Source organism: Hetaerina americana, unplaced genomic scaffold (genome assembly GCF_022747635.1).
Source record: "Hetaerina americana unplaced genomic scaffold, ioHetAmer1.1.p SCAF_19, whole genome shotgun sequence".
NCBI classification, from domain to species: domain Eukaryota; kingdom Metazoa; phylum Arthropoda; class Insecta; order Odonata; family Calopterygidae; genus Hetaerina; species Hetaerina americana.
In genome coordinates, this window is record NW_027286752.1 from 7,595,351 (window position 1) to 7,866,926 (window position 271,576).

Sequence of the window (271,576 nt, forward strand, 5' to 3'; positions counted from 1 at the left end):
AAATATATTTGAATTGCGCGCTAAATAGACTTCCTCAAGAGAAACATAGTGCCAAAGAGAGTATGGAAAAAAATAGAAAATTATTCAATGACCAACATAACCTTTTGAACTGAGGACAAGAGCCAGTCAGTTTGATAGAACTTCCATTTCAAGAATAAATTTCCTTATCTTGGACCTTAAATAGAGAATTCATGTCTCATATTCGGTCTTCTTTGGTCATGAGGCGTATTGTCTGTATCTTCAACCTCCTCGGCATATTGCATCACATTTCATTTGCTCATAAATCTCCCTTATTATATCCAGAATACGCGAAACCACTTAATTTATTTATTTAGTAAAAATTGTGCACATACAGCAGGATTGCCAATTTACAGTGACACATATAATAGTAATTCCTCTCTTTCCACCTCCCTTTGAGTAAATTTTGCATCAAACAATACGTCCAAGACAGTATTCTACAGTAACAGAGATATCACTACAAATGATATTGGATCCATGCTCGTGTATTTTATCACTAGGTTGTTATAGTCCAAAAATCTTTTTACCAACAGAAAATGACATTGCGATAAAATAATTTCAACAAAAATGAATGATCTCTTTTCTCTTATTTTAATTAAATCTCTACACTATCTGAGGATATAAAATTATTTTCCTCGCGTCTTCCGGACTTAATAAAGCAATATTCAAAATGAAATACACTATGTTATCCCACAGAAGAGCTTTTATTGTACGACCCGGGTTTCGTCGAAGATCGACATCATCAGGTGATGATGTCGATCGACATCAGGTCGACGACCTGATGATGTCGATCTTCGACGAAACCCGGGTCGTACAATAAAAGCTCTTCTGTGGGATAACATAGTGTATTTCATTTTGATATGAAGCAATTCCACAAAGTTACTATGGATACAATTAACCAAAAGCAATATTCTTTAATTGGCAGCTCATAATCGTAAAATTTATCACTGTTTCATCAAATCAGCCCAAAAATCAAGTCTTTATTTTTTAAATCTAAATATTTCAGCCCAGTTAACTCAAATTAATTCAATTATAATAATACGTTACCCGATTCTTTTCTAATATTTCTACCCTTAATTGTTCCAAATCTCCTCTGGCAATGCGAGTGCGATGAACAGTAAAGCATATTAGAAAAATGTGTTCATTTCGTATATAACCCACAGGATTCCAAATAAAAGATTTGAACACGTTTTGACATGCTAACACGGAGTCGTTGATTCGAAATTTAGATCGAATAGAAATTTCTTTCGTCAAAATGCTTCAGCTTTTCCCAAAGTGATTGTACATCAATATTTTTATGTTTTTACAAAATGTTCCAAATTTTGAAGGAATGCTTCGGTGAAATCATAAACACTCAATTACTTGGGAACGAAAAATCCTCAATTTCAAGCCTCTTCGTCCGGAAGCTTCTCAATGGCCATTACATTCTGTCACTCTCCCACGAAAGAGCCCTCGGAAGGAAAAGGACCCAGGGTGCAGACTCCAATGGGGCGTCGACGCGGAACGCCAGCAAGTAGGATGCCATAAGGACGAGTGACGTTTTTACATCTCTTGCTGTCGAACCCAAATCGAAATTTGGAAGTTAACGTCACATAAATGAGTTTGAAAAAATTCGAATCACGCTCCGGAAGGAAATATAAAGAAAAATAATAATTGTCTTCCAACTAGACCTCATTACAAGGTGCTCATAAAACAATTACACGATATCATAGATTATCACTAGAAATTTTAATGTTACATCAGCATGCGACTCCCAAAATATTTTATTTATGAAAAATTAGTTAAAACTTACACATGTAATTCATTTTATTTAGTAATCATTTGGGATTATACAGGGTATATTTGTATATTTTGGTGACTTATCTGATATATATGCATCCGATTATTCACCCTAAACGGTATACGGGGATCGACAGTTGGAATAGTCATCTCCAAGCTTGGCATAAAAGTAAAAGCAAGGGTGAAATATTAACAATGTGAGGATGGCAAAAGGAAAATATGGCTAAAAATATAAGAACTAAATTTGAAATAAAGAATGGATGACATTGAGAAATCCACATTAGCCGTAAAAACACACAATTTACCGTCGTCATCCCTGGATAGACAAATAAAGGGAATATTTAAAATGCAAGAAGGTTCGAGTGGGTGACAAGTAAAGCATAACAGGCACGAGGAAGAAGTGCCAAGCCGTAAATTGATTGAATAAATACCATCTGTTTCTTCAATTTTCTTTCCTCCTCTAAATGGGTGAAAGCATATTGATCCCTCATATACCGAAGTTGACCAACGGATTGATCACCTGTTCGTGACATATTTGTACCTACCATGCCGATCTAAGGTTCAGATCAGCTAGGATATGTTAGCTGTGCCAATCCAAAGGACTGATTGGGTGATGGTACTGCTGCATCAAGTTCCAGGATTCGCACCCAATTTACTGTCACCACGGTTCCGGAGTTTGTGGTCCCCTCTATTTTGGTGCCCCGGAGACCTGGCTCAACCCTCCCATACCACCTGAACAAAATCGCAGAGGGACGTGCCGGCGAAGAACCTTGACCCCCTCCCCTTCCCACCCCCTGCCGCCTTGGAACAAGTGAAAAACAACGAGCGACGCGCTCCACCTGCTAGCGAGGAGGTGGTCTCCCCCCCCCACACCTCCCTCCTCGACCCCGCTTACTTTTGTTCGTCTTTGGTGGCGCGCGCGTGTGTGTGTGTGTGCGATGGGTGGCGAATGAAAGAGAGGATGGGTCGCCCAGAGACGCGGCGAAAGTCCGGGGCGCGAAGGAAGGCGGCCGATGCAAATAGCCGACGTGACTGACAAGGGGGATGGCGCGACGCTCTTCCCAGCGAACGGGTTTCCGATGGGCCGCCTCTCCTCGCTCACGTAACCCTCATCCGTCATGCTATTCTCGGACTCCATCAATCACGACCCGAGAGCATTAAAGAGTTAGTGTGAGCGGTGGTCATAAGGTGAAGATAAATCATAAGGAAAACGAAAGTAATGAGATTCCTCAGAAATGACTATGGAAAACTAATTTGAGAATCGAAGTTGGAGGTAGAAATTTGTGCAGGTGGAGGAATTTCGAATTTTGACGATATTTAACGTGAAAATCGCAGAAGAAAAGGCATTACAAAGAAAAATGCTTTACTCAAAATGTCATTTTCAACTGGAAAGAATTATTGAGAGGAAACTTAGGTAAATATACGAAGAATAATATGTCAAGACAAATGGAGAGTAGTGAGCTACAATTTTGAAACTTAATCGAAGAGAAGAGAATTTAATCATGGATTGAAGCCTCTAATATGTGTGATCAGGGAAGATGAAATGGTCCGGGCATCATATATTATGAAGAAATTTGTTAATAAATTTAGGGAAGTCCGGGATTTATGGAGTGCAACTCATGGTGGGGAAGAGAAAACCTAAGGGGACTACGGGGAATTAAAATGTGGCCAGTGCTTTATTTCTCAATATGCCTTTCCTTTTTATAACAAAGATAAGGAGAATATTTAATAAATGACGGTAACGCATGGTATTACTAATGTCTATTAAAATTTTTTCTTTGTGTCCCTGCAAGGTGTAGTGAATAACTATTCTCCGCGAAAAATTTATTCTTGAATGCATTGTTATTTGCAAATTAATTTCTTCCGAAGTCGCATGTATTCAGAATATGCTCTTTTAAGGAGAATAAATTTACGGCTACAGCATGGCTTTAACTGTGGCCGCATCTAAAACGGGCAAAAAATAAACTAACATTCCAGAATTGAAGAAAAGGTTTTACTAATATTTCCCGGATAACGCTTTAAATAGGGAATAAAATATGAAAATTCACTAATTGCTGCTTATAATTGATAAAGTTTAATTCCATTAATTTAATTTTTTTAATGAGGAAAATTAAATGCCCCATAGCATGTTTTCATTAAATATAGTTGTCAGATCTCTAACTCTTTATAAACGGTTTTGTTCACACGTTAAAAAAGGCAAAAACAGATATTTCCTATGCTCAAATTAGGTCGAAATTTGAATTAGTTAGTCAATTATTAATAAAAAATACTAAATATTATGTTTTATACTGATCAGGGAAATAGACATTGTGTCAGTGGGCATGTTATATAGAATATGCACGCGGGCTGTTCAGAAAGTAACCTCCGTTATGCGATGAAACTGGTGTATTGCTGGAATGGACAGAGAGAATTTATTATTTTTATCTCAAAACTACAAACTGTTTTATACATATTCGCCATATATATTTAAACATTTGTCACATCTCTGAACTAGTTTTCAAATTCCTTCAGCAAAAACTTCTGTCGCCTGAGATCGCAGGCAACCGATGACGGCATCTTGAAGTTCCCCGTCGAGACGACCACAAAAATATAGTAGCCTAACTTTTCAGTCGTGTTTTCAGCCAAAAGAATCGAAGAAATTTGTGGAACACTTTCTAAAGATTTCAGATATCGTAAAACGCCGGTATTCGAGAACTTTTCGTAAAATTTCGGGTTCAGTTCTTTGTCCACCAAAGACGGGCGGCAACTTCTGTCACCATCATGTACATCTGTATTCACTCTTAAACAAACGGCTACACACGCGCAACTCTTGTCACTCATTGTATTTGGTTCAAAAATGTCACAAATTTCCCGAGGAATGTCCGCAGCTTTGAATTTTTTATCATAAAATACATTATCGCCGAACGAGAACTTTACATTTGACGGGAAATTCAATTTTATATTGTAAAAAAACGACAGGTGGCGCGACCTTCCAACCACTGCAGCTCGAGGCGTGCTGACCTACTGTATACGTCAATACAACAACCAATCGGCTCCTCCACTACTTCTCACGCTATACGAAAACGGATGTTACTTCTTGGGCAGCACTCGTATACACACACACATAAAATCCAACGTTTACAATAGACAAATGGTCAAAACGTTTATCGAGAATCCCAAGTATATAATTCCGCCGAAATTACGAAGTAAATGTTTTTGTAAAATTATAAGCTACCCAATATACCTTTCACTGTACATGGGGACTGTAAAAGGGCAAGAAAGGGCATGGATGTAGTACTCAGTAGCAATGAAATGTTTAAATCATGGATAAAATCAAAGAAAGCTAGAATGAGAGGAAAAGATAATTTACTTTTGGTGGAATTAAGTGATGGAGTAAGTTCTAAAGAATGATTTAGAGTAATGTTAGTGATATTTTCGCTGAACAGTACTTTAGAACTACTTAGTCTTTCATCACTGCATGTATGTATAGAAAACCTACAATTCTCTCAAGAAAGAACCTGATATGATGATGATGCGGCCTTCAACCTGGAGAGAAGACGAATGCAAATTAGAATATTTGGACAAGACGTAGAGGAAAAATAAATTGATTCGCAGATGGAGCACAGTTCAATTTATTTTTTTTTTCCTCTAGGTAATATATTCATAATCCCTGATGAGCATTTAGCATTTTATCTTGAGCCACACCATTCCTATGGCGTAGTTTTAAATGAATGATTAGAATGAACCTGATGAGGTATTTATCACCGAAAACCTAAGGTAAAGTTGAGATTTGTTGCCGGAATTAAAAAGTGTTCTAGCCACAAGCAAAAGCAATAAAACATTTCAAGGAAACGACCTTCGGAGGTTTAAAGAAAAATCTGAATTAATGATTCCCATATCATCACCGAACATCGGTCGGTTTAATGAAGGTCCTAGTTCGCTTCACGCCATTGAGGTACGTAATAAATTTGCTTTTGGAAGCATTATTACCAGAACAAATTTTCGGAAAAGAAGATTGAGCTGATATTCTCTTAGTCCCGGATATGTAGGATGGCTCTGACTTTAGGGTCAATGGGCTAAGAGAACATTTAAATCGATTTAGGGCAGAAAAAGTAAGCCAAGTGTCTTGCTTTCGCTTTCGAGTTGGACCTGAAAGGAACTCGTAGCCATTTTAACCCTCTTGCACAGCCATCAGAGTCATATATCTATTACCTCCAGATGGATACTAAGTTCTTTATATAAGTAACTAGCAGTCATAATTAATTATTACATCATATAGGATGTAATATGGGTATCCTTTTTGGCATACCAATTCGTTCAGCCATTAAGACAAGATGGCCCGAGTAAGTTTGCTGCTAAAATAAACGCAAAAAATTAATTGCATTATTATTTTTTCATTATTAATGCTAGAAATAACACCATTGAAATTTCAATTCTTTTGTAATGCGCCAACCGAGGGATATGTTATTTAGTTATTCTATGCTAACCATCGTCCCCAACGACGTCTCCGCCTTTGGCCCTAGCTTCCTAATTACATCGTCCAATTCCATTACCTTTCATACAAAAAGGATAGGTAAAAACTAAACTGCAAATACGTGCTCATCAGTTACAATTAAATCTCAATATAGATTAATCTCTCCATTATTTTCACACCGCTAACTTTTTTCCATTATGGTGGGGCCAATTTAATTTCATCATGACTCATTTCCTTTAATTAGTCAATATATTTCTTATCAGAAGTTAAAAAAGTTTATAACCATAATGTTGGATTTATTTTTGGTGAGTGTTTGCTTAGGTATTCTCCATTTCGTAACGCTAGTGACTGAGAACTTTGATGGACTTCCGGGATGTGGAGCATATTTCGTTTCGAGCCCGGGATTGGACTCCTTGAGGAGATTGGGGAAACGAAACTCACCATCAAAATTTAGGGGTTTCTTTGGGATATTATTCTGAATTTTGACAATAGCAATACCACACCTCTCCTCTCTCCTTTCTATACTCATTCTAGTGATTACTCTAAAAATTGGTCACGGCGACATCGTACCTCAAGAGGAGTGGCTTCCTTAGCTCTCTGCCTGTTCTACTTTTGATGCTAATTTAGATAAGATTCATTCCATTGAACTAAGGGTTGAGCATGAAATCATATTGAGAAACATTTTTTTCGGTTTGAAATTCGTTCCTCCCTCAGCGGCTTCAAATTTGAAGCTCTATTTTCCGAGTACAGTCATAATCATCTTTCAACATTACCATTGTAGTATTGAATGAAAAAGATTTGAGAGTTTATAAATCACGAATCAAAGTTGATGTTACAAATTCCCGGTTCAAAACTTGTTGTTTTTTTTAAACCTTCTCTATGACGAAACGTGAGACTTGAGCCCGCACTGGTTCCATTTTCGCTTACGAATTCTCGAGCGCCAACGAAATCTAAATTTTTTTAGCGTCACTTTCTCGCATAAATCAGCAACTACCTTGAAAACAACGTCTCGCCAGGCGTGATCGGAATCACAACTATGATTTTCTACCGCTAATTTCCTCTCTTTATTCATCCCCGAAGCGAGACATCAATGGTTTTAGGAACACACCACATTTAGATCTTCCTTTTCAAGATAGAAAGTCTTTCCAGACGGAAAAATTCCTTTCTTCCGCAACGCCCTACGGAAATTCAGCCAAATAGTCTCGATCTGAATTGAAGTTTTGCAAGCGATAAAGCGCATAAACTCTTTTCCTTTAATCTACTACGTTGGAGCTTCGGAAATTTAGGATAACAATAAAAGGTGAGAACAATTATGAAAAATGACGGTTGTTCGAGTGTCAGAAAAATCATTTCGCGAGGTCATTGCGTTGGTGGCATTTTTTGGCATCCGTGCCAACTCAGGAGGGGTGGGCGAAGGAGGAGTGTAACAAATATTACGAGTCATCAGTTGTGAAATGGTAATGTTGCAAACTTCTTGGTTTGGCAATGTTTACACGCATCAGAAAAAGCGAACTTACACAAAGCCCTGGCTTGGGTAACTTTTCATGACGAGAGCGAAAGAGGAACAAGTCATGAAAAGCATATTGCTCGGAAGTTGAGCCACCCAATTATACTTTCAGAAGGCGTAGCGGCGAGAAAAGGCTACGGGCCATGTTTCAAATGTACCTTTTTTTGGAGCAGGACAAAATAGAAAAATCCACGTAGTCCTAAAGAAGGAGCATTGCATTCTAATGCGAGCTCTCCAAGAGTTGACGTATTTTCGGGAGGAATTATTACCCAGCACTTTCCTACCAATCCAAAGTAAGGTGCTCAAGGACTGCTACACATCGGTGGAATTCGAACACATTTAATTTATTGCATTCTATATATACCTCCTAACCAATTTGAAACGATGCATGCTATTTATTTGTATAAATGAAAAGAAGTTCCTGGGACCTTACCCTTCACCTTACTCTACAAATATTAGATATATAATACCCAATGACACTTTTATGCGTCGTACATGAAATTAAAGTCCTGAATGGCAATTATATGCGTTTGCTATTTACTGTCGAGCAATGTAGAGTAAGTTTACACTGGACTTGAAGAAAACGACTGATAGAATTCTGTCGCAAAATCGGATTCTTACTCTATGAGAGGGTTATAGCAGACTAAATGAATAACTTCACGAACTTCTAGAGCATATACGTAGACTGGAGGTTGAGGTGCAGATGTGAAGAATATTGGAAAAATAAAACCGACGGAAAAAACAGCAATCGAGGAGGTTATGGGTCTGGTAGGGAAGAGGATTGCGAGAAATTCGAAGCAGGCAGGGGTAGTAGATTCAGGACATGCGGAGAGGAGAAGTGATGCCCAAGACGGAGGGGAGAGTGGTGGGAAAGCGAGGCAGAGGGATGAGAACCATTGTACATGGAATCAAGGGAAGTGAAAAGTATCCAGAGCATGAAATATGAGGTTTAAGGTTATTTTTTGTCACGTAAGTTAGGACAGAATTAGAACAGTGTATAATGCTAACGACCATGAAAAACCTAATCTAGCACTGTATAGTACTACTAAAATACTATGTGAAAATTTAATAATGTACCGGAATTCATTCCCTGCCGCTAGAGCTTTAAAACTTCGGTAGAGAACCACTAGCGAAACAATTATTTTTTATAATTAATTGAACTTCGCCATGGGAACTACGCTCCTGCAGATTTACGTAGATATATAATTGAAAAATGTAGCTGCGCACCGACAAGGTGAAAGGTGAAATTATATGTATTTATCATATATTGTCGTAATTATAGGCCAAACAAAAGTACTAGTCACCACATGAAAACTAAAAAGAGAAATTTTCAGAATAGCCGGAGGAAATTGAAAGTTGCTCTGCCGAATCTCAAAGTTTTCATCGTGAGAATCGTATCAGAGAGGAGCAATGGAAAGTTCTTTGGGCACTATGAGCTCCAACGAATTTCATGAGAGAGGCCAATGAAATATTTCTGCTGGATCTTCCACGACTTTCGGGTGCTGTTATTCAAAAGAGTCGAAAGCTGCTAAATTTAAATCTCACCTTCCTGACGCTTATTGTTCGCATTTAATTCTTATTCCCTAATGTCATGACACTTTCAAACCTTACCACCATCTTTTCTCAAGAAGAAGGAGATATATAAGAGTTTTTTTGTGAGTGCATGGTAATAACTATTTTAGCCTCGGCGTTAATAAGCACAGGCCCTCATCTCCGTGGTCTCTTCGAATTGGAATAGTGCTGGCAACTTTGAGGATGCCACTCTCAGTAAAGTATTATTCGCCAGATTAGAGTTTTATTATTTTTTTCATGAGGAACGTAAAACAAAGAAATGTTACTCTCATGTTGGGTATTTACTGCAGTGTTTTATGGTACTTTCAAATAATAATCGGTCTATGCGTCGAGAGTACGGGTTAATCAAATTATTCACAGAATACCAACACAGGTTCTAAGACTTTACGATTCAGTCAAGAGATATTAGGAATCGACCAATTACTATGTATTTTAGACAGAACGTTCGCCTAGTGAGTGGAGCATCCTGAATGAACGGGTAGGATTCAAATCTTAAATGGGGTGTAAAGCTTATTTTATTATTATTTATGTACACTGTAAGCAACCGCTAGGGTGTGTGGCAGGGGGTGAATACACACCAGAATAATTTTACCCGAACATTACCTTACGGCGGTCGGACAACGTTATTATGATTCTTTATCGTTCTTGGAAAAAATGACATCTTAAATCTATCTGTTCTTAACTTAATCTCTCTAATTTTGTTAGTATGAACTCTCCTACCATAGTACGATGGGGTTAATAATATATTTTCAACATCAGTGCTGAAGAGTCGCTCTGCCAATTTAAGCGAGAGATTTAATCTGTAACTTAACCTTCGCTCGGTTAGTGATTCTTAGCCCACCTACTCTAATATTTTGTATACATTAATAAGTTTATCATAACAACGTTTTACTAATCTAGCTCCTCTACGCCGCACGCGATCCCATTCGGCAATTAATCCAACATAGTGAGGATCCCATATACTTGCAGCAAATTCTAACAGAGGAATAACCAGCAAAATATAACATTTCTCTTTGACCTTTCCATCACATTTACCCATTACTCATCGAATAAATCCTAATTTTTTGTTAGGTTGTCCACATATCCCCCGTATTTATTTCACCCAGGAGAGGTCGTGAGTGAGGGTAAAACCTAGGTATTTAATTAAGCCTACATATTCCATTTTGGTGTTCCCGATTCAGTAGGCTTTCGGGAGGGAATTGCTCTTTTTCCAAAAATTTATGACCACGCCCTTTTTTAATTTTTATTCTAATTGCCAAGTGTCGCACCAGCGACGTATAGCATTATGGTCATCTGATAAAACTGATTTGCCCTCAGGATCACGGATATCACGGTATACCACTTCATTATCGGTAAATAAACGTATTCTCCTGTATCTGCGACTACAGATTCAATGACGTTAACGTAAAGTAGGAATAAAAGACGTCCGATAACACTTCCCTGGAGAATACCTGTAGTAACGTCCTCCTGCATTTGAGCTAACCTCATCTGTTACTACTTTTTGAACCCGACCATTCAAAGAGTCTGCAATCCAACCCTGGATATTTTTATTTATGTCATATGCTTCTAGCTTTGCGAGTAGTTTGCTATGAGGTACTATGTCAAAAGCTTTCTTAAAATCTAGAAAAATCGCGTCCACTGTAACATTGCTCTCTCCCGAAGTAAGAATATCATGAACAAAACGCGCATGTTGTGTCTCGCAGGATCTAATTTTCCGGAAACCGTGCTGATTTTTCATCAATAACTCCTGATTATCGAGATGTCTCACGATCGAAATTGCAACTGTATGTTTCATAACGTTGCACGAAATGGATGTGAGGGAAATAGGTGTGTAATTGCTCGGTTTCTCCTGGTCTCCGTTTTTAAATATTGGTGTTACGTTGGCCGTTTACCGATCTCTGGGAACCTTGTGGTCTACCAGTGACTTATTTCTTACTAATATTATTTCCAGATACGGCGCAATTTATGGAGCTAGATCCTTTAATATACGAGCGGGTGTTTCATCGGGCCCGGAGAATTTATTAGAATTAATATTTTTCAGCAAACTCTCTATTCCACTATATGAGATTTCAATTTTGGGCATCGGTTGAACGACACGATTTGGTAAGCTATCGGAGGCATTCGGTGAGATATTGGTGAAGACGCTTTGAAAGGAGGAATTTCATTAGTTAGCCTTATCCAAACTGCTGGTTATTCTTTCACCTTTATCATTTTTGAGTTAATTAACAGTTAACTTATTTCCCTGAACTTCACTAAAGACTAAAATACTTTTAGATTCTCTAGACCTGAACTCCATGTAAGCATTCGCCGATTAATTTCTGTAATTTGTTGGCTAAATCTCTAAATTTATAGGAACCAATTAAATACGCCGGAGCAGCCGTGGGAGAGGCGGTCAAGGGCTGAGGTCATCTGCGTTATTGGGTATAGATGGGTGATTTGGAAGAGGTAGGATATTCAGGAAATGGAGGAAGGGTGGAGGGAAACTCGTCGTTAGAAGCGCCAAGGATTGCACCGTTCAACAAACGGTATACACCACCCACATGTCTTCCACATAGCACCCCAATTAGGGATTGGGATACCTCTAAAAACGTCCTACCACCTCTTAGATTCGAGCTCGGGTCCTCGGGGTGGGAATCCACTACATAAACCACCGCGTCAGTCCGATTCCCATTTGCCGAATAACTAAGAAATAAATATTACCACAGCCGCTTCCTTTAGAAGAGGAACAACCGAAAGAATTTCAGATTATAATGTTCCATTACGCGTGTCCTAAAGAAACACCAACCTATCTCGGAGAACACAAAAACATTTTCATCGATTTTATCTTTTCAACCAACGACCATGTTAAACGGAAGTCCTTATTGAGAGTTTATGTAATTTTTTAATTTGAAAAAAATAAAAAACGGCATTTAAAAAAATCATTAATTTAAATTGAGAGTCGAGATTCCATAGCTGCCGTTGCTTTGCGCCTTTGCCCATGCGTCGTCGTTTTTTTCGCCGGCGTTCTCCAAAGGGTCAAACGCGCTCTCAGGTCGCCTACGTCCGCATCCCGGGATGCCTTAGGCTCCCGACTGTCGGAACGCCGTCACGCAAGTAAACCGATTAACTGCTTCCGCATCAACGCGAAACGGGCTGCAATTTTGAGGCAGCGTAGATGTCAGCCGAGCCACTCACGCATTTCAACACGCACAAGTATTGTACTCCCGAGTGCCGACAGTATGTTGGCCCTGACCGGGAGGAATAGTGCTTTCGAATCTGCTACAGCTTCATGCAACGCCAACAGCTACTGTTCGTCTCCACCCCCAGTCATTTTATACGCCTAATCTTGTCTACTCTCCACCTCGCTTGCCTTATCTTACCTCTATGTTTATGATAATCTTCAAATAGCTTCTCAATATCCTTCTTTACGATAACGACATTGACTCCATAGTCATTGGTAACATACGTTAATTTGCCGATGATGTAGAGGTTTACAGATAAATGCGTAGTATTGTGATTAAATTCGTTCTAGCGGATGACCTAAATACTACAAAACGCTGATGTGACAATTAGCAATAAAAATTAAACTTGAAAAAGTGCTTAGTGGGAATTTTTTGGAAAAAGAACAATACTCTCCCGAACGCCTACTGCATTGGGAACACCGAAATGGAATATGTAGATTCGATTAAACACTTAGGTACTACCCTCGCTCACGACCTCTCCTGGGTGAAACACATACGGGGAATATGTGGACCAGCTAACAAAACATCAGGATTTATTAAAAGAGGGTAAGAGAACTATGATGAAATCGTCAAAGAGAAATGTTATATTTCGCTGGTTATTCCTCATTTAGAATATGCTGCAAGTATATGGGATCCTCATGAAGTTGGATTGATTGCCGAATCGGATCGTGAGCAGCGTAGAGAAACTAGATTTGCAACACTTTGTTATGATAAACTGAGTCGCGTATCAAAATTGCGTTAGGAGCTAGGCTTGGAATCACTCACTGCGCCAAGGTTAAGTTACAGATAACATATCTCGCTTAAATTGGAAGGATGCCTCTTTAGCCTTGATGTTAAAAACGTATTATTACCCCCATCGTACTACGGTAGGTGATAGCATGCACATAAAATTATAGAGATCAAGTGTAGAACAAGTAGATCTAAGGTGTCATTTTTCCCACGAATGATGAGGGATCAGAATAACGTTATCGACACTTGGGTTAAAAGTAGTCTGGAAGTTAATCACCCCCTGTCACACACCCAAGGCATGGTGGCTTGCAGGGTTCCATGTATCTACATCTACATCAATACCCTGCAAGCCACCAAAAAGGTATGTGGCAGGGGGTGCAGCACCAGAAGGAAAGGGTAAGGGATTAGGGGGTTAGGGTTTTTGTATGTATTTAAATGTATGTTTTTAATACATTCTGCAAGAATTGATATCATAGGTGCTGCCTGCGTTAAATATCTGCCAACAAGATTTTTCTTCAACGCTCGAGCATCTTTGCGAGTACATTTATTTCCTTTCTCAAAAGCCTTCACACTAAGCTTGCCTCGACGACTATATTCCGGACCCCAACGAACATATTGAGCGAATCAGAGTATTTCAATAATCTTTTATTTTCACATGTTTATCTTAGCTCTCTGACATCGATTCCCTCTCTCTGTAAATATTTTTTATTAAAAACACTTTTTATTTTATGCACTTACTACTTTGTCCATTTTTTTCTGAAACGCTACCTAAAAGGATGAAATATTATACCTGTTCCAATCAATGCCTTCCAACTTTAAACATAGCCTCATAACCTCTCAAGAGAACCTCAATATCCTCTTTTGCCATTTTCGCATGGTTTTATCCCATTTTCGTACGGTTTATCCTCATCCTTGATCTATCGCACTGATTCAGTCATGCCATCAGCAATGACTGATTGGCTACATAAAGCTTGATCATTGTGCAATCTGGAAGATGAGTTCAACTTCTAAATTATTTTCTGCGTCCAATCTTTCTCGTGCTTCTCAGTACTTTCCATTCAGTCCAAATGCTCGTTGAAAAGTGCGAGTGGTGATGGGCAGCCCTTTCTTTACCCCCTGATTATCATTGTTCCTCATGACTCTCTTTCCGCCACTCGCAAATCTGAATGCTGAGACCTTTACAGATACGTACTCGTATGTTATAACTCGCGCTAGTGCTACTTAATTTCCAGAATTCACATGAAGAGATTCTGTTGAAAAACAGTAGCTAAAGACCAGATGAATTTCCCTAGGTATATCTTTTTATAATTCAGAGGGCTTCTAAAACTCTTGGGAATCATATATACCTTAAACACTTCGTATCTCCATTACGTCCAATTTTTAATGAATGCCAAACCAGCGACGGGCGTGTCTGACTGAGCAGGTCTGCTCTCAAAACGCCAGGTACATCTTGATAAGTTATTTCACGGCCTCTAAAACTCCGCTCTGTCAACGTCTGTCGTGCATTATCAAATTAAAAGGAAGGCGTCAAAGGCAGGGACTCGGTCTTTCATGACAAAAGGAAGCCTCTCATTTCGTGTCCCTACGATAAGCCGTGGTGCCCTTCATTTTCCATTTCATGTCACAGAACTCAGACTCTAGCATAATGGTGGAGGATCATCGATCATTCTCCCAAGTTTCCATATTTCGAAATCGACCTTCCTCGCTGGTTAATGCTCGAGCGAATAACGCGTGCATCCTCTCCAAAGTCGCATTACATTTTTTTTTATCGAAGTGGATAACTTTTGAATAATCGTGAAAGTCACCGCCGAATTTACATGAAACATTTTGGGCCTTAATTGAAGAATAGGATTCCCACGAAAATAACATATTATTCCTCTCTTTCTCTCCTCCCCAACCATTCATCATTCTCAAGAAATGCTTATATATTTTGAAGGTGGACTTGTGCTTAAAATATTAATAAAGCCATGTCTTTGTAAAGAATAATTTTTGAACTCAAAAGAACTTCTTTTCTTCGGAGTTAGGCTGAAAAAAATACCCTAGAAATAAGGTAATTACATCTAAATGATAGTCAGTAAACTACCACAAGGCATTATAGGCATGGAGTGTGTCTTTAGAGATTATGCACTCAAACGGAAGCTGTTTCTTTAGAGTATCCTTAGCATTTATATAACTGAATGTAATTTTTTTTAGAAAAACCATTAATTAGCTAGTAGTTTTAATATTGGCCATCCCGCCATTAACGTATATCTCCTGTTGTTTTCCGTTGATATAAATAATTTTTGCTGATAAAATTCAGCACAGTTAACTAGAAATTAGGCGTAAATGAAGTTAGTATTCCTTCATTTACACCTTGCATGAAAGACTTATTCGTATACCAAGTAACGCCTGAGACTACCTTATAACTAGTTAAAATCAGTTGAACAATAGTTTTAGTTTTTCAAAATATCTTTTTGTCACGAACTTCAAAAAAATATTTTGAAGATAATATCTGACTTGTTCCAATTCACTATTTCTCATGGGTGGCATCAATACCACATTTTATTTACAAGGAAATTTATGTTGAGAAATTTATATTCTAAAAAAGTTAGTCCTCGATACTATTTGCAATTCTGATGTATTCCATATTTTATTTCCCTTCATCTTAATGTAACTACTCATCCAGTATGAAGGCAAAACCAGTTATGCATCTCATGAAACTGAGTGGAAATAGTACCCATTAATTAAAGATTTTGTAGGTCGTTACCATAGACGCGTTAGGATGCGGTGCTCATCCATCGACAAATTGCTATCTGTTTAATAAATAATTATTTGTAAATATTGACGTAATTGTTATGACTAGTGGAAATACACGAATAAATTTTTGGTGAGTTACTTTAATATTTTTCAATTTTTGATAATTCACTGTCTTTGTCTGTAGGCACCTAATTAACTACTGCTTCCAAGAAACTGCGGCAGATGCCGCGACAACACCGTTTAACGGAGTCATCCAATAAGTTGATGACTCCGGCCGATTTCTCGTCCCTCTCCGCGGGGGGACCCGCCCATTACCTGCAGCATTGGGTCTCAATCCCTGCTTTTCACAGTCTCCTTGGGAGGGAGAGCGTTTTGTGTTGCATGCTCATGTGGTGGTGGAGTTTCGCATTCTTGCTTGTTGTGTCGTGGCTCGCGCGTTGTTGGATGGCTTTCGTGGTGCATCCTGGGATGCAGTTGTTTGTTGGTTTATGGTATATGTGTTTGCATGAGTGTTGGATGATGGGATTTTTGCATGAGTCTGTGCGCTGCTGTGGGTGTAGTTTTCCGTGTTGTTGTTTTGCATGTGGCATTATTATCTTTTACGGGTGGCGACTTAACACCCCCCGCCACACGGCCTTGCGGCGGCTTGCGGGGTAATATGTAGACGTAGAAGTGTGCATTACAATGCAACAATTTCACAGGGTTAAAATCATTCACCTTAACCGGTCAAGGCGAATGACTTTTACACTGAAATTGTTACATTGTACCTACTTCTTATTCTCGATGGTATGTTACTATTATTACGTCTCACATGTCACGTGATTTTACCCCAGGTTGCCCTAATTATTCCCGCCTTCGTTTCCTCGTACACTTTAACTGCATTCATGCCATCTAACAAAACCTATTCCCCGCTTAACGGTGACGTGAAAACTTTTACGTGCGTGGATTGCGTGGATATCTAGCACGATGTCGACGAAATGCGATGAAACCGGAATAAGTCACTCTTTTGACATATGCACAGTATTCTTCCATCTCTCAGCTTTGCTGTACTCTAATTAACATTAAAGCACTTCTAAATGCGTTTCTAGCGCAGTTCCGAGGGTAAAGGGTAAGAAGTAAATTTTGTAATATCAGCAATAAATAATTTTTTGAACGGATAAATTCGGTGACTTTGAATGGAAAGTTGAAGGTTCTTCATTCTTAGGTTTTCGACAATCGTTCAAAATGTTTGTATACTCGTACATACCCTTTACGCACCTTTAAAAAATGCCAAATTATTATTACGCTAGGCCGTCCCAAATAGTTTTGATATATTTATTTATTTAGCACTAGCCCTAAAACAGTACTTCGACCATTACATCGGACTTTGAACATTGATACTACGATTTGTCAATTACATACACACAAGCCCAAGGTTGAGGAAAAACAACCTAGGCGGGAATTGAACCCGCAACCTGTGGGTTGGCAGAAAGACGTTATCCCGCCGTCTATGAGTTAATTGAAATGTAGATTCTGAGAAACAAATGATTCGAATTCAACGTTGATAACGTCTTAATCACTTCGGCGAACCGTAAAGCACGCCAGCTCGACAGCACGGTGCATACACAGTGAGTGGGTAGAGGGGGGTGGGAGGGGGCGAGGAGCGTGGGTGGAGGAGGTTAGCGCGAACCCATCCCTCCCTCCACTTTCGCTCTCTCTCTCACACACACACAAACGCATCCGCACGCACAGAATCTCCAAAAACCGGATTTGCCTTGCGGCGGCAGTTAGCTCAACGAAAAATAACGGACGCGGTGCCGACGGAGGGGATCTCTTGGCCAAATTACTGCGAGGCCCACCCTATTCACTCACTCTCTTTCTCTCTCTCGCTCCTACACACACTTACTCACGTACTCCCTTCATGAGGGCCTAAAGGGTCAAAGCTCCGAGGCACGCGTTGTAATTCCGTATAATATGCAGCGAGCTATCTCGCTGCATATTTATTCCCCGTCGGCCGAGTGTATTCTACCACGAGAGCGTGACCGACACGACGTCCGAGATGTAATCTCGCGCGTGATGCATCGCGAGAAGCCGCTACAAGTGGACACTGGCCGCGGAGAGATGGTTTGAATGAACGAGCCCATGCGTGAGTGACACTGGCCTGGGAATTGAGCAACAGTAAGAGCCAATCTATTTATCGAAGTTAGATTGTGGGCGGTACAGAAGTACTGTTACAAACCACGTATCGCGTGATTTTACCCTTGGTTGCCCTAATTAGTTTATTCTTCGGTTCCTCGTCCACTCTTACTACATTCATACCGTCTAAAAACCTATTTATTCACTTATTTCTTATGCCCCGCTTAACTGTGACGCGAAAACGTTTAGGTGAATAGTTCGCAAGATTTTCTCGGAATTCGATAAAACCGGAATGTATTATCCCTGTGATTTTTGCCAAGTATTCTTCCATCTATCAGCTTCGATCTACTATAATTAACATTGAAGCACTTCAAAGTGCGTTTCTGGCGCAAATCAATTTATTAATAAAAACAAATGCTGGGCTAGATATGGTATTCGGTAAGCCAAGTATATAATCTGTCTACCCAAATATCTCTCCACAAACAGTCTTCATCGTAAAGGTACTAAATCTTTGAAGCAAATCATGAGACGGGTTAGCTTGGTTAATTACGCTTAAAAAGTTCATCGCAATAATTTAGAATTCGTTTTGGATTTTATTGGGATCATATTTTTTAATTTCACCGGCTCTATCACTCTATTTTTTCTTTCTCAATCTACTTGGCCTTTGTTTCCACAGAATTATTATCTCGCGCTACCGAGAGTATCAATATTTTGATACATGAGCGTCTACTTACGACTCCGGGTAGTTCATGACGCTATATCATGTAGTGAATTTTCCTGTTTGTCCATAGTTGCGAAACAAATTGAAGTAATCGGACGGAAAACAGATAAGTAACACCACTGTACCGAAAATTTACGGTGCCATGACTACATTTGACGATTGTTGAGAAATGTTGACGCCCATGTTTCATCATAACATGGGCGTCTGTTTAGAATGCTAATTTTTCCTTAGGAGTCTCTTTAATGTTTATTCATGAATTTCTATGACCTACTCTGCCCATTGCCTAGAGATGTCAGTTCGGTCATTTCTCTGGTTCTTGCCCAATGTGTATTCGACGTTTGGCTTGGATGATCTGACAATTTTTACTCCATGGGAACTCATCTCAAACTAAAGTTGCGCAAAATTCTATTCAAGCATCAAGGGGGTCGAATTGTCTCTCAGCGCAGGTATCGAAGGAGAGCAGACTGACCGCCGACTATAACAAAACACACCCGTAAAAATCATTCTTTTCACCAAATGGAACTAGTAACGGAAAACCCTGAATCAAGGAAATCCTGAACTACAAATCGCAATCAAAAGTTACGGGATGCATTTTCCGAGAGCGAAATTCTCTCCAAATTTAACCGCTAAGAAAGTAACAATAAAAGGTAAACCTGTATGACACTTTCAAAACGTGAGTATCGAAGAAAACGTGAATATCGAAGTTGAAATGACAGAAGTTTCTAAGATTTCCGCAGTGTGCCACAAAGATCACTCTATGCACAGTAAATTCTGGAATTCCTAGAGAGTTTGGACTACTTTTGCATAAACCACACTAGTCTAGCAAGAAAAAACTCAAATACTTTTTGTAACTATCCAGCTAACCACAGTGACCGATACTCGTTTCTATGACGAAACGCACAACTTCCGCTTACCATATTTTCAGGGAATGATTGCTGAATAAAAGCTGCGTCCGTTTTTTTTCCTCTTTCAAGCCACTGCTAATCGCTTACTTTTTTCAAATTGGACCACAAGATTGAGGAGATCATTAGAATAAACAAAAAGAGTAGGAGCATTTGAGTATTGGTTTTAATTGGGCATGTTTTCCGAAGGTAAGAGAGCTCGGCGCGCAGTTAAAAAAATTCTGAAGCATTGCCTTTCCGGGCGCTTTTGTCTTCCGCCATCGTTATCTCTTCGTGTCTTTAAGCATTGTTAGTCAAATTTTATACGGCCCGCCCCAACCACCTACTTTCCATAAACAAACACACGGTTTCCTTCCTCCCCATCGAGCGGGGAGGATACGGGATTTTCGCGCACACCCTCTGAAGAATGAAAGTCATTTGAGTGTTTTAAAAGGTTACCCTTTATGCTTTTTTGCACCCATATGCACAGTATTTCTGCTTAGTGTACTCATAATTGACGGATTAACTCATAAAGTCGTCGAATGGAGTAAAATCTAAGGAAAGAATGCGGTTTTCACGATTGTATCATCATTGCATCGTATTTTTTTAGAAGAAAAATTGAGCGATGGAAGATAAAAAAGTAAAATTTCCCCTCTCAGCATCTGATGTATTAAATTAAAATTTATTTTCTCCTCAAAGTCACCCTCAGCGACGAAGGTTTCCATCTTCAATGATTGACTTTCTGAAGAGATTAATGCAACTTCATCACTAACCTTTCCATTTTTTTAACACATTTGAAATTATCCCAAAATGAAAATTTCAAAATCAGCAAAAAAGAATTCTTTTCTCATTTTTACATGAGATTTTCCAATTTAAATATTCAATTTCACTAAAATAAAAATGCATGCAGTAATATCTTGAAAGCCCCATTTTCCACGAATTAAATTACTCTTTCCAACCTTGTTTGAACTAATTGATCAGCCAATTCAACCCCTTTCCACTGTTCTTTATTTACGTGCAAATAGTTGACCTGATGATGACGCCTAAGCATTGAAACTAGTTGTACCTAAATAAAGAACAGTGGAAATATACACTTTGTTCTTCATTAAATGAACATGAACTTCCACAGAGTTAAGCCTGGAACAATTGAATACCCTTAATGCTTGCTTGAAATTCACTATGGTGAAGAGTTATAAAGTGCTGAAGAGTGATACACGACGTGGTGAATTGAGCAATACAAATACCTATGCCGATAACTATCGAAGGTGATGATCCTAGAGCTGAAAAAATACGCGTAACTCGCTTCCTTATAACAGCACTTTTAGAATTAACTGGAGAACACTGTCATTCTTGAAAATTTATGATTGAGAGGTAAGCTTTCCCACGGTGGCCACTCTTCACTCTCACTTTCTAGAAAAAGAAGATGAGGCACTTGTGAAGGTTATTATAACAACAGGAGCAGCCGTCTTCGATGGCTCCACAGGAAGGCGGGATGATGATCGCAGTCTCCGGTGTTGTATCGGTCCCGATATTATCCGAGCACACGAAGCGGAAAGGGACACCATGATTCATAACGCCTGTAGACATTTGAGATAATATTACCGTATTTCCTAATAAAGACGGTGAACGCTGAAGATTCCATTAACGTAATCGCATCCTTGAGCTGAGCTATTTCCCCCGAGAGCAGCATGGTATAAATCACCCGGGCCCTGAGAGACTGGAAGTAAGTGCTCCGGGATGTTCCGGGACGGAGGAACCGCAGAATCTGAAATGGTAGGCGTTTTAGATTTCTCAAAACGTCAATATCTCTCTCTTCGATTAGAAAAATAATACTTTCTCTCGAAAAGTGAAAGTTGAAAAAATTGTAGCGGGCGCAGTAATAAAACGACACTATATGCCGAAATTGAGACTTGAAGCGAATTCATTAAAGCTCTAAGAGGGAAAATATAATGTTCTATATTCTCTTAAACTCACAAGTTCAGTATAGTGGTGATTAATATTTAAATTGAGCAATTAGAAACAAAATAAAAAGAAAAAATGGACGATAATATATCATGCAATTCCATACACCTTATATCAATATCTATCGTTTTTCAAATATATAACAACGGTTGTTAAGATACAAATATATAACGATTTATCAATCTAATATGTACGAATTTAGAATTATTTAATTATATATGATAAAATATTCACTTACCTCTTTAAAGAAAAACTTTCATTGTGAAACACGGAAATAAGTAGATGCCAAAATTTGGCACGACCATCAATTCATTCTAACCGGGGATGCAGTGCAAAATCAAATTTCATAACTCCACGTCCTCTGTGAGTCAAATTTTTCCGCATACAAATAACTAATTTACGGGAGTCTTTCGCAGTAGTGCCACCATCTAAAGAAAGGACGTATCTTGTGTTAATCTTAATCAGCAAAAACTGGGCTTTGTCTTATGTAAACCACGGTTTTCTAGAGCATAACTCTCTCTGAGTCGAGAAGTCAAATCCGAGCATCTTCGTTTCTTAGTTCTGCGATGATGTGATCTCGCAACTATTGTGTGTCAAGATACCTCGTGTGTGACCCCCCGTGCCGGAGGTCAGAAATCATGACGGAAAAGGAATTACCACGGAAGAGAAAACTCGTAAAATGTATAATGCCACTGGGTAAAGATATGCGTATTGTGTGCTACAGCCACTGAAGAAAGCAATGAATACCGAGAAAGCGTAAGACGTCATTTTGATAAACTTTCCAAGAGATTTTTTTGTGGTAAACTGCTTAAAATTCATAGACGTTGTTGCCACCGCAGATATTCCTAGTGAAACCTTCGAATTAGATATACACGTTAGAACGTATTCTACATTTTCGAGCAATACCGGTGTCTCTGAGGAATGGTATTAAACGCTGTTAGCCAGAAACGACGTTAAAAAAGCGCTACATAAGATAATAAAGGAATACATAAACAAATAAAGCATTCATATTCAAAGAAGTTAATATTATGGATTTCAGAAAATAGGAATCAATGGTTGTATTAACTTCAATGAGCACCTCTACAAAAACTACTGCGAGCAATTTCTAAGAGATATTTCTGTGGTGAAAGGGAGGTTTCTGAATAATAATAACATCAAGCGAAGGGCATGAAACATTTTTAAATCTACAAATCTACACTTAAGAGATTTTGACAAGACTTGGTTGAAATTTTCATAAGATTATATTAATGGGAACATATATCTCCAGGCATTAAACTAAAGGCCTGAAGAAATATTTATGGTTTATAGGATTCACTTTGGATGAAAAGGGAGTTTAGGGACTACCTTACTTAATCGCCAAATGAAACCGCACCCAAATAATAAAGTGAGGGAGATATAGACTCCTATTCGCGTGAATAGTCGTTGCTTTCCCACTGGCGCATACTTCGATCAGAGGAGAACCAGAGATATAAAAGGTATAGTGTTTGCGCCGCGTATGGTGAAGTGCATCGAAATGTCCTCCGGGGAAAATTAAGCATGCATCACGACTCGTCCCTCGATACGTGAGCAGTTATGCGACGGCATTTAACTCTACGAGAGGACCCGAGAAATGTTCAACAAAACCAAATTCCAATGATTTGTTATAAAGACATTTACGAGTATGTGATGATAAAGACATCTTGTGAAGTTCACACATTTATCCACTTTTACAAAATAAAGGCTAGCACCCAGTAACCCGTATTTCACGTCCTGATAGCAGCTACAAACGGATATCTTTTATCCACCTTCTCATTTTGAAGGTAACAGCAGAAGAGAAGAATTTCAATCGATTTAATTTAGATTTCGAGAATATATATTTAAATATTATCGACTAATAGGTTTCACCAGAAGCCAGGCCAAAGATTACGGTGAAGATAACGTAAAAAAATAGAGAAAGGGGTAGTACATATAAATCGGGGGTACTGGGAGGGAGGCGGCGAGGGAGAACATAACATCAGCGCTATTCCTCCTGAGGGAGGCGATATTGTGTGCTTCGAGGCCCGTTCCTCCCTCCTTCCCACGGATTGAGCGTCGCGGAACGATGCTGTTCCGCCGGAGTCTCCTCCGCCCGCCCCGGGGAATCTTCCGTCCTCCTTCCGGCTTCTTCCGCCGCTCGGAAGTGGGGTGCTGTGAGGAGGGAGGGCGGTGGATCCACAACCACCCCTCGGCGGATGCTCTTTGCATACAATTGGTACCCGATCACTCCCGGCTTGTGAGGGTGGGGAAAGACGAACGGGAAAGGGGAAGAGAATGGGGGGACGTGGCCACCCGCGTTGACTTCAGAGACTGATTCGACGGGGTAGCATGCGCGCCGTGTCAGGGACGGCGGCGGACGGACCCCTGGGAAAGACAGAGGGGTCGGTCCCAGGGAGGGAGGGATTCTCCGTACGGGCAACCGGAAGGACGATGGAAGCGAAGGACATCCACAATCGAGAGCACTTATCGGGAAGTACTAGAGAGCTTTTATCTCATTTGAGTACTTTGCGGCTAACAGCGACATTCTAAATGTGGTGGGAGAAGAGAGGAAGCTGCTGGGTGGTATCTGAAGTAGGGAGAACAAGAAGTTTGAGGAAATATGGAATCGAAAGGATGCTGAAGCCCAAAATGGAAGGGTGAATATTTGATGAGCGGAGAAGATGAAGAAAGTGAATATTATTTTTAAGCAGAGTGAAGGCAGGTAGGAATTTATCAGGATTAATGAGGAAAATCATTCATGTCAAGCAAGTCAATGTGGTAAGGAATACAGAACAGTTGTTTGGGGACCATCCAAATATTTGTAACTCAACTGAGCTGTGTGCCATGTGGCGGTCAAATGCGAAGGTGATACTATATATCCTACAATGCAACAATTTCAGAGTGTGAAAATCATTCACCTTGATCGGGATTCGAACCCGTATCCCTCGATGTCCAGGCGAATGTTTTAGCCAGTTAAGCTGTCGAGGCGTCCTGTTAAAATCTGAAATTTTGGGGGCTTTAAAGGGCCAAGGTGTTGTGAATAAATACCATACACACAATGTCATAGGCATTCATTGTCGTGCGCGATGCGTCGCAGTTCACTAGGTTAAAGCCAACTTTAAACACGGGTGTTTTTAGTTGAGTTCAGTGAATATCTAGAACATTCGTCATAGTTTGCAAATGAGTCATTACTGGCTCGGCTCTCGCTAGACTGGACTACCCGACTGCAGTACAGCGGCGATGGGAAAGTTGGACTTCCGTGGTCGGCTCGTTGATCGACGTCACAGACCCATCTCAGCTCTAGTCACATCCTCGGAGAGTCCGCTCCGAATATCTTGGGCTTCACCTCGACGATATGGGAAAGTGTGCGATAGGGATAGCCTTGAATGAAGAGCTTTTGTAGCGCAGGTCTGCTAAATATGAACTAGCATGTGAATTGTGATGCTCGAAAATAAATAATGTTTAGGTGGCCGATTTCAATTATACATGTATATAACCCAATTTCATACATACATACATCTACATCTACTTAATACCCCGCAAGCCGCTGCAAAGGTGTGTGGCGGGGGGCGTTAGGATACCACCTGTAATTAAGAAACGAAAAAAAGACTATGCATGAGCCACAAATTTATACAATCCACAAACAAAACATGGTATGCATTCATGAAAAAACCCTTACAACCCACACACATGCCAGCACTCAAACTACCTACTAGCATAACATACACATAACATTCCTATAAATATACCTGATATCTTTGCAATATTTAATTCTGTTCCGAATTGAAAATTAAATGTTTTTAATATTTCCAAAGAGACTTCAGTTCCTTGCTGTTATGATTCCTGTTTGTTCGGAGAAAGGATGAGTTTTTTTTATCTATCTGTACTGGAATCTATCTACCATATTATATCTTAGTGGTCTGATCTACCAAAGAAGTGTGGGGCCATAATAATTCCGTTATTGTCGTTGTTAAACTCGTTCGTTCTGAACCTTTCTAAAAGTTTAAGTCTCTCTTGTTCTCTTCGTATCTCAGGTGGCTCCCAGCCTAATGATCCTTAAAGGCTGGTCACACTCATCTTCTTACTATAACAATTTTTAACGAATTTGGTGGATTTTCTCTGGACTTATGTAATTTGTTTTTACCAAATTTTCTCCCAAGGATCCTAAATACTTGCGGCATATTCCAAATGAGGTCTAACTAGAGCAAAATAACACCACTCTTTAACTTTCTCATAACATTTCTCCACCACACGTTTAATGAGGCCGAGTTTCTGAGAAGTGGATCAGCATAATTTCCTGATATGTACTCCCCATAAAAGGCGTTGTATTAGAACTACCCCCAAATATTTAACTTGATTGGCTGGAGTTAGCACTGAACCCTTTATTTCACAGTTCATGTACGGTTTGCCTCTTCCTTTGTTCCAAAATTTCAAAACTGCGCATTTATCTATATCAAGCATTAATCCCCATTCCTTGCACCAATCCTAGATTGTGTCTTTGGAGATTGTGACCCCGAGTCCCTAGAGAGTAGCTCGCGATTGGCGTTGGCTCCTTATTTTCCTGTACGTATATACCACCGTGTTTCCAGCAAAAAATCTGAGATTTCTACTAACGAGTGAGCTTAAGTCATTAATGCATATTAAGAACAGATGAGGCCCTATTACACTTCCCTGGGGGACGCCCGAAGTTACATCTATATCTGTTAAGCACAATCCATCGATGACAACTAGTTGTTTTCGATTTGACAATAAATCTCTAGTCCAATTTATTATTTTCTCATTGATACCATAACATTTAAGTTTTTGTAACAAAGTACTGTTTGGGACTTGATTGAAGGTTTTTTTTAAATCTAGGAATACTGAATCGACTTGTGTGTTGTTTTCTCCCGATCTAAGTATATCGTGAATGAAAAGACTAATTGTGTTTCGCAAGACCTGCTCTTCCTAAATCCGTGCTGGTGGTGGCTTAGTATTTTCCTACCATTAAGAAATGTCATAATGCTACTGATAATAATGTGTTCTAATATTTTCCAAGATATCGGTATTAAAGAAATGGGTCGGTAATTGGTTAGTTTTATCCCTATCGCCGCCTTTGTAGATAGGAGCTTGATACAGACTGTAGATAAGCCTTCTTTTATTGATTTTAGAATAACGATTTCTAAAAACGGTGCAATGTCTTCAGCTAATTCCTTTTATATTCTAGCAGGTATTTCTTCCGGACCAGGTGCTATGTTTGCAATTATACAACGGAGCAGATTTTCTATTTCCTTCTTGGTCAGTGTTCTAGGTGTTCTTCCTGTATATCGCCCATATATTCCCAGGGTGGGGAACACATGAGCCATACGGAGCATACAGACACACACGCACACACACACACACACACACACACATATATATATACCATAAAAACCATAAATACAGTAATCAACCCGAAGTTCAGTTTGGTAGGTGATGGTAGAGTTCACCCAGTACTAAACCCGACGGCTTGTGAAATTCACATCAGGGTAGGAGGGTAAGTTCCTTTCCCTGTGCCGGTTGTGGTTTCACAGGAAGATCTGATACCCGAAAAATCACATAGCTTGGGTGGAGCTCTAGGTGCCCAGAGATGTGCCCGGAAATCGAACCCGGGACCCTACAGTCAGTAGTCCAACGCTCTACCCCCTGGACTACCGCGACTCCTACATATATATATATATATATATATATATATATATATATATATATATATATATATATATATATATATATATATATATATACATATAGAAATATACATATGACTCGCTGTTTCTGAAACACGTGTGTAAATATTCCCATATCGATATTCGAGATATTTCTTTCTTTTGCCTTCTGTATACGCATGGCACAAAATGATGAATTTATTGCGAATTGGACTGTGATGCTCTTGTGCCGGTCTGATATGAGACCAAGTCGAGCCGAAGCTAGAACTGCACTACCTACTCGTACTATGTCCTCGGACCGACGCTGTGATTTTGCTCCGGCTGGGAGCGACCCGGAAAATATTTCCCGCCTTGGAACTCTGGGGATGGGGCGGTGTGTCCTTAGCCGTGCGGCAACTGTACTTGTCGGACGATTTGCTGCCCTCAGCTCACCATCTCTAAGTCCCAAATACTTAAAACAGGAATTTCCGCATTGTGTGTATGATTCTCCTGCTGCAGTTTGTCCTCTCAAGATCTTCTCGCCACGTCCCTGGACCTGGCTAATGGGAACTTCTTCTTTGCTTCTAAGAGGCGTCGACGTTCTCATTGTAGATTTATTTGGTGAGACGACCGTGAGCTGAGGTCATTAGTGCCATTAGGAATAGATATGGGTAATTTAGTAGGAATAGGATGATCAGGGAATAAGGGAAGGGTTGAGAGAAACTCGGTGTCGGCTTTAGCCTTCTCTTAACGATAGAAGCCGAGGGGTCCACAATTGTCCCATCCGAAGGATCGTGTACTCACTGAAAGTGCTCTCCAAAGGGCACCTGAAGTAGGGATCGGGATGCTATTGAAAAATAGCACCAGGAACTTGGGGTGGGAGCCCAGTACATTAGCCATCGCGTCAACCCGATCCCTGTTTGTCGGAGAACGGAGGAATAAGTATTAATTTTAGATCATGGTGTTTGATTACTCGAAATCCAATACAGTACCAAGCGATCACACTCAACTCCGCATTTTTAAAATTTGTATGCAATTGATCCACAATTAAATAAATTTTAGCTACATATATAAATACTTATTTATCTTTGATTTAGAGACTCAAGAATAGCGTAGATATGAATTTTAAATATATGGTCAATATTCTCATTGTGAAGTTAGGTCACATTTTCTGTAGCACTTTCAAATTTTAATTTTGAGAGAACTGAGAGGAAATCGAGTTATTTCATGAATTAAAATTAATTCATGAAAAGTGCTTAAATTAATGTTTTCGTTGAAAATACTCATTTCCTCAATCCACATCGGTGGTGAAATTAGATCAGAAAGAAGTTTTTTGGTGGTTCTCGATTAGATCATGAGATGTGGTATTCCGCCGAAAGTTTTATTGGCCTATGTCTGGAGGAGATTGATATGTAGGATAATGACTTTGCACTGAACAGGTGATTAAAATTACTGAAACGTGCAAGGGAACAACTACAAAGAGAAGGAAGAATAAAATATATAAAAAAATTTCTCCTTCATCTTCAATAATGACTCTGTACGACGATAAATCAGACAATCGAAACGTTGTTGAATATGCGAGGAGACATGGTTATTATGCTATGGGCAGTGAATAAGATAGATTGAACGTCACTAAGGCATTTGAGATTTGGACGAAATAGATTATTGCTATTATGACATTTAAAGAAATATACATTCGACGGACAAATGGTGGGGTTGAAATACAAATTAAAACGGCGACTGAAACATTTAAATTGGGGATTTATTTTACTGCTTCAATATGGAGTTATGATGGGAGTTGATAACAGGATCTTTGAGCAATAATGTTAAGAAATGGCTCGTAAAAACCTTGATATGGGAAGTAGTTTTGTACGACCCGGAAACATGGTCATTGAAGCAGGATGATAGACACAGGTTTGAGGCTTTTAAAATGGGGAGTGAAGAAGGATGGAAAATGTAAAGTGGACGGACAGGAAAACAAAAAAGAAAGTTCTAGACATGATAGGGAAGGATAGAAAAATGTTAGGATAAATCAAAAATAGGCAGGAAAAATGGATGCTGAGCGTTTTGATAGTCGATTGGATGTTGAAGACGGCGAAAGAGAGGAGAATGTTAGGAAAGCGAGGACTGGGAAGAAATAGGATAGTAATGTTGGATGAAAGAAGCATGCAGAATTGAAGAGGGACCTATTATAAGGTTGGATGTGGGGTCGTTTTGTTAAGATAGACAAGGGCATTGTCGCTATACTGTTTGGTACCTTGTGTCCATCGAAAACCTATCTTAACCGGTAGATTACTCTTTGTAACTATATGGATTGACACTAATGGCAGATTCAGGAGGAAAGTTGAAAGTAAAGACCCGCAAACCAGAACAAATTTATACCCGAGCTATTAGTAGAAAAAAAAACAATTATACTAATAGGATGTTGTTTATAATCTAGTACGTTTTTAATTTTTAGGAATAGGGTTTTTATTCGTATTTTGATAACTCAGGCACGTGTGAGAAAGTATCAACCAGAAGGTGGCTAGACTCGATAAAAATGTTGTGGTGTTGAATATATGAGATGTGCGAACAGAGACACTAATGAAGCCCAATGGAGGAGAGAGGAATGTTTGAAAGACAAAAAAAAAGAAGAATGGAGAAACTGATTGGATGCATTCCGGGAGACAAGAGGCTATGAATAAGGTAATGAGAGATTCAATGGAAGAGAGGACGGAGAGTGACGTTACTTAGGTGTATCGACGAAGAATTGGAGATCTCAACGCAGCAGTGGAACAGGTTGTAGAACTCCCGCCAAAGGATGCCTCCGCCTAGGATTGACAAACGATGATGATAGACATTTCCAATGCGGCGGAATCACTCGCCAATTTCACACCATTTCACATTCACCTCACAAAATTTAGTCACACAAAAACACTTTTTTGCCTAAACTCTGCCGGTAGAAACAACCCATGAAATAATGGAAAATTTCATTCCCTGCAACTAATGGCATGCGTCTTGACCCATCACTTTTATTCAAATGAGGCAATAGACAACAGATGAAAAGTTTATAACTGAGGGAAAGCGAGAGAATCATGAGCTGAATTTTGATTAATAACGGGTATTGGTTTGACAATTTTCCTTTCTCTTCCAAAAAAAATGAAACGCAAGCCCATTGCCGCATGGATGCAATCAGTGAGTTTAAGTGCCCATCTGTATTGACAAACCCCCCGCCGAGAGGAAGTGTAATTAACTCTGAATGCTTAAGAATGCAATTCACAAGCAATTAGAGCCAAAAGAAACATTCGCAGATGCGAATGATACCAACCCCGTAGAAATGGCTTTCAAATCGTGGACCGTGTCAGAATGCGAATCCCTAACGAGAGAGGGAAAGCATATGGATTTGCATGTCTGGCCGCGGGGAAGACGGGCATTGTTTTCTCTCCTCTGAATGTAATTCCCTCTTGAGGTAAAACGCTGATAAATTACATTGATGAGATGCTGCATTTTTAATCTATTCTTCTCATCAAAACCGTAGAACTTGTAAAAAAAATGGAGCTCCTGACACATACAAAGAGAAAAAAACCTTGATTGCTTAATAAGAGTTAATGGGATATTTTTGCTATTTTTATTTTGGTTTCCGAGAAAGAAAAATGGTCATTTCAGTCAAATGTTTTCAGCCAGATAGAACATGCCTTTGTGCTAATTGCTAGAAAAATTCTTTTGCCTCCAACTATGCCAATTTATTCGATTACAGTTCAAACGCTGGCCTACAAAAATGTATCCAATCGTAGAACGTTCAAAATAAAACCCTAAAATGACTTTTAATTTATTTTTCATAATTATGTAAATTTCTCAATGCGAAAAATTCGTATGAAAAAGTTAAGGAGGCATATTTATTTAACAATATACTTTGCATACCCATAGCTAACCAATTCCGTCTGAGATATAATGATAAACTATATCCAATAACCTAGGCTTCTGATAATTTATTGATCACGTAACGAAAACAAATATTAAATAATTATGATGTCCAAAAGATGAAGACATTTTCAATATTTCTCTGGATCCTATACCTGAAAACCATTCAAATACTGTTAAGAAACTCTGAAGTATCTTTATTTCCTAATCCAGATTTGAGTCCTTAAAGCTAATTAAAATATAAAAGAAAAATAAATTTCATTTTCGAAATTTCAGGTGATAAGATGATCATAATTGAACAAGAATTAAAGGTAAGATTTAAACACAGGTCTGTGTGTGTATATATGTGTATATGTATATATGTATATATATATATATATATATATATATATATATATATATATATATATATATATATATATATATATACTATATATACATATATCTTCAAAATGGGACGCTCTTCGGTGACGCACAAATATATAAACACACGGATGTAGATTTTTAAACCATAGAAACACAAGGAAAGGACACTCACATGTTGTTTTCATCATCAATAATCTAATCATTTCATTTTTAATTGTATATTATCAATCCCAAGGCAGGTTTTGGTGCTCCCTTCACGTACCATATAGGTCACTTTTTTGCGATACTTTCCTCGGGTCAATAGCTCCACTAAAACATCCCTTCCTGGCACTATGATTTTCCTCTACTGCTATTCCCACTATTGTTCAACAGTGTTTCACCACCAACAGGTTTAATAATTTTTAATTTTATTCTCTTAGTTTTTAAAACAAATATTTGAATAGCAAACGTTGAAACAGAAAAAAAACTACAAATTACATTGCTCAAATACTTAAAAAAAAACAATTCATTATTTTCCAAAGAATTTTTGAACCTTAAGTTGACTGAAAAAACTTTAAAGACGTCAACTACGGGTTTCTTTGATCAATAAAATAATTGAATACTGTATAAAAATGTTAAATTAAAATAATGTGACATCAGATGGCTATCTTTGGCTATAAGGTGGATATTATGGTCGTTATTAATTTTTTATCCTGCTGCCAAATTCAGTATATCGCCAAGTTTCATCGCAGGAGAGTGGTTAATTCAAAGGAATGGAATTGTTGAAAAATGTACAGTGGTCAATCCTTATCATATAGTTGATTATAAAAAAACAAGATGAGAACACATTTTCCAATTGGATAACGCGTAAAAAATGGATATTTGTCAAAATGGATACAAAAGGAGAACATTTTTCACACCACAAATGCGTGAAATGAATTAACTCAAGATGTTCACTATTAAAAGATCAAGTACGAGGGTCATCCGGAAAGTAGTACCCGTTCGTGCCGCATGAAGTGCTGACGACGCGAGTAGCCGCTGGACGAGGTCAGATAGCTTCAGTGGCTTGTCTGCCTTCTCTGAGCCAAGTTGCGTGACGCTAGCATTGCCTGTGTTGTTTCTGTGATTGTTTACAATGTTTAAAAAAATTGAGAACGCCGCCATTTGTGAAGTGAGGGCAGTGATTAAATTCCTCAATGCAAGAAACGTTCGCCCATGTGATATTCATCGCCAATTAAAGGAGGTGTATGGAGACAATGTAATGGACGAGTCGTCTGTTCGGCGGTGGTGTCGCAACTTCAACATGGGGAGGGGGGACACACACGACGATGAGCGTTCGGAGAGACCGTCTGTCATTACAGACCAACTGGTGAGCTCAGTTGACGAATTCGTGAGGAACGATCGGCGCGTCACAATTGATGACATCTGTGAGCATTTTCCCAATGTTTCTCGAACAATTGTTCATGAAATTGTTAAACACCATCTGCATTATGCAAAAATTTGTGCAAGATGGGTCCCTCGCGTATCTCAATGAGCTGGCGGCGAAGGACTATGCAGCAGGAATACAGAAACTTGTCACACGTTATGACAAATGCCTTAATTTGCTTGGAGATTATGTTGAGAAGTAGTTTAAAGTATCCTCTTTCAAATAAAATTTGTTATGTTTGTTAATATTTACTTTTGTGTCTTTATTTCACGAACGGGTACTACTTTCCGGATGACCCTCGTATTATAAATTCTCTCATTACTCTTCCTATTGTTGAGCCTACCATGACCTAGAGCACTGATCAAATTGCAGGTAGATGTAGTTGCGAAAACATATAGGCACTGAACTTGAATCAGAATCCATGTCACGACGACTCCAGACACGCAATAATCCCCCTCCCCGGTCAGAGATCCATCCATATCGGAGGCATATTCCCCGCGCACATACTTAGTCGTACACCCTTGATGTCCGTATTAATCTTCGTTCCTGGAGAGGAAATGCAAGGAATACTTGTGAGCTCAGTCCAGGAAGCCCTCATCTCCGCACTGCTTCATTCTCCTGGAAGCCACGTGAGGAGCAACTTTCATCGCCGTGACTAGGCCTGCCAGGTGAAGAGCACACACGCAGAATAAACAGAGGAGATAATAACGACCATGGAGATGATGAGACAGTCTCCCTCGCCCCTGCCACCCCTCTCCCCTCCACTCCCCCCCCCCCCGCCGTGTGCGCATGCTAATCCCTCCTTATACGGCGTGCATCCTCAGTTTCGTCCGTTGCCGACGCCTTAATTCAGACACACCACGGCGGGAGAAAACTAGGCCAAACTTTGACTCTGATTAAACTTAAACCTTCCTTTGTTTTGTGACCGTGTCATCTCCCAAGGATCTTGGGTTAACCATTCGAGGAAGAATAGGAATTCAGCAATTATATTTTCTGAACAAAAATGCTATCATTTAAGGCTATTCATTGTAAACATTGTTTCAATAGTTCGTCATTTATAAGTTATAACTATTACGTTCTGTGACTAAAAATACATATTTTGGATTAATCTTGAACCACTTCAGTCTGCTTAGGATTTTGAATAAAAGTAAACTGTATTTGAATAAACTTGTAAGTTAGGATAGCAAATAGTATACAAGATTTTAGATTTCAAAATAAATTTTTGGGGGTTAATGTTTACTTCTTATAAAACTCATCTAGAAGTATTCTCCCTGGATTCTTATATCGTTGCAATGGCATAAGGTATCGCTGTTCAACTGGAATTCAGTATTTATGGCAATTTTGCAACTGTCGTAGTAGTCCACGGAAAGTACCAAATCAGTTATTAAAGGGACCTCTGGATTCCATAAAATTGACGCGTTGTTTTCATCCGAGAAATATATCGCTTTTCTTTATCAAGGAATTATCAAAATATGGGTAGCATCTACTGTAGAAATTCTTACTCAAAGCACAGAAAATCTGTACTCTATCCAATCAACTTGTTTATTATATAAAGAGAATTTAGGAATGAAATAATTGTCGCTGTAAAAGTGTCAAGATCCACTTGTTCGAATATCAAGGGAAGTCTCTCACATGTACGTACTTTTGTAAAGATTCGGCGTGCTCTATTTCATTGGGGCCCACGTGTTCCTTTGTTATTTCATTCCTCTGCTCCACCGCCTTGTTTCCAGGCCGTCAGAGGGTCGTCACGATGCACTGGCATACTCGTCCGTTGTGAACTCCCGGGAGGATGAAAGCTGGGGTAAAAGGAGTTGGTTGATGCTGCCGTCCTAAAACTCGACCGTTCTCCTTGTGTTACGTCCCTGTAGTTTCACGGAACACATCCAGAGCGCCAAACAGGAGCTATGAGAGATGACTCTTGATGAGAAATTGAGACGATTACACGATTTCTTTAGCGTTTTGACATCCCTGAAGAGAAGTATATTCCTTTTGAAACGTAATCACGCCTTTTAGCGGTTTTGTGACGTTTCGGAAGAGAGTTAAGTCTTTTTAGAACAAGCAAAGTGAAGCAATCAAAAGAAAAGGGACATGAGACTGCGTATTGTCGATTAACTTACCTCACGAATCTATATCAACCAATGCAACATCTACAAATGTGAAAAAGGACTCTTTAAACATTGTTAAAGTGACTCGTTTGCTAAAACAGTTGTAATCAAGGTATATACCTGGAAATAAACATATTTCACTTCATTACATATTAATGCAAGATTCACACTTATTTATAAATATATTGCGTCTCTTAGATTCATTTCGTGGAATAGATATTAACAGTGCAGTTGACTAGAGTCTAAAACGATTAATCTTGAGCTACATATGCTACAACTGTTTGCTACACATAATTTGTAGGGATATGCTTATTCCTGCACAACATAAAATATCACATAATGCACCCGTATGATTCAAAACTTCTCGGTAATTTTAGAAACAATCTTTTCGCAGACCCATCATCTGTAATTAAAATTAAATCTAAAAAAATAATGAATGAACTGGACTCGTGATCATGTAAAACAAAATCTTAAAATCAGTGAACACTATGAGTTAAGACGATATATGCATTTTGGTAGAACGGCAATCCCTAATCATCTGCTAAAAAAGCTATCCAATAAACAAAAGACATTCAAAAGAGTAGTATTATGAGAAGTGGTTATAACATAGCGGTCTTGATTCGTTAGCCAACTAAATCAAATTTCTCCATCGATTCAAAGTTGAAGAGTTTTCCACTATAATCCAATTGCCTAGCTATTGTCTTAAATAGTCCTCATTTTGAAAATTATATTGATGTAAAGGAAAATTTCCCATTGAGAAATAGCCCCAATCCCCATTTTTTGTATCATAAATTACGTGGAATGTTTTTTAATGAGCTGACGACGGGAGCTCCGTGCAACTTCGCTAATGGCATTCACCAGCTGATGACTCTCGGACGCAGTAATTTACCAAAGACCTGCTATCTCCGTGGCATGTGTTAGGCAAATAGATATTTGTAATCTCATTTCAGTGGAAGGAGCATGAAGGTCAGATGGGAAGGCAGTGCAAAGGAGCGAACGCTTTCCACTCACTGAAAACGTTCATAAACTCAAGTGCAGGAGAGGTTAGACTACGCCGAGAAGAGATTTTTTGCATCAGCGTTGTCTACAATCCGATCCCACGGTGTAACGCGAGATAATATCTTCCATTTTAGAAATAACTATTCTCAAGTACGTGTACCTTACAATAAGCAAGTAATTATCTCATTAATACATTTTTCCACATATTCAATTGGCCCTAAAAGTAAGTGAGAAGTGTTTAATGTGCACTTAATTCGATATCATTTCAAATGATACAGCACCTCTAAGTTTTTCCCTTCCAACAAATCGAGATCTTTGGAAATAAGAAAATATTTCGACTATTTTCATACCTTTTGAAATGCGATCCCATTAGGAGATAGCTATGATTTTATATCGTAATTTTGTGCAGTTTAATCCCGCAATTGTATAACGGCATAGATTTACGAGGAGACAAATTTTCTGAGTAAGTAAAGTTAGAAAACCCTATCGACTACTTAATAAAGGAATGGTAGCGAAGTTTTGAAATTTATCAAAAGACGCTTTGGATGTGGCTATCAAATTTTGCTTTGGGATATGCATTTGTATATTAACATTATGAATTTATTTAATTTAATAACTGTTTTTTATAAATGAATAAACAAAATATTACGTGTAAAATAGCCACACCAAGGCAAATGGTAACTCCGATATAGCGCCATTTATTTCCATCGATATATTTGGATGTGAACGAAACCCATGCGCACTTCGGTATACACGTACTTATACGACAGCAAATGTGTAGTTTCATGTTCCAAAATTATAACTTCCTTCCTCGTCAAATGAAATTTTGACTTAAGCGAGAATTAAGAGCAAAACAAACCTCTTTTGCAGGGAAAGGGCTATCTTAATGTTGAGTAGCTATTTCATCTACAGGAAATCTATGATTAGTCAGGTCAATGAGGTCTATTTATAATTGATACAGCTATATTTTTCAATTATTCTTTATGCCTCTTACAGCTTAAGGTCATAACGGTATGCCTCGTAATTCAGTTATCAGAAAAATGAAGAATTGCCGGGATAATTACTCGGATGTGTAATCGGAGGACGTTGTGAGTAAAATGAGCTGAGATTCCAACTTAAATGGAAGGCACTAAATAAAACCGCAGTGCGCCCATTCGAATCTGACACGAGGAAAATACTGGAGGAGTTAAAAGGATCTGTGGAGATGTAGAGGAAACAATTCGACTTCATAAAAGGAATAGTGGGAGAATATTCGAATGAAAAAGAGAAGAAATGTTATTTCACGTTGGTTAGATCTCACGTTGAATAAACGCCATACGTTTTAAGGTTTTGCGCTGTAAGACACAATTTATGAATCTGAACAGGATGAAGAGGAATGTTTTCATTTTTGTGAAACGTCGTTGTATTAAAACATTAAGTGTCACAATACAGTATTATTAGAAACGCTGATTTGGGAACTAAGGGAAGCAACTTTACATGCAATATTTCACATATTAAAGTAATGCAAAGCGCATGAATTAAACGCAAAAATAGGGGATAATTTTACTACATTTTTCATTGAAATTGACAACTGAACAATTTGATGTGAAAAATCCATTTTCCTACACACAATTCTGGACTAAAACTGTTGTAGTCATCGCAAAGAGTAATTTGAACTATCCGAAAATGAACTAGTTACCAAGTGCCATCAATTAAACTCCACAATAATGGCTGATGATCTGAGATATCTTATCGCATGCCTTTGGGTAAACTAGCAGGATGAGGGTAAACACCTCTTTTTAAGGCTCTATGTAGATTAGCATACCTTTGGGTCGATATTTAACTCAGTATTGGCAATTCGAGTTTAAATTCATAAGCGATGTACTTTAAAGGATTAGAAAAGTCGATCAGAGAAAGGACAAAACGTCATCTGGCGAAACACATTACAGCAACCAATTTATGATGACGATGAATACATAAATTCACAGTTATATGAGTTGGCAATAAGTTTTTCACGTAAGAGATTGTCTAGTTTAGTAGGTTTACCTAATTACACAAGGGTAATCTCAGGATTGCGATCCATGTTATTTCGTCATCGAATATGTTTCTTTGAAATTCCCATCTATTGAAACTATCAATGATATTTCAAACGGTTCCATCTAGTGTGTTGGTGTTCTTTGCAGTGACTTGGTGTGTTTTGCAGTATGTTTCGAAGACTTTCAACTTTTTCACATCGTAGAATTCCACGTCTTCACGTCATTACATTCTCGATCTCCCCACATTCTTACTCGCCGATTACCCACTGATTAAATTTTTGATGTAACAAGCATTCAAAATAAGGCTTACTTTCGTGCATGTAGTAAATTTAGTAGCCACGGATGAATGGTATACTGGGGCATAAATCCACATATATATATATATATGTTTATATATATATATATATATATATATATATATATATATATAATATATGGGTCGCGGTAGTCCAGTGGGTAGAGCGTTGGACTGCTGACCGAAGGGTCCCGGGTTCGATTCCCGGGTATACTGGGGCATAAATCCACATATATATATGTTTATATATATATATATATATATATATATATATATATATATATATATATATATATATATATATATATATATATATATATATAATATGGGTCGCGGTAGTCCAGTGGGTAGAGCGTTGGACTGCTGACCGAAGGGTCCCGGGTTCGATTCCCGGGCAAGGCACTCTGGGCACCTGCAGCTCCACCCAAGCTATGTGATTTTTCGGGTACTTGGTCTCCCTGGGAAACCATATCCGGCACAGGGAAAGGAACTGGCCCCCCTACCCTGATGCGTGAATTTTCACACGCCGTATATGGCTGAATACTAGGTGATCTCTACCATCACCTACTAAACTGACCTTCGGGTTGATTACTGTGTTTATGGTTTATATATATATATGTTTATATATATACATATATGTTTATATATACCATGATATATGTATACTGATTGGAATTATGTGGAGAGTAAATATATGAGAACTAAAGGCAAAACCATTTTACCCGTTGCAATTCAGCAATTTCAAAACGTAAAATACAAAATTTATTTGCACTTTGAAATTGTTGAATTGTATCGCATATTAACGGATGACTCCGTTTAAAAGTCACTGTCACGGCATCTCCAGAATTTTCTTTGAGTTTCATTTTATCCAATAAAAATAAAGTAGTAGCTATGTGTCAACAATTTAAAACTGCTCATTTAACGGATGATGTACCGTATTCCATGTCAAATGCCGATGGAACGCTGTTTAATTCCACTTATGTTAAATAAAAATGACCGAGCAACAATTAGCATTCGCTGGTGACGCTGTATACTAATGATGCGTGTGGTAACAGAACTCACAAAGGGCAAGTATATTTTTAATGACCTCAAAAAAATAATTTTAAGTTTCACATGTAGATGACAGTTAAACCCGAGAAAATAGAAATCCAGGTTGTGCACTCCTTTGGGAAAGGCATCCCATTGACTTTACACCTACACACTCGGAGAAGTAGATACGGACATTTCGGGCCGAGTGAAACATCCTGCTATTACAATATCAAGTCTAACAAAGAGAAAACGCATTCGTATTAGCCGCATTGAAGGAAATCGGCTTTATCAAGATTTAATGGAGAAATATTCTAATTAAAAGATAAGGAGATATAGCTTCTCTTTAGAAGCAATTATATTTCTCCAGCGTGTCGCATCTAGTGAAAGAAAAGAAATTTTAATATATGCATTGAGAAAGATGTGCAGTAGAGACGCCAGAAAAGGATTTACAATACGAGCAGAGAGCATCACATTATTTTAAAACTTAATGTAATATAAAACTTTCAAAGTCGCATCGGGTGTTATGTAGTTAAGTTGCACTTACCTGACCATTCAATAACATCAGCAGGCTCCGTATGCACGAATTAATAGAACTTATATAAATACTCTATCGATGTCTTTTGACTTCTTAAATTATAGTCTCAACTTCCAGTGTAAAATTTTAAGGCTCCAATTATTCACTCAGCGTAAGCATGAAACCAAGAATAGGTAGTCCAGTGTGTAGAGCGCAGGGATATTGACAGGAGGGCCCGGGTTCGTTTCCGTGTGGCGCCTCTGGGCACCCTCAGTTTCACCTAAGCTGAGTGTTTTTTCGAGTGTCAGATCTCCCTGGGAAACAACCATAGACTGTACAGGGAAAGGAAATGGCCATCCTACTCCGTTGATTGGTGGATTTCACACGATGATGGACTTGGATGTGCTCTACCCACATCAATCAAACCGACATTCTGGTTGATTACACTGTGGTTTGTTAAGGCATCAAACTGGCACAATATGTTAATTTCCAACTTTACTGGTTTTCTTGTAAAACGAGTGTCCATAAATGGCCCCTATTCTTCATTTCTCAATCGCCATATGACGCTTAATTTTGCTTGAAATAAATTGATTCTTCGGATGGAACCCTTTGGATTTCGTTTGTGTTGTGCAACTGGACAAGGACCAAAATATTTAAGAAATACCCGAGGAACAACAAAATTAACATTTTATTAACCTGATGTTTCACTTTATCTTTGAAATTTCCGTGCTATTCAATTGAATACAAGATAGTTTATGCAGTTCCTCAGACATGTTGAGTGCTTTGTTCGAATATCGGCTATAAATCCCTAAGTGTTAAACTTGAATTGCAATGCTCAATCTGTTCCTCAGAGTCTATGGGTGATGAAACATCTCTGATAAAGGTTTATCACTAGGTTCATTGGAGTTTCAAATACGCTTCAAAAAGACAGGATGATAATACTTCTAATTACAAATTGTATGTAAATTAATTTTGTTTCTTCTCAAATATTTATTAAACTCACTCAGCACCAATGTCCTTAATGTGCAGACAATAGTACCCTTGTAAATTTGGAAATCATTGGGAATTTTTAAAAAAATAGTATGATTTTTTGTAAAAATCACTGTTTAAAAATCTGCAAAACGTCATATCTTCAGAATGCCTTAAAGCCAAAAGAGTTACAATACCCTCTCCCTTAAGTTATCAATGATCTCCATAAGATTACACTGGTAGAATTTGCACCAATAAAACAAAGCGTATAAAAACTAAAATGTCCAGGGATTTTTTTGCGATCAATATTGTTTATGACGGATGCTAAGGAAGGTGTAATAAGAACGGAATCCAGATTAAATTTCCGCTTAATTCTATTTCCATCCTCTTTACTTTTATAGAAAAATTTAATATAAGAAAAAATATATCAATTGTATTTAACTATACTAACTCTCTCCTCATATAACCATCGGATGCTCCAATTAAAACAATTTGTAGATTAGATTTTTCAATCTCGCCTCGATTTTAATTCAACTCAAGCATATACAATTTAAATAGCTCGCAAGCAGCCCTACATTTTGAGCATTCAGCAACTTCACTTGCTAAAATGTCTTGTGAGTTTTATTGATCAACTTATTTGGCATGTGCAACCAATTATTTCGGTAGTAATCTAAAATAGAATCACAGGAGGACCTTAACTATCACTGGCGAATCATTCCAAACTATACCTTGGAGTTCAACAGATTCAGGCTTGAGGTCGTGGAAGTTCATCATAATGAAATAAGGACAATTTGCACTTTTCCACAGTTTATTTAACGTACGACGCGTTTCAACTCACAGAGTCATCATCAGGTACAAGACAAGCTAAATAGTAAGGAGACCTTATTTATATGGACAGCAGATCTTATTTCATTATACCTTGGAGATGGGAGGAAGGATTTTTCCCACCGGACCGACCCCAGGTCATAGAGGTTGGCACTATCGTAAGACTACTATTATTTTAAATGTGCGGGCATGTCTCTAAACGAAGTGGGCATTATCCTTGAACTTGCATCAACGAAACACCAAATAATTAGATCTCCAGTCTAGGAGAATATTTTACACCAATAATCTAACTCTAATTAATGCGCAGCCATTTCAAAGAGCACTGTGACTACATAAAAATAATTTCTTTTTCAGCACTTTTCCTTTAATGCTGTCACCTAGAAAGATGGCGTTGATCCATGGACAGAACTACTAGAAACTAAATCGACCGAAGGGAAGGTCGTGAATTCGGGGTCGTGTCATACATTTGAATACACTCCGTTTTACCCATACTATACTATTGTTTTGATATCAAATTTGGCGTGTTGGCGATACAAGGCAATAAATTGGTTTTCCTAAATAAATTAAGGGTTCAGAAATAAAATTTAGCGCTTATTACGACGTGAGATCCATCTCTGTATATTTATAAACACTCCATTTGAAGGCGGTGATGGTGGTTGTATGAACAATTTCGGGGTTCACGATAAATACGAGTATATCATCAGTCTTGACTGGGATCCGAGTCCGAAATCTATGCACGACCTAGGTTAGGCCTGGGAATGAAAAGACGCGTCGCTAGATTATCACGACTGAACAATAGCTCAAAGCCAAAATATCCATAGATTCGGTTCGGAACTCAGGTGGGTGCGAATTACTTATGTTTTTAGCGCGAATATCTCGCATTGGCATACGCACCACAACTGGAGCGGGTAAAAAGGGTAGTGTTCGTTTTTCACAGTTCTCTACGGGTTACTCTAGGAACGAAATCATGTGTGGATCCAGTCTCCCAGAAGCAGGAAGAGGAGGGAATCCCCCCCCCACCCAGAGGCAACCGCAAAAAAGCGACCGTTTCGCGCTCCGACCACTCCTCCCCACTCGCCCACCCACCCTCCAGGCCCCATCGGGAGCGGAGGATGTGGAGGCTACGTCCAAAAACTCTCACCCGAGCGGCGAAGCAGAGACCCTTCCCAGGCGAGCGAGGAGTCCGTCGGGGAATGGGGAGTGGGGGACGGGTGGCTGGGGGGAGCGTTGGGATGGGAGGCATTAACTTTCTCTTCTTGCATTGCATTCGATGGATGCTACGTATCCGCGCCCCTCCCCCCTGCAGAACCGTCTCCCACCCTAAATCAAGTCTCCCCTTCCCCTCCCACTCGCACTTTCCACTCCATCTCACCCCCACCACGCCTCCCACTCTCTCCTCCCCCCACCGAAATCCAAATTAACCAGAGCCTTAGGTTCCCTCCTTCCCCCAATCATCCCCCTCCCCTCCTCACAGAAAGAAAGGGAATCTGTCCACCACCCCTCCCGCACACCATATCTCCCCTCCTGTCCTCCCTCCTCCCCCATTGCCCATCTCTATGACCTCTCACCGCGAAGTACCTCCCTCAACACCCTCCCTCCCCCCTTCCCCAACACCCACCCCCAACTTACACACAAACACACGCGCTCCTCCTCCTCAACCCCCACCCCCTCGCGAATCCCCTCGCCATTCCTCCCTCGAGCCTCCCACCTTCCCTCATCGGACCGACTCTCTTCTCTTTCCCTACCCCGGACAGTGTATATAAGCCCGGAGCACGGGATCCGGAGTGTCAGAGGTTCCACAAGCTCCAAACGTACCGGGTAAAAGCAAAAGAAATCGAGAAGAAGAGGCCCAGAGATCCACTCCCAAGTGCGTGTGTCAGGAGCGGTGCGTCGCCTCTCCACATCCCCCGAGTTAAGGGAACGCGGGACAAGTGCTCAAGGGAGCCGCGGTGTGGTCCACTTCTTCTCCTCGAGCCAGAGACAGGGGCGAGGATATCCCCCACAAAGGACGACGCCATGGCGTCTCTGAGGAAGGTGAGACGGGCTCCTCGGTCGATCAGGTCCACGGTGCGATCCTACGAGAGCTCTCGTGGAATATATCTCATGCCGCGAACTCCGGGGCGAATTTTGGATAAATCGGGGCGGTCTTAGGCCCTTTGCCACCCTTTCGGATTGACCGTGCCGGCTAACGTTTCGGAGGCTTTACGGTTGCCATCTATGGGAGGAATGGTGATGCTTCCGTTCTGACCGGAATGAGGCTGAGTGGCATCTCCTAAACGTCTTGAATCTGCAGTGAATTTCGTAATGAGCGTCAAAGCAGACGAATTCCAAACAGGATTGCAATGGATTGTCTTTTGAATTAGTTATATATGTATACATACATATACCATATATATATATATATATATATATATATATATATATATATATATATATATATATATATATACAGGTATACGTATGTATAAATATATATCCAGACCCAGAAAAAGTGAATATCACATAAGATTGAAAAATCAGGCCGGCCTAGACCCGAAGCCTAGAATGTATCAGGCAATACCGGCCAAAACTTAAGGTCGTCACTAACTTTGTAGGTTCTAATATATTAAAATATTTATACGCCCTTAAATTGAATAAAACAAGTATAAACACATGAGTAAGATGTCTTACGCTAATAGATGAAAAAGAAAAACTTTGTTCCAATCCACCACTTTATTTCGAAATAAAGTGGTGGATTGGAACAAAGTTTTTCTTTTTCATTTATTAAAATGAACTTCCGCAAAGTTGAGGCTGAAACTATTGAGATAATGTCTTACGCTATTAAATGCTCATAAGAGACTCGGGACATTTGGTTGAGTAGAGAGATTATTTATGCTTAAGAGAATGTAGGCTGAACTGTAAACCAACGTTCATCTTCAGAAATTGTCAATCTTCGAAAAACGCTGGTACTCCTACTAAAGGCTTTTTATAGAGATTAAGCACGCTTTCAGCAAATGAATTTTAATTTGTTGCCACGGGGTTGTGTCATTTCGAATTCATATTACTCGTCAAAATTCCCAATGCGTTGAACACAAAAGAAGTTGACGGTGCGTTAATTTCGCAGCGTAAGATACAATATGAAGATTCTTAGAGTTAATAATAAAATATATAGTACCGTCCACTCAAAATCACAAATAGGGATACGTCTTATTTTTAACTGGTCTATAGGCTCAAAACCAAATCTTCGACCCTGTCTTTCGCGGTGCCCTTGCCCGCCGTCGCGAAGTCCATGCAAGGCTGGAGTATTGAAATCCTTGAACCTCACTACAACCATAGACTGAGCCTCCGGATGAGGACACCGAGCCATCCATAATTTCCATGATTTGGCAGTTAGAAATAGGGTATTTTTGGCAAGTGAATAGTATCAAAATGAATTGTATTTTTAAGCTGAGAGTTAGCGATAGCAAGTTTCATCTTCATGCATAGATGCGGTACGATATTTATTATTTTAATGCACTTATCTTCCTAAACTGGGTCGGACATTTTTTAACTTCCCGTCATAAATACTATTTGGGGCAAAGTGAGTCATATGAACCCCAAGAAAGCCAAAGCTGCAGTGATGTATTATTCTTAATAGTCTGGTCTCCATACCCTTGTTCTGCACATAATTAGCCGTTTGCCCTCGCGTCAAAGCGTTTTTACATTGCCGACTGCATGACAGGGTGTAAAATATGGTACACATTATGTAAATATACCTTTAAAGTTAATGATATCCGTAGAAATCGGCAGTGTAGGATGATTTTAATATAAAAATGTATCTGTATTTTTGACCGTAAAACTATAGCTAAGGGCACGAATGGACGTTATCCGGATGATATTTAGAGCAATTAGAGCAAGTGCGGTTCAATTTCGTAAAAAATTCGTTTCTAATTCATGCTCTTAACGCTTGCAAGATAACAAGAGTGACTCTGAAAAGATATTTCATTTTTGCCATTCCGGAGTCTCTAAAGGCACGTGTATTAGTTGCATCCCAATCAGCCACAAGTGGTTTCTCAATAGGTTTCCAATTGGTTTGAGCTAGCATAGTTTTTGGAACGCCCGCACTAAAGGCGGGAGTCGAACCCAGAACTCTCGGTAAGTTGGCTGGGCTCGTTACCCACCCGACTGTTACAGCTGTATTAAAAAATCCAAGAGCTGCCGTGACCTCATCTTCGGCAGATCAAACACAGCTGTTTAACAGAAACAGAAGGAGATAAATCTACATTTTTTATCCAAGTGAACTTGAACCTCGCACTTCAATGGCCACTCTCTCTCTCTCTCATTTCAGGGTTATCTCTTCGGCCTTCTGCTTGCAGTGGCCGCGCTGAGCAATGCGGAACCACCAGTCGGAGGGAAAGGTAACTAGACCCCATATTCTCTTTGTGAAAAGATTCCCCATATTGCCAATTTGTAATTCAGCATCCGATGGAAAGATCAAGTTATATACGAAATCTCCACTGGTATGATTCAAACCAACAAAAATCAACCTTTTTTGCTGATAATATTATTTTAATATTTCTCAACAAAACTTCAGATTAAATGATAAATAATCCAATTCCTGACAAATATTATTTATATTTTTACTCTACACGAGGCTATATCATTAACTTTCCGAAGCAACAGCATTGAAACGCACCGCGATTAGAAAAATTTCGAGTTTTTGTGTGGGCTGAAATTTATTACTAAAATTTTTGTTATTAAACCATACAAAAGACTTTCTTAGGCTTGTACTCACGATAAATATATATGCCTTGATGAATAATTGATTCCAAATTTGACAAAATTTGCCTCTCGATCGAAAACAAACTTGTGCAATCATAATCAGAGGTGTTGATCACAGTAAACATTACATTCATACACTGTAGCAGAAGAAACTATTGGTTCATGACTAACATCTTAAATTAAGTAAAATATTTCGATATTAAACCAAACGGAAATTTCAGGTGAAAAAATTAAAAAATTAAAAATTAAATCGTCATTAATTAACGGTAATTACATTAATAGACACAGAAAGAATATTTAATACTATCCATATTAGATGAATTGAAACAACACTTAAATTAATTATCGGAAAGAATCTCAATTATTTTATAATAACGTTTTACATATATTTATCAATCATAAATATTATGAAAAATTAAAATTGAATGCAGTACAATATAGTACTTGTAAAATACTCAACTATTGCCTTCACTAATAAGGAGATGCTTCAAAGGACATAATTCATATATTATTGAATATTGGTCATTTTCAAATGATTGTTTTAAGGATCTTAGAATTTATTCTCGTATCATTTTACAACCAAGGAAAATAGTTGTACTTTTGTTAAACTTAATCATTTTTTGTGGATTTCTCAGAATATTATTTTTTTAATTCCATTTATTTGATGGAGCTCAGAGGAAGGATCATCCTACTCGCATACTGCATATGGCCCGTTCAGTGAAACGTATTGAAAGCTGAGAACACCCTTTTGTTTGAAAATATCTTTTTATTTAATTAGCTTTAGCTTAAATTTATTTAATGAATTTCGTTTTTAGAAAAACCTTTTTCTATCTTTATCTGTAAAATTCATGACATTGTTCCTGGCCGCACTGCCAGTAAGCCGTCAGACACCCTAGCGTCTTTACGTGACTCTGCACCCAAAATAGTCTCAAGCATGTCGGACGAACTATTTTGTATCCTTTTTATATGAATTAGATGCCAGGACAAAGAAAGTATTGTAAAAGCAAGTGAACTAAAAGAAGCGTGAACTATAACTATAGAGTTATTATAAAATAATTACGTGTCTCTCACTCATAATTCAAGACTGAATGCAATATTCTTAGAATATGATGATAAAAATGAGGAGAGCAAAAATTTCAAAAATAAGTATTTGGCAATGCCGTTCCATTCCTCAAAAGAGTGTTTTAGTACACCGCGTTCTACTGAAGAAATAATTACATGCCAGTGTTACATTTTACGGTTTTGAAAGTCCAGAATAATATCTTTTTGTAACTTTAAGGAAGTCAAAAGAGAAGTTCATCTCTCTCTAAGCATCTGCGTCTGGAGAAAGTCAAAGCTACATCAGACATAAGTTTCTCATTATGCGATTAAAATTGCCGAAACGTGTCCATACGGAGGGACAATATGCACGCTTTGTTTGATCACGTGACTTTTGAGGGCACGAGCACCCACGACGAGAGAACAATGATACGCCTTTAGAGAAGAAAAGTACGGGAAAAATTACCACGAACCACCGAGCCTCATCACCATTAACCGAGGGTCTCCGGGCGCTGGAGCGTCTCGGGTCCAATCAAATGTTTTCTCCCCGGGCGGAAACTATTGTCGGAGGGAAAGCAAGGTTCTTCGCCCCTCTCATTAAGGATTCAATTTATAATAGCTACTTTGAATGGCTGCAATTCCCAAGCTCAAAACGGTGGTCGATGAATCCCAAATTAACATGTTCACGATAAAAAATGAAACAAGCATTAAACGTCGCAATGAATCAAAGAAAGATAGACAATAGTTTCTTAATGTTGAAACTTCAATATTTTGCTTATTTTATCGTGAAAATGGCAGTAAAATTAGCCGCCATCAGGGCAAAAATAGAATTGTAATGACATTTTTTCGAGTCGGTTGGGCGAAAATATTCATTCTAAACAATTATGGAGCATCGCACCGTCAATTTAACAGAACCCATACGCATCGAGACGTTCAACCGTAGTATATAACTAATGTGAAAAACAATAACGGTAAACGCAACAGTTTCAAGTTTAACTTTGTGAAATTCGTTCATGATGAGGGTAAAGAAAGAAATTTTGCACTTCCACATCTTTATGTGGAAGTGCAAAGTTTCTTTCTTGACCCTCATAAAGATCTTTGTCTTTACACAATATGTATTAGACTGACGAAACATTGATTGCAAATTTATTTTTTTTGAGAAAAATAATAAGGCAACCGGTTTTAGTTAAATAAGTTTAATGTGTGTCAAATAGTTAATTCAACCTAATGTACAGTAAAGTTAAGAATTATAACTCAAGTTCTTTTTCTAGGAGTAAGTTACTTCTGTTAGAGGCATGAAAAATGACTACTTTATATTTCCGAAGAGCATACAGCAAAAATTGCCATCAAGTTGTCACCATGAGGAACTATTTTACTCTGTATTCAAAGGAAAGCTGCTCGTCACCGACTTCCCATATTGTTCCCAGCGTGACGATTTCGCTCCCATGTTTTGAAAAGACAATAGGAAATAAAAGTGGAAAGGCAAAACTTAGTGCTTTAGACGTATCTTTCGAGCGTGAGAGCAACGGATTATACCAATTTGCTGAGGGAACTAACGACCCTGGCGAAGCGTTTCCTTGACTACGAAATAACTGGAAACCCCAGTGATATGAACGAACTTCGGTGGAGTTTTAGCCTCCTCTTATGCGTACTTTGGGTTTTTTGAACTGTCTGGGGATTGAAAGCGGAGTGAAACGTGGAACTGGCACGGAGGACGGTGGGAGATTAGCATCTCAGCGTGAGTGAATCCCGATGTGAATTTAAACCGGCCAACAGTCCAACATGATGGATGCGGATGGGAATGGAGGCGAAACGGAGAAAACAGCTACAAAGCCCGTGCAAACTTTCGGCAGAATGGTGTTCACATTCATAGATACATTGCACACAACTCGGATTCAGTCAGAACAGTAGCATATCAAGGTAGGATAGGTAACAACAGCAAGAACCTTCGCTTCTTCAGTCAGAAACCTGGGAATTTCTCAGTACCATGGCGAAGATACCCATCCCTACTTTTAGAACTTGAATTTTCGCAATATTCAAAAAATGATGAAAGTCACCCTTTGCGCTTCCTTGCATTGTTTACGTGCGTACCAAGGATTTATGCCGCTGCATAGGCACCGGGAAGTGTCTGGGATTCTTACCCTAGGCACTATTATCCCGGATTATGGCCTAAAGGTGCTGATATCGAGTGACTGGTGCCTAATTCTCATGCTCACGGAGCAAGAGAAAACAGGCACCGGCACCAATCCTTGGTACGCGCGTAAACAATGCAAGGAAATGCAAACAATGACTGCACGCTCAGGCTTCGATGGAATCCGGCAGATTTGATTCCCAGATCGTCTCCTCGGGGAAGAGATGAATGGGCTCTACGTCGCGTGCTTCGATCTACGTGGGAGGGGGGATGAGGAGATGTAGGGATGTGGGAGCAGCGGCCGGTTTAATGAGAGAAGGGGGAAGGAAGGCCTGGAGATTTGAATGAGCGAAAGAGCGAGCGAGAGCGGGGGTGTGTGGGAGGTCCGTTTCCTTTCGTCACCCTCCCCCCGCGGCGGGCGGACGGGAAAGGGGAGTGGAGGGGAGGTTGGAGTAGGACCTTCCGCGAAGCTCTGGGTCGAGGGCGGCGGAGAAAGAGAGAGTGAAATCTAACGGGCACCGCTCATCTTAGCACATGCACGCCGCCGCCAACCGTCTCGTCTCGGCGTAACATCCCGTTCCCTCTCCCGAGCCGGTCCACGATTCCGTGATTCGTTCTCTCTTCAGTGACGTCTCTTGAAAGAGTTCCGGCACCTATTGCAGCAGCACGGCGCGCTCTTTGATCTCACCGTAGGCGTACTTAGACGAGTAAAGCGGAACAGAATGATATGATGCACGTCATCCAAGTCGGACCCTCGTCGTAACGTTACTTAAGAACAGAATCAAATTCCTTTTTACTCTCGAGAAAACTCGCTCGATGATATTCTGCACGGAATAACAGGTACTGTTTCTTGCATAATACGACTCCACTGTTCCTTAATTAAAAATGTAAGAATATGAGGTAATACTACATCTTTGTGTACAGCACAAAAAAGGGAAATCAAGACCCATGTCGCCCATATATTCATACCGATGGAATGCAGAAATCTCGAAGGCTATATCCATACTCTGGTTGCGAGACATATGTTTAGCACTCAGAAATGTAATGCACATTTAAAATCGACGCAAATTGATGAAAACATATTTTCCGCATATGCATTTCATTGGACAGATATCTCAAAATCCAATGCATAATGTCCACATATATTACATACCTGCAAGTTCTCATGCTCAAGGTGGCCATCTGCCAACGTTTGCGCATAAGGTATTGAGTCCCGATTCCTTCACAGGCATCCGATCATAAGCGTTCTCCACAAAAATGAGTAAAAGATGACCGGAATCTGGGCTTCACCGTCTTAAATGAATCAAGTTCGATACTATAGTTAACTTATATAGTTACTTAGCACTTTTTGCTTAGAATAACTAATTAACTTGGAGAGGTAAGTTCCACTATTGCTTCAGAACAAATCCGCGGAGAGGATATATTGTTAGTTTTCACCCTCTAGATGTTTCTCTTGAAGTATTTTTGCATTTAGCTCCACATAGTAGTAATCTTCAGCACATATCCAGAGCCATGAAACGAGTAAGTCCAATGCTAACCGATCCCTGTTTTGCAGAAACATTGCCTGTTTGAAGTGCATGGAAGACGCACTTGACCCCTCCACCTAAAGAAGTCTCAACCAACGTCGTTCCTCTCGAAGTGTGTACTACTTCCGCTGTCGCACTTGGAAATGCTATCACACTGCGTTGAATGCCTCAAAAGGTATTTGGTACTTCCAAAACCCTCAAAAAAGCATTTAAACAGAAGAGCAGCGCAATATAGGTTAATATGCGACTGATTATTCACCGCATTCGTTTGACTAAGAGCAATTTTAAACTGGATGTGTTTCTTCGATTTTCAAAGTTCCTCGAGCTGTCCCTTCGAAGTAGTTGTAGTAGATTTAGGGGAGGTAACTTACAGCTGAGATCATTGGCGCCATTAGGGATTTATGGGAAAGGAGGAATGGCTGAGAGAATCCCGACAAGTGGTCCGCAGTGTAACGTCCCATCTGACGGACGGAGTACTCACAAAGCACCTTGATTATGGATCGGGTTACCATTGAAAAAAAGCTGTCATCTCTTGTAGGAAAACCCCGGGTCCTCTGCGTGGGAAGGTAGTACGCTAGCCACCGCATCATTCCGATCTCTTCTGTCCCTGTGGATTTCTGTCGCGCAACCACGCTGTTTGATGCTTCCTAAAATATTTCGACATAAAATCTCTTTTGGTATCTTATCTCTTATTTTTTTATTTACTTACGCACCCTCAAGCCACCATTAGGGTGTGTGGCAGGGGATGAACACACGTCAGACTAATATTTACGCGAACATGACACTACCGCGGTCGGTGAATGTTATTATAACCCCTATCGTTCGTGGCAAAATAGCATTTAAATCTATCTCTTTTACACTTAATCTCTCTAATGTTAGTGAAATGATATCTGCTACCGTAGCCCGTATGGGGGTAATAATACATTTCCACATCACTGCTAAAGAGGCGTCTTTCTAATGTATGCAAGAGATTTAATCTATAATTTAGCCTTCGCTCCGTGAGTGATTCCCAGTCTAGCTGCTCTAATATTTTGGTTACGCTACGAAGTTTACCATAACTTTTTTTACATTTATTTTATTTCTTACATCATTGTACAACTCTAGCTCTTGTCCGCTGCACGCCATCCAATTCAGTAATTAATCCAACTTCATGAGGATTCTCTTTGACTTTTTCATCATATTTACCCAGTACTCTTCAGATAAATCCTAACTTTTTTGTCAGCTTGTCCATATATTCCCCGTATGAAAATTAATAAGTGGATGCTATATATGACCTCATTCCTAAATTACTTTAAGTCTTCTTTCCGATTCTGAGGCCCAGCATCATTTCATTTATTTTCGCTTCCTTTTAAAACAATTCAGTAATTGCTTTTTCACGTAACACTCAGAAATCAATGCGTAACCAGTAAAAGTCAGCAATGAAGGAGGCATTTTATTTTTAGATTTAATTTCGATTGAAATAATTTTTACCATCTCAAGTATCGTAAAAATCAAAAATCGGAGGTAAATACCAATCATTGCGGTAAATATTTTGTTAGGCGGCAATATACGAGGAGGGTTCCCAAAGATATTCTCCCCGTGAGGAATGATGAATTCACCGACTCCAATCACGGTTGAACACCGGATATAAATTTCAAACATTCCCCGTGGTGGGAAAGTTGAAGAAATGAACCTTCGGCGTGAGTGACGAATCGCGAGAGCACTATCGCAACGAGCGACGTCCACGAGAAGCGAGCGGAAGAACTATCGAGTGTCACCCGGGTGCTAAAAGCAGCACGGGGAGTGTCTGAAGGGGTGGTGCGTGTGTCTGTGACCGAATTGGCGAGGGGTTGAACGGCGGGCAAAGCAATGAGAAACGTCGACTCGCCGAAAGGGAAAGCGAGAGAGAGTTCGTAAGGGGAAGGGGTGAGAGGAAAGGAGGGGGAAGCGTCAGGAACCCCTTCCGCCGATGAGGAACCAAAGGGACGAGGGTTTGTGTGCGTGTCTGTGGGAAAGTGGGCGTAAGGGAGCGAAACAAAAGGGACGAAGGCGGAAAGTGGGAAACATAAGCACTTTAAGAAGGAGAGCGAAGTAAAAGGGGCGGGAGGGAACGGGAGGGTTTTGTGGGAAATAGGGGAGGGGAAGCCATCCAGAGTGTTGGATCCACGGACTCTTCTTCTTCCTTCTCCTTCCCACCACCCGTCCATGCCTTCCCCTTACGTCTGAGTTGCCGTCCCACTTACAAAAAAGTACGGCGAAGCCCTACCCCCCTCGACCCGTCCCGTCCCGCGCCACCCCCTCCTTCCTTCTCACTCCTCCTCTGTATTGTCAGATGATTCTTCCCAACGGGATGAGAGCGCAACACTGGCAAACACAAAAGAAGGTGTTCATTTGCTCATCAATGGGTGAACATTTTTTTATAGTCTGCGTGTGAGTGCGTACGACCCGCGGCGGGGCCGATAAACAAAGGGAAGTCGGAAAAAGGTGTGGGGTGGGTGTGGGGAGGGGAAGAGGGAGGTGTGTCTGTTTGAAGGGGAAGTTGGAAAGCACTTCCCCGCTACGTAACACGCTCCCTCACCTCCCCATCCCCCGACATCAGTCAACAGAGATTCTCCACGTATAAGACTAAGTGTGGGAATAGTTCGTTCGAGTACTTTCTTTCATTTAACTGTTTCTATTTAACGCGCCGCTTTAATATCCCACCAGAGGTGCTTTCGACTCAACCTTAGATAAATATCGACCCTCCGTGATGTGATAATCATTTATCACCTTTTCTCATCAATAACAGTCGGTTCTTTTTGCGTAGTTAATATTTTTGTCAATTTATAATTCATATTTATAACCCCGTGTGTTCTACTGCCTTACCTTAATTTTTTTAATTTGTAATTTTATGAGTAAAATTATGTCTAATGGAGAAATATATAAACTGTACTTCAAGACTTATTGAGCGCTTAGCAATAGACGGTGATGAATTAATGACACATAATATTTACATGCCGTTAAAATGAATAGCTATCATATCGCACAAAAAAATGTTTCTACAAGATTGGCAGTGTCACTTTTCAGAAAATGTCAAATGCTCCCCCTTTCAATCAATAAGTTTGCAGATAATCCATTCCTAGAGTGTTCCGAACAACTCAAATTCTTGAATACATAAACGTTTTGTCAATGCATATTATATATATATATATATATATATATATACATATATATATACATAAATATATATATATACATATATACACACACACACACATATACATATATATATATATATATATATATATATATATATATATATATATATATATATATATATATATATATATATATATAGGCTTTTGCGGAATATTCCACTGTTTAGCTGTCTTTCATATCATACGTATTGTCCCATTGATATTTTTTCATCCCCAAGTTCACAGAGAGATATGGAGGGGGATCGAGATGGTGCGGGGGCTAACGTACTGGCTTCCCACCCTGAGGGCGCGGGTTCAAATCCCGGCGGTGTTGAATATTTTTCAGAGGTATCTCGATCCCTACTTGAGGTGCTTTGTGGAGGGCACTCTGAGGGAGTACGCCGTCCGTCGGATGGGACGTTAAACTGCGGACCCCTTGGCGCCTTTCGTAAAGAGTAGGCTAATGCCGACGCCGGGTTTCTCTCCACCCTTCATCCTTTCCTGTCCATCCCCTATGGCGCAAATGACCTTAGCTGTCGGTCGCCTCCCCTCAAAACTACTACCCCCGAGATATGGAGGACTCGAACATGGGGAAATTTTAATAATCCAGAAACCCCTCTTTTTTAGTGCTATTTATTGAATGTAATATGGCAGTTTTCTGCCAATATTATTTTATCTCTTTATGTTTCTGACTATACTATTGTCTGCCATAATCACAATAAATGAAGAATAGAAAGCATTTCTTAAAAGAATAAATATGCCCTCGAATACAATTTCTTGATATCAATGTATAACAGTGTATAAAAGAATATTCTCTCCGAATAGTACCAACCGTTAGGGTCCTTAAGTATTTAGTTTTATTCATTTTTAACAAATAGTTAGACTTTGAGATGGGCTATAAAATACGTAGCCATACGTTCGATTTCTACTGCTCTTTACATTCTTCGTTATTTTGCTGATTGCCTGAGAACGTGCTCCCGCCGAGGAGAATCGATTTTCTCCCCTCAAAGGTCCCGCACCGCTACGCTCGGTCTTCGTCCAGGGATCGAAGAGATAGCGGCAGTTGATGGAAACGCGCACTCCGAACTTCCGCGCGAGCAAGGTGGCGGAAGAAGAGGTGGTGGTGAAGGAGGAGGGAGAAGCGATGGAGGAAATGGATGATAGCTAGGCGGCCAAATCAAGGGCACAGCACTCCGTTTCCACTCGACGCGGGAGATGGCTCAAAGGGCATTCCACTTTAATAGTTTTGCGTTCATTCGCTTTCACTCGAAGACAATGACGAACGGCAGTTGGTTCGGGACGGCAGGCCACTTAGTTCCCTAGTTGAACGAAATTGACGCAAATGCAAAATGATGGAATCGAAATCCGTCTGCGGTTTAAGTCAGGATGAGATCGTTGGTTTATTAGTGCTCTAAATACACGCATACTCGGCGACATCAACATGCCCTGCGGAATCCAATCTTCCTCGTCACGATCCGCAATCACCAATCATCAATCGCCTGAATGGCGCATTGCATTCCTCCTATGTCATTATGCTATCAAATTATTTAGTATCAACGCCTTCCATTACGAATATTTACACATTGTTCCTTCGATCTCTCACTCCAGTCAAATTCTCTATAATTATTTATGCTTTCAAATGAAATGATTTTTAAAGGAGCCACAAAGTTGAGATTTATGTAACCTAAATAAGGGAACTAGTTCCCCTTTCAGACCTCATGATTTCTTTGGGAAAAAATTAAAATATCCAAAATATTGGTTAATTTTTTGGCCGATTGGAATTTTTCAAAAGTTTATTAAGAATAAGATGCGTAATTAATATATTTCAGCTGATTTAAGCCTGTACAATACAGTTTTTCATAAGCCTACTAAATAGGAAGTCGTAGTGTCGTAGAAAACGACATCGGAAAATATAAATGAAAAAATTGAAAAAAATAGCAATTGCGCTTGATTCAGCTGAAGTGTATCTATACGGAAGTGATTTAATCTGCAATAAGTCTTATTGCGATTTATTTTTATTCGATAAATTAATGGATTTTTAATATACTTTCCTGTTCTCCTGCTTAGAAGGTGACTCCAAGATCGATTATCACGTTTAATATTGAAACATTGCTATTAAATAATAAAGACTTTGCAGTCATCAGTTTATGATTCCAAGGACAGTATATTTAATTATACATCTAATTAGATAATATTCTTAGCTCCACTACAATCAATAACTTCATTACTATTCGTAAGCATAAAAGGTGCATTCACTCAATGTTTCATTTCAACATTATCGAACGTAAACGTTCAAATTCTCAGAACCCATATAAATATAAAGTTCTTTAATTTGATGTAATAATTAACACTGCTTTCAGTCGTTCCGCTCTAGAGTGACATTTTATTAGTTGAATTATTTCATGAGATGATATTCGACTAAATAAAACTTTTCAAATTTGTGAACATGCAAAATGAATTCCCAATTCCAATGGCTGAAGTTCCCTCGACTGCACCCTTACTCGACCTCTCCACACAATAGAAGCACGTGAGGGCGATTGATTTATTTTTCAATATGCTCATTAATCTCTTCCCCCATCCCCGACCCAATTCTTTCGCCGTCACCAGGGGGTTTCGGCGGCCAGCAGAGCTACCTGCCCCCATCTTCCAGTTACGGGGCGCCCTCAGCTGGGGGCGGTGGAGGCTACAGTGGGGGCGGCGGGGGCTATAGCGGAGGCGGTGGAGGCCACAGTGGGGGCGGTGGAGGCTACAGCGGCGGTGGTGGAGGCTACAGCGGAGGTGGTGGAGGCTACAGCGGAGGCGGTGGAGGCTACAGCGGAGGCGGTGGGGGCTACAGCGGAGGAGTAGGAGGAGGCCATGCCTCCGCCCCCTCACAGGCCTACGGCGCCCCCACGGGGGCGGGAGGAGGAAGCCACTTCGGCGGCGGGGGAAGCCATTTCGGCGGCAGCGTAGGGGGTGGAGCCCTCTCGCAGTCCTATGGTGCTCCCTCCGGCCACTCGTCCGTGGGATCCTTCTCGAACGGACCGTCCGCGTCTTACGGAGCGCCAGCACCCTCCACCCAGTACGGAGCCCCAGGGGGCGCCGGAGGTTTTGGCGGAGGCAGCGGGGGATTCGGCGGTGGAGCCCTCTCTCAGTCCTACGGCGCACCCTCATCCGGAGGACTATCTTCTAGCTACGGAGCGCCTTCAGCTGGTTTTGCTGGGCAGTCGTTCGGTGGAGGACATGGACAAGGAGGATTCAAGGCTGGGGGTGGAAGTTACGCCAGTAGGCCTTCATCGTCTTACGGCGCACCGGCATCTGGAGGGTACAAGGGCGGGAGCTCCGGTGTCTTCTCGGCGCCGTCTGGATCGTACGGCGCTCCAGCTCCATCACAGAGCTATGGCGCCCCATCTAAAGGCGGCGCTTTCTCCTTCCAATCCGGTGGGTCCTTCAGCACCCCCTCATCGTCCTACGGTGCTCCCTCAAGGGGCCACGGTGGCGGTTCCATCTCGACCAGCTACGGAGCGCCTTCTAGGGGTCACGGAGGCGGCGGAAACGGTCGCGGTCATGGAGGTGGTGGTCAAATCTCTACCAGCTACGGCGCTCCGTCAAGGGGGCTCGGAGCAGTAAGCCAGCCTTCCGGCGAATACGGTGCTCCTTTCGGTTCGTCTCCCGCTAGCTTCGGGGTGCCCTCGATCACCTCCGGTGGAAATGGAGGATACCAGAGCGCACCATCTCAGTCTTATGGAGCTCCATCTAAGGGAGGTTACTCGGGAGGCGGAGGATACTCCGGCGGCGGTGGGTTTGGCAGTGGTGGACATTCCGGAGGCGGTGGACATTCCGGTGGTGGTGGACATTCCGGAGGCGGTGGATATTCGGGAGGCGGTGGATATTCGGGAGGCGGTGGATATTCGGGAGGCGGTGGACATGGCGGTGGTGGGTTTTCGGCCCCATCCAGTAGCTACGGTGCTCCATCTTCAGCTTCCCTCCCGTCCTCGTCCTACGGAGCTCCCTCCGCAGGGCCGGCTCCGATCCCGTCCTCCAGCTATGGCGCTCCGACCGGCGGTTACAGCGGTGGGGGAGGCGGTGGGGGCGGTTACCACAGCGGAGGTGGAGCCATAGGAGGGGGCGGAAGGCACGGAGGAGGAGGCGGACAAAAATACGACGCGAATGGAGGATACGTGTACTGAGCGGATGCAAGTGTAAATGAGAATCAAAAAAGCGAATCATCAAATGCGGGTGTTGAAGTCTCCTGCGGTGAAGGATCCTCCTCCGTCGGTCGCAGTTCAAATCCGCGGTGCCGGAGTGATGTCAATCCAAGCGAGGGCGAATGCTATTATCTTCAACTTTTCCGTCCCAATCAGTCACCATATAATTATTACTATCGTAAATATCATTGTGACAATCCACCCGTTTCAATGTAATAGGTGAAAATGGAAACAGTATTAAATTCAATATTTTTTATGTAAATTCTGTTGTTTCTTTATGGTATCAGTCTACTTACCTTCTCCGTATCCTGCTATTCTCACATGAATAAATGGCATAAATGGGTAGGCAAAAAAATACATTGTTTTCTACAAGCAATACTTTCTACTCCTCATTTTTCATTTCATAAAGTGCTATTTACATCGACTCATGACACGTTCCGTGCCACTTGGAATGTTGCACCAGCAATACGACATTCATTTGTATATTTTTTAATTATTTATTAAAACCTTAATTCCATCTTCCGAGTCCTGCTCGAGCAACCTGAGGCAGTGATGTCTCTTGGAGTCTTGGGAGGAAGAAAAACTAAGTGGAAGTTTTCTTTTTTTTCCTCTTCAGTCTTCCTCGGCTCCCTCTCACTCATCTACCGCTTCCTTCTTAAGTCTTACATAGAAACACCTCCACCACCATTTATATCCACTTTTCATTTTTATTGTATCTTTACACATAAAACAATTTCGTTTCTTAACAACAAGCCATAACAACAGTTCGGGCTATCCCATCCCAATTTTCAGGAGAGAGAAGGTGCTTCAAAAACAGAAACTCGGGTGCGGTACCTAAAACCAACGTAAAATTACTGACAAATTCAAAGTTATGTATAATTAATGGATTGATATAAAACAAAAATGAGGGAATGCAAACAAGCACAGTGTATGGTTTATGAAATAAATCGGAAAGTTTTACAGCGAATTCCATCGAATTCAAATAAGATAAAAATTAGACCAGTTTTGCACCGCAAGGAAAAATTAACTCATGGGACAGGTTTACCCAGACCTTTCCTCCGCCGATCAAATCACTCAAAACAAGCATGAGTCAACAATTGACAATATGCGTTTTAACATTCCTATATTTTCATTGTTCAATTCCAATATGCTTACATCACATATATGACAAACTAGCTATCTTTTTTCAAGTTTTCTAGTTCCTCTCCTTGCATCAATAAAACATTTTTTCTATGCAGGCATCTTTTACAATCAGCGGGGATCATACCATATATTATCGTTTTCTCCCAAATACCAAAAAGTTAACTACTTCTCTTATTGCAATGGGTGTTGTCAAATTTAGACAATTTCATGGCATTTTTTCCGTCACCTATATCGACATTCTTATTTAAGCAAGGAATGCATCACTTTTCTAACATGTTAATAAACACTCCTGGCCGTCACGCTGAGAAAACCTGAGATTGAACCATTCCCGAATAAATAGTAAATTTTTAATATTTTTAATATAGTCACGGATGTTTTAAATCTTCAGACAGGCAACACGACATCCATATATTTACAACGTATATAGTTAAATGCATTTTTATCAGTTTTACTGCCCTCGGCATTAACAGCCACAATATTTTAATTTGAACAATTAACAGTCACATAACATAAACTCTTTGATATCAGAAATGAGAGCGATCTGACCAATCACACATCGACTTGAATTGAATATCTCCGAAAACTCCTTCGGTTGTAATTTTCTCCGGAATTGTGTTAAGAGGGAAATAATGCGCAGATACTGCACCAAATGCTCTGGTGCACTCTCGACTAGGCTAAAGAGGCACACACAGTCAACAAATTCTGCATGCCCTGCTGCCACTTAATTTATTTTTAGAAAGTTCGCTGGAACCGTATGGTCATATAAAATCAACCTTTTCAAACATTGAGGGGCAAACAAAGCTAAAGTCAGTGAGTGCATTTAAACAAAATTCTAACGTGTCCTGCCATAAATACCACATCATTTCATGGTAATGTGCGCGCAAAGTATTCATGGATGTTCCCTAAAGCGAACAAACAATCATTTAAAGGACATTTTGTGCAATTCAGAGCGACACCAACTAACAAACAACGCCAATTAAAATTTCTTCCAGAAAGAAAAACAATTGGGATAAAAACAGCGTGAACGGCCTTTGAACAAAATACGCACTTTGAGAGAAACGCATAACATAAACAATGTTTGCCCTAATCCTCATCACAACATTCCAAACAAAGCCAACCCAAAGAGTCCATCAATAGGAATTTAAACATAAACCCTGAAGTGGCTGGCCAATAGAATTTTTTGTACAATTGGAAACAATTGCAATTGATGGCATAAACGATCTCTATACTCGCCTGCGAGAATATTTAGAATTTAAAATGTAACCTTATAAACTCCTTTGATCGATTGCAGAGTATTTTCAAGGTTCAAAAATATATATACACACATTTATGCATTCTGGGGCATACATGTATGAGAGATCGTTAATTAACAAAACGCCAATTTTTAAGTAGCACCACATTATTCATAAAACATTAACGGCAATAATTTTTAGATATTAGAGCAACGAATGTTATTTGACGAATTTTTCTAGGAGAGGAGCTAGGAAAAAATAATCTCGGCAAACTTGCCTTCCAGAGGCAGACTGCCACACGGACCAAATAAAAAAAATAAACGCTTCTCCCCCCAAATAAACACAGTGCCACCAAATAACGCAACAAGTTCAGGTTCAACCTGACGATAGTCAACCGTTGATGGCTCCAGCAAGCCGTGAAACCGTGAAATATCAACGAAAGTTTTTGATAGGAGGGACATTAAATGGTCTGTATAGACACGTGTACTGTGAGCGTATACGCAATGACATTCACACATAGGCATACACTTCCAAATATAGCTATAGTCTTTAACAACTCTTCAAACGGTTCACTCAAAATCTCTGCAAACATTGGAGCAGGGTCAGGCTAATATTCTTGGAGCAGCAAACTCTCTTTTTTTCAATTGCCCTGAGTCAGAGGTAATCGACTCAATCAACTGGGACTACGTCATGAATCAGCTCTCACGCTAAATGGATGAGGAAACTAAATAAAACGATTTTCACGGTGACCATGGTTGGCATTTTTAGACATGTTTAAAATTGTTATCAATAGTCTTTTAGCGTGATTTTATGATAATATGAAAAACATTTTCGTGATTACAAGCTATTTTTTTGCAGCAACAATCAATTTCTTAGAGTTAATAATGCCCGCTGCTTACGGTATAAGGTGGATGAGTAGATTTTGAAGGTAGTGCTCCATCCACAAACTGTTAGATGATGCGAAACATCAGGGATGTGAGCCAATTTTTGGCAGCTTGTATTAAAACTCCCAATAAAATTTTCTTTGGATTATTTCCAGTTTTCTGAGGGAGGCAATTTTGCCTACACCTTTGTTGAAGTCCTTTTTCCGAAATCTTCCAAAAAATACACTTTAAAAGATGCTAAAAATAATACTATATAATTTCATGTGCAAAACATATATTACTCAATTTATTTAGACAACTCAAATGTTTTGATAGCGAACGTCTATGGTCACCTGCTTTAAACTTTCCGAATATACTTCATAGAGTTCTCTATGAAGCTTCAGACGAGATCGGAAAACTTACGAAAAGAAGGCCTCTAAAGCACAGTGGGAGTTTTTTTTTGGAGTATTACCGAATGTATACGTGTCATAATGAGCTTTAGGTTGACTTGCCTTTTATTTCTTCGTTCCGACCAATTGAATTTTGGTTTTGGCTGTCACCACAAGGGCTGATCTTCTAACTTTTCAACTTTAATGGCAATTTTAATGATAATTGAGTTACAATCTGCTTACATCTCAAAAAAAAGCCAGGTAATCACCGTTTTCGTTTTTAAGACGACTGCATTCCCTACCATGGATCCATCCATATATCTCATCCCCAAACCATAGGAGACCCACTCCGTTTGAGAGCTATCATAGGGCAACAGTTAAGCACACAGCTAAATAGGTTCATGTTTACATTGATATATATTATCGTGGCATAACGGCTCAAATGACTTTCACATTTATAAAAAGTTTTTTTTGTTCTCTAATACTGACAAGTAACACGAGAATATAGTTCTCCTCTTCTACATGGAGGCCCAGCATAATTTCCTTTTACCTTTATATTTTTGATTAGATCAGACTCTCTTTTGATATGTTTACATTTGCATCACATTATAGGCCATAATGCGATTTCTTCCTAGGATACATTATTTAAAAGGGTGTCCTATCCGCGGAAAATTTCTCGCGATGCACGTGACCCAACTAATCGTGATAATTAGATTAACAATTCAGTACGCCGGTGCAGGTTCATTTTTTTCAGATGCGACTGCGTGCCTCAAATTTTTACATGGTTTTTATAAAAGTTTCCACTAACAGCCATATTTTACAATCTCCTACGTAAATTATTTCTTTCTTTTTACATTTAATCAATTAACACTGACCACGCGACTATGGGAAATTCCTCAACTAAAGGTTTATTTTTTTACTCAACTAGCTGAGGTTAAACGTTTCTTGCTTCCTGTCACGCATTTTCAAAAAGGTTCCATTTTTAATATTCGCGTAACAAAAAATATATATATGGAATTATGTTTTAAAATAATTTCACTTTTACCACAAAATTATCACGGATTGTTCATCCACCTCAAAATTCTCACGAGCTAAAAAAATCTGGGGTTTGTTCATATATATATTTATATATATATTTTTTAATATTATATATGTATATCCATTTTTACATATATTTCAATCTTCACCCTTATATTCTACCCACTCAAAGAGGAAAAAAATCTTTTTTAGACAACGATTGTTTGGAAAAGGCAACAACGATCCTATCAGCTTTAATCCGTAGAAGAGTCCTGCCTCCTACGAATGCTTCATGGGGGAGGAATGTGGAACGAATTGTACACGTTTTCAACGTTTGGAACTCACTCAGTTATAATAATAAATGGACAACATGCTGCGGGGTTGGCAAACAGTTGACGATCATATCAGGGCGAGGAGATCAGTTTGAAACAGCGATGAATTCTCTTAGATATTCGACGTTGACATTGAAGCTTTGACACCAAACCAATGAGAAAACCTTGATCCGACCATTGGGAAAATATTTGCATACATATTATTAAGTGAATATTTTGCCTAGTCTCCACCGCAACACTCAAGAAACACATTTAAATTTGAACAGCAAAAGTATTGCAAATTTGATATGTATTAAACAGTTTTCCTTTCAACGGCACCGCTTCAAAATCCTAAACGGAGGAAAACGTATACCTTATTGTTTAATAATATTATCGGTTCCCCGGTTGCTAGAACTTTGGCAGGGGTGAACGCGGATGAGAAGGCCTTGGAGAGGGAAAGATAGTGCACGGTGAACCCCTACTCCTTCCGGATATGTGTGTGTGAATATGTAAGTATCTATGTTAGTATGTATATATATATATATATATATATATATATATATATATATATATATACACCCACACACGTGCGTGGTGTTAGTGACCACCCACACAAGTTAACTACACGCACCACTGACCCCTTTTGAATTTAATGGAAAAAATAATGAACAACCGCCAATAGGGTCGCAGCGTGATCCTGTCCACCACTCCCCCACGCATCCATTTCACCCAAATATTTTTTATGTACAATGTCATGCTGTGGATGTGGAGAGTCGAAGGAACAAGACAAGGGGCACCTCGCCGTTACATTCCATCAATAACATGGTTCGTTCATTGTGCACTCAGCCAGGCGCTCGTCGGTCGCGACCCTAGCCGAGTTCGGTGGCGTTCAAAGGGGTTCGCCCTTCCCCCCCGCGGCCCCTTTCCGGGAGGCCTCCCAGTAGTCGTTGCCTGTGTCATCCTTACGCCAGCCGGCGGGCGGGAGACGCAGCTTCCGCTCTGGACGACTCGTGCCCGGGGGAAAGGAGGGGATGGTGTTGGGTGTGGATGTGATGCTGGGGGGAGGGGTGGTGGCGGGGCACTGATCGGGGGTCTTCCATACGATTGTTGTCGTTGGTGATGGTGGTGGTCCCGCCTCACAGAGACGTCTGGTCCTGCCGGGGGCGGCCCCCGAACGAGAGGGGCGAGTCGGCGCCGCCACCGCCCCCGCCGCCGCCCTCGCGGCCACTCTGCCTCCGCCTCAAAGTCTTCTTCTTCTTGCCGTCCGGACCAGTCTCCTCTTCCTCCTCGAAGTCGTCGTCCGTGTCCGGTTCCAGGGCCGGGTTCACGCGGCCGTTCATCTCGTCGGTAGGAGCCGCGGACCCGTAGTACCGCTTGCCTGTGGGTGGAGGGAACGAGGAGGGGCGTGAGGCGACAGTGAAGGTGGTAGAAATATCAATCAAACATGCTGTTTGACGACATTTTCAGCACTTATTGGACCTTCCAAAAGTGAATTGTACGGATAGAGAAATCACCGAATAACGAAACAGATGGCAAAGGATTTTTAAAACATTTAATACTTTGGAAACGTAAATATGCAAAATTTGATGAATTTATATATATTTCGACCAATCGCACACCGCCAGCCCCGAATGAATGTTGTCCAGTGACGCACCCCGGAAACTGCGTTAGCAATCCCTGTTGTCTCGGGGGAACCGACGCCCAAGAACCAGAGATAGCCCTTGAGGTCGCGTCGCATTCATTCGTTCACTCACCTCCGAGCGCCCCGGACATGACGGTCATCTGCTCGCCCGCGGTCGGGGCCCCGGCCGCAGCAGGGTTCCCACCGGCCAATCCGCCCGCTTCCGCCGGTTCTCCGACCCTCTCCACGTCCTCGGGGATGTTGACCACGCAGCGGAAGATATCGTACCCTGGCGCCAGCTGGCCCGACTCGAAGACGTGCCGTGTGAGCGCGGACACGGCGATTAGCGTGACGAGGGAGCAGAGCATCGCCATGGTGCGGAACGGGAAGAGCTGCCTTTCCCCGTCCCAACCGGGGTAGTGGATCATTGGCGGCAGGCCCAGCATGGGCTCCCCGCCGCTCAACCTCACGAAAAACGCCACGATGTAGGCTGCCAGGGAGCCGTAGGTGTTGCAATGGTGCTTGAAGTGGACCACCATCAGCAGCTGGGGGAACAGGATCACGTAGACGAGATCCGAGCACATCGACCTTTCCGAATCAGAGAGAGAGGTACATAAATATAAATAAATATATGTGTATAAATCAAAAACCTGGAGAGAGATCAAAGCCGCCAAAGTCTTCGATTATCGAGAGGTGACCACTTTGAGGCATCATCAGGTGGCGTCCATCTGATCATGCCACACTGAGGTGAAGCCATCCATGGTCGTCGATAAATATTACGTAGTTGTGGAATAGTAGTATTTCTGTTATCTGTACAAAAGGAGAACTTTCTCCGAGTAGGCTAAACCAGTGTCATAGTAGATTAAAGGTTTTATGTAATTTTTTTCACTACGGTTAACAAACGGAATCTCTTTCCGCATTCCATTTGTTCGCATTGGTTACCTGAAATCTCTTCCTTTGCAGATATTTGTAACGTAAGCTGATCTTAATGCGATGTGTGAGTGAGGAAATTGTTTATCGGAGAGAAAGGGTGCAGAGAGCATCTTACTTAGACGCACGGCTTCTGAATATTCCCACACCAAGGAAAAGGGGACCAACTCCTCCTTCCTCTCTTACAACATCGGTTTCAAAGAAGACTACAAGTATTGTTATCGTTAATCTACCAGTTAAGGTTCGCTTTTGGCAAAAAAAGCCACCAAGGTTCAGAGACAATTTCCGTGCCTCTTCTAACAAAACATAACCCAAAATCCAATACTAAAGTAAGCCTCCTTCAATTCTGAATACTTCCTAACTTCATTTCTTCAAACATCCCTATCCTACTCCTGACCCTTCCGCGCTTATTTAACATCCTCTCCTCTATCAAAGTCTTCAATAAGATGACTGTCACCCGAAGATATCACAGCCTGAGTGAAGCTGTGAGTGTCCCGGACCCCTAGGTCAGTGGCCGAGAACTCTATTCACAGGACTAATGCGCCGTTACATTATATGTCTTGAAAACTATATTCAACAAAAAAATGTCTTGAAATGTTTTAATATTTGCTGATGGTAACTTTTGACATTTTTTAATGTTAAAGCTGGAGATATTTTAATTGGCTGTAGTCAATCTTAATATTCAAAATACCTTAAAATAATTGAACGAGTTTAATAATCAGATTACATTTTTGAACGCACTTGATAGACGGAGTGAAGATATGCTATTTCCCTTTTTTCAGTTGTTCACTATTACTTCTTTTTATTTTCTATTCCTTATTTTTTAATTACAATGCATGAGGGCACCATATATTTCTAAAGATAAAGTCCGATTCATCAAGGCCTTGATATTTACATTATTTAAAAGGTAAAATCCCATCAGCAGTATTTCCGAACTAATTAAAAGTGTCCTGTCCATAAAGCAACGCTTGCTATGTCTAAATATGGTATAAAAAATAATCTACAGCTCATGCAGGTGCTATATGTGCAAGCTAGTAATTATCCAATTATTGATATTTCCCATTTTCGAAACTGATATTGCAATCAGTACAAAGTTGTTCAAATTTATATTCATCCAAAAATGAATTTTTTATGACTACTACATACTTCTTTTTAAATAACTGATCCTGTTGACGATCAAAATTGGAAGGTAATTTCAAGCTTGAATGTCACGTATTAATCACTTTAATTTTAAATAGATTGAAAATGCAATATATTTCATCCATATATGCCACGTGTTATCTTCAGTATTATTTATACCGATACACGTGTAAAATTAATTCTTTCACCGCCATGGGGCAAATGGTTTCGTACGCTGATGAGCCAAGGGAGCCAAAAGAATGAATTTTTAATTTAAATATTTCAGTGAACGCAAACTCTATTTCGGTCATTCTAGTTTCGCCGGATCGGCTTCAATGAAAATATTTACAGACCCGAGCTCCTCTGTTTTTCCAGCATACTATATTTCCCAGATAATATTATTTTTCAATTAACTCAAATGAAAAATACATAAAAAATATAATGTTCACTTTTCATACGAACTCTTACCAGAGGCCGTATATTGAGGGTATTGTGAGCGCCATGACAGTTGAGAGGACACCGACTATGAGGATTGATACTCTCATCACCCAGATGATCTCCATCTCTGAAGCCTTGAAAATTGGAAAGAAAGGATGCACAGAATAATTGCATGGAAAATATTTCTGTGAATTCAAACATTTCAAAATTATATCACGCAAAATATGCATTTTTTCGCTTGTGAATTATAATTAATGGATACGCTTAAGTTTATAAAACTGATCAATTTATCAGAAAGTATAAGAAATTTCAAATGCACGGATTTCTTAAGATTCTAACATATCTAAAACTGTCAATAATCATCTTTCAATTTTTAAATTAATGTCTAATATTGACAATGCCATTGGAGTAAGAAAAATATAAACGTATAATCGGAAGACCTTATCTTATCATAGTTTAGTTTGCATGATTTTCAATTTGAAAAGGTGTACACTTCTGCAACGGATTAAATTAATTATTCCAAACATCCAAACATTCTACATCTAGTTAAACCACGTGCAATGATTTTTGGGCGTAATTGGCATTTCACCCTGTGATAACTAATATTTAAAGCTTGATTGTGTCCAATTCTTGTCTCTAAAAGCATTAAGCCTGTTTCAGCAGAGAAAAAACATTCATTAATTAATGGCAATTATAAATGTTCTTTTTGATAAAACCTAGAGAGAATAAAATGAAAATTCCGTTTGATCAGGTTCAATCTCCCTGGCAACTGATATAATATTGATATGATCGCGATAAAGTGTAACCTGTTATCAGATTTTATTCGGACTCTATTTCGACTTCGAAAAACGTCGGGTATTAAGGTGAGCAGGAAAAACATTTGACGCAATGTTAGCTGAAATTTGCAGCATAAATATATGCTACAAATAAAAGTAGCATTAACTATACTCGCATTTACTATTAATTCTGTGCCATTAATATTCCGTTAATTACGAGAAATCTTGGAAGTATTTTTCGCTATTTGTGATAGCAATATCCCCTCAATTTTATAATCTGAAATTAAAAATATTTGTTACACGCCAAAAAATTTTGATATTCCCATCTTAATTTGTGGTTAAATATTTGTAGGTTGTGATGCCATGAAGTGTACCATTGACAATATATTTCAATAACTCTCTCGCAGATTAGTCGCCAAGTGATCGTGGCTCCAACTTACGACTCATGAGCTGATGTGGAGATTTCATTTACTTACCCTTTGTCGAAATATGAGCTTGTAAACGTTTCGTGCGAACATGGAGGAGGCGGAGAGCACGCTGGAGTCAGCCGAAGACATGACCGCGGCAGATACGGCCCCGAGGCCAAAGAATGACACGAAGTCCGGGGTCAGGTACTGGAGCACCATGGGAAGGATCATGCTCGTCTCCTCCGCTGTCAGTGGATACGGGCCCCTGTAGTCCGTCTCATTCCACGCTAAATGGAAACATCAAGAATACCAAGATTGGCGAATGCGAAAACGCATACTTTGAAAGAGAGGGCAAGCGATAGCCAAATTTGAAGACCTCACATTCATCAAGAATCAAGCTACAGGTAGATGGCTGTGTAAGTTCACGGTGTCACTTCTCAACACAGAAAAAAATGGCGAGTTTTCACTTTTAGAAAAAAAATATTCAAAATCTACCCATGGCTTAACTGAATTTTCGCTTATATTTTTCATTCAAGTATGGAAATTTGGAATACAGCTGCGAAACCAAACCCAATGGTGGAAAATTTGCCTTTTTAGACTAATTCCAATATTTCACACCTCATTCAAATATTTAGAACTTAAGAAAGTACAGAAAAGGGCAAGAGTGTAGATTTTTTTCTTCTAATTAAGTATTTATGTTAGACATTTTGAAAAACGTTAAAACAACTAGTTCGAGTTTCCAAATTAGTAACCATTCACCTTTTTGTATCCCCACCCACAGTAGTAATAAAGTAAGCCTCGCCAGTGACCTCATTTTTAATTATTAGGTAAGTTTATATTGCTGTTTATTTCATGTTTAATAAAATATCATGCCAAAATGTGAAATTTTTCTATGCACAATAAACATAAGATTATTTATTTGTCCTCATTGGCTAACAATGGTTAACATAACGAGAGAAAATAAGTTTTACGAGAATAATATTAGTGGCAAGAAATCAACAGATTAGAAATATATTCGTAATTTTCCAGAGAAATTGGATTTCAATATTCTCGACACTAAAGGTTCGCCTATACGGATTAATTCGAAAGTCATTTTCGGAAAAATTACCTCACCTAATGGGCTTATGTTCCACTTTTTCCGACACGAATGTCCTGTTGGAGAAATCGTGACCTATCTTCTTCAATGACCAAAAAATTTTCATTCTTCAAATATTTATACTCTTGATGGCAGAGACAATCTAATGAATCAATGGTTTTATTCAATTTCACCAATGAAATTAAAGAAAGTTTCAAGACTTATGTTAAAGTATTTTCTCAAAGAATCAAAAATATGAAACTCAAGGTAAGGCATCAAAATGAAAAAATATAATCAAGCTTTAATGAGAAGGACAGACACGTCTCTTTAATTCATTATTATAAATCACAACCTGTCAAATTCGGACAACCTAATGGTCCGAGACGGATTCAATTTCCCTACGAAACTCTTTCAGAATGAACGAGGAACGATGGTAATTACGGCACTTTACAATGAGTGGGTACAAGCTTGAGTTGAGAAAACAATTCAATTAGACTATAAATAGATAGTTTTATTTCGAAAAATTTGGTCCATAATCTTTGTAAGTGAACAATTTGATTAAATTTAAGTTTAGTAATATGGGATGGTATTTTAAGAGAAATGGAGAAACCAAAGTTCGCAGGGTGTTTTGAGTGGCCGGCCCCTGGTGAATAGGAGCCCAGGAAGGGGGTGCTACTCACGCGTGGCTCTGGCGATGGCCCCGATGAGCACTGGCGGGATGGCCATGAGGATGCACCCGAAGGCGGCCACGTACGAGAGGATCTGGGCCCGGGCAGCCGACTTGCTGGACAGCACCCGCTGGAAATACACCTGCCACGGGATGCCCCCGAACACGAGCAGCAGGCCGTAGTCGATGTAGTAGGCCAACTCGGAGGTCTCCACGTGACCAATCCAGTCGACGTCTTGTGCGGACAGGTCGCCCACCTTGGGGTTGGCCCACGCGAACGGAATGCACATCCACTGCGGGGAGCGAGACAGATCGTGTTCTCAGAGGGGAAATGCCGACACAATTCCACAAGTCCGAACAAATTTGAACGCAGGAATCTTGATATGAAACCCTAAATTTAACTCCCGATTACACCCAAGGTGAAGAATTAAGACGTAATCTTGCACCTTGAGGAATTACATACTACATATATATATATCAATTTTGTATGGTATTCCACCGATTAAGGTAGGTTTTGAATGAACAGAGCCTATATAATGTCTCCTAGTCAAAAATACAACCGGAAATTGGGCACTGTAGTAAGTCCATTTTCAATTCCGTAGACTTCTTTCCTCCTTTCATTCCATGCAATATGCCCATCCTATTCCTACACTTTCCTCATTTACCCAACGCACTCCCCTCTATCACAGTCTTCAACATCCCACCAGCAATCAAAAATCTCTCTATCCATCTTTCCTTCCTCTTTTATTTTACTCCCAAAAATTATCCCTCCTCTCCCACCCTACAGAGCACTTCCTCGTTTGTTTTCCTTTCAGTCCACATCACCTTTTCCATCCTTTACCACACCCACATTTCATAAGCCTTCAATCTACGCCTATCTTCCTGATTAAATGACTATGTTTCCGCACTGTAAAAAACTACCCTCAATATCAAAGTTTTCATGAACATTTTCTTAACATACTTACTCGACGTCCCTGTAATCTATTCCTTCATCCTTGTGAAAGCTTTTGACCCAAATACAATTCTTCGTCTCATATCCCTAGTACTTTGACCATGGCCAATAACAGTAATTAAAATAATTATTGCAAAACTAAAGCACCCAGCATGTAATGTACTGAGTGAAACATGGTAACTTATAGTGCAATATATATTTTTCATGGTGTATTAGATATTTCAGGAAATTCACTAGATATTTCAAAACGGTAACTTATGGACGCCATTCCGGAATGTAATAGATACTACGCGTATGTACCAAAATTACATAATTCTATTTCATAATTGTGAAGGCAAACATCTTCAATTAGTCAAGCTTTGCATAATGTGCTGATCGAGACCCCAGCCATCAGCATAGAGAGCACCCCACTATTCATGCTTACTTTCTCAATTTCCCTTCATTCCTTCCCACTCTGCCTTATCTAATTTTTAATGAGAATCAACTTCCGACGAGGAAAATGGACATTTAATTCTCTGTTGACTGCAATTACAAAAATCTATCAAAATATCAAATATTTGTCATTCCGATGACCTCATCTCATACTTAACTCGCTTGGGCACCAAATTAAGACTGACGTTTGACATACGTACGAACTAGCCAGTTTCGGTCGTGCTAATTCCTCCGGCGGAGGGAAGAGTGGAAATGTTTCCAACAGGTGGTCAGTGAACCCAAGGACCCACGAAAAAGAAACGACGATCTTCATAATTCATGAGTCTCTTCATTAATTAAAGGTGTCCTTTTTCCGTCCGAAATAAGACTGGGGGCCTATTAACTACAGTCTTAAATTAGTAAGGAATCAGACCAGGCCCCTCCAGCCGTTTGATAAGGGACACGAGGAGTGCGAGAAAAAGATACACAATTGCCTATTTCAGTATTTTAAAATTTTCCCCCTCCTAATTCCCTCCTAGTTAGGACGAAGGAAAAACCTCTAGGTCTTATGTTTACTCGTACACGACATTTACATTATTTTAAATACGAAGTTTACCATTCAATTTACGTAACCATCGTGTAAATCAGCGAAAAGGGGTAAACGTGAATATGTTTATTACGTACGTTAGCAACGCTTCGAGCAACAGGAAAACTGATAAAATTCCGCACATACCTGCAAGAGGCGAAATGCCTTTTTATTCGCTTGTTATCAGATGCCATTTTCCCAAATACAACCGTAATTATGGTATACCTCTAGGTGGTTACGTTCCAGCCGTGGCCACTAAGCATAGAAAATCTACCTTAATTAGACTGTAATATCGCCATCACTCTTCAGGGATTAAATATTCGTAAAACAAGTGGACCAGCATGTATTTTTTTGTTTAAATCATGACAAGAGCCTTTACTACAGACGAATAACCCGAAGTAATAACCCGATGCATTAATTTATTTTTTCATTTTTATTTGTTTCCCTACATGTATACTATATTTTTCCCTGCAAATGCACCTGAATAAAAGTAGTTCACAAAATTCGGTGTAATTTATCCAACGAAAATTCTAATTACATCTTCAAACCCCAGTGACAGGGGCTCTCAGTGGAAGGTATATCTCCCATGTTGTTGAAGCGAAAATACCCACTTCGCTTTTTTTGATTTCCTAAACGAACAGACGGACTTATCGGAAAATATTTCACCATATTTTATTTTGTCACTCAGCATGCGAGAAAAATTCCAAGGCGTATAATTCGTGCGCAAAGGTCGAAAATTGTTGGTAGATAGAGAATAACATTTGAGTGAACCACAAAATTCTTCGCCGATCATGAAAAAGATCGTGATTTACTGCGAATGATCTCATAATACTTTGCAGCCTCCAAAAAACAACTATTCCCCATGTAAAATTTTGCGATGAATGGTTTTACAGAAAATTTACGAACTCTAGGTGATGGATATTTGACGTATTTTGTATCTCCTCGGTGGCCTTGCTGCTACTCTCCCTCCAAAAGATCTTTCTAATTATTCAGGAGTTTATTCATGAAAATGTACATTCCCCAGATCCGTCTTTGCAAGGTAATCTAACTTATTTTTCACATTCGGTAATGGACGCTTTCAATATTCCATGTTACACCTGTCACATATACACCTGCCACCTTCATGTTGCATGTTACACCTGCCACCTTCATGTTCATTCCATACATTTACTGCAGGACACCTTTTCCAAGTTTTAAATAATTAAATTAATATTTAGCATAAAAACGTAAAAGTACAGACCAAATAGTCAATGGCAAACCCCATTATGTAATATTATATGCCCGAACAAGATTAAATTCATTCATTTACTCTGATATTTTTAGCTCCAAGTAACATGATTTTTTCCCGGAAAAGAATTCAACAGTCTAATTTTCATGAATTTTGAAGTTGGCTTTACTGATTAATGACTCAATGTCACACATGAAACCATGTGTGTCATTTGATTTGAATCATCATTTATATTTTTCAGGTCAACAGTACATATCTTGCAAAACATTTTTAATATAAAGTATTATTTGCAAAAATTGCCCTTTAAACCAAGGAATATATAAATCCTGAAGACTACACAACAGTTTAAAAATAAATTTGAATATTTTACACTAAAAAAAGGATCCAGGATTTGAACCTCATACCCTGATTTTTTAAATGTCATGCGATAATTATTTGCTCTTTCTTAACCATTAAAGCCACACTCCGTTGGAAGGTTGGAAAAAATAAGTAATTCTCAGGTGCCATAAAAGATTTCACATTCAAAAATATTCATTCCATCTTTTTTTTAACTTTGCTTGATTATTTACTTACTTACGATCTCATTTTCATTTCAATTTTTAACAACTTTAAAAATGGCTGCTGGTTTACGTTAATAATAACTTACACTACCTCGTCTTGTTCATTGAATTCTCATGAAACTTGAATAAAATAACGAAAGTTCGTTCAAATAATTATTTCTAAACAAAGTATGAAACGTACTCCACAAAATTAATTTGAATCCGCGCATTTTCAGCTCATCCTCGGACCATCTGTAAATACAGAAATGAAAAACCTGGAACTTCATGAATGGTCTCTCTTCGGTTCAAATCCAACGCTCCCTTTCAAATTACACGTCCCATACAAATATGCACGGCGAGTTTTGTAGTGAATGCAAAACCAACCAGTCCGATGAATATGCAGAAGAGCTGTATGACGTCGGTGTAGGCGACGCTGTACAATCCCCCGAAGAGCGTGTAGAAGACGGCGATGCACGAGCTGACGATGACGCTTGTCCGGTGGTCCATGTCAATGATCACGCTCAGAGTCGCCCCTGCAAGAGAACAGGGGGGGGAACATATAAAGGCGCCAATAATGAGCAACGCAAACATGATACGTGGTGGATGAGACACATTTATTTTACTAAAAAACCATGCACTTTTTCTACTTAACTACGAAGAAGAAATTCGAGAACTGCTAGCAATTTCTATTTCTATCTTTGCGAAGGACAAGTGAACGAAAATACTCAACATTAGTGAGAAAATAAAGTAAACTGAATAATAAAGAAACACAGGAGTCACTGGACGTATGCAATATAAACATTTGGAAGAAGTAGAGAAAAATATACCCATCGTATAACCTGAATGGACTATAAACAAACTGGCCTCATTGAAACCTGTCGAGAAAACAGAAAGTAACAGAACCCTTCCATATATATGTATAATGCCCGAATATCACATAACAGAGGACATTGGACTTCAGGTGTACTCACGCTAATTAAAACCAACCTTCGAGTTGGCTAGTATTATTGTTAGATAAGCATAAAAGCATAAGTAACTATGCTTACGAGGCACGGCTATGACAAAAATCTAGTAAAAATGTGAGAGAGATTTTTCAATATAAGAATAATTTAATTAATGCTCAAGTAGGAAAATGCCCGTATACATTAACTTGGTATATTAAACAGGCGGTCACATAAATACAGTGCCGGAGTCAGTAACGATTTAAATGCTTCCCAAATATTTGCTTCCTTTCGTGGAAGAACAACACATGCGCAGTTAATGCTATTATTTTATTGGACGGAGAGATGAGAGTCATAGCCATGAAGTAGGGAACTTTCAATCTAACGGTACTTACGTAATGAGAAAGGACAAACCTTACCGTGTGATTATTCATTCAGTTTTTTTTTCAATCCAATTGAATTAACCGCAACATACCCATAGGTAACCAAGGTCAATGCGTTAGAAAGTCATGCGTTTTATGATTAAATTCGAAGTGTCTTCCAACTTGCGGTTAATGCCTTTTATTTCACAAGGGAATACATAGTTTTTTCTTACAATTGCAATGAAGATATTTCCATTGAAAATCAGACATATGGTATAACTGCAATCTTTCCCTCATAATTTAGGTTGAGGTGCAAGACGGGACAATAAAATCTCAATATCGCCCCAACTAAGTCGTGAGATCCATTATTTCCTAATCAGGGTATTTTTGCATTCCTTGAGATTTGACGTGATTTAAATGGCAGATATTACAAACGCTACGACTTACCCTGCCAGCGAGGCTTCAAAATAAAAAATATCGAAATATTCAAACGAATATATATGTATGTAGTACAAATAGAAAAATATCAGCACATCAGCACCTGATCTTATATGTATATAAAATATACAAATAAGGAATAGGAACTCTGTTCGCAAAGATAAAATCACGGGTAATACAATTTTACATAGATTACTTCTCTTGACATTTATGTTAATGTAATCAATTCTATTGTTTCCTTTGGGAGGTGCTGTTTGTGCACCCTTATTTACTTGTGCCATTTATTGTTGTAGCCTTGACCTTCCCTTTCATTGTACCAATAAAAAAATGTCTGATTCATCACTCATCTGTTGACACTTATTCATTATTTAATAATCAATTCAATGAATGTTTTATATTCCTCAAATTAGCTTTACCAAATTTCGTCGTTAAAAGAGCAAAAAAAAGAAAGTCGAAGTCCGTCTATTTCCAAATTCAATGCAACAATTTCAGAGTGTAAAAATCATTCGCCTTGACCGGGATTCTAACCCGGATCCGTCGATGTCCGGCCGAGTGCTTCAGCCAGTTAAGCCATCTAAGCGTACTCTTAATATGTGTAATTTTAAGAGGGCGCCTAGAAAGCTTAGCTGGCTAAATTACTCGGCCGGATATCGAGGTATCCGGGTTCGGATCCCGGTCAAGGCGAATTATTTTTACACTCTGAAATTTTTGCATTGAAATGCATATTATCGGATGACTCCGTTAAAAGTCACTGCTGCGGTATCTACAAATGTAGTTTCTTGGAATATTCTCCAATTGTTGGTTTTCGATCAGATTAAATATTCAAAGGGGTTTTATGTAAAGGGTTTCACTGAAATAGCGCGAAAAAATGATATTTTGTCTCAAGTGTCTTAATACGTATTCAGGATCACAGAGAGTACATTCATGACGAGTTTGGGGGCACGTCGTTTATTCGATCACATCCAGCGAGGCTCTCTCTGGCTCCCAAAGAGGCCACTCTCCCTGAGACGGGATGAAGTGTAGGCGAACGCACCTGCTTCTTCTCTAATACGCGTTAATCGACCGGAATCCGGTCGAAGGGAGAAAGGAAGAAGCTCGCAAAACCCTATGTATACCGAAGAGGAGGACGGTCGAAAAAATAAAATAGGTCTGAAGGGATTGTTCAAAGATTCGCTTTTTTACAAAACTCATTTCTAAATCCTTCAAAATGTATAGCACATTTCCCAATCCATCCCAGCCAAACTACTTTTAGATATGGTAACATCATTAATGACGATAAAATGAGAGAGAGAAGGGTAAAATCAAAATTAGAATATCGAAGAAATAAATACCCAGCGAGAGGAACTAGCCAAATGACTTCGTTTTTTATTCGATACCGAAAAATCTTTTTTGAGCGAAATAGATGCCAACCGTTAATTGTTCTCCCATTTTAGTCTAAGAGTTTATCCTCTAATCACTAGATTCCGTGCAAGAACAATGGAGTACATCTGATAGTTGAAAATATGGAAAAGATCATCTAAATCCGATAAAAACATCACGACTCCAATATGATGAACTCGATCTATGGAAACGAAATACATTAAATCTCGAATGTCTAGCTGTGATCAAGATGAAATAGTGGCTCGCGTGAAAATTGAGCCGTTGCAGATTATATAACCTTAGTTATTGTCGTCACGGCCACGAGTATCATGCGTACATTGCTCTGCTGCGTCTCTCCTCTAAACGATTCCCTGGAGAACCCACAGAAAAAAAGTTGTAAGATAAAGTTTTAACAAGTAGGTAGTTTGGCAGAAAATTCAATTATGAGGGAAGGCGAAATCCTTACGAGTTTCTAGCAATGAGCGGTTTCAAGAAAATCAGCAGAAGGAATATTTTCTTCAATTACCGAATTTCAGCATGATTGCTAATACTTTGTCTTATTGTGGATACAAGATTTTAGAGAATGGATCTCGGTCCAAAAGCGCTGTCTTGTTTTCCGTTACAGATCGAAAAACTAAACAATATTTACACTCCTACTCTCACATCAGGCATCCGCTAGATGATAGACACTTGCTCAGATGGAATCCCGCGTCAAAAAACACCCCGGTCGATGGATAGATTCCCGGGAGGGGGGCGAGCGAGGGGTCCTTCTCCGGGATTTTTCGGGATCCCAAGGCGCAGCCTTTTTTTGCTTCACACACAACCCCCCGATCCCATCGCCTCCGTCACTCCCTCCTCTTCCCCCGCTCCTTTGAAGAGCGGCACTCACCGAGAGCGGCCAGGATCCCCGCGGCCCAGAACACCTCCCCGCAGAGAGCTGGGAGGAAGAGGAGGCCGCCCATCCTCTCGCCGAATGAATCCTGGAGTGGATCCAGCATGGTGATGTATCCCTGCTGCCTCATCTTGTTCGCGAAGAAAACCCCACCTGGAATGGAAAAGAGGAGAAAGGGAAGTTTAGAAAGCATCGGCGCCTAGGATAAGACTCTCAAGCCCCCAGACATTTCTTCACTCTCCCTGGATCTGGGTAAAAGTCTTTTCATTTCCACAGATTCCCTCCCATTTCCCCAGTGATTTACCTCATCTTCTTCATTGAATGATATTGGCGTTCTACTAGCTCTATTTTTAGGAATATTATTGACATGGTTTGAAAAAATGTAATGCTGAAGCTACATTGGCCTTTCAACCCTAATGCTGATCGATCGCTCATTGCCATAGTTTTAGCTCTTCCATCTTGCATCCATCCCTCCAATCTTTTCGCTTACTTTATCCCTAGTAATTGAATACGGAATCTTCTATTTTGCCCTCTGTTTCCCTTATGGATCGTAATATGATTAAGTAGGGGCATGATATTACGTAACATGGATAATGATGAAGTTGGTGAATGATGAAGGAAAAATAAATTCGAAAAGACAACATGAGGTAATCCATGAGCCAACATATGGGAGAAAGCTGATCGTCATAAGCCAACGAGCTAAGTGGATTGAATCAATTATATTTATATAAACACAAGGATGGATTTGATTATTTGGAGGCTCTACTTTATGAAAATTATTATCACTGTATAAATAAACTTGGTATATTATTCACACCAAAAACTTTATAATACTACCTGTTTCGACGCATAGGCGACATCATCAGGCATGGCATTATCATCAGGTGTCAAACCATCAGGCATGGCATCATCATCAGGTTTTACACCTGATGATGTCACCTATGAGATGTTACACCTGATGATGTCGCCTATGCACCGAAAAAGGTAATACTATAAAGTTTTTGGTGTGAAAATAATACCAAGTTTATTTATCAGAGACAAACAAATGGAATTTATAAAAGACGTTGGAATGTAAAGACCGTGTTAGAACGGCATGGAGGTAGGAAGGAGGTGAAAAGAATAGGCGAAGGAAATAATATAAGGTTAAAAGGGTGCCTCGTACGATATAATAACAATTTATTTATTTATTTATTTATTCAGTATTAGTCCGAAAACAGCACATTTTGGCCTTTACATCGAACTATTAACAACGATAATAATGGTCACATTTACAAACACCCAAGCCCTAGGTGGAGGAAAACTCACCCAGGCGGGAATCGAACCCGCGACCCTTGGAATGGCAGACGAGGATGTTACCCCGCCGCCACCGGGGCCGGCGTACAATACCTAGAGACCGTGCAAAACCGTTGAATTCCAGTGTTGCAAACTAACTAAAGCTGCGAAAAATTATCTTCATGTTCTCTTCCAACGTTGCCGTAGGTTAATGTGCTCCGAAAGATGGCGAAAGATTCGAGTCTTGGCCTCCAGAGTGTGACTTACCTTACATAGGACGTTGCCCCTTACGTTTGTTGGCAGACCTTCATAGAGTAATCCTGTCTCATTTCTTTTTTATTATTTTATGATCTGCTGACAACGTCTCTTTCCAGACCCTTTCAAATGAAATTTCTTGCACCAACCACTAACCTCGAGGTGGGGATTAAATTACGTGTAATGGTACGAAAATTACTTAGGCATGATATTAATAACACTCATTACTCATCCAAAGAGATGGGGAATGTAGGAAGGATACTTTTAGATATCAACCAGAGGGGACAGCATAGATATCAGCGCACTTCCCTTCAGTACCAATAACGCAACACCTATCAGCGATTCCTCTGCATATGGAACTCGTTTGTCCATACGTGGACGGATTAGATGGAATAGAACTACCAAAATTGGTTCCGATTCCTGGATTTCGAGCGTTTGTATAGAGATGAATAAATATATATATTCATTTTCTAATTACATCTTTTATTATGATATAAAATCCGATTTTGGCTAAGGCTAATATGAATATACTATCTACAAGTGATTTTCGAAAAAGCAGACGACTCACAGTGAGCATCTTTGTGGGAAAATAATCGAAAGCTGCGAGTTGGATAAAATAATAAGGGGATCGATCTTAATAGAACCTGGGGGAGAGGGGGTTTAAAGACCATCCATTCATGTATCGCGAAGAAAACGAGATTCAAAGAGATCTGCATTTGAATATCTTGTAAATTCTTTCGAGAATACCGAGAGGTTTCTTCTTCGGGGGTAATGTCTCAGCACGGCACATTCGACGAAGCGTCTGCAGAGGTGGCTCAGGAGAAAACCGTATCTACGTGAAAAATTCAATAACGACGGTATCCAAGGTGATTCGCCGGAATCGACGATGAGAAAGAGGGCTTAGGGCACTGCTGCGGCGTTATTCTCTCGGGCTTGGTTCTTCTCTGTCCTCAAGAGTTTGAGGCGAAGTTTGCCACTCGTGAATCCCACTGCCTTTCTAAAACGCAATATTCTTCGGCTTTCTCCCCTCACCCTTCCCCGCTGCTGCCCACCTTCCCTCGCCACTAATCCAAACGAATTCGACCGAATATGGCTTCCAGTCCTGCAAATGATTCGACGAGATACTTAATCCTGACTGCCCTTTGGGGAAAAACATTCAACGAATGCCATGGTGGCAAAGGAGAGGCAGCAAATTCCTTCCCTGGCAAGGAGATGTCGGGCTCAATTTAGTGTAATGCCTATGGACATCCCTTGAAAAAGATCAAAGGTCCGTTATTTTCTGAAAGTCTTGGGTTTGAGGGACACGACATTCTTCTGTCTGAGATATTAAAATGTCCTCATAACCTACATGAAACTTTGTCCACACATATTTGAATCGGATTGCCCTCCCTCAAAAAGTATGTTCATGAAACATATTTTAGTTATTTACTTTTTTACGATATTTGCACCTATGTATATTCTCACTTATTTCCTACAAGTTTTTAATGCTTTTCTTCCATGCTGATGGTTAAAAACCGTTGTGGGAGGCACTTGGGTAAACACGGAGTTATAAAATTCAATAAAAAAACGTTTCTACACAACGAACGCCTTCAAAATGAGGGAATCAGTCCGTTTACTTGGGCTAAACTTTTAATTAATGGTGTTATTCGTAAATCGCAAATTATTTTGTCATATTTGGCCGGGTTAAGACTCTCACTAATCCGTATTTTCACTGCTAGATAAATGGAGAAAGTGGGATTCCTAGCGAAACAATCTAAACTCCAGTGCAGCGCATTGCAATAAATATAAAAAAAAGGTACCTGCTCTTGCTTTTGAAAGAATGGCATTCTATAGTCATGCGGTTTCACATGCGGTCCATGCTTCTGTCTCAAAGGAGCGAACCCTCATTATCATTACACACTTTCTCAATTCTCACAATTTACAAACCGCGGCAATTATTTGCACCTCCCACGGTCATTTCAGCTTAAACCTAATGTTCTCCATTAAGCTTGGATTATGCCATTAGCCAATTGAATTTGGTAATGGATCAAAACTTAACTGATAAAATATTTCATTAGGGGGTATTCAGCTTTGGTAAAACTCTCCGTGGATGCATGTACGTATGCTCCATTTTTCATGAGTAAATGACAGTTTATCTACTAATGATATATTTGAGTAAGTCGCAATAAGTTAGTAATTAGCGATAGGATACAAATATTCTCATCTATCTCTCAAGGAGAGAACCTCCAAGGAGAAAATCTCTCACAAAAGGAATTAATAACATTCCATCCAACGGACAATGTCTTGAGTCGAAACCAGTAAAACACTATGGCATAGAATTATACATAACCCAAACAATTTCGACAACTGAACCCTGAATCTCATTGTGGGAATGTCAATATGAAGTACCCTCCTTACGTGCGTTCTAATTCTATCAACGCGATTAATGGAAAACGGGATTGAAAGATTCTCTTTGACAAAATTTCATCTAATGAGAATATCTTCACTTCTTGATTACTTTTGATGACACTAAGGTTAGCCCTAAGTACCACAAGCTGCTCATAAAGAACAATTAAAACCAGACAATTTATTCCTTAGGAAAAATTATTTATGCGTACTTCAAGTGGACGGCGGAATATTTGATTGATTTAACTTGTAAAGACAATCTAAGTTTAAATCATAGAATACAGACGGCATAAAGAATAGGAGGAATGGTGATTACAATGAATATTTTACATTAAGAACATTAATATGAGTAGCTTGAGTACGGAAAGAAAAATGTAACTATGTTAATTCCACTTTATGTTGGCCGTTAGTTGGATAATTAATAGTAAAGTTAATTATTCCTATTGATAATCTATAAATAAAATAATTAACAAAATTAATATTAATAGTGAACAAAAAGTTATCAAATTAAACTACTGACGACATTAACCACAATTAATACCAATAGCTAATCATTTCAAATGCCTGAACAGGAAGTTTTTGGTAAATTAAAATGATCATGTGTAGGCATGCCCATTCCCTATCGATTGCACATTTAGATTTTTAAATATTGTCAAAAAGTAAAAATATCTTGGGACATATGCGCAAAAGTTCCAAACGTTAATCTAGGAAGGTTTTAAGCTCCTCCTTTGTATCCTCAAATTCATCCTCTTTACAAAAGTAATTACGGTTGAATTGTTAGCCCAACCTCTCCTTACGCAAAGAATCAGATTACAGGTGACGTTCAAAGTCAGCATCCGTTTTCGCGGAGAGGAAATAATAAACTGCGGAAAAGAATCGATTATTATTCCAGTTATATTTTCGACAGTTATTTGTTTGAAGAGATGTGTAATCCTTCACTCGTCACGATAGATGGGGAAGTAGACGGCAGGTGGTATTATCTATAGTTCGATATTGATTGATCTATCAGGTAGGGTGTTGAGAAACCTGGCATCGGCATTAGCCTACTCTAAACGAAAGACGATTAGAGGTTTTTAACTTATGGTTAAATGATGAGGAGCCCTTCTCCCTCCTCAGACCCTCTACCCTCCTTGTTGGGATGTTTCCCCCAAGGCAGCCGAATAGAGATCACCGAAATTTCCGTGAACGCCGCGATTCGAATCTAGAACCTCAGACTGGAAATGTATAATAGCAGCCATACTATCAATACACATAGTACCCCCACATTTGACCGACTTGTATTTGAAGGAATCAAAACTGTTGCGATTTCGTCTCTTTTTGTTTTCAACCAATCCATAGCTGGAAGTTCGACTGTCACGAATGAAAATTGCACCAACGCCCATCGATCACGTCGCCACGTGCCGGAAGCGGGCGATGCACGTCCCCTTCCCCCTCTCCTCATCTCTCGGTCATCCAATATTTCACCCACATCGACCCGGGTCGTGTCCCTGGCGGGTTCCGAGGGGACGTTGAATATTCGACGACCCAATCAGATTATTCGGATCATGTTTTGCGCGCCGTAACCGAACGGCCGACCAGGGAATCAACACGACGGACGCGAAGGGGCAAAGGTGGGGGGGGAGGAGGGAGGAGAAATGGCAGTGGGTGAAGGATAGGGGAAGGAGGGATGCTAAGGATTCTGGGGGCTTCACGGAGAGGAGGGTTGGTGGATGGAAGTGGAAAACTAGGACTATGCCTCCCCCCACGTCTGGATTTGCGATATGGAGATTGCATAGCGATATAATACACGTATCCACATGTGGGTCGTATCAATGCCTCCGTCCACATGCGGAAAGGGATAGGCGGATTCGATACACATTCCTGATGTAAGGTAAAGACGAGACTGCCGCCGGCGCAACGGAACGTCAATGACGGCTTTCCAACCCTGTCGAGACTTCCACTTAGATTGAATCACCCTTTCTTATTGGTCAACCGCACATATCCAGTGCCAACACTCGTAAATAAAATTGGCGTCCGTAAAATTAGAAGTTGAGATTTTGAAGCACCCTAACGGTAGTGGTCACCTTACACCTTAATCTCATCCAAATAAATTCAAACTCTGTACAGCGTGACAACACAAAGGTTAGTCACGCTCGAGACTAAATTCAAACACGTGAACAGAGGCGATCGCGTTACTCGATGACCTACCTACTCGGGTGGATCTGACGAATTGGTTCATGGACGATATTCATATAAAATAGCCGTTACTAAAGATATAATTAATGGGAAATTCTCCCTCTACATATCTATCATTCGGCAAAATGTCTCGAAATACTCCATAAATATCACCGTATCACGACCCTCCTTTTTTAAAAAAATATATCCTTCTTTTCGGCCGGCCTCTTTTCTCGGCTACCCTCCAGCCTGCCCCCCCCCCCCGTTCTATTGAGCTCTTACACCTGTCCTCCTTCCCCTCAAGGGCTCTTCTCCCTCCTCAACCCCTCCTTGGGATGGGGTGGGTGGAAGAAAAGCTCTCCCGCCCACCCCTCCGCCTCTAAATCCTCCCGATCGAAATCCCACGCTGTGGCAGAAAGGGCAGGAGAGAGACTAAGGCCGACTCCACCTGGTGGTCTCCTCCGGAACTAACATCGATTCGCGGTCCCATAAACTCCTCGGTGCCGAGTGCTCCCACCTCCTTCCTACCTTTCCCTGCGCACCTTTCTCATGCGGGGGATGGGAGGGGGGGATTCCCATGGGGCTGCATTTTGTGAGAACTCCGCCACGCCGCTGTAATTTTATGTCGTAGGTCATGGAACTCGCCGAGTTCTATGCTTCAACATCAAAAAAATGATTTGAAGATCCTGTATGACCTTAATATTGAAAATGTTCAAGCGTCTCTCGGGAGAAATGCATCCTGATCCATTGATGCCCTAAACATTTTCAGATATCAGCGGTATGAAATGGTGAATATTGCAGGTTATTTACCCGGACATTCCATTTGTCTCGTATTTTCCGGTTCCAATTGTGAATTTCTTTCAATTGAGAGAAATAATGGAAGTATTTTTGTGAATCAACTGAGCGTTAGTCATCTAGACGGAATTCAATGCAACCATTTCAGAGTGTACACATTATTCGCCTTGACCGGGATTCCGGTCAAGGCGAATTATTTTTACACTCTGAAATTGTCGCATTCAAATGCATATTAATGGATGACTCCGTTAAAAGTCGCTGTTGCGACGCATATCCCGCAGTTTCTTGGAATGTGGACGTAATTCCGCCTCCCAGGTGACGCGTGTTGGTACTTCTATATTATAAATGGTGACACTAAATCTGCTTCGATCTGATATCTGAATAGACTAGGAGCTACGCTTAAATACCCTTAATTCCATTTCGCCGAAATGTACAAAATTAGATAATTTCAATCAAAGTTGTATGCACTCACACGACAGTAGAGGCATACCTGTCAGCTCTGTAGTCTACAGGGTTCGTCCGGAAAATAAGTGTACTGACTCCTGGGCTGGGCGCGCCGCTCCAGGCGCGCCAAGCACCGCTCTGACGGGCTGCGATTGGAGGGGGGTATGTTGGCAAGCGACGCTGAAAAAGACAGTCGGCTCTGAGCTGTGGTGTAGTGAGGAGCTCTGTTAACGCGAACCTCCACGCTCGACCCACGTCACGGGACGCGATGCCGAAGTTTTTGGAGCAGCGTTATTCCATCAAATTTGCGGTAAAGCTTGGGAAATCGTCTACCGAAACTGTCGGTATGATTAACCAGGCTTACGGGGAGTCAGCCATGTCCAGAAACATGATCTTTCGGTGGCACAAGATGTTCGTGGAGGGCAGAGAAGAGGTCGACGACGAGTCTTCGAGAGGTTCCCGATGATGCCTTCGCGGGAGCGTTCCAGGAATGGGAACGCCGCTGGAACAAGTGTATCGACTCACAAGGGTCCTATTTTGAGGAATATTAGCTTAAGATATGTAAAAGTGTAATAATTTTTTTTTCCTGAGCTCAGTACATTTATTTTCCGGACGATTATTACCTTGCTGATTCAGTCGTGGCGAATACATTTCTGCTTGGTTCCCCACCCATAAGCCTTCGTAAAAAGTACTAACACTGTAGGGTAAAACGGATTAAAAGTTTTAGTTTGGGAGATAGGCACGATTGGAAATTTACTGAGGGATGCTTTTCTTTATCGAAAAAGGACTCGTTGACGCAACTTCAGGATTTCAAGGACTCCTCGAAGAAACTCCATAGCGAGAAATGCAGAAGGTGTTAGTGACGAATTTCGTAGCAGGACCAATCTCTTCACCCGAAATGGGAAAACCTTTCCTTTCCCCTCTCCATCTAGCTTTATCTCCCTGTCCTTTCAACACTTCCATTTTGAGGTAGTTAGGGACTGGGAATAATAAAAGGGAATGCTGAGTATTCGAAGGACGCAACGGAGGGATTGAAAAGATTCACTGGCACAGGAGGAAAATTCTAAGAACTCACGAAAAGCGGAATGAGAGCGAAAGAATGGGGAACGATTGCCGACCGACGAACACGCTCACGCCGCGCCGGCTTGAAGGACGGAGAGGTCATGGTCGTAAAAAAGATCTTGGCTTTGTAGAGCGAATTTCCAATAAGAATGAATAAATAAAAGGAAGGTGATATTTAATGTATTTTTCCGCGGCCTCAACATGGGTACGCGCACTTTTAATGTGGAACACGCAATATGTAGGCACATACAGGAATACAGACATACTTCAAGATTCTACTTTAAATTCTCACGAAAAAAATGCTCTTCGGCATGAAAAAGTTTATTTATTTTCAGACTCCACCCTTATTCAACACTTAAACATCGAACTGATTTCATCCATTGATCCACTGCCTAGAAATGAAAAATAGGGGATGATTTCAGAGGAAAAATATAAACTATATCATAACTTTTCTTCCGTATACGGAAGAATAGATCAGAAAATCTGTGGCATTTATTCAGAAATTCTGAATGGTTCCTTTCTCCCTTCAATTCCTTCTCCATTCCTGCTTTCCTCGGTCCTCCGATATCGAACTCGATAAGCACTCTGCATTGCCAGTTTGATCGTTATCGGGCTGTTTCAGGCGCAAATTGTCGATTTAGATATTCAGCTGACGTGGCAAGTTGGCATAGTACACATTTGTCTCTTGACATTGAGAAAATTCGAGAGTTTCATTAATCACTCAAATCATCATCTCTTATTATAATAGTAACATGTGCGTGACAATAAGCGCATTTATTTTGAGACAGCCGTACCAAACAAAGCTTTGGTTTCTCCTTGTTGCCGCAAGATTCCCCCCGCCACACGTCCTTGTGGCGGCTTGGGGGGTATTATGTAGATGTAGATGAAGATGTAAAATAGGGATTAAATGGATCATTTTTGAGGGAATGGACATGAATTCATTAGAACTGTCTGTAAACCTAGAACTGCGTTGAACTGCATTGCCTCAAGACTTCCTTCCATACTGCAAGACGAAAGGTAAGGGGAGGTAAACTAAATCTCAGTACATGAAGGAGAGAAACGGAGAAAGATATTGCGCTGTGAGAAGATGGAATAGACAAAATTTTGATATTCCTCCACCCTGGTAGCAGTACGTTGCGGACGCTCGAATGGTATTGAGTGTTAACGGCTAAGATGTCTTCAAAGACGGTAGAGGTACAGTTTGCTAAAAATTCGCGTGAAATGAATAAGCTATAAAACCGAGTGAAATATAGAAATCTATGAATAGGAGACTGGAACCACCTGAAAAGGAACCAGAGAAGAACAGAATCCTTTGAAACAAGGCACTGGGATCAGATTATGGAGATAAATTTAATCGTTGGAGAGAAATGAGGGCATGCAAAAGAATAATAAAAGGGCTTTCAACGCACTAACGAAAGGAAGAATTAAATGGAAGTCACAGCTCAAGACAAAATGAATTCCCTGGTAGCATAAAGAAGAGCAAATACTGGACCACGAGATGAAATCATGGAAAAATACCCATGGGCCGATTAAAAAGATGTCGCATGATTCGAAGAGCCATCAGGGAGTCAAGTCCACTAGCCCGGGATACCGGAATGATTCGATGGGAACGGCGATGACAATGAAACTTGGATTCGAAGGAAAAACAAGTGAAGGAAACGTTCAGCGTTCCACTTAAAAGATTTTGCCAACTTCTCTGCCTTTATTCGTACGTTTTAATGAAGTTCCTCACTCACTAGTCATTTATATCCGCGCAACAGGACATCACTCAAACACATCAAAATTCTAGTTTACTGCATAAAACTCACAAAAACATTTTAATAAAAATAATTTTCTTTAAAAAAATTTGAATACACTCCGGCACACATTCAGCAATATAATTATTCATCCGGATAAGACCTAGTTGTCGACGCCTTCCATGCCAAAAGCAGTGGTTTCTAATATCGCATAAGACATGAATGTTTGCGCAAAATTTACTCCACCCCTCATAAAAGCCCAATTACACATCGGCGAAACGAAATCCCATGTTTACAGACCACCGTTAGCGTCGGAAGAATGCGATAATTAAAAGAATAATTTCCCTGCATTCAATATGGAGAGTGCGGTTGTAAAAAATCTACCATCAAAACACTGATATTTCTTTTTATATTGCACAGCGAAGACCAGTGATATTTGGAGAGCTTCAATTCAAATTAGTCCTTTTTGAAAAAAGAAGAAGAGAAGAGACTAGAGAGATAACTTTAGAGAAAATTATTTAATTAATACGCCATGCATACGTGCGTGGACAAGTCTATGAAGTTACTTTCGAAGAAACAAATCCGGGTATACGTAATCCAAGCGTCTCCGGTGAATTATTTTCAAAATTACGAACTTCATACTCGTCTGAGACGAGCGAGTAATCTCCTGTTGCGTGCTAATAGCGCAATAAACTCTAATCTAAGTTCCAAATCCGTCCCAACGTGAGAGACGCGTGTTGAAGTACTCCGAGGAATTCGTGACCCTATTCACGGCGTCTGGTTTCATTACCCCTTTGTCGCTTCTCATCAATTGAAGTGGAACGTAAACCATTGACATCTGCGCTTTTGTACGTTGAATTTTCGAGATGGCAAGGTGTAAATACGTATTGTGAAAAAAATCGGACGTTATCAAGTTGAATTCCCGACGAGTTACAACCATTATCTCTTTCATTAAGTGGCTGGAGGAGTTAGAAATTTGATTTTGATTGTCCCGTATAGAAGTCCGCACAATTAGCTTATTATAGACCGACCCTAAGCCAATGAGTGAAATCTACCCGTCCGATATGTTTGGCGTATTCTAATTTCGCATACACGACCGATGCGGCCGGGAGGGAAAATGGTAGGGTGCGTATATTCCACTAATAGCTAACAATGAATAAAACATGAAAAATCATTTAATTGGTATCGTAATAAAAATATGTAATGTTAGAAAGGTCATATTTCTTGGTAAAATTGAGTGTTTGATGGAAATAATGTAACTAAATCCGCTCTTCTCCGTATACTTTCAATGTAAGTATCATCATTTTGTTACACTTGCCTTTATTATACTAAGCTCGCCATTTTTGAGTCATGTTACTGTCACTCAGGCAACTAAAACAATATTAAACCGAATCGTTGAAAACTCATTTGCGTTAGTCATTACTCTGTGTGACGTGAGCCTGTGCGTTTTAAAATACGCGGGTAGTGAGAGTTACGCATGAAATTGGAACTATTGAAGTGTGAGGACAGCCATCAGTACTAAAATTTGAAGTAAAGCCAGCAAAACGGTGCAATCCTTAACCAGTATATGCATAGTACCGGATGAATTCTCCACACTGAATTAATTAAAATAAATCCAAGAAAACACAGAAATCGCGTTCTGATATTTGGAGTGGAGGGCTATCTGCTATACTACATCTATTTAATACGACATAATGCAAATGACTGAAGAATATCAAGGGATAATATTATGTTTGGACAGAGTACGGTAGTGATGCACAACCTTTGGCTATCAACGGGTCGCGAAAAAGATATTTTTCACAAACTTGCTAAGTGGCAAAACGGCGGAGTGGGTTGAAGATTTGAGCATAATCCACCACTTACTACTACCGATCCGAAGCTTAAAGTTGGTCGCTAATGCTGGAAAGACATCCCCGTTGTTAAGTCTGAAATCAGCCTCATTCTGATAATGGTAATTTGGAGTTGAGTGATTAAAGATGACAATCGACTTTGTAAAATTTTATTGAACACAGAAATTTAGTTCCTGAATTTCAAAAATTTATTTGTATCATTAAGTTTACAACTTCAACAAATACACTGGCATATTTGATTAATTTTAAGAACAACTTCATTAAAATAATCGAAAATGGACGTAACATTAACGTGAGGTTTCCAATGCAGTTTAATTTTTTAAATCACTAGAGTAAGGAATGAGAAGGTGCATTGTGGGTTGAGGAGAATAAATTGAAAGGCAGGAGGAGACAGATGATGCCTCAAGAGACGTGGGAACAGACCTAACACATGTGGGGACAAAGGTGGCATGGGAGAACCCTGAGATACAAGTCCAGAACCTACTACTCGGTAGAAAACTCTCTGATGACCATCAGATGTTTGATTATTTCAATTTTAGGAGATTTTATATGCGCACCGTGTCACAATTTCATGTTTCCACTTTGCCGCTCTTACTCTAAACCCGCAATCCGTCCGATCGAACATTGCAACACACCTACCACCTATCTTAGCATTTTTTCGTCGCATGTTTTTGCTCGCCAGCTAGCGAGCGAGTTAAAATTTCCCAATGGACTCCTCTACCGTTACCTCAATGCCATCCCATCTCATGGCCGCACGCTCCCTTTACTTGGTGGCAATAAAATGCGCCTTGATTGCTTTTTGGGGAAAAGAAAGGATTCTCTCACAACGTGTCCAATGTATCTTAACTTCGGGGCAACAAAAGGACACCTTGGCACAGGATCTTACACACCGCAAACAATGGTGTCGCTGTCTGTCACCAGTTGAAGTGCCATTAACTTTCACCTTTCACGCAGCACGACGTGGCCACTTGTATTATCCACGGGTGATTAGGGTGACCTCATCTCGATCTAGGCAGACGCTCTTACACTGAGTGCCCTCTCCTATCAATGGACTCCAAATTGCCATCCTCAAAATGATTTCAGATTTAACAACATGAGTACCTTCCCAGCATTAACGACCCCCTTTTAGCTTCAGGTGATTAGTGGTACAACCCTTCAAATGTTTCGCCCACTCTTAACAGTTTTTCCGCTCAAAAATCAAGATTTTATGTAGAATTTCAAGCAAAATGGATCTGATTTTCAGAGACATCGATGATTCTTTTTTATTTTGGTCGTAATTTTTACAGAACGCTCTTAGAGGTCCAATTAATACAAGAATGTCGCTGTACCCTTTGGTATATTGTGTCCATCTAAAACCTACCTTAACTGTTAAATTACCGATAATAATATTAATATGAAACAACCATTACGCCAGTCTTGCAGATTACATGGCCTTAGGCAAAAATGAATACAGATTTGAGCTAATGTTATTTATAAATCGCTATTAAAATAACTGGGCAATGGATAAATTATATTGAAATTAAATGCTGTGAGTAAATTCTTTATCTTTTACTTGTCTAGCAGACTTCTCCGTATTTCCCATTCTATCACCCTTTCCTACTGATCCCTACTTCATCCGTAGTCTACCAATGAAGAGGTACCTTTCGGAATGTCCCTTTCTTCTATTGCACATTTTCTTAAGCTTTTGAGTCTCTCCCTTTACCAAAACTCTTGTTTTCCCTCCGAATTTCCTTCTATTCTCCACACTTCTGCCTGCTTTCATGCCTCCTAAAACTTTATTTTCTTCCTTCCTCGGCAGCCGTTAGCCTTTCTTCTAATTTGACCTTCGACATCCCACCGCCTTCCAACATCTCCTCCATCCCTCATTCTATCTGCTTCCAATTTAACTCGGAAACTTCCTCTTTTCCCCGCCAAATGGAAAACTTTTTCCTTCGTTTTCCTCCCCATCGAACTTATTTTCACCATTCTCCTTCAAACCCACCTGAAAGACTAATTTACGTTCATGCTCTTGCCTCAAAGACCAGATTTCGAATCCAAAACTCGCTACAGTCCATATGAGAGACATATTTTTTCATATATCTACTTGGTGTACATTCATCATTTTCTTTCTTGCGGGAACTAATCTCGTAATTACAATTCTTACAAATTTTCCCTTCTGGTGACCCAGGTTTCTCAACAATTACTTCCGAAATTCGTGAAATGTTCCACCTGCACTAATTTATTCCCTTCTGCTTTCCTCTAGGACCAAGTTCAATGATTCCTCCTCCACTATCCTCGAATGATCGGACCAAGGCAACTCCTACCATCCAAGAATAATACCCAGGTGTTTATTATTGGCTTTTAATATCATTATATTGCCACCCATTCTCATCCACAAAGATTACCTTTTTCTTTGATGCTTCCTTCACATTCCAGTCCCAACGGCATGCAATAATTATGAAGCGAGGAAAAAAGGATCCCTTCCACCGGTTTTCTATAACACAGTGGACCATATTGATTATCCACATTTAAAATAGTAACGCCCACATTGACATACAAGTGGGTGTTTTCGCTCAAGAGCGTGACAATATCGACAATCTTGGCAAAAGTTATCGGAATCTGAAGCCAGAGAGGCATGATACGGCCCACGATTTTCTTATTCACACTAATAAGAAAATCGTGGAAGCCTATGTACATTATAAGTTACCGGAAATTTTATTCTATGACAAAAAATTCATAAATTATTCTACACTTGCGGCATTTGATGTATATTCAACCAAAATAATTAAATTTCATCTCCATTTTTGACCATCATCGCGCATCGATCTATAATTCGTGCAGTAAAACCGATATTGTTCTCGATTTTATCATCTTTCGAGGAGTCATCGCCATGGTGTAATCGGTGCAATGTTGTTTTCGCCGCTGTTTGCAATATTCAACAGGTTAACAACATCTTTCGCTCTTAGAAAATGTTTCCACCAAAAACGCTTTCAACGTACTACATGTTAGCTCTTATTTTTTACACAATATGAATAGATCGGTTTCCTATTCCATCACTCTTCTCATTTTATTTACTCTCCTTTGACACTTTCTCTCATAATTTGAAGGCACCGTTAGAGATTCCCATGCACGCATCCACTCATCTGATTCTTAATAACCTCTTCCTAAAGTTACAGTCGTTGAAATTCATTATTTCCGATCGATTGCCACATTCAAAACCCATTTTTTAATAAAAAGTAGCATTATTTTACTTCATTACCCAAAGGTTTAAATGGCTGTTATTTTGTCTGAGGACTCGCAATCACGAGAAGGTTAATCTGACAAGCATATGCAATACATACAGATCGTGTTTCCGTGCGCATATTCGCTTTCAGGAACTCATCGTGATGTCGAGTACAAGATTTCTACCGCTAAAGAGAGTTGCTCGATCGCCGCCACATGCCCACTCGATGGCGGGGTGGTCAGGCATACAAATTGAACTGTAGAGCCGCCCACTCTCCACCCGTTATTCCGGGGGAATCCATTGAGGCGACCTCAAATCCAGTGTGACACCGAGATCGTCGGGGCCAGAGTCCTCTATATTGCAGTCTCTACACTCCGACTCAATGGTAGTTTTGAGAATCCAATGCAGAGGACTCTGGCTGGGGCACAATGACATTCACCCTTCCGCGAGAAAGGAGAGTCACGCAGCTCGCCGTCCCTTCTCGCACCCCCCCCCTGCTCCCCCTCCCCATCCTCCCGCGCACCCCTTCCGTGTGCGTCCTTCCCGTCCCTCGCGTGCCACCAAAGGTCGCCTTCCTTCATTCGCGTCCATTCTAAAATAAAAACCCGGCAATCGATCGACCCGCCCGACCTTACTTCCAAGACCCGCGGCTGACTGGTCACGGGAGGTCGGAGGGCTTAGGAGGGCGCGGCGGGACGTAGGTTTGAAGGGAGCCTGTTCACGAAGAACCCCCTCCGGCCCGCTCGGATTCGCGGAACACCGCTCTCCTCCCTTCCCACCCTCGCCTCGTTTCACTCGGATGTTGAAGTTCTTAGGTCAACTTTCGGTGGTTCTTGGTAAATTTTTCGACGAATAACGTAAGGCACATTTATATTTTTTTTAAGGTAAGGTAATCTACCGGTTAAGGTAGGTTTTTCGATGGACACAACTACCAAACAAATATTTTGTGACTACTAACAAAACACAACCCTAAATTCTACTCTACACCAGGTCCCTCTTCATCTCTGAGTACTTTCTTCCGCCCTTCATCCCGTCCAACATCCCTATCCTGTTCCTTCCCTTTCCTCTTTTGCCCAACATTCTACCCTCTATCACAGTCTTCAACATCCCACTGCCGGTCAACACCCCCTTCATCCACTTTTCCTGCCTCCATAGGATTGCTCCCAACAAACCCCTCTCTTCGCCCACCATACCAAGTACTTCCTCATTTGTTTTCTTCTCTGTCCATTTCACCTTCTCCATTCTTCTCCACACCAACATTTCAAAAGCCTCCAGTCTACGTCTATCCTCCTGCTTCAATGACCACGTTTCCGCGCCGTACATAGCTACGCTCCATATCAAAGTTTTTACGAGTCTTTTCTTAACATCCTTACTCAAAGTCCCCGTCATCAACTCCCTCCTCCTCGTGAAAGCCTCTTTGCCTAGCGCAATTCTTCTCCTTACGTCCCTACTACTTTGACCGTGTTGGTCCAAAACACTACCGAGATACGTAAACTGTTCTACCTGCTCTAGTTTTTGCCCTCCTATTTTAATGTTAAGCTTGCCCTTTTTCTTTCTAGAAAATCGCATAACCTTTGTTTTATTAATGTTGATTCTCATCCCATACCTGTCGCACTGAATTTCCAATTCACTCAGCAATGCTTGCAACCCCTTGGCTGACTGACAAACTAAAACTTGGTCATCAGCAAACCTAACTGATTTTACGAATTCCCCGCCCACCTTCATTCCTACCTCAGGTTCTTCCCATGCCTCTTTGATCATTTCCTCTGCATACAGGTTGAACAGCAACGGTGATAATGGGCAACCCTGCCTTACACCCCTTCCTAACACTGCCCATCCTGACTCCCCGTTTCCCACCCGCACCTGAGCAGTCTGAGACATGTACAGGTTGCGGATTAGCCTCCTTTCCCTCCAATCTATTCCTATTTTCTCTAATATACTCATTAGTTTTTCCCAATTCACTCTATCAAACGCTTTTTCGAAATCTACGAAACAGGCAAATACCTCCTGGTTGTGTTCTATATTCCTCTCGATTAATAATCTCATTACTGCAATGGCATCACGCGTACCTCTCCCCTTCCTAAACCCAAACTGGTCATCCCCTAAGTAATCATTGGCCCTATTCTCTATCCTTTTGTTTATGATCCTGAGAACAACTTTAGCTGCGTGGGATATCAAACTAATTGTCCTATAGTCCTCACATGACGTGGCCTTTACCTTTTTCGGAATCGGAACTAAAACTGCTCTCACAAAGTCTTCCGGCCAGATTCCCTCCTCATAAATGCTACGGATCAGCCCATATAGCCTCTTCCTCCCACATTTTCCTAAGCATTTTAAAAGTTCCACGGGAATGTTATCAACCCCCACGGCCTTATTTAGTTTCATCTCCCTTAATGCCCTTTCTATCTCATTGTCTAGTATGCCTGGACCTAAGCTGTCTTCCTTTACGTCATTTTCTTTTTCAATGTCTAACTGTGTTGGTCTGAGTTCTTTACTATACAGTTCTTCTATATACTCCTTCCATCTCTCTTGGATCTTTCCTGCGTCAACTATTACCTTACCCGCCTTATCTCTAACTGTTAGCATAGCTCTTCCTTTCTTACTTCCCGATAACGATTTAACTTTGCTATACAGCGCACCGATTTCACCCTTCCTCTGCACACTTTCCATATCCTCGCACTGCGCCTTCCACCATGCTTCCTTTGCTTTATTTGTTGCCCGCCTCAATTTATTGTTCAATTCTTTGTACTTCATTTTGCCTAATTCTGTATTTATATTCTTCCATTTTCGCCGCTCATCCATCTTTGTAATCATCTCATCCGTGATCCATGGTTTCCTAGTCCTTTTAGCGTTAACGGTTCCAATAGTGTCTTTTGCGGCTTTAGACAACCCTTTCTTGATCATTTCCCATTTTTCTTCGATAGTAATAAGCCCTTTATCATCCTCCATGATTTTCTCTACCGCCTGTTTGTATTCCTTCCTTTTCAACCCATTTAATGCTTCTACATTCCATTTTCTAACTCGCCGCCCCTGCCTTATCTTTTTGAAACGTAGGCTACATTTCATAACAACTAAATTGTGGTCTGAGTCCGCATCCGCTCCCGGGAAGCTGTGCAAATTTATCACACTGTTCCTAAACCTGTGTCTAACCAGGATATAATCTAGCTGATATCTTCCTGAGTCACCTGGCATTTTCCATGTATACCTGCGTCTTTTGTGGTGTCTAAACCAAGTGTTGGTGATGACTAACCCCTGTCTCCTGCAGAACTCAACTACTTTCTCCCCGCGGTCATTCCTCGTGCCCAAACCGTAGTCCCCCACCTCATCACCATCTCTTCCTTCGCCTACCGTCGCATTCCAATCCCCCATCACTATCAAATGTTTCCCTGCAGGAACACACGCGATCATGTCCTCTAACTGATCGTATATCTTATCGACCTCTTCTTCCTTATGGTTGCTCGGTGGCATGTATACCTGAATAATAACTAAGTTCGTCGGTTCTGCTTTTATCTCCACTAGTAGTATTCTATCCGTTACCTGCTCTATGTTGACTACGCTTCTTCCTACCTCTTCATTTAATACTATGGCAACCCCTCGTTGGCTCTCGTCCCCACCGCTGTATATTATTCTATACTTATCACTCCAGTAATCCCCGCTATCTTTCCATCTCACCTCGCATAGACCTAAAATATCTATATTTCCCCTTTCCATCTCTCGCTTAACATTCTCCAATTTCCCTGTCCTCATCATTGTCCTAACATTCCACGTTCCTATTCTAACTAATTTTGTCTTCTTCTCCTGCGTCTTCTGTCCTGCTGCTGCTGGTTTCCCTTGCAAGGGTTTCGTGGGATGACGACCGCGGAAGCCTTGCCTCCCCCGCTGCCGGGCACGACACACGGCCGATTGGGCCGAGCCCCGTGGTTGCCAGGACTCAAAATATCTCTATTGTCCATCATATTTTTCTAGGGAATGATAATTGAGGTGGTTTCCCGTTGCCTTCCTCAATAGTGTTTTTAACGTGACACCATCACTTACTGGCCGCCCCACTGGGGTCAGACGCCATTGCAGCCGCCTCACTGAGGAACAGACGCTGCGTGGACTACCTTTCGTCTGGCTCCTAACCTTCGACATATCTGGATTGGGTGACCCTACCAGGAGCAATTTTTATTACTCCCGCCAGCACAGTTCTAGGGGTCATCGGAACGCACAAGCCCTTCCACTACGTCAAGGATGTAGTCCTGGGAGGGATATATATATATATATATATATATATATATATATATATATATATATATATATATATATATATATATATAGTGGTCTTTATTTGGGCGAAATTGAGACCAAATGGTCGTAGTCCGGGGAGGCACATTTATATATCCACCATTAATTTCATTTTGAGACAAGATGCAATTTGTCTAATTCTAAGCACGTGTTTACGGAAAACAGAGATATATTTGGTCGCTTACTAGAGAGAAAAATTGTGATGCCACTTATAAATATTTTAAGAGATATCATTAATTGGTACTTGCTGTATGATAATTGTTAAAATATATAATATAATGAAAATATCAATATCATCTAATAGACTATAAGCAAAATGCGTGGTCATTTTTATATCATAATGGGAAATAAATTCTAGGCATAATTTCAAATTTAATTTGTATTTCGGCAATTTCAAATTCATAAATAAGGAGACTGTCAGGTGTCAAACAAAATGCAACTCTTTAAAGTAAATTGAATTATAGATTTTTAAACACCATACTGAATCGTAGAGCACGTAATATAAATTAGTTATTTATCCTGAGGTATTCCTATTTAACAACCTAAGTATTGATCACTAATATCAATGTCCCATGAAGAAATGACATAGTTGGATTTTTTCTCAAAAAGCGATTATTAATTATGGCTGTTATATACGCAAAAATTGCAAAAATGTAACATTTATTAAGAAAATATTAAGTCTTGTACAAAGTTAAGTTTAACTTCATTAATAGGAATCGTCTCCAGCGCTTACCTCTAATCTGAGGTTAATTGAATCATCGAGAGGATTATTAATGATTAAAACCATCGTCAGGTGATTTTTGAAGTAATGAAGGTAATGACCTACCATTATTTTTTCCACAACGAATATTCTGCCGATCAAATGTTCATTGAAATATCTTGCGTAGTTTTTTTAATCCAATGGAAAGCTTTGCCATATTTTTGGCATCATTCAATCCTCATATTTCTCTCAACGGTACAACGGCTCCAATGGACCTATCGACAATTTTCATTTTAAGTAGAAAAAAGACGGCTTCCCACCACTTCCAGAATCTTCCCTCTGTCAAATCATAACCTTCTGCCCATATGCAGTCTCCCTCAACTCGTAATATTAGGAAATAATAATTGGGCAATTTATATACGAGGCAAATTCCATAACGCGTTTATTTTCGGGCCTAATTTGAATTAATTTCTATTTTTCATCCTCAAAACAAGTAGAGAAATTGGAGAAGATAAGGATTAAATGGCTGAGTGCATTAGAAAATATTCTAACTTCACCGGAGTATCGACTAACGTTCCTTTAAACATTTCTCTCTATATTCTCTAGATCCGTAGATAGGTGCGAGATAATGGCTTTCTCCGAAACTGTTTTCTTTGATCTTATTCCAGCCCCTTCCCCTGCTCCACAACAACTCCAACGGATGGCAATCACCCTCGTTTCCTCATAATGCTCGCTCCGGTGACCCTCGGGTGCAAATCAGTGTCGAAAATCCGATGGCACTAACGGCCGTACGCATCGCTTCCTCTTTCTCCTGAAGTTGACAGCCGCCAGGGTGGAAGGAAATTGGGCTAAGAATTTCGCACACGAAAAGGTCAAATAGACCGTGATAAGGCTCACGAAATCGATTTACTCTCTGCCACTGAATATATTTACATTTTTTAATACCGAAGTCATTAAAGGGCCATTCGAAGAATTTTTGGAAACCCTTCTTCAACTCTTCGTGAGAGCGCTAAAAATTCCTACGCGTCTGTATCATTGAAATACAGTACAAGGCTCCTGAAACGAAATTTTGTATAACAGACCTCGATTAGGACGGCCAAACTGGTCGAACTAAAATTATATATATTGTGTTTCTCGCATACATTTTTTCAATAGTGATCCCGATAAAGTTTGTCACTTAGAACTTGAAATACTAAAGGTTACGCTGGCATGTACGAGTATTAGGCATGACCTTAAAATAAATATGTGGGGTGATAGTTACCAATTAAACAGCGAGTATATCATTTAATATAGGTAATTAATGTTTCTTACCAAATTGGCCGAAAATGCGGAACTATATAAGCGAATATTTTCCACCTAAGTCAGTGTTATCGTCAACTGACGGAAGTATGGTGAGTTACAGAATGAAAGGATTTTTGCATGAACTTATGTGCCACTGTGGGTAATGTTTTGCATGCATGTGTAAATTCTGCATGTGGTTGTGTTTTTCTTCTTACGGGTAGTCACCTAACAACCCCGCCACACGCACTTGCGGCGGCTTGCGGGGTATCATGAAGATGTAGATGTACAGGTTATAAGGCAAGGTTTTAAATACATAGTGAAAGAAGTGAAGTTTATTTATGATAATAATATACATTAAGAACTATCAATTCGGTAAATACAATCTGTGATTATGTAGCTGTCTTAACTTATCATCACCTCAGAATGCATGATAGCAATTCAGCATCCTGAAAAAAGCATCTTTACGCGCAAACGCGTTATGTTTAGTTAGTAGTGTGGATGTAAATGATATACTGGACATTCTTAATCTCTCTTTCATGCAATAGACAAATTTGCACGTATTTGTGCATACATTTTAGCAAAAGTTATTGAAGTTGACAAGATTTGTATTTAATAATTACATGCGAATAATATGCTATTTCACAGCGCCACAATCATTCTAATCCCACCCTGTCTTATTTTTCAACAGTTGGCTGAAAAAGTACTTCTCTATGTGTAAAATTATTTTTATTTTTAAGTCAAAAGCCACCATTCTGAGTTAAACACGTAATTCTCTCATTAGTTTTTCTCAGCTCATTTCAAAATATTTTATTTCAGTGCAATTTGAATATTTACTTTAAAAAAAGACAGAGATAGATTTTATTATTCCCTGCAATATCTCTTTCACTTCAGTTCTTGATAACCAAATGCCCCCCCCCCCCAAATAATTGTGAGCTGAGTTCTGGGACCGGGAGCAGTGATTATTCTGGGGAATATTTTCCTTTCTCGCTTCATTCTAACCAACGGGGACACTCTCACGGATGAATCATGCGGGAGGGAGTATGAGAGAATCCAGGCCCTCTTGAGTTGGCCCAAATTGAATTGTTAACGTGCAAATGGCACTAGGAATGCAGGGGGAGCGAGCAGAGGGTACTCACCGAATACGAGGCTGAGTGCGTAGCCGAAGGGCGCTTGGCACCACACCAGGCCTTGGGTGTAGATGGCCTCGGCAGTCCCATTGATGTAACCACCGCCGACCCACGTGGCTGCAATTAAGAAGGGATTAAAGGCGCGTTATTGTGGAATGCCCGCTTTCCTCCGCCTCCATCCTCCCCGAGGACACACAAAGCCCACGGGCGAGAGCAAACGAAGCGTTTCGTTTCCATGGGGAGGGAGGTCGGGAAAAGAAGAGAGGGATGGGGGTCGTTGAAGAAATGGCACGCGTCCTCCGCCGAGGACAACGGGCGCGTGCCGCGACAGAAATCCCTTTTTGGGGTGCGGGGTGGGGAAGATATGAAACAGGCATGGGAAGGGTGCCGTCGGAAAGTACCGACACAGATTGCAACCTCTCCTACAGCGAAAATTATTTCATCCACCTACCATGCATGGTGTGGGCAACGAATGACTCAAAGAAAGCAGCAGGTCATCAAATAAATTTAATTAAACTCATTAGACTTTGTCGTTGAATATTGCGTAGATAAAATATAGCACAACTTGACATTCACAACTTTAAGCATCTATTTAACCATTTAGAAATCATAGTTAAACCACTATGCTTTGCCTCTGTATAGAGAGGGACGACTATGTTATTGATCGATAGAAATGAAAAAATAGTAACTTTGTGATTCCACAGAAAATTTATTACGATACCACCCGGGTTTCGACGTTCAACGTCATCTTCATGTGGCGTTGAACATAGAAACCCGAGTGGTATCTTAATATATTTTCTGTGGAATCACCAAGTTACTATTTTTTCATTTCTGATTCCATAAAGTTACGCCGGAAGCAATCAATGATTAAAAGAAGCCAATAAATCTATTAATTAAAGGTGTTATCAGTATAAATATACTTTAAATACTCGTGTAACCCAAAAGAAATTATCTGATTAATTACTGAGTGAAAAGGGGATGAGTTCTTCGGACTATCAAAAACGCAAATTATTTATACAAGGTATAAATGGTATGTACATTAGGTGTTAATGAAGTCCTCGCATTGTTTGCAGTAAAAATAATTTAAAACGATGTAATAAAAAGCACACTTCAAGGTTTACGATTCTCAGGTTCCGTATGTAACTGCTACACTATTGTATATTCGCAGAATGGAATTTCCGAATGTCGTACTCTTGAAGGATGCAAAATGGGAATGATTGCATAGTTTCTAGCTCCGTCTTTTCGTGCCCCTCAATGGAATGGCGTTTAGGAAATCCATTGTAACACTATGTATTTGAACAGCCGGAGTAACGTCCTTGCAATACTATTTGTGTTTACCTCAAAAGAATACACTCAAATAATACTTCGAGGAAAAGTCTGCATGTTGCAGAGGTGAAAGTGGTTGTGTTCATTATTGATAGATAAGAATATGATGGTTTCAAAAATACAGATACATATTTACATATTTTTTTATGCTAATTCTCATCATTCATTTTTAAATTATATATTCATGTTGTACTTATACTTGTCGTTGCAAGTCCTCATATTTGTAATACCGTCTCTCCAGGTAATACGTATTTTCCCTATGCACTTGATTTTGACTGAACCATATAATCTCAAATGGAAACACTTTCAAGATTTACCCAGGCGGATTAAGTATTTATATCACAAATCATATCAATATAAATAATCTATCACTATCACTCAGTATTTCATGGTTAATTTTTTTTTCAATGACAATAAAAATGTAATATTTTCATACATGGAGAACATCCAGCTTTGTAGAGATTATGTAACGTATCAAGCATCAAAATTGGCTTTAAAACAATTAACTTGCATAACCATTGGGTCAAGTAATTACGAAAATTTATTCAACTCTATATGCAAAATACGGCTATAAAAATATACGGTAGGAAAATGCGAATATGGAGCATGGCAACATAACTCTATCTTATAGTTCTTCGGCTGTTCCATAATAATATAAGGGCAGATTATGAAAATAGACTTTAACTTTGGAAATTATAAAAAACAAATACAAACATTGCTAATATATTCAGCAGACCTAGCATTTTCAACAACTTTATCTTAAGTTTTTTCAAGCATAGCAAGTACTCATAAAAGATTACAAGAACCGTCAACATTTTACAGCTTTAGAAAGAAACTTTTAAGAAATACTACTTTATTCTGTTCTTTATTGTGTACTACTGTTTGGCTACAACCGTTCCAGGTAACACACATAAAATTGGACTAAAATTTTTACTACTTCTTCTTGTAAATGAGATTTCATGTGAAATGACCGTGTGCAAACTTCATGCAAACTTTCTGTTGGAAGCCAATAAATGACACTGCCCCAGATTTCGACCCCCATTTGCTCAACTTTATTTAACTTAGATGATTCTAGACTTGCTGCGAAATACGAAACATGCTCATAAAGTACGGGCCTTTTGGTCACAGGAAAAAATATACTCATTTGAAACACATGTTATTGGCACTTTTAGTTAGCTACAAACCTACTTTACTTCTCTACATAATCGCCGTTCACTTCTAAGCATTTTTCGTACCGCTGCACCAGCTTCTTTGACCCCTCTGCATAGAAGTTCGCCGCTCGAGAGTTGAACCAATTGACAACGCCGTTCTTGAGTTTCTCTTCGGTTTCGAAACGTTGTCCACCGAGCCACTGTTTCAAATGCAAGAAGAGGAAGTAGTCTCTAGGTGCAAGGTCAGGTCTGTACGGTGGGGGCGGGGGCCCAAAAACTCTCGTCCACTGGACATTCTTTGCTCTTTGTGGTGGTCGGTGAGCATTTTCGGCACTCACCTTGCACACAATTGGTGGTATCCGAGGTTTTCCGCGACACTATTATAGACAGTAGTACGTCCAGGTTGAGGAAATTGTTCAGCCAGGCCATTAATCGTCAATCGAATATCACATCGCAGTTTTTGTTCCACTTGCGAAACGATTTCATCGGTCAGAATACTGGGCCTGCCACTTCGCTCTTCGTCATGGACATTTGTTCGTCCATTTTTAAAACCACGGCACCATTGTCTAACCTTTCCTTCGCTCGTAACTGTAGGTCCATAAACTAGGCATAACTCCCGATGAATTTCAGCAGCCGACAATCCTTTTGCATACAAGAATCGTATGGCAGAACGCAGTTCACAGCTGGCGGGATGAACGATTGTCGCGGACATTGTTGTTTGCATGCACGGGCAAGCAAACGACTTCTGAAACAAAACTAATGCTGCTATAGCTTCTCAATGAATCAGTAGATGGCGCTGCAAGAGTAGAATCGTGTTCTGAAACGCCAATATTTAAAACATAAGCAAACGGCCCTTACTTTATGAACATGCCTCATACATACGAGGGTCATCCGGAAAGTAGTACCCGTTCGTGAAATAAAGACACAAAAGTAAATATTGACAAACATAAAAAAATTTTATTTGAAAAAGGATACTTTAAACTACTTCTCAACATAATCTCCAAGCAAATTAAGGCATTTGTCATAACGTGTGACGTATATACGAGGGTCATCCGGAAAGTAGTACCCGTTCGTGCCGCATGAGGTGCTGACGACGCGAGTAGCCGCTGGACGAGGTCAGATAGCTTCAGTGGCTTGTCTGCCTTCTCTGAGCCAAGTTGCGTGACGCTAGCATTGCCTGTGTTGTTTCTGTGATTGTTTACAATGTTTTAAAAAAATTGAGAACGCCGCCAGTTGTGAAGTGAGGGCAGTGATTAAATTCCTCAATGCAAGAAACGTTCGCCCATGTGATATTCATCGCCAATTAAAGGAGGTGTATGGAGACAATGTAATGGACGAGTCGTCTGTTCGGCGGGTGGTGTCGCAACTTCAACATGGGGAGGGGGAACACACACGACGATGAGCGTTCGGAGAGACCGTCTGTCATTACAGACCAACTGGTGAGCTCAGTTGACGAATTCGTGAGGAACGATCGGCGCGTCACAATTGATGACATCTGTGAGCATTTTCCCAATGTTTCTCGAACAATTGTTCATGAAATTGTTAAACACCATCTGCATTATGCAAAAATTTTGTGCAAGATGGGTCCCTCGCGTATCTCAATGAGCTGGCGGCGAAGGACTATGCAGCAGGAATACAGAAACTTGTCACACGTTATGACAATTGCCTTAATTTGCTTGGAGATTATGTTGAGAAGTAGTTTAAAGTATCCTCTTTCAAATAAAATTTTTTTATGTTTGTTAATATTTTACTTTTGTGTCTTTATTTCACGAACGGGTACTACTTTCCGGATGACCCTCGTGTGTGTGTGTGTGTGTGTGTGTGTGTATATATATATAATATATATATATATATATATATATATATATATATATATATATATATATATATATATATATATATATATATATATATACCACCACACCCCTCAATATCAGAATCAACAACCACCGAGCCTCATGCAAAAACTCTTCCTTCATTGACATTCTCCCTATCCCCCAAACACGCCTCCGAACACAACACTCCCTTTGATAAATGCTATAGTGTATCAATCATAGCATCCCTCCCACCCTCTGATCCTCCTCTGAAACTGAAAACACTAGAGCAATCCTTCATCTGGCTTTTGGAGTCCTGGAACTGGCCAGGAATCAATATTAGGCACTAATTACCCTGTTCTAATTATATTTTCATCCCCCTTCCACCCCCATCACCTTCTACATTTTCCCCACCCTTCTAACGCTGCCCCTCCAAACCCGTCCCTTCGGAATTCCCTCCCCACCTTCCCCTTCCATCCATCGCTCCAGCCCTCGTATTCCCTTCAGTTCTGTCCCTCTCCTCCTTGATAAAGGTGGCAACGACCACCGAAAAATTCGAAAAAATAGTGAGTCTCTTTTTTTTGTGTGTTTCTGTGTTTTTGTCTGTGTCCACTAGTGCTAAGTGTTATACATTATTATTCACGTCCGTGAGTCTTTCAAAAAGTGTTATATATATATATATATATATATATATATATATATATATATATATATATATATATATATATATATATATATATATATATATAATATATATATATATATATATATATATATATATATATATATATATATATATATATATATATATATATATATATATATATATTTTATATATATATATATATATATATATATATATATATAATTATTATTATTAGGTAATCTACCGATTAAGGTAGGTTTTTGGATGGACGTAATTACTAATCAAAAAATTTGTGAGCCCCAGCAAAACACAACATCCTACTCTACCTCAGGTCCCTCTTCAGCTCTGAGTACTTACTTCCTTGGGGATCGAGATGGTGCAGGGGCTAACGTACTGGCTTCCCACCCTGAGGGCGCGGGTTCAAATCCCGGCGGTGTTGAATATTTTTCAGAGGTATCTCGATCCCTACTTGAGGTGCTTTGTGGAGGGCACTTTGAGGGAGTACGCCGTCCGTCGGATGGGACGTTAAACTGCGGACCCCTTGGCGCCTTTCGTAAAGAGTAGGCTAATGCCGACGCCGGGTTTCTCTCCACCCTTCATCCTTTCCTGTCCATCCCCTATGGCGCAAATGACCTTAGCTGTCGGTCGCCTCCCCTCAAAACTACTTACTTCCTCCCTTCATCCCGTCCAACATCCATATCCTGTTCCTTCCCTTTCCTTGCTTGCCTAACATTCTCCCCTCAATTAGTCTTCAACATCCCGCTGCCGGTCAATACCCCCTTCAACCACTTTTCCTGCCTCCATAGGATTTCTCCCAACAAACCCCTCTCTTCGCCCACCATACCAAGTCCTTCCTCATTTATTCTAGTCCTTCCTTCATTCCTATTCTAACTAATTTGGTCTTCTTCTCCTGCGTCTTCTGTCCTGCTGCTGCTGGTTTTCCCTTGCAAGGGTTTCGTGAGATGACGACCGCGGAAGCCTTGCCTCCCCCGCTGCCGGGCACGACTCACGGCCGATTGGGCCGAGCCCCGTAGTTGCCAGTACCCAAAATCTTTGTATAGTCCATCATGTTAATTTTGGGAATGATAATTGAGGTGGTTTCCCGTTGCCTTCCTCAATAGTGTTTTTAACGTGACACCATCACTTACTGGCCGCCCCACTGGGGTCAGACGCCATTGCAGCCGCCTCACTGAGGAACAGACGCTGCGTGGACTACCTTTCGTCTGGTTCCTAACCTTCGCCTTATCTGGCATGGGGGACCCTACCAGGAGCAATAATTATTACTCCCGCCAGCACAGCTCTAGGGGTCATCGGAACGCACAAGCCCTTCCACCACGTCAAGGTTGTAGTCCGGGGAGGGATATATATATATATATATATATATATATATATATATATATATATATATATACGCACACACACACATTCAAACACGGAAAACCGCCGTATGGCGAACAAATATTCATTCACATGGAAATAGATATAAGGAAAAGGGATAGGAGCACATAAACAGGACGAACACAGGAGAGGTGGAGAAGGCGGAATCGAACAGATCACAAGCGCAAAAATATTTCCTTGGCCGGGACTTGAACACCGGATCTTTCCGCTTCCCGGGAGGATTTTAAAAAATTTGAAAAATTTTGATATATATATATAATTTTTCAAAGCGTGTGATGCAAAGGAGAGCCACCAATTATTTGGCGAACAGAGTTGTAGTAACAATCTGTAGGAATGTTATCGATAAATTGCTTAGGTCATATTTCTCACCCCCTCGCAATTGAACTTATTCCACGACCTCCAACGGGGTCCAAATTAGCCACGTGCGTTTGAATCCCCATTCCCTGGAGGATGGATGGTAATGTGACTTCCGAACGCGTACTCGTACGCCGCCACCCCAAAAAATTTCTTAGATATTTGAAGTCTCTTAGATGATCAAAGATCATCGAATAAATTACTCTCCCAGCTAAAATTACCCAACTGGGGTAATGAATTTACAGGCTTATTTAAATGGGTTATGGTAAACCTCACTACGACCTACCCAAACAATAAAGTGTGATAAAAGCCACGCACTAAAAAGGAATTAATGAAGATGGATTGATAGATCTTTTTCCTGTGCCACGTCCGGTTTGTCGAGAAGTTCTGGAATCCAGAAAATGTCACCAGTGGATGTCTAATTATGTTTTCCAATAGCATAAGCCGGGGATTGAACTCAGACCCTGACGCCAAAAACCAGTTTCTCTGCTCACAATAACCCAAAAAGTTCTACGGTGTATTTGTTTTGATTGTAAAGGGTAAACTGAGCTTCTTTCGGCATCTTTAACACTGACTCTATTAAATGATTATTTTGATTCATTTAAAGTTTCCGCTGGCCAATCATGAATGTGTAATTTAAAGCTATTCTCAACCCAAGAATAACCTTGAGAGCCAATTTAAGTTTCTGTTGCTGAAATGTTTCATTTTAAAATTTATTTTTGTTATTAATAAACATATATGCCTATCAATTTATCTATCCGAAGTGTTATGATAAAAAATTCCAAAATATCAGCTGAGGTGACCGTTGGCCATTCTTATGTTCTTTAGATCAATAAAACAGTAGAGCACAAGATAAACTGAACAGTCTCTCGACCCTTCGTTCATTTAATCCTAAATAAAACACATAAAAATAGTAGGCACTTCAAAAAGTTAGCACAAAATATTTTGAAATATGCGTAGTTTAATTTTCAATAATGGTCTAATTTCTTTTGAAAGAATAATTTCCTAAACAATTGATCTATTACCTATATACGTAATTTATGTCTGATAAATCATCTATTTTCTAAGTAAAAATAAACTAGGATAGGAAGACGAATTTAGATGAATGCTTGTGGAGAAAAGTACCTCATAACTGCGAGTGGCACGAAACGAATTGCCATGCAAATTGCCTAACGCTATAGAGAAAACGAAAGCCTGTAAAATTACTATTCTGTAATTGTTCATGAAGTTAATTCAATCCAAAGGTCTAAGAAAATTAGAATTAACGTGGCTGAAAACAATTTCTATGATTACTAAAAGAAGTACATAAATATAAAGTGAAATGAATGCCATGAAAAAAATTCATCCCAATAATGGGATACCAATTTCAGTTTAATGTGTATTTTAGTGGATCAATGTTTCCCCAATATGTACAGTGGATTATTTACACTAATAATACATATGATAGATTTTTAAATTCGTGCTGATATAAAATATAATAGTTTTTAGGCGACCAAATAAAATCTCATGCATAATTACGCTTATAAACCGAATTCTTGATGAAATTTATGATTACTTTTAGTTGGATATATAGCTTCGAAAATGTTTCCTTTTTCATGCATGGCTTGCATTCTTTAAATATTTACTAGTATCTTCTACTTTTTTAATTTACACTCCTGTCTGATTGATATTACCGGGGTATATTACTTAATGACCACATAGCAGTCTTCTTCACGAAAGCTAATACGTCACAGGCTTACTGTAAGATGCATAAATTGACAATAAAAATATGAACTTGACGCCTCAAAATATTATTTCTGATCAAAAGAGTTTGAAATTAAGGTATAGGAGCCACTTATTTCGACGTACTTCCAATTGTAGCGGCAAACTGTTTCCATTTCTTAACTCGACAAAAATCTTTACTTTTTTTTAAATGAATCCTCTAAATCTCAGTTTCTTTTAATCCAACAAAGAGTGTTACTCTTAAACCCTTGATTAATAGACTTAAACTTATAGACTTCCTTTCAGTTATGCGGAATTTTCATTTTTTTGGGAAGGGCATACTCTTTTCCCTCCATTCATTTCCATCACAGATCATAAATCCAAGCATCGGTTCACAATGCAGCCATCCAAGCACCACAATCCTCTTCACTGCCAGTCTCGGAATCCTCCGCTTGCGCTGACGCATTCTCTAGCTTACAGAAAATTATCCTTGGCTTTTCTTTGGATTTCCTCCATTTTGTGGCTTCTTCCGAACTACGGTGAACATTAATTGTGACTCAAAATATGGGAAACTATTTTTTGACTTCTCTCTTGGCATTAGTCAGATCACAACTTTTGAGGGCGAACCATCATCTTAAAATTATTATCACTGCTTTTTAAACTTCTATTATAATTTAAAGAACAATACGACAAATATCTTAAGCAAACTCCTCAAGGATATTTACCCAAAGAATGGAAATCATTTTTATACTTTGACGATAAGTATCACTCCAAACTGTTGCATCGCTCATTCGTTAGTCATTTTCGCATCGAAGTTAATATAATATTCGTAAGCAATTAAGACGAATTTTTTCCATCGTGTTCGATTAATGTTTTCATTATACCGTATGTAATCCGAAAAAAAACGGTCTGACCCTTTTGAAGCCTTGGCGGGGCAATCATCTGCTCATCCCGTGTTTTACGATCAGCGTGGCCCGGGTGGTTAAGGAGCTGAGAGAGATAGCCCGGATGGGGGTCATGTGGACGGCGTTTGGTTGTGTGTGTGTGTGTGGGGTGCGTGGAGATGGGGGACGTGGGGAGTGGGATCGCGGGGTCTCGTATGGTGCGGACGGAGGGAGGACAGGGGGGAGGGAGGCGAGGTGACGGTGCTCGCTGACGGAGGGTTTCTCCCCGTGAGCGAGCGTACGGACGGACGTATAATCGAGAGGCAACCTTAATCCGTCGGTCGTTTTGCGAGGGGGAGTAATCCGTCGCGCCCCGCTGCCTGGATCCGCGCAGCCAGGGGCTGGCGAAAGAACGGAATGAATCCCCCCCCTTCTACCGGGATGGTAGTAGACACCCACCTGGGTTTCGGACGTCTTGGAAATGCTATCTATTCGCATGCACCCAACTGTTATGGATCTGCAATTTTTAAACCTTATACTATTAGTAGTACCTCCAACTTGTTAATTCATTTTTGCATCAGATAGTTTATTTATATAATTTTTCGTTTATCTACTGTGCTATTTGACATGATTATAAATAATCCATAATTTGTAAGAATAATTTATTTTTACAGAAATTCATAAAGGCTTTAATTATTTTAGGGTCAACGCGCTTTTTTCTTTACTTTTATTGACGCTAGTGAACAGCGTAGCAGCGCCCTGCATTATTTGGGACTTGTGTGCCACCTGACACTGTCTATCAGCACATGTGTATTTTTAATAATAATAAGAAGAAGAACGCTCTTCGGCGAAGTACGTTCTAAAGTGTCAACATGGCGTTCTAGTGTAGCCTCCAACGCCGGTTGACAAATATTGCACTCAAAACTAGACCGTGAGAGATAGGAGCGCAGTGGCCGAGTGCGAAGGAAATACAATGAACGAGGAAACTTAGATTTCGAAATTACAGCTAATAATTTAATTTTTACTTATAATAACATTCAGATATTTCCATTTTCTTTTGACTCTTCACGCATGATGAGAAAAAGATCAGTGAAGAAAACTAGAAAACTAATTGGGCATATTGGGTAGGTACATATTGTGCATTTATTCTCTGAAAGTTTAAGCATGGATTAACTTCATTTTCTTATGGCCGCGCTCAATGGCAATGAGATAATTAATATACCATCCACAAAATATTTTTAATGAGTAGTCGAGAGGTTTCAGAATGTGTATCATTGTGTATAAACTTGACAGCTCCATTTTTAAGCGATTGATAATGGCACCATAATGGTCAAAGGGTTATCGAGTCTGACTGCACGACCTATGACTCATATTGATTTGATGCCTTTTAAAACCCTGGATAATTTCCAATAATGTGGAATATATTCTGGGCTCGCGATATTTTTACCTGGAATAATAACTGACGACAGAGGGATATGAGTTTTTCTACTAAACCTGACCTAGCAAAAATTTCCATCAACACTTTCTATTAATAAATCCGATACGATGGTGTTGACCTCCCTGATCTAGATATATTTCTGGCTTAAAAATTGTTCCGGTGTGATGGTCGTCAAGATGCTCATTTAAAAGATAAAACAGAATCTGCTATTAATCTCCGTGGGAAGCTGCTTTAAATTTAGCGAATATTTGGAATATTAATTATTGCTAAAATATAAAAATTATTTCCATTCTTTGGCACATATATCGAAACCCAATTTAATAATTTACCGCATTGATTTCTGAATACTATTTGAAGGTTAAAAAGCAATGAGAATAATTTCAAAAGGATATTTCAAGAGTTTCCCTCATTCGCCCTCTTTCCCTTCCTATTTCACCCTGTCTGTTTTAATCTGACCACTACTGGACTCAGATAAGACCAAACAAAGAAAGAATATGACCAGCAAGGAGGATATAAAAAATATTTTGCAATATTTTGAGCCACAAACAATGCCCATTGTAGATTTTTAAAAAGCATAAAATAGAGGAACTCGTAATAAAAGTATGTGTGAAGTTTCGAACTTGCTATTGGAGCAAGAAGTGTTGATGCAACTGTCGATTTAAATGTCAGTTGCCTACTCAGCATTATGCCCTTCATGTAACCATTTTCCTTGTGAAATTATGATGTTTCCCAAGTACGGAGTTTATTCTGACGACAGATACTTGAGTTGGAAATTGATTTACACACTCGCAAGTTACACTCAAATAAGTTCGACTACAAATGACTTTCATTGTAAATAGACGATTGGTTTAAAAATGGAGAAGCCTCCATCCACTATTCTCACGTAAGGAACGAATATCGCCCGGAGATTCTGTCATATCATCAACTAACACAGCAAACTAAACTAACGGACGTGCAGGTCGGCGCTGAGGGATCAAATTATGCTGGATATTTATATGGATCTCCTTGGTGACTCTTACAGTATTCAGATAAACCAAATACTTTCAATTCGAAGTTGGATACACTTCCTATTCAATAGGAAGTGTGTCCGATCTAAGTAATTGACAGTGTCACCGAATTTCGTTTACATGAGAACATGTACGTGGAAATAAATGGACAGAGGAACGAATACCCAAGAGCCCTCAGGGTTTCCATGGAATATTGCTGAATGCTGGCGACTTGTCTTGACCCGGTACAAGGTGACCAAAGGTCTGAGGCATTTTTTATAACTGTGACCGGAGGTACTTTCTATAAAATGAGCCTATGTGCTGAACTAAACTAACCAGAGAAATACGATGTTTCGATAGTCCCCAGGAATCACGTGTTTACAATGTGTACAAATTCCTTCAAAAAATTGATTTCTCAATCGTGAATTCCATGAATAAAATATATATAAATAAAAACTGATCTTGGTTAGAACATAAGAAATAGAGCACGTTAGCTCATCAATATGATTTCATTCGTCAACCAAGAAGCAAAACAAAATATAATCTCTCTTTGTTAAATCGATTCGCCATGAGAGTGTACGTATTTATATGGGATCGACATGCAATGGTCCGAACTCAGAAGAGTCTCACGGAGTTTCACCGTCATAATAGAATAAATATTCACCCATTTCCACCGTAAATGAAACAAATACAAAGATCAATGGAATAAATTTGAGTTGGTTTAAAAGAAACGAAGCAAACGTGTAATGGGATGTAGCGTGTAGTAGGAAGGCATAGCGGAAAAACTTAGCAAAGGAAATTTCCTAACCTCCCCTTTTTCCGTTCAAATATTCATTGATTTATTTGAGGGCGATCAAAATGCTGAGTAATCAATTCCACCTTCAAGGTTGAATGTCAGCCGTGAGGTGAAAATTCCAATTCCCCGAGTCCACGAAAAGAGAAATACGAGCGTGGGACTTCGATAAACATCGTCGTGGATAAAAGGAAAGATGGCATATTTGTACCTTTCTTCCAATGAATAATAACAGTTTCAATTTAATTAGATCCATCCCATTCGCTTTGAAAACACAAGTAGATGTTGTAGCCAACTTCTCGTCGTAAACAGCCTGGTGAAATTCGACCGTCGATGAATGAAATCATCAAAAGTACGGGGGAATATAATGCAGAATTAATATGGTGGGTTGAACAAAATACCTTCCCAGTTTCTATGATTACTAAATAATTAAACTTGGTATTTTTTCACACTAAACTTTATTAGCCCACTACCAGTTTCGACGCATACCTGATGATGTCAGCTATGCGTCGAAACCGGTAGTAGTGTGATGAAGTTTAGAGTGAAAAAATACCAAGTTTACTTATTCAGTGAAAATACCGGCCATATATTCGTTCCCTAGGAGATGAACCAGATGGATGGACTACGGAATGGTATAGTCAGAACTTTTGTCAGAGGAGTCGCACATTCTTCAAGGAAAACCTTGAAATGAGTGGAGATCTATTAGTAATACCAGATATGCATACTTCTCTGTTGAAGGTTAGGGGAGGGAAATTCCTCATTTTCTCATTTTCGCCGTCCGGGCAAACCCCATGGACGAGGAAAATGGAGATCGGAATGGTGCGGTGGCTAACGTACTAACGTGCTTTTCCATCCAGAGGGCCCGGGTTCGAATTCCAGAAGATTTCTTTTTTCAGTGGTATCCCGATCCCTACTTGAGGTGCTTTGTGGAGGGCACTTTGAGTGAGTATGCCGTCCGTCGGATTGGACATTAAGCTGCGGACCCCTTGGCACCTTTCGCTGACAGTAGGCTAATACCAATGCCGGGTTTCTCTCCACCCTTCATCATTTCATGTCCTAATGGCGCAAATGACCTTATCTGTCGGCCGCCTATCTGTCCCTTAAATACAGCTACTGATACTACGAGGAAAAGGAAAATTTGCAGCTACTCCAAAGGTGTATGGCAAGCATACACTTTGGAGTAGCTGCGAATTTTCCTTTTCCTCGTAGTATCAGTAGCAGTATTTAGGGGAGGCAGCCGACAGCTAAGGTCATATGCGCCATTAGGACATGAAAGGATGAAGGGTGGAGAGTATGTTTGATTCCATGAACTGTGTTACCGGGCCCGGCCTGCCAACCCACACTTTTCGAGTACCACCTAGGCGGTAATATCTAGGACATTTAGGGCTCTTGTCTTCGAACTATTGCTAAGGGGTTAGGTGGGAGAAGGGGCTTTATAGTCTCAATATCACCCTAATAAAGACGTTAGGTAAATGAACACAAGTAAAAGAAACTGATTCATAAATTTGTTTTGGAAACATATACTCTCAACTTGAAACAATTTAGCTCACATTCTCAATTTAGCTAATTTTTTGTTGGTATTCATATGTCGTACAATTTTTTTAAACTTACGTCAGTGCAGATTAATGTTTTGTTTTTGAGAAAATGATATGATATGTTTCGTTGCCTCATTTTACTGTAAATTTACACGATAAATGGAGTAGGTGAATTTTCTCTTCCTGCCGTGCCATATTATTTCCTAAGAGTTTCTCATGCTCAACAATCGTCTTTAACCTAAGTTTTGATAATATTTAGAAACCAAAACGTAAACAATCTAAGTTTTCTGGTAATTTCATTGGCATAAAAACACTAAACGCATATTAGTATGCATAACACATCTTCCATGAAACAGCAGGAATATCTCCATCATGCAGCAAGCTAGCAGATCGTTCTTAAACAGTGCAAGAATTTGCCAATTTGAAGAGACTTTTGGGAATATTGGTTGTGAAATATCGCACTAAAGGTTGAACAGGTTTCTTCATGAGTGTCACAGTAAGGGATATTACATTATTAGTTATCTATAGCAAATAAGAACTCATGAAACATTCTATCTTTTTCCTTCCTTTCTAATATGCTGATTCGTCGAGAAATTTCACGCACGAATTATTTTCTCTGCTCATTAATTTCCATAAAATGTATTGCCCTCTTCTTCTCAATCTCTTTTTCTCATCAATTCTAAGTCCCTGTGTTGGTAAATGATTTTGCCGACTGAGACGAACGCGCGATTAACGTTTTCTTCATATTAATTCACGGAGTCTGTAAATGGCCACACCCACGCCAAATCTCCCTATCTCTCAATGAGAGCGTTACTGGCCCTTCCTTGATTGATGGAAGACGGCTTCAAACTCGCTTCTTTTGAGTTGGAAAATAATTATGTATGGTTTGATGCACGACGAAATTTATGACGAAAGCAGAATCATCGCTTGAGAAAATTTTAAAGCTCAAAGATTTAAGGAAGCTATTAAATAGTCTGCTTTCTTTGGCCTAATACAGTATGCATATCTTTTAGCACGAGTATGACCAGTTGCATTAACGAACTGAGCTTTGACACGCTGGCATGAAAAATTTGTCCGTGCATTAATCAGTTATCGCCTTAATACGTGTATTCATATTGAAAGGTTTTCTTTGAGTTTCTAATAGCAATAATGCTACAATGTAAAGAGTTTTGTGCAATTTCTGCTTCCGTCATAAAAAACGTAGGCATTATGACATAAATGGCCGGTGTGACGGTTATGATTTTCCAGGAAGATCTGGTACCCGAAAATTCACTTAACTTGGGTGGAGCTGCAGGTGCCCAGAGTTCCTTGCCCGGGAATCGAACCCGGGACCCTCCGGTCAGTGGTCCAAAGTTCTACCCCCGCGACTACCGCGACCCGCATATATATATATATATATATATATATATATATATATATATATATATATATATATATATATATGTACACATATATATGTAAACCATAAACACAGTAATCAACCCGAATGTCGGTTTAGTAGGTGATGGTAGAGATCACCCAGTACCAAGCCCTATACGGCGTGTGAAAATTCACACATCAAGGTAGGGGGGCCAGTTCCTTTCCCTGTGCCGGTTATGGTTTCCCAGGAAGATCTGGTACCCGAAAAATCACATAGCTTGGGTGGAGCCGCAGGTGCCTTGCCCGGAAATCGAACCTGGCACCCTCTGGTCAGCAGTCCAACGCTCTACCCACTGGACTACCGCGACCCGCATATATATATATATATATATATATATATATATATATATATATATATACAATGCTAATGTAATATGTATACGACGATGGGTTAAATGGAGGAAGGGACCATTTGGTCTCAATTTCGCCCAAATAAAGACCACTATATATATATATATCCCTCCCAGGACTACACCCTTGACGTGGTGGAAGGGCTTGTGCGTTCCGATGACCCCTAGAACTGTGCTGGCGGGAGTAATAAAAATTGCTCCTGGTAGGGTCACCCAATCCAATTATGTCGAAGGTTAGGAGCCAGACGAAAGGTAGTCCACGCAGCGTCTGTTCCTCAGTGAGGCGGCTGCAATGGCGTCTGACCCCAGTGGGGCGGCCAGTAAGTGATGGTGTCAGGTTAAAAACACTATTGAGGAAGGCAACGGGAAACCACCTCAATTATCATTCCCAAGAACAATGTGATGGACAATAGAGATATTTTGAGTCCTGGCAACCACGGGGCTCGGCCCAATCGGCCGTGTGTCGTGCCCGGCAGCGGGGGAGGCAAGGCTTCCGCGGTCGTTCCACGAAACCCTTGCAAGGGAAAACCAGCAGCAGCAGGACAGAAGACGCAGGAGAAGAAGACCAAATTAGTTAGAATAGGAACGTGGAATGTTAGGACAATGATGAGGACAGGGAAATTGGAGAATGTTAAGCGAGAGATGGAAAGGGGAAATATAGATATTTTAGGTCTATGCGAGGTGAGATGGAAACATAGCGGGGATTACTGGAGTGATAAGTATAGAATAATATACAGCGGTGGGGACGAGAGCCAACGAGGGGTTGCCATAGTATTAAATGAAGAGGTAGGAAGAAGCGTAGTCAACATAGAGCAGGTAACGGATAGAATACTACTAGTGGAGATAAAAGCAAAACCGACGAACTTAGTTATTATTCAGGTATACATGCCACCGAGCAACCATAAGGAAGAAGAGGTCGATAGGATATACGATCAGTTAGAGGACATGATCGCGTGTGTTCCTGCACGGAAACATTTGATAGTGATGGGGGATTGGAATGCGACGGTAGGCGAAGGAAGAGATGGTGATGAGGTGGGGGACTACGGTTTGGGCACGAGGAATGACCGCGGGGAGAAAGCAGTTGAGTTCTGCAGGAGACAGGACTTAGTCATCACCAACACTTGGTTTACACACCACAAAAGACGCAGGTATACATGGAAAATGCCAGGTGACTCAGGAAAATATCAGCTAGATTATATCCTGGTTAGACACAGGTTTAGGAACAGTGTGATAAATTTGCACAGCTTCCCGGGAGCGGATGCGGACTCAGACCACAATTTAGTTGTTATGAAATGTAGCGTGCGTTTCAAAAAGATAAAGCAGGGGCGGCGAGTTAGAAAATGGAATGTAGAAGCATTAAATGGTTTGAAAAGGAAGGAATACAAACAGGCGGTAGAGAAAATCATGGAGGATGGTAAAGGGCTTAGTACTATCGAAGAAAAATGGGAAATGATCAAGAAAGGGTTGTCTAAAGCCGCAAAAGACACTATTGGAACCGTTAACGCTAAAAGGACTAGGAAACCATGGATCACGGATGAGATGATTACAAAGATGGATGAGCGGCGAAAATGGAAGAATATAAATACAGAATTAGGCAAAACGAAGTACAAAGAATTGAACAATAAATTGAGGCGGGCAACAAATAAAGCAAAAGAAGCATGGTGGAAGACGCAGTGCGAGGATATGGAAAGTCTGCAGAAGAAGGGTGAAATCGGTGCGCTGTACAGCAAAGTTAAATCGTTATCGGGAAGTAAGAAAGGAAGAGCTATGCTAACAGTTAGAGATAAAGCGGATAAGGTAATAGTTGACGCAGGAAAGATCCAAGAGAGATGGAAGGAGTATATAGAAGAACGGTATAGTAAAGACCTCAGACCAACAAAGTTAGACATTGAAAAAGAAAATGACGTAGAGGAAGACAGCTTAGGTCCAGGCATACTAGACAATGAGATAGAAAGGGCATTAAGGGGGATGAAACTAAATAAGGCCGTGGGGGTAGATAACATTCCCGTGGAACTTTTAAAATGCTTAGGAAAAGGTGGGAGGAAGAGACTGTATGAGCTGATCCGTAGTATTTATGAGGAGGGAACCTGGCCGGAAGACTTTGTGAGATCAGTTTTAGTTCCTATTCCGAAAAAGGTAAAGGCTACGTCATGTGAGGACTATAGGACAATTAGTTTGATATCCCACGCAGCTAAAGTTGTTCTCAGGATCATAAACAAAAGGATAGAGAGTAGGGCAAATGATTACTTAGGGGACGATCAGTTTGGGTTCAGGAAGGGGAGAGGTACTCGTGATGCCATTGCAGTAATGAGATTATTAATCGAGGGGAATATATAACACAACCAGGAGGTATTTGCCTGTTTCGTAGATTTCGAAAAAGCGTTTGATAGAGTGAATTGGGAAAAACTAATGAGTATATTAGAGAAAATAGGAATAGATTGGAGGGAAAGGAGGCTAATCCGCAACCTGCACATGTCTCAGACTGCTCAGGTGCGGGTGGGAAACGGGGAGTCAGGATGGGCAGTGTTAGGAAGGGGTGTAAGGCAGGGTTGCCCATTATCACCGTTGCTGTTCAACCTGTATGCAGAGGAAATGATCAAAGAGGCATGGGAAGAACTAGAGGTAGGAATGAAAGTGGGCGGGGAATTCGTAAAATCAGTTAGGTTTGCTGATGACCAAGTTTTAGTTTGTCAGTCAGCCAAGGGGCTGCAAGCATTGCTGAGTGAATTGGAAATTCAGTGCCACAGGTATGGGATGAGAATCAATATTAATAAAACAAAGGTTATGCGATTTTCTAGAAAGAAAAAGGGCAAGCTTAACATTAAAATAGGAGGGCAAAAACTAGAGCAGATAGAACAGTTTATGTATCTCGGATGTGTTTTTGACCAACACGGTCAAAGTAGTAGGGACGTAAGGAGAAGAATTGCGCTAGGCAAAGAGGCTTTCACAAGGAGGAGGGAGTTGATGGCAGGGACGTTGAGTAAGGGTGTTAAGAAAAGACTGGTAAAAACTTTGATATGGAGCGTAGCTATGTACGGTGCGGAAACGTGGTCATTGAAACAGGAGGATAGACGTAGACTGGAGGCTTTTGAAATGTGGGTGTGGAGAAGAATGGAGAAGGTGAAATGGACGGAGAAGAAAACAAATGAGGAAGTACTTGGCATGGTGGGCGAGGACAGGGGTTTGTTGGGAGAAATCCTATGGAGGCAGGAAATGTGGATGAAGGGGGTGTTGACCGGCAGTGGGATGTTGAAGACTGTAATTGAGGAAAGAATGTTAGGCAAACGAGGAAAGGGAAGGAACAGGATAGGGATGTTGGACGGGATGAAGGGAGGAAGAAAGTACTCAGAGATGAAGTGGGACCTGATAGAGAGTAGGATGATGGATTTTGTGTTTTGTTGGGAGTAATAAAATGTTTGTTTGGTAGTTGTGTCCATCCAAAAACCTACCTTAACCGGTAGATTACCTTAAAAAAAATATATATGTATATATATATATATATATATATATATATATATATATATATATATTATATGCTAATACGGAAAAATTCAGACCCTCTTTCGGTTATTCTACCTTTATGAGCTCTTGGAATCATTTCAAATGTAATTCTGATTGACAGATATGTGGTTAATTCTTTAAAAATTTTATTTCCTCAAATATGTAAATAATCATAGATTTTTTAAGGTTTCATCATGTTATTAAATGTAGAAAAAATGAAATTTTATAAGAAAGGATCCGATTCTTTGAAGAATACTTTTTGTGCCATATTATGCAATTAAATGGAGGTTTCCTCAAAATTTCATGACTTAGTTGATAAATGACTGTGGCGCAAGTCGCTTGGAAGTGGAAGAGGCGTTTCAAACGATTGCGTTTAAAAGAACAAAGAGGGCGCAGGATGGACTTGGGAAGCAGCGGGCGGCGGAGTGGACGAGAATTAAAAAAAAAGCAAAATGCATCGATTTTTTCTTCCCGGCGGCCCACCTGACCGCACTCGGTGGATTAGGCGGCGAGGAAGCGACGACAGCGAAGCCAACAATTCGAGTCCAATGCCATGGAAGTAAACCACCCTTCCGCCCCCCCCCCCCCGACATCCCCCGGCGGAAAAAGGGTGGGCAACGACGGGGGAGGGGGGGGGGAATTCCCCTGGCTTGCACACGTCACGGGGATGGTTGGAGGAGCAGGAATAGGGAGAGGGGTCACTTAAGCGACGCATTCGTAACTCAGTAGCCCCTTGGTCAAAAGCTATTGTGCATAATGTTAACGGAGAGACAGTATTTCAAGCTGCTAAAACATTTGCTGCGACTAGGCCTGTCTTTTTAAAAATGAAATATCTTAGAAAAAATAACGTACTTTAGTGTTAACCGGCTTAAAACTAAGGCTGGTGTTAACAATTGACCTCTCTATCATCTATCGCTATCAAACTGAGACGTGGGATGGCATTAATGGATAACTTAAACAATGAATTACCTTTAATTATTTTTTTTCCAGAGAATTGAAAGGCTACTTACTGGAACTGAAAAATGAACAGCAGTTGAATTTTTTTACGTGAGAAATTTCAAAAATTGACTGCTCGGGATTTAAAAACGAAAATACTACAAGAGTATATTAAGATCGTGTCCCAAGTTCGTCTTTAAAATCTTGAAATCAGTTTCACTTTCATGATTTATTGTTAAAATATAAAAGGAAATGTGTATGAATTGTCCCATTAAAATTGCATTTATCGGGTTGTCCCTGGAGATGATTAATCGAAATGGCTTCAAAATATACACTCGCGATATTCAATGTAATATCATTAATTATAGACGTCAAAATGGATCAGTAATGATAATTAGCCGTCAGTCGACAAATGGGAGGTTACACTTTCAAGCCACTCGACAGCACTCCATTTATTTATTTTATTTTAAAACATTGTTCACATACAGCAGTGGCGCCAATTTACAGTGAAAAATATAACAAACATAAAAGAGGACAAAAGACAATAACAGTATAACAATAACAACGAGAACCAAGCATGGACAGGGGAAAATTTTAATTTACTGAAAGGTGGGATAAAGCTTGGGTGGTGAAGTTTTTGCATGATAGGTTAAAGGGGTCGACAGTGTGAGGGAGTGAATTTAGAAGGGAGGAGAGGCGAAATAACAGTGAGCGCTTGGTGAGAGATATTCTAGGAATAGGCAGATGGAGTAGGGAGTGGGTGAGGGAGTGATTCATCAAGTGATTGCCACGTTAACGTGTGCTCACTTCTACGAATTTTCTTCACCTCCGTGTACCTGTATTATCTTTATTTGTGCCTTCGGGCATGTGGAAATGTCACATACAAAGCACAAATGAACTCCCAGTTGAAGAATCGAAGAAAAAATCGAGAAACCCATCCCTAATTAGACGAGGAATATATTGGAAAGTGCATTAAAAACGTTTACTCTGGGCTCCGTTATACTTAGTGATTCCATTAGAAAAGCTAAAATGATAGATTCAAATTAAATGAAATTTTATTTTTCAGAGTATGCACACATCCATGATGTATCCTCAGCCATGACTAGACTAATTATACCGACGCTAAGGATTTTTTTATTTTGGTCAAAGACTTCTCTCTCCTTCTCAATTCCCCCTGAGGCTTCAAGTGTCTTGTGATTCGCTCTTTCAGGTGGAAATCTTGCAAAACCTCAGGCTTGAGTACCGCATATGAGTGTTTCCTCTAAACTTTATTTACGATGAGGAAAATTCCCGGCAGCGGAAGAACGCATAAAACATATCGGGATTACTCTGCGGTGTGTCATCACCCCCACTCAGGGATAATTAGAGGCAGGGTCGTCCCTCCCCGGGATTCCACGGGGTTTTTTGGAGTCTCTCTAAGAGAGGACATACTATATTTATATTTTTCCTGGAAATAGTTATGCAGCAATTGGAGATATTTCAATAATAATTCGCACAGGTTCAACAACCATTAGTTGGCACGTCATTATGTTCTGTTTAAGTGCAGGCCCATGGAAATAAAATAAATCTACATTCCAAATTCAATTTTTTGAGAATTCGGTAGCATTCACACGCCTATCACTTCAGGGATTCATTCATTATTCACTCGCTACGCGTTGTTACGTGACGATTGCGGAAGAGAACACGATTAGTTTTTGTATATCCACACACTTTTTGAAGGTTGCATTGCAGTGAACTTGAAAGTACATAAACAGAATGAAATTCAGTTATTTTTAAGATTGTTGGACGAACAAAACATCGATTAAGCACATATAGAAGGAATTGATCTGAGAACTTCAGTGGGAAGAATTCTCATAATATTAAATAATATAATTCTCATAAAATTCGCATTACATCTTCGATGTAAGTAGGATTTTCTAATTGTTTTAAGCGATTTATACACTACGTATGACATTTTTCAAATGATTTAGCTGGACTATAAGTTAGAAATTTCCAAAATGCAAATCAATATCATAATTTATAAAAGTGTTTTCTAATGCATTTACTATTTGGCTTCAAATCTTAATGCTCCTCATCATGCCAGGTTGACGAAGAAAATTGTAGTGGGTGATGTTTTGATCTAGCTACCCGTAGGTAATCTTAGGAATGACGGGCAATAATAGTGACCTTTTATTTTGGTTCTTACTCGTGCGACATCTAAAATGCTCCCATTAAGCAATTATAACTTAATATTTATCAATGCTCAAAATTAAAAAAAAACAAGAATTCATCTCAGATGAGGTTAGACACTTCCTTAGGCTACTTTTATTTCATAAGTTTACTGATATAACCTCGAATTAATGTCAACTAAATAATTTTTATCACATTAATGGCATTTTCCTCACTTTGTTCCCCACCCAGCGGCATTATTGTAGAGGCAAAATCGAGGTTATGGTAAAACAACGAAGGCATACAAATATTTCAGCAGTTTTTATGTATCATTTTGGATAAAACTGTCAAATGACCGTTTACATCGACCTTAACCATGAATTAAATATGGTGATATTTATCCATGATTCTAAGAGCGCCCTTCTAAAACTCTACCTTGTCCCGCCCCAACACAGTAATCCGCTTAAATGGTCCGCCAAAAACCTGCTGCCGTTACGATCGAAAACATTTAAAAGTCACCTAACAGTGGCCTTCAGTCAACGCCCCCTCAATTGTGCCCACAATCTCTCTTCACCAAGGATAGGTATCTCCTCCAAGGTTATAATTTATTACAGATTGTTTGTTTTTCCAGTTTTTTACACTGTAAATATTTATTTTAATGATTGATTTTGCTTATATACTTTCCTGAGGGATTATCTGAAGTCTCATATAGAGTTTACCAAACACGAAATGATCGAGTTAACTTTACGCAAAATTTTCTAACTATAAAAAACATCGTTGACCGTAGTAATAGGTTACCTATGGGTCCACAAATCAATGAGGAACATTAAATATGAGGGTCTTGAGACGAGGAAGTCTCTTTACTGGAACATCAAAAGCTTTAACGCATGTGAGAGATAAAAAATAATCGATTTCTCATCGATTATATTTCTAATAGCTTTTTATCCAATGCAAGCAATAAATAGTGGCAGTGGAGAATTTTTCATGTTTTGATCCAATATTAGCCGAAAAACTTTTGCGAAATGAAATTACAAAATAGTTTCGCATTTCTTTTAGATAAAACGCACTAAGTGTATGTCCTCAGTCATTGTGAACACAAATTACCATAATTGGCATCCCCTCTATTACAGTCTTCAACATCCCACTGCCGGTCAATACCCCTTCAGCCACTTTTCCTGACTCCATAGGATTTCTCCCAACAAACCCCACTCTTCGCCCACCATACCAAGTACTTCCTCATTTGTTTTCTTCTCGATCCATTTCACCTTCTCCATTCTTCTCTACATCCACATTTCAAAAGCCTCCAGCCTACGTCTATCCTCCTTCTTCAATTACCACGTTTCCGCGCCGTACATAGCTACGCTCCATATCAAAGTTTTTACGAGTCTTTTCCTAATATCCTTACTCAAAGTCCCTGTCATCAACTCCCTCCTCCTTGTGAAAGCCTCTTTGCCTAGCGCAATTCTTCTCCTTACGTCCCTACTACTTTGACCGTGTTCATCCAAAACACTTCCGAGATACGTAAACTGTTCTACCTGCTCTAGTTTTTGCCCTCCTATTTTAATGTTAAGCTTGCCCTTTTTCTTTCTAGAAAATCGCATAACCTTTGTTTTCTTAATGTTGATTCTCATCCCATACCTGTCGCACTGAATTTCCAATTCACTCAGCAATGCTTGCAGCCCCTTGGCTGACTGACAAACTAAAACTTGGTCATCAGCAAACCTAACTGATTTTACGAATTCCCCGCCCACTTTCATTCCTACCTCTAGTTCTTCCCATGCCTCTTTGATCATTTCCTCTGCATACAGGTTGAACAGCAACGGTGATAATGGGCAACCCTGCCTTACACCCCTTCCTAACACTGCCCATCCTGACTCCCCGTTTCCCACCCGCACCTGAGCAGTCTGAGACATGTACAGGTTGAGGATTAGCCACCTTTCCCTCCAATCTATTCCTATTTTCTTTGGAACTAAAACTGATCTCACAAAGTCTTCGGCCAGATTCCTTCCTCATAGATACTACGAATTTCCCTGGACCTAAGCTATCTTCCTCTACGTCATGTTCCTTTTCTATGTCTAACTTTGTTGGTCTGAGTTCTTTACTACACAGTTCTTCTATATATTCCTTCCATTTCTCTTGGATATTTCCTGTGTCAACTATTATCTTACCCGCCTTATCTCTAACTGCTAGCATAGCTCTTCCTTTCCTACTTCCCGATAAAGATTTAACTTTGCTGTACAGCGCACCAATTTCAACCTTCCTCTGAAAACTTTCCATATCACACACACACACACACATAAATATATATATATGTGTGTGTGTGTGTGTGTGTGTGTGTGTGTGTGTGTGTGTGTGTGTGTGTGTGTGTGTGTGTGTGTGTGTGTGTGTGTGTGTGTGTGTGTGTGTGTGTGTGTGTGTGTGTGTGTGTGTGTGTGTGTGTGTGTGTGTGTGTGTGTGTGTGTGTGTGTGTGTGTGTGTGTGTATTTATGTCTTCATAAACCAATTATGTCAACAATTAATAACGCTCATTTATTTTTTGTGGTCCATTTCCATTACTACAGTTGAATCAGGAACTACTTCCGAATTCCTAATGTCCTTAACTGAAGGTCCTACCTGTACTACTACTACCAAAGCTCCTTAACTCATAATGAAGCTATGTTATTGTTAACTTGTAAAGGATGTAAAAATAGGTGGAAATTTCATTTTCAGTAGTGAAAAAATACTAATTTATGCGTCGCAAAATCCGCAAAATGTTTTAAATTCTACTTAATATTTCACAAAATTTGTTCCCCAAAGTGAGGTTGAGGAAACTAATTCCTTGTTTGCACCCGACTACTCTGATGACGAAAATGTGTGAATACAGTGAATACTGAATTTGAGCATAAAACATTAAATTTGCTATTTATCAAATTTTCAACACACAATTAAAATAGACCACAAATAATAATCAATTCATTTCATATCAGAAGTTCTATGCATTTATATTTGAATTCGGCCCCCACAATAAGGGCAGCACGTCAACTTTCTTCAGTTGTTTGTGAATAACTGATAGAGAACATGGTTCATGAAGAAGATCTGACCAAATGACAGCCCTACTTTCGTCCGTTTTGTGACCCTGTCACAAATCACGTAGTACTGAATTGATGTTGACCCTTTACCAATCAGAATAATATACATATAGTCTTTCTGCCCTTCCTACGAAGGGTATTAACCAAATATCCGTATAGTTTACCCACATGTTTTGTGCTGTAGCTAAATATAAAATGATAGTGCAATGCACAAGTATAAAATCTTCTACATAAATGAAATTTCTTGGGGCACGAGACAACAAGATACAAGCTTGCATACGTGCATTGATGTTTTAATAATAGCATGAGGTGAGATTGATGAAATGAGGTTGGCATAGTGATGACCGTTCTCTCACCCGTCATGGTGAAGATGCCGACGAAGAGGCCGATGCTCCTTCCAGCCAGCATCACCTCCTCCTCGGAGTCGTTGCCGCTCTGCTTCTTCCGGGCGGCCCATATCCCCACGCCCAGGATGAGCACGTAGAAGAGGATGATGGAAATGAGGCCCGCGACGTTGAACATCTTGGCGGGGATCTCCGGCGGGCCAAGGGTTGGGGGCGGAGGACTGCTACTGCTGCTGCAGTGTCCACAATAGCCGAAGGAGAAAGCACACAAGGGGTTAGAGAAACGACAGGGGTTACGAGGGGAGCGAAGGCCAAACGAGGCAAGGGATGCCGAACTGGAGTTCTTCCGCTGTTTGCCTACTGGGGAACTCCACCTACATACGCATCGATCTAGAGAGTTCGCCTTGAGTTGTGGTTGTTTTTCTCCTACAGAGGAAGGGAACGCTGGGTCCCTATTTCGCCGATTTGTTCAGCATAAGTTGGCAATGTGAAAAATTATAAGTACTACCACTTTCGGGAGTCAGTAATGACATTGGCTCCGAGGTTATGAGGTTGGCAATATAGTACTTTGGCAACGCGAGAGGATCGAAAAGTTAACGGTAAAATTTAATCCCGTGAATTAATTGGCAGACAGTTTTGATTTCGTCAAGATTTTGTTATTGATTTACTATTTTTAAAGGCTTAGAAAGTATTTTTTCCAGATAAAAAAGTAACTTGCGGATATTCTCAAATTCTCGATTTTAGTTTATGGCCAACTCCTAACGCTATGGGTGTCGAAGTAGGTACAATAGATACCCACTTGGCTGTGACTTCTGCCGAATCCTAATTCCTTTGGCAGGTGATATTTTTCTTCAATCTCCTCTGATGGAATACTATCTTCGTTGAATGTTTGGGCTGTTGCGAAAGTAGGAATAAAAGGGCGAGGTGATACATGGCTCTCTATACTCCAGCTAATCTCACATTTGGGCCAAGAGCCTTTACGACATTCCAAGAGAGCATCAAGTATTATAATGGTCTAGTTTGTTTTTTAATTATTGAGTAAATGAGTTACTAAAAACAAATTACTAGCCTAATATGAGCATCTATATATGGGAAATTTGAGCGTGGAAAGGAGTGGAATGTAGAATGAGAGGCGAGTTTCTTACCTTTAGGAGATTAATTCAAAATTCTTGATATGAATCATGATATGAACAAGGGGATAAAATGCATAAATCTAAAAGGTATTCTTTGTTAACTGGATATTTTAATCTCACTGCATTAACATTACATTTATGTGACTTAGTAACGATAAAAGTATGCTTCCATCACAATTTTAGGTACTTAAGTATCTTAGCCATTGTTCTATTGTCTATTTTTCAATTAAAATAGTATTTGACTGGGCTAAAATTAGAATTAAACTTATTCATACATGATTTTTTAGTTGAAAGAAATATCTATTGTCGTTTATCTGGGTAAGCCTTAGCCTGTGATGATTCGAGTTAATGTTTAGCTCGCGTTCAGGCAAGTGAACTGATGCGATTCCTTCATTTGAATGAGATAACAGCAAGTGAAACTATAATTCAACGTTGGTTAAGCTAAATAGTTGTTTGAATGATAAGTGTTCCGTAGTTTCCTCTTCGACCAACAATTTATCGTTCACTGTGGGCATTCTATGTAAGAAGATGCTTGAAAGAGATTAATTGAGATGATTGATCAGACACAAACATTTAGAGAAACGGAAACTTCCTCAACTGAAGAAGCTGTGCAAACGTTTTCTTAAATATGCCTGTTCTGTCTTACGTAATCCATATTTTAACTATAAAGGAAAAATACTGTAGTTTTCTGGGAGAGATTTCCCATATACATCATTTTCACTATCCTCGCAAATTATAAGCGTAACCCTTTTAGCTTAAACATATTAATATAAAGAGCGTATGACTTTAAAGTCAATGGCTCGATGAAGGATTATGAATACCTTGTTTTTATCTAAAAAGCTTATGACGTTTCCCCAATCCAAACGAAAAATGTCGGTCTACGGATCAAACCGATTGTGGTCGATTATTCCCGCTTTACACGCGGAGAGGTCATAATTTAATATTGATTGAGGGACGAGATATATCCCTCTAAAAATGCTTTTTTTTCAACAGTAAACCTTGACCCTTTTTATGTCAACTCAAGGACTCAATTCATCGTCTATAAACGCAATGGAACCATGGACCTTAGACGCTTAATTACCTTTGTTTTTACCTATTCTCGAGTAAAAATTTATTTTCCGGTTAAGGTAGGAAAGATCATCAAAATGAATGAAGTTTTCTTTATCACTAAATAGTCGAGGTAATCAACCGAAAGGTTATGAACCGCTCGCAAAAAGAAGAGGCTTATTTATATATATATATATATATATATATATATATATATATATATATATATATATATATATATATATATCATTCTCCATAACTGACATTTCGAGCCGAAAGCATTATTAATTAACAAACTTATGCATGATAATATTCACATTTTCTCAGTTTAAAATGACATAGCAGAGTGAAATTGCAGAGCGAATGGACCGAAATAGAATTCATAAACAAAAACAATCAATAAATTCTCAATGCTTGAAATTTGTCTCATTTTGTGCAACATTGCTAGTTATGTTAAGCAGAGGAGTATATCGCTTTTATTCGGGCTGAGATCAATAATAATCTATACATTTAACGCCATGGTCCTGTTAAATCGGTACTCGCTGGTATAATCGTTGAAGTTTCTAGGATGTAATTGGAAATTATTCGATGTACTCGTTACCCATATTTTGCATATGTATTGATGTATTTTGATGTCCGGTAAAAGCTCAAATAAATCTGCGCACGCTGGCCATCGAACTCGAAACAAGTCACGCAGACGGAGGTTGTTGACCGTATCGAAATCCTTGATCCCCCCCTTTAACTAAATCTTTAGTGTTTGATTTCGTGCCATAACGGAAATCGAACGGTGTTCTTTCTTGTTTGTTTGACTCCTAGGGGGAGCTACGTATTTGTGGATAATGTTTACTGTTAATCCACGCGCAAAAACGGAAATGGCAAATCAGGGGTGACTGACTTTGGATTGTTATTTTGATTGCTCTCAACTGCTCAACGCTTTTGCAAGCATGAAGTTCTCAGCGCATCGAGAGATCCCAGGGCCTATCGTCAGTATCGCATTTTCTCCTGCTAAATAAGTCGAAATTTTACATAAGAGAGACTTCAGCACTTAAGCAGAAAGAACTTTGAGGTGCGCCTGAAACGAAAATTAAATCATATCGCTGCGGTCAACTTTGTTGCGGAATCGTATTCATTATCGAGTCTCTCCAAATAGTTTTAAATCTTTTAGGACTGAAATCAAACTGAGAAACCTTTAGCAAAGATTTCCGATTTTTAATTTGATTCATTTGATGGCGACTCGAGTAATTTTTATCTGTGCATAGAATTTCAAAGCATGTCCGAGGAGGGGAAGAGAGATGGGAAAACATTTCTTATGCAAACAAAAGCGTCTGATAAACTGATACCTCATAAACACGAAGACAAAGCGTCTGAATACGCATTCTTGCCAATCCTTAACCCTACTCTGTCGAAAACCCTTTCGCGACCCGGCAAACTCAGCCAAAGCGAAAAACACCGCACTTGTTGCTCCCGAATAAATCATTGAGTCATAAACGTAAGCGCAAAATTCAGAGGAGAATAAATTTGAATAAATAACATGATACCGCAACGTGCGACCGAGGACTAAATATATTAACAAACACGTATCTCTCGAATATTAACACTTTCACCCGAATAACTTTCCCATGCCCAGTAAAAGCATTTAAGTCGGAAATTCAGGTGTCGACGCATGGACCAAGTATAAACATTCCCTCGAGTGACCAAAACGTTACTACCTGGTTCACTACAAATACTATACGATCGCTACTAAGTATGGGACATTTAACTACCATAAGCTAGCAAATTTGATGCATACTATTGCCCTTGGTTGTGAAATATCTACTTGGGTGATGACTGGGAATATTTTAAACTTACCTATTCATCGATTCAATATTTAGGAAATTTTATTCAGAGTATTTCTCTCATTTTACCAAGTTATCAAAAAGAAAAACCATCAGTGCATTCTTTTCGATAAAATGCAATATAGTTTTTAAAAATAAAAATATTAAAGACGTAATACTCATTTGAAAACTGTCTCTGGGGATAGCCAAGGTTTCCTCAGATCTCTAGATCTCTCGGCGTGGAAAAGTAAGACTAACTGTTGGTATTTACACGAGGATGCCAGTCTTTTCTGGAAGTATAAATCATATTGCCTATGGCTTCCGCTATCTCTCTCTGCCCCTGCAGATTTATTAATGCTGACAAACGAAAAATAGAAAGCTATTACTAGAGTAAAAGGCCCATACGTCATTGGACTATAATATTCATAGTCATCAACCTGATGGTTGGTTGGACAGGTGAGGGTAGAGCCCACCTATTAGTACGCCCAACGGCGAATGGAATCAGGGTAAGGAGGCCAGTTTTTTTCCTGTGCCACTCATGTTTTTCTAGAAAGGTCTTATATCAGAAAAATCACACTCAGCTGGGGTAAGCCTGAAGGTGCCATCGATTCCAGTGGATAGAACCCTCCGTTTAATAGTCTCTCAAAGCTCTACCCACAGTACTAAAACGTCCCAACAGACTATCATATAAAGTACATAATGCGTATAACGTTCACAAAAACACAATAGTTTCGCCAGATTTCCATTCGGCTTATTCAGATAAAATAGCCTATTTTGATGCTGGCGAAACTTTCGAGTTTTCATAAACGTTATGCGCGAATGAAATCTCGAACAGATATTTATTCAACAAAAATACTCCCATGAATGTTCACAAAAAGATATTAAAAACCGCCTTATTTTAATGAATATTTGCAAATGTTTTTATAAATGTGACTAACTGAATTTAAGATTTCATTCGAAGGTGACGATCTTCAAAGCTGGATTGGTTACATTATTTTCAATCCGTAGCGGTGTTTAAAAGGAAATGGGTTGGCATATTTACTTGGAAGCTTGTACGAAAATGGTTATTGACTGAGGGCATGAATTAGCCCCTGAAGTGATATCTAGCGTCCACCCGTGGACACTTCACTGACTACCTCTCTAATTTATGATGACTACGGTAAGGGGAACACACACTAATTGCGGGAGGAGTGGCTACCCTTCACTAGCAGATTCGGCTAAAAAGTGGCACTGGTGACTGTGGCGCTGAGACATACCTTTCCGTTTCCATGTTTACTGGATGGTGTAACGCATAAACTATGCAAACGTCGTCGCAGCAAATAGAGGTGCGCTGAATATCATCTGCAGAGTTAAATATGGAGATAATATTATTTTCTTCTCGAGGCGAAAGAAGGCTGGAAGTTTTCATTTTTTTATGTACCCCATTGTGCAAAAGGCTCCATCAATTAAAACCAACTATATATATTCTTGATGATTATGGTAATTAATTAGATCAAAATAACTATGAAGTAAGGTGCCATGTTAAATGAAAAGTGTATTTATGAAGGAATGAGATATTTCAATACATTTTTATGTGTATCCACGTCTCCGTGAATAATTTTAATTTCAAAATCACAGGTGATAAATATTTCACGCTTTAAATAGATAACTTGAAAAAAGTTTCTATGCCCAATATTTATAGGTAAGTAAGTTGGTAGGAGCATAAAGTGATGCATATAAGTAATTTTGTAACTGATGAAATTGATTTTAATTCTAATTAAAACGAAGCATTATATTAGTTAAAATTACATAATATTTCAGTTTAACTAGGTTTCAACTCATACAGCACTAAAACCCGATCAGAAATATACAATGATATGACCAGACATGCAATGATGTGACCAACATATTTAAAAAATCACATTTAAAACTATCATGCATCCCTATTAAAATTTTAAAAAACTCCAAAAGGCAGAATAGTTCTCAAGTTCTTTCTAAGAAAGCTTTGTGAGCGCGAAGAAATTATGCGTAAGGTAAAAACAATCTATGTGGCTTAGGCAGCACAGGAAATTCTTAAAGTATTTACGTCTTTTGAAGTTTTTTCAAATTCTTAATTATAACATCCAAAAATGTTAGACACTATGATATTATGAGACACACACATACATAATTAATTATGGACAATTTTAAATCATACATTAATACCGGCGTTTAAGTAATTGGCTCATGAAACGGCCGAATGAAACCGGCCATCTATGGAGATGATATGTGACTGTTCCTCTTAGGAAACTGGAAATATTTAACGTGCTTATTCAAAATCATTTACAGTAGACACGTTTGGCTGAGGCAGAGAGTAAATTGTCGAATGATGGATTCACAAACTCCTCGCGACCAGGAAAGGGAAATCAATTCGTGCGAGGGAAAGAGAGCACACACGTGATGACCTAAGCACCCGTTCCTTTTTGCCGGCCAAAACACGCAAGGGCGGCTCACAAAAGGGAGTTCGTGAGAGAGGGCAGTCACGAGGAATCGTGAAAATATAGCACACATAAGTAGCGAGGCATAATAGGAAGCGTATTCCAAGAATAAAATGGACACTGAGACTCAACAAAAAAGGACAGGATAAAAAATATAGAACGAGCATGAATTAGAAATCACAACTTTTAACAGTACACGCACAAGGATAAATATAAAATTCACATTAACATGTATGAATACAGTCTACAATAGAGTCTATATAGAGTCTTGAAGTTATATTAAATATTAAATTAATAATGGATTATGTTAAAGAATAATGCATATTTACCTTCAGATCTATCAATCCACTTTTATTTGCAACCACTTGTACTTTTAAATTAATCGCTGGAAATATATTAATTCATGCTCAGGAGAGTTAATTGCTTGTTACCTATACCTTGAGTTTCTAAAAGGGTCGAGAAGATAGATAATTAACTCAAATGAAAATACTAGTAAAATATACTAGGAGAGAAATATCGCTAAGACGAGGTATATCTGTACTCGAAATTTCAAGAAAATATATGGTAATAAGCACCAAACATTCAACTTCTATTAATCTCGGCACATAATTTAACTTTAAGTGTGAAATAAATGAATCGATCAGTATAGTATTATAATTCAAATTCGGAATAAAGAGGTATGAATTCACTGCAGAGCGCCCCCGAAGCGTCTTCTAAAATGAGCAGTCATCGATTCTAGGTTCACCAAACTTCCATTAGGAAGATTATTCCACAGTATATTTAGCAGTACCTAATCCGGATTGCACGCTTGGTTGAGATAACATATGACCTTGAACTCTACTCTGGAAAATCCATTGTGAAATAAAAAAAACATACATTCCATAAGAAAGCCTCGATCCTAAGTCTCTTTTATTAGTTGAAGAGTACAAAACCAACGAGGGACTTAGATTGACAGAGAAAATGGACTGAAATGAGTATACAATAACCTTCCATCGATATAGAGTTCGCAGTGCAATTTTTATGGTTATTTAATACATACAGCACGACTTAATACTTACAAAGCGTAATTATTAATGCAAAGAAAAATAATACTTTTTTCCCAACAACTATACTGACTTTCATCTTACATGGAAAACCCTGCTCTTAACAGCTCTGCTTTATGTGTTTTTGGGTTTCCCCTTCCATTCCTCGTCTCTCTCTCTGGGTGGGACCCTCCCACTACCTACACTGTTGGGTCACATTCTCTACTTGTGTCCTTGGGGGATGAGACCGTTGTATGTTGAATGTCTATGTGGTGGTGGAATTTCGCTTCTTACTTGTCAGATTGTAGCAGGAATGTTATTGGATAAATTTTTTACTGCATCCTAAGGTGCAATTGTTTGTCAGCTGATAGTATATTTATTTGCATGCGTGTAAGTTGAAAGGATTTTTGCATGAATGTATTCACCGCCACTGTGGGTATAAGATTGCATGGATGTGTTGATTTTGCATGTGGTTTTGCTCCCTTTTACAGGTGGTGACCAAACACCCCCCGCCACACACCCTTGCGGCGGCTTGCAGGGTATCATGTAGATGTAGATGAAAATTCGATAATCTTCTCTTTTACAGGGGTGACAAATTCCAGGCCCTTGAAATTTCATTGTAAGTAGAATTTAAAAAAATCATCAATCGCTTACATCGCCATCATTACAATCGCTACGTGCACATCCTTAATTGTTTACGTAAGTGTAGACTAAGAATGAATCTTTAGTTCTTCACGAAATCGTTCGTTTAATTATCATTCCGTAATCCAAAATGAAAACGTATTTTTTGGAAGTATGTGGATTTTAAAAAAATGTAAGTCAAAATCTTCAGTCTGGCAAACGTAAATAAACTTTATGAAAGAGTTCCAATCATTAAAGTCGGAATTCCTTTGATATTTTTATTTTATTATTCTATAAAATATTTATATGCCTCATAATGTTTTGCTCGAGAATTCAACGAGAATACACACGCCAAAAATAGCAAGTATACAAGCACAGCACTGCGTGTTTTCCTCAAAAATCTCAATAATAAATGATAACCCCTTTTCCGTTACACACATTTCCAAATATAAGCAATACGTCTTGGTAATCAATGCGTAAATAATTGATTCAGTTTTTCTAAATATAAATATCGTTCATTTGGTCGATAGTTGTACTTGATTCTCAATGAAATGTGGCACAGAAGAGAATAGGAACAAGGGGATGACGCGCTAAAACTTCATATCACGCATTAAGAAAACCAATTTTGTTTTGTTTTCGATTTTGAAGTTAGACCCGGAGTCGAAAACAGTGCGCAGGCGTGCCCAAGCGCCTACCTAATAAGTGGGCGAACGGGAGCGAGTCCGCCGCGTCTCCCTTCCACGGGGGTTGGGGGAGGGGGGGGTGGGGGTTGTTCAAAACCGATCGAATATCTCCGCACACGATACAGGATTGGCTGATAGCATGGGCGAAACCCAGCGTCAGCCTGCTTTCACTCTTCCCATTAAAGGTCCAAGTGTAGCGTGCCCAAACACCTTGAGTACAGTCGAGTGCTGGAAGCGTTTTGCACAGCTCTATTTAATATCCTCAAGCTACCGTTTTGCATGCATTATTTCTTTGTCCATTACTCCCACTCCTCATCTCGCGCCGTCCACAATGCTTATTCCATTTTTCCCTCGAACTCCAACATTCTTCCTTCGATCACAATCATTAAGATCCGATTACGACTCTCAGTACAATAACCTCAATAAACCTTTCGGTCTTTTTGAATTTACAAGTCACTCGGTTCGTGATAACGTGTGGCGGATCGACTTCTTTGCACTCCTCTCTAGTGTACGGGAAGTACACTGAAAATCTCCAATCTGTTAGATCCCTTTTTCCTCAAAGTCCAATATTATTACATTTCTGAACCATACTGCATTCATTCATTAATGATTTTCCTTTTTGTCTTGCTTACATTTTGTAACTAAAACCATATCCCAAGGGTAATCTTCAGACCGCTGTGATACAGCCGGTAGTTTTGAATAGTGCTTAGTCATATTACCTGTACTTAGCGATAGTTGAGCCTGATTTAAATTAACATTTTTGTCATCTCAAATTTTTATCATCTTAAGAAGTCATATCACTTATCATTTTTATCATATTATTTGGAAAATAAAAAAATTAGGGCCACAAATGAATGAATTGGTTTTATGTACCATTGTGAGAATTTGTATGATATTATACGGAAAATGATTTGGAAAAGTCATGCGCTAGGCACTTAGCTCTTGAGAAATGTAGAGTAGACTAAAGTGTAGAGAAATTATTCTGGGGGTCATGAGAAAACATCCCGGAGGTTAAATTAAAGGGCTGAAGGGGTTAGGACGATCATCCCTGTGGCATAAATGGGGTTACATAGCCATTCGACCCGCAATGAAGGATAATATGATTTCCTAAAATGAGCGTCAGTGCTCCGTTCCACCGCGGACGGATACTAATCGCCGGTCGACGACGAATTAGCCGAACGGCGGTCGCACGCCACACAATTCCGAGTCTCCGCCGTCTGACACGGACAATTCGTCCTGCAGTTATTTTTGGCACTAAATTTAAAGAGGGACGATACTTAACGATCCTTAGCCGAACGGCAGTAATCCATCAGAAGTCGTGACCAGATCAATGGAGAGAGTCTTCATAGCGCTATGAGGTAATATTTACTTGTAAACGAAATACTTTGCATTAATTCATATTTTTAGCAAAATTATTACTTATTTTGAAACAAATAACGTAATTATATCAATATTGCAATAGAATATTTAGAATCACTAATACGAACGGGATATCTTGAGGAAGGTCATCAATAAGATTAATGTGGTACATAGGATTAAATTTTAGTCAAGCGATTGATATCGGATGTATTTGATATAATTTTCGATGCCTTTTAATAGAACGAAATTATTAAACACTTGAAAATTGCTGTCAATGTAAATAACGCTAGTTTTAGCAGGCAGAAAAACCAATATGGAGATAAATGAAGTCAAACTTCAATAATTCAACTCCAAATTTACAAGGGGCGAAAAATTATTCACAGCAGTCATTTCGCGCAATGCTAACTTCGGCATTTAAAAGAATAAACATTCGAAAGGTCAAACCTATTTCGAAGCCTCAGCTACTGCACGCTTCTTTATCCAATTAATGTCCGTATCACTGCTAAGGAAATAATAGGGAACAAGCAATACTTTCAAAAAACTATTTTAAGATGACAAGCATGAATGAAAATATATATAATACATATTTAATTGAACAAAAAGGTAATTTAATAGAGATATTACTTGTTAAAAATAGATTGTTGACTGAAGAGTCACATAAGGTCATCAAAGATCCAGAAGATGTTAGCTCTATGATGAGAGGCTTTGTTGGGAAGCGTTTCTGCGTGGATGTGCATTTGTTTGAGGAACATTTGAAGAAAAAAAATTATTCTCAAAACAGTGGTAGAAAGCAGTAAGCTAATTGACTTTTTTGATGCAAGCAAAGTGGATTACACCGGGAAAGTGACCTCGGTCTAGATGTCCTGTTTAGTGTCCTGTTTCACCACCATATCGATTTAAACTCCAGAAAAGATTTTTTTATATGTTATAAAGAATTATGGAAACCTTCGAAACTGGTAAAATTAACATATACTATAGAATCTCATATTTTATTGCTACAATGAATGTCAAGAGAAATGGTTGTCATAAAATATGTAAGCCTTTACGTAGGAACATGAAAACGATACGGCGCAGTTACGTCAAAAAAATGAAAAGGCATTTCGGATCACGTGAGTTATATTAATTATAAGACACATATCAATAGCAACGGTCATTCTTTTTAAATTAAATTTCCACTTTCTACTTATGTATTTGCATTTTTAAGACAACTTTCTTACATATAGACTACTCACACTAGGCCAAAATTTTATTCACATTTTCCATTGAAACTAGAAAGGACAAATAATACATGTACTCAAGATCTACATTCTTCATATATTTAAAGGCCAAAACAATATATCACCTTCCATTGGGTCTAAGAGATTGCATTATACCTTAACATTTAGTTATTTATCCATCACTAGGCAGATTTTATTTCAATGCATACAATTTAAATTCCAAAATTCAATATTTATGGAAAGATAGGTTCAACCAAGCCTTTTTTTATAATTATGATAATTTGACTTCAAAAACGAGTATTTTCAGGCAAGATTAGTCTGCAATAACTTACTACTCATTGGCATCCATTTTCACAAAATAATAATTATTTATTTTGAACATTAATTTAAAATAATCGAGGGTGGGATAGGAAGGAAGCGAGGGAGAGCGTATCACAGAGCCTTTTTTGGATCGAATAAAATACAAAGATGACGCAAGGTTAGCCTTCTATCCACTCGTATTCAATAAGAACGGCAGAATATGATGGCGAAATACGTTTGACATTATATAAATATGGAAAAAACTAGTACTAATTAAATATGAGCCAATTTTTTCATAATTGTGACGTTCAATCAGAAGACAAGAGATATCTTAGAAAAGTACTTTCAAAATTCAATAAGATTACGTAATTCACGTGAATTATAGAGAGCTTTGTCATCGTTATCTTAGAAAATTCAGAAGAATAAAATCGAGTCAAGAGCGATCAGAGAGGAGGCGTCAGGGTTACAATTCCGATGAAAGAATATGGCATGAAGTGACGGCAGAAAATTCGCACATGCCAAATCACAAATAATAAGCAGCAAATCGCAACATTTTAATGAATACAACTTTTAATGTAAGATAATTTGTCAACGTAATATCAAATATGACAACCTATTTGTCAACCGAACGATAAGTTTTATTAATGCCATTTAAGTCGATTGTTATTATAAGAGAAAACCTTGATTTTATGTCAAGAGAATCTGCAGATGCGAACACCAACAATATACGGAATCCCATGCGAACTAATCCAACTTCTCAGTAGATTGTTGTCCGATTGAATTTTGAAGGCATTGAAACTCAGAGAGTCCTTTCAAACCAATTATTGTTAGGTTATCCCATCAAGGCTATCATACGACTTAATTACGGTGTACTCTACATGTATACATATAATAATTAACGCAGCATATTCACTGAGTATATATATTCTGAAACTTTCCAATTTACGCACGAAGGGCACGTCGATCTTCATCCGCGATAGCGCTTTATAACACCCTAGTCATTCATCGCAGCCTCAAATCCCTGGAATGGATTTTCATGAATTTATTCTGTACGGATTTCAGAGAGCTATCCCATCCCAATTAGTGGCGTAAGCCGATGATTAACTCAAAATTCTATGCTTCTCGTTGGTCGTGAATTACTTTTAAATCGTCATCCGCCATTCATCTAAATGGGACACAGTACCGACATAGGCAAGAAATAAAGGAAAACTGTTGGCTATGACTGACTGGTAGGCTTTATCGACGGCATAGTTAAAATTAAGCAGATCACTCGTTCAGCAAACGATTATTGAATATATTTGTATAAATAACAGGTTTATTAAGAAAATAGTGCAAGAGTGACCGACTAAGATAATTAAGGATCGATTTATTCAATAAATTAAGCCTTTAAACAAATAAATAAATTCACAATGTGCACGTAATGCATTGAAGTGCACAAGACAGCAAAATTAGATCCAAGAAGAGAATAATCGAGTAAAGAGATGCAAGTCGCGCCGCGTTCCGAGGATAGACTGGATTAAAGAGTGAGGATTGGATGGCGAGGTTAATCCGATGGATTAAATAATTTTCGTATGACACCAAAGCTTTCGATTAATTTTCGTAAAATCATGGATCAATCTCGCTCAATACATATTTAGTACTGCAAATAAATTTTTAAGATTCTTCAATCGCATATTCATTGATTTTGTAGCTTTACAATATCTCACTGCTTGTCAATTCCCGTAGTGTCACCAGCATTCCCGTCAGACCATTTCCCTCTTCCCTCAAGTTGGCAATACGTAGCGACCTGAAGACTCAATACACGATTTCCCCGAAATTTCCGTATTTCACACAAATTAGATCATAGAGCGATTTGATATACAATGAGAAAAAATTGATGCCTATAAGACCAAACGCTAGTGATTCGTAGATTTAGGATGTCATTATAATATCAACATGCTATGATTACCTCCAACATTTTCAAAGACCAGATTTCTTATGGTGGATTACCTCTAGGTCTAATTTATTTAAAGACTCAATAGGGATATGGATGGTACGGTGGCTAACGTACTGGCTCCCCACCCAGAGGGCCCAAGTTCGTATCCTGGAGATGACTGGTTTTTTTTCAGTGGCACGCCGGTACCTACTTCAGGTGCTTTGTGGAGAGCACTTAGAGTGAGTACCCAGTCCGTCGGATGGGACATTAAACTGCGAATCCCTTGGCGCTTTTCTTTATGATAGTAATCTAATGCCAACCCCGGGTGTCTCTTCACCCTTTCCTGTTCATCCCTAATGGCACAAATGACCTTAACTTTTTAATCAGTCACCTCCCCTAAAAACTACTACTACTACTCCAAGAATGAAAAAGTCGCAGCAAAACATCACTCATTTAAACCTGGTTATTAAAACTACTAGAGTAACTTACTTAACGAACGTACGTAACCTTCGTGGGCTTGAAGGTTACCTTGACATTTAATACCGATTAACTTTCTTTTCAAATAGTAGATGATATTTCATTTTCATTTATGCTCATTCCGAGCTATTTTCAACAATTAATTCTTCGTGAAACTGCCACAGCAAGTTTATTCAAACGCTGTTTTATGAGAACTCTGGGCCGAAATTGCGTATCTACATCTATGCTACTTCTCCAACAGAAACATATGGTGACTAAATAGTGTATTGAACTATTAACTAATGCTAAACTATTCTATGACCTCTAGGAACTCCCTATCAGGAAAGTTATACCAGAAAATCATCGCCGTCAATTTCTTTTACAAAGAAGGCATTTTACATTGATGGACCACTTTTTTTATTAAATTGAACTTATGTAAATTTTTATCTCCTGAACTCCCAAAACAGGGAGTCTCCGAGGGTTTTGGGCACGAAGAAATTCTTTGCGCCCCCTCGGTCTTTGCGGGGTCCGATGGAATTAGGGCCCAGGGTCTGGGCGGAGGGCTGCGGAAGCGGAAGTCGACCTAGCCGCTGAGGGATAACAGTCAAAATGGAGAGGGAATTCGACTAAGAGACGCGGAAACTGAGGCGGTAGGCAGTGGCTATGAAAAAACATTGGACGAAAAACGAAAGAAATGAAATGATTAGCCCTCGGGTCGTGTGACGTATTCGACGGGGACAAGAATGGAACGGATCTTAAGGTCGTACGCAAATGATTCGTTCACATGTGAGTTCGAATGTTTGTGTGTTTCGCGTTGTGTGCGGGCTGTAGTTTGCTGGCGGAGGGGAGAAGGGGGTTGTGGCGGAGATGAATAATGGGAGAGGGAGAGAAGAATGGGAAATGAGGGGGGATTTTAGTGAGGAGAGGGGGGTCGCGGGCGGGGTGGAGAGGGCAGGTCCGATGCTGCACACGAAGGAATACGCGGGTGACACAGGGGTTAAAAAGGGAAATCATTTGAGGAGTTGTGGCATCGAGGATATGGGCTGATCAATTGGAGACTGGGGAGGGCGGGTGGGGGGAGGGAGGAAAGGGGGAAAGGGAGGGAAGCGGTGAGAGAGAGTGGGCGGGGGCGGCGGGGAAAATGGAGGAGGAGGCCGGGTGGAAAAGTTACAGGAGTGTTTGGGGCCAAGGGGGAGAGGGTAAACGCAAAGGAGCGAATTTTTCATGTCCAGGAGCGTGTGAAGAGGATGTGATGCTGTACAATGCTGTGACCTCGCCCGCGGCTCATCGACCGATCGTCAGTTTGCCTCATTCCTTGATGCAACAATACACACCAGTAGGCAGTTCATTTTTAATCGAAGCAGACTCCGATTCCGCTTAAAATTATGAGAAAATTCTGAGAAATTGCGGGAGATGCCGAGACAGGAACTTTTAACGGATTAATCCGCCCAATTTATACTACAATGCAATAATTTCAGGGTGTAAAAATCATTCCCATCCATCCCGGTCAAGGCGAATGATTTTTACGGGGGATCGAGATGGTGCGGTTGCTATCGTACTGGCTTCCCACTCAGAGAGCCCATGTTTGAATCCCGGCGGTGTCGAATATTTATCAGGGGTATCTCGATCCCTACTTGAGGTGCTTTGTCGAGGGCACTTTGAGTGAGTACGCCGTCCGTAGGCCGTAGGATGGGATGCTAAGCTGTGGACGCCTTCTGTTAAAAGTAGGCTTATGCCGACGCCGGGTTTCTCTCCACCCTTCATCCTATTCCTAATGTCCATCGCTAATTGTGCAAATGACCTTTGGTGTCGGTCGCCTCCCATAAAATGCTACTACTATGATTTTTGCACTCTGAAATTGTCGCACAGTATGAGAAAATATTGGGAAATATAATTTCTTGCGGAATAAATTTGAAATAACGCAGCAACGGTACCATTTGCATTGAATAGTTACCAAGGAGGCTGATAATGTTTCCAGATTAGGAAGATAACCACAAATAAGCATCAAAAGTAATTTTTACGGGATATACTAAATCATAAATAATACCCACCAGTAGTGTATTTTTGTTATAATTCTTCGGCTTCTATGGACAATTGGCGCTGCAAACAAGCCGTCGAGTATACTCATATTGCAATCAGACAATTCAAACTCTATAGACTGAAAGGAATTTAAAATGGCGACCTATTTGTAGGCTATAGATTGGCTAAGCCACGAGACAAACTCATTCAATCAATCATACCATGGTAGTAACAATATATCATCATTGATCTGAATATATCTATTACGATTACCCGTTGTGTGCATGTGATAGCCAACCACCAGACCGAGTTAAACGGCGAGATATCATAGCAATGTTACTTCCAACTTTTAAATTTCAGAAATATGAATCTAATATCGACTACTTCTAACAATTTCTCTTTGAAAAAGCCCGAGGTCAGAGTTTAGAATAATTGGAGGAACACTGAGTACTCGCTTGATCAGTCGGAGTGAATTTTCAGGGACCCACCTATCTATTTGAGCTCCTCCCTGCTTCGATGTCATTCGCTGAGCCAGTTGCAAACTGGGCTCACCTTCCGCGGTCTCAATCGACGGTTTCATTGACTCCCGACACCGGATTTCTCACATCCTATCCCTCATTTCTTATTTTCTCTAGTTATCTGCGCATTTATACGCGATCGAGCAGCTTCACGGCCTCCGTTTCGCATAGGCTATTCATGGATAGGTTTTCGTCGCCCAATTAGGTCCATAGACCCAATTTACTGTGAAAAAGCTATAAGAATTTTATAGTCATATTGCATTAATCATTTTTTTTAATTTTACATAATTATGTAAACGAATCATCATTTACATGAAAATATTTCTCTGGTACATAACAAATATGCCCACACATCAATAATTATGATTTATTACATAGGGCAGCTCGAAAATCATCCTTATTTGTCATTGAGCAACTTTACTAATTACCTAATTATTAATCCAAATTCGTCGATCATGATTCTTTCAAAAATAATACTTTCCGTCTTTTCCTTTGTACTCTTTCTAATTGGACGACGCTGGAACTATATCCCACTGCTAATTACACCGCACCAATTCAGGCTCTCTCACCAAAGGCTGTTTTGCCGCGCGTTTTTATTGCAGTTCCCGGCAAGATTGCAATGAAATAAATGCCTTAATATCCAGCTCCGAATTAAGGTCCCCTGAATGAAAGCCCTCGGTGGTCGCAGAAGGGTTTGGGACTCTCACACCTCCCCTTCCCCTCAAGAATGCAACGAGCCGTCGCGGTAAAAACCCTCGCGTGTCAAGAAGCAGCAAGCCGCGCCAGCGTCTCCGGGAGAGCGGCCTCAATAAAATCAAGGGAATTAACACGAGGCCCGCAGAGAATCCATCACCTTATTTCTACCTGCCCTCGCTCACTCCAGCTCTCCATTCACGACCTCTCGTAAAATTTCAAGGGGCACGAGTGACCGCGTCGTCGGTTGCACGCCATGCAGAGAGGGCGGCGTGGTGGGGAGGGGGGGGGGTGGAAACAGTATCGAGAATGAAAACGACAGCAATGAAATTATTAAAGGGTTTGAATGTTTAATGAGCATTTATTCAATCTAGGACATTGCTGAGGGGTATGGGACTCGTACGCCCTGAAAGCGATTAAGAAACTACGACTATTGCTTTGATAAAAAATTATGATTTACTGGTTCATGAATTTGGAACTCTTAAGCAACATTCTGGTCTTCTAGAGAACTTAAAGCCTCAGAAACAACGCATAGGTATAACGCCCTCCGCCTTGTGCCAACCGATTCGCGACTATTTACTATCTATTCGCGACTATTCCATTAATTTACGCTGTGTTTATCTACTGCGTTCAGTTTCCCCTCTGTCATATGGACAAATTCCATTAATAATTGAACGAAAATTACCAATAAATACAATTTAAAATGTTTTTCCTACGAGAAATAAACTATTTATTAATTGATACACTGATATACGAACAAATAGCATCGGTGTGCGCAAGTTCTGTAAGAGTTCATGAAAGCCGTCGTGAGCTTTGCGGTTTATCGAGTGACTTCAAACACCTTAATGGCAAACTAACGTTTATAAAAGGTTTTTCATGGACACAGAGACTAATCACTGCTTCACTTATTATTCACACTAATCGTGACACTAGACACCTAAATGCCTAAAATTAAGATAAACAATTCTCCAATGGCGCACTCATTTCTACTTCCATTTCGTCTGACATGCAAATTCTTTTCCTACCTCTACCTCAATTGCCTAACATTTTTTATTCTAAATCAGACTGTATCATTCCATTACCAATCAAAGTTCATCCACCTTCCCTCCCTCCTTTGGATTTCTCCCAGCAAATCTTTCTCTCTACCCAAGCCTTTCCGAGTACTTCTTCGTTTGTTTTAGGCAGCCTCATTTCCATAACGGTCCCCCTACCTAAAAGAAGTGAGTGTGTGTTTGATTTATGGTCCTACTTTCAAAGTTAAACGCAAAAAACAATTGGTTACATATTAGCTGAACTTCCTCCTTTCCCTTGACATGTATAGAACCTCAAAATAACCTCCGAATAATAAAATTTAATACTGTAAAATCATTCCAATTTGAGGTCTCACCATACGTTATCTGACTCTCTCGTTAGGATGGGTGCTACCGATGGTTCCCTCAATTTTCGTTCCCATCGAAGCTTCTCTGAAGGAAATGAAAATGCTTCACAAATCCCTTAGAATCTCTGCCGAAGACTGCCTCATAGTGCACAGATCAATTTTTTTGAACGAGAGGGCATATGAAAAGGTCAGTAGGCCAAACTGAGAGGCCCAAGCCCTACCGCCGCCGCCATTCTGCATTGATTCGCTCAAAATGTAGAAAAGAGCATTCTGAGTTATATAGCGCGGCATTCGTGCGATGCATCTTTGAAGTCGACGCAAGCGCAGTTCCCCTCTACTTCATGCATCATTCACCGCTAAGCTCGGCACAACGTCGATTGGATTAAGAGTAGGCGGGAATTTTTTCTTTTAATTCTAGCAAGGCCTTAGAGTAGTATTGCCGCTGTGGGAAACTCACGACAATACCAGAAAAAAATTTTGTATTTTGAGCAGAGATGTTTTGTGTGTCCATGCACATTTGCATAGGATTTGGAGAATTTATGCCATCGGACCTATGCAGTCAAAAAGGAGGATTAACCGATTTACTGCTCGTATGAAGGTATGAATATGGCACACACATAAATGTGGATTGTTAAGCATAGACAAGAAAGTAAGAGGGCAAGTTCAGAGTCAAATAAGGAGTCTGTCTGCGATGCATATTCTTGGCAGAAAATGTCAACGTGCCCACAATTTAGTATCTTAGCCCACAGAGGGAGGGTTTGAAGGCCATGCACCAGCCACATCGGAATTGACGAAACTGGAAAAAAAAGTATATATTCAGATCCATTGGCGTCTGATTTCCCGATGAACTAGATGGCGAAACAGCCCTTACACTCACACACACTCACGCACAAACCAACGTCATCTTCACGTGGTCGCCGACGCTCAATAGTGTTGATTTAAGGCCAAGCTTGCTTTGCTGAAACCTCGACGGGTTGAACTAATGAAGCCCTCTCTCTTTCTCTCTCTCTGCCTCGGAAATTCCCCGTCAAATTTTCCATGGATCACGAGCGCTACGGAACCATAACATAAAAATCTAAGTTTTGCTCACTTTTCTCGCAGTGTCGTCCGGCCAATGGGCAACTACCCTCCCCTTTTGAACCCCGCACACGCGGATATGCTTTTCCAGGGGTGTTAAATGATATCCCTCCAGACGATGCCCAGAGTCATACAGGCACGAGTGGGGACGGAAATATTACTGAAAACTTTCATCTAATCCGAAAATTCAAACTGGAATCTCCACTTGAAGAAATACTTAATCAGTTTCCATATCAATCAGCAAGCTCCCCCTTTTCTGGTTTGAGTGAAGTCTTCAGAGGTCATCTATGGCAGAGAGAGAAATTCAATTGAAGAAACTACACGTTCTACTACGCCATGACGTGGCCAGGGAACCATGACCTTGAGCTGCGTCATATGCAATTGTACGATGAAAAAGAGCAGCTTACGTCTGCCCATTTCGTCAAGTATTCTCTCACGGAGAAGAAGGTAACTCCTTCAGATTTCAGTGTTAACCGGTCTAATTTACCATGCACATTGTCGGGAGTATATTATTTGCAAATATATTTTATTTTTAAAATCATTACGTGATCTAATTGGCCATGCTGGGTTTACATCCCCGACTTCTTCCAATTCCAATTCCCACTCACAGCTGTTCATGTAAAATCACTTCGATAGTAAAGTATTTTCTGAAAAAGTAATAATTGGTTCCACGCTAGAATTTCCTCAGGATTCGATGAAACAGAAGGCCCTGCGTAATTCAAAGGTTACTAACGAATTAGAGCTGCAACTCACTTCTCAGTTCCATGGTTGAATAAGATGATACAAAACTCACCGCTGAGGAACTTAGATCGTCTCAGCACCAGCGTCAAGAAATTAAGAGCACTCATCCTGGCAATTGAGATGAGTATGATGTTGATTATTTCGACAATGAAAACTATGAAAATAGGTCACCATTTTCATTTGATTTAGCCATCTTCCATACAATACGGTGACAAGATTTTTCATTAATTTAAAGGAAGACGGAAGCCATGGTCTTCTTGTGAATATTGGGTTTTATTAGTCAGAAAGAGTATGCAATTCGGAAATTCACAAGTTTCAAACCTTAGAAAAGTACATTCTACGAACCTTTAGATCAATGAGTCAAGCATCCTACGGCTAGCATTAGAGTTCAATTTTGGCTTTGAGTCATAGCTCAATTATTATCCTAGAATTCATTATTTTTTCGACGAGCTCATGTAAAAATAACCGACCGCTAGAGTATCAAACGCTCAATTATCTAAGAAGTACTATGTTAACAACTTATTCCACAAGAAATTAAAGTTTCGTATATCCTTGACTGAAATCAATAATACTAAACTGTCTGTTAAAAAAAATTCTCCATTGGAAAAAATCCCAATATGAGGACACCTCTGTCTGAGAAAAAAATATTCTAGTTCTAAATGGATGTGTGACTGTGACCATTCGGCGCCGACGATTTAGTCGCGGTACAGTTCACGGTCAATTTCTTCGAAGCGGAGTGGGCGAGGGAAGGGGGGAGAATACGGAAGTGAAGGCGTCGGAAGGGGAGGGAAGGGGAAATCCTACAGAGTCCATTGACTACCCACGAGTTCTCTCGATCGGTGGGGAGTTCTGGGGATGTGAGTTAAAGCCAGCCGAGTTGGAAGGTGGAAGGAGAGGAAAGACGGCGAGTCGTAGTGTAACGAAGAGCAGATGTTGAAGTCGAAGGATTGGGAGGAGGGTTAGGACGAGAAAATATACCAAGAAAATTCAAGGAGGGTTGAAGGAGGAGGTCGCACAATCCGACTGCTTTTCAATGAAACGTTTCCAATTTATCGGACCTTTGACACACTTTTTCCTCGAACACATATTCCTAATGACAATTGCACAATGGCAATACAACATCATTTCCTCGAGGATTATAATATTGCAATAATATATGCAAGGATATGATTTTGTAATTCTCTTGACCCAGCGACCCTAACACTAATACATAAGAATTTTCCGACGATAACAGAAGTAATCCTCGTTTTCATTTCATTGAAAAATTAAGGGGAATATTCAGAATTAAGCTATGCTTGATACCTTACAATGCATTAAAATTTTTATATGAAGAAAACATTTTATCTCTAAGAAAAAATTCTATGAAATGAACGGCGAATAGCGAAGGAGACTAACCACAATGTTTGTCATTTAGAAGAAATGAATGCTAAAGGATTAAGAATAAAAGAAAAACATTTTCGGAATGCTTAAATAGAATTTTCCGCTAACTCAGAGTCTAAAATTGGTTAATTAACCCCTTTTAAGATTCCCAATCGAAGGTATAATAATGAATTTATCCGTAAAATGAAAATTTTGGAAGCCAAAAAGCGGACTTTCAAATCGAGATCTGATTCCTGAGATGAATGAATTTTAATTTTGAATGAAGTTTGATTTCACAAACGGCATGAAATTTCCATTGTCATTAACAATGGACCCCGACCGCAGAAAGGCCACACGTTGTAAAGGTAATTGCTAACATACCGTTATGGACAATTATCTAAAATTTAATATACAAAAGGTTTTTTCTTGAATTTACTAATTTCAAGGGATACAACATTAAAATATTTTGAATACACAACATTATTAAATTTCGCAAACCCGCATACCCTAACGTAGGCAATAATGTAGCTCATGAGTGAAATAAATGGGTGGCCACTTTGCTTCCCCGCTCTCGTTGTAAATTATGAAAAGAGATGGATGCTTGATAAGAGGACAATTTCCGATCCGGAAATTTAAATTGATAGGCCTTTGCCAAATGTCGCACTCGGGAATCTCGATGGATCGATCATAGTTGAAGTTGAATATGCGGCAACGACGTACGTCATTCCAGCCGAAACTCATCTGGACGAAAGCTGACGCCAGGTTTCACTCCTCTCTTTCTCCATTTCCTCAAATTTATACCCCTGCCAAAATAACTCACATCTATCTCTAATGGCGCAAAAGACCTCAGTTGTCAGCCTCCTCCCTCGATAACCACTACCCCTACTTATCGGACGAAAGACTCCGGTCTGGAAGGATAGGGAAGGAAAGGGGAGTGGGGGGAGTTAGTGATTGAGGGAGGAGGGAGGGAGAGAGAGGAGGTACTCTCCCTCCATAAATCATTATTAGAAGGCGTTGCTCGGCAGACGAGAGCCGAGGAATTCGACGACCTCCTCGGGAGGAATGGGCGGGGGGAAGGAGGACCGAGGGATGCTCTGGAGGGAGGAAAAGGAACGGAGGCACGTGCAGAAAAAAATGGCGGAGGTTGACGGAATGCTGGGCCGCATGAGTTACCACGTGGTCGCGATGTTAAGCCGCGGCGGACGCGAACGGGGATCGGGGGGGTACAAGGGGGAGAGAGGGCGGAACGGGGGAGGGAGGGGCCGTCTCCATTTCTCGGGCAACGGGAGACATTCAGCCCCCTCTCCCCTCCCCCACTCCGCGCCGAAGATATCGATTGTGGTCGCGAGAGGGGCGGTACTCATCCGGGAGCGGAGGAGGAGGGGCCTTCATCTCTCCCTCCTCCACCTCCCTCACGCCCCCATCGCCCTCCTCCATCGCGGGAACCCAAATTATTCCACGGCCTCAACTCACTCAAAACCTCCCTGTGTCCCCGGAAATACCACAAGAGAGTAATCCCTGAGAGCAAGGAAAACTTTTCACCTTGAAGACACCGGAGTCATCCATTGAAAGAGGCTCTCTCTCTCCGTTTTCCCTCACCGTCGAGAGTGCGTCAAGGCTCCTTTCTCACGCCCTGAGGGTTCTCCTTCTCCTCCTCGGGATAAGTCCTTCCAAGATGCCCTCAAACGAGCCGCCTTCCTACGAATAGCCGCAAAGGTTACGTCAACTTAGACCCCGTCGCACCCTTTTGAGGGCGTGTCACTTTCTTGATTAAGATCAAACCACGTAAAACTCAAGAGTGATTCCATTGGTTCATTCAGGTAAAAGGAAATTATTTAAATATATTCTCTTTTTACGTGGAAAATCAATCTGCATTCCTATCAATAGATTAATAGAACGCTGAATATGGAATGGGAAAATCTAAATTCATGAAATAAATTAAAGGGCTAAGGAAATAAGAGTAAAAAAAATACGGAACAGTGAACGATCAAAAAGCGGAGTTGTTGATTATCTTTTCCTCTTTCAGTATCCAAAAGTCTGAGAGCGATGGTGTTCGTGGCTACACGAAACAGTAGGTAAAAATTGCTCAACCACATGACAAAATATCTTCCTCCATCTTATTCCTTCCAACGATATTTTTCCATCTTTCCAGCTCCCGTTCTAAATAAATGGGTGTTCATAAATGTAACGTAGCTCTCCAGCATCGCCTTTGAAAAATATGAGATATTTTTGTGGATAAAGAAAGCAATTAAGACCAGAGAAAAAATAATAACTACTTTTAAATGGTATTTTTGAAATTATTAACTGGATAATGTTAATTAATTAGACAAAACTTCCCCTACTGATTTTAAAATATCAGTTATTATTGGGAAAATTTTCCATATTTCCATTATGGCTGCATTTATCTTTCCATAGGTTAAGCAAGTTTATTACAACAAGTCTGGCTGTAGAATCACCAGGTAAGTATAGACAACTAAGTAGGTAATAATTACCTAAAGAAGTTAAAATACTGTAAAACTAATTGCTATAATTTTATTGATGATTATGAAATGCCTTATTCTAAAAAGTTTTCGCGTTTTTTTTTCAAAAATATAAACTTAAATGTAGCTCATTATTGCTTGGGGTAAAAACCTAAATATATTATTTACATTTTCCAAAAGCACAGAGTAAGCTTTTTCTTGAAATTCAATAAACCTTAACAAATATTAAACCAGAGAGGGAAAGTAAAAGTAACTGCAAATATCATAAAGTTTGAAGTTCAAAGGTTAAATTCTGCACTGCGACAATAAATATCGAGATGATATTCTCACGTGAAAACTTTATGATTATTTGCAATAATAATTTACAAAAGGCTGAATAAAACAACATCTACTGAGACTTAATAAAATCTAAATGAGTCACTTAAGAACCAAACTGCCTTTTAAATTTTTTTCCATTAATGTTACCAGAGTTCAATTTTATTTACCATCGTAACCGTTACTGAAAACCAATTAGGTAATACGGATATCAAAATTATGGACCATCACCCAAATTAGATCAATTAATGATAAAATATAAGCATAAAAATAAATATTTTCAGTTGATGTTGGTGAAATTACAGCTTAATGTCATTCGTTCTTATTTGCATATACGCCCATTTCCTACGAATAACTCGTGTCCGCATTGAACCAAAGTTAGACTGGTGATCATATAAAAGTATGTTATCACAAGTGGACTGGTAAACATTAAACTAAGTCTGGAAAATACATCCCTTCAACGATAAATCAATTTCATAAACTAATGAAAGAATTAGATGGATTAAAGTTAAAAATTCCTGTACTTCAATTTTACGGATTTTTTTTGGAAGATCTAATGATTAGGAATTTTTTATACTCGAGTACATAGTGCGAGTACGATTACCTCGTACAAGTACGAAATAAGAAATGGTATATTTGTCTTTTTGTCGTAATTAGATTACATATTTAAATATATCTAATGAACTTCGCGATTAGGTCCCCTTTGTAATGAAACAATTTCTTCAACTAATTGTTTCCAATGGTATTATTTTTATATTTTGGCATGGTATTATAATAATTTGGCATGCATTTTTGCAAATTACGCGGAATATATACCGCTCTCAGAAATGATACTGCTTTTTCAACTAAGGACAGCACACGGATGGGAGCCATATTGTTTAATTTTATGATTCGCCTCTGTGCAAAATTATCCACTTGTTCGGCACTGCGTTAGGTCTACCGTCCGGGATCCTTGGATATCGCAGGGATTCAAGCCGTCCCGGGCTCAGGACGAGGATGCGATTTTCACCTCGGAGGAAAGAACGCAACAAAACGAAGAATCGCTCCGGACGTTTCCCCCCGCTTGACCCTCCGTGGATCGAGAGGGGACGAGCGACGGGCAGAGTGGGTGGGCGGGGAGTGAGGAGGAGAGTGGGTGGAAGTTGCGACCAGGGGACGACGGGGGGAGTAAAAATGCATTCTGCAATACTGGGGGGGGGAAGGGGTTGGGGCAGAGAGGGAGCACAAGGGGTTAATAATTTCTATGGTGGAGACGGAGAGTCGAGACACTTTGCGTTCCCCTCGGAGGTTGGGGGAGCGGGCAGATCGGAAGAGGGGGGAGCAGAGTGAAGAGAGGAACGAGGGGGAGGGGGGGTCTGCGGAGCACGGCGGGGCACGTGCTGATGTGGTGGTCTGGCCCCCAAAGGAGGATAAATGCGCTGGCGTGCTCGCATTGGAAACGAGACCTGCGGACCATTTTCCCTGCGGAAGGACTCTCATGTCGCAAACAGCTTCATCTAATCTGGGGTGAGTTTCGACATTTTTATTAAAGTCACATCATTTTTATAGGTTCAATTTTGAGAAAACACCTACTCCGTATTGCATTTTTCCTGGAATTCCTTTACCAAAAATAGGACTTTCAGGAGATATTGTTCGTCGGAACTGCAGGGAGCACGGAGTATACTAACCAAATTTGGTAATTTTTACACTCATGTCGTTAATCCAAATATCCCTGCGACAAATTAGTGAAATAATATTCTTATGGTATAGGTGAATAGTGTAGAAGAAAAACTCTTAATAAAGGTTAATTTTAAATTATATTAAAGAAAATACCCATATGAATTTTTTTTGTATCAGTTCCCATTAAAGCGTGAGCCAGTATCCTATGAATCATTGAAACCTCGATTAGAGCTACGTTTACAGCTTAATTATAAATTTATTTACCATTTAGATGAGCAATATTTCTGTTTTTTTTTCCTCAATTTAGAGATATTGGGCGCGGAATGGCAACTTAAATCACTGCTGATTCACAAAGGATTCCAGCCTACATTACTGGTATTCCTTTAACTGAGGAGTTTTGTGTGCTCTTCCTCTTCGGCTTGGAAACACTTACTTTTCAATTTTTTAAACGCGTTTTTATAACCTTAAGCCAAGTGCGTAAATTAAATCCTCCTCGGATTGCACTAATGTCACTTTCAAAAAGAATAAAGTGCAGAATTAAATACGCCCACGTTTAGGCCCTCCTTTCTACACTTCATTATCAGCCTTGTTCCATTTTCCAGGGAGAATTCATTTAGAAATCAGAAAAATTCTCAAATCTTTCAGATTTCAACTTCATTACAATATTGAATATCACAGAAGAAACATGGTGGTGTTAGCTCAAGCAAGGGATTATTTTAGGCCTGATTACGACAATGCTTAAATAATCAACGTTCACAAGAACAAATGAGAAATCATTGGTTGGATCAATTCGCATAATTATAAGATTAAGGAAGAGACTTAGAAGGACTAACCCGCCGATATATTTCCTACCATTTTTTTCATTTTGTTACAATCACGATGAGATATCACACGCATAGCCATTCCGACATATTGTGTTTTCCACACACTCGAAATAGTTCACCTACAGGACAGATAAACTGAAATAGGTACGAATTTCGTTTAGACACCAAAGTATCCCCTTTCTGGTCCAGGGGGGCTTTTAGGAGCGAGTATAAGATGACTTTATGCGTAATGCATAACATGTAGGATACCCAGGAGTACGCACGTCAATTTATATTTAAATTACCTGTTGAATACTTTCGATTTAACTAATGCCTTCCGTAATTATAACTCCTGAAAATGTAATTGAAGTTCTTCAAACAATCTAATGTTTACATAACAATTATGAATCATACAAGGTTTCTGCGTATTTTCAAATAATTTCATTCAAATAATATCCACCTTCATTTATGAAAACACGTAAGAACTTAATATAGGGTCATCGGTCATGAAAAGAACACTCTATTTAAAGTACAAGTGGTTGCTATTCATATTTATCCATTGTGATTATTTAAACCATTAATGCCTACCGCTATATTCATGCAATAGCTTAAGAATCTGGTCAACATGCTATGAAAAATGGTAGACTCGGTAAAAAGTATCCTTGTATTGTTGACTGTGAATTCTTAACTTCTATCTTTTGAAAATTAATATTCCTCAATTTGTACAATAGTCTTAATTTTTAAACTAAATTAACTTTGACAGTTAGTTCTTAAACGAAATGAGCTAAATAATATTATTAAGTTAGTAAAAACATCACAAAATTTAGCCGATTACATGCACTCAATCTAAAGCGTAATACTAGTTTTAAACTCTGATAGTTTGCTATCTTTTGACTAAAATGATTTAGTGAAGTGAATTTTAACAAAAAAGAAAATCAATGCTCTGAAATTCTTCAAATGGGGTATCAAAAGATGAAACAGCAGCAGATGAAATATTGTTTACTGTTTTTCATGCATTACGTCTTAAGTTACGATATGCGCCCGACAAACAATCATATAAAGCATTTTCAATTATACGATTCAATTGGAGGACAATTAGTCGAAAATAATTTTGGAGTTCAGAACTCAGAACGTATTATCAAAGACTATAATATTTTTGTATCAAGAGGGAAATTAATAGAGGTTACAGCCGGTTTTGGATCATTATGACCTCAAATGCGAAAAATATCTTTGATTATAAACACAAAAACCCTTTGAATAAGCTAATTTAGGACACGATTATAAGCAAGCAACCTCTGCCATCGGTGAAGAGAAAGCGCATCGTATCATCATCCGCTGATCGCACTATCACTTCCCGTGGCGCGCATGAAAAGGAGTCCCGTTGATCACGGAAGATATCATCGGGATTCCTTTAGTAACATGCAGCTCCATACACACAGCATATGCTGTTATGATATACGAATGCATCATAAAATAAATTTGTGAATCTTACCTTTTTAAACGCCGCAATGAAGTCCCGTTAACGTGACGGAGACAAGAAATTTCGTGCTAAAGAGTGAGAGAGCAAGGAATGTGTAGAGGACTAAGGGCCCGGCCCTCCACGCAAATTCTGGTCCTTCACCCTCCGACCCGGCCCTCTTGGGCCTGGTTGGCCTCCGGAAGACCACACTGGGCCCCTCCGCAAACCCGCTGCATGGGTGCAGTCGACCTTCTGTCTCTCTCTCTCTCTCTCGTCTGGACCCTTTTCTTTTCCCTCCCTTTGCTAGGGCCCCCGAGATATATGTTAGGGAAGGACCAGTGGCCCACCCTCCAAGGAGGAGTGATGTCTTCTCCTTTCTCCCAAGCTAGAGAGACCCTGGATCCTCCGAAGCGAAGGGCACACGCGGCGGGACTAGGCGTCCGTCGCCTAACGATGATTTTCCCCACGCTCTCCGATCGCCGCTCCCCCACCGACACGATCCTCCTCCACCTTGATCACCTCTCCCGCGAAAACTTTAACGACACACTCGGAATACTCCAAAAATAATTTCACCCGCAAAAATATGAGAGATTCGGAGGAGAGTTTCTGTACATATAGGAAAACCGGGAGGGAGGATTTCAGTGCGGATAGATCGGGAAAAAAGTAGCGGAGTAGTAATTAATTTGTCTTTTATTCTTCCACTTCCGTCGATAGGAGGAAGGCGATGGATAGACAAGTCTTTTCAAGTCTGCTTCCTATATTCTCTCTCGGATGTTCAGCACCAGAGGGTGAGATTTAGGGCCAGAGAGGGGGGCTGGAGGGTGGGGGGGAAAGGGCAAGGATAGGGTGTATTAGGACCGCCTCGAGATCCGCTTCCGAGACGTGGCGATACCCCGAGACGCGAGGGGCCTCCGGTGCGTGGGAAGGGTGCGGCGGTGTGTCCGGTGTCGGCCGGGGGGAGGAGGGAGCAGGGAGGAGGACGTGGAGGGGGCGGTGGAGGGGGAGGCGCGGGGGGCGACGGAGAGGACCGGACAGCAGTCGCCCCAGCGGAGGGACGTCTTCTGGCAGGGGCTGTTCCTGGTCCTAAACCCTAGGCCACACATGGGCGCCTTCCGTCTCGGACATTCACGTTTCTGAGCGGGCACCACACTCGACGGGCACCACCAACGTGCTTGGGAGAGACCGGAAGGAAGGTGAGAGCTAAAACACCGGTGAGCAAACGGACGCGTCACGTCGCGATGTCAAGCCACGGGTGTCTCGGGGAATTTGAAGAACTCGGGCAACGCTCCGGTCGAACCCGATCCAGTCCCCTAGCGTCCAGCGCTAGTTCCCAAGACGACAAACTGGATAACCTCGAACGCACAGGCGTGAGAAAAAAGGCGAAGCGTCTTCAGCTGGTGACTCTGATGATGTCAGTAGCCCAGTCCTCGGACTATGTACACCGTGCTCGCTTGTACTCCCTCATAAAGACGCGGTCTGGAAACGCTCCCAGTGCCGCCAACACACGGGAATACCGTTCCTCCGAAGCTGGTGGCAAAGGTGAAGATCTTTTGAAGGTGACTCGGGTCGCTTCCCCCCTTCCTCTTCCCCTATCGCCCTCCCCACCTACTCCGCCCCCTTCTCTCTCCGGCTGTGGTGCACGCGAGGGGGGGAGAGAAAATCCCTCCCTCTCCTTCCTGCCCTGTCCTTCCTGTACAGGCGATGTACCCTGCCCGCCACCTCGCGACACCGCCGACTTCTCGGATCTGCGCCCAGCGCCGCCTTCACGAGCGCGGCGCCGCTCCGAGCCAGCCGCGATCCCTTTTGCGCGGGCGCAGAGAGAGGCGCGGCCCTCCCTCCCCGCCCCTCTCCCTCCAACCTCCCCACCGCTTTCCTCCACCCCCCTGCCTCCCCCTCCCCGCGGGAAGAAACAACAAAATCAACCCCCCGGCGCCCCCCTGCCGCCGCCCGCCCACCGCCCCTCACCAGCCTTCACTCCCCTCACCGATTCACGTCCCGGCGTCGCCCTACATCGCGAGCATCGGCCACACGCACCCCTGCCCCCCCTTCGACCCCCGCACGCACGCCCACGCTCACGGCCCCCCCTCTCTCTCTCTCTCCCTCCCTAATGGGATGGGTCTCGGACAGAAGATAGGGGGTAGAGACTATGCACGTGAGTGGTGCTCGGGGTAGGGGACGAGTGGCGGGCAAGCGGCCTGGGGTGTCGTCTGTTGGATTTTTCACCAAGGTGACACCATCCACTCCCACCACCCAATACCCTTCGCCATGATAATTGGGGTAGAGATAATTGCGGTGACCCGCGAGTCCTCCCTCCTCTCCCGCCCTTCCGTCCTCCAATCTTCCCCGCTGCTGATAGGGGTAAAGGAAACAGCCCTTCCGCATTATTACTTAATGGAACACGACCTAAGTTTCGACGCTGATCGTCACCGCTAGGTGGCATTACATATTCACCTCATCATTAGTATTTTATTTTAATATGGGTTTACGGCAGCCATCCATTTTTCTTCACTCAATGTTAATTCTCTCACCCCCTGATAGACTCTCCGTTTTACCTCCCTCTTATTTTTCAAGGGTACTCGTCTCTTGGCATTCCCCGCTGCATCTTCGTTTCTATTATGTATCTAACTAATCCACTGTGTCTCAAGGTGTGTCCAAACCATGTAATTCTTCTTTGCCGTAGAGCTCTCCATTTGGTTCTTTCCTCTTCTGCTTTTCTGTGCCTATACTTCCTCGTTCCTAACTTCTTCTATCCATTAAATATTCAGCATTGTCCTGCTGCACTATGTTTCAAAGGCTTCTATCCTTTTCTGGTTCACTTTTCCAAGGATTCAACTATCCGTAGGTTACCATGATCCATACGAATGTTTTGGCGATATGCTTCCTTGTTTGCAATCTCAGATTGTTTGATCGTATTATTTGCCACTTCTTCATGAATGATTTGTTAGCTTGAGCTATTCTTCGCTTGATGTCTGTCGAACTTCAACTAAGTTATATCTGGGTAGATGAAGGATTCCACTGCTCTAGATTTACTCTTGAAATGTGATATCTGTCTTCAACTTCTCTTTTCCACTAACATAATGATTGTAGTTTTCTTCTGCTTGATGCTCATATTATATTCCCGAAATACTCGGTCAATGGTATTCAGATTTAATGCGCTGTTTACTGTTTTTTTTTGATGCGGTATGTACATGTGTCGTCAACTCTTAATTTTGGCACTCGACTTCGAGAGCATGTTCGTGTTTCAACAAATTAGCTTACGAAAATGCTGAATTTCATTTATCTATTAATTTTTATTGATTTATTTTAGTGCCCTGTAAGCCACCGATAGGGTGTGTGGCAGGGGGTGAGTACACACCAGACTAATTTGGACCCGGAGATGAGTATGTCGCGGTGGAACAATGTTAATCTGATCCCTTATCGTTCGTGGAAAAAATGGCATTTTAAATCTATCTGTTCTACACTTAATCTCTCTAATTTTATTGCCATAATCTCTCCTACCGTAGTACGACGGGGGTGAAAAACATTGTCAACATCATTGCTAAAGAGAGGTCCTTCCAATTTATGCAAGAAACTCAATCTGTAATTTAACCTTCGCTCCGTGAGTGAGTCCTAGCCTAGCTGCTCTAATATTTTGGATAAGCTACTAAGTTTATCATAGCAACGTTTTACAAATCTATCTCCTCTACGTTGCACGTGATCCAATTTGGCAATAAATTTTATTGGTACGTAATTTATAACGTATTAATTTAATAATAACTTAATAATCAAATAATAACGTAACATAATAATTTCATTGGTGGGTAATTAATTGCTTTTGAGGGATGAGGGTGGTTTTAGAGCCGGGTAGTTAGGGTTCGGCACTCCTGAAACAGGGTAGAACCTCAGTTGCTCCGATGATTGCAAGGAAATGGAAGCAGCTCTGGGAGTGTAACAGCGAATTAGGTGAGTGCCTCTTCCGAGGGCATCCCGACCAGCAAATGGCGTGCGTGCACTGGGCCTGTTAGGCATTGCCCGACAGGTACTCGTACACCCATCGGTCTTCCCCAGCTAATGACGCAAGCCTCATCTACCGCCAATACGAAGAGCATTCAAATCCACAGCACTCGGTGCACTCCACTCTGCCATTAATTACACAGGACGTTGAAACAGGAGGGGGCAGCGGGAAAGAAGTGAAGTCTAAAGTAGAGAGGAGGACTCTCGGACCGACCGAGGCGTTAGAGCTATCTAGGGAGCAATGGGCAATGCGTCGTAATCGGAGCAAAGAATTACCCGATTACTGGAGGGATTTGGCGTCTGGGTGTCAGAATGACTCCCAAATGGATCGAGACCAATTTGTGTCCCATCACACGACACTTTGTCCTACTTTCAATTAAAAGTACATTTAACGTAATATAAAATAAGAAATTAAGAGGTGTTCTTTGAGAAACATTGAAAAATACTAGAGAAATTATATAAATATTGTAAAAATTAAACTATTTATTCTTCCACAAAATTATCTCCTCCACCACGCCTACCACTTCTTTCCTCAATTACTGGTCAAATATTTGCCGAATTATCATGAGAAATCAGATCCAATCTGAAGCACATACCGATTTCTATTCGATTGGGAAGGAATTTTTCATCAAAAATCCATTCCATCTAGTGAACCAAGTTTACCAGATGCCTACCTGGACAGAAGATAGACGAACGATACCGATACAGCTGGCTACAGCAGAAGGAAAATAGCCTTGTCTATTTACCATTTGCTGTCGCCTCATGAATTATCTGTCCTTGTAACTGAATGAAGTGAGTAAAGGGTGCATTTTTCAAGATCATGATTACATCCAAACTAATCACATGTCTTGATCAGCTTGAAAAAATTCTTGGGGATATTTTCAATAGAGGGAGCCTTGTATTATACATAAACGATGATTAGAATGGACATATTTTGAAGGGTAGAGCGATATATGGTAGTAACTTGTATATCTTCTATTTAACTAGTCTACATTCTTAAAGATTGCTTGTTATACATGAGGCCTTATATTTCAGGAAAACATAAACGGTTTGCCAAATACTCATAAAATAAATTGTTAAATGTAATTTCATTGAAATATAGACGTGGCAAGGTTGGTTATATTTATTTCAATTTAGGATATCTTCTTTACATCATAAAATTCAATGTAAAACTGGCTTTCAATTGTCAATTCAATACTGATAAAAAAGAGGTGGAATTTAATGTTTTGCCATAGATATTTCATTCCCACACCATAATTGCGACGGGATAAAATAAAGAGTATCGCAATTGCATTAACGGGCATAGAGTCGGAGACACAGGTGATCATCAGAGATTCTAGCCCTCCCATGGAGGGGTGGGCGTGGACTAGTCACAATTCTTCAAAATATAGTCGAGTTCAAAGCATCAGAAGATGAATGTATGGTCCATTTCTTACAGATACATGATTGAAATCCCTTTTCTGAATTTTCGTCATACCCTCTCATATAGCCATAGGAGGTTTTAGCGCTATTTAGCGAATGTTCCATACTCCCTAATTACAATTGGGGAGACCAAAGTTCTTTAGAATAACTGTCATGGAAGCAATTACAAAAATAATCTATTAAAATGTATAGCACATTTTATAACATACATGTACATGAATTAATACTGTTTCCATTCAAATAATAACAGTAGCTCATCTCCAGCTCTTAGAATTCTGTAAAAACTTTCTGTATGGAACGTAAAGGTGTCTACATCTACACATCTACATAATACCCCGCAAGCCACCGCAGAGGCGTGTGACGGGGGGTGTTAGGTCACCATCCGTAAAAAGGAACAGAACCAAATGCAAAAACAACACATGCATGCAAAACTATACTCACAGTGGCGACCACTCTCATGCAAAAAGCCCTATTAGAATCTCTGGGTCCTTCATAGCTTGAATTGTAAAGGATCTCTCTAGCTCTATAAATTTTAAGTAATTTTTATCTCATGTGAACAGAGGAAAACTTTTGCAGTTCCACCCCATCACTTATTTTAGCGGTAGGGATAATGTAGCAATAGATATTTTTCAGGACTGAAAATCCTAAAAACAAGGTGCAAGAACGTTGTAGAAACTGCATTTTCGCACAAAATAGCCAGGTTCTAAAGCAACGTTATGCGGATATAGCCTCTCAGTGGACTATAAACTACCGACTGATTGCATTTCTAAGCAAGTCGTAAAAGCTTGTAGAGACCCTTTTACGACCATTTACTTGAGGGTAACTCGCTGGTGTCCTATTCCTTGTGAAGTTATTGTTCGCTGCGTTCCCCCATAATTACCTGCATGTAAAACTACTGTATGTATGATAGGAATTTCTTTATCTTAATGTTTCAAAGAATAAGCAAACTCTTTGCCATAGTATTATAAAATAAATAGCGTCTGATTTAATATTGAAAATACGATGATCATGGAAAAATGCAACGCTTTATTCATTAAAGAATTGAAAATAGATCCCTCGATTCAATGCATTTAACTTCTTAGAGAATTTGTTTTTCCTTCTCTCGCAGTATTTATTTCAATCAGAAATAATCTGCTGTCAGTAACATTAAATAAATCAGTTAAAAAATCTCACGAGAGGAAGTTCACTAGAATTGGATAATCTTAATGAATTAACGAAAGAATTCCTCACACATTAAACTCCATTGCTTTCAAAACGGAGAACAAAGTTTGATTTCGAAAACGAATTAAAAGTAAATATTTATCCAGATATGAACTACTATATTGGTTAACAAAAATGACGCAAATTTCCTATTGGTGTACAATTTTTAATGTATCTATCTGTGGCTCGTAAGCCATCCAGAGGGCGTGTAGCGAGGGTGTTAGGGCTCCATCGCTTTGTGCGTGAAATTGAATTTGCACATGAATTACCATTACATGGTTAACCTTTAAAGGCTGGTGTTTGATGGACACAGTCTGAAATATGGGGCCTTCACGATATCAAGATCAAAACAATTGAGGTACTTTCCAACTGCCTTCCTCAATAGTGTTTTTAATGTGACTTTATCACCCAAATGGCCGCCCCACTAGGGTCAGGCGCCTTTGCAGCCGCCTCACCAAGGAACGGACGCTGCGCCAACTACATTTCATCTCGCTCCTACACTTATGCATAGCATTATACGTCAATATATAAATATCCTCATATACACAAACAAACGCAGTCGCAAAATTGTACTTGGATATGTTCAACATGGAATAATGAATGTTTTAAATCATTAAAAATCAATGTTTACATGAAACACATTGAAGTAATTGTATACGCTTCAGTATTATTTGCAATTAAAGAACTAGTATATGAATCTATCAGTTGTGAATCATACGAGAATATGTATACGTATTTTATGTGATTTTACCTAAATCCGAAGTGGGAAAAACTCCTAAACATTTCACCCGACATTAAATTGAATTTTTTACCAGATGAATAGGAGTAAAGACAAAACGAATGTCTCCTCGAGTTTGTACGAAAATGTGAAGGGACGCAGGTGCGTGAATGGGTTCAAATAATGCTTTCGTCATGGATTCTCAGGGCCGCTGACGACGGGAGGGGCCGTCACCTGTTAGAGTGCATGCTTTCTCTCCTGCTCACTTAATCTGAAATCAAGGGCAGGGGCGTGAAAACCGACATGAAATGGAGATTCTTTTTATGTTCCTCTCTATTCCAAAGTTCATACTCTTTTGGGGAATGTTTGGAAGACGTTAGGCAAAGTAGTAGGGGCATTAAAATAAGAATAGAGTTCTTAGTTAAAGAAGCTTTTATGAGGAGGATTCAATTGATGACGGGTACCTTGTGCAAAGATTTAAAGAAAATATGAGTTGAAACTTTTATTTGTGTCATAATTTCCAATCTTTTTTAAAAACTTGATTGTTTAGACGAAACAGATAAACTTAGAATGTAAGAATTTGAGGGCTTAGTGAGGAGAAGGATGGAAAAAAGAAGTGGGCGGGAAAGAAATACAAACGAAAAAGTGATGAGCATAAGGGAGAAGGAGAGAGGGTTGTCGGAAGAAATTCAAAGAAGACAGGAGGGGTGGATGAAAAGGGTATCTTGAGTGGCAATGGGATATTGAAGTCTGTGGTTGAAGGAAAAATATTGCGTAAGCGAGGTAGAAGGGAGAAGCTATGAGAAATGGAGGGAGGCAGAAGTTATGTGGATTATGGCATGGTTATTGCAGTGCTTGACTTTAGGGTGTTTATTGTCGTGTTAGTCAATGCTTAGAAATAGAGCAGTTTATAATGCCTGGATGAATCTAAACCTACTCCGACCAGGTAGAACTACTGCTAATATTACACTTTATTGAAATTCAATATTCTGGGACCGACAAAGAAAAAACCGAGAATGATTTTTGTAAACTCTGAATGATAGGAGAATTCATAGTGTCCGTCGCTCTTTTTTCTCAAACCCTTTTTTCTACGCATCTGAACACATTTCAGTACGATTGGTCCACGAAATGTTTATATACAATTGGAATAAAACAATGTGATTATTTCAGGATTCTAATAATTTTGAATAGGTTCTGTTAATTCAAGAAGTTCTCTCGGGTTTCCCACCGGGTCAGGTGGCAGTACACCAACGTTTCGATGGCTGACTCTGCCATCGTCTTCAGGGTGAAGACGATGGTAGTTCACGCTGAAGACGATGGCAGAGTCAGCCATCGAAACGTCGGTGTACTGCAACCTGATCCGGTGGGAAACCCGAGAGAACGTCTTGAATGCCATACGCCGGGAAAACCTGAGATCCTTCATTAGGTTCTATTAATTTTGTTGACATATTCAATAACTTTTACCATAAATTCATTGTAACATGTATATTGTGATGTAATATACGTCGGTGGATTTTTTTCTCATTGTTTAAAAACCTAACCATTGTATTAATTAAAAAATTCCAACCTTTTTCTAAATAAAATTATCATGATATCAATGAAGCCATCAGAACTTCCTTAAAATCATAAATGCTGAGTTGAATCATTGGTTACTTAGTTATAATCGTAATTCATGCCCTGGGAATTCTTATTATTATTTCCTTCATTTTCGCGGTACCTAATTTAAAACTTTACTCCAGATTTATGACACCGTTTTCTATGATCATATGTATACAAGTGTGTATATGACCTTGTATGTATGTACATATGCAGGGAAAGGCACTGGCCCCCCCACCCTGATGTGTAAATTTCACACTCCGTCGGGCTTAGTACTGCGTGGACTCTACAATCACCTACCAAACCGACCTTTAAGGTTGGTTACTAAATATATATATATATATATATATATATATATATATATATATATATATATATTTATATATATATGTATATATTATATATGTGAGAAATGTGGACGTGGAGAAGAATGGAGAAGGTGAAATGGACAGAGAAGAAAACAAATGAGGAAGTACTTTCGAAATGGAACGCTCTTCGGCGACGCACAAATATATAAAAACACAGATGTAGATTTTTAAAACATAGAAACACAAAGAAAGGACACTCACATATGTAAGTGTCCTTTCGGACGTATAAAGTGTGCTAAAGACGTTTATTTTAATATAGTTGTTATGATACTCCGTATCATATTAATTGGAGATTAGAATTGTAACAATAGTTAACCCTTGGGTAGATAAAAACCTACTTTAGCCTCTAGACTATGACTTTCAGCACGAAATAATTCCTTTGCCCCATACAAATACACGATAATTCACCGGATGCTGTATTCAATAATTAAGAACCGAGTTCTTATATCGCCACCTACGGTACATGCAATTTACACAATCATAGCCGGGAGTCCCGGTGCCTATACTCGCTAGACTTGATTTTACAGAGCGTAGTTCAGGTGACGATGGCCGCAAGCAGAGACTCAACCTAGACATCTTGAACGGGACCTCCGGTCCAGAGGGTTAAGGCTCCACGCCGCCATCTTAAATGAAATCATTCTTCGGTATAACTTAGCACCAAATATTGTTAAATAATTTGAACTTCCTAAAAATTAAGTATATTCCTCAAAAATCAGGGAATTTCATAGCTTCAATGCTCGAAATTCAGACATTTCATAGTCGTCAAGCTACCGGTCAAGGTTCGTCCACATGCGCAGTGACTTTTGTATTTAATTTGGTTTAAGTGGTTAAATCACTTAATCGCCAATTGAATGGATCAGGGTTCGTGCCCCAGTCAAATGAAATGATTGTATCCGCTGTAAAATACCGGCATGTCCATGTACATCGGCGGATGACCCTGTTAGAACGCCGAATCTCCCGCAGCTCTTTGAGTTCGTAGCATAATTCTCTAATTCCTGGGAAGTGTCTCACTGCTTCGATCAGGGATTGCAAGAACAAAATGTTAGATCTTCACCATCGATTATATCATATCGCTATACTCACTCGAATATGCCAGAGCTGGGCTGAAATCAGCAGAATCAATAATAACCGTTTTGAACACGAGATTTGAGCGGAGTGTAAACGGTGCTCGGTGTAGCAGTTTCGGCCTTCTTGCTTATTGGTTCAAAAAGAGTGAATACTCAACACTAGGGCATCGTATTATTTTCATTTGACGCGTTTTTTCACCATGAAAATAAAATTAATTATTGTCAGAAATTACACAGAATAAATCGTCCAGAATTAAATTCTGAAAAATCCATCATATTCAACAAACGAATTCATTTTGTGATAATTAAATTTTTGAAAATTTACAATACTGACATTTAAGTTTTACTTTTTACATTTCAGCACACTAATACTGTAGAAAATGAGATGCAAAATAAGCAAGTATATTAGTTTAGTAAATTGCTAACATTTTACATACATCAGAATTCTGTATTGTCTTCAAATATTTCCGATTTTTAAAATGAATTCCTAATAAAAAATCTGGTTTCTAGGAGAAAATAATGTACCCGTCCGATCAGCTACGCCGAAAATACATTAGCGAATGAGTGAAAAAAACTGTTATGAATTATTTCAGTCCTTAATTCAACGTATTAAATAATCCATAATAGATTACGAGGAAAGGAAATAATTATAATAATTTACAGAATTCATTGTAAATAGAGCCACGATAATCATACTCGTAAACATAGTGACAATAACCATTACTCTCATCAACACGTGTAATGAAATGCTAAGTAAAAATTGTACTATTTATAAATGACCGTATTTTAAATATATATACATATATACACACACACACGCATATATATATATATATATATATATATATATATATATATATAATATTTGGACGGCACAATAGAACACAAATAAAATAGTAACACTTAAAAAGACACTCACATTGTATATTGTTTGCGCTTTCGGCCTTCTCCGAGGCCTTCTTCAAGTAAGACTGTATATATATATATATATATATATATATATATATATATATATATATATATATATATATATATACTATATATATATATATATATATAGTACAGTCTTACTTGAAGAAGGCCTCGGAGAAGGCCGAAAGTAAGTACTGTACATTCAAGTAAGACTGTACTATATATATATATATATATATATATATATATATATATATATACTATATATATATATATAGTACAGTCTTACTTGAAGAAGGCCTCGGGGAAGGCCGAAAGCGCAAACAATATACAATGTGAGTGTCTTTTTAAGTGTTACTATTTTATTTGTGTTCTATTGTGCCGTCCAAATATTATATATATATATATATATATATATATATATATATATATATATATATATATATATATATATAAGGAGATTTATTCTACTTGTACTTGGTATTTTATACTTTCTTTATAAAGAAAGAATTTCGCGTAGTTTGACTATTTCACAGTCAACATCACATTCCGCTTCATGGATACGGAAATTTCATAAATTGGCTTCGTGAATATATTGGAGCAAAGCATGGGAGGCTAAGAGGAGAGATCCTCAACTATCGTTTTAGCGGGTGATATCTTTAATAGCGGGTGATATCTTTGGATAGCCCGCTTGACAGGCACGTGAATGGTTTTTACTGTGGACTGGATTTTTTTATACTCAACTTAGTGAGCATCGATAAATTTTTCAATTGACAGACGCTACATTCTCACACCATTCCCAAAGTTCTCCGGTCCTCAATCTCAATAATGTAGTCCAATATGTAACCTTGCGTCATGGAAGGAATACACGAAAAATAGAAACTTCGCGGGGATTGTAATGTTTAAGGAGAATATTCTTGTTGGTTTATGAATAAAGAAATGGCTTCCTCATAAGCTTAGAAAGCATAAGTTCATAACTACAGGGTAACGATCTGTTCACTGGCGCAATATATTATACAGATATTAACGCATATTCTTCTAACATAATGCAAGATAAGAAAATATTAGAGGTGGTTGCATTTGAAATACCAAGTTCAAAGAGGGATAATAGTCGTTTTGAGATCAGAATGCCGATGCAAACAAATCCCACGATTTTGCACTCTCGTTACAATGGACATTTTAAAATGCAAACGTAAGAGGGCGGTCAACGAGACGAAACGTCATTGAGGAACAACCAGCGTTCCGTCGAGCGACTCGTTAGCACAAATCCCCGGGTTTCTCTCTCTCTCACGTTTGCTCGCTTCCGGATTTCGGACGGCACGATTTGAGGACTCTGTCCGAGCATCCCTCCACCAACCCCCTCTCGCTATAACGCCACCGTCCGCGCCCTTTTGCCCTACATACACACGTACCTACCCCACCCTAACCCTCAACCCCCCCCCCCGTATGCTCGCCCTAGCGAGGGGGGAAGAAGGGGTCTTTCTCCATTCAGTCCCCGGGACGCCCTTCCCCTCCCGACGCCCTCTCTCCCGCCCGTGGAAGATGACGTCATGGCAGGGCGGTGGCGGCGCCCACCTCCCATACCCCTACCGCCACCCACGCAAACTCCTCTCCTCCTATTCCCTCCCCCCTCATTCTACCCTCCTCTTCGACCCCCCTATTACACCTGCCCCCTCCTCTCCACCCCCCCCCAACGCTTCTCCCCCACCTCTCGCGTGAGAGGCGCTCCCCGCGGGAGATAAATCGTTTCGTCGCAGGTCCTCAGTCACCGGGTCTAGAAATGGATGTGGAGGGATGGGTTGGAAGGAATTATGTTGGGGGATGAACAGGGGGAATGGATTGGGGATGAGGGGCTCGAGGGATTAACGGTAATAACATCACGCGTGTCCCTGTAATGGAACATTGGCCACCGGTACGGGTCGACGTCGAGTCTGGCGTCGACCCGGGCCACCTGAATCGGCGCCCGAGGCGTATCGTCCGATGGCGTCATCTCGCGGACGCCCGCTGCCCTTCGACCACGTCTGCAGTGCACTCATTCTCACACGTATCGGAATCAGCAAGGGTCACTAATGCGTTGACCGCAGACATCTGCTAAGAGTATAGATTGACACGAAGAGCGCGACAGCCGTGTAGAAATCACCTCCGAATGCGCAATCGGTCGTGTGGAATTGATGAATAAAAGACAAGGGCAAACATTCCGAAGGCTGTCTTGATAGGTGAGGCTAGAGCTCATCTAATACATGCAGTAAACCTTAAATCGGGTGTTCATTCCTCTAGTCAATTTTGACGGGCAGTTCCTTTCCTTGTGCCGCTTGTGGTTTCCGAGGAAGATCCGGTACCCGAAAAATCTTAGAACTTGGTAAAAACGAGGGTGCCCAAATACATCATACGGAATCGAACTCGGACCCTCCGGGTTGAAACCCCAGCACTACCCACAGGACTATCATTTTCAGCCCATACAATTAGAATTTATAACCTAATTAAAATAATGGCATGGTACTAGGAAAATGTATATCATAAATAAAGAAACAATAATGAAGCAGGAAAAAAGAAGATTAGGAGATTTTTCACAATATTTTACGTGCTTATCTTCAAATACCTGTACCTGCTTCGGAAGTTCTTTTGGGAAACATGTATTATCAGTTTTTCTTACATAAGGACGCTGTAACGCTCAATTAACTTGGCAGGCTCATTCTTAGGTAGTCGACTTTCAATTACTCGCAGTTTCCTCGACTATATTGTACATCCAGTAGCTAAACGCTCTCCCAACACTTTGCCACGTCCACTATGCACTGCGGTCCAGGCTAGTCATGAAGTCTATAATATTCCGCCAGTTTAACGAATGTTTTCAGTGGACAGTGGATAGCTCCTATGCAGGTATCCATGAAGGTTTTGATCAATATATTTCCATCAAAAATGCGCCCACTTTTGACACTTCCTCGTATCCAACGGCCACTTGGTTGTGATACAGGATAGTATTTCGTGGAAAACGCGAATAAGATGGATGTCATTTCTATCGTAGAACCTGGAAGGAAAAGTAGTAGGTCTCCTACATTTTTCACATATGCTCTGAAAGAAACACTGATCGAAAACAGATTGCAAATGCTAAAATTCAACCATAATTCGTGTCTCATGTCAATAAAATGGCGAAAATTCACACACACTGATATGCATTAGTATGGGAATCTTTTGTAAATATGGCTGGCTTAATGAAATTAAAATGTACTAGCCTTGGAATGAGAGAGAGAAAATAGCTGTTGGGAGAAGTTCTAAGGAGGGAAAAAACTGATTCAGGGTATTTTGATAGGCAATGCATTGTGAGATAGGGGAGAATGTTGAGCAAATAAGACTGGGGGAGAAAGAAAACGGTCTTGTTAGGTGAGGGTAGTACGATAAAGTTAGAGTCAGTCCATCCAAACTCCCCCTTTATCTATCCATTACATTTTTTAAAATAGAAATAATGTTTAAACATTATTCCTCAAATAAATTCCGTTACAGCGATGAGATGTTGTGTTACGAAATATTTTTAGTCGTTAATTTTTTTAGTTACATGGCACCCTGCAAACCACCGCTAGGGTGTGGGTGAATACACACCAGAATAATTTTACCCGAACATGACCCAACCGCGGTAGAACAATGCTCTCATGATCCCCTATCCCGTATCGATCATAATCTATCTGTTCTACACTTAATCTCTCTAATTTTATTAGCATGAGATCTCCTACCATAGTAAATTGGGGGTGATAAAACATTTTCAACATCACTGCTAAAGATATGCCCCTCAAATTTATGCAAGAGCTTCAATCTGTAATTTAACCTTCGCTCCGAGAGTGATTCCCAGCCTAGCTGCTCTAATATTTTGGATACTCTACTAAGAGTATCATAACAACGTGTTCAAAATCTACCTCCGTTGCGCTAAACGCGATCCAACTCGACAATCAATCCAACTTTGTGAGGTTCCCATATACTCACAGCATATTCTAAATGAGGTCTAACCAGCGAAAGATAATATTTCTCTTTGACCTTTTCATCACATTTACTCAGTACTCTTCTAATCTATAAATCTATCTATGAATCCTAATTTTGTGTAGCTTGTCCACATATTCCCCCTATGTGTTTCACCCAGAGAGGTCGTGAGCGAGGGTAATGCCTAAGTATTTATTCGAGTTCACACTTCTACGTATTCCGTTATTCTTGATTCAGTTGGCTTTCGGGAGGGATCTGCTCTTATCCCAAATATTAATCACAGTGCACTTTTTTAAGTTTAATTCTAATGGCTAAATGTTGCACAATCGTTATTACATAGGTCTCGGCTTCGGGTGTCGCGGGAACGATTGTTCACACAATGGCATGGAAGGAAAGAAAGGCCCGTTACGAGAAATTTAAAGGAAGCAAAAGAAGCGGATGCTGGGCATTTTGATTGGAGATACAGGGTTCGTCCGGAAAATAAGTGTACTGATTTTTTCCCTCCGCTCCAGGCGCGCCCAGCACCGCTCGGACGGGCTGCGATTCGAGGGGGGTATGTTGGCAAGCGACGCTGAAAAAGGCAGTCGGCTCTGAGCTGTTGTGTAGTGAGGAGCTCTGTTAACGCGAACCTCCACGCTCGACCCACGTCACGGAACGCGATGCCGAAGCAGCGTTATTCCATCAAATTTGCGGTAAAGCTTGGGAAATCGTCTACCGAAACTGTCGGTATGATTAACCAGGCTTACGGGGAGTCAGCCATGTCCAGAAAGATGATCTTTCGGTGGCACAAGATGTTCGTGGAGGGCAGAGAAGAGGTCGACGACGAACCACGGCCTGGACGCCCATCAACGACACTCACCGACGAAAATGTGCGAAAAGTTCGCGATGTACTGAACTCTGATCGTCGTCTTAGTGTTCGGATGATAACAGAGCAGTGTAATGTGCCAAAAACAATAGTGCACGAGATTATTAGGGAGCAATTACAGATGCGAAAAATTTGTGCAAAGTTGGTGCCGAAAGTGCTCACTGATGATCAAAGACTCAATCGTTTGGAAATCGCGACACAACTTGCGGATCACTGCAAATATGATCCACATTTTTTAGAGAACGTTGTTTCGGGTGACGAGACGTGGATCTTTGAGTACGACCCGGAGTCGAAGAGACAAAGTGCGGAGTGGCACACCCCATCATCACCCCGTCAAAAGAAAGCTCGCATGAGCAAATCTCGGATCAAGGCGATGCTCATTGTCTTTTTTGACAAAAGGGGAGTCGTCCACTACGAATTTGTACCTGAACGACAAACTGTAAATGCTGCATTTTACGTCCAAGTGCTCGACAGGCTTCGAAAACGAGTCGCCCGCGTCCGGCAAGCGATCAAAAACATCTGGCGGCTGCATCACGACAATGCGCCGTCTCACACCGCGCTTGTCGTGTCGGACTTCTTGGCCAAGCAAGGCGTGGCAACGCTGCCGCACCCGCCCTACAGCCCGGACTTGGCACCACTGGACTTCTTTCTGTTCCCGAAGATAAAGAGGAGTTTGAAAGGAACGCGATACGGGACTTTGGACGCCGTCAAAGAGGCCGTGACGACGTGTCTTCGAGAGGTTCCCGATGATGCCTTCGCGGGAGCGTTCCAGGAATGGGAACGCCGCTGGAACAAGTGTATCGACTCACAAGGGTCCTATTTTGAGGAATATTAGCTTAAGATATGTAAAAGTGTAATACATTTTTTTTCCTGAGCTCAGTACACTTATTTTCCGGACGAACCCTGTAGGATGTCGAAGACATTGACAGAGAGGAATGTAAGTAAATAGTGATATATTGTGTTGATCTGTAGGTATCTGAGACGTCTCGTTGCTATGGTGCGTCCGTTTCCATAGTCTGTCCGCCCTTAATGATTCGGCAAAATAGGCACGATAGGCGCTCGTGTCATTCAATTTTCGTTCGCCATGGGAAGTCTACCTTTTTACACAAACTCCGAAATAATAGACCCCATTGACTTCCCAAGCCTCACGGGAGGGCAGAAGTCTTGGAAATGCTCGCAGAATTACTTCTCTAGACACCGCGAGTGTTTTTGATATTAGGTGCTAATTTTATTTTAACTGTCTTGTTACTGGCGCCAAAATATTCGGTACTAATTCTAATTTATTTGCGCAAATTCATTTCCAAAATGAACAACCCAATGCATTTCGATATAACTAAACCGCCACATAATAGTCGCTCTCCTCGACACAAACAAGAAAATGTTTAATGCCCTACTGGGAGGTGTGAATTCTGTGCTGACGCGGAAACTGTCTCCGAAAAATACGCCCTGGGTTCAGGGGTGAAGCGACGTCACTTAGGATGTCCTCCTCAGTATGACCTAACTGTAGAATGTTACGGATAGTTTGACCAGCATTGAATGGAGACCTCGGGTAATAAGGTTTGTACTATTCTGAGGAGAGACATGCGCGAGCAGCCATTACAGAAAGAGTAAAGGGAGGAGAGGATAATGGGCGTGAGAACGGTTTCTACCCCCTCCGACCAAATGCAAGAACTTGTAAGTGATGATCTTTCCACATTTACCCACGATATGCACTCCGTTCTATGGACAGCTTCCTATACTTGGACTCGCCCGAAAACAAATTTCACCACGGGTTACGTCTGATGCGATCACACCCCTCAAAACGTACCCTCTCTCCTATACGTAATATTTACTCTCCCGCATGACGTCATGGGCCACGCTAACGGGAACGGGCCTTTACTGCTCGCGGACCAACCAATCAAAGCATCTTTTCCCAACGCCCCCCCCCCAATTAGATGACTCGGTCATGTATATAGAGACGAAATGCTATGAGACCATACCTACACGGAAAATTCGAACTCAGATGAAAGAATATGAACGGTGAATAGAATATTACGTATATTTGGTGGTGCTGAATCAGAAAAATGGAATTAGAAAGAGAAAAAATAATTAATTCCGAGATAAGTTACGAAAAATAGTGAAGTTAGAAGATAAAATTTGATGGGCATAAAATATGAACAGAATCTATTGAGATATGCTTGGAACTTCGGAGATTTTGACAACAGCGTTTTTGCTCTTTTAAGTCAGTAAGTTTTTCAAATTATTTTTCCGCGGAAATTCTAAAAATCCAACTTTACGCTGTTAATTACTTATATAAAACAGTCTTACCTCAGTGTGTTCGATGACTTTTCCGCGTACTGACCAACAGTGACACACTATGCAAACAAATCCCATTTCCGCTCCAACTACCACTACTATCGATTTTTTTCTACCCAACCCAATGCACGAGCAAATCAATCCCTCCTCCTTTCTCCACTCTCCCTAACGCCCCCCCCCTCCCTTCCCCACGCCTTCCTCGTGATCCTCCTTGGCCGTAATTGTTTCCCTGGAGACAAAATTTCACTTTCCCCTTGGCGACCGCATATCCTCCTCCTCCCCCTTTCCCTGTAACGAGCCCATCACGATGAAAAACTTGCAAACGAAGAGCTCTCTCTCTCTTTTTCTGTCTCTCTTCGCTCGCCGGTTAAAACTTCCTATCCACTGCCGTGGGATGAAAAGACGGAAGTGCTTGGGCGCCTTCCTTCGCCATGCACGACGCCTTGAGGGAAACATTTTTCGTATAAAGCAAACATCCGCGGGATATCGTCGGAAGTGCAATCCTGTGAACGTTGAAAATAATGCTGTGAAATTAGTCTCTCCCCTTTTGTAACTGGACTCCAAGCGCTTAAACTAAATGTGAATTTCAACGCAGTCAATGTTTTAAAATGTGATTTATCTAACGGAAGCCACGAAAGAGCCAAGATACGCCGAGCTAGACATGATTAAGTAAGATCGGGTAAAATTAAAAATGCATTAGCAAAATGATCAAATTGTCAAACACTATTTATTATCACTTTCTTAAAGAAATCTGAGGAAAAAGTAATATTTTTGCTGGGCAGGAAATAAAAGGTAAATAAAATGAATGGCCATTGACATACAGTAAATATATACTCACGAGTAAGCTTCTCGAAGAGAAATAACAAGAGAAAATTACGAGCCTAAGGGTGCAATGAGATATGAAAATCTCACGTCTTCCTACAATCGCCAGCAGATTTACAACGCACTTTTAAAGCTATTTCAAAACCATTTCAAATGAAAAACATGGGATAACATACAAAAATAAAATATTTTCTTATCAAGTAGGTATTTGTATTTTTTTCATTTTTTCTGCTAATTATGCTAAGGAGTCCCTAATATACATGTATTTAATTTTATAATAATGTTGGTGAAATAAAATATTGTTGGCTTTTAAGTTTTCGTGTTAAATATATATTTTCCATCGACAAAGTTGAATCAAATCTAAAACTAATATGTGACATACATCACAATTTTAGCTTTTGGACAATATAAATATGCAATCTGAAAAATATCGAAATAAGGCCTTGAATTATATCCACAATGCATACGCAACTGTCGGTATTTCTCATGGAATGGAGAATATTTTACATTTTCCGCAAAATTAACAATGTATAATGTTTATAGGCAACATACTTAAAGGATTCAATATTTGGAAAGTGAACTTAAAAGGGTTTCACCGCATTTAAAACTGATATATCCTTTCGCCACCACAAAGATTAAAATAGCAACGTATTGATTTCAAAGGGTCTCCAGCTGTTGACGCTACGCACCGTATGCTCTACACTACAGTAAGCCCTTCAACTCTATATGCTCCCTTCCTCCTTTTATACCGTCCAGTATGCCTACCCTACGAGTATTACTACCCATTTACTCTTGTCTAACGTTCTTCACTCTTATCACAGGCTTCAACGTTCCATCGCAGAGCAAAATGCTCTGCGCCTATCTGTCCTACCTATTTTGGATTTCTCCCAAACAATTCCCTCTCCTCCCGCACCATGTCTAGCACTTCCTGGTTTGTTTTCCTTTCTTACCATTTCACCTTTTCTATTCTCCACACCCACATTTTAAATTCCTCTAAATCTACACCAAGATTCTACGCCCTGGTTTACACACCGTTAAAATCCACGCCCTATATCAGAGTTCTAACGAGCTTTTTAATAGCATCCTAATTCAACTACCTTTATATTAATTCCCTCCAATTTGTGCAAGCTCCACCATTACCTTCTAATCCTTCGCCCACCATTGAGCGCCCTACCTCACTACCATCCTCGCCTACAATTTAGTGCCAATCCCCCATCACTGTCAATTGTTTCCTACCAGATTAACCCGAAATTATCACCTCTACTTACTCGTATTACGTATGAATGGCTGCTTGATGACATGTAGACCTGCAGAATCACCAGGTTCGTTGGTTCAGCTCTAACTTCTGCATATTTTATTCCATCAGTCTCTTGGTCTATGCTTACTGCGCTTCTTCCTACTTTTTGTTCAATTATTGCCACCCCAAACCCGGCTTTCTTTCCCTTTGTTATACATTACTTGGTAACTTTCGCTTCATTAATCTATCCTTCCATCCTTAATCATCATTAATCCATTCTGCTATACTTCCATCTCACCTCATACAGTCCTAAACTAACTATACTATTTTCTCTCTTAAATTCTAGCTTTATTTGTTCTAGTTTTCCTGTCCTTAACATCGTCCTAACATTAAAAGTCCCCACTTTAATTAGTTCGGCCCTCTGATGTGTCTTCTGTGATGCTGATGTCCCTTTCGCTTTGCAAGGATTTCTTGAGGTGACCGCAGAAGCCTCTCTCGCTGCCCAACACGACACATGACCCTTTATTCCGCGTGCCTTGGTCCCCAGGTTTTATTGCTTTAGCTCTGCTTTCATCGGTTCAAGGGCTAATTAATCGAAGTGTTTTCCCGTTGCCTTCCTCAATAGCGTTTTTAGTGTGTTCGCATCACATAAATGCCCGCTCCACTGGGGTCGGACGCCTTTGCAGCCGCCTCACTGAGGAACAGACGCTGCGTGGACTACCTTTCGTCTGGCTCCTAACCTTTGACCTATCTGGCATGGGTGACCCTACCAAGAGCGCTTATCATTGCTCTCGCCAGCAAAGCCCTAGGGTTCATCGGAACGCACAAACCCTTCCACCACGTCAAGGTAGTTAACGTCCGTTAGGTCCATTCGTAGAAAACATTTTTGATACGTACGTACGAAAGACATTTGGAGCTGCAATTTTAAAGTGAAGAGAATAACGTGGATAGGGAACATGTTGAAATTTCAGGAAAAATGGAAAGTATTACGAGTACGAAAGTGAGATGAATATGAAAGGCATATGAGGCACCAATGAGAAGTGAAATAAACATCTAAGGGACAAAATAACATTTACAAATGGCACCAATTTAATGCAAAGTGTTTTACTAGGCCATACCAATGTAAAAATCTACTATAATGGATCTCCCTCAAAACGATAAACTATCCGCAATAATTCCCTAAGGAGAAATCATGAAGCTTATCCCTCTTTAACGGTAAACAAGAATATTTTCTCGTATTTGCAGTGGCAGAGATCTCCCGGATTTTTTTATTTCTGATGTACATACGGTGGATATTTCAAACCTTGCAGAGTGGTTAAAGAAGCGGAACAGAACGACACATTAACGGTGTTCAGGGCCAATACGGGGAGCGTCCCTACCACTTTTGGAGCCACAGTCCTAATTAGATACGAGTATGTATGTACATATATATATATATATATATATATATATATAATACAAAGAAATGGTTTGGCTCGGTGCCACCAAAGGCACAGGTCTGGGTCGTCGAGCAAAATAAAATGAAATAGGTATGACTCGTAGGTAACGCACGTTGAGGTAACACGGACACATCTCCTCAACAAGCCCAGACTTGGCCTCTTCGGACTGCTATTATTTCAGATATCTGTACACATGTATCTTTCGTGAACTCTAAGCAGATTAAGTGTGTAGGAACTCAAAGATGGAATTAACTCGTGAAAACAATGGTTCAACCGTAATGGCCTTTAATGGGATTTAAAACGTTACCACAACTATATTGTTCAAGTATGAATGACGCGGATAATTGATTTAGTATTACCATAAACTCCAAATTTCCTTTTTTTCCAATCGAATGAATAAACTTTCTAAGAATTTTAATTTATAAAACCCCCCCCACGAGTGAATCTGGTATGAATGGCGAATGAATCCTCAATCGAGTTAAGGTGAGAAATAATTGGCTCGTAATTGTCGATTGGTTGAAATTTCGGCGAGTACAATTACTAAGCCACGCACATACATTGATTTCCTTATATGAATTTGCTTGATCAAATTTTCGCAAGTAAGTATTTGATCTTTATGCCTCGGAAAGAATGCATAAGTACATCTCGATGAATTCGGGATGAATGAAATTCGGTTTATATACTTCCCACTTTGTTTTAGCAAAATTGTCCCAATCACGTCCCACATTATCTGCAATCATTAATGAGATCGCGTAAAATGCGTATTTCCGCTATTTCGGCAGCTAATTTTACTTTTAAAACTCCTCCGGTGTAAGATATAAAGTGCTTAAAATCCAAAACGAGGGAAGTCATCATCAATGCACCAGCTGAGATTTAAATCCACGACCAGCCATGCAGCCAGCGAGCGCTTTGCCCACTGACCCACCCTGCTCGGAGGGATAACGTAGGCATTGCAGAAAAATCTCACCTGATGGCGGAAGAAAACGAAGAAATCGACCGTATTTCGTACGAAGTGCCGACGGACAAACCGATTTCCGGCGGAGAAAACGACGGAAGCAAGCGAAAGCGAGCGTCCTCCTATCCCTCCACCCTTCCGCCTCCCTCACACTTCCTCCAAACGCGCCTCCCCCTGCTGTCGGTAAAAATCCGACCGAAAATAAAAAGGAGGAGTGCCAAGCAGTGAAGATAAGGGGACAGGACGCTCGTCCCGCGAAAGTGGAGGCGGAAATGGGAGGATCCTGCGACCCCCTTAAACACGCATTCATTCACCACCCGTCCCAACTAAAACACACGTACTTATTGCCCTTAAGCATTGGTATCCCTGGCTGCTATCGGTAGCATTATCTCCCAACGTAAGTTATGGTGCCCGAAGGGCACGGTAGGTACCTAGACTTTTGGCTCTGGGTGCAACCACCTTGATGAGTGGGCTCAAGAGAGCTGCAAGGCCTCCGTGGCCCTGGGTCGGAGGCTCAGTGGAACCGAAGACGGCCGGCATGAAATAGGCTCCCCATCCTCTCCGCAAAAAATCATTATGATAAAACGTATCTATCCTCGAGTTCCTCGCGCACGACCCTTTGCCCCACACGTCAGACGGTGGGAGGGAGGTGTGAGGAAAGGAAGCCCCCCCTTCCCGCTTCCGAATTCCACCCAACACACCCTCGCTCGCCCACACAAATACCTTCTCCACCCCGCCCCCCGGCCGACAAACCGGGTAACAAAAACCCCCGCCGCCAACACCCTCTACCGGAACAAACTCATATTGATCCAGGCATCCCTGGTCTCCCCCCCCCCGTTCCTCTGACGTCTACGACTGACGTCATGGGCGCCCTCCTCTCCCATTGGCGGACTCGACTGCAAGCCTTTGGGTTGGACGCGACCCCTGGGGCTTAGAGGGGGAGGAAGGAGTGGGGAGGAGGGGGAGGAATAGGGGAAGGGATCACGGGATGTGCAAGGGTATGGTGAGCGATAAAAGGGGTACGCGTACACGCTTCACGTGTGGAGGACGCGGCTGGGGGTGTGCGGGGGGAGGGGGGGAGCTGAGGGTTGGGGGAAAGATCACTATCCCCGCAGTTGCTTGTCCGCCCACACGATCGCCGCTCTCCTCCCCCTGACACCCCCCTCCACACGCCCACGACGATCGAGAGCAAGAACCGCCTAAAATCCCAATTCCCCGGAGCCCATTGGGTGCATCCCCCTTCCCCTCCTTCCGCTCCCCCACGCGGCTCCCTCCCCCGCACCGGCGCTCCTTCCCACCGATTTGGACATCATCCCCACTTCGCGGGGACGCATCAAACCCTTACTTAAAGCCATTTTTTTACGTCTAGCAGCCCTCCTGATCTTTGAATGCGAGTGGCCCCGGTAAGGGCGCATGAACCTTGAAGGCGCCAAATATTCGAATGGCAACGTTCTCCTCTTTTTCAGTTCACAGCCTAGAGGTCCATCGCCAACGGTTCTCCATCGTAGTTACATATATATATGATACATGCATTCATTTTAATAAATAATGACCATAACCAGTACCCGATCTTGGATCAATCTCTTCATCTCCACTTGTTTCCGACACTCCAGCTCCTCCATTACTTTCCCAATATATTCTCAACGGGGTTCATCTCCATGTTTCTTTCCTCTCACAAACGGAACCCTCTGAATCTTCTGAGGAAAACTTTTATCCCTCCAAATATGCCAATTCAGCTATTTTTATTCTTCCTTGTCCGATTTAACCGACAAGGTATACCTTCAATCATTCTCAAAACGTATTTATCACCTTTGCTATCTCATCATGTGTACTCAGTATTCTACGTTAGCCACATAAGTAAAAGGTTCAACTCCATTTCTTTCCGCGACTCTGAGAGTCAAAATTCAGTTATTATGAAGTTGAAAATGCCCAAAATTTGCCTTTAGCTTTTGCTTTATTTGCTGTAAGTTTTTTCTCCGAAAATTATTATTATTTAGGCTTATTTTTTTGTTATATTACGCATCACAAATGTAATTATGCGGACCCTATGGCATTCGATCACAACTTAGCATAGTTTTTTTCAATTGTTCATTCAATAATTTCTCTTTTTGAAGTCTTTCAGAAATTCCAAGTCAATATCAGGTCGAAAATCACTCCACGACCAATAGAAACACACATATTCTGTTTCATAACCTGCAAATTAATGGTAAACTAATAAATGCCTGATGAATCTCAACGTGCCAAGATCATTTATCGGATAACGCTTTTGGATAAACTTGGTATCCCTCACAAAATAACGGCTGGAGTCTTATTCGTAAAACATAAGAAATTGAGAACAGAACAAGACTTTAAAGCACTAAATTCACATAAAAGTGACATATAACCACTCTGATAAAAAAAAAGTTTGGAGATCGTATCTGCAAATAGTCTATCTTCAAAAGTTAAGAAATCAAATGAAGACTTTGTTCAAATCCAAATGTCACTAAAGTTAATTGATCAGTTGATCAACTAAAATTAGTAAATGATAATATTTTCAGAAAATTTAAATTAGCTCTGTTGTGACAGTTATTTTCCATGGTCAGCCTAAGCAGCGCTGGTTACGGTTGTCGTAATCACAGCGATCAAGTCCTCGGGAAGGTACTTGAGAGTGAGTCGTCGACAAATGACTCTCAACGTTGCGTCACGACACCAGTTTCTTTGCTGGCACACCGGAGAATTCCTGTTGGCGTCGAAGTTTGTTGACGAAATGAAAATTGTAAGGACCGCTCGCCCATAGTCATTTTAATGCTTATATCTAGATGGAACTGGGCAAAAGTATAAAAGCATAATCTCATCAAATTTCAGCACTTAAAATCCCCTAACATATTTGAAACTTTGATTTGAACTCACATTCTTAACATCAATGGCAACTAAATTAAAACGAAATTTGATGAAACGGCTTGTCATCGCCGCACTAAATTGTGCTGGGAAATAATTTTGAAAACCTCCTAATGAAAATTCAAGGGAGAAATTTAATCATTTTCGTTTCTCCATTGGGAATCTGTGATCATTTTAATTGAAAATGCAATCTCTATATGTAAGATTGCACGGAATAGCTGATTATAGTTTCTCCATGACCAGGCCACTGCTTCCGTAATAATGCCATGGAACTATTCCAATATGGGAAATAAATCAAATAATAAAACTCTATTTTCATACGTAGATAAATTTACCACTGTGAGCGTTAAAAATATTCTCTAGTGTAATTTCTTTTAGATTAACCGCTACGGCATGATGCATATTTACAAATCATTAATAGTTATGCATATCTGCCGATAAGAAATTGATATTCTCTGAAGATTAAAAGACGCACTATCTAACTTAAACTCCTCAGAATAAAAAAGAATCACTTACCAATGCATAGGGAAAGTCACCTTTTTCATTCTAATGAATGGTAAGTCACGCGACAGCAATATCAAGCAGATCTGCATTAACCCTTGTTTACGATAAATTTCATTCATCACTATAAAGATATTATTATTCCTTTGAGTATATGACTGTGCTTACTCAAAATATACTAGTCATTGACGCTGGGTGGTTATGAGGATAGAAAAGTTCAAAAATGTTAAATGGAGAAAGAAAGTACCCATATCTGGCAGGACTGTGTGACCTGAGCCGAAAAGATTGCGGGTACTACTCGAGGGAATATTAAGAGTTATGTGCCGATAGCTGGTCGGATGTGTGTAAAACCACCATTGTAAAGAATGAGTAACTCGAAAGGAGGGTAGTGAATATGGATCATAAAAGAGAGTAATGCAGCGAGTGGTTATCAACCCCAGGATAAGACTCTACAGTCTACTTGTCCAAGCTATATCCTATTCCCCGTTTGACTTCATAATTATTTATTTCTTCATAATTATCTGTGCGGACGTTTCGCATGAACTACTTCTGGCAGTCAAACTCTTTTTTAAATAGATCTATAATTGATTGGAACCAGCTGCCTGGAGGTTTGTTTGAGCCATTTCCATCCAATTTTAGAATTTTTAAGTTTAAATGTAAAGCAGCCAATGGGTAATAAACTTCATTGTAGTTATGAAACTATTGTTTGAATGTGATGTGGATGTCATTTTGTATATGATGTGGAAGTGTCATTGAATTTTAAAATATTTTGTCTCTTATCTGTTTTTATATGTGTACGTATGTTAATTTGCGTTGTAAGAGTTATCTTTGACCAAACTTGACCGTTGCCACCAGGAAAATCGCCCTATTGCAACGTAATTGTGTAAATAATAAATAAATAACCTTCAGTAAAATATCTTCTCCCTCAGCATGCGTTGAATTAGTTTCCCCATTCTTCATGTGACTGCACCTAAATGTTTCTCTCCACATCCATTATTTAATGTACTTTTTAATGGCTTAATGGTACAATTTAAGGGTTTAGTTTTTTTAATTCATCAATTTCGCTTTAATCATTCATCGATAGGGACTACTTTCCGTCAACTTTAATTTTATTTTCACCACTATTTCACTTTTCATGTCTAACAGGTGGAGAAAAGTAAAACATTTTACAGGTAAGTGACCCATCTCGGTCCGTTGAAAGTCATCTTTGCCTCCAAATTCAACCTTTTTAACTACCATTGACTCATCAAAGTTCTTTTTTAGATTCTTGAAATTAAGAAGGTACTCCACGACTGCTAAATCGCAGTCGCTGCAAATATCTGTCCCCCCACAGAAGAGGGAAAATGGCCTTTAAATGAGATTACGGTTTTTGGTTTAGCATTGGGAGGCATGCGCTAAGAGAATATGGCTACAATGCCTTTTTTACTGGATGGGTTATAAGAAGGCTTTTAAAATATTAAAGGGAGCAAACTTCACTGACGTACTCTAAAGATAAAGTGGACTGGAGGACAAGGGCTAATTCTTAACTTGTGCAGACTGCAGTTAGTAACTTTCTCGAGTGGAGAATCAGGATAGATGGCGGCAGGTAGAGAGGTAAGATAGGGTTGCCATTTATACATGCTTCCTATTTCCTTCCAAATATGTGCGTAGAGGGAATAATAAGAGGAAAGAGAAAGGCTGGAGAAGACGAAAATAAACTGGAAGATGATTTAGTCTTTTAAATTTCTTAATGCTCAACCTTTATTTAATCGGTATGAATTAAGGTGATAAACATCTCTGAGGGCAAGATTGTGAGCTGTATAGGATGACAGAACATCAAATGAAATTGAACGCTTCCTTTATTTGAGCAGTTATTTTTTACGAAAATGGTCAAATCTGTAAGGAAATAAAAAGGATAGTTTCATTAGCTGAAAGCATCATTTTCAGCTATGAGATTTCATGGCAAGAGTCGTATGAAAAACCTTTTTGAAAATTTGTGGATCGCAATGCTATATGCCGACAACATTTTGTCGTTTATTGGTAAAGAGAAGCGTATTTAGATGCTTATGATTATGTTAGTGTAGGAATGAATGAATAAAATAAAACAGACGGAAAAACAAATTTGAGAAAGCGAGGTGTAGGGAGGAAAAGAATAGACATTTAGGACAGAGTGAATGCAGATAGGAAGTACATGTCGGTAAACAATGATTTACGTAATTGGTATTTCTGTCAAACTTTGCCATTGCTTTAGAATAGATTCGCAAGCAAAACAATCGTTTACTATGAAAAGTGAAGAGTCAGGCGTGATATTGTGGAATCGAGACATAATGAAAACTTCGTTGCAATTTTCCACAGTTAAAGTGTGGTCTTTTAACTGTGGAAAATTGCAACGAAGTTTTCACAATGGTTTACTGGTCCATCGAAGCCCACTGGTGTTCTTCGGACTAAGATTAATGAAAATAAAAGCGTAACAGAAAAAAATGATGGGTTTAGGAGCTAATCTTGAATATTTGGCAGGCCAGGGAAGGTGAAATCTTACTTTGACCACTAAAAATGTGAAAGGATAAACTAAAATACCGATGAAACAACAGTGTGTTGAAGAATTTAACCAAAGGAAGATGAACTATGAGCACTGCAATAAAAGGGAGATTCGAAAAAAAGTGATACGGATTCGTTCGGTGGCTGAGGTAGAAGACTTTTACACCAGGATACCGAATTCAAAACCCTGTCGATGACGAGCTTTGTATTTGGAATACCGATCTCCACTTTCGCATCGAGCGGAGAGCGCTTCAAGTGAAGTAGACAGTTCGTTGAACGAGAGAAGAAAGAAGAGAAAAAAAGAAGCCCGCTGTTGACGCAAGCCCCCTCATCGTGTTTTGCCGAGAGCCGTCTGGTGCTTCACTCCTCATCATTTCCCCCAATATCCACCCCCCCCCACCCTTTATGCCCTTCCTCCCTGTCCTGAGGTTCCCACTGCGCGGAGTGAGACACGGTCTTCAGAAACGTAAGACTTTAATAAGTTAATCTCACGTCGTAGCTGTAGCTCTTCGTTGTATACCTAATTAAGAGAATGTCGTTTTTACTCTTTCGAGTAATTTTGTAATTAACTACATTTTACACCATAGTCCGTCATAGTTGTGTATAGTAAAAAGACCTTATCCAGATATAGAAAGAAGTGGGAAGAATTTTAAGTTCTTTCTTTTAGTATCTCGTAATTTCATGAGACAAACCAGGGGTAGTAGTTGCCAAAATGAATTTTGCAAATATTTAGCAAAGCTCTAAGGTTGAGGTGACTGCAGTATTAAAAAGGTCATACAAGGAAAATTTAATTAACTTAAAAAATTACCTTACCCTAAAATTTATTAAAATATTACCTTATAAAATCATTAAGAAAAGGCAATAAATCGTTGCACTATATACAATCTAATTTAGATAGTTTGATTAAGTGAAATAGTCAAATATTTCTTTGAATATGCATACGTTCGACTGAATGCAACCTTTTGTTCCTTGAGGTATTCTTTTGATTTAAAGGTCTCAGCAATCAAGACCAAACCGTTTCCATTAAACGTTTTAGCATTTTTTTCTTCATTAAAGTCGGCTTTTAATTTGTCCCTCAATCCCAGCCGAAAACTCATTAATTTATTTTTGCAGCAGCCATCATTAACACAACACGGTTAGCTGCACTTGAAAAATTTTACACGATTTTTAATCATTTCTTTAAAGACTTTTCTCACAATATCCGGAAACTCTTCCGAAACGATTCCATTTAGGCATTAAAACGACCAACGGCAACCTGGAATTTATTGCTGAGCGCAAGGAACTCTTCACGTAAACTGTCTTTCAAAAAAGAGAGAACGTTTCTCATCTCGTTCGTGTTGATCCGGCGCGCTGTGAAGTGTGTCGTAGGACCACAAAAGGGCCTGATGCAATCCAGGATCATCGCAGCGGTGCCACTCATGGCGATTAATCTCCTGTCATAACCTGCCAGACTACGCGTTGACTCTCGAGATCTTCACGTCCATGCTTTTTATTGCTCAAATTAACGACTCGTGGTTAATCACCGGCTTTACGCATAATGGAGGGGAAAATCCAACTGACGGATTCTTGAGGAAATAAAAGAACTAAGCCAGCATGCCATAAAAGAGACGTTTTTCCCTGAGATAAGCCACACTTCTACGAGTCCACGAATTGCGGTCCAGGTGAAGTTTTTCAAAGAGGTATACGTAAAACACCAACCTGATCCATTGCACTACAATTTTGGAATATTAAAGCCTACCATAGTCGATGACAGAATGAAAAATGAGTGGCGTGAAGACAGAGGGCGAAGACAAACAAACGGTCTCACAAAGCATGATCGGGTGAAACGTCACTAAACAAAATGAAAATGTCAACAAAAGAATAGATATTACGAGATAAAGCAAGGCCAGTCATTTTTTCCAAGCGTAGTTACATTTTTAAAAGACAGAAAAACAAAAGTATAAATTCATTCCCCATTAATTCAAGGCAATTGGATTCGCAAAAATATTACAGTTCCGTATCCCGCCTCAGGCATGTGCCTACGTACGAGTGTACAGCGTGATGGCTGAACCATTCTGCAAACAAGACTTGGTCAGACAAAGCAAGCATTGTTCAATGTAGTCCCAGTAGACATATACCTTTCAATTTCTGTCCACAAGATTGATATTTAGTTGTATTTTAATATAGGAAGTAAGAGAGAGGTAAGTTTTGAACAGTATGCCGAGACCGAGAAACCGTCCAGACTACTAATACATTCCCACAAGACATGTACATCTCTCGCCTTTTTCTTCTTCAGTTCAAGCACTTTTTTTCCAATACTCTTCATGCCGTCCACAAACCCTATACTAAGAATGAATCAGCGACTTGAAAATTTGAGTTCGATACGGCTGACCTCAAATCGTTAAACCTATTATGCTTACTTTTAATAAATTCCCGTAAACTTTTCCATCCTTCACATTACACCTTAAAATCACTAAAAAATCGTCAGTAAAATTAAACTATGCTTCATTCTTTTGGAGAAATTAATTTATTCTTATCAAGGAATAATACCATACTTTCATAAATATAACTTTTATATTCTCACATCCCTCTCATCAATAGAAAATGACTCAATTACCACGCTTCGGTGAATGAGGCAGAGGGAGTTTTTATGAAAATGAGTTCCAAAATGTAATTAATAGTTAATTAACTGCCACAGAAAGTTAATATATTTTTATGTTTAGCAATACGCAAAATCATTTCAATACAGAATTAGATATGATAAGAATTGTTAAAAAAAAACCCTAGGTTTCACTTTATTGAACGCTAAAACAGAAAAAGAAAACCGTTATTCTTGGAATTCACTGCCATTTTACCTTTTAACACTCCCAGTCGAGCATGAAATTTTCTCCAGGCGTTTCATTAAAATCCCATCTATGAAAATTTATCTATGCAGGTACAATTAAAATATTGATGCCGCTTTTTCTGTCTATTATTTCATATAAAGTATTAATCTAACAAGCTACAAACAGCAAAACCCATTGGCAATATATGAAAGCTCTAAATAAGGCATTTGGTCGAAGAGGTAGGAATAGCTAGTAATAATCAGGGAATGACATCGATAAAAATATTATTAGCATGTCAATTTTGTGAAATAAATGTCAGTGTTAAGTTCATAAAAATAACAAAATAGTAATTTAATTGTAAATTTGATGAAACGTTATTGAAAATTGCGTAGAAGAAAAATATGCCCAAATACGAATACAATATTATTGGGATACTGTCGCGATGATGTTGATGATAAAAAATCAAGGAATCGGAATGGAAAGTTCATTCATAACTTATTATTATAATTAAAAACAAATTGTTCCAAAGTGAACGTGTGACAGCGGGGAATGCCTACCATTTACTTAAACTATTTTAATAATTTTACCTAAAGTGTTTTGCTGGCAATTTAGCCTTTCGAAAATTGGTTTTTTTCATCCTCTAAGGTTCTTAAATCGTAACCATTAAGAGAGTCAGTTCATAACAAACATCTGTGTCATATTCTAAAACCATTTCCAACTCCGCGAGGACGAAATTGGTCAACTTGGAGGTCATGTTTGCCGTTGTCGCGTTTGCTCCTGAAAATCACTCCAGGATTCGATTTATTAACCGCCGTCTCAATTACAGTTTAGTTTAGATTCAGGATTGCCGTTCGGAAATTGCGCTCTTGGGAAATCCGCTCCAATTGTGTACCCTCCGTCCGCAGATTTGCGAGCGATGATTACCGAGAGAGTTTAGCTTGGGATTCCATTCGAGCACCCCGAGGCTTCACACGAAAAGCGGTTAGCAAGCGGAAAGCGAATTCGTCCTCCGAAATCACCTTTGACCTTGCTCAACACCCCTCCTTGTTTTTCCGATAGAAGCCAAATAAATTACTTTTTTCCATGTGTCCAGCTCGTTATCATAAAAGCGGCCCTTCGGCTGCAGTATATCAAACTCCCCAAATTAGAACATGGCAAAATTAAGTTCTAGACGAAACCATTTTATTTACGTCATTCAAGAATTCTAAGGCCATATTAAGAGCGTTCAAAGTTTATTATACATGTACAAGGGTAAAATAGACAACAGGAGATTTTTTTTCAGAATAGTGTGGAGTAATAGTAGTTTTAGGGGAGACAGCTAAGGCCATTTGCGCCATTAAAAATGAATGGGGAAGGGAAGGGTGGAGAGAAATCTGGAATTAGCCCACTCTTATCGAAAGGTACCAAGGGGTCCGCAGTTTAACGTCCCATCTGACGGATGGCGTACTCACTCATAGTGCTCTCCACAAAGCACCTCAAATAGGGATCGGAATACCATTGAAAAAATATCTGCCATCTCCAGGATGCGACCCCATCTCGGTGGAAAGCCATCACGTCAGCCACTGCACCATTCCGATGCCGAATACATTGGAACACTGAAAATTGAAACCACACAATGATAATTCATACCATCCTCTTTGGCATTTACCAAGAACATTAACCGAACTAGTCATATTCCTAAATAAGGAGAACAAATCGATCATTCTAAAAACACCTGGCATTTTAAACTAAAAATAAAGAGGTAATTTTTATTTAAACTGAATGAAAATATCGGACCAAATTACGCTCAAAATTCGGTGCCTCCTCGTGTAGTCGAACGCACAATTCCTGGTGTGCAGAGTCATATATGTAATCTCCCGAATGGGAGCGCATCTAAAATGAGGAGAAAATCTAGTTTTTTTGTGGAAAGTACATCTCATTAATTTTACCTCACGTATGGAAACTCGATCTGTCGACACACGCGAAACCACGGAAAAATCTTGAAAAATATATGCTTTTTTTCCAGCGAATACTTTCGGAGTGTCAGAGGTCGCCTCGAAAGGTTAGCTGGCTAAAGCACTCGGCCGGGCAACGAGGGATCCGGGTTCGAATCCTAGTCAAGGCGAATGATTTTTACACTCTGAAATTGTTGAATTGTAATGCATATTAGCGGATGACTCCGAACAAAAATGTTACTGCCGCGACATCTCTCGTAGTTTCTTGGAATTTACTATGAGATAGTTTGCTTTCGTTGTTCATCTGTCACACAGGGTGAGCCCTGCATTTTGAGCCACCCGAGCGTATGGTTCAACCCTTGTAAATGGGGAGCATCGTAAGTCACCACCACAAATCAATTCAAGCAGGAAGATATGCCTTACTAACGAAGGAGAAAGGCGAGGGACGTAGGGAGGGTAATCGATTAGGCACGGGTAAAGGCTCAGAACAAATGATAACGCTGCTCCAATTAGACAAAACGTATTTTTCCAAATTCCAATTCCCCACCCTCCAATTCAAGAAATGTCCAAATTTTATTACCCCTAATTTATATCAAGCCAACCCATTCACTCTAACGTTTTTAACTGGAGATGTATTACCTGAGTTCTAAAGATTAATATCCCATACCGTACAGTTAGCTCCCAGTTCTTCCAGCGTCAGTACGTTAAGGTAACTTATCTATCTTTACTATCGTTAAAAGTTCGGACTATTTCCTTATGATTTTACACTTTATTTCCTCCCGTTTGGTAGTTTTTGACAAAAATCATCATTTTCCGTTCCAAAGTAACGCGAAAAAGGTGTATGGCAATGGCATCTAATTATCACGGAAAACGTCCCACATGAAAATTCAAGTTATAACGAATAAACAAAGATATTTCTCGTACCAGTTCACATTGATTTCAACTAATACTTATATTAAACATATTTGTTCTTATTTCCCACTCCGGGGATATCGACCTGATGACGAAAGTAATGTGACATTCATTAATATGATCTAGGTTTCAGGCTTCACTTTTTGTGGAAGTATTTAGTACCCATATTAAAAGATTTTCTACTTTTTCCAGAATTGATTTTAAGAAGCAATGCGTTTCAATGACTTCCGCTACCTGATGATCCCATAAGTATAAGTCAGTGAAACACGTTCTACCAAAAAATTATTTATTTATTTGGTCATAAAACCACATACAGCAGTAACTTGCCAATTTAAAGTGGAGCATGTAAAAAAATACAAATACATACAAAAACAACAAATATTAACAATTCACAACATAATTAACAATTATGTGTAAAAGTACATTATCTTTTAATATGGGATCATTTTCATCACTCTCCTTTAATTTTGGCGAGGTTATTTTCCGATCAATTTTTCTTCCCGAAGCTCCCACTTCCAACCATTTCCCCATTTTTTAATGCATTTCGTTTCTCGTTCCATGTACTACATCTCTGAATATCTCCCCATTCAGTTTTCCAAGACAATTGCCTCCTCGCTTCGTCCTTTGCCTTCCACAAACCGACAAACACGCAATGAACATTCTTTCGCACTATCCTTTATTTCCCTGTCCGCACATCTATGCACCTTCTATCAGGCATGCAAACTGCGCTGCACCACATATGTGGTGCTCAATGTTTCCTTCCGAAGTCTACAATACAATGTAATCCATAGCTTATTCCTCTACATTTCTTACACTTCCACCTCACTCCTCTTCCCATTACACAGCGGCACAATCCTTGAAATCTTACAAGCATACGAATTAAATAATCAAAATTACACTGTATATTGTTAAAAATATTTATCCTTTAATATAATAACTGTTTTACTTGGAATTTAATGGCATAAGCTTGAAGTGCTCATGCCAGTTTGAAATTGTTCATATATATATATATATATATATATATATATATATATATATATATATATATATATATATATATATATATATATATATGAACCCGGATATGCTTCTCAGAGAAATAAATAGGGTAGTTTAATTGAACATTTTGTTTCAAATGGCAATATTTTATTATATCATCTTGAAGTGTTTGTTTGTGTCTTTTTATTTTTCTACCTTTTCATATCTGCTGTCGAAGTACAAATACTTCAAGTGCTTCTACACCGAAACCTGAAGTATTTCTTAGAATCAAATTTATTGGTACTACTTATATTATTATTTCGGGTCCCTGTTGGTTTATTCCTCAGGATATTCGATGGCGATGATTTTGTGTTGAATGAAATTTACCTTATCTTTCATCAACTCAAGCCTCGCACTTTTTTTCGAGGCACAGAGGATTTCGGACGCTTCAAGGTTATCAAAATACTTGATATATATATATATATATATATATATATATATATATATATATATATATATATATATATATATATATATATATATATTATTTTCAACAATGCACATCGATTCCAAAGTGTAAATCGTTGATTCTACTGTGTTATAATGTAAACTTTGCATTGCAAATAAGGGTGGAATAACTAAAAAGAGTGAAACGATTTCAGAGGGTAAAACATCATTCGCCTTGACCGGGATTCGAACCCGAATCCCTCGAAGTCCGGTCGAATGCTTTAGCCAGTTAAGCTATCGAAGCGTCCTTTTATACTGAAATTTCGGGGGATTTGAAGGAACGAGATGTTGCGACTAAGTACCGTACATACAATGTCACAGGCATTCGAAGTCGTGCGAGACGCGGAAATCGAGGGATCCGGGTTCGAATCCCGGTCAAGGCGAATGATTTCTATACTCTGAAATTGTTGTATAGAAATGAACATAAGCGGATGTCTCCGTTTAAGGTTATTGTTGAGACATCTCCCTCGGTTTCTTGGAACTAAAAAGAGCATATATATAATTGAGACTTTTCAATTTTAATATATTTACTTGGTTGGAAGAACTATGACTCTATTTCATCAGGAGATCGTAATGGCCCAGTTTCCAGCTTGCGTACTTCATCAATTTTTTGCCTGTTTTATTTATTTAACTCTTAAATAACTCGAATAACTCTAGATGTGCTCCGAAAAATTCCCATCCTGGCTGAAGAAATATGAACAAGTCAAATTGCAAAATGGGGTAGTATTTGGGGTGAATGCAAGTAATTTAAACAGCACTCTGGAAAATAATCCATTAATATGATTTTCCAATTTCTATTTACTAGTTATAGTTAATTATTTAATTTTAAACCTCTTTGCGTTTCCTGCTTAACGCATCGATGATAGTTGACTTCCATTAAAATAGCACAGTAAGCAAATGTTCGCAGGCACAGACTGAGATATCAACAACCACGGTCTCATGGAATCATTACTTTATGCCTTCCAGTGAAGCAATCCGACAGACGCGTGCTACTGACGCCACTCACCCACTGCTCAATTAATATTTCCCCTTCCATCTATCTGTCCCTGTCCACTCCCAATCCACCTCGACAGTGATAGTGCAAGCAAACTCCAGGTGCAACTAACTCCTCATTACCTAATGAAGGATCAAGATGATCCTCGTACGTTTACAAAAGGTTCCAGCAGCGCCTACTTACCTCACCGAGAGATTATGTTATGATTGACTAACGTTTCGCAGAGAGAGGAGCTGACACCCCGGACCTTCTGATTGAATTTCACACGTTGTTATAAAAATTAGCATTCGATGAGCACTGCCCTCACCTATCAAACCCAAAATTTGATCACGGTGGTGCTTTCATGTTTAAACATACGTTTTTGGCACCATTTTGGGAGTAGTGTTACTTGTCGAATAGAATCTTAGCATACCAATGGGAATTGATCGTGAAACTTAGCGAAAACTAACCCTGGAGATGCTTCTGATCGTTGGACCAAATTGCATGCCCATCGAAATGACCTCTCTCTATCTCTCTAGGAATATCAAGGCCGTTTTGCCCTTCGGGTGGAAATTTCGGAATGATCGCGAACACCGTCGTTGACCCCGTGACCTTTGAAAATGGTGCAGATACTTTTTCACAATTAAAATCCAGCTTTAGCGCCCTAATTATTAAAACAATGTTAAGTATCAATGCAACAATTTCAGAGTGTAAAAATCATTCACCTTGATCACATGATTAAACAATTTTTGATTTCAACAGTTTACGTGCACTGTTCGAGCCCTTTCCTTACAGGGTAAATACATTTGATAAAAATTGTAAACAGTTTATATAATAATTTGATTTATGAGTTGTGTAAAGTTGTATGTAACAGCTTCGTGCTGATTTTCTTGTTATTGATTTGGGAAATTGATGCTAATGATATGGGGATTTTTTATTTTTTTGTGTTATAGATTGGTATTTGGAAGTTTCCTTTAGGTGTATTTTTTCTGACTGATTTTATTCATTATCTTTGGTGATATTGATTGGATTTGATATGCCATGTTATTTTTTCAAGGCAAGTTTGATTCTAATACTTGGGACTTGTGTGCCACCTGACATTGTCTATTCGCACATGTGAGTTTTAATAATAGTTATTATTATTATTCGAGCAAATGAATAAATACAAAATATTCATTTCTACTTTCAAGCACATAACTGGTTAATGCTGATGTGATGCAATTGTTTCAGAGATTGCACTCGACGATATTTGACCCGATTCAATGCAATTGAAGAAGACTTAGAGGACATTCCGAGCCGATGTGATGCCATGCATTTGTCCAGGAATCAAGCCATTAAGTCGTCATAGGAGTCGCATTCGAGAGCAAATGATATCCAAGGTGAGCATTGCTATGATTACCATTATTTACTATAACAATGGAAACAAATGAGACGCTCAACTAACGTCTGGGATTGTGTTACTATTCATGACCACTCATTTGGCTTATTGCTCTACGTGCATCAGTAATTTTACTCTGCTATGCTCAACTAATTTTTATCGGAGTATTCCACGCATTAAATGAATGGGCCTTATGAGTAAATATCAAAAAAACGTCGCACTAAAAGAGATGAATACGTTCAGGTTGTTGACCACAAAAAAGGGAGGACACTCGCATTCATCTCACATTAATGCGGTCCACATCCCAAATTGCAATGAAACACTTCATTCATTCTTCTAATTTCGTTTGTTTACCGCCACTTACTGTGTGCCACTACCTTGGGTTGGAACATGAGAAGAGATCTTTCCTCTGTTGGAAAGTTATTTACATATTTTTTTATCGTATTCCAAAGCATATGAGATTGCGTTTCTGCCATCCCCTCCTCATTCATACCTCTTCACGTTTTATTCCAATAGTGACCCGCAGGTCCTTAACGGGGGAAACGAGGTCCCGGAGCGCTTTCCTATTGGTTCCTGGATCTCTCACGGACCCATGACCTTTCAACCCCCACATGGAGGCTCAATTAATTCATACCTCATTAAAACCCCAGGGAAACGTCGCGGCAGGTGTGGGAGTACGCCCAGCCGTTCGACCTACATCGAGCCTAGAGCAGACGTCATGGACAGAGGAGGGGATCTCGGGCGCGCGCCCACACACGACCGCATGCATTCACGTGAGCGCGACAACGGAATCGAATTATTCACGTCTTCCTGGAGGAATCGCGGTACGTTCATAAATGAAGAGACGAAGAAGACTAACCCCTGTGACGATCGTGACACCGCGAAAACGAGTCACGAGATTTCATTTGCGCTCGTTTGACAATCGTATCGATTTTCACGTACGAGCGTCGCATTTTTCATGGGGCGATGAATTCGAGAAAAGGAGTTATGAATAGGTGGGAAATGGACGACACCGATTTATGGCCACGGGAATGATTAATCGCGCTCTTTTAAATTAAAGAAGAATAAAGTTCAAACGAGCAACCAAAGCAGGATCAGAATAAACCATTAGTACAGTGCAACCACTCTACAACGAACACTTATGGGAATAAAGAAGTGATAATTATAAGCAACTGCCCAATACTGATAGAATCGGAAGTAGTCTTGCAAACAAAACGAGGGAATGTACATTAGCAGGGCATTACCGCTGTACATTCATTCGTAATTAAAAATAACATGTGTGCAGAGAAACACAATGTATGGAAATTTTCTTTTAAAAATGTATTTGTTTATTTCGCCATTTTTGCACTTAATATAAAATTTGCATAAATTAACTTTTATGATTTTATTTTCACTTTTCTCGACGATTTATGATTTTGCTTGCCTTGATCATTCTTCGCAAACGCTTTCAGTTTATGCACTGATTGCGAGGGCATTTTTCCAACGTTTGGTGACATCACTTTGTTTGCCCATAAGTTCACTTTCTGGCTCGTCGTCTTCATCATCATCTCCGAAGTTAATCAATTCCTTATCATTTAGCTCCTTATAAGAAACCCATTGCCTTCTGACTGCCCGCTAATGATTGGCATTGTCCCTTAGGAAAATTGTAAATTACTGACCGGGGGTAGTGTTCGGAAGTGAATTCATTAATCCATCAGCTTGACTCGGTTCAGGAAAACTACTTATTTCCCTTTGCGTAGAAGTTCTCGTTAATAATCGTCTCGTAATAAATTAAGAATGTCCATACAATATTTTAACCGCAGCCCACTCTTCGGTGTAACATCGCCATGATACTCACTCTCCAAGATCTTAAATGTATTTCATCCACGGGGACAAAACACACGCACTAATTGATAAAACGTTCAGCGTAGAGGAGCTAGATTAGTAAAACGTTTTTATGATAAACAGAGTAGTGTATTAAGATTATTGGACGAACTAGGCTGGGACTTACTAATGAAGCGAAGGTTATATTACCGATTAAATCTCTTGCACAAATTGAAAGAATGTCTCTTTAGCAATGATTTTGAAAATGTATTATTTCCCCCATCTTACTAAATTAGACGAGATCACGTTAATAAAATTAGGGAGATTAAGTTCAGAACAAATAGATTTAAGTTGCCATTTTTTCCACCAACGATAAGGGGTAAGAATAACGTGGTCCGACCGCGCTAGGCGGGGAAATTATTTTGGGTCAAAAGTAGCATGGTGTGTAATGAACCCTCTGCCACACACCCTAGCGGTGGCTTACAGGGTTCTATGTATTTAATGTAATGTATATAAAATTACCCAGAAGAAGACAGTTACTGCAAAGCATAAGGATTTACGAGAAGTGCAAATTAATGTACGACTTCACTCGAGGACACCGTTAATTAAGCAACATCAATTAATGCGGGCCTAACGATCGTGGCGAAGAAAAATTTGGAAGTCAAACCGCTGTGATATTTCGTCGAGTTCCGATTCAAAATGCAAATCCGGCTCGATAAGCACACGTCCGTGCAAGAGGGCGCGAGACGTGGCGCGTGGGAGCAGCAGCACGCTTTCGGGAACCGTGGCAGCACCATCGCTCTAGAGAAAGGCAGTGAGGGGTATGAATGAATAGGAGGCGGGTGGGCGGGGGGGGAGGAGAAAGGGGAAGAGGGTGGGGTGGGGGGGGTTAGGGGCTGAGGGGAATGAAAAGGGGGCGTGTCTGCGTACGACGTATTGTTGTCAGACAACTGCGCTTGCGTGCGTTCTCGTCTTCCTCTTTTATTCTAAATTACTCACACGAGGAAAGAAAACGCAGAAGAAATATAAATTTAAAAATTTGCGGAAATGCGGAAATTATTTTACGAGTGAAATACCAACGGTAGTGAAAAGAATGTGAGAAGCAATGGTGATGGGAAGGAAGCGGAGAATGCAGAAGGACGAACCCATTGGCAAATGAAGCAGTACTCACTCCCAAGAGATTAGTGAAAAAAGAAGTGAAGACCCTTACGGGAAGAAATGAAATTGGGCACGCATGGTGAGGCCTGACACTGTTTGATGAAGACCGTAGTGGGAAGAGGATGAAGCTTAGGGCGTAATAAATAGTAGCTGAGGGAGTGAGAATGGCCAACTTCCACGAGAAATTTTGAAACATGTTAGCGCTAGTAACTCTGAAGGAATCTATAGGAATGGCAAGGAATAAGAAGACTTGGAAGGATAATTTCTCAAATTGATAATTAATGAGGATGAGGATGTAATAGCAAGAGACAAGGACTGATCGATGTGCGTGTGATTGCATATAAATATAAGCACAGAGAGGAAAACAAACGAGGAAGTGCCAGGCATGGTGTGGGATGAGAGGGGATTGGAAAGGAGATTTCATTTTGAAGACTGTGATAGAAGGAAGAACGTCGGGCAAGGGAGGAAGGGAAAGGAATAGAATAGACATGTTGGATGTAATTTAAGGGATGAAAGCAGTATGCGGAATTGAATAGGGGTCTATTGCAGTGTCTGTTGTCAGATTGTTTTCTTAGGAAAAGGAAGGAAATATACAGTTGTGCCATTGTTTAAGCTGTGTTCGCCAGTCTTAACCGGTAGAATATGAATAATAATAATAATAATAATAATAATAACATATAAACATGTAGAAACACATAAAAACATATTTTAGGATGAATATTTTTTCACCGTTTAGAATTTACGGTTGGTTAGCTAGTGATGTATATATCCCCCTGTTCCCAAAAATACTCCATGTGAATTTCACTGGCCCCCTGGGTGAGCTCTACCCTAACCTATCCAACCAACCTTCGTGTTCAACCTTAGACTCAAAGGACGTGTCGAATTCACACTTCAGAGTAGGTGGGGCGGGACAGTCCCTTTTCTCTGAGATTTTAAAGAGGTGATGGTGATTTTCTCCCACATGGTCTGCCCCGAAAATATACAGAATATATCCGGGAAAAAATGTTAAGCAGATCAAAGTACTACTTGCTAAAATTCTTCATAAGAGCACCCTTAAGTACCGACACACCAATTCTCCGCGAGTTGTGATATGCCTCCTGTTACGCATCAACAGGACCCTCGTTCAGGCACCTCTTCATAGCCTCTTTGACATGGGTCCGTGGTCCAAAATGGTGCTCAAAGGAGTCACACTTGGGTTGTACTCAAAGACCCATGTCACGTCACCACGAAGCACCTATTCTAAAAAATTCGGGTCACTATCACCGTGCTCCAAGGGGTCCAAGGCAAGATTGTCACACAAGCAGTCTTCCGACAGCACCTTTGGGACCATCTTGACACACCTTTCTTATGGTTAATACCTCTGTAAGAATACAATGCACTGTAGTTTTCTGAACATTTCACTCTTCTGCTAACACCCTGACTCTTGCAAGCCAATCAGAACTGAGCATGTGTCTCCCTTTTTGCACGGTTTCATCACACCGTGTTGTTGATGGATTTTCAGGGCACTCCTCATCGTTAATCTCCTCTCTACACTCCCAGAACATTCTGTGCCAGTATAAAAACTTCACTTGGGGCATTTCTACATCTCCATAAGTATCCATAACTATGGTCATGGTCTCTGAACCCAATTTTCCAAGCTTAATGAAAAATTTAATCGCATATCATTGATACATGGAAAGTGGCATCGCGGATTCGTGACGCGACTCTCGAACAGGGGTCCATTCTAGTAGAAATTTGAACACAGTAAATGCCCACAGTTGACTAACGTGTGCCGCGTTGATTACCCAAGATCTCCCATTACCTTTCCCACTACAAATCCCCCCACTCTAGCCATCTGCATTGGTGGCACAAAATCATTCCACTTATATTTGTGACAGACCCTGTATTTTCTCTTTCAGAGGCACCGAGCAGATAGGACAGCTTAAACAAGAGCGCGTTTCATTTTGAAAGATAACCATAGTAAGAGGGATTTCCATTCCTAATGCTGTCCTTCATTCAGTCTCTTTGAAAAGTCTCAGGATATTCCCTCCGTGAGGAAATGGAGAGATTTGGCAGAGAACAGGATAGGTTACAGAGGTGCTAAAAATCAATCCTCTGATCAATCCTGACGGCCTATGATGATGATGAAGACGAAAAAGCTTATGCTGCGAGTTATTATTGTTTCAGAGTGTTAATTTGGTGTGCTCAAAATCACACCTGACAATCACATTGATGCAGTAACACCATATTTTTTACACCTCGTGATACATGTTTTTGTGCCGTCATCAAATGTAACAACACATGAACCTACTCAAACTAAAAACATTCGAAAAACTACACTTGTCCACTGAAAACATGATCCAGCCCGAACAAACGCCCGCAGGCGATTGGCGCTTGGCGCGTTTTGAAGGTCAGATCCCCCACCACCAAGCATGCGCCCTGCTACGCACAGTCGCCAAAGAAAAAAATTATTCCCGATACTTTTTACGCTAACCTTGTAGATATATAAACAGTGGCATCAACTCATGCAGTTTCCCAGGTGCGGATGCATATTCAGATCATAATTAAGTATTTATGAAATGTAATTTAAAATTCAAAAGGTCAATTAGGGATAGGAGAGTGTCAAAGTGGAATCTTGAGGGCTTAACCAGAGTAAAAAGGAAGAAGTATTGATTCAAGTCATAAATATCTAAATGATAACAGAAGTATGGAAATGGTTATGCAAATGTTGGTGGGAATAAATAGTGGGGTTGTAAGCCTAGGAAACGAGAGAATGGTAGAGAATAGGGGAGCTATGAAACTAATGGGTCACGGGAAAGATGCTCAGTAAGAAAAACGAAGGAAGACTACACGCGGGAATTGAGAAAAAATGTTAAGTAGGTGGAGAATTAATGCGGCTAAGGGAATGAGATGGAAAGATAACTGCAAGGATATGGAACATTTTCATAAATGTGAAAGCAGAAACACTATTTAAAGAAGGTAAGATAACTTGCAAGATGTGGCAAGGGAATATTTTAACTTCCGTGTGTGATAAGACAGGTAAGTTATTAAAAGAGCCAGAAAAGATCCATGGACGGTGGAAATAATTGGTGGAGAGCTTTATGGCAAAGATATTAGGCCGTCCAGTTAAAAAATAAAAAGGGAATGTGACGCAGACGAGTATATCCTGGGTCCAGCAATACTGGTTAATGGTACCTTGATGGAGATGATGCGGAACATAGGAGTGTAGGAATAGCCGAGTTATTCAAAACTTGCACCTGAATAAAACGACATAAGTAACTATATCTAAAGGAGATTCGGGATGTACAGAGATTGGTAAGTGAGAGAGATAGTGCCAGTACTTACTAATATACAGAGTGGGGCAGCATACTTTGTTGATGTGAATTACCAATACTATTCGAATCATCAGGTTATCCAGTTGCACCAAGTACATACTTAGAGTACATTAAGGGTAACATGAGGACAGCTGGAGCTGGGAATACAAAGAGGTCAGTGACATAATAATACCAGTAAATTTTGCAGATGATCACGCAACAGTGAGTCAGGCAGCCAAGGGATGACAGTGATTACTTTAATGTGTACAGTGTGAGAGGTATGGGATGAGGATCATCCACGAGAAAAGAAAAGTCATGAGGTTCTGAAGAAGTAAGAAAGCTATGTTAAATATTGAAGTATGATGGAATAAACTAGAGCAGGTGGAAGAGTTCATGTATTTTAGTGGAAAACATGCACTGCAATGGATACATAAAGAGAATATTTGCGTTAGTAAGAGAGGCATTTGTAAGAAGGAGATAGTTTATTACAATTATATTAAGAAAACATGTGATGAAAATATCAATAAAGACGTTAACATGGAGAGTAGTGCTTTATGGACGTAATATATGGCCTTTGAGGCAAGAGGAGGAGCGTAGATTTGAAGCTTTTGAAATGTGGGCTTGTCGAAGAATGGAGAAAGTAAGGTGCCATAGAGGAAGGCAAACGATAAAGTTTTGAGTCTTGTGGGTGAAGAGGGGAAGTTATCAGAAGAAATCCGAAAAGTGCAAAGAAAATGGATAGAGGAGAAAGCTAGTGGAATTTTGAACGCTGAAGAAGGGTAGAGGAAGGAAGAGAAGAGGTTTTTAGACAGTATGAAGGCAAGCAGAAGTTACGAAGAAATCAAGAAAGAAATGGGAGGTACCCATGATGCTTAAAAATAAAAACTCGTTCGGGATCGTACAAAATTGAACTTTTAAACAGATATAAAATAGGAAAAACCTTGATTTGTTGATTTATTTTTACTCCAATGCATTGAAATGACCTCATAAAACTATTCCTTCTATCATGGCTGATATATCATGCCAATACGTAGTTATTTTATGAAGATTAAACACAAATGCAGAGGTAATAAATAAAATTACATATAAAGCAATGTGGCGTACGCAAGGCATCCAACAGAGATTAATTTAGGGGAAATAGACACTAACTATTAACACGTCTTTGAAGGATCGATACATGAAGAAACCAATAAAAGCAGTGAAATAAAGAAGAATATTTAATAAGATGAGACAGTTTAAAGAAGCATGTGGAGGAAGGAAAACCGATTTCCAAGCATTTAAGACAAAACAACGGTTGAAAAATATAACGCAGGTAAGTAAAGAAAAGTGAAAACATGATATTTAAAGCTTGTCCTGATTAGGCTAATGAATTGATATTGTCAATATCATATCAGCATGTATAGCTTTTTATTTGAATTATTTGTCTCAAGCAATGAGGGTGTTCGAGACTAGCTACTATCTAACTGGCAATCAGCAGCAATTTTACAGAATAATTATTATCAAATTCCTTACTTAAGTGTTTTAGGTATTTTCAACCTCACTGCTATCTAATATTTAACCTTTGCTCATGCAGCATCCTTCATTGTGATTATACTTAATGGAAGCCCTAAGAATACACGATGGAGGATGTGAACCGTTTCGCCTTCGCTTACCTGGCTTTAAGGTCTTCTAGGGGTCACATTCCATGTTTATTTTCACAGAAAGCTAAATTTGGTTGATTCATTTTTCACGGCGCATCATACAGGACATATTTCAACGAAAAATATAAATTTGGCCTTTCACTCAATGGAAGCATTCGTTCTTCTTTCCCTATGTCTCATTAAAAGGAGTTTAGGAGGAATAAATGGGCGAGGAAATGCCAGCGGGATGGTGCAAGTGCAACTGCATTGACGTGCACCACGTGCACCACGTGCATTATGAGTGTTTTAATAAGCCGATGGGAACTCAAAACGAACCGGGGTGGATGTGTAAAAAATTGAGGATTAACCACAAAACTTAATCGGGCAAAATTAGCGAACACAAATCAGAGAATATAGGATGAGATCTGTAAAAAGATCACGAGGTCACCAGATGGATGAGTATTTGTCAATCTTTAAATAAAACATCAAAAATCCTCTCCGATTCCCCCAACGTTCTTGATCCCGATCACGTTCTCCATAGAGTGTGATGAGTGACTGAAAGGGAGCGTGTGGTAAAAATCATAATTTTAGAATCAGCAAAATTGTTTTGAAAATATTAGCCTCCTTGTATTCCTTCCCTTTGAATCAAACGTCACGACTCCTTATCTTATAATTTTGCATGGCGTGCATTAAGAAATCGCATTCCCATTCATTGCAGTAGATACGTGTTTTGCATTTTCAAGTACTTGCATGTCAGGAGGTCTGTAGCCCCAATCTCTGCACCTATGTTGCTTTTTGTGATGATTCGATCTTCCCACCTTTAAAGAATTCTAAATACATATTCTTTCGTTATAAATGCCTATTGAGAATTGTAATTGATAGATTATTGACATTCATCATTCAAGGAAGACAAAGGTGGAAGGACAAAGGGAAGGAAGGAAGGACAAAAGTGGAAGGCATGAGAAATCGATAGCTTTCAATGTCTCCGGATAAAGAGTACGAAACGTGCTGCAAGCGGGAATGAGAGAGGAAGAGAATAGGTATTTTGGAAACTAAAAGAGGGCGAAGAAGGTCACATTGCAGGCAAAATGTATGAATAATATTGAAAATAGTTTACAGGGACCGTATCAGTAAATTTACCCATATACATGTATGTTCTATATATCCAATAAAAAATCATATTTTGCACTCTACCGTACACTTAAAATATATCAAATACTATGCACTTGGCCTTGACTTTCTCAAACCTTTATTTTGCAAACAGCAGCCCTAAATTAGCAAAGTAACCGCGATGGATTATATTACATTAGATTATACAAGTATTTGTATAGAATTAGTTAGTCCATTATAATTATATTATTAGGAAAGTTGTACCGAATCCAAATCAAGGTACTACACAGCTATTAAAAGTATAGTATACTGTGGAGGTCGTATCATGGATAAAGAGTAACCCTTTACAAATGGATAAATAAGCAAATTAATATTCCTCAACTATGAGGCTGGGAAAGCCTGCAAAGAACGATGATTCGTTTCTATATCAATAACTTTGTAGAAATTTAGCTCAAGACTGAGTAGGGGGGTTATGTGTAAGATATGTCATAAAGATACAAATATAGTATAGAAGGAATCTTATGGAAGGACTTTGCCATGTAAACAAGTGATTGGATATTAAAAACTCCAAAAACTTTACTAATTTAAAACTACACAAAATCTTGCATAAGGCAATAATGATAAACATAAATTTAAAACTCTCTGAATTGAATTCTTCAATAATTCCCACTGTCTATTCTCGATTTCCTGTTATAGGTTAATAATTCTGGTCAGATATTATGCTATTGGAAGTTTTGTGTTGGAACGATAGTAAAATATCTTGTTCGACATTTCTCGAAAAATTCGGATTCTAGAAGGTTTATCCCGGCCGCTTTCTGTGCAAAATTAATTTTAAAAATTTCTAAATAAAAAAACGCGCTATTTCATGGGAATGAAATCGTGACAGTGTGATGACAAGTTGTGCTTGGCACCCTGAGACAAATTTCTAATTGCAGACACCGCGCTCAGGAATGTCATTTGTCAAGCGGCATCAACCTTTCGCGAACACGAGCGACGATGGGAGGGGAGAGTGTCGGAAAAAGCTTTGAAGTGTTGGGGATCAGGGGTCGTGTCGTAAGAAGGGAAGATATTAATGCTTACCACAAGGCCGTTCATACGAATTCTTTAACCATATTCATTGTTTTGGTGACTGACTTACTGCTTGAGGAAACAAATGCAGACGTTAAATATATTGACCTATGGCGTAACAACTGGCGAAAATGTTTTTTCTTTCTCAGCTTTTTTAAATGCTGTTAGAGACACGTAAGTTATTCGCGTTTCTATTGTGCGTTTTAAAAACTTGCCTATGTGATGTGCATACAAATGTTTCATTTAAATTAGAATGATATCGACAAGGTGAACATCAGTTTAAAATTTAATTTCGTGATAAAAATTTGTGCAAAGCAAAAAATACTACCAAAATCAGTCATTTCGAGATTGTTTTTACCTAATTTAATTCTGTAAAATTTTTTAATAGTGTAAGAGTTTTAGCAAATTCCTGCTTTGCTCTTGTGTTTCATGTACGGTATTCTTTAACACATTCACCGGAACCGTGATTCCATATAACTGGGCCAAACTAGGGCAAGTCAAATTTAATTTTCCCGTGAAATCGTTGAACTAATGACCTCTCAAAGCGGAGGGACACTTCAACCGCAGCAGTCTCGAAGGGGCAAACGGAGGATTCTGGGGTGGAGTTCCCACACCCCATCGGGCCGAACGACAGCCTCGTTCTGCTGGTTAATTTATGCGTCAAAAAGGACGACCACGAGACGCAGGACGACATATAAAGCAATAAAAGGCATGCAGGGTGATGAATATTAGTTTTGGTTCCCCCGGGAGAGGGGGTAAACGGAGGAAAGGGTTGCTTAGCAAGTGCCGTTGAGGAGAAGAGGAGAGAGGAAGAGATGAGTGGGTGGGTGTGGATGGGAGGCTGGGGCATTGGGGAGGTTTTGGAAAGCAAGCAGCCGCTCCGCTGACCTCTGCGGGCCCAGAGGTCAACCTCCCCCATTTCCCGTCTTCCCTTGTCGTCCACCTGCGTTTCTCAGGACGCGCGCGGGATGCTTCTTCGATCAATGTTTGGTCACTAAAGCTCCGGGGGAGGTCTCAATTGAACCACATTTCCTAGTCTCCCAACGACCTGCTAAGGACGATTTCCTCTTGAAGCTTTGGCAAAAGAAAGGCAAGAGAACTTTTTACTTGAGTTGAAGGGAGCTCTTTCCAGTGAAAATACTTCAAGAGATGTCTTATTCTTATCTTTAATTCATGCTATTATGGACCTCGATGGATGTTGACGAAAAATATCAACAATCGTGAAGGGAGATACTTTAAAGTTTCTGCACTGTGACATTAATTTTTTTTAATTAATTTATTGGTGAATATAATGACTAATGAGTTCAATTTTGAAGAGTTGAGTGTAATTAATAGGCGTTTCTGCCACTCTGGAAAATTTTGAACACGAAAACCTTCCTAAAAACCATTTTCCAAATTTATTTTAGCATATGTCTCCTTCATATTAATATTCACCATTGACTTCTACCCATTTGCAGAAAGCCTCTTAACTTTTTATACTCTTCGAATACAATTGGCTTAATCACATTTTTTTCCTTATTTCATTACTTTCATAGACCCTTCTCTAATTTCCTCATCTAACCTTAAAATTTTAAACAAGAATTTTCAAAGAAAACCTGACAACCTCCCTCCTCCCTCTAAAACTTACTTTAAATGGTACGATACCAATTATAATAATTCTTGTACAAAACTAGTCTTATCTATTCACAGTTTTCTGCTTAACAGTGTCGTGTTTAGGTTTTCTCCAATGCCCAACCCCCCAGCTTACTTTTATATTCCACATACATTTCATCATCTGTTCTACCGCCACTCAGTCAAATATCTTCTCCAACCAAACCAGCATTCTCTGTATGATCTGGATTCCTTACTATTGAAATTGCGCTTTCTTGACTTAGTATTTATTTTGAATTATTACTTTCTCCTGACTAGGCAGGACAAAATATTGTAAACTTGTTTAGGTCAAATATCGTAGAAATATTTCGTATTAGAAGCATATATTTTTATAATTTAATGTGAAATAATTTAAATCCTTCCGGTAATTCATAACGCTATTATAATAAAATATCATTATAATTTCTTATGATTTTACAGATCACATGCATGTTAAAATTCTATCATGAAATACAAACTGTTATCTTTTATTGTTAGTCCAGGCAGGGGTGTTGCAGATTTTAGCTGGGTGGGGCTCGATCCCTCAGTATAACACCCAAAAAAAGATGGCCGATAAACATTTTGCATCAACCACTTAGCTAAATATTTTTTGCTGGTGATTTCATTAAATATACTCCGTTTAGCACTCCAATATATTTATTTATGCTATAAAATGCCGTGAAAACCACAAATTATTTGCGCGCCATCATAGAGAACAATTTCAAACAAGTATTTTTTTGTGTAAATTTGAAAAACGCTTCGTGAAAAATATCTCTCGATAATATTAAAATGATTTTTAATAAAATTTCTCCAAAAATTCCTTAAAATTAAAAAGGGATAGTATATAAATGGACATTATACAGTTATAATCTTCATGACGACCTTTAAAAGTAGACCTGTTCTTTTTGGTTTTTAGAGAAAAACCTTTTTCCCTTTCTTCCTTTGCGGAAAAGGCGTGCGATCTCTTCGACCAAAGCAGTTCCGCTCCGGCTTTTTGGAAATTAAATTACCAGCTTTTTTAAACCATCTATCTCTCACATTCACATCATTGCCATGCAAAAAGATAAAGAACATTTGGATAGTGATTTCATTTTCTATTTAAATGTTACTTCTACAGAAATGTTTATTAAGTTAACAATTAAATCAGTTGGTATTCTTTACTACACGTCTTAGCCTTGTCTCAGTAACTTTGGGATGAGGTAACTACGGCAGAAATAATTCTCAACCGAATGGGTTAAGGGTTTTCCATGAGGTAAACGGAATACATTCGCATCAGAAAAGTCCAAGAGTAACGATTCGCAAAAAAGGGGTGATGGAACTTTCCCTTCATTAGTTAGCCGTCAAAATCAAAACCTTTAAGCATTATTAAAAAGACAGCACAAGTGAGATGCACGTGACAGCTATGATTATTACAAAAGAAAATTTAAAGGCTTGCCATGTTCTCTAAAGGGATGTTATTGATTAGTGTTGGTGAAGAGCTGATTTTCAAGAACTGTGCAGAACGCCCTGTTAAAATAAGATGAATATTAAAGGAATGGTAGATGGCTATTATGTTACGCGTAATATTTCCAAAACCCTCAAATTAATTTTAAATGAATGATAAATGTGCATTGCATTGAGAGGGCAGGAGAAAAGAATTGATTCCATCATAGATACGAATAGACAACTAGAATAATTTGCTCATTCTATTATCAATTATCCGAATGCCACTTTCGCAACATTGACGAATCACAGTTAAAAAGTGCTCAATAAGCACACCACTTTAACTAAATATCGCTCTAAAAGGGTGGAAATTCTGTTTGGAGATTAATTATAAAGTCTTAATAAAATAAAAAATTTAAATTACTCGTCTCCACCATATTATTGAAAAAGTGTGTCGTCCCATAATGACCACAATGCAACAAACCCTTTATTTTTAAGCCGTCCCCCGGGAGCATGAAACATCCCCAGCACACGGATTGAAAAATGCCTCCCTCTCTAGCCTTCCATATTTTAAGTACCAGAGGCAACACAAAATTGTTGACCGTAATTTTGATCACTGCACAGAAAGTGTAACCGAATATATTCCAAGGAAGGAAGAAAATGAGATACACATTCCATCGCCAGTTTTATTAATTGCTCAGCAAATTTCCAGAACCTCAAAAAACCTCCCTTGCTTTGGGGAACGTAGGATGGCGTCCTTCTCGTCGGTCGGAGGCATATTTGTGTGCGGTGGCTGAAATACGTTTCAACACTGGAGCACGGCACGCGGGATTTCGAGACGGGTGTTTTATTTTCTCAAAAAAAATAAAACAATCCCGTTCTTATTCAGTGTTAAATGAAACCCGTTAAATCCTTTTGGGAAAAAAACGAAAGAACTTAATTTTTTGCGTGAATGTGCCGTGGAGACGATAAAAACATGCATGCAAGGGATGCCAATTCAAACAGAAGGGGTCGGAGGTTGGGGGCGAGGAGGGGATAAGAGGGGGGGAGAGAGGGAGGCGTTCGGAGTGTGGACTGCGAAAAGAAAGGTCGAAGCGTGGGAGTATGCACGGCCTCCAGGTTGACGGGGCGACCTTCCGTGACCTTTGACCTCAAGCCCGTCTCTTCTCTCCCTTTTCTGAGTTATTCAGAAGCGATTTTTAAAAATTCGGATGGGGAGGTGAACGGAGGGATGGATGCTTCCCAAGAGGCTCAAAGGCGTTTGTGGCCCGGAGGCAGGGGTGGTGGCAGAGGGTTGGCTTTGGGGGGTAGCACCCTGAAAGACCTGGATGGAGGAAATAAGGGGTCGGGAGTTGAAGTAACTTGGGGGGGGGAAGAGGAGGGGGTCGGGGTGGAAGGGTGCTCGCCCATTTAGGGTGCATGTGGAACGGCTCGCAGGTATAATGGCCTCCCCACCCACGTTTGTCACGTTTTATGGCGAAAGCCAATGGATCTCCCGACTCTGGGCTGAAACACTCTGAGAGCGGAGCTTTCGCCAAGAAGGAAACTATGCTCGCGTAGGAACGATGATGATGAATAGGAACGATGACTTGAACTCAGAGACTGCTAACGGCACCATAGCCCAAGTGCCGATAAATATCTACCGAAATTAATGAAGTGCAGACGGTTCCGAGGTCATTGGTACCTTGATATTTTAGCATGAATCCCACATAGCACTGGGTACGCGGTATGATTCAAAGAGGGGTTGCTGACGAACCGTCCAAATAAATTGTTGAAATAATGATGATAAATGGAGTGGAGAACGTAAGTCGATGCCGCACCCTGACCATTATTCTCCAGGAAACAGGGAATTGGTAAAAAAAATCAATACGTACCCTTATTGGTTCGTAATTAATTATGTAGTGTCGTGTTGGTTATATATCGATCGCCCTGCACAAGTCTCGTGTACACGACAATTGCATAGACTTCAGGATACTATCCGACCTTAAGGTCAATTTGCAACATATCTTTCATAAAAGATCAGTACACGGAGGTGAAATGTCAATTTTTGTAATGCACGTGGTCTGTGGAATAAATGCACGAACTGGTGCAATCTGGCGGCCATGACGCGGACTATAGCCCCCTAGCAGCAAGCACTAGCTGCCTGAGACCCAGAGAGCCGTCTGTGCTTGGCGGATCGTCGAGCTGTGCGTATAGTGCCAGTTATGTTAGATTCTTTTGCCCTGGTTTTTACTGCTTGTCAAAAATGGAAATTGAGGAAATCACGGAGCAACGAATCAACGTCAAGTTTTTGGTGAAGTGCGGTAAAATTTATCAATAAATTATTGAAATGTTGGCCGACAAGACGCCACGGATGATGCAAGGCCGGGACGACCTTTGACCACCTGTGCTGATTGACAACAATGATCGTGTGCGGTCCCTTGTCCTCACCGATCGTCGAAAAACTGTCCGAATGATAGCTGATGAACTTAATTTAGGAAAATCAACAGTGCGCACTATTTTAAACGAGCATGATGGATGGATCCTTCACCATGACAATGCACCTGCACATTCAGCATTGATAGGTCGCCAGTTTCTGGCTAAAAATTCAATCACCAATCTTGATCATCCTCCTTATTCGCCAGATCTCGCCCCTTGCAACTTTTCCCTATTCCCAAAATGCAAAAATATGATGTGGGGACATCACTGGGAAGATGTGGACACATTAAAGCAAGAAACGACGAGAAAACTAAAAAGCCGGACTGCCGAGGACTTCCAAGGGTGCTTTTAACAGTGAAAAAGAAGATGAAATAAGTGAATAGAAACGAATGAAGAGTACTTTGAAGGGGACTAAATCGGTGTAGACTAAATTTAGAAAAATCTAGTTTTTATGGCCTCAGTTCGCGTATTTATTGGACAAGTTATTTTACGATATTTTTTAATAATAAAAATTTAAAAATCGTCGTTCTAAACAGTCTGCATATTTTCCAGTTCTACCAGGACATTCCGAGAAACAATTTTTTCAAATTCATACGATGCTACTTCTTAAAGTGTGTCAGGAATGATTTTCTGTATTCTTGTTTATACTTATTTGGCTTACTTTCGGCGTTTTAGTTTTATAATCAGGTATGAATGTTTTAATTCATTTATTTATGGTCCTTTAAAGCCTAAAATGTAAGGGGCCAGTAAAGAAACCTCTTAATCATTGATGACTTGCACCTATTCAAAAGAACCGACCCGTCCACTCAAAATCTCTTCGATAGAAAATCTACCAACACACTTAATTCAGATTTAGTGTCCATTACGTCTTTCTTTTCAAGTTAACGACTAAAAATCTCTCAGTAAGGCCTTAAACTTGTGCAGGTCCCTTTTTGGTTCCATCAAACCATAGGTACCCACAAAATTATGTTCCCCTTCCGACAGATTTACCCCACTCCCCATCCCTGCCCTCCCACACCATACTATCTTTCATTCTGAATGATGGGTGTAAGAAATCTCCGCCTGATGAACATGTAATTGGCATCGAAACGGCTTAAGTTTCAATTAATTTCTTCCCCGTTTCTCCTCCACCCAACTCTTTTCCAATCGTATTCGTTTCATGTCCCATCTTGCATCGATTCCCCTTCAGCCCCTTGCGGGTAAAATCTAATCGTGCCTCCCAAAACGCTTTTCAAGCCTTAACACTCTATTCACCCCCAAAACCTTCATCAAGACCCTTTTCTAGAGAGATTCCCTGTGGCCTCCATCAAGGCATCATAATCTTCAAGAAGGTCTTTTCCATCCATGAACTATAGTGCTTCTCTGCGGCCTTCACCCATTATCAGCTTCAAGAAGGCTTCGGCCCAAGTGTGGTCCTTTTATCTTCCTTCTTTCGACTCAACCCCTTCCTTTTTCTCTCCCACCTTAATCTTCTCCTCATACCTAACTCCCTCTTCCCCTCATCTTTCAATTATAAAATTCCCATGCCCCAATCAAACATCATTATGACAAGTGCCGTGGATCTATTTCTTTGCCTTTCGCCACTTCCAAGTCCAAGAAAAAAATCCAAATTTTCGGTTTCACTCACAATAGTCATATAGAAAGCTTAATGCTTAAATTAATGTCCATAGAATTATTTAGTTCTGGGTTTTTTCATTTTTCTTTCAGAGGGTTCTTACATCAGACGTTGGATCTTCGGAGTAATAAAATTACTTGATTAAAAGGAGCGAGATTATTGGATAATAACGGAGGCTGCCCCTCCCCGGACTACAACCTTGACGTGGTGGAAGGGCTTGTGCGTTCCGATGACCCCTAGAGCTCTGCTGGCGGGAGTAATAAAAATTGCTCCTGGTAGGGTCACCCATGCCAGATAGGTCGAAGGTTAGGAGCCAGACGAAAGGTAGTCCACGCGGCGTCTGTTCCTCAGTGAGGCGGCTGCAATGGCGTCTGACCCCAGTGGGGCGGCCAGTAAGTGATGGTGTCACGTTAAAAACACTATCGAGGAAGGCAACGAGAAACCACCTCAATTATCATTCCCTAGAAAAATATGATGGACAATAGAGATATTTTGAGTCCTGGCAACCACGGGGCCCGGCCCAATCGGCCGTGTGTCGTGCCCGGCAGCGGGGGAGGCAAGGCTTCCGCGGTCGTCATCCCACGAAACCCTTGCAAGGGAAAACCAGCAGCAGCAGGACAGAAGACGCAGGAGAAGAAGACCAAATTAGTTAGAATAGGAACGTGGAATGTTAGGACAATGATGAGGACAGGGAAATTGGAGAATGTTAAGCGAGAGATGGAAAGGGGAAATATAGATATTTTAGGTCTATGCGAGGTGAGATGGAAAGATAGCGGGGATTACTGGAGTGATAAGTATAGAATAATATACAGCGGTGGGGACGAGAGCCAACGAGGGGTTGCCATAGTATTAAATGAAGAGGTAGGAAGAAGCGTAGTCAACATAGAGCAGGTAACAGATAGAATACTACTAGTGGAGATAAAAGCAGAACCGACGAACTTAGTTATTATTCAGGTATACATGCCACCGAGCAACCATAAGGAAGAAGAGGTCGATAGGATATACGATCGAGGACATAATCGCGTTTGTTCCTGCAGGGAAACATTTGATAGTGATGGGAGATTGGAATGTAACGGTAGGCGAAGGAAGAGATGGTGACGAGGTCGGGGACTACGGTTTAGGCACGAGGAATGACCGCGGGGAGAGAGCAGTTGAGTTCTGCAGGAGACAGGGGTTAGTCATCGCCAACACTTGGTTTAGACACCACAAAAGACGCAGGTACACATGGAAAATGCCAGGTGACTCAGGAAGGTATCAGCTAGATTATATCCTGCTTAGACACAGGTTTAGGAACAGTGTGATAAATTCGCACAGTTTCCCGGGAGCGGATGCGGACTCTGACCACAATTTAGTTGTTATGAAATGTGGCGTCCGTTTCAAAAAGATAAGGCAGGGGCGGCGAGTTAGAAAATGGAATGTAGGAGCATTAAATCGTTTGAAAAGGAAGGAATACAAACAGGCGGTAGAGGAAATCGTGGAGGATGATGGTAAAGGGCTAAGTACTATCGAAAAAAAATGGGAAAGTATCAAGGTAGGGTTGTCGAAAGCCGCAAAAGCACTATTGGAACCGTTAACGCTAAAAGGACTAGGAAACCATGGATCACGGATGAGATGATTACAAAGATGGATGAGCGGCGAAAATGGAAGAATATAAATACAGGATTAGGCAAAATGAAGTACAAAGAATTGAACAATAAATTGAGGCGGGCAACAAATAAAGCAAAAGAAGCATGGTGGAAGACGCAGTGCGAGGATATGGAAAGTCTGCAGAGGAAGGGTGAAATCGGTGCGCTGTACAGCAAAGTTAAATCGTTATCGGGAAGTAAGAAAGGAAGAGCTATGCTAACAGTTAGAGATAAGGCGGGTAAGGTAATAGTTGACGCAGGAAAGATCCAAGAGAGATGGAAGGAGTATATAGAAGAACTGTATAGTAAAGAACTCAGACCAACAAAGTTAGACATTGAAAAAGAATATGACGTAGAGGAAGACAGCTTAGGCCCAGGCATACTAGACAATGAGATAGAAAGGGCATTAAGGGAGATGAAACTAAATAAGGCCGTGGGGGTAGATAACATTCCCGTGGAACTTTTAAAATGCTTAGGAAAATGTGGGAGGAAGAGGCTATATGGGCTGATCCGTAGTATTTATGAGGAGGGAATCTGGCCAGAAGACTTTGTGAGATCAGTTTTAGTTCCTATTCCGAAAAAGGTAAAGGCCACGTCATGTGAGGACTATAGGACAATTAGTTTGATATCCCACGCAGCTAAAGTTGTTCTCAGGATCATAAACAAAAGGATAGAGAGTAGGGCAAATGATTACTTAGGGGATGATCAGTTTGGGTTTAGGAAGGGGAGAGGTACGCGTGATGCCATTGCAGTAATGAGATTATTAATCGAGAGGAATATAGAACACAACCAGGAGGTATTTGCCTGTTTCGTAGATTTCGAAAAAGCGTTTGATAGAGTGAATTGGGAAAAACTAATGAGTATTCTGCAGAAAATAGGGACAGATTGGAGGGAAAGGAGGTTAACCCGCAACCTGTACATGTCTCAGGTTGCTCAGGTGCGGGTGGGGCTTTTGAAATGTGGGTGTGGAGAAGAATGAAGTAGGTGAAATGGACAGAGAAGAAAACAAATGAGGAAGTACTTGGTATGGTGAGCGAAGAGAGGGGTTTGTTGGGAGCAATCCTATGGAGGCAGGAAAGGTGGATGAAGTGGGTGTTGACCGGCAGTGGGATGTTGAAGACTGTGATAGAGGGTAGAATGTTGGGCAAAAGAGGAAAGCGAAGGAACAGGATAGGGATGTTGGACGGGATGAAGGGAGGAAGAAAGTACTCAGAGATGAAGAGGGACCTGATATAGAGTAGGATGATGGATTTTGTGTTTTGTTAGGAGTAATAAAATATCTGTTTGGTGGTTAGTTGTGTCCATCCAAAAACCTACCTTAACCGGTAGATTACCTTAAAAAAAAAACGGAGGCTGCAACCCTTCACCCTTAGAAAACTACACTCTTGATTTAATTTTCTCGAGGTCATAAGATTCTAAAGATAATATCGGTAGTAGTATTAAGGGGAGGTGACCGACAGCTGAGATCATTTGCGCCATTATGGGATGGACAGGAAAGGATGAAGAGTGGAGAGAAACCCGGCGTCGGTATTAGCCTACCCTTAACAAAAGGCGCCAAGGGGTCTGCAGCTTAACGTCCCATCCGACGGACGGCGTACTCACTCAAAGTGTCCTCCACAAAGCACCTCAAGTAATGATCGAGATACCACCGAAGAATATTCAACACCGCCGGGATTTGAACCCAGCCCTCTGGGGGAAGCCAGTAAGATAGCCACCGCAACATCTCGACCCCCAAGATACTATCGCATGAAGCTAACAAAATCACTGAGATCTCTGCCGATGGAATTGCCCTTTGGGTGCAAAAACAGAGCTTATGAAGTCAGGCGCAGATTCACAAAAAAAATGAAGTTTTAATTAATGAAATTACGTGATAAAACTCTGCAACAAAATTAAAATTTTGATTTAATGAAAACAGTTGAGTGTATCTATCCACAATGTTTGAAAATAGCCATCTCAATTTAATATAATTATTACTTATTCTTCATGGAATTATCAAGAGACAGTGAATCAAAATGATTCCCTGATGTAATTTCTAGCATGCAACTCCAAGCATTTTTCATGCATGGATCTCCAATTCCTCAGGTCGGAATTCTATGGATGCATCTTAGATGGCAAAAATCAATTAAAGGGAAAAATGGAAGAATCCCATAATTTTCAACTCCATGTGGGTATACAATTATGTCTTAGGGAGCAGCTTCCTGACCTGTACTGCGCAGTCTCTTCCCTGCTTCCTCACATCAGAAACACCTCGGCAAGGGAAAGGTCGGGGCACACACATCGAGGATGCCGAGGCGCGCCTACTGACCCATGAGGGGGGAGGCAGAGAGGGGCCCGCCGGGAAAATGGAGGTGGGAACGGGAGAGGGTGAAACCTCGCAACGTATCTGCAAACGCCAAAAATGCCTAGAGGTGTGTAACAAGGTGAAAGGCCTAAATGTGATACGCTTCCATGCAATCCATTAACCCTTTGCTCTCCTTCCCCACTCAAAATTCTCTCCACGTCCGAGTTCTTACATATTAGACATAATACAAGGGTAGGCTGAAAACTAATGCACACATGCTTGTAGACCACAAACAAAATGACCTTCAAAAGCGCTTATGGTGGCATGTGGAAGTGACATTCTCCCTCAATACGCATGCGCAGGTTTGAGGTCGTTACATTCATTCAGTGTATTTTGAGAAGCGGAAATATGGAGACGTGTTCTGGTGCTATGTCAACGCGAGTTAAACAGCGTGACTTGAAAAGTGACTCCTACTTAGATTCATCGCCGTTCAAAGGGTTTTTATGGTAACGATGCTGTTTAAAGGTCTACTGTTAATCGATGGGTGGTAAAATTTCGTGGTTGCGAGTCTGGAAAGACCATAATTGTTGATAAAACACGCAGCGGACGTCCGATCATTGCCACAGACGATAAACATCGCAAACTTGTCGAAGATTTGATTCAAAATGACCGGCGAATCACTCAAAAGCGTATCGCAAACCATATTGGTCGTGTTTGTCATGTTAAAGGCAGCCTGGCGCCAATAATCTTGCAACATGGCAACGCTCATCCTCACACCTCGCGCGCAACTGGGGAGGCTTCGCGAAACCTGAAATTTGCACCGATTTCACACCCTCCTTATTCTCCCGATCTTGCGCCTTGCGATTTGTATTTTTTCCTCAACTGAGAAGACACTTCAAGGGTAATCATTTATACCTCGGACGATGAGGTGAAGGCAGCTGTCAAGTCCTGGATTCGAGAAAAGTCGGAAGATTTTTTCACTGACGGAATGAACAAACTTGTTACACGTTCAGATAGAATGTGTTGGCCTTAACGGTGACTAAGTTGAAAAATAAATAAATAATTTTAAAATTTAAGAATTGTGCTTAAATAAACTTTCTGCCCAATCTTGCTATTTGTTTTCGTTTGTGGTCTACAGGCATGTGTGCATTTCTTTTCAGTCAACCCTCGTACAATGGCTACCCAGCAATATTCCTCTCCAGTGTTACCTATTTATCCTGATCCTTATTCAAATAAAAGCTCATATCTGTTGCTCATAGCCTTGGTTATCAGTTTTTCTCCAACCAGGATGCTGCCTTTAGTATTCCTCATTTTACAATAAACTTCTGGAGCTTTGCGCAAAAGTAGAACCAATCGAAACTTGTGTCACGGGGGCCAACGCCAGAGTGAGGGGTTATGTAGCATTTACTCTCCTCTATCCCAAGAATAGATCCCTTAGTCCGCCACCAGTACTACAGTTTGAAGTCCACCACCGATTGTTCCTCAAGTGGATTCGCTCATTTCGCAGCTGAACGACCGCACTGAGTGCCATAAACAACCAGCAGCCCGTGGTCTGAAGATGTTGATATAAGTCGGGAAACAGTATTCCCACTAAACGTATGCTATTTCAGGAATTTCGTGAAAATTGAAATGACAGCATCAGCTTTGGGCTGACACGGAATGGGAAAACATATGTAGTAGATATTTCTGGACAACGTTGAGAGACAAAAACTAAGAAGTATAATGCCATACGATGACTCAATGACAACCTAAATCAGATGTCCACAATGAATAAAAACAATATATTTCGTATTCAGACCCTAAAAGTTTAAACTTATACTGTATCTATTTTTAATAAGTTCCATTATTCCGACATGCCACAGGTCAATTAAACTATAATGTATTAAATTTTGGTAATAGTATTCATTAAGTATTTTTTTCATCTTTATGAATAACCCACATGTTACCAAAATGCAAAGTCGAGAATTATTGTTATTTGTTAAGATTATTTAAATGCGTTAGAAGTGATCCATCTGGGGAAATTTAATAGTATATTTCTAATCGGTAATTATCATGTTGATCGTCAAGAAAAATGTAACACTCGTAATACGTTTATTAAAAGCATTTTTAATGAAAAACGTTATGCTGTGGGTATATTTCGGAAAACTATTTATTTTATTAATGACTCCATTCAATTGCGTTCTGGGAAGCTTCTGTTTGCCACAACACGCTTGATATCTTTTCCAAACCATATGCCGTCAAACCTTGCTACAGTAAACAGTCTTCTTTATACCCAACTGAGACAACGTCCTTTCATTTTTAACATTAACACCAACCGACATAACATGCAAACCCCCTGTTATTCTACAGTTGCATGGGTGAAGCAATTTATGTAGCGTACAATAATGACTACGCGCCATTGAATGTCGCCAGTGACTGTTTTGCTCGACATTCTTCAATGGTAAGGTATTGAGTTACTTTCGTCATCAACTCAGGAAGATTTGGAAATGAAGGCATATAATTATACTATACAGACCTTATCATATGTCACATCGCAAGTAAAGCAAACACATTTCCTAAGTCAGCGTCGGATGTTTACATTGCTACTCCTCACGCCAGTCCTGTAATACATAATACGGTTGGCCGATAATAAAATCACTTAGTTTCACTATCGACAGCCTCTATACAGGCACTATTATTGCCTTAGTCTGAATGTTTACTTTGAGTTACAATAGACCTCATGCTATTGCCTGCTTCCGTTTTTATGCTCCCGTTTGATACTGCAAGCGTGATAGCCACAATATGTTAATATTCAATTTCAATATATAACTTTGGTGGATAAAATTAATATGTTATAGTTACTGTAATGTGTTACAGCAATTTTTTCAGGTATTAACTTTATTCTATCTCAGTTATTAGAAATAAAACATCGCATGGTATCCAGTGAAAGGGAATAGCTGAGCAATGGCGTACTATTCATATTAAAAGGTTTTGTCCTTTTTCACAGACTTCATTTTAAGATACAACGCGTTTCACCGACTTCAGGTCACCTTATGATGCTACAAGTCACTAAAACGCGTTGTACCTAAAAATAAAATCTGTGGAAAAGAACAAAATCTTCAAAATGGATTCTAAATCCTTTCACGAAGTGAAGCCTGAAACCGTAGAGCCCAATGGTGTACTAAATTGTAAACAAATTGGATCTGATTTTTTCAAATATATTTACTGTGCAGAGATTGGGCACAAATATTTAAAATTACTTGTTCCGCGCTAGCGAGAGCTTGTGTGGGACACAGGGCGCTAAAATACTGACAAATATAATGGAAATTCAAATAAAATAATTAATTTTTACTTAAAATTATGAAATGAAACTATGTTTTGCATCCCATCAGCTGCTATCTATAGCTCACTACTGAAAATGTTTGAAAATCCCCATCCCTGAGACCTTTGCTTGTTTCCTATTGTAAATTGTGGGAACATTCCGTAATTGACTCTTTAAATTAGTGGCGTGTTATCTCCTTCCCAATGTATTTTTTTAACTATTCACAAAATGTTCACCGGTGAATAATTTCCTCACTCAAAATGGAATGCATTATTTATGCCGAGAACTAAGGTAATTGAAAATTGTCTTTTAATATGTTATCAGGGTTCAACTCAGCAACTTTCTTCAATTTAGTAGGTTTTATTTAAGAAATGACCTCCCGTTGTTTCATTTATTTATATAATATTAGTTTATTTCTGAAGTAACATGTCCGAAAATAATACATTAATACTAATCTTTTTCGTGATCAGTTCTTGTGTCCCCCACTAGACAAATTTAAATTTTCAACTTACGTTCCCCTCCTTGGGGTTCGAGATAGTGCGGTGGCCTACGTACAGGCTTCCCAGCGAAAGGATCCGGGTTCAAATTTTGGAGACAACAAATATTTTATTCAGTGGTATCCCGATCCCTACTTGAGGTGCTTTGTGGAGAGCACTTTGAGTGAGTACGTCGTCCGTCGAATAGGACGTTAAACTGCCTTAGAGTCTTTCGTTAAGAGAAGGCTAATGCCGACGCCGGGTTTCTCTCCACCCCTTCCTTTCCCAACCATCCCTAATGGCTCAAATGACCTTAGCTGTCGGTCGCCTCCCCTCAAAACTACTACTACTAAGCCTTATTTAGAGAACATATGATCTTCATCACAAGTAACAATAATATCATCCAACGGTGCGTTCTCCGTGAAAATCTCGAAGAATAATTCGTCCAAGACTATACTCCAAATGCTGTATTCCTACAAAATGCTACGGAAAATGCAACCGTTGGCATTGCAAAACTCTTCCTTATGAATCTCTGAACTATGATTCTTGATTATGATTGGGTCCACCAAAGTGTTCTGAAATACATCAAACTGTTCAAGTAAGCAAAATATTTATGTGAGTAACAGCGAATTCACGCTAAAAACAAGCAAACTGTCGAATACAAACACTCCAAACTAATTTTTTTTAATGTTCAATTTTTTCATTTCATTTCTAGATAAAGAACCAACCAATATTTTCATATGTAACGTGCCAGACATACAGAATAATTAAATGAGGAGGATTAGGGCATAGTGAAGGATTTTCACTCTGCCGACGGTTGTGGAGAAGGAAAAAGCGATTTAAGAAGATGAGAAATGTAAACTGATTCCTGGATGGGGTGAGAAAACGATCGTGTAATCTCAACAAATATTTCATTTATTACCAGAAGTTTTTCAGCCGTGAATCACCCCTTTTTCGGAGGTCATTGAAATTTCCGCTCTATACAATACATCAGCATGCAATAGTAGATATTAACGAAAAGTGAAGGGCAGACTGGACGAAATTTCGCCACACGTATCAAGGAACATCGGAAATGTTATACGTTAGGCAACACTACATCCATCTTTGCGACCCACTTCTTGGAGAAGAACTATTCCCCTGATTTTGAATTTAAGCCGTTGCACAAATTCCATAAAAGCAAGAAATTGGACGCTCTCGAGAGTTTAGAAATTATCCAACGGAGAAACCAGAAGACAGAGCTCCTTAATGACATTCAGTTCCTCTCTTGCCCCTCCCCACTTTTGTCCATTAACTTCCCTTAGTGCCCTTTATGACGACACCTTCCCCCCCCCCCGATCCTCCCCACGAAGAGTGAGCTGCCCTCACTTCGGGGGTTCCATTGGTTTTTCCTGCCTTTCTCTTCATGATAAACCCCCCTTCCCCCCCCCGCTCTTTCCTCCCCTGCCACCCCTTCTTGTAGCTTGGTATATATATTCCTTCCCCTTGTAATTTTCCTCACCTGATGATGATACAGTGTATCGAAACCATGGTCGAAATAAAGTTTTAACTGTGGAAAATTGCAACGAAGTTTTTATTATAGTAGGTATTAATTTATTTTTAATTATTACCGTGTGAAACTGGCTGTTTCTATTAGTATTCTCCCAATAACTATATCAGACGGACAAGGTTATAGAGCTAAATACTTTCGCAATGCCATTTTTACAGATAGTTAAAAATCAATATCAGTATGAATCAATTAATGAGACAAAACGGGTTATTGCTAGCTGAACTGTCTATCAACAGATTTACAAATGCTTTGCCGTTACCTCTTTTAAGATATTTGATCTTGTAAATAAAATATTTTGAAAATGTTCCAAATTTGAAGATTAAAATCGTCAAGAAGCACTTACAACTCAGCCTTTCAACCTCTTCAGATCTGGAAGCATGTAAGCAAACTGACATTTCTTATATAAAAGTTAATACCCTCTGCTTTTTACGTCCTTATCACTTTACAGACCACTAAATTTGCAAAATTCTTCATTATAATATATATAACTTTGAGCCCAAGTAGTGAAATCTATATAATAGGACAATGAACACAGTCATCAATCAGGTTTGATAGGCTCACCCAATACTAAGCTAAAAGGTGTGTGAAATTCAGGCATAAAGGTAGGGGGGGCAGTTTCTTTCCCTGTGCCGCCTATGGTTTCCCAGAAAGTTGTGATAGACGAGAACTCACTAATTTCGGGTGAAGCTGAGGGTGGCCAGAGAGACGTGCCCCAGGCCCTCCGGTCAGTAGTTCAACGCTCTGCCCCTCGAGTACCACGTTCCAAAAAGGTGTGTCTTCAGTTTAAATTAAGATTCTGAAAGGACATGGACTACGAATTCAGGCATAGTGGCACAAATCTTTCTAGCTTGCATAGTAACGACAAGGCAACCATTTAAGCTATTTCAAGCTATTTTACAGAGACAAAATATGAGTCTCAATTCAATAAGGCGATAGATAAAAAATAAGTACGAATGTTTTTCAGCAGGCTACTAGGAGGATAGTACCAGAGAATGGCGAAAACTTGGAACGAAATGCGAAACAAATGGCGAAAACGTGAAACATTAAAACGAAGCTCAAACAACAACCTCTGGGGTGAATGCATATTGAAACACTTTGGTAGGTTTTCCATGATAACACTGAAATATAAGATAAACAAACGTAGGCGGAGTATCTGGATTCCAAGGACAAGATTGAAAACCCTTTCGGGTATCTGATGAGAGCGGGAGTCAGCCAGTAACATGGAAGGGGGAACTTTGAATAAGGGTCTAAGATTTAGGCAGGGCCGCTGCAAAAACACATCCTTAGGGTCTGCCGATAAAAAATGAGAAGACGTTTGCACAATATCAATAATTCATAGTCCGCCATGGTTACAAGGATATACCTTACGCACTGTAGATAGGTAAATAGATAGAAAAACGTCTTTATTCGGGCGAAATTCAGACTATGAGGTCCCTTCGGTGGTGTACGACAAACTGGTTAAAAATGGTCATAGAAAGAGGCACCATTGTTGTGCCCCGTAAATGTATTAATGTCAGCTGTCAGTATCGACTTATCGTTATTCAATTTTTTTACCTTTGAACAGTAAGGTCACATGTATAGTGTTGGTAATGCGCAGGCCATGTCAGATTTTTTAACTGTTCCTTCTTTGCTTCTGTGCATACGGTGAAAGGAGCGTGCGTGGATATAAAAAGGACCCTCATGTTTATGATACTAAGTACACAAATATGTCCCCCCTACCTTGACCCATTTTCCCCACTCCATCCCCAATGATCGCTTTCAATTACTTTTTCCAGGGCGACAGTGTTGCCGGACCTCCGATGACAAGCAAGTTCCGCTCATGCTATAGACGCGTGTTTGATTACATCTTAAGTCTGCGCGCGGCATTTCGGAGCCAACATAAATTCTCTACATCCTTTAAATATATCGATGTGATGCAGATGTGTCAGTATTTCGAACTAATAATACAAATATGGATCTTTTTAGATATCATTCATCCTTTATCATCGCGTTGACAACGTTCTGAACATTCCAACGCTTGAAATTACGAATCACTCATATCTTTCGTAGGGGAGGTAACTTTGGGAATAACAAAGTGGATCGAAATCGTATGAGGTGATTTTAAAAGTATTGTCACTGTCGTAACTTGCGTCCATCGTAAGTTTACATTGCACAATCTGGATATTTCCGACATTTATTATCTCAACTACCGAAATTCTACGTGTTGGCACGGGTCTCATTAACAAAGTTCCGTCAATTATGGCATCAAATTACAGTAATTTTGAGCTCCCTTTATCGTAGTGGCGCTTAAAGAAAATGGTATCTTTCTAATCAACCCTTTAGCTCCCATTTTAAGTGGTGAGTCGTCGTTATTCTGACGATACTCATTGAAAATATTCCGGTTCCAGAAAATTGATTTATTTTACTAAATTAAAACTGATTGAGGAATCAATTAATTAACACCCTTGTCGATGATTTTTATCTGAATTGTAGTATATATACACATTTGCGTCTACGTAATTTCCGATGCACGTGGTGTTATCGTTTTTAAGTAATTATTGCTAAAAAAATAACTAAGATATCTCGAATAAATCATTCTACATATTAAATGATCCATTAGCGTATGTCCATGATGTTGAAAATTACAGCTAATGTTGTTTTTTTCCAGAAAGCCGTAGATTGAAGTAACTCGCAGTATGGAGAAGATAAGAGGCTCTCAGTGTGATTGATTTCCTTCATTTGAAAGGTAACACTGCCCGGAAAGTCCCTGATGAAATGATGGCTGTTTATGGAAATGATAGCCCGTCCTATGACACAGTTGTGAGGAGAAAAAGGAATTTTTGCACTGCTCACAGGGCCCACACGGACGATCCAAGATGTGGAAGGCCATCACTCACGGTCATTGCCACCACAGAGAGGAAAAAGGAGGAATTTATCCTATTTGGTTGAATAGCAACCATTCAAGCGATCTTGAATGAGACTAATCTTAGTTACGGCGGTGCGTGGAAAATTATTCACGAAAAACTGTTTGAGGGAGATGTTGAATCTTTTGGAGAATACAAAGATAATTTTTTGGTCATCTGGTAGCAATGGATGAATATTGAATCTATCATTATGATCCAGACACCAAAGAAATGAGTAAGGAGTGGAAGTACGGTGGCTCGCCTCTCCCAAGAAGGCTAAGTGCAGAAGTCTGCAGGGAAGGCCATGCTGTATGTTTTGTGGAATTGTCGTGAAGTCATCTGCACAGACTACCTGGAGAAGGGTCGGACCATCGCTGGTGCCTATTCTGCACACTGCTGAATAAATTGCGTGTTGCTCTGACAAATAAACGGCGAGGTATGATCACCATTGGTATCCGTCTCCTTGCCTACAATGCACCTGCTCACTCATCTAGAGGTAAGGTTGAGGAATCAAAGCGATGTGGTATTCAAATTTTGCCACATCTGCCGCCATTTGCCACATTCTCGCGATCCCACCCTAAGTGACTTTTTGTTGTTGTCAAAACTCAAAAAACCATTGTAGGTTTGGATATTTGGCAACACAAATAACGTCATTCAATGGATGAACAATGGTTTTCGACGCAATCTGCTGGGTTCTACAATGACGGCTTTCGGAAGGTCCAGAAATGCTGAGATGAATGTGTAACTTTGCATGGTGACTATGTAGAGAAATATTAAGGCTAAAAAATAAAAATTCATTTACTATCACGATTATTTTTTAATTAAAATTAAAATTTTACAATGCACTTATGTGAATCCGAATTCACTTTTCGAATTTACGCATCTCTTCGGGTTTCCAGGTTTCCTTGCTGGTCTAGATGCACAAATGGTAAAATCATCCTAATTTACGTAAACGATCTACCAAACAATTTACATTCCCAAATAAGACTCTTTGCTGATGACTGCATTATATACAGACGGATAGAGCGTGTAAATGACCACGTATTACTACAAAATTACATCAATCGCTTGGTGACTCGGTTACAAATAATAATATGGGCATTAATATAAGTACAAGTAAGCATATAAATTTTTCAAATAAAAAGAATGCAGAAAAGGAAATTTACACCCTCTTTGGAGAAAGAAACCCATGTACCAGTCAAAGCAAATATTTAGACATTTATTTAACTAGGGATCTTGGGTGGGGAGCCCAAGTCATTTAATTTGACACGGAAAGCATTTAAAGTATTGCATTGGGTAATGAGAAATTTAAAAGGAAGTAGCGTAGCCACAAAAGAAAAAGCATATAAGGTACTGGTTATCCCTATCCTAGAATACTCCTCCATATTATGGGATCCATATGAGGTGGGACATATTAAAAAAATAGAAAAAGTTCAAAGAAAGGCAGCAAGATATGTACTCGGAAGGTACAAAAGAACAGATGGTGTCAAAGAAATGTCAGATATACTGAAATGGGAGAGTTTGAAAAATAGAAGAAAAAGGAGTAGGTTAGGCGCGATGAATAAAATTGTTAAAAAGGACGAAGCGTGGGAAGATTTATGGCAAGGGATAGAAAAGCCTAACTTAAAGGGAAAACACGACCATAGTTTAAAAATAAAAATAAAGACGCAAAAAACAAATAAGAAAAATACTCTTTTATAAATAGAACTATAATTGATTGGAACCAGCTGCCTGGAGGTTTGTTTGAGCCCTTTCCATCCAATTTTAGAAGTTTTAAATATAAATGTAAAGCAGCCACTGGGTGATAAACTTCATTGTAGTTGTTAAAATATTGTTTGTATGTGATGTTTACGGCATTTTGTGTGATGTGGAAGTTTGTTTGTATGTGATGTGGAAGTGTCATTGTATGTAAGAATATTTTGTCTCTTATCTGTTTTTATAGTGCGTGTATGTATGTAATTTTCGTTGAAAGAGTTATCTTTGACCAAACTTGACCGTTGCCACCAGGAAAATCGCCTAATTGCAACGTAATTCTAAATAATAATAAAATCCCTTCAGGGGCACCCAATGGATACCACCACAAAGGGTGTTTCCTTTCCCGAATCACATCAGCTTTATTTTAAATTAAATTTAGAGGCAATAACTCACGATTGTAATGGAATTAACAGCCTATAAGTTGTTGTTACGTTGTATTTATTATTGTAATTGCGGATTGTAATTGAACACCAACTTCCGGAGGGCATTTATGCGAAAGTATCAATGTTTACCTTCGAAATCACCGGCAAAGTGGTCGAATGTGCATGAAAACCTTTCATTACTTTAAAAGTAAAATAACAAACGATATGAACACAAAATAGTACCGTTTTCCAAATTACATTTTATGCATAAGTAATGTTTTTCTAATTTTTAAATATTTTAATTTCGGTTTAATATACCTGTAGTGATTACAAAGTTTGTATGAAGAGTAAAGGTGATATTCTTTTCCTGACGTGTGCAAGAAGTACTGAATTCAGACTTTCGGTTAAGTGTGTGCCTGATCGCAGATCGTATTGATATTGATAAGATGACAGTGCGTACCATATGATGCAAATGCGTGTCATCACATTGTAAACATGGTGATGCGAAAGATCTGCGCTAAACTCGTCCCGAAGGTCTTGACGGACAACGAAGATCAGAGTTAAATGTCTGCTAGCGAAGTCCTTCAGCAACACGTTGAAGAAGATCCCGACTTTTTGGATAGTCCCAACCTGGCACCAGCACACTATTTCCTATTCCCAAAAGTGTAATCCTCCTTCGAAGGACACCACCATGGGGACCTAAGGGCCGTCAAAGAAGCTAGCACGCGTGCCCTTAAGAACCTTTCGGGATCCGCCTTTCAGGGAGCCTTCGAGTCGTCCAAAAACCGCCGGCAAAAGTGCGTCGACGCTCAAGGGATGTGCTTGGAAGAATTTTGAAGCATTTTAGCAATGTCTGAAATACACATATTTTTCCGAAAATGTTACCGATACCTTTTATACAAACTATATATATTTGCACCCTCATTCTTAAAAGATAAACTCCAAAAATCAAATCACGATAACGCCCGTTTTGTTCAGAAAATAAATGTAATACACCTTAATCGCCACCGATCACCCCGTTGCCCATCTTCCCTCCAGCGGCATTGAAATGGCCGGAATGCGGGGGCGGAGGAACCATCCAGGGGCGAGGTATGACGTGGGTTCGATCCTTGATGAGAGGGCAACAGGAGCACTCCTCTTACCCGCGTGTCACCTTCCACGCTCCCGCTGCGCCCCACTAGTGACCTCACGGTGGTGAGTGGGGGGGGAGGGGGAGAGTGCGGCGGTTTTGAAGGTCAGAGGTCAAGCGATTCCGCGGGGCTTGTGCATTTCCAGCCACGCCCCCCCCCCCCCTTTTGCCCCCTCCCCCTCTCCACCATTTCAAGTGAGGCCTCCCAAATGAAGTCCTCCTTCACGACCTATTTTTTTCATTTCTTTCATATCTTCATTTATTTTTTTCGGCCTCACCAAATCCCATCCCCCAAAAAATCAATAGGGTAGGTTCCCCGGCGAGGGGAAGAGGTGAGGGGGTGCGATAGAGAAAGGTAGGAAGGGAGGAAGGCTCACATCGGAGGTCACACGTGCCTGGAGATTCTTCATCCCACAACACCCTATCCCACCCTACCCGGCATCTCGCCTCATTCCTCTTTTTTAATCTTAACCTAATTATCTTACCAAACAATGAACGGGCATCGATTTCCGATGCGGCAAGAGAGGAGAGCCAGCGACAAGGTGACAATGCAACTAGGACGCAACGAAGGATTTTTGTCTTTTTTGGCACCAAGGACTGTATATCACTGCGTCGACGAACATTCGCCCCATTCAGTGTCCGATTTTCAGAAATGGACAAACTTCGTCTTTGGTAAAGTTCTCTAAGCCAAAATGATTTAATTATTCTCTCGATTTCAATTTGTTGCATGTTTTCGATCTAAATAAAGAGGTTATAATATTTTTTTACATTTCCACGTGATATGTTATTGTTATGACAAAATTTACATTATTTCCATCAAATTTAAGTGTTAAATAGTGTTTTATTTGGAATTGTAATAATAGCTTTAGAGAGACAAAACTCTGATGGTGACTGAGTAATAGCATTGGGTCATAATTACATAAAATACAAGGGTCATTCAATAAGTATAGAGACAAATGCTCTCATTTTGAAAATTTTCAGTGAATAAATTCAAGTATAAATATTCAGCACATAAATATTTACCATTTTTTCAGGGGTGTTAGTTGGTAACGTTGGGTTGAGCTCTAATCAGATTTTTTATTATTTTATATCAACCTAATTACCACAAGTAAATCTTCAGTTCACCATGGCAAGTCAGCGAGAAGGTTGCACCATAGAAGACCAGTGCTCTGTCACTAGATTACAATCGCAGAAGATGTCAAGCCGAGTGAAATACTTTCTAGAATCTTGATACAATACGGGAAAAGTTGTGTGAAACGTGCGAATGTTTACAAGTGGGTTATAAAGTGGCCGAATAAGTGTGGGCGATGAACCCCGAAGTGAACGTCCAGTCGAAGTTTCCTCTTGTCCCTCGTTGGCACCGAGGATCGATGGACTTATTCGTGATAACAGAACAATTACTGTTGAAATGATGGCTAAGAAAGCCTCACCAAACAGCCTCAGTGTTAGAACTGTTCAAAATATCCATTAATCAATAGCCATTTAAAGTACATAAAACCATGTGCAAGATAGGTTCCCAGGCAGCTTACTGAAAGCAATGAAATTTGATTGAAGGAGACGGTTTTTTATAAAGAATAGTGGTTTTCGACGAGGTCTGGATCCATCACTACGATCCTGAGACTATATATATATATATATATATATATATATATATATATATATATATATATATATATATATATATATATATATATATATATACACACATATATATATATATATTTTAATGTATAACACTTAGCACTAGTGGACACAGACAAAAACACAGAAACACACAAAAAAAGAGACTCACTATTTTTCGAATTTTCGGTGGTCGTTGCCACCTTTATCAAGGAAGAGAGGGACAGAATCTCAGTTCTGTCCCTCTCTTCCTTGATAAAGGTGGCAACGACCACCGAAAATTCGAAAAATAGTGAGTCTCTTTTTTTGTGTGTTTCTGTGTTTTTGTCTGTGTCCACTAGTGCTAAGTGTTATACATTATTATTCACGTCCGTGAGACTTTCAAAAAGTGTTATATATATATATACACGAGGGTCATCCGGAAAGTAGTACCCGTTCGTGCCGCATGAAGTGCTGACGACGCGAGTAGCCGCTGGACGAGGTCAGATAGCTTCAGTGGCTTGTCTGCCTTCTCTGAGCCAAGTTGCGTGACGCTAGCATTGCCTGTGTTGTTTCTGTGATTGTTTACAATGTTTAAAAAAATTGAGAACGCCGCCAGTTGTGAAGTGAGGGCAGTGATTAAATTCCTCAATGCAAGAAACGTTCGCCCATGTGATATTCATCGCCAATTAAAGGAGGTGTATGGAGACAATGTAATGGACGAGTCGTCTGTTCGGCGGTGGTGTCGCAACTTCAACATGGGGAGGGGGAACACACACGACGATGAGCGTTCGGAGAGACCGTCTGTCATTACAGACCAACTGGTGAGCTCAGTTGACGAATTCGTGAGGAACGATCGGCGCGTCACAATTGATGACATCTGTGAGCATTTTCCCAATGTTTCTCGAACAATTGTTCATGAAATTGTTAAACACCATCTGCATTATGCAAAAATTTGTGCAAGATGGGTCCCTCGCGTATCTCAATGAGCTGGCGGCGAAGGACTATGCAGCAGGAATACAGAAACTTGTCACACGTTATGACAAATGCCTTAATTTGCTTGGAGATTATGTTGAGAAGTAGTTTAAAGTATCCTCTTTCAAATAAATTTTTTTATGTTTGTTAATATTTACTTTTGTGTCTTTATTTCACGAACGGGTACTACTTTCCGGATGACCCTCGTAGTTTCTTTGCTTATTGAATAACCCCTCGTAATTGAATTGCAAGCTCAAGGCAGTAAACAGGGATTACCGTCAGATAGATATTTTTATACAAAAAATAATTGATGAATATTTTTTTCTGATTTGTGTTATTATTCGATCTCAATTCATGAACCACTAATTTACATTATGCCGAGTTCGGCGACCGTTAATTGTGGTCTCCACTGCTCATGCATGCGCGTTATCATCCACATTCAATCAATAGGCAAATGCAATGGGACAATTTACAACGTGGCTACGGCAGACTTGGGTAGGAACACATGAAAGAGTTGTCTTTTGTTGGCAAAGTGTTGTTACTCACTTTTAAAATACAAATTAACACTCCTATTTCCTTAAAACCATACTCATATTTGTGTATCAAATGTAACTAACCATTCGAAAGTTGAATTGAAAGATGGTCTTTCCTGAGGTAGTGTTGGAATTAAAATTTGAATTACGCTCTGACAAGTATTCACATTCCACAATTGTCTAATTAAAATCATTGAGGCGAGTTTTTTAAAAATGTAATTATAATGCAATGCAAACTATATGTAATAATATTTTTAAAATCTAACTGCATAAAATTCGAATACTATATCTCTCACTTTATGCTATTAATATTTTACTCTCATCTCAAAAGGGGCAGAATTATTGCTTAAGCGATGTCAATATTTCACTTGGAAAAGAGATAATAATGTTTACCTTCGTATGTTGATCTGGATAAAGAGAAAATTTCAAATATTTTATTCCAGAATATCCAGAATTGTACTTGTTGATCCTCAACTAAGACTAGCAATTTGCCTGTTCAGTCTTCGTAAACTTCAACCTTCCTCCAACGTAAACTTCAACCTTCAACTTCAACTTCCCATTAACTAGGCAGATCTATAAAATCTGTAATTCACTAGTTCTAAATTTACCAGACTCTATTTATAAATTTACCGTCAGAAAGAGCTAATAATCATGTGGATTTCCTTAGGATAAACTTGAAAATTACGCGAATCTCCCCTGTACCATTACGTTAGATCTAACTCCACGATTTTTTTACCCTGTAATCGATACGAATTGACATGAAAATAAAGTAAGTTAAACCGAGTTTCAGGGGAAATTCCTACAGCCTACAGGCAGGAATAGGGCTAGGAATTTAATTATAATTTACTATGTATTTTGTCCCCTTCAGGCTACCTTGTGCAAAATGTTCAGGTCACAAGATACTTTTTTCTGACTTTTACAACTCTAATCGGATTAGATAATGGTTATTATTATTATTAACAATAGTCAATCGAGTTAGGATGGATTTTTGCTGGACCCTGGCACTATACATTCTACTGCAAACGTTAGCCCTGAATAACACGATACAAAATATTTTAAAACCCCACACTATTTGTTACAATAACTCATTCTTTCGTCTCTGCATAATTTCTGTCACCCTTGATTCCTTCCAAAATGCTTTTTCTTTTTCTTCTTCTACCTCAATTTCACAGCATTTTAACCTCTATTACTAACTTCCTCATCACATTATCTCTAAATAGCTTCTGTATTCACTTGTGCGCCTTGCTTCGCACTTATCTCTTCACTACAACTTCATCATTTGTTTTCCTTTCAATCCATTTTATTTGCTCCATTCTTCTCAATACACATATCTGTAAGGCTTTCAAAACTACTCTTATACTCTTTCATGATATTTTCAAGCCATACAAAACTCAGTTTATCACTAGTCTTTTAACATTTTTAGGGCAATGGCCACATTTTATAACTACCAGGAATACAGCATTTGTTTGGTTTTTCGGAAACAACATCTTATCAGTAGAGTGACAATATTCCTGGGTGTCATTGAAGTCCATAAATATTGAGTATTTGTTGAAAGCATTTGAACATATTCAAATATAATTAAAATTAGAATTATGTAAATCGAACATGTGTAACTAACAGTTCATCGATTAGGAAACCTTGTTGGTCAAAGACGGCAAAGTAATTAGGGAGTAAGAAGGATATGGGTAAATAAGCTTCACCCAGAAGGAGGAGTTAAAGGTAGGGGCCTTCGGTAAAGATGTAAAAAAAAAGATTAGGCAGAACTTTGAAATTAAGTTTATTTTTTATGGCACGGAAACCTGGTTGCTATGGCTAAAAGACGAACTTAAATTGAAATATTTTGAGAAATGAGTGTAGAGAAGGCCGAAAACAGTGAAATGGACAGAATAGAAGAGAAATAAAGATGTGATGAGCAATGAGAGAGATATTTACGGGAGATATTCGGAGGATGAGGGTCACATTGCGTACAAATTAAATGCCCAGATAGATTTAAAGTTGGGTGATACATGGGGAGAAGAGCATGGGGCACGCTGAACAATGAAAGAGTGGCAGAAAGTATGTGGATTTGAAGAATGGTGCATTACAGTGTAGACTGTTGCATTGTTTAAGTAGTGCCATGGTGGGTGGTTTTCTGAAGTGTAGCATTGGTTAGTCTCTGTTTACATCAATATCCTACAATACCCACTATTCCACCATTACTAATGACATCGCATGCCCCCCGCGTCTTTTTGGACCAGCCTGAATTTGAGATCGTGGAGAATTTCGGCGGATAAGGTCTCTGTAAAAAAATGTAAACGTGGAGCTAAGTATCTTTTTTGCAATTAATGAAATAATGATAACTGCAATAACTTTTCTTGAAACCATGTCTGTAAAATTATAAAAATACAATCAAATAGGTGAGGAAAGGGGCGGTTCGGTAATATTTTCCCCGCGTCGATTTCGGTAACCTCACAGCACTGTACTCCTATCAATCAAATATTTCCCATTAAATTGGAACATTTCATGTCACATGAATATTTTGAAACCCGATAGCTTTTATGAAAACGACGAGGTCACCTAATGAGTGGACGCAGGCGGGTGCAGAAAACACGAGCATACTATATTTGTCATCCGTGACGTAAGCTCAACGGTATTCTAGGAAATCATGACCGCCAGATAAACTTTCCCACTATCTACGACCAATGCTCTTATTTGTTAGCTCCTAAAAATCACCGCGTCAAACAGACTTCCCATTGATAACTATAGCTTTGATCATTTAAAGAATAAAAAGATTACAATATGATTATAATTGTCATAACTGAAAAATCACATGCAACACGCACACACACACTGCAAATCACATGTATTCAGTATGCAACTGCAAAAATATGAGCAGGAAATTACGAGAAAATTTGAAGCCGAGAATGTTTGAATACCAATCTACATTGATAAGAGCTTGTGACGTCAAACGTCTTAATCGCCCATATATCACGAATTCTCGGGAATCAGATAATATAAGCTGTCCTCCCAACGAAACTATGACTAAGTGATAAAATGTTGTTTTTCGAGGTCTTTCATGTATGAATCATCAATAATCTCTATTTTTAAGCAGAAATGGATATCAATTTTTGGCTGCGAACATGACTCAAATCATATTGCGGTAGATGGACTTCAAACTAATGCCATTTCGAGCTTATTTTCACGTCCGGCTGATATTGGAGATCTGCCGGCAGTAGAAGGATACACGAGTCTTGCTTGGCGCACGGGCTGCTTGCAAGGACACGACAAATATTTGTCATAACAAAATATAACACTGCAAGAGGACCATGCCAATGTAAGCATAGGTTAGGTTAAGGTAACCGAGTACAATGACAATATTGTTTCTGCAAATGTTCTATCACATTCCGTGCCATAAAAGTAATGTTCACGAAATCCGGAAATAAAACATTTGAATCCTGGCTTCCGAAATATTTTCGTTCAGCGTTTTCTGGTAAAGAAGGCCGGCCCGAGTCTGGACCAAGGCAGGTAAGGAAACGAAAAGAGCGGAATGAAATGCATACGACGACCAGCCGAATCCATGCAAACCCCAAGAAGTCGAGGATAAACCCCACTGTCCTCGATGAATAACAGTAAGATATTCCGCACGATAAGGCATTATTGAAAATTTCTATAAGGTTAAACATCTAACAATTAACTTCTATTTTTTCATGAAGCGATGATTAGTAAGAACACTTTATAGTGCTTTCCTAATTCTAACTCTTCCAATATACGAAACTTTTGAGTCATGTTCACTTCAGTTAATAACTCTAAATTTGGTATCAATTTATTATAAATTGGAGAGCGACTATAATTAACGATGGCGATTTCCAAAGTGGTGAAAATCACAATAATTGATTATCGTTTCTCTCCAATTCGGAAATATTCCACAAAGTTAAGCCTGAAAATATACGGTTCGTAATTAAACATAACAGTTTCAGGTTTAATTATGTGGAATTCCTTCATGCTGAGGGTAAAAAAAGGAACTTTGCACTTCCATAATAAAGTTTGTGGAAGTGTAAATTTTATTTTTTACCCTCATCGGTTCGTAATTAATTACATAAAGTTGAAGTGTAATGCTCTCATCCCCTCATCGGGCCGGGTCCTCGTTCAACAGACCGGAGTTGAGGGAGAGAAGGCTGAATTAGATATATAACGAACAGGTAATAGTTTTGTTAAAATCAAGGTTATGAAGCTTTTTGTTGCCAGGTAGCTTTAGGGGAGGCGACCGACAGCTGAGGCCATTTGTGCCATTAGTAATGGATGGGAAAGGAAACAAAACAAAAGCGCCAAGAGGTCCGCAGCTTAAACCCATAACGTCTGACGGACGGCGTACTCACTCGAAGTTCTCTCCACAAAGCACCTCAAGTAGGTATCGGGATGCCACAGAAAAAGACCTGCTGTCTCAAAGCTTCGATCCCGGGCCCTCTGGGTGGGAAGCCAGTGCATTAGCTACGCCATCATCCCGATTTTTTTGCTGCTTGGTATTTGTAAACAATTAATTAGAATCAAACAGAAGGAATGTCACATAATGGAAGACATCTCAGGGTGGAGGCGCCATGGCCCGTTTGACCCTCTGGATCCGCCACTTATCCCTGAGAGGTAGCGAGAATCCTGATTTTGGAAGATCCGGTTGAATTTATGAAATTCTTTTAATTTGCTTGATTTTATCGGCCGAAAATAATATAATATTCAATGGGAATGTTCATGTCTATTTTATCGCAAAATCTTTTAAACCTAAGCCGAGAGAGACGTTCAAATCAAATACAGTTGTCCATAAAATATTTAACCGCTGTTTAAGGAGAAGATGATTTAAGCACATATTTCTATGACAAGACCATACAATCAAATACAATAAATGATTGTTCTTGGCATCCAAATAGTAATGAATTGTATTGTGAGCCGCTAATTACACGATAGTATGATTTCTTTTACTTTCGTATTGTGCCGACTTCATTTTATCAAAAATTGCAGATTACGCAAACTTTAATTTTTTTCTTCGTCGCGCTGTTTCCGTAACTTAATTAACAAATTTTGATGAGATAATTGTGCTTCAGAATTATAATTGGTTACATTATAATCGTTTGAACTCCTCGTATGCACGAAGAAGCGACTTAAAGAAAATGCCATTCACATCAATGTGAATCTCTGCCACTTTGTTCCTTCTCAAAGCTGCTTTTAACAACTCAACAAACATGTTTATTTTAAGTTTTAAGGGTTCTTAGCAGAGGTCAGTACGTCCACGGCGATGGTGCCCTGAATTTCGGTGAACCTCACCAATATCGGGCGCAAAACTCGGACTGCGGTTCAAGCACCGAGAGGCGCCTTCCCGAATCGACCGAATTCGTCCTCATCACGATTCGGTCAAAGTCTCCACTATCGGCGAGTAAGTCTGTATTTCTCGGCTGATTCACTCAGTGGGCTTCTTATCTCGTCATGGGGAAGGTTTTTCCGAATGTGGCAATCACTTTCTCACTGAAATGTTGGGCGACAACCGACCTGGCTATCAATAGCTTACTTCGTCGATTGCAAGATAACATTTGTTTTCCCGTTTATGAAGCTCTTTCAGTTTGACACATGCATTCACATCATGTAATGTTATTTTAATTAGGTTCTTGCGCGTACATAAAAGAGAAATAGACGCGAAATATGAGGATATCTTATGGAAATCACATTTTTGCACTGCTCGTAAAATATACTGAAATCACATCTTTCTTTAGAACTATCAGACGGGAGCCCCTTCCCTGGCCCGCCCCCTTAGTGCATGAGATGCGTAGTGCGTCAAAAGCAAATCACGGAATCCCGTTATTATACCATCAGAAATATTGAGTTTTGCGGATATATTTTCAAGACAATCAAAACGGATATACGTATTTAAAGGCAATCAAAACTGCCCGACACGCATTTGTCAACCAATTAAACCAATTCATTTAATGCCAACTTAATAAAGTGGTTAAGGATTGCGTCTAAAATTAGTTAAAATTCATTTTGGATGGAAATTTAAAATAATATAGAATTAAATGTTGCAAAAATTAAAAGAAATTTTAACAAGTACGATCAACCACCCTAAAACATCTTCAGGTGAATCTTCCTTCCAACTATCTAACTAATGGTGTTGCAGTGTAAGACCACTAGTTTTTAGAAACTCTATTAATTAATGAAACACCTAATTCTCTATTTTTTAAATATTAAAATAATAATTCAATCGATTAGAAATTTACACTTTACAGGGTAAATTTTCTTCTTGTAATATTTCTTTCGTCGTTCAACCTCAACAATTTTTTAGTTTTTCATTTTTTGATAGCAGATTATTAATTCCCTCCTGGCATTTTAAACCAATAACATATACAACAAAACTTTATTTAATAATGCTTAACTTTGCTTTTAATTCCTGTTTTTGGGGCTGCTCGGAATTGAAGAGTTCGTTTGGGTTCAGGGCCGAAAATGAGAATAAGAAAAGGAGGGATCACAATGGGACGTTCACAAAATGGTGCGACCATTTCTTCTCATTGTTGTGCATGAGCATTGGAATGCATAATGATTACTAATCGAAAGTTCTGCACCCAACAGATACTTCATGAGAAGCAAAAACAGTGTCCATGCGGGACGGATTGATCGCGTGCACAAATGCGCTCTGATCAGCCGGGTGTACGCTCAAGTGATGCGGCGCCCCGAGTTTGTGCACCGGGCTTTCTCTTATTACCTATATCACCATGTGCAACAAAGAGATGTTCCCTCAACTAATTCTATGTCTTTAAATTCTTCGTTTCTGGAAAATACTCGCACATAAAATGGGTTTGGAAGCATTCTGAAAAGTGTGGGAAACCCATGGAGTGATATCGGGAGGATAATTGGAAGGATAGACATTTACAGAGAGTAATACATTTGAAAAGATACTATCGTATTTACCGCAGTAAATCGTCTCATTTATGCCTGATTTGGTGATAAGAAGCTTATTAGAAATAAACGTGCTATTAAAACTCTTAAAATGTCTCCCAATTGCCAATGATCGTCTACTGAATTACAATATGATTACGAATTATGCGAGATGACTACGCGAGGGTACGATTCTATAGCCTTCGGCCTTTTAATTCCCGATCTGATGACGGCCCACGGAATTTTAGTATCGGACGCAACAAATAAAGACACGCGACGAGAGTGGAACATGATTTTTAAGAATCGCTCAAAACTTTCGGCATCGATTTCTGGCGTTCTGGCGCGGGAACTATGCAAATAACATTTTGATCGCCTCATGAAAACATGAAAATCACTTCGCTGTTTCATACCTCAAATTGGGCCTAACTTGTTTTAAAGCAATTTCACGTGGAGACGCATCAGGAAGACCGAAAGGCGGACGAGAAACACAATAGCTCTTGGTAACGGCCAAGGCACAGGCGTTCTCCATTTATACGCACTGAAGCGTTCAAGCCACGAATTGGAGAGGGCTTGGAAGCGCGAACAAAGCGAGTAGCATGACCAATTCTACCAGGGAACTAATGGCAACGGGCATCCTGTTCAAACTGGCTGACAAACCACGCAACTAGGTACGCATGCTACATCTGACCTCACGCTCCTCCAAAAAAAATATTTTTTCATTCTTTCCACAGTTGGCCATTAAAGAATCATTATTGTCATTTGCTGTTCCTTCTCATTGAAATAGGTGGAGAAAAACACTTGAAATATCCACTGCATTTTATTTAAAACGACCCGGGGTGTCAACCCCTTGAATAATCTCATGAAGATGAAGGAATAGATGTGAGATTCGTAAAATGTGAACGCACGCCTGAAAATTTTGCCAAAGGAAACTAGGGAGGCAATGTCGTGGAACTCGCAAATAAATGAGACTATAGAATGTGTTTTTTTTAATAAAAAGATAAAAAATGACGCGTTGATATATTGATAGAGCATTAAATAATTGTGAAGAGACTCGTTTGACTACTCCAGCTGCTTAATATAGACATTCTGTGCAGCACAATCGGCCACATTGATATGGAACCCTGTTTGACTGGACGCCCGGTGGTGCTAGACTACACATTTACCCTTCAAGTTGCGATGAGGGCTTATTGCGGAGGATGTAAAATCAATGTCCATCATTGATTATTGTAATTGATGATTGAAATCTGCGTGCACTTAAAGTCGTATTGATTGAGACGACAATTTTGAAGAAGGGAGTAGAAAATATAAAAGTCAATGAAAAGGAAAATAGTAATAAAGAAAAAATAAATCAACGCACACCTTTGGGTCCAACACTTCCTCAGATGGGTTTGTGATCAAACCTCAAGGGATCATTTACGGAGTGGAATATTGAGCGACACGTAAAGGGAACGATACTGTTGGTTCCAACGTTTGGAGTCGTGATCAGAGTCTGTTTTCCAATCAAAACGCTTGTTTTTTTACAGCATTGACCATTTCCCGCAACCTTCGCGCAATCTAACTCTGTTATGCCATATAGTTTTCGTTAGCCTTTCTGCACAGAATATTGTTTTCTTCACTTTTTCTCATTGTCCTTCTCGGTCGTTCTCTTCTCCTCTCTACTCAAGGTTTTCTATTCCATAGTTTCGACTCCCATCGCTTCTCATTCATTCTTCAGAGATGGCCGTACCAATCTTCTTCGTTCTATCCTCTCTATTATGTCCTCTTGTATCTTCGATCTTTCACTAATTTAACCAAGAAAAATTTTTTATGCTGCATTATGAAAAGAAGTGCCATTTTTACAAAGTAAATTCCCCGCCCACCATGGTTAAAGAGTCTAGAACTCCATCACGTATTGCTACATCTCCCCTGGGCGGAACTTTCGCGGTCATGATAGGGAAGACTAGATTTTATTAATAATAAATCGCCACTTACGCTCGAGGTTAACAGTTCATGTAACTTGAATTTCGTACTAATATAGCAATTTATGTGGGTCGCGGTAGTCCAGTGGGTAGAGTGTTGGACTGCTGACCGGAGGGTCCCGGGTTCGATTCCCGGGCAAGGCACTCTGGGCACCTGCAGCTCCACCCAAGCTATGTGATTTTTTGGGTACCAGATCTTCCTGGTACATAACCGGCACAGGAAAAGGAAATGGCCCCCCTACCCTGATGTGTGAATTTGACACGCCGTATAGGGCTTAGTACTGGGTGAACTCTACTATCACCTACTAAACCGACATACGGGTTGATTACTGTGTTTATGATTTATTGATATAGCAAATTATAGCGGGCGGAGTAGCAAAATAAGTAGATCTAGAGGTAGTGTGTATGCCTGTGGAGGCGAAGGTCGTTAGTTTGAGTCCCGTGACAGGCGAAAATTTTTCTTTGAAAAAAATTGTTAATTGTTTTTCGGGACGATGCAACCTCACATTAACAGAAAAACCAAAAATGATATTTCGGAACGAGGCGACGAGAAAAATAGACCCCTGAACTGAACTGATGGTGCGGGTGCCGTGGGTCGGCCCGGCATCAGCTGCGGGCGAAAGTGAAATGCACGGTATCAGCCGCAGTACTGCGATGCGGAAGGCAACGGGAAACCATCGCATTATTCTCCCTAGAATATGCAGCATTTTCTTGAATTAAATACAGTAGAATATGCTACACCTAGGATTGAAATACTAAAAAAACGCTTTTGTAATACTATTGTCACACGTAGCTCGTTCTTTACTAAGTTTGTTGATTTCGGCTTCTAAATATATTTCTTGATATACCGTTATTTTTTGAAAACTTATAATTAAATAAAGTATTCACATGAGTTAATGAGTTAGATAATGGCAAGTTTTCAATGTATTCATTAAAATTGGAACAATTTATCATATTTGGTGGGACAAAGGCCAAATACGAGGGTCATCCGGAAAGTAGTACCCGTTCGTGCCGCATGAAGTGCTGACGACGCGAGTAGCCGCTGGACGAGGTCAGATAGCTTCAGTGGCTTGTCTGCCTTCTCTGAGCCAAGTTGCGTGACGCTAGCATTGCCTGTGTTGTTTCTGTGATTGTTTACAATGTTTAAAAAAATTGAGAACGCCGCCAGTTGTGAAGTGAGGGCAGTGATTAAATTCCTCAATGCAAGAAACGTTCGCCCATGTGATATTCATCGCCAATTAAAGGAGGTGTATGGAGACAATGTAATGGACGAGTCGTCTGTTCGGCGGTGGTGTCGCAACTTCAACATGGGGAGGGGGAACACACACGACGATGAGCGTTCGGGGAGACCGTCTGTCATTACAGACCAACTGGTGAGCTCAGTTGACGAATTCTTGAGGAACGATCGGCGCGTCACAATTGATGACATCTGTGAGCATTTTCCCAATGTTTCTCGAACAATTGTTCATGAAATTGTTAAACACCATCTGCATTATGCAAAAATTTGTGCAAGATGGGTCCCTCGCGTATCTCAATGAGCTGGCGGCGAAGGACTATGCAGCAGGAATACAGAAACTTGTCACACGTTATGACAAATGCCTTAATTTGCTTGGAGATTATGTTGAGAAGTAGTTTAAAGTATCCTCTTACAAATAAAATTTTTTATGTTTGTTAATATTTACTTTTGTGTCTTTATTTCACGAACGGGTACTACTTTCCGGATGACCCTCGTAAGTATGAAATTCATCGAGCAAAAAGAGTACGCCTTGAAACGTGTGGGAGATAGCTGCCCTACCGAGTAGGTTTTGAAAATTTTTCCATTGTTTCCCCATTGGCAAAAACAAATGCCGAATCGAAAGATGCGAGTGTAAATGCGTGGTCATTTCCGGCAATCTCGCCATTATTCGCTTTCCCGTTCCCGAACCGTCTACCGTGACTGACCTTCGACGGAAACCCTCGCTAAACGGGAAAACTCATGCATTTTGGAGAAAGGCAGAGGAAGTGAAATTCTCGAAAACTTCAATCCTCAATTAGCATAGTACCCGATAACCTAACAGAATTCACATCCGGAGAAAATTCACCACAATTTTCATCGTCAATCACAAAATAAAATGAATCCCCTAATTTATCTTAATTAGTCGAAGCAAAGAGGTCCATTTGGCTAGTTTATAACTCGAAACGACGACTTCAATCAAAATTAAAAAATGCCAGAGGCGTGAAAAATTACTGAATTCGCCATTTGAAATAATGAGGTCGATTAAGACTGACTGATAATTTTAGAAATCTTTTTGCATTAAAAAAATTAATAGCAATTACCCTAGGAATATTATTCATCACAAAAAGCTCTGTTTAATCACATCGATTAAAGCTAATTAACATGTAGACGTGGACCTATGAAATTAAATCTAAGTATTTAATCTTTAGATGGTGGTATTAGGACAACGATTTCTGGTCCCTCTTTTTGTCCACATGTCCACTGGCTCGTTCTCTCGAGCACTCTCTAGAGATCTGAAATATCCGGATCATTTGAAATTGTGTGGCAAGCAAACCATATTTTGTACTGTGGCGTCATTGAAACCCATGTGAAATAACCGTCTGGCTCGCTTACAGATTAATAAACTGATAATAGCATTTTAGACCCGTTGTTTAATGTAAGGACAAAAATAAACATTTCTTTAAAACTAAAAGATAACCTCTAAACCGTCAAACAAAAGTCTAATCTGGTTGATACCGCAAGGCTTCTTACTCACCGCATTGATCCTTGTCCACTTTTGGCAGCACTATGCACTTACCCTTTACAGGGTAAATCAAGCTGATGTAGTTTCCAGGAATTCCGTGTCATACAATTGCATGACTCGGTGGCTCTGAATTACTCCCTCCCTCATGATTCCCACTGCGGTGGCCCTCCCCTCCGCCAGTGTCTCTTCGTTTGGTGGCAAGTGCACCGTTTCCCACGCACCCACAAAGAGGAACAACCGTCTTGCAATGATTCGCCTATATGCCTTCGGCTCCAAATCTCATGGAATCCACGAAAGGAAATGCCTGCGAGCTGTAGGCCGAAACGAGGAGTTACACATTAGACGGGTCTCAATGAGACGAAAGAAATTTAGACACCTCCTCAATTTAGACATTTCCATTCCTGCCAAACCCGGTAGAACATGACAACAAAGCACCTTTTGTCCAGCTGCGTCATTTGGAATTTAGACATTTCCATTCCTGCCAACGGGTTCGAAGATATAATCGACCAAAATAAAATTTCATCAATCACAAACTGTCGTCCTCATTGAGAAAATAGCAAACATTAGCAGAAATTAAATTCAACAAATGAAAGGGGATATTCTCTTGTAATTTTCAAATTTCTTCGATGTCTCAAACTGTCGTGAAACGGGATAAAACTAAGAGCAAACTCAGGAAATAAATAGCTAAACTGTAATATGGAATATTTTTCTGTTAATCAACATAATACATAGGCTGCTTCTAATAAATACAACCCCTTCTAGGCCGTGATGTGGTAAGCCCTTAGAAAATCCAAGACATAGATGGCGTCCAAAGTATCGGAAAAGGTTTGCTTTTAGAAAGCCTCATTAGACTGTTGTCCGAGTTTCACCAATACTCATCATCTGGCTTCATTTTCAAAATCGGTTGAAGCAAAAAACTTCTTTATTTTAAAATATTAAAAAGAAGTCCCGTGCGTTGAATAAACCTTTATTATGCTCAACACCGAAGGACATCAAAGCCGAGTTGAGTGGAGGCCATGGTACATCTGTCCCTGTATTTGCAATGGCCACGGGGAATCGTCGACTGCAATGATTAATTGTAAAAAGGACTATTGATATATGGAGAGTGTTATGGGTTTTAATGCACCGATTGTGCGAAAAAATGAAGAAAAAACGTCCTCACTTGGCAAAAAATATTCCTTACATCTAGACAATGTTAGGGTGCCCCCTTGTGCTGTTTCGATGGCGAAAATTAAGGATTAAGTTCGAATTATCACAGCATCCACCGAATTTCACAAAATTTGACCCCAGTGACTTTTTTTCCAAACTTGCCACAATTACTACAATTGCTCGGTGGAAAATCATTCACATCGAACGAGGAGGTAATAACCAATTCAGATATCTATTTTGAAGACCTTCCAAAATCCTATTTTTTGGACGGCATAAAAAAGCTGGAGAAATGCCGGGAAAAGTGCACCGAGCTTAAAGGAGATAATGTTGTAAAATAAAAATAATCTACCCAAAATAATTTGTTTCTCTATTTTATTCAAAGGACTAATTGAAACGCCCGCGTATTCGAGAAAGAATTAAAAACAAGAGGAACATCGACTTTAATGATATGTCCTATTCCAATAATTCCACATATTTTTTATGATGTACTTGCCCTTATTTCAGAAATATGCATTCTTCCTCAAGTGCCAAGTTTGATTTATGAATTTATACTCTGTCTACTGGTCGCTTTTTTTTCTTCATGGTAAAATTATACTCTGAGGGAATGAAATAAACTTAATAACGACCGGGAGATTATTCACATCCACGGATATATGTGATACGAACAAGAACCTTTTTTACAGTTCATTCAATGTGGCATGATTATTTTATAGAAATATGAAGAGAATGAATTCGCACAACTGCACAAGGTGGGATAACCAACCGTTGCAGAATCGTGCTTTTTCAGAAATTCCCAATCTAACCAACTATCATTGTTGTCCCCATAAAAAAGATTGATATGAACGCGTGGAAAAATGATATTAACAAAAATAACAGCTTTGTATATGAGAGATACATTTAATTAATTAAGGAAACGGATGTTCTAAAATGCTTCTAAACAAAATGTGCTATTACGATTCCAAATTTCCTAATCACGCACAGGGTACGGAAATTTACCTGCTACCAGTATATAATTTAAAATAAGCTCTATTGGCACATTCTAATAATATGTATTACATTAATACTTTATAATATACAAGTATAGTGAGACATCGTAAATATTAAATAAATTTACCATTGAAAAAATAATTTCAATTAATAAAATCCATTTAGTATTTTTCTCTTTGAAAAAATACTTATCACTTCAGATAAAAATGTGAAGTTCTTTTTTGTCATTTTTATGTATTTAAAAGCCAAATATTGTTGGTAAATGCCTAATATTACCAGTAATTAATGTAACTCCTTTGAATTATATGCTTAAGAAATATTAAAAGACCGCATTTTTCGCAAATATTGCCATCGAAGGGTACTCACCGGGAGGTCATTGGGTTTGCGTCCTTGGCTGATTCTTGACTCCCTCTGTCCCCCAAGTCCTCTCGCTGAATCTTCTCGTCTAATCGCCATTGTTTGAGACCCTCCACGAGTCATCAAAGGATCAGTTACCTAAAGCTCAAGGAGGACACACACCAGCTATTTGCCTTTAAATGATAATCAACGAACAATTTTCTGTTAACCCATCCTGCGGTTACACAGAAGGAGCCACAGTTGCTTTTACCAACTCCCAAAAGTTTTAAAATATCAAATAAAGATAAGATTCAGCAGGTACAACAAAAGACACCGCATTCAATTTCCCCAAAACTAAATATCCAAATTTGTATGCACAAGTTGTTGGAAGTTCACCCGAGCCAAAAAAAGCCTTAGTACCCGTCTGCATTTAAAAAATCAACTGGACCTAGTTTATGCAACTTCGGATTCGCTAATTTTAAGGACTTTTATTATAGCGTACTCTCCCAGGTGCATGATCATTAGATTGAATTTCACTTATTTCTGGTTTAACAATTGCATTTATCATAAGCGAGGGCTCCCCCTGAATTGATCTAAAAACAACAAATGTATAGTCCTTCTGTAGTGTAATCGGAGTAGCCCTAAAGTCAAAGTAATGAATCAGTAAATAATCTCTGAGGAATTCCAAGTATCAATTGTCAACCAACTGTTATTCTTACTGTTATATTCTTGCCAAAGTCATCAGTTCGTAATCAAATCACACGCTTGTTCTCTTCATTAGATTCATAACACGTAATCGCTCCATTAAACATAACCGCATTCGTTTCCTTTGACTTGCGACTTTCCACTGCTCGTATTTCGTGATAATAGTTTTCACCACGATAATACTCCGTCATTTGACGAGTTCCAAAACTTTCCTGTCTAGGTTCAACAGTTAATTCTCGCTACGAATCCGATAATTCAATAAAAATAAAGAATGTTTAATGATCGCTCCGTTGTAAAAATGTACTGCAAAAATATAAATTACGTCAGTAATAACTCGGAACGATGGAGATACGTAAATTGCACTATTTTTCAATGTTCCGGATACTCGATTTTATACCATGATCAAATCCTACCTCCGCAACCCCCTGTAATTCGGAAATGATGAAGCAACTTAGTCAAACGGAAAAGAAATAGCGTTAATACCAATACAGCACGAACAATTACACTCGCACAAACCAAGAAGAGCAGATCACAAATGAATATAACACAGGGATCAATATACATGTAAGCTATTCAATGGATAGAACAAGTCCTCTAATAAATTTCAATAGCACTCGTTATTAAGATTTTAACAACTATCATCACGGCCAAAATTTAGAAATAAGATGAGTTAAAATATATTTCGAATCATCCGTAAAATACCACCCTCGGACTAATACTTTTGGTACGGTTTTCTAAAAGAGGGAATCGCATTTTTCACTATAAATATGTCTGCCGATTGGTACTTACAGGGAGGGCAAAGGGCTCACGTCCTTGGTCGAGTCTCGACGTCCTCCGCCCAGAAGATCTTCGTCCGAATAACCTCGTAGTAGCTCGAGACGAAGAAAAACATGAGTCGAGAGTAATAGCGGCCCCTAGCCCAACAAATCAAAAAACCAAATACGATTCGAGGTGCAATCTAGACAACTTGGTGGAAATACGAAATACTCGAACAAAAATTAGCATTTGAAATTGAAAAATGGAAATAATTGAAGGTTAAAAAATATGCAAGAGAATTATCAGGATGTAATAATTCAGGAGTAAATAATTGAGACAAGAGATTTGGGGACGGAGTGAATACGGAGAAGAACTTTACGGCAAAGATATCAGACCGTAAAGTTTAGAAATGGAAATGGAATGCCACACAGACGAGAATAGTTTACTAGATAGCGAGTTATAAAAAGCCCTGAGGGAGATAGAGTCAATAAGGCGGTAGGAATAGATAATATTTGTGCAGAAATATTGAAGGGTTTAGTGAAAGGGGAAAGGAAGGGATTATTTTAGCTTATACGCTGTAATTATGAAATGGGAACATGGCCAGATGGTTTTTAAGTTAATTCTTATCCCTTTCTATAAAAAAGTAAAGTAGACTACAATCAAACGCCGAAGCTCTAGCTACGCCCAGTCGCTTTTTTGTGTACGTACAGTATACGTACATAGAGGAAGGAAGGCTCTCTTTCACCTGAAACCCCTTATACAGTGATGGAGACGCGAGGTGGTAATAGCTTCTAGACTCCTCGAATCCCCCTTCTTCCCTCTCTCTCCCCTTGTGGCCCATTCATCCACCTGCGCGGGCGATTCCATTTGTCGACGGCCGGTATATCATCACCATTGCGACCACGCGAGCGGCGACGCCTTCGGGAAGAGATTCCAACGCCCGCTGCTTTTAGGGGGCGGAAGGACTGCGGCGGAGGACCTCGGTCGCGTCTGGAACCTCTTGAATATCGAACATTCCTGATTTGATGACTCTAGAGAGGAATCAGCTATTATTGCTATTTAAAGCCTTTCCTGAGCCTATTCATAGCAATGGCATGAATATGCGCCATCGCCATTGCTTACAATAAAAATTTGAATTTTACTGCCGATATGAAAATCCACGATGTAGAAGTCAGCTTCCTCCGCAGTCCTCCACTCAGCTTATATTTCACGTGAACCCAAAAACAGAATGCGCCAGTGAGCCCACGGAATAATTATGATGGGCCCACTGAGAAGGTTCAACACCGAGATTTAGCTAGATGCATGATTTAGTTGGGCAATGAAAAAGACATTTTTATGCGGGCCTGATTATCATTCATTTTTACGAATTTTTTGTATCGCGACGCAGGATGGTGATAAATGGACGTTTGAATATAGTGTACAATGAAATATACAGAGAATTAAAGGAGGAAAATGCAATGGAGGACGCTACTATGAATAGGACAAGATGGTCATAGACGATGGTCATTGACGAATCCATAAAAGCCAATATACATATCAAGACGTATTTGGAAGGAAGGTGATTTAAACAAAAGCTTCCGTTTCGATTGAGTGTCCTTTCATTTGTTTCAAGATGTTGGGTTTTTGTTAGGGAAAATGAATGGGTATAAGTGAGCTGATACATTGTACTCCATATTTATGCTTAAAAGCAAAAACTAGATGAAACCAAAATTTAATATAGGCTTTTTTCATCTTCATTTTGCCATGCAAGGCGTTATATTTAATTGTAGTTATATGTAGTTATATTTAATTGTAGGAATATTGTATTAGTATTTAGGGGAAGCGATTGACAGCTGAGGTCATTTGCGCCATAGGGGATGGACAGGAAAGGATGAAGGGTGGAGAGAAACCCGGCGTCGGCGTACTCACTCAAAGTGCCCTCCACAAAGCACCTCAAGTAAGGATCGAGGTACCTCTGAAAAATATTCAACAGCGCCGGGATTTTAACCCGCGCCCTCAGGGTGGGAAGCCAGTACGTTAGCCCCCGCACCATCTCGATCACCAGGAATATCTCAATAGAAATAAATCACCAATTTTTTGGTGACCTTGAACTGTAGGTCATGATTATAAAGTTATCTAATTGAGATTTTTTTTCGAAATAGAATAGAAAACTATTCTTCTTTTAAATATTATTTTTACTTTAAAGTTCTTTAGCTCCCATAATATTCTTATATAATCATACCGTTTTAACACTACATATAGCACTCTGATTTGGATTAATACATATTTATAACATTCCGTATTAATACAATAAACTGTAACTAATATGTACATGCATTTTAAAACGCTGAAGAAAGGTCCTTTAAAGAAAGGTTTTAATGAAAAATTGGAATTTATGAAATGTCAAATGACTATCCAATGTTGTCAAAGTTGTAAGGAGGGAACAGATGACAGCAATGTTTAGTATAAAAGGTTAAGAAATGCTCGTTAAAACTTCGGCATGGAGGGTGGTTTTACGGCTCGAGTATTTGTAAGTATCCAATTGTATTAAATAATTTATGGTAAAAAATAGAATTACCAAGGCCAATGGAAAGATTACCAGAATTGGTAGTCTCCTGTTGAAGGTAGGTATTGGATGAACACAATCATCTCAACAAATGTCGTAGCTTCTTCTAGCAAGACAGCATGACAAGCTATATTAAACTGCTATTCAATACCGCTTAACTTTTCCCTCCCTTCAGTTGAATTAACATGTACATAAAATTCTACCTACTACAGTTTGAAAACTAATACTGCACTTGGTCTAGGCCATGCGTATTTCAGAATGTACAGCTTATCAGGATTGGTGTCACAGCTACCTCTCTAGATTCCAAGAAAATGCGGGAGATGCCGCGACGGTAACTTTTTGACTGAGTCATCCACTAAATGTGCATTACAATGTAGAAATTTCAGAGTGTAAAAACCATTCGCCTTGACCGGCTTCCCGGTCAAGCGAATGGTTTTTACCACAAAACCACCTGTTTTACATGGTTAAGGATGCTTATGGAGATGGATAAATGTCCCGAGTGATGGTTTCCTGCTTGCACTGGATGTTCTGGGAGGGTAAAGAGGAGGTTGACGATAAGGAATGCCCTGGACATCCATCAACAACACGGTGTGATGAAACCGTGCAAAAAGGGAGACACATGCTCAGTTCTGATTGGCTTGCAAGAGTCAGGGTGTTAGCAGAAGAGTGAAGTGTTCAGAAAACTACAGTGCATTGTATTCTCACAGAGGTATTAACCATGAGAAAGGTGTGTCAAGATGGTCCCAAAGGTGCTGTCGGAAGACTGCTAGTGTGACAATCTTGCCTTGGACCTTTTGGGCCACGGTGAAAGTGACCCAAATTTTTTAGAATAGGTGATTACTTGTGACGAGAGGTGGTTCTTTGAGTACAACCTAAGTACAACCCCTTTGAGTAAGTACCATTTTGGGCCACTAGATTATGTCAAAGAGGCCATGACGAGGTGCCAGACCGAGGATGGCGTTGATGCCTAAAAGAAAGTATACCACGACTGGCGGAGGAACTGGAATTGGGGCGTCGTTACATAAGGGTGCTCTTATGAAGAATTTTAGCAATTTGTACTCTGATCTGCAATTAAAATTTTCCCCAGATATATTTTACTAATATTTGGGGCAGACATTGTATACTTCTCTCACTTGCTCTAGCCTCTATCTAAGGATTTCCCAGTTTTATATTTTCCTCGCCTTCTGCTCTGCCGTGGATAATAATCTTGGATTCATTTTCAACTTTATCATTCGATTCTTTTTCTTTTTTGTATCACCTTCTTCCTTGATGCGGATTCCAAGACTCGAGAACACGAGCTACGGGTCTCGAGAAAAGAAAGGAAAATATCTCAGAAAAAATGATTTACTCTTCCAAACAGATTTCGCATGCTATCTACTGTTGAATCCATCATTCAGTTTTATTCCTAAAGTAACTAGTCATCCAGTAGGTATATGAAAACAAGCTGTCCAATCTTTCAGATACTTCTTAAAGAGAAGTCGTGAGTTCTTAAGAGATAAATATAAAAGGAATTAAAAAAACATTAAACTGACATTCCAGAAAGTGTGTTCCGCAAGAGTTTTCGAACATTTTAATAAAATTTTAAAATGAAACGAACCCTTACCAAACTTTTTTTGTTTGATATTAATTCAATGCTCGTGAGTTTGCAGGAGCTGTGCCAACAGTAGGATTTTTCTTTCGTGCAGAAAGTATGCATACCTTGTGAAACACAAAAATACTTGGAGATCCTCCATAAAAATGATTTTTCATCCATTTGTTTTGAAAAACTAAAATCAATATTATTTCTAAGAATACATAAAAATCCTTTATTCAATTCACGGGCATTCATATACTGATTTTAATTCCTAATATCCAACATATTTCCTTATTCAGACACTTTCTTTCGAATAGGTGTTTCCCAAATTCATCCAAATTGTAGTGATTTTTCTACCTTCGTCACCATCTTAAATTCATCGCGTAGGATGATTTTGCGAAAGAATAATTGTTCTTTTTTTCTGCTGCTCCCAGATCTGGGTGGTAGCGTAATGTTTCTCAAAGAAAAACTAGAAGCTATGAGATTTACGAAACAAATCAAGTACCACAGTTGATGAAGGCCTTGACTTTATTTTCCGACCGTTACTTTAATGACAACAGTTTTACTCCAGCCCTACGCATCTTTAGACTGAAGGGGAAACCACTCCAGGACTTGAGGTGGAACTTCTGCCACCAAAGTCACCCGCGCACATTTATTGAGGCAGAATGAATCCTTTATCAACCAGGTGTCGCGGATGCAATATAAATAAGAACAAAGCCAATGTTTGCTAAAAGAGATTTCAAACTTTGGGAGAGGAAATGATTCAGCGAACAGGAAGAATCGGTTGAATAAATTGACTCTGGCACGCGCGTTCAAAGCAAATCGAATAAACTCGAGTCTTTCCTAAGTCTTTATTTTTTCAACTCCAATCTCCCCGGTACTCGAGAGAAGAAAGAAAAAATCCCCGAGAAAGATCTTTAGTCTTTCAAACGGAAAGCACTTGAGTTTCCTTTTCCTCGAATGAATAAGGAATGATTCAATCCGATTCATCTAGGTAGAGTTATCATGATCAATTTAACAGATTTTATACATTTTCATCAAATTTAATGTTGGATTCTGAGGACAGATAGGCAGATTACATACTCCGCCATTATAGCCCCATGGCGATTAATCGAGTGTTTCTAAGAATGATCGGTTTTGCCTCCCTTTTAATTTTGGTAATAAAATAGGCGAATGTTTCTTTATCCTGGGAAGCGAGAACAGATAAGAATACTTGAGATGGATCGGAGTGGTTCGGGTGCTTCTTGCGAAAAAAATGGAGGGTGTACTAGGGACTGCGTCCGCGACCAATCAGATTTTTATAAAGTAATCTACCGGTTAAAGTAGGTTTTGGATAGACATAACTACCAAACAAATATTTTGTGGCTCCTAACAAGACAAAATCCAGCAACCTACTCTACATCAGGTCCCTCTTCAACCCTGAGTACTTCCTTCCTCCCTTCATCCCGTCCAACATCCTTAACCTGTTTCTGCCCTTTCCTCGATTGCCTAACATTCTCCCTCTATTACAGTCTTCAACATCCCACTGCCGATCAATATGCCCCTCATCCACTTTTCCTACCACCATAGGATTTCTCCCAACAAACTCCTTTCTTCACCCACCGTACCCAGTACTTCCTCATTTGTTTTCTTCTCTGTCCATTTCACCTTCTCCATTCTTCTCCACACCCACATTTCAAAAGCCTCCAATCAACGTCTATCCTCCTGCTTCAAAGACCACGTTTCCGCGCCGTACATAGCTACGCTCCATATCAAAGTTTTTACGAGCCTTTTCTTAATATCCTTACTCAACGTTCCTGTCATTAACTCCCTTCTCCTTGTGAATACCCCTTTTCCTTGCGCAATTCTTCTCCTTCTGCTGCTTTGACCGTGTTGGTCCAAAACACTTTCTAGATACGTAAACTGTTCTACCTGCTCTAGTTACCAATCAGATTGCGATGAATATAATCAAACGGGAGTCTTTAAATTTTTAGGATTAATACTTTGCATGTAGGATATTTGATAATGTGTAGCTTTTTTAGAATCCTTACAATAACACGCATTCGTAATCCTCTAATTACTTATCACATCTAAATGCAATAGTGGATAAACCGTGATTCATAAAGATTTTCTTAACGCATCAAGTTTTCATACCACTCTTGATCACTAGAAATATATCAAGACCAATTTTCAATTTGTCTCTGAACTGCAATTCAATATTACCACGACTAAATGCTCAATCAAAGCATTTTTCACCTGCTGATAGATTCTTTCCTCATCAACTTCACCCAATATGCCAGCTTTCACCCATGCACACCCATCTTCCTCTGCACCATATCGTTCAACTTTCTATCATTTTCAAACTCCATACAATTTTTTACTTTTTTTACCTATCATATATTTCTAGCAGTACTTGAAAATGATGAAGACCGAAAATTAAAATTATCCCTCCCTATAGTTCCACTCATTGTTATCACTTAGTATGAATTATATACATATATATATATGTGTGTGTATATATATATATATATATATATATATATATATATATATATATATGTGTGTGTGTGTGTATATGTATGTATATATATACACACACGAGTTTATATACAAACACAGATGTCGATTTTTTAAATATAGAAACGCAAAAAAAGGACACTCATATATGTAGTTTTGACGTTTCGAGGGCACGACCGTCATCAGAATCTGATGACGACGGTTTCTATGTTTTAAAAATCTACATCTGTGTTTTATATAATTGTGTATCGCCAAAGAGCGTTCAATTTCAAATATGTAATATACACATACACACGAAAATGTTGTGAGAATTTTCTCCCACTAAATATCGCATTTCCGTTTGAATGTCCTTCATGAGTTGTTCTTATGTCTTAATTTACCTGAATATTAGTGCACAAAAACCAAAGGGTTGGTACTTAAGAAGCCGTCCTTGCTCCGACACTATGTCTTAATTTTCAATCAGCCATTGAGTGGCGCCAGCCTTCCCACGTACTCCGAGCACTCTGTAACTTCTAAATACACTCTGAGCACTCAGTCCTGGGAATAGGGGGACGTAAAGTTTGAGTCTGGATGCGAGGCACGAGAAAATTCCTCCGCAACGCGAGGTGATGCTCTTTTATTCTTCCACAAATGGCCCCCGCCTCTTTTGTCACGCCACCGTCGCTTGCAACAATGTCCCGGAGCAAATGACCGTCGGAATGGGTCGCTGCCTCCTCCTTCGCGATGTTCCGAAACTTTTTCAATTTCCCAAGTCACTCTTCTTTTATGGCCATGAGAAGATTGGCCATGAGGGGAAATTGCCCTGTAGTAGCTGATTGAAACGCTAACCACGTTCTCCGTACGTATTTCGGTAATCATCCCCAACAGGTTAATTAAATATATATACGCACGCTCACATTGTTATGGGAAAAAATGCGTATGCCTCAAAAAATTGTAAACTTGACGCAGCACAAAATAAAAATTAAGGATTCTTAGATTACAGCCAGGAATGGAAATGAAGTCTTTGAAAGAAACACTTATGCAGGGTATGATTGTAAAGATATAAGAGGAATTTTGTGCTAAACCAAATTTGAAATATGGTATGAAACTCCTGGAGTCAAAGTTGAAATGATTCGAATAGACTTCCAAATAGCTGCAAATATAAATGTCTGAATAATAAGTTAGCATAGTTTCAGTCATAAAACTTAAACTCAAAAAGTAAAATTGATGGAAAGTAAAAAACGAGGAAGTTTTAGACGTGGTAGGGGAGAAGGTCTCTGGAAGGAATCCAAAGGCAAGAAAAGTGGATGTAAGGAATATTGAGTGGGAATGAACTGCTGACGACTGTGGCATGGGGGAATGGAGAGTGAGCGTGGTGGAGGCAGAAAAGAATAAGCATTTTGGACGGCATGAAGGTAGAAATGAAGTACGTGTGTGGATCTGAAGAATAATGCATGCTGGTTTAACAGTATTTATTTAGTGTGGATTTAAGTGAAGCTTGGAAATGTTGTACAACAAGCAGAGTAATGGATACATCAAAAACTAATTAACCAGTATATCATTCTCGATAATAATACGTAATTAGTGATAACCGCTCAGTTACCCCCACAGGGTACATACCGTAATGACTGTATGATCTGACTTAATGTACGTAATAATAAGAGTCATCAAGAGGAAGCTGCCGACAGTTAAGGTCATTAACATCATTAAGGACAGATATGGATAATGCGGTTAGGGGTAGAATGTTCAGAGAATGGAGGAAGGGCGGAGGGAAACTGTGCATTAGCCTACTCTTAACGACTGGCGCCAAGGGTCCACAATTAATCGTCCCATCCGATGGACGGCGCACTACACTTTAGGTTCTCTCCGCGGAGCACTCAAGTAGGGATCGGGGTACTACTGAAAAATCCCATCATCTCCGCGATTTCAACCCGAGACCTCGGGGTGAGAATCTAGTACATTAGCTATTCCATCATCCCGATCCCCTTGCATACATTCAGCAAGTTTTTCCCAGTATCATTCACTGGAAAGAAACCAAATGGCCATTTCTTGCTAAAACCTCGGTTGGTAAATTACTTGACCGTCTGGTATTTCATTAATACTCGTATTCTTTCAAAGTTCTGACAAGTTATCTTGTGGTAGAGGAGAGATTAAAGTCATCAATTTAACAGGTAAATGAAGTAACTTAGTATTTTCCTATATTTCCCCTCTCCCTGCATACACCCAGTTTGAAAAATATTCGGGGAGGGAGGCTGAATGATCGGGAGGGTGGGGTAGAGGGAGAGGAGGCAGGGAATACTTTCCTGCTATCTCCATAGTTGAGCGAGTCAATGCTTGTACCCTGATCAAGGTAGATTCATAATTGCCACATTGTCTAACAACTGCTACTCTTCTAAGCTACGTCTGACCCAATATTAAGCACCAGAGAACCCTGCACCAAATAAACAATTCTTCAACTCCACACACTTAAATGTCCCTCTTCATCTAGTCCGAAATACTTATTCTTCCTGCCCCCCTCCACCTCAAATGTCCAATATTATTCTCTCTATTACAACAACCATTTTCATTCAATACTCACTACATCCACTTTTTCCACATTCACTGAAATCTCCCCTAACCTACAATGATTATCACACTTTCATTCGAGAAATAAGAGTGACATTTCGTGATAGCATCATTTCGTGACTCAATGGCATTTCGTGAGATATCAGAGACAGTGAGAGAAGATCACGATTCCTAACTTTCCTGGAATTGTTAAGATACCAACTGATGACGAGAGAATAAAACGAAGTTTCAACAACCGAAACTGCAAGTAATGTGGTAAAACGTCACTCTATAAATCATCAGTCAACTCAAATTAGAGTTCTGGATTGGAGGGTGCTGATTATTTTTCTCAGGCACTGCTATTGCATTTATATCACTGCCGGACATAAAAAATAGGAAAATCCTGTACTAATTTAATATACTAGTTGTAATCTAATGGTTAAATCAAGTTTTGGATGGACACAGAGTATGAAGCGGTGAAAATGTACATTTCCTTGCACCTGAAAAAAAAACAACCTAGCAAATTCGCAATAAGTCCCTCTACGATTACGCAAGCTTCCTTCTTTCCTTCATTTTGTACGATATGTCTATTCTACGCTTCTTCCTCGATTGCCTACCTATCGCACTGACCCTCCACAATGCACTCATCAGAGCTTGCAGCCCCTTGGCTAACTGACCAACGAAAACTTGATCATCCGCAAACCTAACTGTCCACCGACTATGGATTGTCCACCGGCTTTCATCCCAGCCTCCAGTTCTTCCCATGCCTACAGGGTTCGTCCGGAAAATAAGTGTACTGAGCTCAGGGAAAAAAAATGTATTAACTTTTACATATCTTAAGCTAATATTCCTCAAAATAGGACCCTTGTGAGTCGATACACTTGTTCCAGCGGCGTTCCCATTCCTGGAACGCGCCCGCGAAGGCATCATCGGGAACCTCTCGAAGACACGTCGTCACGGCCTCTTTGACGGCGTCCAAAGTCCCGTATCGCGTTCCTTTCAAACTCCTCTTTATCTTCGGGAACAGAAAGAAGTCCGGTGGTGCCAAGTCCGGGCTGTAGGGCGGCTGCGGCAGCGTTGCCACGCCGTGCTTGGCCAAGAAGTCCGACACGACAAGCGCGGTGTGAGACGGCGCATTGTCGTGATGCAGCCGCCAGATGTTTTTGATCGCTGGCCGGACGCGGGCGACTCGTTTTCGAAGCCTGTCGAGCACTTGGACGTAAAATGCAGCATTTACAGTTTGTCGTTCAGGTACAAATTCGTAGTGGACGACTCCCCTTTTGTCAAAAAAGACAATGAGCATCGCCTTGATCCGAGATTTGCTCATGCGAGCTTTCTTTTGACGGGGTGATGTTGGGGTGTGCCACTCCACACTTTGTCTCCGCACTCCGGGTCGTACTCAAAGATCCACGTCTCGTCACCCGAAACAACGTTCTCTAAAAAATGTGGATCATTTTTGCAGTGATCCGCAAGTTGTGTCGCGATTTCCAAACGATTGAGTCTTTGATCATCACTGAGCACTTTCGGCACCAACTTTGCACAAATTTTTCGCATCTGTAATTGGTGCCTAATAATCTCGTGCACTATTATTTTTGGCACATTACACTGCTCTGCTATCATCCGAACACTAAGACGACGATCAGAGTTCAGTACATCGCGAACTTTTCGCACATTTTCGTCGGTGAGTGTCGTTGATGGGCGTCCAGGCCGTGGTTCGTCGTCGACCTCTTCTCTGCCCTCCACGAACATCTTGTGCCACCGAAAGATCATCTTTCTGGACATGGCTGACTCCCCGTAAGCCTGGTTAATCATACCGACAGTTTCGGTAGACGATTTCCCAAGCTTTACCGCAAATTTGATGGAATAACGCTGCTCCAAAAACTTCGGCATCGCGTTCCGTGACGTGGGTCGAGCGTGGGGGTTCGCGTTAACAGAGCTCCTCACTACACCACAGCTCAGAGCCGACTGCCTTTTTCAGCGTCGCTTGCCAACATACCCCCCTCCAATTGCAGCCCGTCAGAGCGGTGCTGGGCGCGCCTGGAGCGGCGGGAAAAAATCAGTACACTTATTTTCCGGACGAACCCTGTATATAACCATTTCCTCCTCATATACGTTGAAAAGCACAGATGATATTGGAGACCATTGTCCCCATCCGCTAATATGCATTTCAATGCAGCAATTTTAGATAGTAAAAATCATTCCACTTGACCGGGATTCGAACCCGGATCCCTCGATATCCGGCCGAGTGCTTTAGCCAGTTAAGTAAGCCATCGAGGCGATCTGTTAGACCCTGAAATATTGTGGACTTTAAATGAGCAAGATTTTGTGGCGAAATACCGTCCATACAATGCCATAGGCATTCGTAGTCATGTACTCTGAAATTGTTCCATTGATATATATAGTGGCGGATGACTCCGTTAAAAGTTACTTTTACGGTGTCTCCCGAAGTTTCTTTAACTCTGTACGTTCTTCTATCCAACTCCCTGTTTATATTCTTCCACTCCCTTCTCTCGCCCGTCTTTCTAATCATCTCGCCGGTAATTCATGGTTTTTTATCTTTCCCTATTCACTAATCTCATAATTACGTTCGTGGTTTTCAATATCTCTTTATTGATACTTCCTACTATACCTCCGCCTCTTTTCGAGTTAAAAATAGTGTTCTCTATAACTAAACTTTGTCTTCCGCAGAGCGCTATTTATTTTTCCCAGCGGTCATTCCTTACTCCTAAACCATAGTCCCCTGGAACACCCGCAATTATGTCCTCAGACTTTACGTTTATCCTGCCGACTTCTTCCCTCCTATGTTTCCTTTGTTGAATGCAACGTAAACCTGAACAATGGCCAATTTCGTTGGTTCATCTTTTGCTTCTACTAGTAATATTCTATCAGTCCCTTGCTCTATATTTACTACGCTTAATCCTACCATTCTGTTCAATATTATTGCCAGTCATTACTACCTCTCTTTCCCTCCTCTCTATATCGCCATAGAACTATCGTTCCAATATTCGCTATCCTTCCACCTCACAGCTCTAAAATATCAATATATCCTCTCTCAATATCTTACTTTATTCTTACCAATATTCCTGTCCCTAGCATCGTTTTGTATTCCAAGGCCCTATTCTATGTACATCGATCCTCTTCTGCGTCTTTTATGCCATTACTGTCTCTTTTGCTTTGCAAGGATTACTTGATATGTTAACCGCGTAAACCTTGCCGCTCCCACTGCCAGACACGGCCTATTAGGCCGAGTCCTGCAGTTGCCAGGACTCATTGTCATTATACCGCCCATCCTTAAGAGTCTTGGGATAATTAATTGAGGTGTTCTCTCGTTGCTTCTTCAGTAGTATTTTTAATATGATGTCATAAATGGTCGCCCCACTGCGATCAGACGCCTTTAGAGCCGTCTCACTAAGGAAAATACGCTACGGAGGCAACCTTTCGTCTGCCTCTTAGCCTTCAACCCAACTGTCTTGGGTAACTCTATCAGGATCAAATACCATGACCCCCCACCAATAGAACTCCTGGGATCATCAGAACGCAATAGCCCTTCCACCAATTCAAGGCTAAAGTCGATTTGGAGGGCTATTTAATATAGACTCTTTAAAAGAAGCTTTCACGAGAAGAAGGGAATTGATGCTAGGGACGTTGAGTAAGGAAGTTAAGAAAAGGCTTGTTGAAGCTTTGATATAAAGCATGGTTATGTACGGCGCGGAAACGTGGTCATTGAAGCAGGATGATAGGTGCAGATTGAAGGCTTTTGAAATGTGGGTGGGGAGAAGGATAGAAAAGGTGAAGTGGACGGAAAGGAAAATAAATAAGGAAGTGCTGGGTATGGTGAGGAAGGAGAGGGAATTGTTGGGAGAAATCAAAAGGAGGCAGGAAAAATTGATGAAGGCCGTATTGATCGACATTGAGAAGTTGAGAAGACTTTGATAGAGGGGAGAAGGGTAGGCGAACGAGGAAGGGGCAGAAGTAGGATAGGAATATTGGCCGGAATGAAGGTAGTAAGGAAGTATACAGAGATGAAGAGGGGTCCTTTGTAGAGTAGGATGTTGGGTTGTGTTTTTTCAGGAGAACAACGTATTTATTCGGTAGTTGTTTCCATCCAAAACCTACCTTAACCGGTAGATTACTTCATAAATAAAAATGGAGGCTTTTCTGTATACTTAGAGTGCAAGGCATTCAGCTACCAACCGGAGAGCAAGGGTTTTGATACCTCTGAGCAACCTAAGTCATGTACGTGTAACCATATATATTCTAATGTCATACCCCAAGCTAAACTTTGTCATCCGAAACGTCAAACGTTTGGCACAATGCGAGCTCTGGCCTCATAAATGAAAGCAGATTCCAGTTATACTTATATTGATGTGGTTGGTTTTATTATTAATGAACCGCTTCCTGGAATTGATCTCAGTATTTATTTTTTAGATATTGCTTCTCTCAGGTGAAAAACTGTATTTTTGTGCATCCTAAAACCTCATCTTCTACCCTCAATGATTACCTTGCGCTTTAAATGTTAATTTTTTCTAAGGTTAAATGACACCAGTGTGAAGGATATTTTAATCGGAACAGTCCCTATAGAAATAGCATTCTACATGAAGAAAATTCATAGCAAAAATATAAACCTCGTTGTATAGAATGTTATACTTACGTCCAAAGTATATCTGTAGAAGAGGTGATAGTGTGACATTAATGATAAGATTAGCAAAAGGGAGGATTGGAGAAAATAATAATGCGTGGTCCAACGTAGATAAAGATGAATTGTGCTAATAAAAATGCACAAATAAAACTATGATCCAAAAATATTAGGAGGATAAGTTTAAAACTGAAAATATGAAAGTAAAACTGAAAATATGAAAGTAAAACTGAAAATATGAAAGTAAAACTGAAAATATGAAAGTAAAACTGAAAATATGAAAGTAAAACTGAAAATATGAAAGTAAAACTGAAAATATGAAAGAATGTGACAACATTATGAGACGCGGTGGCTATGTGCAGGCAGTTTCTGAAAGAAAAGTATTGGGAAAGGACCACAGTTTATGCAAGAAATATCTCAAAGCATGAAATGCCTGCATTAAATAATGACTGCAGATACCGGACTGGTGAAACATGGAACGAGGTTTGCCATCGAGAGAAGAACAGATTGGAGAACTGCACCTCGAGTATCAGAAGAAGAAATGACCTGTGAGTTAAACAATTATTGTAGCATTCTGTGTAAGAAAAACTTTAAAACTTTACTTATTGTGTGAAGCGATGATGGGCCCACCTAACCCTGATGTGTGAATATCATATGCAGTTGGGTTTGCTACAAGTGAGTTCTACCTTTTACTGCCAAGAGCCAACTTTTAGGGCATTTACAGTTGTCTTTTATCAAACTACGTCTAAAGGAATAATTTACAGCTGAACTTAAGACCGCCTGACTTCGAACACCAAAGGCATTCTTTGAGGGGCGAATGGGGGCGTTTTCCGGGTGGTTAGGCTCAGGGGGTGGTTGATTAAGAGGAAGTCGAACTGGGGCGGTCGGAGACCACCTTCGGAGGGGTGCGATAAACTGAAGACGTGGGATGCCTCAGCGCGATACTAAGGTGATTGGGTCGATTTTTTAGCGTATACGTAAAGTTCGGCGAAAAAGAATAAAAAATGTCATATGTAAAAATGAAATGCGTCAAAATAATGACATAATGACAAAAATGTCGTCCCTAAACCTTTTGCTGTTAATGTAAGAGAAAAACTTTACAGATTAGTTTTGCATAAATGTAATTTTCTATTGATAGTTTGACCAAACTAGCGCATAGTTGAAATTCATATTTCCTTTCCAGTTCGAATCTTTGAATTAATATTTTCACTTGATTTTTAAATTTACCGTGCACCGAGCGGAATCAAATCAACTTTCACTGAACGCAGAAATTAATTACCCACCAGTCCCACCAAATCCCAAATCACCACTGTGATGATTTTTACCCTCATCAATTCAAAATAGCTGGGATGACATCAGTTACCATACGGTCTCCATTGAAATGAAAGTCGTCGAGGTCAGCAGGGAGAGCAATACCCCGCTCTCACTGCTGCACTCTCCTTGAGCCAAGGGACGACAACGACCACCCGCTCACCACCCACTGACTGCTTCGCCGACTGCAGAACGGCATGTGGAGCTGTTATATTTACCACAATAACATCTGTATATCCTTTCGCAACTTTTGAAACAATTTTTGAGAGGAATGGAAAGGAATTACTGGGTATAGTATGAAATCATAGCGTTTGGATATACAAGTGTCACATCCAAAAGTATTTATATTTCATGCATGATCATTTATGCTGTACCAAATCGGTGGTCATAGTGATCCGGTCACTGCTACACTTCCAAACACTCGCCGCACACTACAACAAACAAAGCATTACACTACACAGCGTTAAACTCCATAAACTTGTCACCTTCATTCATGACGTCCACGATGCACACACTCGTCAGTATTTACCATAATATATAAGATTATAGCAAGTCATGTTACAACTTCATATAATTTCTGCCTCCTTTCATCTCCTACAACAATCATCATTTTTTAATCGCCCAGTTACCATCACTGTCTTCTACATTTCATTCCCATTCAAAATGTCATTAAATCCCGTTTCTTATTATATTATTCGAATTACCCCAATTATATTCTTTCCCTTCCCCATGACCTTCAATCTTAACGTAGTTTAAGGGCTTGTTAGTGCCGACGACTCTTAGAGCTGTGCATGCAGGAGCTTTGATAATTGCTCCTAGTAGGGTCGCCCACTCTAAAATAGGTCCAAGGGTAGGCGCCAGTCGAAAGGCAGTCAGCAAGAAAGAAAAAAAGCAATAAGAAAAAAAAGTCGAAGAAGCCAGTGAGAAATAATATCCCTGCAGAACTGCAAGAGAATTCATGAGAGCGGACTTTGGCCGGAAGACTGCAACACGAGTATTGGTACCCATCTCAAAAAAGGGAAAAGCAGCGGTATGTGTGGTCTATGGTATGTGTTATCTAAGTTTGATGCTGCACGGGGCAAAGGATATTGAGCTTTGAACTGACTTCGAATACCAAAGGGATCCTTTGTAGGACGAAATGGGGGCGTTATTATCTTAGGATTATCACCAAAAGAATGGAGAGGAAACAAAATGGGCAATAAGGGGAAGATCAGTTCATATTTATAAAACAGCCTGGTCTACGTGGTACCATAGCAATAATGGGGTCCATGGTAGAAAGTAACTTAAGAGTACAACCAGAATATATGTACTTCTATGCTTCGTGGATTTTGAGAAGGCTCGATTTAGTAAAGTGGGCGCCTAATGAACATTTTGCAGATGACAGGAGTAGGCTGACAGAAAAGATGACTTATTCGGTGCAGGTGTGTCTCAGACCTCACCGGCGCGGATAACGAATGGAGAGATGGAATGGGCCGATCAAGTCAGGGGGGTTAGACAGGGATGTCCATTATCACCTCTTTTTTCTGCATACATATTCTCGTATATGCGGAGAAAATGGTAAGCGAGGCATGGCAAGGCCTGGAATCAAGAGTGAATGTAGATAATTTACTTTACAAATCAGTTGCAAACGATCATGCATTCGTTATCAGACAGGCCAAGTTTTACAACCATGAGAGCAAGTTGCAGAATATAAAGAACCAAAGTAATGAGATTCTCAAAAACATGAAGTCGAAGATAAATATAGAAATCTGGGGGACGTAAAGTATAGCCGTTCACATCCAGAAGTAGCGAGAATATTAAAAGAAAAATAGCGTTGAGTTTAAAGCTTTTATAAATAGGAAGGAGTCAATGAAAAGCGATCAAATACTCAAGTAAAGGTGTACTGAAAAGACAGGTGAAAACTCTAAAAATTGTGCGTTTTATTTGACTCGTGTTCATGGTCGTTCGGGCAAGAGGATAAGCGTTGACTGAAGGATTTTGAGATGCAGTTTTGGAGAAGAACCGAGAAAATAAAATTGAAGGAAAGGAAAACAAGCAATAAATTTTTAGGCATGGTAGGAAAGAGAAAGCGCAGTTGAGTAAAATTCTTAGAAGGCAGGGTAAGTGGGTGCAGGAGATACTGAGATGTAGTGTGACGCTGAAAAAGGTGATAGTGGGGAGAATTTTGGGGAACAAAGTAGAAGGAGGGAGGGAATAGGTATTTTGGATTAAATAAAGGGCGATAGAAAATATGCAGAGCCAAAAAATGAGTTGTTAAGATGTAAAGTATGGGGCATACGGATATTGTGTGCCAAGTAAGTTTGGACTTACTGTAGTAGTCCCAAAGCACATCAAAAATCCAGCCTAAGCCGGTAAACTACTACTGATTAACAATAATTACTTTCACTCATATCCCTCTGTGATTAGCACTTCGTTCCTTTTCTTTTTCGTCGATTTCACTTTTCCCATTCTTTGAAAATCACCCTCGGATTGATCGCTGTCGCCCCCTCCTCCTCCTAATAACCCCCCGCGGGCACCAATAGCCCCTCCCCTGGTCAGAAATAGAGATGTTCACAAGTACGACACCAGGCGGAAGGATGATCTTTATAATGGCCATTGCCGAGTAGTCGTACTGCAAAAACCCCAGAAGTTGCAATTTTAGCAATTTGTACCTTGGTCTACAATACATTTTTTCCCAGATTTATTCTACTTATCTTTGGTATAGACCTTACTCTTCCCCAAGAAAATATATTTTAAAAACTCTTGAAAGATTTCCTTGAAAATAATGTTTTAAATAGTGTACAAGAAAACATAAAAAGTTTCAATACAGGGAAATCTGTTTTTTTTTAATCTCCTATACCCGTTATTATGTATTTCAAATTCATCCACTACTATCAGTAATTACTCGCGCATATAGTTGGGCCAGTAATCCAACCCGTACCCTGCATTTAATCCTCTTTAAAATATGATGAAAAAACTAAGACAATCGAAGCCATAATCAGCGAAGCCATTATGGCTTCGATTGTGCGTGCGTGCGTGATCATAACTCGAAGAACGGATTGAGCGTTCCTCTGATGATGCTCAACAGCAACGAATGTATTTCGGGCAGTAGAGCAAATGAGAATGAAATAACAGTGCATCGTGTTTTTAAATCTTGAAGCAGCTCCAGCTCTACAAGACAGGAAACTGTTTCCTTAATTTTAAAGCTAAAAAAAATATTATGGAGTTCGTAGAAAAGAATATATAATATTTTGGTATAGGTGATCCTCCACGATCATCATGCTCTGCAATACCTTCCTTTATTCGACTAATTTGGAAATGTAAACATTTCCATTTCCTTTTTAGCAAGTGGTTTTTCACCATTGGATATTTTTAAACACTCTGCGGCCTTCATTTCAACGTAACCACCCTTTTCTGAGGTTTTAATGACGAAAAATATCACCGCGACATTCACTCGTGTATCCAAAAGCAACCTCTTTTTAAGTCCTCCTCGACAGATTAAGTGCTTTGAAATTAATTTTTAACATTCCCTCGTATTGTGCTCGAATGGAACTGGAAAGGAAGGCGTAGCGAAGGGCCTTTCGGGCCCGTGCAATGACATTTTAAACGTGACCTCCACCTTTTCCAGAATTTCGCGAGGCCAAAGAGGCGCGAGACTATGAGAGAAAGGAGAAAGTGAGTTGAGCAGGGGTTAAAATCAAATTACGTACAATTTATTTCTGAAGGAGATAAATGTAGAAAGTTAAAGAGTTTTATGAGAGAACTGACACCATATCTGATACTACAAGATCGATGAGCTAAACCGACAAGGGAAGTGAGAGAAATCACCATACATTAACAATGTGATTAAATAATTTCGTCGAAAGACGACTTCGTGTATGGTAAGGTGAAATTAATGAATTGAAGGGTCAAATACGATGGCTCTTTCTCCGTCTTTTTCCACCGATACAATCATTACAGTCGTGAACCAAGGAGACGAAAAACCGAGAACCCCAAAAGAAGAAGCAATGCCCAAAATATTTTCATGAATTGGAAATGTAACGGAAATTGGTGTTCTCTTGTGCCCATAGAAACTCTTGCGAAGTTTTCTGCGCTCAAACAGATTAATTAATCACAATGATGCCAATTAATACGCAATCAAGACATTCAAGGAATTGAAACAGCGGTTTTAGGCATTGCTTTGTGGAAGAAATTCATTATGAGATTAACACGCGAATCGAAACACGATTATAGTATTGAATGATTATTTTCAATTAATTGAAGATATCATGAAAAGTTCGTTTTCTCATAAAATCGTACTTAATTGGCTTCATGGTGATTATATATTTGTAACAACATAGGTTTCAGGTAGAAATGTATCGAATTCTTTTACACTTGTATCCGTGAAAATGTTTTACTAAATTGACGAAAAACTGAAAAATAGGCAAAATCTACAACCTTGTACGTACCGATACCCGAACGCAAAGTTTAGATTCGATTTCTAATCGATATTACACAGCAATCGTCCAGAAATGGATAGTCTATTGCAATTCAAGCGCATATACGAAATGTGCTGACCGATAATCAATTTCAAAGAGAGTATGAAAGCAAGAATTTCAATAACTCTTTAACCTCATCAATAAGAAGCACTGACTGGATGACTTAACGTTTCTAATTGTAAGGTATTTTCGTAATTCCGGTGATGTATAGTTTCTAAATCAACCCACTTAGACTCAAGAAATATTGTAACTCTTCAAGTATCCCATTACTCTTTCGGCACGCATATACATTCCCAAAGGGCAGGTTCATATCGTCCACAATGCTTCCCCCCGCCACACGCCCTTGCGGTGGCTTGCGGAGTTCTCTGTAGATGTAGAAATCAAAATTCATTGCAATACGGAATTACTTTCCAATGCAAAAGGGAACCAAGGGGAAATTTTAATTATCTTGTCCTCTAATTATACGTAAAATGCTTTGATGTGGTTTTTCAGCAGTATTTTACCATCCTAATATAACTAATGCAGTTAGGAACCATTATGCTCACAAATATCAGCCTCCGTGGCTTTTAATTACACAAGACCATGTGATTACGGCATATTTGGGCATTTTACTCCAATATATCCAAGGTATTAATGCTATATACTATTCTTGTTTTAAGGGTTAATATGTATTTCACCCTCCCATGGGCTGTAAACTTGACGTAGACGTAAACTTGCAACTCCCACCACGTCATGTGTGGAGGGAGTCCGATGACCCCTAGATCTGTGCTGGCGAGAACAATGACAATTGCTCCTGTTAGGGTCACCCATGCCGGATAGGTCGGAGGTTAGGAGCCAAACGAAAGGTAGTCCATGCAGCGTCTGTTCCTCAGCGAGGCGTCTGCAAAGGCGTCCTACCCCAGTGGGGTGGCCACTGAGTGATGGTGCCACGTTAAAAACACTATTGAGGAAGGCAACGGGAAATCACCTCAGTTATTGTTCCCAAGACTCTTATTATGGACAGTATAGAGAAAATCAGTCCTGACACACTATGGGACTCGGCCCAATCGGCCGTGGGTCGTGCCCGACGGCGGGAGAGGCAAGGCTTCCGTGGTCGTCATTTCACCAAAGCCTTGAAAAGCAAAACTGACAACAGCAGGATAAAAGACGTAGAGGAAGAAGACCGAAGTAGTTCGATAAGTAACTTAGAATGTTAGAATAATGTTGAGGAGAGGAAATTTAGAGAATATTAAGTAAGCGTTTGATAGAGTGAATTGGGAAAAACTAAGGAGTATATTGCAGAAAATAGGAATCGATTGGAGGGACAGGAGGCTAATCCGCAACCTCTACATGTCTCAGACTGCTCAGGTGTGAGTTGGGAACGTTGATTCCGGATGGGTAGTGTTAGGAAGAGGTGTAAGACAGGGTTGCCCATTATCACCGTTGCTGTTCGACGTATATGTGGAGGAAATGATTAAAAAGGCATGGGAAGAACTGCAGGCAGGAATGAAAATGGGCGGGGAATTCGTAAAATCAGTTAGGTTCGCTGATGACCAAGCTTTAGTTTGTCAGTCAGCCAAGGGGTTGAAAGCATTGCTGAGTGGATTAGAAATTCAGTGCGATAGATATGGGATGAGAATTAATATTAATACCACATAGTTTATGCGATTTCCCAAAAAGAAAAAGGCGAAGCTAAACGTTGAAATAGGAGGGCAAAAACTAGAGCAGGTTAAAAAAAATTACGTATCTCGGATGTATTTTGGACCAAAATGGTCAAAGTAGTAGGGATGTCTGCAAATTCGAGGGATATCTTCGAAAAGATGTTGAACGAACATAATGTAAGTGAACAATAGTCTCAGTCGACCCCTTCCCTCTTCCCAAGAATTTTTCCTTCGAATATTCAGGTATGCTTATATTGCCGAAGAATTTTGGGGTCTTATTGAATGCCCAATGAGTTATATTTTCCTTTTATTTTGTTTCATCAATGATATACTACCATGATCAAAAATTTCCCGGAATTTATTCAGAAAATTAAAAATACAAGTTTATTCATCTAAATCTATATTGTCCCCTTCAAAGTAATCCCCATCGACTGCAACAAACTTATGCCAGCGCTTGATCCAATCCTCGAAACATTTTTTATATTCGGTTTTCGGTATGTCCATCAGTGCTTCCTGCGATTTTTCCATTACTTCCTCTCGGCTTCTAAAACGCGTTCCCCGTAATGGTTTTTTAACTCGATTGAACAGAAAGAAGTCACAGGGAGCCAAATCAGGTGAATTCGGTGGCTGTTGGATGGTATTTGTTGCATTTTTCGTCAAAAAATTACGAATAATGATAGCACTGGGCGACGGTGCGTTATCATGGTGCAAAATCCACGAGTTTTCTGCCCACATTTCTGGTCTCTTTCGGCGAATTGCTTCACGCAAACGTCTCATAACGCCCAAATAATACTCTTTGTTTACTGTCTGGCCTTCTGGCAAAAATTCATGATGCACTACACCGTTGTAATCCATGAAAACCGTCAGCATTGCCTTCTTTTTTGATTGAAAACGACGTGGTTTTTTTGGTCTCGGCTCATTTGGTGAACGCCATTCACTTGCCTGATGTCTGGATTGCGTGTCGTACTCATAAACCCACGTCTCGTCTCCAGTAATGATCCTTTTGATGAATGTGGGATCGGATTCAGCCTCGCAAATCATGTCTTTTGCGACGTCAACACGGTCTCTTTTTTGCATGAAATTGAGGTCTTTTGGCATGCTACACGACGGAAACCCAAATCATTAACCACAATGTCTTGGGCGGATCCATAGGCAATGTTCAAGTCCTCCGCTATTTCTCTGATGGTTAATTTGCGGTTATTGACCAACATTTCTTTTACTTTATCAATTTTTTCACCGACTTTCGATGTCGATGGTCTGCCACTGCGTTCATCATCTTCGATTGACTCACGACCACTTCTGAACCGCTCGTGCCACTGGTAAACGACCGTTTTTTTTTAGAGAATCGTTGCCGAAACACTTTTCCAACATTTCCAACGTCCGTGCGCCACTAAATCCGTTTTTTACGCAAAATTTAATACAAGTTCGTTGTTGCAAATTTAAATCCATTTCTGAAATTGTAAAAAATCGCCAACACACACAGAGATAGATGTACTCTTGGCTACGTAACTTTTGCAAATGTCAAGTTATGACACTAAGATTTAAAGGGAATATCAACAACAGATGTACCAATTTAACAAAAAAACAGAACTCAAATCGGAACGATGGGAGCGCCACACGGTGGTTATTCCGGGAACTTTTTGATCAAGATAGTATCTTTCCTAAATCATTTTCTTCGACACTCCATCGTTTCTCGTGTTTTCAATCCAACTTTTTCTGTTTACTTTCCTCCAAAACTAAACTTATGCGGCTTCTAACTTTTTTATTTTCCTTCGCACCTAAGGTTTGTTTTTCAGTACCAAAAATCAGTGCGCCCCAGACTTATTGTTTACAAATGCCTTCACATTCATCCAAGTTATATCCGGAGAGTAATCACAGACATACATGTATGCTGGACATACGCTCAGTGCGTAACTGTGCTCTCTGGATGATTTTTTCTCCAAATAAATATTCCTTAGTTAGAAGGGTGTTTCACTTTTTATAAATCATATTTTTAGTAAAAATTTTCTTTCTATTTATCTTCCTCTCACATATTTTATCGTTGGTAATAATCGTTCAATGGTAGATACCTTATTTCTCGTTTTAATGTTGTCATTCAGTATATCATTCCGCAGTCTTTATGAATAAACAGAGTGAAATAATTTATTTTTCTCATTTTCATGAAAACTCGATTCATTCAATAACTCATTACAGAGAAGGCGAGAGGGAGAACGGGAAGGAGAGGACTGGGGTGTTGGCAGTGTGAAGATGAGATTATCAGGGATAAGGACGGTGGGAGCATCCGATCCGACATGAGGAGCATCCGTTAAGTGACATGATCACACAAAGCGTTCGCTGAGATAAAATCAATGCATTTTCGCCGCAGGGCGAATCCGATTTCCCAGCAGTCATCCGCAGAGAGAGAGAGAGTTGTGTGTGACGGCTGCCCCTAAGCGCCCCTTCGTGCGGCAACCTCACTCGTAGGGTTCAGTAGACAAACCCGGACATCCAGGGCTCGTCGCACACATCCCTCCACCGGCCGTGGCGCAAACTCATTAGAACATACGCTCCCAATTGGACCACCGTGGCTGCGTTCGAAGGAGCAGTTGCAGTTCCGGGAGTTGGATGGGACAACAGCCGGGGACTGGTGAGCGGAATTTGGGACTTTAAACTTCGCAAGCCCTCCTCGCCGGTCAAGCCAGCCACGCCTTTGTGGGCTCATCGCGCCTTTCGAGTCCGACGCCGTTGACCGCATATCCGAGACGGCGAGATATTTATATCGTGCATGGTTACCGATACTGAGTCCCTAGTCTATTTCCCCAAGGTACCAATGTCCACTACTTAAATAAGCAAGAAGTTAATTCTGTATTTTCTGGCATACATATATATATATATAGTAATGTGTATGCGGCGAATAGCAGAATATATATGACGTTCATTAATATCAACGCCATATATGGAATAAATAGCAAACCCTTCAATTGCTGTCAATGTATTCAAAGCGCCAATGAAAAATTTAACAAAATTATTGCAACGATTTTACATAATTTTAACAAAATAATTACCTGAATCGTCCCAAATGGGCATGGATTAAAGACATGCCCGCCAGTAAAATCAGATAGTTTTATTCAAGTAAAGTGATTATTTGAAAAGTAAAATCTGGTAAAACTCTTTCATTCACGGATACGAATTATTTTCTTTATTAGTATTTCATATTTAATGGTAATATAATTCTTAACTGGAATATTCCCTTTCGTACTACTCTCTGAATACACCGAATTCTAGTGGCCCACAGCCTGACGCCGGCATGTACTATGTTCATGTTCGTGAACTTTCTTGGTGTATAACTCCGCGCCTCATAATTCAGAAAATACGGCACTTTGATTTAATCCCCTAAGTCATTGTAAGCAAGAAATAATTGCTGATTAAGGTATTAATATAACCTATTTGCGGCAGCATACACATTCGGGTACGTTCGTGAATTCTTTTTCTCAATATTTATTGCAAATAACCGGTACCTGGAATTTGAATCGCCCCCTGAGTCATACGCTGACGGCCCGACACTTACATAAGTTTACTATACGCGATACCAGCCTCGAACTCAAAACGACTCCCCCACAGTTTTTACATTCAAATCGACGCAATGGTTCCCCAATGTTGTCAATCCTCTTCCCTCTCTCCTTCTTACCTTCACTCTCTCCCTAATATTACAATTATTATGTATGCATAGTTAAACAAAACGACTTCCGCCCATTATGTCAGATATTCAATCGTCATATGGTGTCCCTGTAGCTTTCAATAATAATAACAATGCATCTGTTCAAGGACCATATAGTACAAAAGAACAATTGAAGATTTAGCATATGACACGTCAAACGGGAATAAGCAGCATTAGCAACAAGAAAGGTATTCAGTGATATTTTAGAACATTATTTCCTGCAGAAGGCATTTCAACTTACACTTGAAGGATGTGAAGCACATTGAGGTTTTAATTTCAGCTGTCAATTAAACTTATGTGAACTTGGCCCACGACTCCGTCTCGACCAATACAAACTATAGATATTTCGGTAATACAAACTCACTCATTTTTCCCCTCGACCATATCTCCTAAACCAGCACATTAATCTCCCTAAAGATTATATTACACTGAGTAGCACTCCCTCTATTTGCCTGCATACGTAAACCCTATGCGCATGCTCTAGTATAGGATCCAGGGCCCCCACTGTTAGTGACAGGAGCCGTTATTTCAATTAGAATTCACAAATTCCATGGCAATATCTCCTTAACGAGAACATTGTTTTCCTTGAAGTTACAGTAGAGGAAATCCGGGGGAGAACGATAAACATGGGTGGGTTTACTTTCGCTCGGAGTGTTTTCTTCCTTCGGCAGTCCCACCTGATTTACTCAGAAAAATGTATTCCGAAAAGATATGCATGCCACTGTGTGCGCACCGTTATGACACTAAATTTCTTCTTCCTCCAGTACCTTTATTACCCCTGGCAAAAATTGGTATTGACCAAATGAATTTTTAAAATATACTTTAGGATCCACCTTCTAACATACAAATTGAAAATGCAAGTGATTATCTTACATTGGGTTGCTCAATATGTATTCCAAAAGGGCAAGGAATGACGAGGGAAACTCGAGGGAGATCTCTGTCTTGCAGCCATGCTAGTTGTGAGTGACATTCCAACCCTCTCAGTCTCTCAACTCAGCTGGAGAGCATAGAAATGTTCCGAAGAGAAACTCATGAGTCAGTGATTTGAAGGCTACCTCGTCTGAGTACCGTAGCAGGTCTGCATTGGGTAGGCAGGTGGATTTTTAGTCACTTTTTAGCATTACCTTACTTTCAGACACATTAATGATGTGATTTACAGGGTTACTGGGAAAGTTAAGCACTTTCTTGTAGACTATGGGTTCCATTTAGGTTCATTTATTGGTGGTAAGCATTATAAGCTTGCCTTGAAATTGTGTAAGAAATATTTACTCAGTTACTTGAAAAAAATTGTGCCCCAAAAAACCAGCTTTTATTTGCCTTAGATTATCCTTCATGCTATTAGAGTTCTTCCTCAGGATAATTTACTGAGATAAGGAATTCCATTTTCAAATCATTCCAAGTAGTCCGGTTACAGCCTCACTTGAAAACTAATAGTTTGGCATACCTAATGATTATTACTGGTATTCAAGTCATAATAATGATTTGCAAATCAGAGGTTGAAGACTTATTACACAAATATGCCCTTATGCTTTTTAAACCCTGCTACCCCTTGTCACAAGCTTGTCTTGAACTAATCATTGCTATGGCCGAAATTAATCAAATAAGAGTTTTCATTGTTTTATTAAAAGAAATTTACTTAGAATTAGTTACAATCATCATACACATAGGGAGATTACTCGTTCTGTTTGGCAGATCTTTCCTTTCAAATTGATTCATTGTCTCAACTCAGTTAATTTTAATTATCTAGTCAGAGTTCCACATCAAGTTCCTTATCAAACTGAAACAAGCAATGACAGGGAATATTTCTAGCTTCCCATTTTAGTATTGGCAGAGCAGATTTGATCATGTGGACCAATAAAAATGAGATCAATATGATGAACAGAAAAGCTGAAATAAGAATTTGGTGTAATGAACTTGCGGTCTGTGGCTGAGTTAGGGAGTAGGATATTACGCTCCATCATAAAGACTTCTGCCTTTGTATCATAGGCACATGTACTCTATTCCATATTTACTCTTCAATGGAAACTAAGGTCTTATAAATTTTGTTATTGTTTTAATTTTTTACCCTTTGATGATTGTGCCAATTAAATAAATTGCACTATTGATCCTTGCATTGAATCCCTGTAAATTAGCTTTGTAGTCAAGCACTGTGATGTGTTTAAAAAGGCACCTTCCCATAAGCCATATAAGCTGTAAGAGTCTGTCTGGTTGAAACAACAAATATTTTCACTCAAGGG

The 271,576-nt window shown here is 39.8% G+C and overlaps 2 protein-coding genes across 3 annotated transcripts; one reads left to right on the forward strand and one right to left on the reverse strand.

Annotated features, from left to right (window-relative positions):
- Positions 1-43,786: 43,786 nt before the first annotated feature.
- LOC139687294 (uncharacterized) lies at positions 43,787-58,835 on the forward strand. The gene is made up of 3 exons (XM_071584434.1): positions 43,787-43,804; positions 46,077-46,146; positions 56,968-58,835. The coding sequence occupies exons 1-3, from the start codon at positions 43,787-43,789 to the stop codon at positions 58,527-58,529; spliced, it is 1,650 nt and encodes a 549-aa protein (XP_071440535.1). The 3' UTR covers positions 58,530-58,835.
- Positions 58,836-59,282: 447 nt separating this feature from the next.
- Positions 59,283-156,668, reverse strand: ChT (choline transporter). 2 transcript variants are annotated; one of them, XM_071584495.1, is made up of 11 exons: positions 155,140-156,668; positions 131,833-131,917; positions 126,595-126,815; positions 100,800-100,907; positions 78,241-78,396; positions 74,636-74,784; positions 70,549-70,828; positions 68,863-69,080; positions 67,641-67,744; positions 65,257-65,711; positions 59,283-64,880 (listed from the first exon to the last, which is right to left on the reverse strand). In XM_071584495.1, the coding sequence occupies exons 2-11, from the start codon at positions 131,844-131,846 to the stop codon at positions 64,639-64,641; spliced, it is 1,947 nt and encodes a 648-aa protein (XP_071440596.1). In that variant the 5' UTR covers positions 131,847-131,917; positions 155,140-156,668; the 3' UTR covers positions 59,283-64,638. The 2 variants fall into 2 exon arrangements, with proteins under 2 accessions (XP_071440596.1, XP_071440597.1); XM_071584496.1 differs by lacking the exon at positions 131,833-131,917.
- Positions 156,669-271,576: the final 114,908 nt, after the last annotated feature.

What these genes read in the sequence shown, in the direction of transcription:
- ChT (XM_071584495.1), bottom strand. An exon ending in AGCTCATATTTCGACAAAGG is followed by an intron (nt 67,745 to 68,862) that starts GTAAGTAAATGA and finishes CCAATTTTCAAG; the next exon opens with GCTTCAGAGATGGAGATCAT. An exon ending in CCCTCAATATACGGCCTCTG is followed by an intron (nt 65,712 to 67,640) that starts GTAAGAGTTCGT and finishes TGATTCGGAAAG; the next exon opens with GTCGATGTGCTCGGATCTCG.
- LOC139687294 (XM_071584434.1), top strand. An exon ending in ACCACCAGTCGGAGGGAAAG is followed by an intron (nt 46,147 to 56,967) that starts GTAACTAGACCC and finishes CGCCGTCACCAG; the next exon opens with GGGGTTTCGGCGGCCAGCAG.